This window comes from Dendrobates tinctorius, unplaced genomic scaffold (genome assembly GCF_039654945.1).
Source record: "Dendrobates tinctorius isolate UK_male_01 unplaced genomic scaffold, ASM3965494v1 ptg000062l, whole genome shotgun sequence".
Taxonomy (NCBI): domain Eukaryota; kingdom Metazoa; phylum Chordata; class Amphibia; order Anura; family Dendrobatidae; genus Dendrobates; species Dendrobates tinctorius.
This window is the reverse complement of record NW_027361730.1, coordinates 32,968,156-33,201,391: the sequence shown is the minus strand read 5'-3', so window position 1 is coordinate 33,201,391 and position 233,236 is coordinate 32,968,156. Positions and strand designations below refer to the sequence as shown.

Genomic DNA, 233,236 nt, shown 5'->3' with positions numbered 1-233,236 from the left:
GACACCAATCTGACCCTCCCACACGGTTAACGGGGTTGATCTGCCCCCAGCCGCTGAATGACAGTGGCGATCGGCTGCCGCTGTCATCTGCTCCCCCCGCCTTCCGATCACCTCCCCTCCCACCCCCTGGTACCTTTCCGAGTGCTGCTCCCGGTGTCCCGCGGTCCCGGATCATGGGCACCGCCATCTTAGAAAATGGCAGGCGCATGCGCAGTGCGCCCACCAGAATCTGCGGCTGCAGATTTTATTCATTCATTTTGATCACTGTGATAAACTTTAACAGCGATCAAAGTAAAATAAAAAGTAAATAACCCCCCCCCCCCTTTATCACCCCCATAGGTAGCCACATATAATGAAATAAAGAACAGATTTTTATTTTTCCATTAGGGTTGAAATTAGGGTTAGGGTGCAACTAGAGTTTCGGATGGAATTAGTGTTAGAATTAGGGTTAGGGGTGTTTTGGGGTTAGGCTTGTGGTTAGGGTTGGAATTAGGGGTGTGTTGGGGTTAGGGTTGGAGTTAGAATTGCGGGGTTTCCACTGTTTAGGCACATCACAGGGGGTCTCCAAACACGTCATGTGCCACCATTGATTCCAGCCAATTTTGCGTTCCAAAAGTCAAACGGTGCTCACCCCCTTCCAGGCCCCGACTTGTGTCGAAACAGTGGTTTACCCCAACATATGGGGTATCAGCGTACTCAGGACAAATTGCACAACAACTTTGGGGGGCTAATTTCTCCTATTACCCTTAGGAAAATAAAAAATAGCGTGCTAAAAATCATTTTTTGAGGAAAAAAAGATTATTTTCACTGCTGTTATAAACTTTTGTAAAGCACTTGGGATTTCAAAGTGATCACTAGACATCTAGATACGTTCTTTAAGGGGTCTAGTTTCCAAAATGGTGTTACTTGTAGGGGGTTTTCACTGTTTAGGCACACAGGGGCTCTCCAAACGTGACATGGCGTCCAATAACGATTGGAGCTAATTTTCCATTCAAAAAGTCAAATGGCGCTCCTTCCCTTCTATGCACCGAAACAGTGGTTTATGACCACATATGAGGTATCCGTGCACTCAGGAGAAATTGCCCAACAAATTTTAGGATCCATATTATCCTGTTGCCCATGTGAAAATGAAAAAACTGAGGCGGAAAATTTTTTGTGAAAAAAAGTAATTTTTTTAAGGATCAATTTGTGAAGCACCTGGGGGTTCAAAGTGGTCACTATGCATCTAGATAAGTTCCTTGGGGGGTCTAGTTTCCAAAATGGGGTCAGTTGTGGGGAGCTCCAATGTTTAGGCACACATGGGCTCTCCAAACACGACATGGCAACCGCTAAATATTCCAGCATATTTTCCATTCAAAAAGTCAAATGGCGCTCCTTCCCTTCTGAGCCCTGCTGTGCACCCAAAAAGGTATCCATGTACTCAGGAGATATTGCCCAACAAATTTTAGGATCCATTTTATCCTGTTGCCCATGTGAAAATAAAAAAAAAAAATTGATGCTAAAAGAAAATTTTTGTTGGAAAAATTAAAATGTCCATTTTTTCCTTCCACGTTGGTTTAGTTCCTGTGAAGCACCTGAAGGGTTACTAATCTTCCTGAATGTAATTTTGAGTAGCTTGAGGGGTGCAGTTTTTAGAATGGTGTCACTTTTGGGTGTTTTCTGCCATATAGACCCCTCAAAGTGACTTCAAATGTGAGGTGGTCCCTAAAAAAATTTTTTTTGTTGTAAAAATGAGAAATCACTGATCAACTTTTAACCCTTTTAACTTCCTAACAAAAAAAAATTTGTTTCCAAAATTGTTCTGATGTAAAGTAGACATGTGGGAAATGTTATTTTGTAACTATTTTGTGCCACATAAGTCTCTGGTTTAACAGAATAAAAATTCAAAATTGCAAAATTTGCCAAATTTCTGATTTTATCACAAATAAACGCAAAAATTATCGACCTAAATTTACCACTAACATGAAGCCCAATATGTCACGAAAAAATAATCTCAGAATCGCTAGGATCTGTTGGAAGTGTTCTTGAGTTATTACCTCATAAAGGGACACTGGTCATAATTGCAAAAAATGGCCTGGTCATTAAGGTCAAAATAGGCTTGGTCATGAAGGGGTTAAAATACAATGACCAACTTTCTACTCTGCTTTCTGTGCCACTTTGAGGCATGGCAGGTACACCGTAGGAATGTTCTCCCATGTGGTCTGATATCTGGCGAGTACAGTCTCGAAACGTCCTCACGTGTGGTCTGAGGCACGGTCTCGAAACGTCCTCACGTGTGGTCTGAGGCACGGTCTCGAAACGTCCTCACGTGTGGTCTGAGGCACGGTCTCGAAACGTCCTCACGTGTGGTCTGAGGCACGGTCTCGAAACGTCCTCACGTGTGGTCTGAGGCACGGTCTCGAAACGTCCTCACGTGTGGTCTGAGGCACGGTCTCGAAACGTCCTCACGTGTGGTCTGAGGCACGGTCTCGAAACGTCCTCACGTGTGGTCTGAGGCAAATGTGAACAACATCTTATACTCACCTACGGGGCGGTCTGGTATTATGCTTGTCACTGTTCTTCTTCCAGTACAGTCCTCCTTCCCGTGGATGATGCATCCTACATCATCCACACAACCTCCCCCATGACGCTTCTGTGCAGGAACACGTCTCTGCCCTGCCGATCACAAAGCAAAGTACTGCAAAGCACAGAGAGAAGCGAGTCTGCACCGGAGCGCGATGGAAGACACTGTGTGGATGGACTTAGGACGCGTCGTCGACTCAAAGAAGGATAGGAGGAGGCACCGGATTAAGACTAGCGAAGCCCATTGGATGGGGCTGCCCCAAGGGCAAATCTAATAATAAAAAAAAAAAGTTATACAGATTGGCACTCTAGAATGTTGTGTATATATAAGGGCATTCAGATAGTGCAAATAGCAAGAAGTGAGGAGGGCACCACCACTGATATATAATAGGGATACACCAATAGTCAGTATAAAGACATAATACACAAAGAAAGAGAAAGCTACTGACCAAAAAATGGGATCACCACTATAAATGACAACACGTATTATATTTATTGAATGTCAATCAAACCCAAAAACACATTAAAAACATTAAAAGGTCACAAAATGACACATTAAACCCAGATGGGTTACTAATATAACCCTGACAGGTTCCAATCATCTAAGGGATAGATGGTAAGCTCACTACTGGTCCTAATTTAAAGCAACACAGCCATAACATATAAAGCACATAAGTTGTACATGTTGTTAATAAAAAGCCTCAATAGACACATAAGAGTTATTAAACTGTTGAAACAGAGAATGCAATATTCATGTCAAGAATGTAATAATATAATCCAGCACAATAGAAATACAATAGAACCAGAATACATATAAATGCAGCATGCTGAACCACGCACCAGCAGTTCCTATGGGGGTGAAGAAAGTATATCTACGCCCTGAAGCAGTTAGTTCAGAACTGGGTAGACAACCCCAAGAAAGTGCATAAAATGTGCACTGAGTGCCGAGGCAGTATACTGAACCCAAGATGGGAGGAGCCAGTGGACATGCCCGACGCGTGTCGCTACCGCAAGGTAGCTTCGTCAGGGGCTGAAGATTAGGTCTGAGAGACGTCATATAAATATACATAATAAAGAGCACAATAAGCGGCAGCTGCGGTTAATACCTGTGCGGTCACGTATGCAAAAGAGGCGGGCAAAAACTGAGGGACGTTCTCAAACGTCACTTCCGGCGGAAGAAGGTCATACCAGGGGCAGTGACTAGAATCGGCCAGTGCGCCTGTGCAGATACACATAGAGAGGGGCGGGAGCGGAACGCTCCATCAAAGCCCTACATATGCAAAGGAGGTGGAAATAAATACTCCAGAAAAGACTGAAGGACGTTCTCAAACGTCACTTCCGGCGGAGGAAGGTCATGCCAGAGGCAGTGACCAGAATCGGCCAATGCGCTTGCGCAAATACACATAGAGAAGGGCGGGAGCAAATCGCTCCATCAAAGCCCTGCACATGCCCACGATCATCACTTCCTGCGAGAGAAGGTCCTTTCGGAACCAGCGACCAGAATCGACCAATGCGCCTGCGCAGATATGGTTCTCATGTTAAATGGTCATAATATGCTATTGCGCATGTGTATTAACAAAGCGTCGTATAAACTGTCAATACAGTTCATAGCTTATCATCACATACCATATTTGGGTTAGTTAGTGGTATCAATAAGTAGAGTCACAATACAATAGAAAGTAGGCACATCTGCACAAAGAGTGTCAATACAGTGCATATCTTATCGTCACATACCATATTTGAGTTAGGTAGTGGTATTAGTAAACGAAGTCACGGTGCCATAAGAGATAGGCACATTAGGTTTAATCAACTAGCCGCTCACAATCATAAACGGCCCATGTGAAAAAATTGTAAAACAGTCATAGACATATAGACACCAATCATAGAAAACTACCCTTCACACCAGTATAAGATGTAAAGCAATACATAAATATAACCAAAGACTGGTGTGCTAGAGGGAAGAAGTCCTAAGACGCATGTTACCATAAGAGCATATCAACTTTATTGGACTGAGAATAGTACAGTCATTATTGACATACCCAATCAACCCTGAGAGGTATATGGGGATGGTAAAGTCAATGATATAACAGACATAAGGACAACGTCCACAGGCCCCACCTCAAAGAGCGCATAAAGGTGCAACATGCTGCTTCCACCACCCAGTTTTTCCAACCCCAAAGGAATTAGACCCTTCGACTACCGGAGTCACATATATGTCATATGAGCACCAGAACTTTGACAATTATAAATGATAAGTTATGAAAACTAAGCCTAAGCCTGAAGATAGGAGTGGAAGGAAAAAATCCACACATATCCCACTTAGGCTATACATGACACTGTCGGTCCACAGGCTCCACCCAAAACTAGATCAGATGAGAATACAAAATGACTCACAAAAAAAACCTGTGAGGATGGACTTAATAGTTACAGTATATATCAGTGGTGGTGCCCTCCTCACTTCTTGCTATTTGAACTATTTTTAGTGGCCTCATAAGCCACGTTTCTTTAGAGGAGTGTTGGCACGCTTTGTATATATTTGTATATTATTATGGATTTGGCTGCCAGAGAGGCTGCCTGGAATAACCAGGCTCAAGGGATGTTTGAGGATGTTACAGTTTCTTCCCCCACTAATGGTGTGGAACAAACTGATTTTGCCAGTATTTCTAGAGATTTGGTGAATCTGCACAAATCACTTACTAAAACGTGGTGGAACATCAAAAGTCTCGAGGAGTACAAGAGATTTGGTCTTGTCCCTCGAGGGTTGAGGGTTCAGATCTTTCCAGCATGGGAAGTAGACAGTACATTTCAGAAAACATGGGAAACTGGATTGTTTCAATGCTCTACTATTCTTATGCCTACTTTCTATTGTATTGTGACTCTACTTATTGATACCACTACCTAACCCAAATATGGTATGTGATGATAAGCTATGAACTGTATTGACAGTTTATACGACGCTTTGTTAATACACATGCGCAATAGCATATTATGACCATTTAACATGAGAACCATATCTGCGCAGGCGCATTGGTCGATTCTGGTCGCTGGTTCCGAAAGGACCTTCTCTCGCAGGAAGTGATGATCGTGGGCATGTGCAGGGCTTTGATGGAGCGATTTGCTCCCGCCCTTCTCTATGTGTATTTGCGCAAGCGCATTGGCCGATTCTGGTCACTGCCTCTGGCATGACCTTCCTCCGCCGGAAGTGACGTTTGAGAACGTCCTTCAGTCTTTTCTGGAGTGTTTATTTCCACCTCCTTTGCATATGTAGGGCTTTGATGGAGCGTTCCGCTCCCGCCCCTCTCTATGTGTATCTGCACAGGCGCACTGGCCGATTCTAGTCACTGCCCCTGGTATGACCTTCTTCCGCCGGAAGTGACGTTTGAGAACGTCCCTCAGTTTTTGCCCGCCTCTTTTGCATACGTGACCGCACAGGTATTAACCGCAGCTGCCGCTTATTGTGCTCTTTATTATGTATATTTATATGACGTCTCTCAGACCTAATCTTCAGCCCCTGACGAAGCTACCTTGCGGTAGCGACACGCGTCGGGCATGTCCACTGGCTCCTCCCATCTTGGGTACAGTATACTGCCTCGGCACTCAGTGCACATTTTATGCACTTTCTTGGGGTTGTCTACCCAGTTCTGAACTAACTGCTTCAGGGCGTAGATATACTTTCTTCACCCCCATAGGAACTGCTGGTGCTTGGTTCAGCATGCTGCATTTATATGTATTCTGGTTCTATTGTGCTGGATTATATTATTACATTCTTGACATGAATATTGCATTCTCTATTTCAACAGTTTAATAACTCTTATGTGTCTATTGAGGCTTTTTATTAACAACATGTACAACTTATGTGCTTTATATGTTATGGCTGTGTTGCTTTAAATTAGGACCAGTAGTGAGCTTACCATCTATCCCTTAGATGATTGGAACCTGTCAGGGTTATATTAGTAACCCATCTGGGTTTAATGTGTCATTTTGTGACCTTTTAATGTTTTTAATGTGTTTTTTGGGTTTGATTGACATTCAATAAATATAATACGTGTTGTCATTTCTAGTGGTGATCCCATTTTTTGGTCAGTAGCTTTCTCTTTCTTTGTGTTTGGCATTCAGATAGTGGACGTGCTTTATAAAATGCTGTATATAGAGGGTATACAGGTAGTGGTCGTACTATGTACACAGCATTCTAGAATGCTGTATATGGCGACATACAGGTGGTGGTAGTACTTTATACGGGGGGGGGGGCGCATAAACAATGATTGAATACCCTGTAGTAAACAGCAATAATGCATGAAAATATAAGGTACTTAGTTAACACGCTCGATTTAAAAAAAATGCAGAAGCCATCCTACCACTTCACAGTGACCCTAATTGGGACAGTGATAACTAATATTAAAACCCTTTATATATTGATGTGGTTTCCCATTCCTGTGTGTCCACTATTTGGGCCTAATCCTTCTCAGTCCTTATCCACATGCAAGTCACAGGACAAAGCGGTAAGGTTTTTAATATTAGGACTGTCCCAATTACGTCACCGTGAAGTGGTGGGATGGCTTTGGCTTTTTTTTTTTAATAAAGAACGTGTTAACCAAAACCCCTATATTATTTTCATGCACTATGCCATTTACTGCAGGGTATTCAGTCATGTTTGTGTTTTTTTCTGTTCAGTGGCCAGTGTGAACGTGCGCTTACACGCTCCATGCACACCAGTTTGTATCGTTTTTTATGGGGAATCCTGGTGACATGTTCCCTTTAGGCAGGGTTACATCTATGCAGCTTGTACAAGTGAACTTTACTGTCTCAAAAGTGGTTTACCTGTCTAAGGCTAGTTTCACACTAGTGTATCTACACGCAGCGCACGGCTCCACTAAGCCCCGCCTCCTCCGGTCATCTCCTATCGCACATCACTGCATGCGATCTGCGCACCCTACCTTTAGCATAGGGTGCGCAGACTGTGCTAGTAGGATTTTGCGTGCGCTGCGCCCTTTTGACGGTGCGCCGAGCGCACCATGTTGCATTTTGGGGTGCTCGGCGCACCGTCAAAAGAGCACAGCGCTCGCAAAATCCTACTAGCGCAGTCTGCGCACCCTATGCTCAAGATAGGGGGTGCAGATGGCATGCAGCGATGTGCGATAGTAGATGACCGGAGGGGGCGCCGTGCACTGCGTGTAGATGTTGGTGTGAGACTAGCCTAACCCAGTTATTACAGCACCTTCCATGTGTTACACAGATGCATCATGGGCTTGTCCATGCATGAAATAAAAGGCTAAATTACAACATGGAGACTTAAATCAGAGCAATGTTTTATTTACATTCAGAACCAGTTTAAGAGGAACAAATTAAGATTTCCCACAGAAATCTCAGACTTTTACTTACAGAAATATTGGCTAAATAACATTCTTACATATATAGAAACCTTTAATTTTATAAAAGTGCATTTTTTTGCATTGAAAAATTTTGCTTGTTTCATGCAATGTATTTCTTATGTATTGTACAACTGTAATATGCTGTTGGTGCATGCGGGCAGAACTGATGGGAGGGTCTGTGGCTCGGCCCCCCCCATGGCCTGCTTCTGGTGTCTAGGACCAGATATCATAATACCAGCCTTGAATAGGAGACAGCAACCAACCCTGAGAGACATCCAAGGTGGGAACGCCCCGTCATGCCAGAGGGAGTCTGCTAGATCCAGGCGTAGTAGACCAGCGCTGATGGGTTTGTGGACGCCAGGAGGGGGTTGGGCCTGAAGGAAGGTTTCTTTTCCTGGCGGGTAGGAGAGTTGTCCTGTTGGTTGCTTTTTTGGACTGAACATTTCCGAAACCACAATTGGACTGTGCACCTCTTGGGAAGCAGGAGTTTAGTCTTCTGTTGCAGAAGAAAAGTACTCTTACCCTGATAGGTAGAGGGCAGGAAGCACTAGAAAGTTGGCGTGCATGATTGTTCAGGGCGCAGGTGGTGTGGCCCGGCCACCAGAGGCTAGACGAGAGCCTGGATTTTTAAGAGTAGGGTCGCAGGAGCCTCTGTCAAACGTGGAGGCCGCATGAATAGGAAGGTTTCCCCAGGAGATGTCCATATTGCTCAGGGGAAAACTAGGACATATTTGTCTTGTCCCTTCATTTTTTTAATGGAGCCCCCTCACTGCCTGGTAGGATATACCTGTCCTGAAGATTTCAAATCCTAACCTTTACACAGACTTTCAGGCGACTGGCAGGTAACGGATTTGTCTTCCCTCCCTACTCTATCTGGATCTGGGGGGGCGAGAGGGTAGGGGGATTAGTGGCAAGGACTGTCCGCCGGAAAACCGCAAACACTCTTGATGTGTTAGGGCCCTGCCTCGTAGACCACAGATGATATGGTAGTGACAATTCTAGGTGGGAGATCAGAGTGATAACTCCACTCTGTCGCCCTTAAACGCCATATCTGAAAGAAAAAGGGAAATCATTAATAAAAAAAATCAAGACCTAAGGCAGAAACCAGCCTGGGTGGTCCGGACCCATGTCTGCCTCCTACTGACACTAAGCTAAAATGGATTAGCTTCATGCCAGTTAGTAGTGTTCCCTCCAAGCATAAGCAGCATACAAACATAGCTTTTTGTGTGCCCCAATGAAGCATTAACCACCCCGCACACCAACCAGAGGGCCACACAGGGAAACCCCCCCCCCCCATCATAAACCTCCACCTCACACTAATCAGTGGACCCCACAGGATAAACCCATCAAAGCCCAAATGCCCCCTTCCCCCAAGCGTAAATCCCCATCAGATGCCCGCTCAAGCATAAATCCCCATCATGCACCCTCCACCCCCAAGCAAAACCCCTCATCGGACGTCCACACGCCCCCAAGCGCACAAGCCCCCACCGAACGTCCACACGCCCCCACCGGACGTCCACACGCCCCCACCGGACGTCCACACGCCCCCCAAGCGCACAAGCCCCCACCGGACGTCCACACGCCCTCCAAGCGCACAAGCCCCCACCGGACGTCCACACGCCCTCCAAGCGCACAAGCCCCCACCGGACGTCCACACGCCCTCCAAGCGCACAAGCCCCCACCGGACGTCCACACGCCCTCCAAGCGCACAAGCCCCCATCCGACGTCCACACGCCCCCAAGCATAAGCCTCCATCCGACGTCCACACGCCCCCAAGCATAAGCCCCCATCCGACGTCCACACGCCCCCAAGCATAAGCCCCCATCCGACGTCCACACGCCCCCAAGCATAAGCCCCCATCCGACGTCCACACGCCCCCATCCGACGTCCACACGCCCCCAAGCATAAGCCCCCATCCGACGTCCACCCCGGCATAAACCCCCATCGGACGTCCACCCCCCCAGCATAAACCCCCATCGGACGTCCACCCCCCCAGCATAAACCCTCATCCGACGTCCACCCCAGCATAAACCCCCATCGGACGTCCACCCCCCCAGCATAAACCCTCATCCGACGTCCACCCCGGCATAAACCCCCATCGGACGTCCACCCCCCCCAGCATAAACCCTCATCGGACGTCCACCCCCCTTAAGCCCCTATCGGACGTCCACCCCCCTTAAGCCCCTATTGGATGCCATTCCCAGCATAAAACCATCATTGGACATTCACCCCCCCCCCGCATAAAACCTCATCGGACGTCCACCCCTGACCCTTCCCCAGCATAAACCCATGTCTGCCTCCTACTGACACTAAGCTTAAACGGATTAGCTTCATGCCAGTTAGTAGTGTTCCCTCCAAGCATAAGCAGCATACAAACATAGCTTTTTGTGTGCCCCAATGAAGCATTAACCACCCCGCACACCAACCAGAGGGCCACACAGGGAAACCCCCCCCCCCGTCCAATCATAAATCTCCACCTCACACTAATCAGTGGACCCCACAGGATAAACCCATCAAAGCCCAAATGACCCCTTCCCCCAAGCGTAAATCCCCATCAGATGCCCGCTCAAGCATAAATCCCCATCATGCACCCTCCACCCCCAAGCAAAACCCCTTATCGGACGTCCACACGCCCCCACCGGACGTCCACACGCCCCCACCGGACGTCCACACGCCCCCACCGGACGTCCACACGCCCCCACCGGACGTCCACACGCCCCCACCGGACGTCCACACGCCCGCACCGGACGTCCACACGCCCGCACCGGACGTCCACACGCCCGCACCGGACGTCCACACGCCCGCACCGGACGTCCACACGCCCCCACCGGACGTCCACACGCCCCCACCGGACGTCCACACGCCCCCACCGGACGTCCACACGCCCCCACCGGACATCCACACGCCCTCCAAGCGCACAAGCCCCCACCGGACGTCCACACGCCCTCCAAGCGCACAAGCCCCCACCGGACGTCCACACGCCCTCCAAGCGCACAAGCCCCCACCGGACGTCCACACGCCCTCCAAGCGCACAAGCCCCCACCGGACGTCCACACGCCCTCCAAGCGCACAAGCCCCCACCGGACGTCCACACGCCCTCCAAGCGCACAAGCCCCCACCGGACGTCCACACGCCCTCCAAGCGCACAAGCCCCCACCGGACGTCCACACGCCCTCCAAGCGCACAAGCCCCCACCGGACGTCCACACGCCCTCCAAGCGCACAAGCCCCCACCGGACGTCCACACGCCCTCCAAGCGCACAAGCCCCCACCGGACGTCCACACGCCCTCCAAGCGCACAAGCCCCCACCGGACGTCCACACGCCCTCCAAGCGCACAAGCCCCCACCGGACGTCCACACGCCCTCCAAGCGCACAAGCCCCCATCCGACGTCCACACTCCCTCCAAGCGCACAAGCCCCCATCCGACGTCCACACTCCCTCCAAGCGCACAAGCCCCCATCCGACGTCCACACGCCCCCAAGCATAAGCCCCCATCCGACGTCCACACGCCCCCAAGCATAAGCCCCCATCCGACGTCCACACGCCCCCAAGCATAAGCCCCCATCCGAGGTCCACACGCCCCCAAGCATAAGCCCCCATCCGACGTCCACCCCGGCATAAACCCCCATCGGACGTCCACCCCCCCAGCATAAACCCTCATCCGACGTCCACCCCGGCATAAACCCCAATCGGACGTCCACCCCCCCAGCATAAACCCTCATCGGACGTCCACCCCCCTTAAGCCCCTATCGGACGTCCACCCCCCTTAAGCTCCTATTGGATGCCATTCCCAGCATAAAACCATCATTGGACATTCACCCCCCCCCGCATAAAACCTCATCGGACGTCCACCCCTGACCCTTCCCCAGCATAAACCTCATCGGACGTCCACCCCCTCCCAGCATAAGTCCCATCGGATGTCCAGCTTCCCCATCATAAACCCCCGTCGGATGTCCATCCCCCGAAAGTATAAACCCCCACCAGATGGCACCTCTTCCCCAAACAAAAAGCCCTACCAGTCGAGCGCCTACCCCAAAATCAATCCACCCCTTTCAAGTCACAACAGATGCAGACAGGCCCCTTCGCCCTAGCATCAAGTCCCCAAGACACCACAATTGCGCATTAAATCCCCCCCGTCCCAAGATCCCAACCAGACCAGGAGGCGTTAATGCACGATTGTGGGGTCTGTTTGTCCCCGGGGGGCGCTACTGGGGATAATGCACGCTCGTGGGGTCTGGTTGGGCTTCTGGGGGTCGATTAACGCATGCTTGTGGGGTCTGGTAGGGCCCCGGGGATGGGTTAATGCACGCTTGAGAGGTCTGGTTGGGCCCTGCATTAGACCCCCAAGGAGCCCACCAGACCACAAACGCATGCATTATCCCCCTCCCCGTGAGCCCAACCAGACACACAAGTGTGAATTAAACCCTCAGCGCTTGTGGGATCTGGTAGGCTTCTGGGGTGGGTTAATGCAGGGTCCACTCAGACCCCGCAAACGTGCATTAACCCCCCCAGGGCCCAACTAGACCCCAAAAGCATGCATTAACCACCCCTGGAGCCCAACCAAACCACAAAAACGTGCACTAATCCCCCCCACAGTAAGGAGCCCACCCAGCCCCCACAAGCATGCATTAATCCCGCCGGAAACCCAAACAGAACCCACAAGTGTACACTAACCACCCCTGAGATCCAACCAGAACCCATAAGCGTGCATTAATCCCCCAGGAGCCCAATCAGACCTCACAAGCGTGCATTAATCCCCCGGGAGCCCAACCAGACCTCACAAACGTGCATTAACCCCCCCCGGGACCCAACCAAACACGGCAAGCGTGCATTAACCCCTTCCCCGGGACCCAACCAAACACGGCAAGCGTGCATTAACCCCTTCCCCGGGACCCAACCAAACACGGCAAGCGTGCATTAACCCCTTCCCCGGGACCCAACCAAACACGGCAAGCGTGCATTAACCCCTTCCCCGGGACCCAACCAAACACGGCAAGCGTGCATTAACCCCTTCCCCGGGACCCAACCAAACACGGCAAGCGTGCATTAACCCCCCCGGGACCCAACCAAACGGCAAGCGTGCATCAACCCCCCGGGACCCAACCAGACACGGCAAGCGTGCATTAACCCTCCTGGGAGCCCAAGCAGACCCCACAACCATGCATTAGTACCCCCCCGAAGTACAACCAGAGCCCACAAGTGTGCATTAACCCCCAACCAGACCCCAAAAGCATGCATCATCAACCCCCCTCTCCCGGGACTACCAGACACCACAAGCGTGCATCATCAACCCCCCTCTCCCGGGACTACCAGACACCACAAGCGTGCATCATCAACCCCCCCTCTCCCGGGACTACCAGACACCACAAGCGTGCATCGTCAACCCCCCTCTCCCGGGACTACCAGACACCACAAGCGTGCATCATCAACCCCCCTCTCCCGGGACTACCAGACACCACAAGCGTGCATCATCAACCCCCCTCTCCCGGGACTACCAGACACCACAAGCGTGCATCATCAACCCCCCTCTCCCGGGACTACCAGACACCACAAGCGTGCATCATCAACCCCCCTCTCCCGGGACTACCAGACACCACAAGCGTGCATCATCAACCCCCCTCTCCCGGGACTACCAGACACCACAAGCGTGCATTAACCCCTCTCTCCCGGGACTACCAGACACCACAAGCGTGCATTAACCCCTCTCTCCCGGGACTACCAGACACCACAAGCGTGCATTAACCCCTCTCTCCCGGGACTACCACACACCACAAACGTGCACTAACACACCCTGTACCCAGCCAGACCCCGGGAGCATGCATTAACACCCCCTCCCCGGAGACCCAACCAGACCCCTCAGATGTGCATTAACCCCCCAGGACCCAACCAGACCCCACAAGCGTGCATTAACCCCCCCGACCCAAACAGACCCCACAAGCCAGCCTTAACCCCCCTGGGAGCCCAAGCAGACCCCACAAGTGTGCATTAACCCCCACCCCCCCTGACAAAACAGACCCTGCAAGCGTGCATTAACCCCCCTGGGAGCCAAAAGCAGACCTCACATGCATGCATTAGTACCCCCCGAAGTACAACCAGACCCCACAAGCGTGCATTAACCCCCACCCCCAACCAGACCCCACAAACATGCATTAGTAACCCCCCCCCCAAGTACAACCAGACCCCCACAAGCGTGCATTAACCCCCACCCCCTGCCCCAAACAGACCCTACAAGCGTGCATTAACCCCCACCCCCTGCCCCAAACAGACCCCAGAAGCATGCATTAGTACCCCCCGAAGTACAACAAGACCCCACAAGCGTGCATTAACCCCACCACCCCCAACCAGACCCCAGAAGCATGCATTAACCCCCCCCGGACCCCACCAGACCCGTAAGCGTGGATTAACCCCCCGCCCCAAACATACTCCACAAGCATGCATTAGAACTCCCCCCCCCTCCAAAAGTACAGCCAGACCCCACAAGCATGCATTAACCCTCCCCGGACCCCACCAGACCCGTAAGCATGCATTAACCCCCACCCCCTGCCCCAAACAGACCCCAGAAGCATGCATTAGTACCCCCCGAAGTACAACCAGACCCCACAAGCATGCATTAACCCCCCAGACCCGTAAGCGTGCATTAACCCCCACCCCACTTGCCCCAAACAGACCCCACAAGCATATATTAGAACCCCCCCAAACTACAACCAGACCCCACAAGCATGCATTAACCCCCCACCCCGACCCCACAAGCATGCATTAGAACCCCCCTGAAGTACAACCAGACCCCACAAGTGTGCATTATATACCCCAAGCCCCCTGCCCCAAACAGACCCCACAAGCATGCATTAACCCCCCCGGACCCCAAATAGAACTTGCAAGCATGCATTAACCCCTCTGGGAGCCCAAGCAGACCCCACAAGCATTAACCCCTCCAGACCCTAAACAGACCCCGTAAGCGTGCATTAACCCCTACCCAAAAGCGTGCATTAACACCCCCCCCCCCAGAGCCCATAAGCATGCATTAACCCCCCCAGACCCCACCAGCGTGCATTAATCCCCCCCTCCCCTCCGGGAGCCCAACAGCTCCCAGGTAAGCCCCCAAATCCCACTAGTTAGCCCCAAGTATCAGCCCCATCAACCAAACATCTAAGAAGACACCAACCTGTTACTAAACCCTCCTGCCTGTCACCAGTGGCGGATTATAATGAGGTCAATTTGGGCAGTTGCCCCGGGCCCAGTGGGGTTAAGGGGCCCACAGCCCAGGCCAGTAAATTGCCCCATTATAATCCGCCACCGCGCAGGGCCGGATTATAGGCAGGGCAGGCGGGGCTTCAGCCCCGGGGCCCCCACCACATTCCTGCTGGCTGCTGCAATGGCACTCCATCTTCTCCCCACCTAAAAGTGAGTGACCGTGGGGGCGGCATTATGTGCTCTGCTACCAGCAGCATCTACAAGTAGCGTGAACGCTGATGCTGCTGGTAGCGTGCAAAGGCTTGTGATGAGATCACAGGAGGGAAGGTGTCAGGGCCCCCGATCATGTGACCCCTGTCTCCTCCCCTCCTGTGACCTCATCACAGGTCCTGTGCGCACAGCACAGAGCACTGAGAGCAGCCATGTATGTGGAGTGCGGCTCTGCGGGTGGAGGTAGGTGCTGGAGCTGGAGGCCCCATTATTCTCTATGTGGAGTGCGGCTCTGCGGGTGGAGGTCAGTGCTGGAGGCTCCATTATTCTCTATGTGGAGTGCGGGTGGAGGTCGGTGCTGGAGGCCCCATTATTCTCTATGTGGAGTGCGGCTCTGCGGGTGGAGGTCAGTGCTGGAGGCTCCATTATTCTCTATGTGGAGTGCGGGTAGAGGTCGGTGCTGGAGGCCCCATTATTCTCTATATGGAGTGTGGCTCTGCGGGTGGAGGTCGGTGCTGGAGGCCCCATTATTCTCTATGTGGAGTGCGGGTGGAGGTCAGTGCTGGAGGCTCCATTATTCTCTATGTGGAGTGCGGGTGGAGGTCGGTGCTGGAGGCCCCATTATTCTCTATGTGGAGTGCGGCTCTGCGGGTGGAGGTAGGTGCTGGAGGCCCCATTATTCTCTATGTGGAGTGCGGGTGGAGGTCGGTGCTGGAGGCTCCATTATTCTCTATGTGGAGTGTGGCTCTGCGGGTGGAGGTCGGTGCTGGAGGCTCCATTATTCTCTATGTGGAGTGCGGCTCTGCGGGTGGAGGTCGGTGCTGGAGGCCCCATTATTCTCTATGTGGAGTGCGGCTCTGCGGGTGGAGGTCGGTGCTGGAGGCTCCATTATTCTCTATGTGGAGTGCGGCTCTGCGGGTGGAGGTCGGTGCTGGAGGCTCCATTATTCTCTATGTGGAGTGCGGCTCTGCGGGTGGAGGTCGGTGCTGGAGGCTCCATTATTCTCTATGTAGAGTGTGGCTCTGCAGGTGGAGGTCAGTGCTGGAGGCCCCATTATTCTCTATGTGGAGTGTGGCTCTGCGGGTGGAGGTCAGTGCTGGAGGCTCCATTATTCTCTATGTGGAGTGCGGGTGGAGGTCGGTGCTGGAGGCCCCATTATTCTCTATGTGGAGTGCGGCTCTGCAGGTGGAGGTCGGTGCTGGAGGCCCCATTATTCTCTATGTGGAGTGTGGCTCTGCGGGTGGAGGTCAGTGCTGGAGGCTCCATTATTCTCTATGTGGAGTGTGGCTCTGCGGGTGGAGGTCGGTGCTGGAGGCTCCATTATTCTCTATGTGGAGTGCGGCTCTGCGGGTGGAGGTCAGTGCTGGAGGCTCCATTATTCTCTATGTGGAGTGCGGGTGGAGGTCGGTGCTGGAGGCCCCATTATTCTCTATGTGGAGTGTGGCTCTGCGGGTGGAGGTCAGTGCTGGAGGCTCCATTATTCTCTATGTGGAGTGCGGGTGGAGGTCGGTGCTGGAGGCCCCATTATTCTCTATGTGGAGTGCGGGTGGAGGTCGGTGCTGGAGGCTCCATTATTCTCTATGTGGAGTGCGGGTGGAGGTCAGTGCTGGAGGCTCCATTATTCTCTATGTGGAGTGCGGGTGGAGGTCAGTGCTGGAGGCCCCATTATTCTCTATGTGGAGTGTGGCTCTGCGGGTGGAGGTCAGTGCTGGAGACTCCATTATTCTCTATGTGGAGTGCGGGTGGAGGTCGGTGCTGGAGGCCCCATTATTCTCTATGTGGAGTGCGGCTCTGCGGGTGGAGGTCGGTGCTGGAGGCCCCATTATTCTCTATGTGGAGTGTGGCTCTGCGGGTGGAGGTCGGTGCTGGAGGCTCCATTATTCTCTATGTGGAGTGCGGCTCTGCGGGTGGAGGTCGGTGCTGGAGGCTCCATTATTCTCTATGTGGAGTGTGGCTCTGCGGGTGGAGGTCGGTGCTGGAGGCTCCATTATTCTCTATGTGGAGTGCGGCTCTGCGGGTGGAGGTCGGTGCTGGAGGCTCCATTATTCTCTATGTGGAGTGCGGCTCTGCGGGTGGAGGTCGGTGCTGGAGGCTCCATTATTCTCTATGTGGAGTGCGGCTCTGCGGGTGGAGGTCGGTGCTGGAGGCTCCATTATTCTCTATGTGGAGTGCGGCTCTGCGGGTGGAGGTCGGTGCTGGAGGCTCCATTATTCTCTATGTGGAGTGCGGCTCTGCGGGTGGAGGTCGGTGCTGGAGGCTCCATTATTCTCTATGTGGAGTGCGGCTCTGCGGGTGGAGGTCGGTGCTGGAGGCTCCATTATTCTCTATGTGGAGTGCGGCTCTGCGGGTGGAGGTCGGTGCTGGAGGCTCCATTATTCTCTATGTGGAGTGCGGCTCTGCGGGTGGAGGTCGGTGCTGGAGGCCCCATTATTCTCTATGTAGAGTGTGGCTCTGCAGGTGGAGGTCGGTGCTGGAGGCCCCATTATTCTCTATGTAGAGTGTGGCTCTACGATTCGTGACCCCCGTCACGTGACGAGGGGGGCCCACAGAGTCTGAACTGCCCCGGGCCCTGGCTACCCTTAATCCACCCCTGCCTGTCACTAACCTCACTCCACACTGCTCACAGACGCCGGCACCAGAGAGACAGCTGAGACAGTGTGCAACGGAGGCTTCTCTCCCTGCACCAAACGGCAGAGACACGTGTAATGGCGTCTTCTCTTCCTGCCTTTGCTGTCAGAACACGCCCCCCTGGTATGACACGCCCCCAGAGCTGACTTCACACCTGGAAGGAGCCCATACAGTCTAGCATTTACAAAACAAATACTCGCGGACCGGGCATGGGGCGCACAGTACGGGGCCTCACCGGGCAACTGCTCCCCCTGGGGGGCCTCACACTCTCCGGGCTCTGGTCGCTGCCTCCTCAGAGACTCCGGGCGCGGTAGGATCGCGCACTCAGCCCTGAACTACAGTGTACCAAGCACATTGTACACGGCACATCCGGGGTACGCGGCTCCCTGCTGCCGGCGTCTCCAACTTGTGCCCAGTGAGCGCCCCCTACTGACGCGCCATAGCTGGGCTGTCACAGCTACAGCAGCCCTCGGGGCAGCTGGATCTCATTCCATCCTGTTCGCTCTCACTCGACCGGTCTGTCCTGTTTGTGTGTCCCAGGCAGCCCGTGCTGGCCCCGAAGCCTGACCTCCAGCCCCTCACACTGTCCCCGTGGCCAGCCACCAGCCTGGCCGCCCCATAATGCCCACAGCTGCCTAGAGAGCGCTCAGCTTTGGGTTCTGCTCTTTCCCCAACTTTTGGTGCTGTTATGGCCATGGTGTCTGGGGGCTGGGGAGACCCCAATGGAGACACTAATGGGATGGGGAAAGGTTACCCCAGAAACTCCGAGGAGGATGAGGCCTCCCCGCCTGGAGGGATGAGTGACCCCGAGCAGGGCGATGACGAGCGACCTGGCATCCAGGTGGATTGTGTTGTATGTGGTGACAAGTCCAGCGGCAAGCATTATGGGGTCTTCACCTGCGAGGGCTGAAAAGAAGTATCCGTAGAAACCTTAGCTATACGTGCAGGTGAGTGCGACGATGTCGTTCTATCACCATAGTTTCCGTGTTTAGGCAATCCTTTCCTATTGAATATGTTTCTCCTTTCCAGAAGGGACGGTGAGGTATGACGGTGTAGACATAGAGTGAACATCGATATCCCACATTAACCATTGCTAGAGCCAGCAGTGGACGATGCAGTGTCGCAGGGGAATGGACTGTGTCAGGGTTAGATGGCGGGTCAGAGTAGGATCTGATAGGTGACAGTAGGGCTTCTATAAGAAGGGGCGGTTATGAGAGCCAATATGTAGAATTAGATGGAAGTTTCTAAAATACTATTTGCTTAAAGGTATTTTACCCACTTATAGAGCGCCATTAATTCCACAGCACTTTACAGACATTATCATTGCTGTCCCCGATGGGGCTCACAATCTAGATTCCCTATATCAGTATGTCTGTGGGAGGAAACCGGAGAACCCGGAGGAAACCCACGCAAACACAGGGAGAACATACAAACTCCCTGCAGATGTTGTCCTTGGTGGGATTCGAACCCAGGACCCCAGCGCTGCATTGCTAACCACTGAGCCACCGAGCTGCCTCGTTGTCTACTGCAGCCACCTCATCTAACACTGTAAGTCAGTACGCCTTTACTGAATATGCCCATTCTGGTATGGAACTACCTGCAAAGAACGTGTGTGATGGAAAGTCAGCACCTTCTTTTAGCGCCAAGGTTCAAAGTGGCAGCAGCAGAGACCGTTTTTATACATGATCTTTTGGAAAGAATATTGGATTATTGTTTTCATTGATAATTATGTCATTTGAGTTGCTGGCTGCTATAAAGTAATGATGCGTAGACTGGTGTCTATGGGGTGGTGTGTTATCACTTGGGCTGGCTTCTCATTTCCAGCATTCCCAGTCTGAGACTTCAGGACTTGGTCGCCTGACCCGAACTTGACAGCCTCATAGACTTATGTGGCTGTCGAGTTCCAGTTAAGAGACCCATGATACACAGTCATCTGAATTTGGTCTAATTCCACACACCGTTTTTCTTTAGTGCTCAATACATACTGTCAGAAAAACATGAATAACGTTCTGGCTTGTTTCTGTAGAGTACCATGTAATACCCTTTCTTAAAATTCAGTCTTTGTAGCTAGGACCTGGAACACTGGCCGTGTGTTTACTTTGTTCACACCATAGTCTTTCACCAAGTATCCTGAACACGTTTATAGCCTTTATTGGGCTTCACTTATGCTAGGAGAGTTCCCAGTGAGTGTTGGAATGTGGCTTCTCAATACAAAGAGATTCTGCAAAAAAAGTTCCATGCATTGGTGCTGGGTCCATCGATTCCATTTTTCCAGTTTTTTCATGCGACTCCTGATTTGACATCTTCATAAATGTTGAGGTAATATCTCATTTTTTATCGCCACTAGAACACTGTAATTATCACTGTTTTTTTATAAAAAGCACTTTAGACACGTTTAAATTTAAGTTTCTCAGCTTATTATACGATATTTATTTTTTTTATTTTATAACCTGAGCAATACATTTCTACCAACTTCATCCAGAATTGTCTGTGACTACACAGCCCTGATTCAGAGAGGGGGGGCTATGCACTTGATGTACACCTGGGAAAATGTACGGTACCTTTTATTTATGTTCATTGTGAGTTGTATGAACAGAGCCTTACTTATTTGCATCTACATAGAAACCTATATATCACTGACTGATGGCCTGAATAATTATTATCTCACAGGATGGCATAGATCTAATGGCTAGGGACATAAATCACCTGTACTGGTGACTAGTGCGAGTTCCTGCTATGGGGTCTATATCAATCTAACAGTTATAGAATTAACAGATGTTGAACAAATTGTAAGACATCACAAAAATATAGGACCGTAGGTCATGCACATGTTAATATGCAGATCATATAGATGATTTGGTGCAAATTACAATCATAAGGCTATGTGCATACGGCAATTCCTGCCGCGGGAAATCCGCATGCGCATTCCCGCAAAAAAATAGCATTTTGCAAGCGTAATTAGCTTGCAGAATGCTAGCGTTTTCCAAGCGATCTGTAGCATTGCTTGGAAAACTGATTGACAGGTTGGTCACACTCGTCAAACATAGTGTTTGACCTGTGTGACCAACTTTTTACTTTTTTGCCTATACAGCATCAGTAGTAAAAGATAGGATGTAACAAAATAATAATAAAATATTGTTATTCTCACCATCCGACGGCCCCCGATCTGCTCTGCGACGCTCCCGGCATCTTCCAGTCCCAGTAATGCTTTGCTTTGGGCTGGAAATACGCGCACCGCTGATCCCCGTCACGTGATCGGGGGGTCATTTGTTCGTCGGCATAACAACCAGAGGTCTCCTTGAGACCTCTATGGTTGTTGATGCCGGATTGCTATGAGTGTGACGCTGTGGTCGGAGCTCATAGCAATGCAGTAATTCTGCTAAATAGAGGAGATCTGAGCATCACCTCTATGTAGCAGAGCCGATTAAGCTATGGCAGCTTCTAGCTTCCCATGGAGGCTAATGAAGCATGCCAAAAGTGAAAGAAAAATAGTTTTAAAAATATAAAATAAATAAAGTTTAAATCACCCCCCTTTCGCCCCATTCAAAATAAAACACAAAAAAAAAAATCAAACAAACATATTTGGTATTGCAGCGATCACAATGGCCTGATCTATCAATAAAAAAAAAGATTAACCCGATCGCTAAACGGCGTAGCGAGAAAAAAATCGAAACGCCAGAATTACGTTTTTTGGTCGCTGCGACATTGCATTAAAATGCAATAACGGCAATCAAAAGATCGTATCTGCACAAATGTGGTGTCATTAAAAACGCCATGCTCAGCGTGCAAAAAATAAGCCCTCACCCAAACCGAGATCCCAAAAAATGGAGACGCTACGGGTCTTTTTTTTAACAACTTAGATAAGAAAGAACCTAGACATGTTTGGTGTCTATGAACTTGTAATGACCTGGAGAATCATAATGGCAGGTCAGTTTTAGCATTTAGTGAACCAAGCCAAACAAAAAGCAAGTGTGGGATTGCACTTATTTTGCAATTTCACTGCACTTGGAATTTTTTTCCCATTTTCTAGTACACAACATGGTAAAACCAATGGTGTCGTTCAAAACTGCATCTTGTCCCGCAAAAATAAGCCCTCACATGGCCATATTGATGGAAAAATAAAAAGTTATGTCTCTGGGAAGAAGGGGAGTGAAAAACGAAAACGCAAAACCGGAAAAAGCTCCAGTCATGAAGGGGTTAAAGAATATATAAATTTTGTTTGAACAATCAGTGCACAAAGATTAAAAAAGTATAGACTGATCCTAAAGGGCAGGACTCAGAACACGGGTGAGTATTCATAAACACATGATAGTATTAAAGGCACATAAATATACAATTAGGTCCATATGTATTTGGACAGAGACAACATTTTTCTAATTTTGGTTCTAGACATTACCACAATGAATTTTAAACAAAACAATTCAGATGCAGTAGAAGTTCAGACTTTCAGCTTTCATTTGAGGGTATCCACATTAAAATTGGATGAAGGGTTTAGGAGTGTCAGCTCCTTAACATGTGCCACCCTGTTTTTAAAGGGACCAAAAGCAATTGGACAGATTAAATCATTGTAAATAAAATGTTCATTTCTAGTACTTGGTTGAAAACCCTTTGTTGGCAACGACTGCCTGAAGTCTTGAACTCATGGACATCACCAGACACTGTGTTTCCTCCTTTTTGATGCTCTGCCAGGCCTTCACTGCGGTGGTTTTCAGTTGCTGTTTGTTTGTGGGCCTTTCTGTCTGAAGTTTAGTCTTTAACAAGTGAAATGCATGCTCAATTGGGTTGAGATCAGGTGACTGACTTGGCCATTCAAGAATATTCCACTTCTTTGCTTTAATAAACTCCTGGGTTGCTTTGGCTTTATGTTTTGGGTCATTGTCCCTCTGTAGTATGAAACGACGACCAATCAGTTTGGCTGCATTTGGCTGGACCTGAGAACACAGTATGGCTCTGAATACCTCAGAATTCATTTGGCTGCTTCTGTCCTGTGTCAAATCATCAATAAACACTAGTGACACAGTGCCACTGGCAGCCATGCATGCCCAAGCCATCACACTGCCTCCGCCGTGTTTTACAGATGATGTGGTATGCTTTGGATCATGAGCTGTACCACGCCTTCACCATACTTTTCTCTTTCCATCATTCTGGTAGAGGTTGATCTTGGTTTCATCTGTCCAAAGAATGTTCTTACAGAACTGTGCTGGCTTTTTTTGATGTTTTTTAGCAAAGTCCAGTCTAGCCTTTTTATTCTTGATGCTTATGAGTGGCTTTCAGTTCTCCATTACTTTTCGACCGGGGTCCAAAAATGTTAAAGCGGATGCCCTGTCCAGAAGTTTTGATCCAGTGTCTCCTCCTGAGCCGCCGTCCTCCATTCTTCCCCCAGGGATGGTAGTGGCGGGGGTCTCAACTGAGTTGGAACAAGAAATTCTAAGGGCTCAGGCCCTAGCTCCGGAAACCAGGCCGGGGGATAAACTGTTTGTTCCGGATTCTTTGCAGCCTAGACTTCTGCAGGAGTTTCGTGAGTCTAGGTTGAGTGCTCATCCAGGTATCACAGCTACTAGAGAGGCAGTAGCCAGGGGTTTTTGGTGGCCTTCATTAAGGTCTGATGTCAAGGAATTTGTTTCTGCTTGTGGCATGTGTGCCCGTTCCAAAAGTTCGCATAACCGACCGGCTGGGGAACTCATACCTTTACCGGTTCCTGATAGGCCATGGACTCACCTTTCCAATGGATTTTATTACCGACCTTCCAGGGGCAATACCGTGATCTGGGTGGTGGTGGATAGGTTTTCTAAACAGGCCCATTTCATTCCCTTGGCAGCAATACCCTCAGCAGAAACATTGTCAAGGTTGTTTGTGCAGCATGTGGTCCGATTGCATGGGGTACCCCTGAATGTTGTGTCTGACAAAGGTGTGCAGTTTGTGGCCAAATTTTGGAGGGCGTTCTGTATGAAATTGGGCATCTCCCTCTCCTTCTCGTCGGCATATCACCCGAAAAGTAATGGTCAGACAGAACGCACCAATCAATCCCTGGAACAAATTCTCAGGTGTCTGACCTCTGCCAGACAGGAGGATTGGTGCGATGCGTTACCGTTGGCGGAATTCGCTTTTAACAACCGGGTGAGTCAGTCCACCAACATGTCCCCATTCCTGATTAACTATGGGTTTAATCCGCATTTTGGGGAGTTTTCACGGGTGGATTCCGATTGTCCAGGGGCAGAGGGGTCCGTTCAACGGTTAAAAGACCTCTGGGCTGAAGTCCGACGTAATATCTCTCGGGCCCAGGGGAGATACAAATATTTTGCTGACAAAAAGAGAGCCTCGGGAGACATGTTTCAGGTGGGAGAGAAGGTTTGGCTCTCCACACGTAACATCAACTTAAAGGTACCATCAGCTAAGTTGGGACCAAAGTTCATTGGTCTGTACGAGGTTATGGAGATAGTCAACCCAGTGGCATATAGGTTGCATCTCCCCATCTCCTTAAAAATATCCAATGTGTTCCATAAGTCTCTGTTGAAACCCGTAGGGTCTGTCAAAGAGGACTCCGAGCCTGTTGTTCCTCCAGTGCTGGTGGAGGGTCAATTGGAGTATGAGGTCGGACATATTGTGGACTCTCGGCGGGTGCGCCGCTCTTTGCAGTACCTGGTCCACTGGAAGGGATATGGACCAGAGGAGCACTCATGGGTCCCTGCTCACTCTGTACATGCAGATCGCTTGGTTCGGGCTTTTCATGCCAAGTACCCGGTGAAGCCTGGGGGTCCAGAGGCCCCCCGTTGAGAGGGGGGTACTGTCATGATCCCAGTGCAGGTTTTTGAGCTGCACGTCAGGGGTTAATGTCTGGAGCTCGGTGCAGGTTTTGACCTGCACACCTGGGGTTAATGATTGAGGCCTCTTTCTGGTTCTGGGAGAGCTTCTTAAACCCCTGGGAAGCTTCAATCCCTGCCAGTTATACTTTTGCCTTTGGCCTAGTGTGCTGACCCCTGTGTGCCTGTTTGTTGTTGTAGCTTGTTTATATGGTTCTGACCCGGTTCTGTTTCCCGTTGTGAGTTTGCCTGCTGATTCTGTACTGCGTATTGTCTCTGTGTATGACTCATTGCCTGTGACCTGACTACTCTCTGCTCGCCCCTCTTGTACCTTACCGCTATCTCTGTGTGTTGACTCATTGGCTACGTCTGACTATTCTCCCTGTCTATGCCCCTTGGTAACTTTGTCTCGCAGTTACCCTGCTAGGAGTTCTCTTGCAGCTCCTTGCTCTCTGGAGTTTCGGCCACGCCCCAGCAGTCACGTGCTTCAGGTCCTGCAGCTCTGAAGTACGCATCTACTCGACTGCTGCCCGCTTCACAGGTATCTTTGAGCACAGTTTGCTTTACTCAGGACACACGCACTGGCTCAGTGAGCAAGTTCAGTGCGGTGTTCCTGACATTCCCAGCTGAGATTTATATATATATTCCCCACACTGCGTACCTGTGATTTCTACATATGTTCCCTCACACTGCCTGCACTCCTACTAATTTTTCTCTTGCAAAGCGTTGTCTTCTGAAGCCAGTTCCTGGCTTCAGTGTCCAAGTCAAGGAGACGCATGAAATCGCTGCCATGCTCCCAGTCACGTGCAAACCAACATCAGCTGCTGACCTCTGATTGTCCGGCAACTTATATTGCGGAGCACGGACCGGCACGTTCCTGAGCTGCCATACACTTCAGCTGGATGTGCATCCGATTACCCACGTTCAGCTGAATTAGGGACTGGCGTCAGCGGCGTCCGCACTACGGCATCATTTCATCAAAGGCACTCTTCAATAAAATGGTGCTGCAGTGCAGTATGCGCATGCGCTGCTCCCGACTCCACACTGCGCAGCGGTCAAGTCTTCAGTCACAAAGACACATCTCCGTTTACATTATAAATATAATGCATGACACAATACATGCAATGCAGTCCACACTCTTACAGCATGACATTAATTGAAACCAAACAGCCCCCATTATAGTTAAGCTATGATAGTTCCCATGACCATTATTGGGTTTGACATCTAAAATATGAGATGTCAGGGATGAATATTATTATTTGACCTTTGTATTGCGTAAATGATCTACAATGATTGGTTCTACATAAAACTTTGAAAATGTGCTCCGTGAAGCCTGACAACTAAAAGTACGCCACTTTTTTTCACTTTTGCTGGTATTTTTGGTGAAAAAGGAAACAATTTTAGTGGAAGTGGTCATCAAAGCGTATTTCCTGACTGTTTGGAGGGTGGAGGTGCTGCGTTAGGGGTCCTGTTAGCATAGTTTCTGACCCATTACTTTGCTTGGAAGGATGCCATTGGCTTCATCTGCCTAAGGCTTCAAAATACCTAGTCCTGACCCTGATCATATTGCTAAAGATACCAAAAAGCAGGTCTGTATATGAGAAGAATCTAACCAAAAGCAACATAGATGTTTTATATATATATATTTGTGCATAAAAGTATTATGCAAATATGAAAAAGAAAGTGTGTAGATACAGTGACTTTCTGTATAAAGGAGCAGATGATGACGATTCCACTTCTTGGGCCCTGGTTTGCACTTATGCTGATTTTGGACATCCAGGTCTGGATCACACATGACAGAGAGGAGATCTGTGTAGTTGAAGTTTTTCTGGATTCCTACAGCATTGCGATCAACCATATGGCCTTCTGTCTGACCATGGGCAGTAAGGTGAAGGAGCAGCCGCTTCCTTCCATCTGTCCATGGCCTTTTAGGTGAAGGAGCAGCCACTTCCTTCTGTCTGTACATGGCCAAGTAGAAGAAGGAGCAGCCGCTTCCTTCTGTCTGTACATGACCAAGTAGGTGAAGGAGCAGCCGCTTCCTTCTTTCTGTAATATCCGGTAGGTGAAGGAGCAGCCGCTGCCTTCTTTCTGTAAATATCCGGTAGGTGAAGGAGCAGCCGCTGCCTTCTGTCTGTCCATATTCGGTAGTCTTCTCCTTACCACCACATTGTAGATGAGTCGTCCAGATGGTGACATAGCAAGTATTGCTGAAAGAAGTCCTTCAATTTCAGCCTTTCATTACTTGCTATGTTGCTCCAGAGGAAGGCGAAAAATAACCCTGAGGACTCGTTGATGGATTGTCGTCATATCAAGGGAAAAAAATTCCTTCCTGATCCCAAATATGGCGATCGGAATAAATCCCTGGATGTTTGGTGCTCAAATCTACGTGGGTGTTATGTGGTGCAAGCTCGGTAGGTTTGTCACAGTCCGGTTAATGCGAAAGTCCAGTTTTGTCATCTCATCCGATTAATCGAAATCTTCAATCCTGGATGTTACTGGAATGGGGCTGATTGTTATCAGCTTAATAGTCTGAGAATCAGCTCCTCACATTCAGTCTATACAGTTTACTGGGGGATATAACAATAAGGGGTATAGTGGGTAAGTGCGTTACTGGGTAACATTATGGATGTCCGTATGTGTTATACTTACATAGTAATATGGGAATGGTGGGTCGGATCTGCCGCACTCCACATCACTCCAGTCTATGGAGTGGAAGAACGGGTGGGACCTGATGGATGTTATGGCAAATCGGGTAGATGGAGTTTTGCAGAGAAGCTAGAAAATGAATGAGACCATTAGTCATTAGATTATGTATTATTACTGATAAGTTATTACACAATGTCTATGGACTGTCCACATCTTATCTTCTATCTATTCTTGTAGTCCACCGTCTTCTTTATCCACCTGGGCAGCACGGTGGCTCAGTGATTAGTCCTGGAGTCCTGGATTCAAATCCCACCAAGGACAACATCTGCAAGGAATTTGTATGTTCTCCCTGTGTTTGCGTGGGTTTCCTCCGGGTACTCCGGTTTCCTCCCACATTCCAAAAACATACTGATAGGGAATTTAGATTGTGAGCCCCATCAGGGACAGTGATGATAATATATGCAAAACTGGTAAAGCGCTGCAGAATATGTTAGCGCTATATAAAAATAAACATTTATTATTATCTGATACTACTCACCCCTTTTATGATGTCAATGGTATTAGTGCATATCCCTGGTGGAAAATAAGGGATGTCCTCACGCAGAGACTGGTGGTATTCGTCCAGTGAGCCTCTGCTGTAAAATGGCCAGTCACCTACACTCATCATATATAGGATGACTCCGAAGGAAAAGGAGTCTGCCAGATGGTTGTATCCTTCCTCATTCATTATCTGTGGGAACATGAGATTGGAGAGAAGCTGAATATAACGGGAAGAATGACACACAGAGAATATGAGTACCGGTCTGTGATTAGATGTGAGCAGGATACATTAGGATCAGATTATCACTCCTGCTATCGGCACCAATCACACACTGATGTTCCTTACCTCAGGCGCTACGTAACCCTTAGTGCCAGCATTCCACCTCACTATGGCACCCTCAGACACATTCATGACTGATAAGACAAAGTCGGAGATTTTGATGTGTCCGCTGTCTTGGATGAGGATGTTCTCTGGCTTCAGGTCACTGCAGGGAGAAGGAGCAGACACTGATTGTGAGGATTATTCATGAAAATAACTTTCTACAATAGATATGTAAGGAGACAACAGAGAGTCACAGGTGACAGATTTATGGAGGTGAAATGATTACCTATGTATGATGCCGTGTTCATGCAGGAATTGTAGTCCGCACACCATCTCTGCCGCAAAGAGTCTGTGGAGATGAAAGTAAAAGATGGATCAGTGGTTACATACACATTCATACGGAGAACATGAGGAGATCACATATGTGTCCTTTTCACCTCATTATTTGCTCTTGTTGTCATTCTCCATTGCTCTAGAACTACATTGTGCGGGCAGCGGATTATTAAGATTCGCTATAAGACATTTACCTTGTTGTCTTTGTGTTAAACATCATTGAATCTTTCATGTGGTGAAACAGGTCTCCTCCGGCCATATAGTCCATGGCTATTGCATATTCCGTAGGTGTCTCCATAAACGCCCTCATAGACATTAGGTAGGGGCACCCGGCAGCCAGTCTCAGGACTTCTACCTCTGTAGAGATTATGTGCTCACAAGATCTCTTGTCCATGATCTTAATGGCCAGCAGTCCTTCACTGACCGGATCTGATGCCAAGCTGACCTGGAGAAAAATCACAACAGATCAGACCAAACTCCCATCTATTACGCTGTAACATGTCACTGGTTTATTCCAAGTATCATTACATATGAACATCCTGTAATGAATAAGTCCATCCCTCCTGTGTATCTGTGCAGGATACATTGAGGGTCACGGACAAATATAAATTGACACTTACTTTTCCATAGCCTCCTTTTCCAAGATCTTTCAGGAACTCAAGACTGTAAAGGTCCATAGGTTGGTCTGTGTGGACCAGTCCTCTGTGTGGAGAAATCTGTACATTGGCATCACCAAGGCGTCGTGCCGGCATGTATGGTGTGTCGATGGACATCATTTCCACTCCATCGATGGACATCTTATCCATTCCAACTGCAAGAGATGATACAAGATTAGCCCCTTAGCAAACACATGGTGGAAATGTTTGTCAGGTTGTGTAGTAAATGTATGGAATGGGCTCAGGAGCTGAGCATGCATCGTACCAATGCCTGCTGTATTACATAGCTGCCACCTGCCTATAATGTCAGCGACCAGAGCGTTCTCCGATTACTGTAGTTTATCCATTTCAATGCTGACAATTGTATTTAAACTAAGTGACTTCCAATTTGTGTCTACGCAATTGCAGGACATAATTGCTGGGGGTTGGTTGTTTAAAATGACTACCTGGGCCTCCTGAAAGCCCCTGACTCTCACTTCCCTTCTCCTGTGAAGACCAGCCTGGCTTAATTTCATATGAGAACATTAATTTAGCTATATACAGTTCTATCACAGTACAAGCGATCAGAAAATCACAGGTTCAAGTCCCCTAAGGAGACTAAAGAAAAGAAGTAACTGAAAAAATTGTTACAGAAGAAATCAGAAAATGTAAAAACTTTAATAATAGCAATAATAATGATAATAATAATTTGCATCTGTATTATCACCACATCTATATTGGTCCGATACACAAAAATGCAATATTTATTATTATTAATGCAAACCGTAAACACTGAAATGAGAAAAAAATAAAAATTGATTTTTTGAGAGTGCCGTATCCACTTAAACAATTGTAATGAAGAGATATCACAATGTCCGCTCTACCCAAGAAAGGTATCAATAAAAGCTACAACTCGACACGGGAAAAAAAAAGTCCTCACACAGCTCCATCAAGCTATCAAAATAAAAAGATACAATGTCTCAAAATATGGGGTCACAAACCAATTTTTTTTTTAAATTCACAATTTTCTTTCAACATTAAATAAAATGAAAACCCCTATGTATATTCAGCATTATCATAGTTGTCACTGACATGGAGAAATATTTTGTGAGGTCATTTTTACCACTTTTTTTACCCACACTTTAAATCTTTTTCCCTATTTTCCAGAACATTGAATGGTAAAATAAATAATGTTCAAAACTACAGCTCGGTCCACTAAAAAAACACGTCCACATATGGCTACTTTGGCAGAAAAATTAAAAATAGTTATTGGTTTTATAAGGAGTAAGAAAAAAAAACGGACAGTTACCAGCTCAAGAAGGGGTTAACAAATATAGCTCCAGAATAAATATTACAATTTTATACAGCATTATGTAAATGAGCAGGAAATGTCTAATATTTGGGCTCCCATTCATCAAAACTGTCCATTAGCAAAAAGTTCCTGTTGCCCATAGCAATGAATCACAGCACAGATTCTATTTCTTAACATTCTATAGAACAATGAAAGCGCATTGTGATTGGTTGCTATGGACAACAAGGACAGTTTTTCTGCACTTTCGATATTTGTGGCCAGTACATAATATTAGGAGTATAATCCCACTCACCCCAGTCTTATTATACTGAGCAGTGTCCATCTTACCTGGTCCCTCTTTATCCAGTGAGGTGTTTGGTGGAGAATCACTCAGCTGTTTGTTATCTGGGATGGAGATGTTCACAGCTGATGTCCTGGACCTCCGTGATGCACCATTCCCATTTATAATGGGTTTAGCATAGATGAGACGTCTTCTACATTGGACAACCCAGTCTCTGCTGTTCCTGATCCACTTCTGGGCTGCCGCTCTTTGTAGGTTTGGTGTCACCAGACTTTCAGATCTGGAGAATGTGACATGTCTCGGTGTTTCTTGGAGAACCTCTTCCAGCTCTAACTCTGCGCTGATGTTTCTACGTTTATTGAGGATGTCTTTTTTGTTCCTCCTCCGTATTTCAGGGACCAGATCTCCGATTTTTTTCAATGAGATAAGAAAGGCCCTCTGAAGCTCAGCGGAGGCTGCAGAGTGAGAATCCATGAGGGTCTCCATTTTCCTTTTCTCTGTAAGGATCTCATGTCTTTTGGTCTTTCTCATTTTCTCCAGATTTTGTCGTTTGAAAGCCATTTCTGAGGCTTCAGTGTCCATGTCCAGTAATATAGAGTCTTTTCGCCCTAAAGCGAACAATGGTACCTGCTTTTCATTTATTCATCTCTTCTCTCTCAGAACCCAATCTCTTTGGGCTCTTCTCTCTTTATCTATTTTAAAATGCATTTTTGCTTCGTTTGTCACGAAAAACAAAAAGGGGTTGCCTCACTCTTGGGAGTCTGTAAGGCAGTGATTTCCCTTAGGCTGCAACAATGGAATATAGAATGTGATGATGTCATCACATCACTTGTGACATTGGTTTTATTGTGATGTCACCATAAGAGTGATGATAGATAGATAGATAGATAATAGATCGAAATGAAATGTAAAGGATGATGAATCAAATTTTTGCAGATGTATGCATGTACACTACATATATAAACTGTATGCACAATTTGTATTTTTGATTTATTTTATTATTGAACAACTACTGTGCTGCTGATTGATTCAAAATGTTAATAAATCTGAAACCTGAATATTTAGGAAATTAAAAATAGTTTTTTCTTTCTTAGGAGAATATCTCTGTGCGCAGAAGTATTGAGTAACTATTATTGTGCAGAATTATTATGAAACTAAATGAAAAACATTTTCTCATCTCATTTGTTTATTTTGCTCTTACAGTGAGAATAATAATCAAGGAACTCAAAAGTTAAAAAATAAATTTCTGACTTTTAAAAAATATATATCAGTGCCCAATATAGCCGCCCTTCTTTTCATTAATAGACATAAACCGCTCATCCATGGAGTCTATTGCAATCAGCTTTTTGAGCAACACCAACCACAGCCTCCCAGACCCCGGTATTAGATGCATTGATACATAATGTTTTAGAGGTTCCCAATTGGATTCAGGTCTGGGCCTGTTTTGGAGGTGATAGTGGCCCCCAACCTCTTGGACCCCTGTGTGGCTGTACAAGTTGCACCAGGTCTGCTCCTGGGTATGGGGATCATGGACTCACAGGGCCGGTGTTAGGGGCAGGCAGCTGCCTAGGGCTCCCATTCCTCCAGGGTCCCCAAGCCAGCTATGGGACCCCTGTGAGCCAGGGGGGTCCGCCTGCCCCCAGCGCCGACTCCCGCCGCCGCATTGAAGGAGGCAGTGATGGAGGAGAGAGCGTCAGCTGACTCTCCCTCTCCCATCATTCCCCGCTCTGCCTCTGACACAGCGGGGTCGCGATGACATCATCGCGCTCTCACTGTGTGCCAGACAGAGCAGGAGGAGACAGGAGCAGCCAGCAGCGCAGGCATGAGGAGAAGGTGAGGAGTGTTTTTTTTTTAATCAATGTGAGTACTGGACTGTGGGACCACTTTGGGGGACTTTATACCATGCTGGGCTGTATTATAACATTCTGAGGGGAATATATACCATGCTGGGCTGCATTATACCATGCTGGGGGGGCTATATACCATGCTGGGTTGTATTATACCATTCTGGGGGGCTATCTACCATGCTAGGCTGTATTATACCATGCTGGGGGGGATATACAATGCTGGGCTATATTACACCTTTCAGGGGGGCTATATACCATGCTGGGCTGTATTATACCGTGCTGGGCTGTATTTTACAATTCTCGGGGGGGGCTATATACCATGCTGGGCTGTATTATACCATGCTGGGCTGTATTATACCATGCTGGGCTGTATTATACCATGCTGGGCTGTATTATACCATGCTGGGCTGTATTATACCGTGCTTGGCTATATTACACCATGCTGGGCTGTATTATACCATTCTGGGGGGGCTATATACCATGCTGGGCTGTATTATACCATTCTGGGGAGGCTATATACCATGCTGGGCTGTATTATACAATGCTGGGCTGCATTATAACATTCTGGGGGGCTATATACCATGCTGGGCTGTATTATACCACTCTTGGCTGTATTATACCTTTCTGGGGGTCTATATACCTTGCTGGGCTGTATTATACCTTTCTGAGGGGGCTATATACCATGCTGGGCTGTATTATACCATGCTGGGCTGTATTATACCGTGCTTGGCTGTATTATACCGTGCTTGGCTGTATTACACCATGCTGGGCTGTATTATACCATTCTGGGGGGGCTATATACCATGCTGGGCAGTATTATACCATTCTGGGGAGGCTATATACCATGCTGGGCTGTATTATACCATGCTGGGCTGTATTATATCATTCTGGGGGGGCTATACACCATGCTGGGCAGTATTATACAATGCTGGGCTGCATTATACCATTCTGGGGGGCTATATACCATGCTGGGCTGCATTATACCATTCTGGGGGGCTATATACCATGCTGGGCTGTATTATACCATTCTGGGGGGCTATATACCATGCTGGGCTGTATTATACCATTCTGAGGGGGCTATATACCATGCTGGGCTGTATTATACCGTGCTGGGCTGTATTATACCATTCTGGGGGGCTATATACCATGCTGTGCTGTATTAAACCATGCTGGGCTGTATTATACCATTCTGAGGGGGCTATATACCATGCTGGGCTGTATTATACCGTGCTGGGCTGTACTATACCATCTGGGGGGCTATATACCATGCTGGGATTTATTATACCATGCTGGGCTGTATTATACCATTCTGGGGGGCTATATACCATGCTGGGCTGTATTATACCATGCTGGGCTGTATTATACCATTCTGTGGGGGCTATATACCATGCTGGGCTGTATTATACCATGCTGGGCTGTATTATACCATGCTGGGCTGTATTATACCATGCTGGGCTGTATTATACCGTGCTTGGCTATATTACACCATGCTGGGCTGTATTATACCATTCTGGGGGGGCTATATACCATGCTGGGCTGTATTATACCATTCTGGGGAGGCTATATACCATGCTGGGCTGTATTATACAATGCTGGGCTGCATTATAACATTCTGGGGGGCTATATACCATGCTGGGCTGTATTATACCACTCTTGGCTGTATTATACCTTTCTGGGGGTCTATATACCTTGCTGGGCTGTATTATACCTTTCTGAGGGGGCTATATACCATGCTGGGCTGTATTATACCATGCTGGGCTGTATTATACCGTGCTTGGCTGTATTACACCATGCTGGGCTGTATTATACCATTCTGGGGGGGCTATATACCATGCTGGGCAGTATTATACCATTCTGGGGAGGCTATATACCATGCTGGGCTGTATTATACCATGCTGGGCTGTATTATATCATTCTGGGGGGGCTATACACCATGCTGGGCAGTATTATACAATGCTGGGCTGCATTATACCATTCTGGGGGGCTATATACCATGCTGGGCTGCATTATACCATTCTGGGGGGCTATATACCATGCTGGGCTGTATTATACCATTCTGGGGGGCTATATACCATGCTGGGCTGTATTATACCATTCTGAGGGGGCTATATACCATGCTGGGCTGTATTATACCGTGCTGGGCTGTATTATACCATTCTGGGGGGCTATATACCATGCTGTGCTGTATTAAACCATGCTGGGCTGTATTATACCATTCTGAGGGGGCTATATACCATGCTGGGCTGTATTATACCGTGCTGGGCTGTACTATACCATCTGGGGGGCTATATACCATGCTGGGATTTATTATACCATGCTGGGCTGTATTATACCATTCTGGGGGGCTATATACCATGCTGGGCTGTATTATACCATGCTGGGCTGTATTATACCGTGCTGGGCTGTACTATACCATCTGGGGGGCTATATACCATGCTGGGATTTATTATACCATGCTGGGCTGTATTATACCATTCTGGGGGGCTATATACCATGCTGGGCTGTATCATACTATGCTGGGCTGTATTATACCATTCTGTGGGGGCTATATACCATGCTGAGCTGTATTATACCATGCTGGGCTGTATTATACCATTCTGGGGGGGGGCTATATACCATGCTGGGCTGTATTATACCATTCTGGGGGGGGCTATATACCATGCTGGGCTGTATTATACCATGCTGGGCTGTATTATACCATTTTTGGGGGGCTATATACCATGCTGAGCTGTATTATACCATGCTGGGCTGTATTATACCATTCTGGGGGGCTATATACAATGCTGGGCTGTATTATACCATTATGGGGGCTATATACCATGCTGGGCTGTATTATACCATGCTGGGCTGTATTATTCCATTCTGGGGGCTATATACCATGCTGGGCTGTATTAGACCATGCTGGGCTGTATTATACAATTCTGGGGGGCTATATGCGATGCTGGGCTGTATTATACCATGCTGGGCTGTATTATACCATGGTGGGCTGTATTATACCATGCTGTGCTGTATTATACAGCCCATCATGATATACAGCCCAGCATGTTATACAGCCTGTATACCATGCTGGGCTGTTTTATACCATGGTGGGCCGTATTATACCATGGTGGGCTATATACAGTCATATGTTAAAGTTTGGGCACCCCTATTAATGTTAACCTTTTTTCTTTATAACAATTTTGGTTTTTGCAACAGCTATTTCAGTTTCATATATCTAATAACTGATGGACTCAGTTATATTTCTGGATTCAAATGAGGTTTATTGTACTAACAGAAAAGGTGCAATCTGCATTTAAACAAAATTTGACCGGTGCAAAAGTATGGGCACCTCAACATAAAAGTGACATTAGTATTTCGTAGATCCTCCTTTTGCAAAAATAACAGCCTCTAGTCGCTTCCTGTAGCTATTAATGAGTTCCTTGATCCTGGATGAAGGTATTTGTGACCATTCCTGTTTACAAAACAGTTCCTGTTCAGTTAAGTTTGATGGTCGCCGAGCATGGACAGCCCGCTTCAAATCATCCCACAGATGTTCAATGATATTTAGGTCTGGGGACTGGGATGGCCATTCCAGAACATTGTAATTGTTCCTCTGCATGAATGCCTGAGAAGATTTAGAGCGGCGTTTTGGATCATTGTCTTGCTGAAATATCCATCCCCTGCGTAACTTCAACTTCGTCACTGATTCTTGCACATTATTGTCAAGAATCTGCTGATACTGAGTTGAATCCATGCGACCCTCAACTTTAGCAAGATTCCCGGTGCCGGCATTGGCCACACAGCCCCAAAGCATGATGGAACCTCCACCAAATTTTACTGTGGGTAGCAAGTGTTTTTCTTGGAATGCTGTGTTTTTTAGCCTCCATGCATAGCGCCTTTTTGTATGACCAAACAACTCAATCTTTGTTTCATCAGTCCACAGGACCTTCTTCCAAAATGTAACTGGCTTGTCCAAATGTGCTTTTGCATACATTAGGCGACTCGGTTAGTGGCGTGCTTGCAGAAACGGCTTCTTTCGCATCACTCTCCCATACAGCTTCTCCTTGTGCAAAGTGCGCTGTATTGTTGACCGATGCACAGTGACCCATCTGCAGCAAGATGATGCTGCAGGTCTTTGTAGGTGGTCTGTGGATTGTCCTTGACTGTTCTCACCATTCTTCTTCTCTGCCTTTCTGATATTTTTCTTGGCCTGCCACTTCTGGGCTTAACAAGAACTGTACCTGTTTTCTTCCATTTCCTTACTATGTTCCTCACAGTGGAAACTGACAGGTTAAATCTCGAGACAACTTTTTGTATCCTTCCCCTGAAAAGCTATGTTGAATAATCTTTGTTTTCAGATCATTTGAGAGTTGTTTCGAGGAGCCCATGATGCCACTCTTCATAGGAGAATCAAATAGGAGAACTACTTGCAAGTGGCCACCTTAAATACCTTTTTTCATGATTTGATACACTTGGCTATGAAGTTCAAAGCTCAATGAGGTTACAAAACCAATTTAGTGCTTCAGAAAGTCAGTAAAAAATAGTTAAGAGTGTTCAAATCAAGAAAATGATAAGGGTGCCCATACTTTTGCACCGGTCAAATTTTGTTTTAATGCAGATTGCACATTTTCTGTTAGTACAATAAACCTCATTTGAATCCAGAAATATAACTGAGTCCATCAGTTATTAGATATATGAAACTGAAATAGCTGTTGCAAAAAACTAAATTGTTATAAAGAAAAAAGGTTAACATTAATAGGGGTGCCCAAACTTTTACATATGACTGTACCATGCTGTGCTGTATACCATCGTGGGCTGGGGTGTATACCATGTGGTGCTAGGGTATATACCATGTGGTGCTGGGCTATATACCATGTGGTGCTGGGCTATATACTATGCGGCTGTGTTATATACCATGGGGGTACATTTTACAATATATTCTATAGGGGGAGGCTGTGTTATATAATATGGGGAGGTGGGCTGTATAATATTCTATTTGGGGCTACATTATATTCTATGGGGGGGCTGTATTATATTTATTATATTCGATGGGGGCTGCTTTATACCATATGAGGAGGGCTACATTGTATTCTATGGAGGGGCTACATCTATTATATAAAGCTCAAGTGTGTGTGTGTGTATGTGTGTATGTCCGGGATAGGCATCCGCACCGTCGCAGCTACAGCCACAAAATTTGGCACAGTCGCACGTCTGGACCCCGAGAGTGTCCTAAGCTATGTTGTGAGGTGAAATTTTAACCCCACGCATTCCAATTCACCAAACAATTTTGTCCCTATCTACATAATGGGGAAAAAGTGTGTGTGTATCAAGCTCCGCCCCTCATTATGATGTCTTAATGGTTGCCATGGCGACGCTGATGTCATCATAGGTTGCAAGCCCCGCCGCTCATTATGATGTCATAATGGTTGACTATGGGATGGATGAAGTGTGATGGGTATATGGGCTCTGGACTATGGGATGGAGGATGTGTGATAGGTATATGGGCACTGGACTATGGGATGGAGGATATGTATGACAGGTATATGGGCACTGGACTATGGGATGGAGGATATATATGATGGGTATATGGCCATCGGACTATGGGATGGTGGATATGTATGATGGGTATATGGGCATGGGACTATGGGATGGAGGACATGTGTGATGGGTTTATGGGCATTCGACTATGGGATGGCAAATATGTATGATGGGTATATGGGCATGGGACTATGGGATGGAGGATGTGTGATGGGTAAATGGGCACTCGAATATGGGATGGAGGTTATGCATGATGGGTATATGGGCACGGGCCTCTGATGGTGGATATGTATGATGGGTATATGGGCACGGGACTATGGGATGGAGGATATGTATGATGGGTATATGGGCACGGGACTATGGGAAGGAGGATGTGTGATGGGTTTATGGGCATAGGACTATGGGATGGAGGATGTGTGATGGGTATATGGGCACTCGACTATGGGATGGAGGATATGTATGATGGGTATATGGGCACGGGCCTCTGTGGTGGATATGTATGATGGGTATATGGGCACGGGACTATGGGATGGAGGATATGTATGATGTGCATATGGGCTTGGGACTATGAGATGATGGATGTGTGATGGGTATATGGGCACGGGACTATGGCATGGAGGATAATTATAATGTGTTATAAATATCCACAGTTAGTTACTATGCCCGGGCAGCGCTGGGCTCTTCAGCTAGTTATACTGTATAAGGGGCTGCATTTTATCCTATGAGGGGGTTAGATTATATTCTGTGGAGTGGCTGCATTATACTCTGGGGTAGCTGCATTATTCTCTAAGGGGTGGCTGCATTATACTATAAGAGGGGGGCTGCATTATATTCTATGGGGGTTACATTATATTGTATGGCGGGGCTGCATTATACTCTGTGGGGTGGCTGCATTATGCTCTATGGGGTGGCTGCATTAAACTATGTGGGCTGCATTATACTGTATCGAGGACTATGGGGAATACATTATATGAAGAACTATGGGGTGCATGATGCTATGGGAAGTGAATTGTATTACATGGGTGACTATGGTGGTGCATTATACTATATGGATGACTGAGGAGTGTATTATACTATATGGAGGACTATAGGGCAGATTATATTATATGGAGGACTATGGGGTGTAAACTGTAGATGTGCTGCTGATAACATGATACTGTATGGTGATCTGTTAGGGTGTGTGCACGCGTTGCGGATTAATCTGCAGCTTTTTCTGCAGATAATCCATATCTCTTGGCAGAAACTGCAGGGTAAAACACATGCATTTTTCCTTTTTGGATTCCTAATATGTGTGCAGCGAATTTGATGCAGGTTCTAGTGCTGTTTGGCAGTGCGGATGAGAGAGAGATTGATTGATTTGTATGTCCCGGAACGTACACAGCAGCTGCGGTTCCGCAAAAAAGTAACATGCTGCGGAAAATAAACCGCAGCAAATCTGCGCGGAATTTTCTGCAGCATACACGGCGGATTTGGTTTTCCATAGGTTTACATGATATTGTAAACCGCAACGTGTGCATGCATCCTTAGTGATCCATTAGTGATTGTTCTGTCCCCATCATTCTTTCTCAGATGGTGGAAAGAGGCCGGGAAACAAGTGTTGAACGACTTCTTCAATTTTGTCCATCTCACTCATTTAGCGGCCTGAACTCAGCGCATGTAAATACAATCGAAATGCTTCTGTGATGTGCAATATGTTAGCATTTGGGGCCCCATTTTAAACTTTGCCTAGGGCCCCACTTTGCCTAAAACCGGCCCTGTGGACTCATAAATACCTTCATCATTTTGTATCTGCGTACCCAGTCTGGTCACATGAGGTCAAGTAATGTCCTGCACTCGGAGGAGCCCAGGGTCCACTGCACCGCGGTATGGTCTGACAATGGCTCTGAGAATTTCATCCTGGTACCTAATAGCAGTCAGGAGCCGTTGGCTATCACATAGTACCCGTCCTACCAGGTGATGGTGCAGACTACATAACATTCACCACGGCGTCTACAGTCTACAGGGATGGGTGAGGATACAGTAAGAGAGGGTAGAGCAGGTCATGCGGTGGTTCAGTAGACCGAGGCTCATTGCAGGCTGTAGGCTTGTCGGAACAGGTGGGTCTTCAGGTTCTTCTTGAAGGTTTCCGTTGATGGTGAGAGTCTGATGTGTTGCGGCATAGCGTTCCAGAGTATGGGGGAAGCACGGGAGAAGTCTTGTATGCAGTTGTGGGAAGAAGAGATAAGGGGGGAGTAGAGAAGGAGATCTTGAGATGATCGAAAGTTGCGTGCGGGTAGGTACCTAGAGACCATGTCACAGATGTATGGAGGTTGTGGATGGCTTTGTATGTCATGGTTAGGGTTTTGAATTGAAGCCTCTGGGCAATAGGAAGCCAGTGAAGGGCCTGGCATAGGGCGGAGGCTGGGGAATAACGGGGAGACAGGTGGATTAGTCGGGCAGCAGAGTGTAAGATGGACTGGAGCGAAGCCAGAGTGCTAGAGGGAAGGCCAGAGAGTAGGAGGTTGCAGTAGTCGAGGCGGGAGATAAGAGCATGCACTAGTGTTTTTGTGGTTTTGTGGTTGAGGAATGAGCAGATTCAGGAAATATTTTTGAGTTTGAAGCGGCAGGACGAGGCGAGGGCTTGGATATGTGGTTTGAAAGAGAGCGCAGAGTCGAGGATCACCCCAAGGCACCGAGCGTGCGGGACTGGGGAAAGAAAGCAGCCATTGACATTGATGGATAGGTCTGGTGGAGGGGTAGAGTGAGAGGGGGAAAGATGATGAATTCTGTTTTGTCCATTTTCAGTTTGAGAAAGCGAGCAGAGAAGGAGGCTGAGATAGCAGACAGACATTGTGGGATTTCAGTCATTAAGGAGGCGAGATTGGGTCCAGATAAGTAGATCTGCGTGTCATCGGCAAAGAGGTGATACTGCAAACCATAGGATTCTATGAGCTGTCCCAAGCCAAAGGTGTAGATGGAGAATAGTAGGGGTCCTAGGACAGAGCCTTGAGGAACACCAACAGACAGGGGGCGAGGTGAGGAGGTGGTGTGTGAGAGGGAGACACTAAATGTTCGGTCTGTTAGGTATTGTCATGGTCACGCGCGACTGGACACACCGCCTCCAGCAGGGCGAATTTATATGACACACGTGACCCTGGATACACCGCCTCCAGCAGGGCGAATTTCAGGATAAAGGGGAATACCAGGGAAACAATTACAATGGTGGTCCTGCACTAGGGAACGGGGATCTGGAGACCTCCTGCATTCCCGTGAGTCAGTGTCTCTACACTCCTAACGTTTCCTAGGCCAGTTCCGCACCGGGCGCCGATCAGGATACCTAATAACCCTAGCTCGCCCTGCACCTAGCCCTTTCTAGTGCAGTGGACGGTGCAGAAACTAATCCCACCACTGTACTAAAACACACACAAGGAAAAGTGACAAAACATGGAAACACCACTTAGCTTTGCTCTGTTGCTATTTCTCCTAGCAACAGAGACCATCACCTGTGCATCTTTTCCTCCGGCCGGGTCCAACACCGGGGTGCAGCTTTACAGCAACAACGTCCAGCACTCAAGTCCCACCTTGGAGCAACAGATTCCTGCACCTAAGTGCAGCTGTCCAGCGACAGAGACCAGAAACTGAGTGCAGCTCTCCAGCGACAGAGTCCAGCTTTACACCATAGCTGCCACTCCACCAAGCTTTGCCAGCACTCTTCACTGACACCATAGCTGCCACTCCTCACTGACACCATAGCTGCCACTCCAGGAATCCGACTGTGCTGCCTTGGACTCTCATCCAGCTCCTTTCTTCCCCAAGGCTTGGTTGCGACTGAGCAAAATCACCAACAGTGAGTGAGCACAACTGACACACCTTTATTGAGCAATCACACCTGTTTCATAATATCGTGCACTAAACCAAAGTAACCAGTGTGCATTGACCCTCACGGCCACCGGGGGAAAGCTTGAACTGAAACCACCACAGTGCAATGACCCTAATGGCCACCGGGGGCAAAACAAACTCCGAGCACACAGCTCATGGAAAAAAAAGGTTACTTGTGCATTTATCTGTCAGATCCAACCTGGATCATGACAGGTATGATGAGATCCAGGATAAGGCACAGTCTGTGATGCCAAGAGATGAGAGAGTCTGTAGCAGGAGGGAATGGTCTACGGTGTCGAAGGCAGAGGACAGGTCCAGTAGAAGGAGTACAGAGTAGTGTCGCTTGCTCTTGGCGATAAGTAAGTCGATAGTGACTTTATTTAGGGCAGTTTCAGTTGAGTGATGCGGTCGGAAGCCAGATTGTAACCGATCAAAGAGGGAACAGGAGGAGATGAGGGAGGACAGTTCAAGATATTCATGCTGTTCCAGTAGTTTTGAGTCATAAGGGAGAAGAGATATCGGGCGATAGTTAGACACAGAGGATGGATCAAGGGAGGGCTTTTTGAGGATGGGTGTGATTGAGGCATGATTGAAGGATGAGGGAAAGACTCCATTTGTAAGTGAAAGGTTGAAGAGGTGTGTTAGAGATGGGATGAAGACTGGCCAAGTTAGGGATAAGGTGAGACGGGAGTGGGTCGAGGGCACAAGTGGTGAGGTGTGATCTTGCAGAAGGGTGGAGAGCTGATCTGTCATGGTAGAGAAGCTGGCTTTGGCAGAACAGGGCTGAGCGGCTAAGAGGGGAGTTGGGGGCTGCGGGCCAAAGTTTTGTCTGATCTTGTCGATCTTCTGCTTAAAGAAGGAGGCAAAGTCTTCAGCAGAAATGAGAGGAGGGGGAGGAGGTGCGGTGGGATGGACTAGAGAATTGAAAGTGTTGAAGAGTTGTTTAGGGTTGTGAGACAGGGAGGATATGAGAGACGCGAAGTAAGTTTGTTTAGCGGCAGAGAGCATGGACTTAAAGCTGGCAAAGGACTGCTTGTATGCACTGAAGTGCTCAGTAGAATTTGTTCTCTTCCATCTCCGCTCAGTGGCTCTGGAAACCCGTCTCAGTTCTTTGGTCAGGCTGGTCAGCCAGGGCTGCCTGTTGATTGCACGAGTTTTGCTCTGCATGGGGGGGTGCAGCCAAATCAAGTGTTGTTGTTATTGTGGTGTTATAAAAAGTGGCAGCAGCATCTGTGTCATGAAGGGAAGCTATGTCTGTAAGAGGGAGAAGGGACTCAGAGAGTCAATGTAAATTGAGGTGTTTGAGATTCCTGCGACGGTGAGCGAGTTTATGGAGCAGGGGTTGCGCAGTAGGAGAGGTGAGGGAAGAGAATGTCAGTAGGTTGTGGTCAGACAGGGGGAGGGGTGAGTTATTGAGATTAGTGAGGGAACAGAAACGGGTGAAGATAAGGTCCAGCGTGTGACCATCTTTGTGAGTGGCCGCAGAAGACCATTGAGTGAGGCCAAGGGAAGCTGTGAGTGATAGAAGTTTAGAGGCAGCTGGGGTGGAAGTGTCAATGGGGATGTTGAAGTCATGGTGGGGATGTCAGCAAAACGGAAATGGAGTAGTCAGGTGGTGAAGTGGTCGAGAAAGGTGGAGATGGCTAGTTCTGGGGGGGCGGTAGATGGCAGCCAGTTGGAGGGGGAATAGATGCGGACGGAGTGCAACTCGAACGAGGGAAGAGTAGCGGAGGGTGGCAAAGGAATTGGGGTAAAGGAGCAGGTATCGGAGAGAAGCAAGCCAACTCCTCCACCACGTTTGTTGCTGGGGCGAGGGGTGTGAGAGAGATGGAATCCACCATAGGAAAGCGCAGCTGGAGAGGCTGTGTCAGAGGGAGTGAGTCAGGTTTCAATGATGGCAAGGAAGGAGAGTTTGTTGGTGATAAAGAGGTCATGGATAAACGATAGCTTGTTGCAGACAGAGCGTGCGTTCCATAGTGCTGCAGGTAGGGGGATTCCGGTCAAATGACCGTGTTATGAACTAATTGTGCGCATGCCACGAATCCCGTCACCCTTGCGTCCCACGCCTCGAGATAAACATCACGATCCTAGTCACGCGAGCGGGCCGACGCCAAGCCCTACATGACGTAGACACAGACCGGACGTCAGCCGAGGGATGTGATGAAGGATCAGGGACTCCACATATGCATAATAATATAAATAAGAATGTAAAGTGACTGTGCAATTGCGAAATAAGATAATTGCTCAATAAATAATAACTCACAAGGTGCAAAGTAGTGATTCTAACTAATTACATACACAGTATTTTCCGCTTTGTAAGACGTATTTTTTCCCCCAAATTTCGGGCGAAAATAGGGGTGGGTCTTACAATGCCGATATAATTTTCTGTGCTGCCGCTGCAGGTGTCCCGCACTGTCCCCCGATGCTGCCGGGTGCCACCGCCCGCTCTGTCCTCCGGTGCTGACAGGTGCTGCCGCCACCGCGCTCTGTCCCCCGGTGCTTGCCGCCGCCACGCTCTGTCCGCCGGGTGCTGCCGCTGCTGCGCTCTGTCCCCCGGTGCTTGCCGCCGTGCTGTGTCCTGTGCTGTGTGGGGGGTTCTGCCATTCCATCCACGCTTTGTTGTCTGTGCGGAGATCTCCATCTGCGCTTGCGCGGCAGCCATTTTCCAGGAAGCAATCCACCACACAGACAACAAAGCATGGATGGAACGGCAGAGCCCCCCCACGCAGCACGGGACAGAGCGCGGCGGCAAGCACCGGGGGACAGAGCGCGGTGGCGGCAGCACCTGTCAGCACCGGAGGACAGAGCGGGCGGTGGCACCCGGCAGCATCGGGGGACAGTGCGGGCGGCAGCACCGGAGGAAAGAGCGGGCGGCAGCACCTGGCAGCACCGGAAGATAGAGCGGGAGGCAGCACTCGGCAGGCACAGCGGGCGGTAGCACCAGGTACAAAGAGCTTGGACATAACACAGTGGCAGCATCGGACACCAGCAGCGGCTAGCCGCACATCAAAACACCCCTTCATCCTAGAAGCAACGTTCCACTCCTGCCTCTTCCAGCCGCAACCCTGGGACTCCACTTCCCACCACCCCTGGCAAGCAATAAGATGCCTGGATTATAAGAAGCACAACCATTTTATAAAAAAAAAGTTTTTTCCTATTTTGCTCCCCAAAATTTGTGGTGTGTCTTATAATCCGGAGAATCTTATAAAGCGAAAAATACGTATTTGTATTTAAGGCATAATTACCGACATAATCAATAAAACAAGAACCAAACAGCTTACATAGATAAACAAACATCAATGATACCACCATTATTACAAGACAATAAAAATGGAGAGAGAATAAATATAGTCAAATGAAGAAAAAATAATATCATGATTACAATGTTGACATATATAAAATTAGAACCATATATGGAACAACCATTTATATTAGGCCATAAGGAGTTATTCACAATGCATCATATGAGGAACAAAAAAGTATCGCAATAATGAATATATATATGATTAAAATCATATATAACGAGTTCACAGTTTAAAGATCTGTATTTACATTCAAACTTGAACTGTTCTAGAAGATATATATCACTAATAATACAGCATCAAATCTTCATATTTCCTCATAAGTTTTGTTGCGATTAGCAACAACCAAAGGTTTCTCAGGTATTAAATTAGATATACCTGGATCCTGTAAAATAATAGGCCAAAACTTAGAGATGATACCAGTCATCTCATGCCGTCTAGAGTGAAAATTTGTGATGAACCGCACATGACCATCTGTTTCTTTATTTTTTGCCTTAGAAATTAACAACGATTGCCAACAGCTTCTTTGGCTCTAACAAAAGCTTTATGCACAATATCTCTCCGATAACCCCTTTTTGAAAAATCTATTCGTAAGTTCATTGGCCTGTTCTTCGAAAACATCTTGTCGATCACAGATACGTCTAGTTCTTAAAGGAAATCTGTCACCCCTTTTTTGAGATATCATATAATGATATAATTCAATTGTGTGTCACATAAGGATTCTATTAGTACTTTTGCTTCCCTCTGACCCTGCACCTTTCATGCATAAATACCTTTTTTATATCGGTTCAGATGTATGTAAACTGCCACGGTCCGGTCCGCTGGGCGGGGCTTATTCACTTGCTCCCCCCTCCCTGCCTTGTTCTACGCATTGCTTCAGGGGGAAGCAAAAGTACAAAGAGAATCCTTATGTGACACAGAATTGAATGATATCATTATATGATATCTCAAAAAAGGGGTGACAGATTCCCTTTAAGAATTGCCCTGTTGGTATCGCACGGATGATATGCGCTGGATGTGATGAACTGGCATGGAGCAATGCATTAACACTCGTTTCCTTCCGGTAGATGGAAGTGAGAAGAAATCCTGTGTCATCAACCAATATCTTCAGATCCAGAAAATTTATGGAATCCTGTTTAATTGTGCAGGTAAGTTAATATTAATACTGTTTTCATTCAAATATTGAAGGAATCCTTCCAATTGCGCTTTGGAACCCTGCCAGACAAATAAAATGTCAGCGATGAATCTCATCCATAATACAACTGAACCTGATGAAATATAATCCCCATTTTCAACATATTCATGCTCCCATGTCCCCATAAATACATTTGCATAGGAGGGTGTGAAAGCCGCACCCATGGCTACGCCTCTCTTCTGAACATAAAATCGATCCTTACAAACAAAATAGTTATGTAAAAGAGCATACTCCAACAATTGCATTAAAAAACCTACTAATGAAACATCAAGCCCACGACTGGATAAATACCGCTTCACTGCTAAAAGACCTTGCTCATGTGGAATTGATGTGTATAACGATTCCACATCGCATGTTACAATACACATATTGGCATTTATGTATATCCCATCCAGTCTCTGCAGTGCCTCCGTGGTATCCTTTATATAAGAAGGAAGTTCTTTTACTATAGGTTTTAAATAAAAATCTAAAAATTTTGAAATGGGTTCCAATAAACTACCATTTCCAGAAATTATAGGCCGTCCTGGTTCTTTCATATCCTTATGGACTTTTGGCAGTAAATATAATGTTGGAACAGATGGTGAATCGACTCTTAGTCCTTCCCAGATAGATTTCAAAATTATCCCTTCCTCCAAAGCTTCTTCTAGAATACGAAATAATTCTTTTTGATATGAAAATGTTGGATCCTGTGGCAACCGCTCATAACATTGTGGATCTGCCTAAGTGCCTCCTTTTCATGTTGAATACATGGCCACACACCAATGTTACCGCCTTTATCAGATGGTTTATAAACAACATTTTTCATCTCATTAAGATGTTCCAATGCTAATCTCTGTTCAGAATTGAGATTATCAAAAGGCCTAGTAGATGGTAGTTGGCTTATCTCATCACAAACCATCTTCACAAACACCTCAATAGATGAGTTTTGTGAAATAGGAGGGAAGGACTTTGATTTCTTTTTAATATAATCAGGGAATTTACCTGGTGTCTCTTCTTCCTCTGCAATAAGAGCTTCTGGCGCCTGTAGCGCTGCCCATTCCTCTTCTGTGGAAAAAGAATTTGGAGATGACTTATCAGCGTGATACTTTTTTCACAATAACTTTCATGCAAATAAAAAGGTATCCTTAATAGCCACAAAATGGTCAGTTTTTGCTGTAGGGCAAAAGCGCAAACCCAAAGATAATACAGAGATGTGATCATGAGTTAATTGCACATCTGACAAATTAATTACCTTTAAGTTCCCGTCATTATTGGATTCCTGATCACAATAGTTGGATTTTCTTTTTCCAGTTGTAAATCTCGTAGTGTATCTATTCAAAACCTTAGAAGAGTCACCATTAGGGATACTTGTAGAACTCCAGGAACTAGTGCTTGCTAAGGAGCTTACAGATCCAGATCTTTTCATGATAGATCGACCACGCCATTTGTAAACCTTATTGGTTTGATAATCTTGAAGGTCACGTTGAAATTTTGTTACCTTGAGTTTCTGAATTTCAGATTCCCATTTAGAAAATGATGTGTTCAGATCACCATCAAATTTAGTTAGTTGTTCAGCAGTGAGATTTTTTGAAGCTTTTCTTGTAACATTTTAATATTATTTTCCATAGACTCTATAATAATAATAATCTTTATATAGCGCTAACATATTCCGCAGCGCTTTACAACTTGCACACACATTATCATCACTGTCCCCGATGGGGCTCACAATCTAAATTCCCTATTAGTATGTCTTTAGAATGTGGGAGGAAACCGGAGTACCCGGAGGAAACCCACGCAAACACGGGGAGAACATACAAACTCCTTGCAGATGTTGTCCTTGGTGGGATCCGAACCCAGGACCCCAGCGCAGCGCTAACTACTGAGCCACCGTGCCGCTATATTCTTATCAACTTCAATCAATATTTCCATAAAAGTGCGGGAACATGTATTACAGGCATCTTCCCATTTTTTCAATAAAGTGTCATCCTCTAATGGGAAGGACGGAAATACCTGTATCCGTAAACCACGTGGAATTAAATTACGTTGCATATACTGTTCAAGTGAATTCTTATACCACCATGACTTTGTTCTTTTATATAGTATCTCCTTCAGAGTTGCTTTATCCTCATGGATACCATCAGGATTCCCATTAGTTCCATTATTTCCCGCATCTTTGAAAATTGAGGATATTTGTGACATCGAATTAGTTTCACTATTTCTATAATCCATATTAATGGTCTCTTCCAAAATAAAACAGAAAATAATCCTACACAGAAGAAATACCAGTAGTAAAAAAAAAAATAAAGGTCAAATCTAAAAGGACAGATAAAGCATTGATAGCAGACAAATACAGGGTTGATTGATTGAGGTTCAGGAAAGATGGGTGATGATGGTATTGCAGCCGAGGCACATACCATTGATAGCAGACAGATACAGGGGTGATTGATTGGGGTTCAGGAAAGATGGGTGATGATGGTATTGCAGCCGGGACACATACCATTGATAGCAGACAGATACAGGGGTGATTGATTGGGGTTCAGGAAAGATGGGTGATGATGATATTGCAGTCGGGACACATACCATTGATAGCAGACAGATACAGGGGTGATTGATTGGGGTTCAGGAAAGTTGGGTGATTATGGTATTGCAGTCGGGACACATACCATTGATAGCAGACATATACAGGGGTGATTGATTGGGATTCAGGAAAGATGGGTGATGATGGTATTGCAGCCGGGACACATACCATTGATAGCAGACAGATACAGGGGTGATTGATTGGGGTTCAGGAAAGATGGGTGATGACGGTATTGCAGTCGGGACACATACCATTGATAGCAGACAGATACAGGGGTGATTGATTGGGATTCAGGAAAGATGGGTGATGATGGTATTGCAGCCGGGACACATACCATTGATAGCAGACAGATACAGGGGTGATTGATTGGGGTTCAGGAAAGATGGGTGATGATGGTATTGCAGTCAGGATACAGATACAGGGGTGATTGTTTGGGAGTCAGGAAAGATGGGTTAAAATGGTATTGCAGCTGGGACACATACCATTGATAGCAGACAGATACAGGGGTGATTGATTGGGGTTCAGGAAAGATAGGTGATTATGGTTTTGCAGCCAGGACACATACCTGAGGAGAAGCAGATCGATTGTCAGATTGATAGTAATAGTGAAGCATAGTAATAATTAGAGATGAGCAACTTTGTCTTTTTTCGGATCGAGTCGGGTTTCATGAAACCCAACTTTCTCAAAAGTCGGGTCGAACGAAATCGGCCTATTATCGTGAAAAGTCGAAGGCCGAATGCAAGTCAATGGGGAAGCAAAGTCGGCAGGGAGTGGAGGACAGTAAACACACCTACAGTGCCTATTTGAATGCCAAAAACATCAATTCTTATTACTGAAGCTTGTCAACCTTAATTTACTTCATAATAATAGTTACGCACTGAAAACTGGGGGTTATTTGGCTACAGTTGTGGGGGGGTAGGGCTGGCTCCAGGTTTTCATGTGCCCTGGGCCAAAGAGTGCCCCTTTAACACATACCACAACTCATGATGCTCCGATACGGCAGAGAAATAGCGGTATAGTACAATGAAAAATACTTCACTTTTTACATCTCATGACTGCTATCCATTTTAAATTCTCCAATAGCTCCAAAAACGTACAGTATCTTACTCCATACAGTATTATGGCCACCGCATAGTGCGCTATACAGAGTAATGAGGCCCATATATTTCTCCATACAGAATCATTGGTCCCATATAATGTTTGAAACAGTATATGATGAGCTCCACATAATGCTACAGTATATGTTGCTCCTCATGGATGAAGCTCCACTGTCTTATGGGCCCAAATAATGCTACATGTATAATGGGCCCCATTTCTAATGCTCTAGTGTATAATGGGCCCTGTAAATGCTGCTCCAGTGTCTGATGTCCACCTTTGGAATGTTCCAGTGTATGGTGGGCCACATATATCATTCTCCAGAGTATAGTGCTCCCCACAAATTGCTGTCCCAACATTGAAAACAATTAAATAAGTTTCCTCGCTAGGGAATCCCTGTACTAGTCTGGACTCCTTGTCGTCCCCATCTTCCATCTCAATGCACTTGGTTGTATAGGTAGAGGGCATACAGACGTGATGTCATTGCGCTCTCTGATCAGAATATCACTGTCAGGAAACGCGGAAGACGTCATGGCGGTGGAGCAGGGAGAGGTAAGTATTTCAACTTTGCAAGTGCTGTGATCCTGAGCAAGCAGGGGGGGCCCACTCGTTGGCGATGGCACTGGCACAGGGCCCCTCATAGTAAGGTGGTGTGTGGCGGTGTGTCTGACGGCGGGTGGGCCCTCCCGGCCCTCCCACCGGCAGAGACACTTTTGCGTACTATGAGGGGCCCTGTGCCAGTGCCGTCGCCCATGAGTGTGCCCCCCCACCTGCTCAAGGAACCTGCACTTTCATCTGCACCTTCCTCGTTGTCTCCTTGTAAGGTGGTATAGTATGCGGGAAGGAGAACCTGAGTTTCCTAAGGGTCAGATTCTGGCTGTGTAGAGTGTGAGGGGAATGTAGTGGTCTGGGTCAATGTACCAGCAGAATCATCTAGCAGTGGTTGGGCATCAGTGCACTTGTGGCGCCCCCAGGAGTACGGTCGCCACAGTGGCATTATCTTCCTCCTAGGGAGTGTGATGTCATGCTTGGGAGCAATGAAGGATCTCTCTAGCAGTTAAACCAACACACAACACATTTCCCACTCCAGGCCAGCAGGGAGACCTCTGAACCTGACTGCTGAGGAGCTGCTCTCTGTGGTCGGGAGGAGGTAAGTTAGGGCAGTCTGTGAAGGGAAGGGGAAGTGTGTGGAGGTGAGAAGGGGAGCTGGAGAATGAGCATAATTAAGGCTCCCTCCTAGCTGGAGCGCATGGTCTGGATTCCGGTCTCCGAGTTTGTAGGGACACTGACGTTCCTGCAGCAGAAACCGGAGGAAGTAGCAGCTGTAAATGCTCTGTACCCAACTAAGGCTCGGAGGCCCCAGCAGCGACATGTGGGAGCCAGAAGGAAAAGGCTACGGCTGCCTCCCATACGGGAAAGTTCCAAAAGAGAGTCAACAGGGGGAACTTCATTGAACTCAGCACTGCGAGTACCTCTGATAATCGCTAGAACGGAGGCCACACTACCTATCTGCAGAGAGAGAAGTCCAAATTGGCTTCCAGGCTGACCAACTTTTTCTCCATCTGTACTCTGGGTCCTGGACGGCACTTAAACCAGAAAAAATCACTAATTCATGGAGATTGGAAAAAACTTAGTGTACATAAAAATCCCCTTAAAACACAATTTTATTAATGATCATAAAACACACCTTCCCAGTGACGTTGAAAAAATGTCAAAAATTAGACCTAGTATAAGGTGCTGCATAGCCCTACATTAAGGCCTAACTGATACCTTCCTATCCGTGGAGGTTGGCACCCTAATAGTACGATATTGGCGCCCCCACTCAACGAGGACTATCCCTCACTTCCCTAGTGATCCCTAGTATCACAGAGGGGAAAACAATTTCCAAGATAGAACAGTAATGAAAAGATCAGAATTCCCTAGGACTTATGCAGACCAAACAGATAATACAGCAATAAAAACATTTACCACATCATGATATCATGTGACCCACAAAGATAGCAGCTATTCTCGCTTGGAGAGATAAACATCCTCAGATACAATCAGCAATTAATAAAAGGTCACTTATCATGTCTCATGGGGGACCCTCGACGCGTTTCCCCGCCGTAGCGGTTCATCAGGAGGAATAGTCCTATCACAGATATTGTTGCTGCTTCATGCCTGATACCTTCAATAATAATGGCACCAGAAGTCTAGGAAACCGGATTTAAATAACCGGTGCGATTGTATTGCATACCACCCACTATCCGGCAGTCCAATCGGTGTGAAGATGTAAATAACTGAGAGCCAGGTGTGCAGCAAGAAATGTCATATACCTGAGAGCCCGCCGCTACATTCAAAATTCAAAGCGGAAGGGGGGTCATTAGCGTGCGTTCCACCGTGGGGCGTATCCAATATGGCGCCCATACTTCCGGTCGCGCAACCCCCTCAGCGGGCTGTAGCCTCCGGAACCATCCTGTGCGGGCAGGACAAAGGGGAATCAAAAATGGCGCCGGAACTTCCGGTCACATGTTTCCCCTTTGCTCCCGGACACGCCCATAGTAACCAGCAATGGACGCATCACCAATGGGGCCGGACCTTCCGATCACATGTTTTCTCCCTGCTCAATGATGTAACCATAGAAACAGACAGAGCGCATCACATGAGATCGCCAGAAAATAAAGAGTCTGCCCGCAATACAATGTCCCAGGAGTCAGATTTATCACAGTAAGGATAACCCCAATAAATCTAGTAGTACCAATGTCCTCATATTCGGCATAATGCTGCACATCAGAAATTCAAAGAATATAGAAAAATAAAAATATGTGCATATTGCTATGCGATAAATCAAATCAACCATACAATGTGGTCCATGCCATACAGGCATCATCCAATATGCCAGACATATAGAGCCCCTTATCATAACCCCCTATAACAGAGAAAGGGCAAGTTCAGCCAACCAGAGAATCAAAAGATCATAAAAAACATGCATATGAGATGCATTCATTCATCCCATTAGGGAAGACCGATTGCTGTCTGAACATCCATTCACACTCCCGTCTCAGAATTAAATTGTCCAGATTACCTCCCCTAGCCCTTGGTTTGATTAGTTCAATCATATTAAAGGTGATGTCACCCATTCGACCCTGATGTATACCATTGATGTGTCTGGCGACAGGGGTATCACGTTTATTTCTGATATCCCCCAGGTGTTCACCCACCCTCACCCTTAATTCTCTAGTGGTTTTTCCCACATAGTCCAATGGGCAGGTACACGTAGCCTTATAGACCAGACCTGTTGATTTACAGTTTCCAAAATCCCTCAGATAAAAGGTCTTACCATTGTGTGAACTCATAAAGGCCTTACATTGAAGCATATATTTACATTTGGTACAGTCCCCACACTTGAAGAAGCCCAAAGGTTTTCTATCTAACCATGTACCCGTTCCCTTGGGTCTTTGATAGAGGCTGTGCACAAGCCGATCCCCTATAGATCTCCCTTTTCTATATGTAATAGAGGGTTTAGATTGTACCAGCCCCTTCAAATTCGGGTCAGCTAAGAGTATCCCCCAGTGCTTTTTAAGAACATGGTACACCCTGTCTGACTGACCATCATAAGTGCCAATAAGTCTGACAACAGTGTCCCTGACAGTATCTTCTTTTTTTGACTGGAGGAGAGAGGGCCTATCCGCTATGAATGCTTCATGCCATGGCCCATTCAAGAAACGTGGGGGATAACCCCTGTTTCTAAATCTATTATATAGGTCATTGGCTTGTTTTCTATAGACACTCAACTCCGTGCAGTTCCTTCGAACCCTAAGGAACTGCCCTTTGGGTATCCCCCTCCTCAGAGGTTCCGGGTGATGGCTTGTCCATCTCAACAGACTATTTGTTGCAGTAGGCTTCCGATAGGTACACGTACTAATCTTTCCATCATCATTCTTTGAAATCGTCAAATCTAGGAAGTTAATACTTGTGGTGTGACACTCTGAGGTAAACCTAAGTCCCACTATATTCCTATTGATACATTCAATGAAACGAAGAAAATCTGACTCAGGGCCAGACCAGAATATCAGAATGTCATCGATATATCTGGCCCATAGATTGATAAACGGAGTCCACCACTCCTCTTCCCCCCAAAAAATGTGGGTTTCCTCCCACCAGCCCAGGAAGATATTAGCATACGTGGGGGCACAGGGGCTCCCCATCGCAGTCCCCCTGAGCTGGTGGAAGTACTTACAATCAAAGAGGAAGTAATTCCTGGTGAGGACAAATCCCAACAATTTTTTAATGAAACAGTTATGCGTTTGACACTCAACTGCTCTCATTTGTAGAAAATGGGTAACCGCCTTCAAGCCCCACTCATGTGGAATGCAACTATACAGTGCCTCCACATCGATAGACGCCAGCAGGGTGTTTTCCTCCAGAACAACACCTTCCAGCAGGTTCAACAAATGTGATGTGTCACGTATATAGGACGGTAATGTGGTCTCAAATGGTCTTAGGACTTTATCCAGATATACACCACTATTCTGAGTGAGTGAGTCTATTCCAGAAACTATAGGGCGACCTTTAAGTGGTTCAAACCCCTTATGAACCTTTGGTAATGCATAAAAAGTTGCTATTGTGGGAGAATTCGGAAATAAAAACCGAAATTCATTATCCGAAATCACCCTATTCTCTTTTGCTTCACTTAGAATGGATAATAACTCATTTTTGTATCCAGATGTTGGATTATCCCGTAAGACCTCATATGTGTCCTCATGATTCAGGAGCGCATAGCACATTGCCCTATATTTATTATGATCCAGGAGCACCAGGTTACCGCCCTTATCCGAGGCTTTTATAATTATTCTGGCATTTTTTTCAAGTCCCTCAAGAGCCAACTCTTCAGAACGGGAAAGATTAGATGGATGGCTCTGATTTATACTTGAAATTTTACGGAGATCCTCCTCCACCATCTTAGTAAAAATATCAATGCTCAAGACCTCATTATTAGGTGGCATCCTGGTGCTCCTATTTTTCAGGGTAGTAAAGGGGCCCAAGCCCCGTGGTTGCTCGTTCTCCCTTAGGAGACTAGTCAGAGCTTCCAGGCCCTCTATGTCTTCTTCAGCTAAACCCAATTGGAGACACTGTTCACGGTCATGTTGCTTAAAGAAAAGTTTCCATTTCAGATTGCGACAAAATAAGTTCAGATCTTTGACCCAATTAAAGCAGTTGAATGTATTAGTTGGTACAAAATTAAGACCCTTCTGCAGCACACAATATTCATCTTTAGACAATTCATATGATGACAAATTGATAATTTGCCCCTGATCAATTACATTTTTCTCCTCAGGTCGTATCCTACTGTTGGACCTCTGTCCAAAAAAGATTGTGATACAGAGGATGATGATCCCGAGGAGGAATGTTGTACCCCCCTTCCTCCCCCCATGTCCCTTTGTCTGTGCTGATTTCTTGGTGGACGCCATCTCGACCTATTGTGTCCACTTCTTCCCCGAAGATTGTTTGAGTTATCTACTCGTTCAGTGTCAGATGTATCAATATCCGAGGAAGATACCTCAGTTTGATTCACCACTTGATACCCGTAGGCCCTGTTCTCTTTAAAGTCTGTCAGATCTCGTGTAAATTGTAAGTGTTTACGATCCTTGAGATTGGTCTGAAATTTCTCGACTGATGTTTGAAGAATATCCTCCCTTCGTACAAAATCAGGATCAGTTTTAAATTTTTTTGCCTTTTCAGTTAGATCACTTAACTTTTTGGTAGATTCCTCACACAACCTTTTCTCCTCAGTTAGGAGAAGTAACATAAAACGAGTAGAGGACTCAATAGACTCTTTAGTCCAATTAGCAAGAAACTCAGGATTGGCCGTTCGGGGAGAGGGCTGTATATTAATACGTAAGCCCTTGGGTACAATTTTATTTTTAATGTAACTTTCCAACCCTCTTATCTCCCACCAGGATTTTATATTTTCCTTGTAGGCATGATAGAGGTCTTTAAATAAAGTTTTAAGAGAGGGGCTGTCAGAATTATCAAGTAATGGATTCGTAGAAAACACCTGGTTGGCATCCTGTGCCCAAAGCTCAGTATTAATTGGGGTTGATAAGAAACTGGCCATATCAGAACAAACAAACCAGAAAAAATCACTAATTCATGGAGATTGGAAAAAACTTAGTGTACATAAAAATCCCCTTAAAACACAATTTTATTAATGATCATAAAACACACCTTCCCAGTGACGTTGAAAAAATGTCAAAAATTAGACCTAGTATAAGGTGCTGCATAGCCCTACATTAAGGCCTAACTGATACCTTCCTATCCGTGGAGGTTGGCACCCTAATAGTACGATATTGGCGCCCCCACTCAACGAGGACTATCCCTCACTTCCCTAGTGATCCCTAGTATCACAGAGGGGAAAACAATTTCCAAGATAGAACAGTAATGAAAAGATCAGAATGCCCTAGGACTTATGCAGACCAAACAGATAATACAGCAATAAAAACATTTACCACATCATGATATCATGTGACCCACAAAGATAGCAGCTATTCTCGCTTGGAGAGATAAACATCCTCAGATACAATCAGCAATTAATAAAAGGTCACTTATCATGTCTCATGGGGGACCCTCGACGCGTTTCCCCGCCGTAGCGGTTCATCAGGAGGAATAGTCCTATCACAGATATTGTTGCTGCTTCATGCCTGATACCTTCAATAATAATGGCACCAGAAGTCTAGGAAACCGGATTTAAATAACCGGTGTGATTGTATTGCATACCACCCACTATCCGGCAGTCCAATCGGTGTGAAGATGTAAATAACTGAGAGCCAGGTGTGCAGCAAGAAATGTCATATACCTGAGAGCCCGCCGCTACATTCAAGATTCAAAGCGGAAGGGGGGTCATTAGCGTGCGTTCCACCGTGGGGCGTATCCAATATGGCGCCCATACTTCCGGTCGCGCAACCCCCTCAGCGGGCTGTAGCCTCCGGAACCATCCTGTGCGGGCAGGACAAAGGGGAATCAAAAATGGCGCCGGAACTTCCGGTCACATGTTTCCCCTATGCTCCCGGACACGCCCATAGTAACCAGCAATGGACGCATCACCAATGGGGCCGGACCTTCCGATCACATGTTTTCTCCCTGCTCAATGATGTAACCATAGAAACAGACAGAGCGCATCACATGAGATCTTCCAGGCTGACCAACTTTTTCTCCATCCGTACTCTGGGTCCTGGACGGCACTTACCAAGTACAGGTAAAGGAACTGCACGGCTGTGTCTGTCATCTTTCTCCTGTGCCTGGCGCACGGCTCTGCTACATCCTGCACTGCACACCATCTACCAACTCTTTCATCTGCCCTGCGACTACGGCCCTACCTGTGCAGGGCTTCTACATCTTAGCTGCACCACAACATCTGTCCCAGAGAAGCAACACTGCAGCGCTGGTCAATCTAATCAGAAACCACAGGTGGCGTCTCGTATCATTCACCTATAAACGTAATTCACCCCTTCGCATGGACGCCCAGGGCCACGGAACGGGTCACCACCACAGTGATACATCCCTGTGAGACACTGGCCCGGTACCGATTAACCCCACTGCCCTGGCTGGCCCCCCACACTCCATGTCAGATTTATCTTGGACTGGGGAATTCACGATTTGACTTGATAACCCAGGCATGGTATGATAGAAAGAGCTACATGGACTAATGTGAAGTGTGGCCTGCTGCATCATTCATTTTTGGTGGGGGTGAAGGACACAAGGAAAGGGGTTCTTCCTGACCAGGAGCCAGCACTTGACGACTCTCAGTGTTTGCATTTTTTGAAACTTCAGAAGAGGAGGGCATATTTGCTGGAGTCTGTTTCGGCAATGTAAGCCAAAACCAGTTCCTAATGCTCCGGCTTTAAAAGCGGTTAACCTACTCCCAGAAAAGGTAGACTTCCAGGCGTTCCGGAGCCAGGCCATGATGCAGGCTCAACACCTCCTGCCTTAGCTGCTATTGTGCTTTTGCCACTACCAGCAGATGCACCACCACCATCAGCACCAGCTGGCCCCCCACGTCCGCGGCGTCTTCTACCAAACTTCAAAATTTTGCAGAAAATAGACCCAAAATAACATTGGATATATGGTACTGTATCAGAAGCGTACAGCTCTATTCAGTCAAAGGATAATTGTCAATCTCCCTATATATTCCATCAGTCACACAGAGACGCTCACAGGCTCAGTATGGATTAAACAAGAATATAAAAAGTAGACAAAGTGTACAGTATCATCAGATAGCAGGTATATATAGTATAATTTAAACATTCTAAATCTCCATAGATATTTCAGGAGGCACACACAGACGCTCTGAGGCTCAGTATTGGATTACAACACAATCTAAAAAGCCGTAAAATGGTAATGGATCTGAAGAGTACAGCTGTACACAATGTAGGTGTCATTGTTGTCAATCTCAGTATTTATTTCCACAGTCAGAAAATAACTCTCACTTGGTCAGTTTGGATTAGACCATAATATAACAAGCGGTAAATGGGTAATGTATCACAAGCGGAGAGCTGTATACAGTGTTGGGGTAATTTTTAAATGTACATCTAAATTGCAGGAGTAACCCATAGACTCTCACACGCTCAGGATGGATCACACCACAATATAACAAGAAGATCCGCAAGAAATAATCACACATGTGGGACAATGTTCCAGGTGTCAATGATACACTTAGGCTAAGTGCACACACTGCAGATTCGTCTGCGGATTCATATCTGCGGAACCGCAGGTAAAACCGCAGGTAAAATGACCTGCGGATTGGCCTGCGGTTTTGCCCTGCGGTTTGCCACCTGGACAATGGAATAGGTGGCAAACCGCAGCAGAATCCGCAGAAACAATTGACACGCTGCGGAAAAAAACCCGCAGCTTTTCCGCAGGTAAAAATTTGCAGCATGTGCACAGCAGAATGTTAATCCCATAGGATAACATGCTACTGTACACTGTCTGCTGAACTGCTGCAGTTCTGCTGTGGTCAAAACTGCAGCGGAACCGCAGCAAAAACTGCAGCGTGTGCACATGGCCTTAGAGTGGTGGTTGTAGGAGGACTTCCTGGCAGAAAGGGTACAGTATCACCAGATACCAGGTATATATAGCATAGTTTAAACATTAAAAATGTACGTCTATATATCAGGAGTAGTGTTGAGCCACCCTGCTAGTGTTTTGGTTCGTCGCACAGGAGGCAAGTTCGTCGAATGTTCGACGAACACCGTCGAACCCCATTGAAAACATTGGCAGGCAAACACAAACAAATACAAACACATAGAAAACAATTACAAAACGCCTTAAAAAGTGTCCCAAAGCAGACAAAATGCTCAGAAGACAAAAATAACATATGGAAAAGGGCAACTACATTTAGAAAAGAGGTGGAGGAGTAAAAGGAGGAGGTGGAGGAGACACAGATATAGGCTTGTCATGCCCTTATGAAGTCAAGAAAGGCTGGAATAAAAATGTAAAATACAAACAAAATAAAAAATCTGAAATCGAACACGATCATATACCGTCAGACTTCCCACCAATAAATTATGCAACTGCCGATCGGGCGGCGTTATTCCCACAAACCTCCAAACAGCGTCCAAGAAGGCAAAGTGTTTGGTTTCCGGGGGCAGTATGGTTGCAAAGCTGAATGTCCAAAAGGGCACCACCAGAAGTGGAGCCTGCGGCTTAATTGGACTCCACCCGGGAAACCACAACCATGCCACCTAAAGAAAAGATGCACACATTGAAAGCTTTGTCAATTGTGTGTGTGGTGTGGTATGTCCGTTTTCAGTTGTGCTAGCGATTTGTCAGCTTTATTCCGTTAACGAACGAGACTTCGGCCTGTCCCCGCGGTAAGCGTCAAGCTTACTAGAGGGATACGCGAGGCTCTGGCATGCGAGATCGAGCAATAACAGGTCTATCATGCCCTTACATGTCCGGGGCTGCATGCGCGCTACACTGAAAGGACCAGCTTTTGTCGCTTACAGGTGCAGATAACCCGCTGAAGACTGTTAGTGATGGGGATCTGGGATTCCAGTTCTTCCCCGCAAACGATGATTTCCCAGTAAGCGCAGGTCAACCGCAATTCGGGAATTAGGCCTAACCAGCATTCCTGAAAAAATGAAAAAATTAAGTGACTAAACCACAGGTGCTGTAGCTTGCTTAACAGCTCGGCAGCCGTTCTCAGGCCCAGTATGGATTCGACAAGATTGTAGAAAGTTGATAAAGGGTACAGTTTCACCAAATAACACGTATATATGTAGCATAGTTTACACATTAAAAACCCATGTCTATATATCAGGAGGCAGGCTCAGACGGTCTCAGGCCCAGTATGGATTCGAGGTGATTGTACAAAGTTGAGAAGGGTACAGTATCACTGGATAGCAGGTGTTAGGGTCGGCGGAACGCACCAGATATAAATAATAGGAGGTGCGTTCGCCGCCTGGGGTCCACCGTGCGGTAGGTGGTAAGATCGTTGCTGGACAATGGCAGATGCACCAGAAGGTGAAGTACTGTGCTCGGGTTAACGTCACCCGAACGCTAAGAGCGGCTTTGTTCAGACACAGAGTCGCTTGGCAGAAATAAATATAAAGCCCTGTTAGCTTCACAGGAAGCTCAGCAGATGGCGTTGCAGCCGCAACCGCCAATAGACGCTGCTACCACAGCGCGGCAATAACTAAAGCCGCAGGCGTCGGTAGCGGAGAACCGGACGCTAGTGTAGGTGCGGAAAGCACAGTGGCGTGTAGCTTGCCACAATCTGGAGCTGACTAACCCAACACTCAGTCAGCAATCGTATTATCCAAGGGAAGGGGTTTCATAATAAGTCAGTCACCAGTCCATGCATCCATCACCATACACACACAGCATAATATGCTACACTAGCGCATCGCCGAACCGCCATGTGGGCTTTTTATAGCGATGCGCTTCCGGGACCTTCCATTACCCTGGGAAGGACCAATCAGATCTGACGCAGGACCTGAGCATGTGACCACTGCTCTCCAGTGAGAGGTCAAGTTGCGGGCATGCCCAGTAGCACGGCACGAGGACTTAGCCTCTGGAGCGGTTCCCTGCGGAGCAGGTTGCGCTACCATTGCTGCACCAGAGGTGGCAGCAACATCCAGGCTCACAGAACAAGTCTGAGGAGCATGCCTGGCTCACCGAGATTGCTGAGCAGCACCCGGAGCGGTTGGAGGAGAATAGGAGACCGCTGAATGTCTGGCTCTAGACTCCTGCCGAGCAGTGTCAGGAATCCGACGCCTAACAGCAGGTATATATAGCATAGTTTAAACATTAAAAATCTCTCTGTATATTTCCAGAGTCTGACAAAGACACTCTCAGCCTCAGTATGGATTACACAAGAATCTAAAAAGTTGGAAAAGGGTTATGTATTCGAAGCGTACACCAGTATACACTGTTGGGGTATTTTTGAATCTTCTTTTATAGTTCAGTCTCAGTAAGACAGTCCAGACTCTCTGGAAGAGGAAACGAGATGGATACAAGTACAGACGGAAAGTCGAGTGATTGCAGACATTTTGGAATTACTAATCATGGGAAAAACTCCCGGGAGAATTCTCAGAGAAGATGCTGACCCTCAATTACTTTGTCTGTGGAGACAATGAATACAGTTCTTGTGAAGAAAGGTTTGCTGTATCGCAGTACCGTGGAACCCACTCATCTCCATCAAATTGTGATCACAGGGAGAGATGTAGAGACATTGTCCTCACTGCCTATCATGACATGTCAGGTAACTTTGGAGTGCAAAAGACAGAAGCAACAGGCCGTAGGCGATTCTATTGGATTGGCATGAGAGGACACATTTAAAAAATGTGGGCAGTAATGGCACACGTCTGCGAGTAGGAAAACCGTGAAAGCTGATGATAAACCACCACTGCATCTCATTGGGAGTCGACGTCCTTAACAAATGGAAGCCATTGATCATCTGAAGATAGAGCCCAGCAGGACAGGACATAGCTACGTCTTATACATCATCTATAATTTCACCAAATTTGTATTTGCAGTCCCAGTGAAGGATTTAACAGCCCAGACTACACAGTGGTGGAGCAGGGAGAGGTAAGTATTGCAAGTGCTGGTGCCCTGAGCAAGCAGGGGGGCCCACTCATGGGCGGCGGTAATGGCACAGGGCCCCTCATAGTACGCTGGTGTGTCTGACGGCGGGTGTGCACCCCCACTGTCAGAGACACTTGATTGAACTATGAGGGACCCTGTGCCAGTGCCTTTGCCTAAGAGTGGGCCCACCCACCTGTCCAGGGCAATGGCACTCGCACAGGTGCGTGCACCAGGTGGTGACCCCGGCCCTGTGGGGGGAGGCAGCCCAGTTAGGGAGGTTGAAAAAATGGCATATGTTGATGTTGGACATTCAGCAGCTGCAAATGGAGGAATTGGAGAAGTCCGCGGAAGAGGAGGACAAAAGCGAGCCATTTTTCTGGCAACCTACGTGTCGGCAGGGGAGGGTGGGACAAAAGCATTTGAAACCCATGCATGGTTCATTTTAATGAAGGTTAGATCATCAACATTTTGGGTAGACAGATGGGTCCTTTTTTCTGTCAGGATTGATCCAGCAGCACTGAATACTCTTTCAGATAACACACTAGCAGCTGGGCAAGCAAGCTCCTGTAAGGCATATTGTGCCAATTCAGGCCAGGTGTCAAGTTTACTGGTCCAATAGTCAAAGGGGAATGACCGGTGAGGGAGAACATCGATATGGGAGAAGAAGTAGTTTGTTACCATAGTTGACAACTGCTGCCTCCTGTCACTTTCAATCGATGCAGTATTACCAGTCGTGTGAGCAGTACTTGAAAAATCAGTCCACAACATGGTCATGAAACCCCTGTGTCCCACGCCACTTCGGCTGTGTGCACCACGAACACCTCTAACATGTTGCCCCCTAAGGCTCGTGGGAGAACCATCACCGCCGCTGTTAGCTGGGAATGCCTCAAACAAACGGTTTACCAGAGTTGCTTGTTTGTTAGCCAATATTAGCTCTAGGTTCTCCTGTGGCATGATGTTTTGGAATTTGCCTTTATAGCGTGGATCCAGGATGCTGGCCAACCAGTAGTCGTCATCGTTCATCATTTTGGCAATGCGGGGGTCCCTTTTTAGGATCTGCAAGGCATAATCAGACATGTGGGCCAATGTTCCAGGTGTCAATGATGCACTGCGAGTTCTGAGTGGAGGAGCACTTTCTGGCAAATCAACATCCCTCCTGTCACGCACAAACCCTGTACCTGACCTTGCCACACCAACATTTTCTCTTGCCCCCTGAGAAGCATCCTCCTCCCCAAAATAATCATCCCCATCATCATCATCCTCCTCCTCCTCCTCTTCCTCTTCTTCTTCCACCTTGTCCACGAGACTTCCCTGACCAGACAATGGCTGACTGTCAACAAGGCTTCCCTCCTCCTCTTCCTCCTCGGCTGCAGACGCCTGCTCTTAAATTTGCGTCAAAGTTTGCATGAGCAGATGCATAAGTGGGATGCTCATGCTTATGATGGCGTCGTCTGCGCTTACCAGCCATGTGCATTCCTCAAAGCACTGAAAGACTTTACAGAGGTCTTTCAGCTTCAACCACTGCACACCAGATAACTCGATGTCTGCCCGCAAACTGCCTGCCCGTGTATCCTCCCACAAATGAATTACAGCCTGCCTCTGTTCGCGCAGCCTCTGAACCATGTGCAGGGTGGAGTTCCACCTTGTTGCAACGTCGATTATTAGGCGGTGGTTGGGAAGGTGGAGCAATCGCTGCAGCTTCTGCATACGACTGGAGTGTACGGGCGACCGGCGGATGTGCGAGCACAGTCTTCGCACCTTATGGAGCAGGGCTGTTAACTCCGGATAATTATTGAGGAAGCACTGCACCACCAGGTTCAAGATGTGAGCCAGGCAAGGTATGTGTCTGAGTTTTGAAAGGGCTATGGCGGCCACAAAATTCTGTCCGTTATCACTAACTACCTTGCCTGCCTCAAGATGTAGACTGCCCAGCCATGACTCAGTATGTCGCTGCAAGTAGTCGGCCAGTACCTCAGCGGTGTGTCTGTTGTCGCCCAAACACATCATCTTCAACACAGCCTGCTGACGCTTACCACTAGCTGTTCGATAGTGGGACACCTCATGTGCGATACCGGCAGCTGCAGATGGAGTGCTCGTGCGACTGCGCTCTGTGGACGAGCTTTCGCTTGTGGAGGAGGAGGAGGGTTGAACGCCTACAGCCAACTGTTTCCTATACCGTGGGCTAGGCAGCACTGTCCCACTGCCGCTGTCCCCTGTGGACCCTGCATCCACCACATTAACCCAGTGCGCAGTGATGGACACGTAACGGCCCTGGCCATGCCTAATGGACCATGCATCTGTTATCAGGTGCACCTTTCCACTCACTGATTGCTTGAGTGCATGGACAATTCGGTCTTTCACATGCATGTGGAGGGCTGGGATGGCTTTTCGCGAAAAGAAGTGCCGACTGGGTAGGTCATAGCGTGGTACTGCGTAGGCCATGAGCTCGCGGAAAGCTTTGCTTTCAACCAACCGGTAGGGCATCATCTCTAACGAGATTAGTTTGGCAATGTGGGCGTTCAAAGCCAGTGTACGCGGATGAGAGGATGAGTACTTTCTTGTCCTACTCAGAGTCTCAGGTAGGGTGAGTGTAATGGTCACGTGTGTCAGGACGCAGATGATACCGCAAGGCGAACCCATGTGACACACGTGACCCTGGATACACCGCCTCCAGTGGGGCGCATTTAAATAATAAAACGTGCAGGTGGATACGCCGCCTCCACCTGGCGAATTTGGGTATTACACGTTATACATACAATCTGGAAACCCCGCCTCCAGAAAGGCGAATTTAAATAATAAAGGGGGAACCTGGGAAACTTTAACAATGGTGGGCCCTGCGATAGGGAATGGGGGACGTGGAGACCTCCTAAGCTCCCCTGAGCCAGTGTCCCTGCACTCCTTAAATTCCCTAAACAGGCTCCGCACCTGTCGCCGCACGCGTACCTTAACGCCCTTGCTCACCCTGACCCTAAACCCTCTCTAGGGAATGGGTCGGTGCGGAGACTAATCTCACCACTGCACTAATAACACACATGAGGAAAGAGACAATACAGGGGAAACACCACTTAGCTTTGCTCTGTTGCGTGCGCTCCTAGCAACAGAGCCCTCCACCTGGATCCATCACCATAACAGGATCCTTCACCTTAGTGCAGCCTTGGAGCAGAGTCCAACACCAGTTGCAGCTGCTTAGTACCAGAGTCCCAAGGAAGTGTTCAGCTTCTGCCACGAAGTCAAGCATGCTTGAGTCCAGCTCAGCGGCCAAGTCCCACATGGTGAGTGCCACTCTCCATAGTAGCCACTCCACCAGACCATGCAGACACTTCCCGCTGACTATCACTGCGACTCCACCACGCCATGCCAGCCCTTAGTCCAGACACCATAGCTGCAACACGTCCCCCCTGGCTAAGCTGCGCAGGACTCCTCACCAGCTCCAACCTTCCTCCAGGCTCTCCAACTCAAAGTGAAAGCAATCTCACAATATCACAGGCAGTGATTGCACACCCCTAGCACACCTTTATAGGGTGTAACACCTGATACATGATTAAGTGCACAAAAACCTAAAGTGCAATATCAAAACCACCACCGGGGACAGTCAAGACACCTTGGAACTTTCCAAAGTAAAAAAAGTTCACCCAGTGCGATTTAAAACTGTCAGATCATGACAGTACCCCCTCCTTAATGATGGGCCTCTGGACCCTCAAGACCACCCCTCATTAGGGAAACACCCACAGCGGGGACGCCCAGACCCTGAGTTCACCCCACCATTACCTGACACTTCAGGTTTATGACAAACCACCACCGGGGACAGTCAAGACACCTTGGAACTTTCCAAAGTAAAAAAAGTTCACCCAGTGCGATTTAAAACTGTCAGATCATGACAGTGAGCTGTACTTGAGAGCTGCATATGGTGGATCTAGCGGTGGACATGGCGGACTGAGAGAGGGTTGGTGATGGTGATGGTTTTGGTGATGTTGCTGATGGCCTAGATTCAGTCTTTCGTAGCAATAACACTGTGATTCCATGACTGTTTTGCCCTTGCGACGACACCTCGACATTTGCTGCCTCATTTCAGTTCTGCCTCAGTACACTGCGAGGACAATGTAGTGCTCTGAGTGAATGTACCAGCAGAAAAATCTAGCAGTGGCTGTGCATCAGTGCACTCCATGTCAGATTCATCTTGGACTGGGGAATTCACGATTTGACTTGATAACCCAGGCATGGTATGAGAAAAGAGCTCCATGGAGTAATCTGTAGTGTGGCCTGCCGCATCCTTCACTTTTGGTAGGGGTGAAGGACACAAGGAAAGAGAATTTGAAGCTCACTGTAGATTGGAGGACGCTGAACTATTGTCTCAGGCCCAGGAGAGATAACACCGCAATGTAACAGGCTGAAATTGGATGCTGTATGACAAGGTGGACGGTGTATAGAGTATTGGTGAGAATTTGAAGCTCACTATAGATTGGAGGACGCTGAACTATTGTCTCAGGCTCAGGAGAGATTACACCGCAATGTAACAGGCTGAAATTGGATGCTGTATGACAAGGTGGACGGTGTATAGAGTATTGGTGAGAATTTGAAGCTCACTTTAGGTTGGAGGATGCTGAACTATTGTCTCAGGCCCAGGAGAGATTACACCGCAATGTAACAGGCTGAAATTGGATGCTGTATGACAAGGTGGACGGTGTATAGAGTATTGGTGAGAATTTGAAGCTAACTGTAGATTGGAGGACGCTGAACTATTGTCTCAGGCCCAGGAGAGATTACACCGCAATGTAACAGGCTGAAATTGGATGCTGTATGACAAGGTGGACGGTGTATAGAGTATTGGTGAGAATTTGAAGCTCACTTTAGATTGGAGGACGCTGAACTATTGTCTCAGGCCCAGGAGAGATTACACCGCAATGTAACAGGCTGAATTTGGATGCTGTATGACAAGGTGGACGGTGTATAGAGTATTGGTGAGAATTTGAAGCTCACTGTAGATTGGAGGACGCTGAACTATTGTCTCAGGCCCAGGAGAGATTACACCGCAATGTAACAGGCTGAATTTGGATGCTGTATGACAAGGTGGACGGTGTATAGAGTATTGGTGAGAATTTGAAGCTCACTGTAGATTGGAGGACGCTGAACTATTGTCTCAGGCCCAGGAGAGATTACACCGCAATGTAACAGGCTGAAATTGCCTAGTGTATGACAAACTACAAGGTGTATATAGAATTGGGCAGAATTGGAATCTCACTGGAGTGTAAGTCTGTAAGAACGGACAAACTCCTCGGCTTTTTCTTACAGAGTCACACCCAGATAGCTTCAATTTGGCCGTGATAACAGCCGGTACACGGTACTGTGTGAGGAACGTACACCCGCTGTACGGTGTACGGTGTGTGAAAAAATGAATGCTCAGTAGCTCACCAGGACAAAACAATAAAATTTGGATTGCTTTGAAAAAAGCAGTTTGAACACCAGTGTGAACACAGCAATGCAGCTAGCAGGTAGCCTTAAAAGGCAGCCTAATCACCACCAGCGCTGCTGCACAAAAGCAAAAATCATCACCTTTCACTGCACACTAACTACAGTGAAAAGCGCTATCAGCAGAAGCAGTTTTTTTTCTTTTAGCCTTCCTAATGCTCTCCCTTATCCTGAATCAGCTGCAGCACCTCTCCCTGTGCTAAGATCGCCAGAAGTAAGATGGCAGTCGGCGTGCACGCCCTTTTATAGCCCCTGTGACGCCACATACAGCAAGCCAATCACTTGCATGCCCTTCTCAAAGATGGTGGTAACCTACGCCTATGTCATCGCGTTGCCCACAGTGTGCGTCCTCCATCATTGGCTGAAAAAGGGCGCGGGAAGCATCATTTGAAACGCGACTTTGGCGCTCTGGTCGCCGAGCTCGTTGCCGACCTCACGCTATGGTCGGGTTTCATTTCATGAATTTGTTCGACTCGTTTTGCTCAACTTTAGTAATAATAATAATGAAACATCTATAGCCGGGAGTTATTTTTCAGGCATATTTCAGATGATATCCTTAGAAGACATCCTTGGAATGACAGACCGAGGTCCAGACAGACCTCATAGTCTGAATTTATAAGAAGTCTATTGCACATCAAAAAGGCCAGGTGTGATCAGAAGGAGGGAGGAGCAGTAGGGAGACTGGACAGACACAGGAGATGATTAATTAGAAGTCACAAGAAAAAAATGGTCAGATCTAAAAGGACAGATAAAGCATTGATAGCAGATACAGGGGTGATTGATTGGGGTTCAGTAAAGATGGGTGATGATGGTACTGCAGCCGGGACACATACCATTGATAGCAGTCAGCTACAGGGGTGATTGATTGGGGCTCAGGAAAGATGGGTGATGATGGTATTGCAGCCGGGACACATACCATTGATAGCAGACAGATAAAGGGGTGATTGATTGGGGTTCAGGAAAGATGGGTGATGATGGTATTGCAGCTTGGACACATACCATTGATAGCAGACAGATACTACAGGGAGGATTGATTGGGGTTCAGGAAAGATGGGTGATGATGGTATTGCAGCCGGGACACATACCTGAGGATGAAGCAGATCATCTGTCAGATTGATAGTAATAGTGAAGCATAGTAATAATAATAATGAAGCATCTATAGCAGGGAGTTATTTTTCAGGCATATTTCAGATATTATCATTAGAAGATATTCTCGGAATGACTGACCGACTGAATGACAAAGACGGTAACACTCTTGATCTGGTCTTTGTCCGGCTCTGTTCAATCTCCCAACTAAATAACTCACCGCTTCCACTCTCTGACCACAACATTTTCTCATTCACGCTCACAAATCCTCACCCACCCAAGCTCACTCCTACCTACCACACATTCAGAAATCTACAAGCCATTAACCCTCAGACACTTTCAGACTGCCTACACTCATCACAGTCCCCAATCTCCTCTTTTTCCTGTCCTGATCTGGCTGTTCATCACTACAATGACACTCTTAGAAGCAACCTTGACTAAGTAGCTCCTTCACCCTCAGAAACTCCAAGCACAGAGTAAAACAGCCCTGGCACACATCGCAAACTCAACTTCTCCAGCGATGCTCTTGGAGTGCTGAACCCCTTTAGAAAAAAACCCGCATACCAGAAGACTTCATCCACTTCAAATTTATGTTAAGAACCTGTAACGCTGCTCTTCACCTTGCCAAACAGGCTTACTTCACCACCCTGATCTCCTCACTAGCCAACAACCCCAAGAAACTTTTTGACACTTTTCACTCCCTCCTCAGGCCAAAAGCACAAGCCCCTATCACAGACATTTGTGCTGATGACCTGGTCTCTCACTTTACAGAAAAAATAGATAATATCCATCAGGAAATCTGCTCCCAACCACCAAGTGCTGTGACTCCCATCCCTTCCTGCATCTCCCCTGGCTCACTTTCCACATTTGATCCCATCACAGACGAAGAAGTCTCCAGACTTCTCTCTTCCTCTCATCCGACTACATGCACTACCGAACCCCATTCCCTCACGTCTCCTCCAGTCTCTCTCTCCAGTCATCACAACTCATCTAACTGCAATCTTTAATCTCTCCCTCTCCTCGGGCATTTTTCCATCCTCCTTCAAACACGCCATCGTTACTCCATTACTAAAGAAACCCGCTCTCGACCCATCCTGCACAAACAACTACAGACCAGTCTCCAATCTCCCCTTCATCTCTAAACTTTTGGAGCACCTAGTTTACTCCCGCCTTACCCGTTACCTCTTCACTCCCTCCCTTCTAGGCCCTTCACAGTCCAGCTTTCACCCCCTACATTCGACTGAAACTGCACTCATCAAAGTGACCAATGACCTTCTGACAGCAAAACGTAATGGTGACCACTCTCTGCTCATTCTTCTTGACATATCTGCAGCTTTTGACACTGTTGACCACCATCTCCTACTCTCTAGGCTCCAGTCACTAGGCAGTAAGGACACTGCTCTCTCCTGGTTCTTTTCCTATCTTTCTGACCGCTCCTTCAGTGTTTTGTTCTCTGGCTCCACATCATCTCCTCTTCATCTCGCTGTAGGGGTACCTCAGGGCTTAGTCCTTGGCCCCCTTCTCTTCTCTCTCTACACGGCCCCAATTGGACAGACCATGAGCAGATATGGCTTTCAGTACCATCTTTATGCTGATGACGCACAACTATATACGTCATCCCCCGACCTTACCCCTGCTGTACTACAGAAAGCCAGTGACTGTCCGCAGTCTCCAACATCATGTCCGCTCTCTATCTGAAACTCAACCTCTCCAAAACTAAACTACTTCTGCTCCCGCCGTCTACTAACCTCCCTAAATCTGACATTTCCCTCTCTGTGGGTAGCATCACAATAACACCCCTACAGCAGGCGCGCTGTCTGGGTGTTATGTTTGACACCAATCTCTCCTTCACATCCCATATACAATCTCTTGCCCGCTCTTGCCGCTTACATCTAAAGAACATTTCTAGAATCCGCCCTTTTCTCACCATGGAAACAACAAAAACCCTCACTGTAGCATTGATCCACTCCCGCCTGGACTACTGCAACGCTCTATTAATTGGCCTCCCCACTACTCGACTTTCCCCTCTCCAGTCCATACTTAATGCAACAGCCAGGGTCATCTATCTAGCTAATCGGTACTCGGACTCGTCTGCTCTTCGCCAGTCCTTACATTGGCTGCCCATTGATTATAGGATCCAATTCAAAGTACTTGTTCTCACCCACAAAGCTCTCCACAGTGCAGAACCCCCCTACATCTCCTCCCTCATTTCTGTCTATCGGCCTAACCGACCGCTGCGCTCTGCAAACGACTTTTGACTAACCTCTGCACTAATTCATACCTCCCACTCCCGACTCCAAGACTTCTCCCATGCTGTGCCAATCCTCTGGAATGCTCTACCCCAAGAAATTAGGACTATCCACAATTTGCAAAGTTTCAGGCGCTCCCTCAAAACACATTTGTTCAGAGTGGCCTATCACATTCACTAATCAAAGTCCTTCTATGTGTAAGAGTGCATGTGTTGTGAATGGGCTATCTGCATCCATCCCTCAAGATGGCTGGACCATCATTCTAAATACACCATTGTAAATACACACTTGTACCTTGTATCTCCCCCACCTCATTGTAGATTGTAAGCTCTTACGAGCAGGGTCGTCTTATTTTGCTTTAATTATTTGTGGTGTAGTTACCACTATGTCAGCTAGGGGGCGCTGTGTGGGTGTCCCAGGACGGGTGTACAGGCACATTCAGTGTGGTAACAGGAGCAGGGTACTAAATGACCATTATGGGTCTCAAGGTGGGTGGCCTTGGGATGCAGGCTCCAGGGTGTATTGATCAGCAGAGGTACTGCTGATCTTTCTGTTACACTGTGTCAGGGAAGCCTGTGTGTGTCTATACAACCTTTAGTGATGTCATAGCCATGTGATCACCTGTGGGTGTGGTTACAGGGCTATGTAATTGAGGTGTTTGGCACATGTGAGAGAGTGGAGGGAGTCTGTCCAAGTGTGGACAGACTTCCATGTGTCCAGGTGGGACACTACAGAGAGTGTATATGGGGAGGACTACAGCTCCCAGCATGTGCTGAGACTCTCAGTCCGAGTCTGAAGCCACGGACATTTCTGTTCCTTTGCCTGAAGTGAAGGTTACATTTCAGTGTTATGCTGCCTTGTGGGTTTATGAAGTTAATAAACCCCATGAACTTTGGGAAAACCTGTCTCATGATTGTCTCCCGCTGCACCTGAGCGAGTCACATCTCTACAATTGGTGACAGACTGCGGGCAGCGACTCCCAGAAGCACGTGTGGCAGTGCTGGCGATTCTGAGCCAGGAGAGCAGACGGTCTGACAACCGTGAGTAATACTGACCGAGGTCAGAGAAAGTGACTGTGTTAATATTTGTGGGATACCTCTGAGGAGAAGAGGCATCCAGGAACCTGTGTGGCCGACACAGGTAACAGACAGGAGTCTGTGTTGCACTGACCAGGGTCAGTGAGAGACTGTGTCCCTGGAGGGGTCAGTGAGCAAGGTCCTGGAGGGTCAGTGTTGGGAGGAGCCCTGAAGCACATGCTATGAGCTTGGACCTGGTGAGGCGTGTGTTGGGCAGTCTCAGGTGGAGACGGATGTCCTGAAGAGCACTCGCTGAGCCCCTGGACCTGGTGAGACCGGTGTGTTGGGAAACCCTGGGAGGAGGGCTGCTCCCTGAATAGCACCCGGTGTGCGCCTGTGTGTTGGACGGTCTCAGGCGGAGACGGTACGTCCTGAACAGCACACGGACAGGACATGAGAGACTGTGCATGTGTTTTTTTTTTTTTTTTTTCTTTTCCTCTGCAAAACCTGAAGGTGCTTGCTGTGGCTCAGTGGGGTCACGAAGGTCTCGCAGCACAGGGTCCTGGTGTTTTTCCTTTTTTGGGATCTGCCCTGGGAGCATTGGTAGCAGACGCTGTCTGTCTACACCATCCTGCTGCAGCTTTATTGCATGTGACTAAGCGGATACAGTAGTTGTGGCTTTACACAACTATTGAGGGTGAGTACCCTGTATCATTGCTTCATAACCCATTATACCTGCACTGGTAAGGCCCTATGGGCGCGCTTTTGTGGTTTTTATCTTTGAGGGTGACAAGCGGTTTCCGGTAACCCGGCGGGGTTAAGAAGGGGACAAGCGGCTTCTGGTGGATCGGTGGGTCCACGAAGATGGCGCAGCAGGAGCTGCAGTGACACCAGCCGCTGTGTGTGTGTGAACAGCAGCCGGAGGTGCCAGTGATCAGTGACAGCAGGAGCTGTGGTGGTGCCAACAAAGACTTGTGTGGTATCGTTAAAAGACAAACTGTACTGTGTGAACTGTGGCATAAGAAGTTCTGCAGAACGGACATGGGGAAATCCCAAAAGGGGCGGTGACCCAAAAGGGAGTGGTAACCAAAAAAGGGGTGGAGTCCCAAAAGGGGGCGGTGACACAAATTGGAGTGGTAACCCAAAAAGGGGTGGAGTCACAAAAGGGGGCGGTGACCCAAATTGGAGTGGTAACCCAAAAAGGGGTGGGGTCCCAAAAGGGGGCGGTGACCCAAATTGGAGTGGCAACCCAAAGTGGGGTGGTGGTCCAGAAAGTGGCCAAGTGTGAAGAAGTGACAGCACTGGGTGACTCAGTAGGTATGTCTGGAGTACTGCAGTGTATGTGCAGGTCTTTTTCAGAATGTGGAATATCCTTTCCAGGTAGTAATGATGGGCCACAGATGTGTACAGTGATGCTGCACCGGGAAGGAGCCTTTGGTCGGCTGGACTCAGAGAGTCAGGTGACTCTGACAGGAATGCTTCTCGTTTTCTCTCTGACCGAGAAAAACGTCAGGGTTCGCTGTAAACACGGGGTCACGGTGAACTACGCAGTAGACACAGTAGTGTTTGAGGGGACCAAAGGTGGTGAGTGCCAAGGTAAAGGGATACCACGGGACTTAGTCTATGCCTGGGAGAGGGGCCGGGACTTTCTTTTGTTTGATGACGTTTGGTCGGACGGTGGAGATGCTTTGACTGTGGGGCAAGCAGACACTGAAACAGTGACGGCTCCTGACATGGACAGGTCAGAGGTAGAACTGACCAGAGGAAGAAGTACATCTGCCCAACTGACGGACCTGACGCCTCGTGATAAGACAGATGGTGGGCTGGGAGATGAGTCTACTGGACTAGACACATTGGTGATGGACGGTAACTGGAGGGTTCACTCGACTGGTGTGACTGACCCAGTGGTACCCTTTGATGATATAATTAAAGAGCTAGTGGTGAGACACGTGCTGGCCAAAAGAGAACAAGATCGTGAGATACAGCTTATAAAGGAGACTGTAACAGAACATGTCGAACGGGAAAGAGTCCTAAGGCAAGCAACTGAGCACAGAGTGGATGAGCTGGAGAAGGAAGTCTCTGAGCTCAGAGGTCACCTGTCAGCGTGTAAAACCATGAACAAGACCCTGTTGGAAGATATGGAGGTGCTCAGAGAGGCCCAAGAGAAGCATCAACAGGAGATTCTCAGGAGAGAGGATCAGCGTCGCTACCTGGCAGAGGAGCGAGATAAAGTTCTGCAAGAACTCAGTGGAGTAGTAAAAGGTCTTCTACAGGAGAAGAAGTGGATGGGCGAAGACGTACAGCGGCCTTGCCCGACTGATAGCAAGGCAGAACTGCCAAAGCCCATCTTGGAAAAGGGTCCTGAAGACTGTAAATCTCAGGAAGATGGTGAGCCAAGAGCTGCACAAGACAGTCACCCGGTCTTGGCAGATACCTTGAGGGAAGTGTCCGTGGGGAACCCAGAGCCATCTGTCCAGGATGAGAGCAAGTCCATGACCTTCAAGTGTGTGATGGAGGTACCCGAAGACGTGCGAGAAGCGTGTGCCAGCGAAGGTGTGCATGAGACCTTTAAAAAGGCAGTAAAGGCCTATAGTGTGAGCTGGGCACCAGAAACAGACCAGTTGGTGATACTGGCAGAAACGGAAGACACAGAGAGAAGGGTGGCTGTCCTGAAGGAGATGCACCTACAATGTCTCCGCACGAAACAGATGCTCGTGAAGCGTAATTGGAAAGCCGCTCGACGTCTGGAGCTTGCAAGGGAAGCACAAAGTCGGCTGGGCTTTGTGGAAGACATAATTCCGGTGCCCAGAAATCTGGTGGGGAAAGTCGTTGGCAGACTTGGAAAGGTGATGCAGGAGATGGTGAATCGATCCTGTGTGAAGAGAGTGAGGATCCCACCTGCTGGTGAAATCCAAGTCGTTATTGAAGATGACATGGTTCCTGTCATTGTGGTTGGTTCGGTGGAAAGCATTGGGAAGCTTCGCATGCTCCTGGAATATCGGGTAGCGTACCTGAAGGAGATTGAGCAGCTAAGACAGGATCGACTGCAGATGAATGAGCAGATAGAGAACGTCAGGTGGCGTCCCCCTCCAACCCAAGGTGTAAGGACCCGAAGGGATCCTCCAAGGAATGAAAGGACAGGTAGTCGAAGGCAAGAACGTCGAGAGTCCGCAAGTGGCCGTTCTAATCTTAGTAACATAGGCACGAGACTCGGTGGTGGACATAGCGACAGAGGGTCAGACTCAGACCAGCCAGTTGGCCCAGCTGGACGTGGGACTCATGACCGTGCGAACTGGGAGAGCCAGCCAGTGAGAGAAAGGTCGCGTGATGAAGCACACTGCAGACAGGTGGAGACTAAAGAGTGTCTGGTCACACTGACGGACGTTGACGGGAAGGCCAAAGCCCAAGGCCGAGATACTGACCGCTAGGGGCAGGGGAGGCCTAACGTAAATATGCAGTATGACTACCGAAACAGATGGAGATGGTCCTCCCAACTGGTAGGGCAAGGTGACATGGGTGCCAGGTCTCAAGATCCCTGGGTGATGTCATGTGTTCAACCCCACAAGTTTGAACAGAGGGGGGAGGTATGTGGTGTAGTTACCACTATGTCAGCTAGGGGGCGCTGTGTGGGTGTCCCAGGACGGGTGTACAGGCACATTCAGTGTGGTAACAGGAGCAGGGTCCTAAATGACCATTATGGGTCTCAAGGTGGGTGGCCTTGGGATGCAGGCTCCAGGGTGTATTGATCAGCAGAGGTACTGCTGATCTTTCTGTTACACTGTGTCAGGGAAGCCTGTGTGTGTCTATACAACCTTTAGTGATGTCATAGCCATGTGATCACCTGTGGGTGTGGTTACAGGGCTATGTAATTGATGTGTTTGGCACATGTGAGAGTGGAGGGAGTCTGTCCAAGTGTGGACAGACTTCCATGTGTCCAGGTGGGACACTACAGAGAGTGTATATGGGGAGGACTACAGCTCCCAGCATGTGCTGAGACTCTCAGTCCGAGTCTGAAGCCACGGACATTTCTGTTCCTTTGCCTGAAGTGAAGGTTACATTTCAGTGTTATGCTGCCTTGTGGGTTTATAAAGTTAATAAACCCCATGAACTTTGGGAAAACCTGTCTCATGATTGTCTCCCGCTGCACCTGAGCGAGTCACATCCCTACATATTGTATTGTTAACATTGTTACTTATGACTCGTGTTTTGAAACTGTTAAATTGTAAAGCACTGCGGAATATGTTGGCGCTATATAAATAAAGATTATCATTATTATTATTATAAAGTCTCGAACTCACAATATATTAAATTCTCTGGCACACAGTACAATGAAGTCTCTGACACAAAGTACCCAGCTTTGCCGGGCTGCTAGTGCCCAGCTTTGCCGAGCTCCGAACTAGTACCCAGCTTTGCCGGGCTCCAAAATCCTGTTCGTGACGCCAGTTGGAGCACCACACAGGGCCTTAGGTTACTCAGTACCATGCCGGTCAGTTCTTAAAGTGTAGGTCGCTGCAGCAGTGACCCGGTCCGTGGCCTTTGGTGTCCAGTAAAATTATTAAATGGTGATGATGATGGGGTAGATGAAAAATGATGATGGTGAAAGGGGTAGTTTGTAAGGGATGTTTGTCGTGATGCCACCTGTGGTTTCTGGTCAGGGGTGACCAGCGCTGCAGACCAGATCCTCTGGAACTGGTGGTAATCCAGCCAAGATGTTATATCTCTCCACAGGTAGAGCTTTGTCCCAGTGCAGTTAAGGTGTTATCAGTTAAGATGGTGGCTGTGGTGGTGCGTGAGGAGCAGGTCAGGTGAGACGCGAATGACATAAGGGACACAGCGGGGTGCAGTTTCAAAGGTTTACTCACTGTTCTTGTATACACGGTTACCCGCTTGGCACTGTGTCCTCCAGGTGAGGGGCCTAGCAAACTCCCAGGTAGATTGGGAAGCACTTTTCCAGGACTCCCTCTGATGTCCACCTTTCCTGGCCATCTCACTACTCTGATCTTTACCTCTTTTGCCCTGCGCCTTCACAGTGTCCCCAAGCCAGCAGCCGTGGACCTTGTCGGGAGACGTTCTCGGAGTCCCCTAGCTCCTATCTGGCTGCCTTTTTAGGGAATGAATGTAGTTGCGGCTGAAGCACTAACAGCTACCTCAGCCTCCGGCATACTAGCTGAGCCTGGTTATTCTCCACTAGACTTAGGGGCCGGCTCCCCCACTGTGACCTGGTCCTTCCACTTCTGGATACGGGCCCCACAGGTGGCTTCCACACTACCCATGCCTCAAGGACCCCTTCTGTTTTCCCAGGAGCTTCCTTCAGAACTTCCTCACGACTCTCTGTAGCTCTTCCTACTCTTATCCTTCTCTGCTGTCCCGTCACCAACTCTCCTCAGACTCTGTCAGCCCCCACTCCTCTCACTCCCCTCGGACTGACTGACTGAATCTTTCCTGAACAATCTTTTTACCTCAACACTAACTCTACCCACTAACTGTCACTGTTCACTCACTCTCACCTCATAAGCTCCTCCCCTTTTTCCTACCTTTCCCACTCACTCCCCAACACTCTTTCCTATCCAGCCTGGGATGAGGCCTTCCTCCCCAATGGTACACCCAGATGCCCTGACTGAACTGGTGTGTGTTGGGTGCGAATGTTAGAGTCCTGGGTAGTGCTCCCACCTTACCTGAGAGTAGGATACCACACCTCTGAATGAGGTGCAGGACTTCTGTGGCGACTGGACCCTCAGAGGTGCCACAACAGCACTGAGATGGCACCGTGTAGAACAGGCAGTTAGTTAGCATCTAGCTGCTGTTTACTTTTTAGGTCTATAGTAAAAAAAAAAAAATCCTGAGTAACTTCTTTAAGTGGTACAGTGTCCAAATACAAGCCCCATATATTCAATGATCTAATAATACAAAATATTACTGCTATCTGATCAAAATCTAGACTTGTGGTGGTCACAAGTCTTGGGCGCCAAACCTTATGCAGCTTTAATCTTTGCATTCCCTTAAAAAGGTATTCTAGTTGTAAAAACATTGTCACAATTTTTCACCTACTGGTAGATCAGTAGGTGGCAGACCACTGGGATCCCCATTGATTGCCAGAATTGGAGATCCTGAATCTCAAGTGTGAATGGAGAGGTGGTCGAGCACAGACAACCACAGTCAGCGGAGTACAGGGCTTACCTCTTTTCTGCAGTCACATAGGCAATGAATGGAGAGAGAGTGCACACGCTTGACTACTGCTCCATTCACACTTGGACTTCAGGACCATCCTCTTCTGACAATTGGTGGGAATCCTAGCGGTCAGGCCCTCCCAACTAAAAATTAGTGATAACTTTTTACAACCACTAAACACCTTTAGTTTCCAGCCTGAATACCAGTTCGGCCCAGCGTGTTCATTTATTCATTATATTATAAAACTTATGTAACATTTTAATGTACTTTGTATTTCACAACACTTCTGTTTGCTGCACATGAGCCCATGCAAGTGGAGCACCCTAGGGCCATGGGATATGCGGTACTGGGTCGGTACTTAAAGGGGAAGTGTCACAGTAACGGGGCCCGGTCTGTGGCCCTAGTGTCCAGTGAAATAAGGTTTTATGAGGAATAAAGTTTATGTGGGCATAAGTTCGTGATGCCACCTGTGGTGTTTGGCAACTTAGGTGTAGGCCGACGCTGCAGTTCAGACCGCTGGGTATAATGGCAATGCAGCAGAGATGGTTCAGCTCCCCACAGGTGGAGCTAGTCCCCAGGGCAGTTGTTAGATCAAAGATGGGGATAATGGAGGTGCAGGACTGTGTATAGGCTTCTCTCACTCTTAGACTCAAACTCTCTCACCCTCCTCCAGCCCAGAAACTTCATGGAAGCTCCCCCATAACAGGGTTTAGAGCTCCCTCTTCTGGTCTGGAGTTGGGAAAGTGTGTGTTGTAGTTACCTGACCAGGGAACTCTTCTCTGCTTCCAGGCAAGTCATCACCCCCTGGGAGGGAGGCAAGGTCACTGTGGCAACCGGATTTCTGGAGTGCCATATTCCCCTTTGTTTCCATAGTCCCGTGTGCTAATTTTAACTAAGTGTTATCATTACAACATGTGAACCATAATAACCATTTACAGCATCTCAAACACAAAAACTACAAAAACTAAGCTCAAAAATAGTCTTGCTGATGATTAGTCCATGTGTCGTTGTCCCTTGGTTATTCGTTAGGCATATTGCTAACTATTTATAAGTAGTGTTTTGGTCACAACGAGTCCAGTGACCCATCGTCCATTAAAGCAAGTCAAATAGAATAGCTCAAAAGTTCTTACAGAGTCTCTGTAGGCACATATGCTTAACGGTTACTTATTTAGATTACATATTTACATTACACATTCACGTATCTTATTTGCATGATCTACTTACATACAAAACCTGATAGGAGTTTGACCTTGGGTACTGCATGTAGACCTGAGTAGCACTTGTATTGCTGGTGACCTACTCTGATTCACTGTGCTTGCTACCACTGGTATAGTGCGTTCTTTTTCAGCTACGCTACTGGTGACTCTATGTAGGACAGGTTTACCCGACTTTCTACTATTACTCATGCTCACCATGGGCATGACAGATTCGCCGCTAGCGAGAGTCAAATTCTGTTGCTCCTCTGCTGGGGTTGTGTCCGCTGCCAGAGCTTGCTAGTCTTCAGGTTGGTCCTGAGTGGTTTCTCCTTCTGGCACTACTGGCTGTGGAAAGAGCAAGACAGGCACAACTATTGCCTGATTCACTCATGTCCAATTTGAAGGGAACTCTCCGAGTACTGTGCTGATCTTCTTCTCCTCTTCTTCCATGGGCTGAAGAATGTCTTGATCTTCCATTCCTTCCTTTAGTTGGTCAGGGCATGGCTTTAGATGATCCCTTGACACTACCACTGAGGTTTCTCCCCCATCTTTACATATGAGGCAGACTTTGGTATTATCGAAACTTGAAGGCAGGACGGTGTAGGGTTCAGCCTCCCATTGGTCATTTAATTTGTGCATCTTACTTTGTCTTGAGGACCTGTTCTCCCGGTGACAAGGGAACTGCAGGGGCGTGCTGATTATAGTTTCTTTTTTGCTTATGTCTTGCTTGAGACAAGCTTCGTTCTGCAGAGTCTTGCACTTTGCGGTATTGCTGCTGCCACTCTGTATCCCAGTCTGCGTGTGGAGATGTTGTCTCAGGTGTCAGAACTCCCATATCCAAATCAATGGGTAACTTGCCAGGTCTTGGTCTCATCAGAGAGGCTGGGCTGCAATTGGTGGAGTTTACTGGGACATGGTTGTATATATCCACCAGATCCAGCACCTTTTCCGGCCATAGATTCCGCTCTTCCAGGGGCAAAGTCTTTAATAGGTCAATTACCACCTGGTTCATCTTCTCACACATGCCATTTGTCTGTGGATTGTAGGGCGTCATCCTGATCTTCTTGCAGCCGTACAGGTTACAAAACTCCTGGAACACTTCTGCTTCAAAAGCGGGGCCCTGATCAGTGAGCACTCGTTTGCGGTAGCCGTACGGTCAACAAAAGTACTTCTGAAATGCTTTGGCTGCTGTTCTCGCTGTTTGATCCTTAACAGGCACAATGACCAGAAACCTGGAGTAGTGATCGACAATGGTTAGAGCGTATGTGTAGCCCAACCTGCTGGGTGTCAATTTCACATGGTCTAATGCCACTAGCTCCAATGTCTGCTTTTTAATGACTGGTTGCAATAGGGCTCACAGGTTTTTACGGTCCTTTCTTCGCAAATTGCGCGGACCACACTCTCGACACCACCTCTCGATGGCTCCTCGCATGCCGATCCAGTAAAATCTTTCCTGGAGCAGGACCTCCAACTTTTCCAACTGTAATGACCGGCTCCATTATGATATGCTTCCAGAACCATAGGTGCATCCCTCCTCGGAACCACAACTTGCCAAAATAGCTCATGGATTCGTGAGTCGCTGCTCCTCTAACACAGCTTACCCTCATAGATGAACAGCTTGCCTTTTTCTTTCCATAACTGCCGTGCGTCCTGTGGAGCGTCTGGGCCAGGGTGTGAATCAGCCTGCGTCAGGAACTCCTTTACCAGGCAGACTGCCGGATCGCCATCCTGCTTCTCTGCCCAGTCATGATGGGGCAATGGACTAAATGTGGCCTGTTGCATGACGTAGCGCTTAGTTCTGACTCCTTGGGAGCGTTGGGCCGCAGCTGGACGGTGGAAGATTGGTAACTCAACTTCTTCGAGCTCTTCTAGGTCTTCTTCCCCCTCGGGTGGATTGGGCATCCTGGACAACGCATGCGCATTGGCATTCTTCTGCCCCGCTCGATACTTGATGGTGAACTCATAGTTGGACAGCTGGGCCATCCATCGCTGCTCCAGTGCACCCAATTTTGCCGTTTCCAGGTGGGTTAGCGGATTATTGTCCGTGTAGATAGTAAACTTTGCGGAAGCTAGGTCGTGCTTGAAGAGATCTGTCACTGCCCAGACAATGGCGAGGAATTCTATCTTAAAGCAACTATAGTTGTCAGGGTTCCTTTCAGTGTGGGATGAAGCTTCCTGCTGGTTTAGGCAATCACTCTTTCTCTGCCGTTCTGCACCTGTGAGAGCACTGCTCCCAATCCCACTTTGCTGGCGTCTGTGTAGAGTACAAATGATTGGTCATAGCCAGGATAGGCCAGTACTTCATCTCCCGTGAGAGCCACCTACAACCGCGTGAAGGAGTCTTCCAGTTTGTTATTCCATTCAAACTGAAGATTCTTGTTCTTGGCTTTTTTGGATTGTCCCACTAGCAAGTCTTGCAGAGGGGCTGCTATTTTGGTGAAGCCCTTGATGAATCTCCAGTAGTCGCCTATCAGCCCAAGGAACTGTCGTACTTTATGAATATTGCTGGGTTTCTTCCAATCCCGGATAAAGGTGACTTTGTCAGGGTCTGGTGCCACGCCTTCCGCACTCACCACATGGCATAGGTACTGCACCTTGGATTTCAAATGGTGGCATTTGGACGGCTTTACTTTCAAGCCAAAGTTAGACAGGGCCTCGAACACCTCACCCATGTGCTCCAAGTGGTCTTCATAGGTTTTAGAGAAGACAATGATGTCATCCAGGTGCAGCAGGACAGTTTCGAAATGTTTTTGTCCTATGCAGCATTCCGTTAGCCATTGAAATGTCCCTGGGGCAGTACTGAGCCCGAACGGCATGTAGTTAAACTCGCAGAGGCCCATTGGTGTTGTTAACACTCTCTTCTCTTTGTCCGTCTCTGTCACGGGAACCTGCCAATACCCACTGGTGAGATCCAGGGTAGAAAAATAGTTAGCAGTTCTCAGTGCAGGTAATGATTCTTCAATTCTAGGTAATGGGTAGGCGTCCTTGTGTGTAATACTGTTAATCTGCCAGTAATCAACACACATCCTCATGGTACCATGTTGTGAATTCTCTCTCTGGCTTCCCTCTGGTGATTACTGAAGATTGTGGAGCTGGTCAGATTGAGAGTTCTCTTTCTGGGCTCCCTCTGGTGGTTACTGGGGGTAGTGGAGCTGATCTGATTGACAGAGGCTTGCCACCTGATAATGAGGAAGACGATTGGAGATCTGGGGTTTCTGATTGGGCTTTAAGACAGCTGACTCCCTCTATCCCTGCTGGTGATTTATTTTCTTCCTGTGCCTCCTGAGGTCTGATGTCGCCTGCTCTTTCCCTGCATGTTCAGCTAAGTGGTTCATTTGCTATTCTGCTTGCATTTAATCTGGTTTTGTCTATCTCTGCTTTGTGCGGGTCAGCCAGCTCCAGCTGGGGCTGTGCTGAATCACCACCCATATGTTACTGCATGTGCCAGTTTGTTTGGTCCCCTGTCATATTGGTCTCTTTTTGATTTGCTTTCAGAATATACCAGAGTGCTGATATAGAGGGGGCGAAGTCTTGCGACTTCGGTGTTTTTGTGCATCAGATGTGTTGGACTTTTTGCAGGGTTTTTTGCGTGATTGCAGACAGTGTCTTTCCTTTCCTGTCCTGTCTAGTCAGTGTGGGCCCATCATTTGCTCAGTCTATTTTTCTGCCTGCTTTTGTGTTTGTATGTTTGCATGTATGTTTGGGGGCTATTTATTACTTTGGTGTCTGCTCTGGGTCAGTTTAGATTTCCCCTTTCTTGCTTTAGGCTTAGTTAGCTCTCTGGCTGTGCCGAGGCATCTAGGATCATTGTAGGTACGCTCCACGGCTACTGCTAGTTGTGTGGACAGGATTAGGGGTCTGCAATCCGCTTAGTTACCAACCTCTCTGGTTTTCTGTGGCTTAGCCTGGGCCTGCTATCCTCCTCGGTGACCCATTCATAACAGTACCATCTTTCTTTTTAACAAAAACTTTTGGAGCTGCCCAGGGGCTACAACTATCTCTGATCACCCCAGCCTCCTTCATCTCCCGCAACATAGTATTGGCACATTGATAGTGTGCTGGGGGTATAGGCCCGTATCTCTCTTTAATGGGTGGATGATCTCCCGTGGGGATATAGTGTGCACCCCTTTTGCCTGCCCAAAGTCTAGAGGATGTTTGCTGAATACCCGCTTGTACACTCGAGCCACTCAGTAAGCCCCATGCTTTTGGTGTGAAGGAGTGGAATCAGTGCCTACGTGTAGCTGCTGACACAAATCCTCCAGCTGCCCCTCAGAGCCATTGCCCTCCACTTGATCAAAAGGATGCAAGTGCTCTGCTGCCTCTATTGTGTTGTTACCAACAGTGAACAGCTTAGCAAGGGTGGCATACCGAGGTAAATAGACCTCTCTTTCCCCACAATTCAAGATGCGTATTGGTACTCTCCCCTTACGAACATCAACTTCGTGATGCCAAACTGGAGCACTCCTAGGGCTGTGGGATACTCGGTACCGGGTTGGTACTTAAAGGGGAAGTGTCACAGTAGCAGGGACCTAGTCCGTGGCCCTAGTGTCCAGTGAAATAAGGTTTTATGAGGAATAAAGTTTACTGTATGTGGGCATAAGTTCGTGACGCCACCTGTGGTGTTTTGCAATTTAGGTGTAGGCCGGCGCTGCAGTTCAGACCGCTGGTGATAAAGGCAATGCAGCAGAGTTGGTTCAACTCCCCACAGGTTGAGCTAGTCCCCAGGGCAATTGTTAGATCAAGGGGATAATGGAGGTGCAGGACTGTGTATAGGGTCAAAAACTGCAGAGATACCGATTGCTGTTTCCTTTACCTTTACTCAAGGCTTGTGGTGCAGACCGGAGCACTTTTACAGATGGAATTGGAGGTCCGGCAACCTGAAAGCAGATCAGAGTCCCCTGAGTCAAGTGGTGTTGGAGGCCTCCTTTCTGCGCTAGTTTCTGAGGTCTCTGCAGCTTGAAGCTATGCTCAGTTCTCTGTTCTCTAAAGCCTTTAGTAGTAGCTTGAGCCTTTTACAGGTGTTACTTCTCTGCGGTGGCTCCAGGCTCTCATATGCTACTGTGCCTTCGGGGTTTTAGTGGGACCAGGAGGCCGTGCAGTCACCTGCCCTCTGGATTCGGCTATTGGGCCTGTTGTTCCCAGACAGCCACAGACTCCAGTGTCCAGTATCAAGCACTCAGAACTGGGGTGAGCTTCCTTACAGCTCCACTGCCCCAGGCTTTCCTCAACTTCTCTCCCTCTCTCTTGTTCTCTGCTCTAGTCTGGGGAGCAGCTACTCCTGCTTCCTGCTTCTCTCACTCCCAGACTCAGACTCTCTCCCCCCTCCTCCAGCCCAGAACCTTCAGGGAAGCTCCCACAAATAGGGTTTAGAGCTCCCCCTTCTGGTCTGGAGTAGAGAAAGTGTTGTGTGTTGTAGTTACCTGACCAGGGAACTCTTCTCTGCTTCCAAGCATGTCATCACTCCCTGGGAGGGAGGCAATGTCACTGTGGCAACCGGACTCCTGGGGTGCCACACAAGACAAATACTTTTAGCATCTTGCTACTATTGTATTCAGCTATCAGGGTAAACCGATGATAATTTCTATGGTCTTTACCAAGAGGGTGTAGCTAACAGTGTAGTGATGCAGAGCAGCCTAAATACACACCCTAGAGGATTCAGTGAGCCACGTCCCCTTTGGTGAAGACCATATAATTAGGACTATATAAAAAGAAAACAAAAAAACAAACAAAACAGCATACACGGGAACAGCTGGAATAAAACAAGTGCAAAAACTGGCCTTTTTTGATCTGATGACTGTCCTCTTTAAGGACTTAGTGTGGCCAATCATCAATCTTTTGTAGTTTAGGTTTTTTCATTTCTAAAAAAAATCTAATTTATGTTACCCAATTATGAGCAATGAAATATTGTCAGACACTGATGAATTGGAGATTTTCCTTGTCTTTTCTTTTCTCACTGTGAATCCCCATACAGTAAGTTAGGGTATATTCCACATTGCCTTAAAAAAATAAACAACATGTTGATCAAAATGAATGAATAATTTATAGTAATTTTGCATACCAATTTGCTGCAAAAGCGGAAAATATTCCTGTTAAACGCAAATTGTGCATGTTACATCTTGACATCTCATGCCCCTACCTATGAAATGAAGCCTTGTTCTGAAAACCAGACGAACTAATAAACATCTTGGAATAAAATATATTTACCAGTAATTTAATCTGCTTAATTGCTCATTTTTGTAAACTATTACATGAATTCTCACACAAAAAAAGAAACAAACATTTATAAAAGATTCTCCTAGCATCATTGAAACTGTTGAAAAACCCGGACAAATGCAGAATCTCTTTTTCAGATGTGACCCTTGAAAGCAAAAAATTTTTTACTTTTACTTTTTGAAGCATATAGTGAACTTGCGAGAATCCATTCCTTGTTTCTGTGTCCAATCTAAAAATGTACTGACAGCATAGAATATTTACCTGTGAATCTCAAATTATACAGAATATTGTTAATTCATATTATTTATAGCAACAAGCATAGATGGAATGAAGGACTTATTACAGAGTGTCAAGATGGAAAGCTTGAGCATGGGTCTCCTACTCAATACAAGGAAGACAAAGATATAGACCACTGCCAGTTACGACAGGTACACATTTGAGATGGACAACAGCAAACTAGAAGTTGTAAAGGATTTCAACCTACTCGGATCAATGACAACTCAACATGCGAACAGTGGAAGTCAATAGGAGAATAGCTATAGGCAAATCAACAATGAAGTCATTGGACAAGGTCTTCAAATCGAGGAACATTTCACTGGCGACGAGGACATAGCTCGTACATAGTCTGGTCTTATCTGTAGTAACATATGGATGCAAAACCTGGACGATAAAGACACAAGACAGAAGAATCAACACCTTTGAAATGTGGTGTTAGAGAAGGATGTTATCAATACCATGGATGGCAAGAAAGAAAACAAATCAGTTTTGGAACTAATCAAGCCAGACATGTCACTTGAAATAAGGATCACCAAGCTACAACTTGCCTACATTGGACACATACAAAGAGAGCAATCACTGGAGAAAGACTTCATGGTCAGAAGAAAAGAAGGAACAAGGTGTAGAGAAAGACCAGCAACCCGATGGATTGATACTATCAAGATAACGGTGGAGAAGACATTGGTGGACCTATCTAGGTTTGCACAGGATTGATCTTCCTACCAAGCGTTCATCCATAAATTTGCCAAGGCTCAAGCTGGAGCTGAAGGACGTTAATAATAATAATTGGAGGAAAATTGGTATAGATGCCACATTGCAAGCTCAAACCTACAGGTCGTCATCTTTGTTACGGTCATTCCATAGAATAAAGGCGTAGAAAAGATAATCTGTGGGGAAAAACAAAAATGTGCCTCAAAAGATTGAGAAGAGTTGGAGAGAATTTGAACTCCACATTCTGAATATGTGAGTAAAAGTGCATTAGTAAAACAGCTCACATATGGTAAGGATAAAATGTGAAGGATATATTACATCATTAGAAAGGAAAAAAAACTTAACTCATATTTCTGGGCCCAAAGCATTCTCCAGCTTAAAACAGCACAGTCTAGATAATGCCTGCTTTACCCAATCACCTACAGTTCTTTTTTCATAGATGAGCTACTTAGGTAGAAGGCCTTCCATAATAGTAAGCCGTGTTCAACAGTAAGCTTTATGGTGGGCGAGACACATTTCTCAATCAATCTTATCAGTTGTCATGTACCAGCTTCTCAGTACGTGACTTGGGGTTGCGCCTGCAAGTGTTAATGTATCTCCTCTTACTCAGTCCAGCATTCAACCTCTGACCTATGCTGCAATGGGAGCATTAATCACACCCAACACAAACCACGCACCCCGCTTCATACACGCTGCCATCACTCACCGAACACATAGGCGATGAGTCCCGGAAGTACTGCTACTACTGTATGCCAATCACCAGGAGCACACACTCTAAGGCAGGGGTCCCCAACCTGTGGATCGGGAGCCAGGTGTGGCTCGTGGGCACTAGATGTGTGGTTCACATCTGTCAGCTTGGTGCATTGGCCTCTGGTTTAGCAACCAGCTATGAGAGGAAGGTCTGTAGATAGTGGCTTTTATGAGTAGCCCTGCATAGAAGATAAGATATGGATATGCATATACATGTGTGTGTATACAAAAGAATGTAGTATGCTGGGGATAAAATGATACTATTAGAGGGGAGCATGAAGCTGGACACAATAGTGTGGAGGGTATGCTTGATATGAGAACACCAAATGAGGTTAAAGTGGGAACCCTTAGATGTAATTATACTGCCTACATAGGAGGGGGACATATGGTCTTTGTGGGTGAGCTGTGGCAGTCATAATATTGGCAGGGCGGCATGGTAGCTCAGTGGTTAGCACTGCAGCCTTGCATTGCTGGGGTCCTGGGTTCAAATCCCACCAAAGATTCTCCCTGTGTTTGCGTGGATTTCATCCAAGTTCTCTGGTTTCCTCTCACATTCCAAAGACATACTGATAGGCAACTTAGATTGTGAGCCCCATTGGGGACATTGCCAATAATGTCTGTAAAGCGCTGTGGAATTAATGGTGCTATATAAATAAAATAAATAATGGCGGCCTCTGGGTGTCAATACTGTGGGGAGCAGACTCGGATGTGGCTCGTAAATATGCCTCAGAGTTGAATGTGGCTCTCAAGGTGAGAAAGGTTGTGGAACACTGCTCTAAGGCTATGGATTCTTTTAGAGCATGCAAGTTTCAGACTTATTAAAATTTTAAGCTTTAATAGACTAGGTACTGTGCTCGCAATAAAAGGATATAAAAATGTGGTAATAAAAAGTGACATACAAATATGCAAAACAGTTATAAAAATAAAAGTGAGAAATTTACAGAAATATCTAAACTTTGCAGTCTGGTATTCTGCTTTCTGTGGGACGGGGGTATGAATATGATATGAATCACATCAGCTTAGCTGCCTCTCAATCTGTGAACAACTTTGTTTGTGTAAGGCCTAATTTATAGGTTTAGCCTGGAGATCAGATTTCTAATTTCTAGACCAGCCTCTCATGTTAATATTCTAATTCCTGGTTTGTGACTGAACCATGGCTACTTTACCAATGAATACATTATTTTTCTAAATGTTCTTGTCTTAGATTTTCTTATCCATAGTAAATAGAAATTGTCAGTCTGCAAATAGGTCCCATTTGGTGTCTGCCTTCAAGGCATCAGGGGTGTGAAATGCTTCCAATTCTGTGTGTTCCTAGGAAAGCACCCTGGGGTCGGAGACAAGGAAAACTGCCTTTTCTCAAGCTAACATATGTTATCACCTTTGTGAGACCTGCAGCCTAAGGACAGATGCTAGATAACTGCTGGCCATACATCGCCTACAAATACATATTTCCACTACATCAGTGTTGGCTTGGTCATGTAGCAGCTAACTGCCCAATGACTACAGAGCCAATGGACTGTAACGCTATGAGGCGTCTTTCGTTATATGTACTGTCAGTCTGTGTGGCGGAGACCCTCACGGGAAAGGAACAAAACGTGTGTGGCGTGGAGGTCAACAGCTATAGTGTGAATGCCGTCTTGGATTCAGGAAGTCAAGTAACTTTGGTACATGCCAGTTTGGTGGACCCTAGGGCCCTAATGAACTTAACCGAGGGCATTAGTTGCATCCATGGCAATACTAAGAACTACCCCACTGCTTGGGTTACCCTTGCCATGCCAGTAGGGACCAAAAGACATCAGGCGGCAGTCGTGAAGTCTATGGGACATAATGTAATCCTGGGGAGAGACTTTCCCTTATTTTGGGACTTGTGGAGCTTTAAAAATGGCATGAACACTCTAGTGGAGGACAGTGCTCTGGGGCTAGCCCCTGGGCCATTGCGGCAAGATGATGGGGAACCCATCTTAGAGGAAGCACCAGAATCTGTAGACTCTCCTCTGGCTGTGTATGCAGGCGAGGCAGACGACCTAGAGGATGTTTTAGAAATGCCAGGTCTTGAGGGGGCCTGTGGTAAGTTCGGGACCGCTCAGCACCAAGATCCTACTCTAGCAAGGGCATGGGAAAATGTAAAGGTCTCTGAGGGAAGACCATTGTACCCGGGGGTTCAAAACGAGTTCCCACACGTGGCAGTGCAACAGGGTATGCTGTATCACATAGACAAGGTGCGAGGAGTGGTGGTAGAACAGCTAGTGGTACCTAAGTCCTTTCGCCAAGTAGTTTTGGACTTGGCACATAAACATCCCTTGGGAGGACACCTGGCTGGTGAAAAAACAAAACACCGTATTCTGCAACATTTCTTTTGGCCAGGTCTAGTGGGAGACGTGACCCAGTACTGTCAGTCCTGTCCTACATGTCAGTTGACCGCACCTACATCACATTTTAGAAACCCCTTAGTGCCCTTTCCAATAATAGAGGTGCCCTTCGAGAGGATAGCAATGGATATAGTCGGTCCATTAGTTAAATCTGCCAGGGGTCATCAGTACATTTTAGTAGTACTAGATTATGCCACTCGCTATCCCGAAGCAGTACCCTTGCAGAATGCCAATGCGAAATCGATTTCAAAGGAGCTGGTTAATATGTTTTCTCGCACCGGCATTCCGAAAGAGATACTTACGGATCAAGGGACCCCCTTTATGTCTCGTATGCTTAAGGACTTATGTAAATTACTAAAAATCTCCCACTTGCGTACCTCAGTATATCACCCTCAGACTGACGGATTGGTGGAGCGCTTTAATAGAACCCTAAAAGGAATGTTGAAAAGGGTGGTGGTTAAGGACGGGAGAGATTGGGATGCACTCCTGTCACGGTCCTGTCAGCGCCGGCGTGCAGTCACCGCGGAGCATGGACTCACCCACACTGCAGAGGGGCCCGGGGTCAGACACGGCCGGATAGTTCAAGCAAACAGGACCTGGAGAAGCTAAAGTCAGTGAGCAGTGAAGGACCTACGGTCATGTGACCACAAGGGGGCGGGGCTTAGCATCCTGCTGTCAGAGATAGGCAAAATACTATACAGGAATACTCAAAGTCAGAAAAACGGGGTCATACCCAGAGATAACAATAAAGTACCAGGAATGAGACAGAACGGATAGTCAGGGACAGGCAGTGGTCAAAGCCAAACAGACATAGAAGGTACCAAGCAGAATCCAACAAGCAGTATCCAGAGAACAGACAGAGTCGTACGCAGAGTATCAGATAAACAATAACACAGCACCAACACACTCAGGGGTCACCAATCAATGCCAAGGGCGAAAGTATAACTGACAGGGATGGGAGCGTCCTGAGGCTATAAGAAGCTTTCCCAGAACCAGGGAGAGGCCACAATCATAAGCCCCAGGTATGCAGGTAAGCCTGCACAGGGGATCACAACCTTTAACCCCAGAAATGCCAGTCATCAGCACTGGTTCCAGACATTAACCCCACATGTGCGAGTCAAACCCGCACTGAGATCATGACAGTACCCCCCTCTCAACGGGGGGCCTCTGGACCTCCAGACTTGCCCGGGTACTTAGCATGGAAAGCCTGCACCAGGCGATCAGCATGCATCAACCGGGCCGGTACCTAGGATCTGTCTTCCGGTCCATACCCCTTCCAATGAACCAGGTATTGTACCGACCGCGGTACCAACCTGGAATCTACGATATGACCAACCTCGTACTCCACCTGCCCCTCAACCAAAAAAGGAGGAGCAGCGGACTCGGAGTCTCCCCGGACTGCTTCAAAAGGTTTCAGTAGAGATTTGTGGAAGACGTTAGGGATCTTGAAAGAGGGTGGAAGGCACGGCCTATACACCACTGGATTGATTTTTTCCACAATCTTGTATGGGCCAATGAATTTGGGTCCCAACTTGGCTGAAGGAACATTCAACTTAATGTTTCACGTGGAGAGCCAAACCTTGTCTCCAACCTGAAACGTGGGCCCTGGTGTTCGTTTCCTGTCCGCGAAAAACTTATACCTGCCCTGAGACCTAGATATACTCTGCTGGACTTCTGCCCACATATTCTGTAATCACTGAACAGAGCCCTCAGCCCCGGGACACCCCGAGTCCAGACGAGAAAGCTCACCAAAATGAGGACTGAAACCATAATTGATCAAAAAAGGAGTCATACCCGAGGATTGACTCACCTGACTATTGAAGGCAATTTCAGCCATCGGCAGTGCATCGCACCAGTCATTCTGTCTAGCAGAGGTTAAACACCTGAGGATCTGTTCCAGGGACTGGTTTGTGCGTTCCGTATGACCATTGCTCCCAGGATGGTATGCAGACGAAAAGGACAGCGACATCCCTAATTTTTTGCAGAAAGCACGCCAAAACTTAGCCACAAACTGCACACCACGATCAGACACCACATTCAGGGGTACCCCATGCAACCGGATCACATGCTGCACAAACAACCTGGACAACGTCTCAGCTGACGGTAGTGCGAACAGGGGTACAAAATGAGCCTGCTTAGAAAACCTGTCCACCACTACCCATACCGCCGTATTACCCTTAGATGGAGGGAGATTGGTAACAAAATCCATGGATAAGTGAGTCCATGGTCTTTCGGGCACTGCCAAGGGCATCAGCTCCACTGCCGGCCGGCTATGAGAGCTTTTGGAACGAGCGCAGACCCCACAACCAGCAATGAATTTTTTTATGTCCGAACCAAGGGTAGGCCACCAAAAGATCCTAGCCACCGCCAGACGCGTGGCTGAAATACCAGGGTGAGCACTCAGCTTGGATTTGTGGAACTCCTGCAAGAGTTTCAGGCGAAGTGGCTCTGGGACAAACAACTTACCCTCCGGCTTGGCCGCCGGAGCCCGCGACTGGGCCCCCTGAATCTCCCGTTCCAATTCAGACGAGACCTCTGCTAACACAACTCCAGGGTGAAGAATGGAGGACGGTAGCTCGTGGGGAGACACCGGCTGAAAACTGCGCGACAAGGCTTCAGCCTTTACATTCTTAGACCCTGGACGAAATGTAATCGTAAACTGAAAATGGGGAAAAAAAAGTGACCAACGGGCCTGTCTGGGCGTTAGTCTTTTAACAGACTCAATGTATTACAAATTTTTGTGATCCGTGATCACCGTAACCGGGTGACTGGCCCCCTCCAAAAAGTGCCTGCGTATTATCTCTGTGTATGACTCATTGCCTGTGACCTGACTACTCTCTGCTCTCCCCTCTTGAACCTTACAGCTATCTCTGTGTGTTGACTCATTGGCTACGTCTGACTATTCTCCCTGTCTATGCCCCTTGGTAACTTTGTCTCGCAGTTACCCTGATAGGAGTTCTCTTGCAGCTCCTTGCTCTCTGGAGTTTCGGCCACGCCCCCAGCAGTCACGTGCTTCAGGTCCTGCGGCTCTGAAGTACGCATCTACTCAACTGCTGCCCGCTCCACAGGTATCTTTGAGCACACTTTGCTTTACTCAGGACACGTTCAGTGCGGTGTTCCTGACATTATAACTGGCCTGCAAGTTTTTTTTTTCTCTCCTCACTTCTGCAGCATGGACCCAATGTGTGCTTTATCTGAGCAGGTGAAATGCCTGACTCAGTCACTGCAGAAGCTTAGTTTGGAACACCATGCTCTGGCCCAGTCCCAACGGCGGGTTGAGGACTCAGTTCAGGGGATACTTTCCGCAGGATTCCAGCAGGTGGGGAATAGAGATGTCATTTTAGTCCCACCCGAATCCCCGGTGAAATTGCCAGACACGTTTTCTGGTAATAAAGATGAGTTCAGGGCATTTAAGGAGGGCTGTAAGCTCTTTTTCTCTTTGAGACCCTGCTCCTCTGGGGATGAGAAACAGAGGACATCTTTGGTGGTTATGTCCCTGTTTAGGGGGTCCCCACAGGCCTGGGCAATTTCACTTTCCTCTTCTGCCCCTGAGAGAATGTCTGTGGATGCGTTTTTTTGAAACCTTAGGGCTTATTTATGATGAGCCTGATAGAGTGCGGTTGGCTGAGGACAAGGTGATGAGTGTCTGTCAGGGGGAGCACTCGGCCGAATGGTTCTTTACTGAATTCAGACGTTGGGCAGCCGAGATTTCCTGGAGTGATTCCGACCTTCGGGGGCTGTTCCACAGAGGCCTGTGTGAACGTCTGAAGGATGCTTTGGCACTCCATCCTCCGCCTGATTCCCTGGAGGATACCATGACCCAAGCGGTTCGCATGGATCGCAGACTGCAGGCTAGAGGCGTTATGCAACGGGAAACACCATTGGTCTTCAGTGGAGATGAGACCCGGACTCTTCCTGCTGCTATGGAGGTGAACGCTGTCACCTGTGAGGAAAAAGAAAGAAGACGCAGCCGGGAGAAGCAGTTGTGCTTCTATTGTGGGGAATCTGGACACTGGAAGAAGGACTGCCCCTCCTGTCCGTCATCCTCCAAGATGGCAGGAAATGACTAGGTCTTGGTAGTAGTCGAGGAGGCTACCCAGACCTTCACTTACAATTTTCCTAACATGCAAAAATGGTGCTGCAGGGGGAACTGGAACTTGGTTATGGTCCTGTTAAGACTACTGCTTTAGTTGACTGCGGTTCTGCTGTGAACCTGATTGATACCAAATTTGTGACTCTTAATAAGATAGGGACAGTCAGGCTTCAGGATCCTGTTAAACTTGTGGCAACTGACTCGTCTCCTCTTACCCAGGGCGGTATCTGTTGCAGGTCTGAACTCTTTTCTCTAAAAGTGGGTTCCACTCATGTAGAAAAACGAAGTTGTCTTGTGCTAGATAACTTGCCTGCAGGACTGATACTGGGGATGCCTTGGCTTCAACGCCATAATCCTACCATTTATTGGGTTACAGGGGAAATCACTCAATGGGGATGCAATTGTAAATGTGATAACCTGGGACATCTGGTTAACGCTGTTAAAACCGTGTCTGTGTCGTCTGTCGGCCTGGAAGTAATTCCGGAGTACCTGAAGGGTTTCGAAGACTTTTTTTCCGAAAGTGAGGCTGAGGCGCTGACACCACATAGACCCTACGATTGTGCCATTGATTTAGTACCCGGAGCCAAGTTACCTAAGGCTCGATTGTTCAATTTGTCTGGGCCTGAGCGCCAAGCCATGAAGGAGTACATTGCTGAGAGTCTCCTCAAAGGGCATATCAGGCCATCTGTGTCACCTGTGGCAGCAGGATTCTTCTTTGTGAAAAAGAAAGATGGTGGTTTGCGGCCGTGCCTCGACTTTCGGGAACTGAACAAGATAACGGTTAGGAACACGTACCCGCGTCCCCTCATCCCAGACTTATGTAACCAATTAACTGGGGCCCAATGGTTCTCCAAGTTAGATCTGCGGGGGATCTACAATGTGATAAGGGTTTGGGAAGGGGATGAGTGGAAAACTGCATTCCTCACATCAGAAGGACTCTTTGAGAACCTGGTAATGCCGTTTGGGTTAACTAATGCACCCACTATTTTCCAGAATTTCATCAATGTTGTGTTTTCTGACCTGATAGGCCGTTTTGTTATGATTTATTTGGATGACATGTTGGTGTATTCCCCGGACAACCAATCCCACTTGCAACATCTAAAGACAGTTCTCCAGAGACTCAGGGAGAACCAATTGTTTGCTAAATTGGAAAAATGTTCGTTTTTTGTACAGGAACTATCTTTTTTGGGGTTGATTGTTTCCTGTGAGGGGTTTCGTATGGATCCTAAGAAGGTGCTGGCGATCGCTGACTGGGTTCAGCCTCGGGATCTCAAGGGGCTCCAGCGCTTCTTAGGATTTGCGAACTATTATCGAAGGTTCATTAAAGGTTTCTCACAAGTGGTTAAACCACTCACGGATCTTACCCAGAAGGGCGCGGATGTAAAAAATTGGTCTGTACTCGCTAATGAGTCTGTTGTGAGTTCATTTTCCCCTCCGTCACTGAGGCCTGGTGAACTCCCTATTCTAGTGAAGTTAGGTAGTGAGCCTGATTATCAGGCATCTGGGACTGATGAAGACGATTGGCTGAGTGGAGTCACTGACTGGATTTAAGGCAGCCTACGCCCTTTCTGCCCTGCGGGTGATTTCTCTGTGGACTCTTGGACACCAGTCTGATTCCTGCTCTCCTAAAGCTAAGTTTTCTGTTTTGCCTTTTTGCATTTAAGATTTGTTTTTGTTTTTCTTGCTTTTGGATTCTGCCACTCCCTGCTGGAGTGTGCAGTGTTCCGTTAGCTCTGTCTTCAGAAAGTACCTGAGTGCTGATTTAGTTTTTGAAGCTTAGTTGCTTCAGGGCCATTTTTATATCAGCTTGTTGGCTTTTGTCTCTATAGGGTTTTGGCAGATTGCAGACAGCAGCCTTCCTATCCGTTCCTATCTAGGTAGTTTTTGGGCCCCGTCTTTGCTCAGTCTGTCTTTCTGTCTGTGTAAGTGTTTTCATCTTGCTTCACCGTCATTATATGTGGGGGGCTGCCTATTGCTTTGGGGTCTGCTCTGGGGCAGTTAGATTTCCCCTTTCCTTCTTTAGGCCTATGTATCTCTCCGGCTGTGATCGAGGGGTCTAGGTCATCGTAGGAACCCCCCACGGCTACTGCTAGTTGTTGTTGATAGGTTCAGGGGTCTGCAATCTGATAGTTGCCAACTTCTCTGGTTTTCTGGACTTAGCTAGCATTTCTGTTTTTGCCTCCTACGGTGACTCAATCATAACAGGAGTCCTTCTCAGCGATTAAAAAATGCTTCATGTCTGCCCCGGTGTTGGCACAACCAGACCCGTCCAAACCATTCATTGTGGAGGTGGATGCTTCCGAAGTGGGGGTGGGGGCTGTGCTGTCCCAGGTTCCGGCCACCCTTACCAATCTCAAACCCTGTGCCTTCTTCTCCAAGAAGTTCTCCTCAGCTGAGAAAAAATATGATGTAGGCAATAGAGAACTTCTTGCGGTCAAGCTGACGTTTGAGGAATGGAGACACTTTTTGGAAGGGGCGGCTCACCTTATCACGGTTGTCATGGATCACAAAAACTTGGCATACCTTGAATCTGCTAAGAGGCTTACTCCTAGACAAGCCCGTTGGTCACTTTTTTTTTCATGATTTCAGTTCTCAATTACTTTTCGAGCGGGGTCCAAAATGTTAAAGCGGATGCCCTGTCCAGAAGTTTTGATCCAGTGTCTCCTCCTGAGCCGCCGTCCTCCATTCTTCCCCCAGGGGTGGTAGTGGCGGGGGTCTCAACTGAGTTGGAACAAGAAATTCTAAGGGCTCAGGCCCTAGCTCTGGAAACCAGGCCAGGGGATAAACTGTTTGTTCCGGATTCTTTGCGGCCTAGACTTCTGCAGGAGTTTCATGAGTCTAGGTTGAGTGATCATCCAGGTATCACGGCTACTAGAGAGGCAGTAGCCAGGGGTTTTTGGTGGCCTTCATTAAGGTCCGATGTCAAGGAATTTGTTTCTGCTTGTGGCATGTGTGCCCGTTCCAAAAGTTCGCATAACCGACCGGCTGGGGAACTCATACCTTTACCGGTTCCTGATAGGACATGGACTCACCTTTCCATGGATTTTATTACCGGCCTTCCAGGGGCAATACCGTGATCTGGTGGTGGATAGGTTTTCTAAACAGGCCCGTTTCATTCCCTTGGCAGCATTACCCTCAGCAGAAACATTGACAAGGTTGTTTGTGCAGCATGTGGTCCGATTGCATGGGGTACCCCTGAATGTTGTGTCTGACAGAGGTGTGTAGTTTGTGGCCAAATTTTGGAGGGCGTACTGTATGAAATTGGGCATCTCACTCTCCTTCTCGTCGGCATATCACCCGGAGAGTAATGGTCAGACAGAACGCACCAATCAATCCCTGGAACAATTTCTCAGGTGTCTGACCTCCGCCAGACAGGAGGATTGGTGTGATGCGTTACCGTTGGCGGAATTCGCTTTTAACAACTGGGTGAGTCAGTCCACCAACATGTCCCCATTCCTGATTAACTATGAGTTTAATCCGCATTTTGGGGAGTTTTCACGGGTGGATTCCGATTGTCCAGGGGCAGAGGGGTCCGTTCAACGGTTGAAAGACCTCTGGGCTGAAGTCCGGCGTAATATCTCTCGGGCCCCGGGGAGATACAAATATTTTGCTGACAAAAAGAGAGCCTCGGGAGACATGTTTCAGGTGGAAGAGAAAGTTTGGCTCTCCACACGTAACATCAACTTAAAGGTACCATCAGCTAAGTTGGGACCAAAGTTCATTGGTCCGTGCGACGTTATGGAGATAGTCAACCCAGTGGCATATAGGTTGCGTTTCCCCGTCTCCTTAAAAATATCCAATGTGTTCCATAAGTCTCTGTTGAAACCCGTAGGGTCTGTCAAAGAGGACTCCAAGCCTGTTGTTCCTCCAGTGCTGGTGGAGGGTCAATTGGAGTATGAGGTCGGACATATTGTGAACTCTCGGCGGGTGCGTCGCTCTTTGCAGTACCTGGTCCACTGGAAGGGATATGGACCAGAGGAGCGCTCATGGGTCCCTGCTCACTCTGTACATGCAGATCGCTTGGTTCGGGCTTTCCATGCCAAGTACCCGGGGAAGCCTTGGGGGTCCAGAGGCCCCCCGTTGAAAGGGGGGTACTGTCATGATCCCAGTGCAGGTTTTTGAGCTGCACGTCAGGGGTTAATGTCTGGAGCTCGGTGCAGGTTTTCACCTGCACACCTGGGGTTAATGATTGTGGCCTCTTTCTGGTTCTGGGAGAGCTTCTTAAACCCCTGGGAAGCTTCAATCCCTGCCAGTTATACTTTTGCCTTTGGCCTTGTGTGCTGACCCCTGTGTGCCTGTTTGTTGTTATAGCTTGTTTATATGGTTCTGACCCGGTTCTGTTTCCCGTTGTGAGTTTGCCTGCTGACTCTGTTCTGCGTATTATCTCTGTGTATGACTCATTGCCTGTGACCTGACTACTCTGCTCGCCCCTCTTGTACCTAACAGCTATCTCTGTGTGTTGACTCATTGGCTACGTCTGACTATTCTCCCTGTCTATGCCCCTTGGTAACTTTGTCTCGCAGTTACCCTGCTAGGAGTTCTCTTGCAGCTCCTTGCTCTCTGGAGTTTCGGCCACGCCCCCAGCAGTCACGTGCTTCAGGTCCTGCGGCTCTGAAGTACGCATCTACTCGACTGCTGCCCGCTTCTTTGAGCACAGTTCGCTTTACTCAGGACACGCGCACTGGCTCAGTGAGCAAGTTCAGTGCGGTGTTCCTGACATTCCCAGCTGAGATTTATATATATATATATTCCCCACACCGCGTACCTGTGATTTCTACATATGTTCCCTCACACTGCCTGCACTCCTACTAATTTTTCTCTTGCAAAGCGTTGTCTTCTGAAGCCAGTTCCTGGCTTCAGCATCCAAGTCAAGGAGACGCATGACATCGCTGCCATGCTCCCAGTCACGTGCACACCGACATCAGCTGCTGACCTCTGATTGCCCGGCAACTTATATTGCGGAGCACGGACCGGCACGTTCCTGAGCTGCCATACACTTCAGCTGGATGTGCATCTGATTACCCACGTTCAGCTGAATTAGGGACTGGCGTCAGCGGCGTCCGCACTACGGCGTCATTTCATCGAAGGCACTCTTCAATAAAATGGTGCTGCAGTGCAGTATGCGCATGCGCTGCTCCCGACTCCACACTGCGCAGCCGTCAAGTCTTCAGTCACAAGGACACATCTCCGTTTACATTATAAATATAATGCATGACACAATACATGCAATACAGTCCACACTCTTACAGCATGACATTAATTGAAACCAAACAGCCCCCATTATAGTTAAGCTATGATAGTTCCCATGACCATTATTGGGTTTGACATCTAAAATATGAGATGTCAGGGATGAATATTATTATTTGACCTTTGTATTGCGTAAATGATCTACAATGATTGGTTCTACATAAAACTTTGAAAATGTGCTCCATTAAGCCTCACAACTAAAAGTACGCCACTTTTTTTCACTTTTGCTGGTATTTTTGGTGAAAAAGAAAACTATTTTAGTGGAAGTGGTCATCAAAGCGTATTTCCTGACTGTTTGGAGGGTGGAGGTGCTGCGTTAGGGGTCCTGTTAGCATAGTTTCTGACCCATTACTTTGCTTGGAAGGATGCCATTGGCTTCATCTACCTAAGGCTTCAAAATACCTTGTCCTGACCCTGATCATATTGCTAAAGATACCAAAAAGCAGGTCCGTATATGAGAAGAATCTAACCAAAAGCAACATAGATGTTTTATATATATATATTTGTGCATAAAAGTATTATGCAAATATGAAAAAGAAAGTGTGTAGATACAGTGACTTTCTGTATAAAGGAGCAGATGATGACGATTCCACTTCTTGGGCCTTGGTTTGCACTTATGCTGATTTTGGACATCCAGATCTGGATCATACATGACAGAGACGAGATCTGTGTAGTTGAAGTTTTCCTGGATTCCTACAGTATTGCGATCAACCATATGGCCTTCTGTCTGACCATGGGCAGTAAGGTGAAGGAGCAGCCGCTTCCTTCCATCTGTCCATGGCCTTTTAAGGTGAAGGAGCAGCCACTTCCTTCTGTATGTACATGGCCAAGTAGGAGAAGGAGCAGCCACTTCCTTCTGTCTGTACATGACCAAGTAGGTGAAGGAGCAGCCGCTTCCTTCTTTCTGTAATATCCGGTAGGTGAAGGAGCAGCTGCTGCCTTCTTTCTGTAAATATCCGGTAGGTGAAGGAGCAGCCGCTGCCTTCTGTCTGTCCATATTCGGTAGTCTTCTCCTTACCACCACATTGTAGATGAGTCGTCCAGATGGTGACATAGCAAGTATTGCTGAAAGAAGTCCTTCAATTTCATCTTTTAATTACTTGCTATGTTGCTCCAGAGGAAGGCGAAAAATAACCCTGAGGACTCGTTGATGGATTGTCCTCATATCATGGGAAAAAAATTCCTTCCTGATCCCAAATATGGCGATCGGAATAAATCCCTGGATGTTTGGTGCTCAAATCTACGTGGGTGTTATGTGGTGGAAGCTCGGTAGGTTTGTCACAGTCCGGTTAATGCGAAAGTCCAGTTTTGTCATCTCCGATTATTGTAAATCTTCAATCCTGGATGTTACTGGAATGGGGCTGATTGTTATCAGCTTAATAGTCTTGCTGTAAGAAGAGAAATATACACGTCTGAGAATCAGCTCCTCACGTTCAGTCTATACAGTTTACTGGGGGATACAACAATAAGGGGTATAGTGGGTAAGTGCGTTACTGGGTAACATTATGGATGTCCGTATGTGTTATACTTACATAGTAATATGGAAATGGTGGGTCGGATCTGCCGCACTCCACATCGCTCCAGTCTATGGAGTGGAAGAACGGGTGGGACCTGATGGATGTTATGGCAAATCGGGTAGATGGAGTTTTGCAGAGAAGCTAGAAAATGAATGAGACCATTAGTCATTAGATTATGTATTATTACTGATAAGTTATTACACAATGTCTATGGACTGTCCACATCTTATCTTCTATCCTTGTAGTCCACCGTCCTCTTTATCCAGCTGGGCAGCACGGTGGCTCAGTGATTAGCGCCGCAGCCTTGCAGCGCTGGAGTCCTGGGTTCAAATCCCACCAAGGACAACATCTGCAAGGAATTTGTATGTTCTCCCTGTGTTTGCGTGGGTTTCCTCCGGGTACTCCGGTTTCCTCCCACATTCCAAAAACATACTGATAGGGAATTTAGATTGTGAGCCCCATCAGGGACAGTGATGATAATATATGCAAAACTGGTAAAGCGCTGCAGAATATGTTAGCGCTATATAAAAATTAACATTTATTATTATCTGATACTACTCACCCCTTTTATGATGTCAATGGTATTAGTGCATATCCCTGGTGGAAAATAAGGGATGTCCTCACGCAGAGACTGGTGGTATTCGTCCAGTGAGCCTCTGCTGTAAAATGGCCAGTCACCTACACTCATCATATATAGGATGACTCCGAAGGAAAAGGAGTCTGCCAGATGGTTGTATCCTTCCTCATTCATTATCTGTGGGAACATGAGATTGGAGAGAAGCTGAATATAACGGGAAGAATGACACACAGAGAATATGAGTACCGGTCTGTGATTAGATGTGAGCAGGATACATTGGGATCAGATTATCCCTCCTGCTATCGGCACCAATCACACACTGATGTTCCTTACCTCAGGCGCTACGTAACCCTTAGTGCCAGCATTCCACCTCACTATGGCACCCTCAGATACATTCATGACTGATAAGCCAAAGTCGGAGATTTTGATGTGTCCGCTGTCTTGGATGAGGATGTTCTCTGGCTTCAGGTCACTGCAGGGAGAAGGAGCAGACACTGATTGTGAGGATTATTCATGAAAATAACTTTCTACAATAGATATGTAAGGAGACAACAGAGAGTCACAGGTGACAGATTTATGGAGGTGAAATGATTACCTATGTATGATGCCGTGTTCATGCAGGAATTGTAGTCCGCACACCATCTCTGCCGCAAAGAGTCTGTGGAGATGAAAGTAAAAGATGGATCAGTGGTTACATACACATTCATACGGAGAACATGAGGAGATCACACACGTATCCTTTTCACCTCATTATTTGCTCTTGTTGTCATTCTCCATTGCTCCAGGACTACATTGTGCGGGCAGCGGATTATTAAGATTCGCTATAAGACATTTACCTTGTTGTCTTTGTGTTAAACATCATTGAATCTTTCATGTGGTGAAACAGGTCTCCTCCGGCCATATAGTCCATGGCTATTGCATATTCCGTAGGTGTCTCCATAAACGCCCTCATAGACATTAGGTAGGGGCACCCGGCAGCCAGTCTCAGGACTTCTACCTCTGTAGAGATTATGTGCTCACAAGATCTCTTGTCCATGATCTTAATGGCCAGCAGTCCTTCACTGACCGGATCTGATGCCAAGCTGACCTGGAGAAAAATCACAACAGATCAGACCAAACTCCCATCTACCATCTATTACGCTGTAACATGTCACTGGTTTATTCCAAGTATCATTACATATGAACATCCTGTAATGAATAAGTCCATCCCTCCTGTGTATCTGTGCAGGATACATTGAGGGTCACGGACAAATATAAATTGACACTTACTTTTCCATAGCCTCCTTTTCCAAGATCTTTCAGGAACTCAAGACTGTAAAGGTCCATAGGTTGGTCTGTGTGGACCAGTCCTCTGTGTGGAGAAATCTGTACACTGGCATCACCAAGGCGTCGTGCCGGCATGTATGGTGTGTCGATGGACATCATTTCCACTCCATCGATGGACATCTTATCCATTCCATCTGCAAGAGATGATACAAGATTAGCCCCTTAGCGAACACATGGTGGAAATGTTTGTCAGGTTGTGTAGTAAATGTATGGAATGGGCTCAGGAGCTGAGCATGCATCGTACCAATGCCTGCTGTATTACATAGCTGCCACCTGCCTATAACGTCAGCGACCAGAGCGTTCTCCGATTACTGTAGTTTATCCATTTCAATGCTGACAATTGTATTTAAACTAAGTGACTTCCAATTTGTGTCTACGCAATTGCAGGACATAATTGCTGGGGGTTGGTTGTTTAAAATGACTACCTGGGCCTGCTGAAAGCCCCTGACTCTCACTTCCCTTCTCCTGTGAAGACCAGCCTGGCTTAATTTCATATGAGAACATTAATTTAGCTATATACAGTTCTATCACAGTACAAGCGATCAGAAAATCACAGGTTCAAGTCCCCTAAGGAGACTAAAGAAAAGTAACTGAAAAAATTGTTACAGAAGAAAACAGAAAATGTAAAAACTTTAATTAATAATAGCAATAATAATAATAATAATTTGCATCTGTATTATCACCACATCTTTATTGGTCCGATACACAAAAATGCAATATTTATCATTATTAATGCAAACCGTAAACACTGAAATGAGAAAAAAATGAAAATTGATTTTTTGAGAGTGCCGTATCCACTTAAACAATTGTAATGAAGAGATATCACAATGTCCGCTCTACCCAAGAAAGGTATCAATAAAAGCTACAACTCGACACGGGAAAAAAAAGTCCTCACACAGCTCCATCAAGCTATCAAAATTAAAAAGATACAATGTCTCAAAATATGGGGTCACAAACCAATTTTTTTTTTTAAATTCACAATTTTCTTTCAATATCAAATAAAATGAAAACCCCTATGTATATTCAGCATTATCATAGTTGTCACTGACATGGAGAAATATTTTGTGAGGTCATTTTTGCCACTTTTTTTACCCACACTTTAAATCTTTTTCCCTATTTTCCAGAACATTGAATGGTAAAATAAATAATGTTCAAAACTGCAGCTCGGTCCACTAAAAAAACAAGTCCACGTATGGCTACTTTGGCAGAAAAATTAAAAATAGTTATTGGTTTTATAAGGAGTAAGAAAAAAAACCGGACAGTTACCAGCTCAAGAAGGGGTTAACAAACATAGCTCCAGAAGAAATATTACAATTTTATACAGCATTATGTAAATGAGCAGGAAATGTCTAATATTTGGGCTCCCATTCATAAAAACTGTCCATTAGCAAAAAGTTCCTGTTGCCCATAGCAATGAATCACAGCACAGATTCTATTTCTTAACATTCTATAGAACAATGAAAGCGCATTGTGATTGGTTCCTATGGACAACAAAGACAGTTTTTCTACACTTTCGATAATTGTGGCCAGTACATAATATTAGGAGTATAATCCCACTCACCCCAGTCTTATTATACTGAGCAGTGTCCATCTTACCTGGTCCCTCTTTATCCAGTGAGGTGTTTGGTGGAGAATCACTCAGCTGTTTGTTATCTGGGATGGAGATGTTCACAGCTGATGTCCTGGACCTCCGTGATGCCCCATTCCCATTTATAATGGGTTTAGCATAGATGAGACGTCTTCTACATTGGACAACCCAGTCTCTGCTGTTCCTGATCCTCTTCTGGGCTGCCGCTCTTTGTAGGTTTGGTGTCACCAGACTTTCAGATCTGGAGAATGTGACATGTCTTGGTGTTTCTTGGAGAACCTCTTCCAGCTCTAACTCTGCGCTGATGTTTCTACGCTTATTGAGGATGTCTTCTTTGTTCCTCCTCCGTATTTCAGGGACCAGATCTCCGATTTTTTTCAATGAGATAAGAAAGGCCCTCTGAAGCTCAGCGGAGGCTGCAGAGTGAGAATCCATGAGGGTCTCCATTTTCCTTTTCTCTGTAAGGATCTCATGTCTTTTGGTCTTTCTCATTTTCTCCAGATTTTGTCGTTTGAAAGCCATTTCTGAGGCTTCAGTGTCCATGTCCAGTAATATAGAGTCTTTTCGCCCTAAAGCGAACAATGGTACCTGCTCTTCATTTATTCCTCTCTTCTCTCTCAGAACCCAATCTCTTTGGGCTCTTCTCTCTTTATCCATTTTAAAATGCATTTTTGCTTCGTTTGTCACGAAAAACAAAAGGGGTTGCCTCCCCCTTGGGAGTCTGTAAGGCAGTGATTTCCCTTAGGCTGCAACAATGGAATATAGAATGTGATGATGTCATCACATCACTTGTGACATTGGTTTTATTGTGATGTCACCATAAGAGTGATGATAGAGATAGATAGACAGATAGCTAGATAGATAATAGATAGAAATGAAATGTAAAGGATGATTAACCAAATTCTTGCAGATGTATGCATGTATACTACATATATAAACTGTGTGCACAATTTGTATTTTTGATTTATTTTATTATTGAACAACTACTGTGCTGCTGATTGATTCAAAATCTTAATAAATCTGAAACCTGAATATTTAGGAAATTAAAAATAAAGTTTTTTCTTTCTTAGGAGAATATCTCTGTGCGCAGAAGTATTGAGTAACTATTATTGTGCAGAATTATTATGCAACTAAATGAAAAACATTTTCTCATCTCATTTGTTTATTTTCCTCTTACAGTGAGAATAATAATCAAGGAACTCAAAAGTTAAAAAATAAATTTCTGACTTTTAAAAAATATATATCAGTGCCCAATATAGCCGCCCTTCTTTTCATTAATAGACATAAACCGCTCATCCATTAAGTCTATTGCAATCAGCTTTTTGAGCAACACCAACCACAGCCTCCCAGACCCCGGTATTAGATGCATTGATACATAATGTTTTAGAGGTTCCCAATTGGATTCAGGTCTGGGCCTGTTTTGGAGGTGATAGTGGCCCCCAACCTCTTGGACCCCTGTGTGGCTGTACAAGTTGCACCAGGTCTGCTCCTGGGTATGGGGATCATGGACTCCCGCCGCCGCATTGAAGGAGGCAGTGATGGAGGAGAGAGCGTCAGCTGACGCTCCCTCTCCCATCATTCCCCGCTCTGCCTCTGACACAGCGGGGTCGCGATGACATCATCGCGCTCTCACTGTGTGCCAGACAGAGCAGGAGGAGACAGGAGCAGCCAGCAGTGCAGGCAAGAGGAGAAGGTGAGGAGTGTTTTTTTTTAATCAGTGTGAGTACTGGACTGTGGGGCCACTTTGGGGGACTATATACCATGCTGGACTGTATTACACCGTTCTGGGGGGCTATATACCATGCTGGGCTGTATTATATCATTCTGGGGGGACTATATACCATGCTGGGCTGCATTATACCATGCTGGGGGGGCTATATACCATGCTGGGCTGTATTATACCATTCTGGGGGGCTATCTACCATGCTGGGCTGTATTATACCATGCTGGGGGGGCTATATACAATGCTGGGCTATATTACACCTTTCGGGGGGGCTATATACCATGCTGGGCTGTATTATACCGTGCTAGGCTGTATTATACCATTCTCAGGGGGGCTATATACCATGCTGGGCTGTATTATACCATGCTAGGCTGTATTACACCATGCTGGGCTGTATTATACCATTCTGGGGGGGCTATATACCATGCTGGGTTGTATTATACCATTCTGGGGGGCTATATACCATGGTGGGCTGTATTATACCATGCTGGGCTGTATTATACCATTCTGGGGGGGCTATATATCATTCTTGGCTGTATTATACCGTGATTGGCTGTATTACATCATTCTGGGGGGCTATACACCATGCTGGGCTGTATTATACAATGCTGGGCTGCATTATACCATTCTGGGGGGCTATATACCATGCTGGGCTGTATTACACCATGCTGGGCTGTATTATACCATTCTTGGCTGTATTATACCATTCTGGGGGGGCTATATACCATACTGGGCTGTATTATACAATGCTGGGCTGCATATTACCATTCTGGGGGGCTATATACCATGCTGGGCTGTATTACACCATGCTGGGTTGTATTATACCATTCTGAGGGGGCTATATACCATGCTGGGCTGTATTATACCGTGCTGGGCTGTATTATACCATTCTGGGGGGCTATATACCATGCTGGGCTGTATTAAACCATTCTGGGCTGTATTATACCATTCTGAGTGGGCTATATACCATGCTGGGCTGTATTATACCGTGCTGGGCTGTACTATACCATCTGGGGGGCTATATACCATGCTGGGATTTATTATACCATGCTGGGCTGTATTATACCATTCTGGGGGGCTATATACCATGCTTGGCTGTATTATACCTTGCTGGGCTGTATTATACCATGCTGGGCTGTATTATACCATTCTGGGGGGCTATATACCATGCTGGGCTTAATTATATCATTCGGGGGGCTATATACCATGCTGGGCTGTATCATACTATGCTGGGCTGTATTATACCATTCTGGGGGGGCTATATACCATGCTGAGCTGTATTATACCATGCTGGGCTGTATTATACCATTCTGGGGGGGCTATATACCATACTGGGCTGTATTATACCATTATGGGGGCTATATACCATGCTGGGCTGTATTATACCATGCTGAGGGGGCATTATACCATGCTGGGCTGTATTATTCCATTCTGGGGGGCTATATACCATGCTGGGCTGTATTATACCATACTGGACTGTATTATTCCATTCTGGGGGCTATATACCATGCTGAGCTGTATTAGACCATGCTGGGCTGTATTATACAATTCTGGGGGGGGCTATATGCGATGCTGGGCTGTATTATACCATGCTGGGCTGTATTATACCATGATGGGCTGTATTATACCATGATGGGCTGTATTATACAGCCCATCATGATATACAGCCCAGCATGGTATACAGCCTGCATACCATGGTGGGCTGTTTTATACCATGGTGGGCCATATTATACCATGGTGAGCTATATTCCATGCTGTGCTGTATACCATGGTGGGCTGGGGTGTATACCATGTGGTGCTGGGGTATATACTATGCGGCTGTGTTATATACCATGGGGGGTACATTTTACATTATATTCTATAGGGGGAAGCTGTGTTATATAATATGGGGAGGTGGGCTGTATAATATTCTATTTGGGGCTACATTATATTCTATGGGGGGGCTGTATTATATTTATTATATTCGATGGGGGCTGCATTATACCATATGAGGAGGGCTACATTGTATTCTATGGAGGGGCTACATCTATTATATAAAGCTCAAGTGTGTGTACTGTATGTGTGTGTGTATGTGTGTATGTCCGGGATAGGCATCCGCACCGTCGCAGCTACAGCCACAAAATTTGGCACAGTCACACGTCTGGACCCCTACAGTGTCCTAAGCTATGTTGTGAGGTGAAATTTTAACCCCGTGCGTTCCAATTCACCAAACAATTTTGTCCCTATCTACATAATGGGGAAAAAGTGTGTGTATCAAGCCCCGCCCCTCATTATGATGTCTTAATGATTGCCATGGTGACGCTGATGTCATCATAGGTTGCAAGCCCCGCCGCTCATTATGATGTCATAATGGATGACTATGGGATGGATGAAGTGTGATGGGTATATGGGCTCTGGACTATGGGATGGAGGATATGTATGACGGGTATATGGGCATGGGACTATGGGATGGAGGATGTGTGATGGGTATATGGGCACTGGACTATGGGATGGAGGATATGTATGACGGGTATATGGGCACTGGACTATGGGATAGAGGATATATATGATGGGCATATGGGCATGGGACTATGGGATGGTGGATATGTATGATGGGTATATGGGCACGGGACTATGAGATGGAGGACATGTGTGATGGGTATATGGGCATTCGACTATGGGATGGCAAATATGTATGATAGGTATATGGGCATGGGACTATGGGATGGAGGATGTGTGATGGGTATATGGGCACTCGACTATGGGATGGAGGTTATGTATGATGGGTATATGGGCACGGGCCTCTGTGATGGTGGATATGTATGATGGATATATGGGCACAGGACTATGGGATGGATGATATATATGATGGGTATATGGGCACGGGACTATGGGAAGGAGGATGTGTGATGGGTTTATGGGCATAGGACTATGGGATGGAGGATGTGTGATGGGTATATGGGCACTCGACTATGGGATGGAGGATATGTATGATGGGTATATGGGCACGGGCCTCTGTGATGGTGGATATGTATGATGGGTATATGGGCACGGGACTATGGGATGGAGGATATGTATGATGTGTATATGGGCATGGGACTATGAGATGATGGATGTGTGATGGGTATATGGGCACTCAACTATGGGATGGAGGATAGGTATGTTGGCTATATGGGCATGGGACTGTGGGATGGAGGATAATTATAATGTGTTATAAATATCCACAGTTAGGTACTATGCCCGGACAGCGCCGGGCTCTTCAGCTAGTTATACTGTATAAGGGGCTGCATTATATCCTATGAGGGGGTTAGATTATATTCTGTGGAGTGGCTGCATTATACTCTGGGGTAGCTGCATTATTCTCTAAGGGGTAGCTGCATTATACTATAAGAGGGGGGCTGCATTATATTCTATGGGGGTTACATTATATTGTATGGCGGGGCTGCATTATACTCTATGGGGTGGCTGCATTATGCTCTATGGGGTGGCTGCATTAAACTATGTGGGCTGCATTATACTGTAACGAGGACTATGGGGAATACATTATATGAAGAACTATGGGGTGCATCATGCTATGGGAAGTGAATTGTATTATATGGGTGACTATGGTGGTGCATTATACTATATGGAGGACTGAGGAGTGTATTATACTATATGGAGGACTATAGGGCAGATTATACTATATGGAGCACTATGGGGTGTAAACTGTAGATGTGCTGCTGATAACATGATACTGTATGGTGATCTGTTAGGGTGTGTGCACGCGTGCGGATTAATATGCAGCTTTTTCTGCAGAGAATCCATATCTCTTGGCAGATACTGCAGGGTAAAACACATGCATTTTTCCTGCGCATTCCTAGCATGTGTGCAGCGGATTTGATGCAGGTTCTAGTGCTGTTTGGCAGTGCAGATGAGAGAGAGATTGATTGATTTGTATGTCCCGGAACGTACACTGCAGCTGCGGTTCCGCAAAAAAAAAGTAACATGCTGCGGAAAATAAACTGCAGCACATCTGCGCGGAATTTTCTGCAGCTTACACGGCGGATTTGGTTTTTCAGAGTTTACATGGTATCGTAAACCGCATGGAAACTGCTGCGGATCCGCAGCAAAAACCGCAACGTGTGCATGCACCCTTAGTGATCCATTAGTGATTGTTCTGTCCCCATCATTCTTTCTCAGATGGTGGAAAGAGGCCGGGAAACAAGTGTTGAACGACTTCTTCAATTTTGTCCATCTCACTCATTTAGCGGCCTGAACTCAGCGCATGTAAATACAATCGAAATGCTTCTGTTATGTGCAATATGTTAGCATTTGGGGCCCCATTTTAAACTTTGCCTAGGGCCCCACTTTGCCTAAAACCGGCCCTGTGGACTCATCAATACCTTCATCATCTAGTACCTGCGTACCCAGTCTGGTCACATGAGGTCAAGTAATGTCCTGCATTCGTAGGAGCCCAGGGTCCACTGCACCGCAGTAAGGTCTGACAGTGGCTCTGAGAATTTCATCCTGGTACCTAATAGCAGTCAGGAGCTGTTGGCTATCACATAGTAACCGTCCTACCAGGTGATGGTGCAGACTGCATAACATTCACCACGGCGTCTCCAGACTATCACATCTGTCACTTGCTCAGTGTGAACATGCTCTCATCTGTGCAGAGAACGTAGGACCGGCCAATTCTGGTGTTCTCATGTTTGTGCCACTTGAATTACAAGGTGCTGGGCTGTTAGTAAGGAGGATGCGAATAGGTAATTCAGGTGGGAGAAAGGGAGTTAGCGAGCCAGCGGAGGTCCGGGCAGAGACAGGAGATTGGTGATATAAGTGTATGGTTTTTTATTTTTTAACCAGTCTGTTTATTGTGCTTTTCATTCTGCAGAGACTACAAGAAAAAAAACAAAGTAAAGGACAAATATAGATCGTGTTATTGAATATCAAAACCTTATTAACCAAACAATAGATGTGCAAGAGTAATATTATTGTTATTATTATGCATTTATATAGCGCCATGTATTCCATGGCGCTTTACATGTGAAAAGGGGAAATATAGACAAGTATAATAAACATGTGGAAGACAAGGGACACACAAGTACATAAGGAGAGGGGACCCTGCTCGTAAGGGCTCACAGTCTACAGGGATGGGTGAGGATACAGTAGGAGATGGTAGAGCAGGTCATGCGGTGGTTCAGTAGACCGAGGATCATTGCAGGCTGTAGGCTTGTCGGAACAGGTGGGTCTTCAGGTTCTTCTTGAAGGTTTCCATTGATGGTGAGAGTCTGATGTGTTGCGGCAGAAAGTTCCAGAGTATGGGGGAAGCACGGGAGAAGTCTTGTATGCAGTTGTGGGAAGAAGAGATAACGGGGGAGTAGAGGAGATCTTGAGATGATCGAAGGTTGCGTGCGGGTAGGTTCCTAGAGACCATGTCACAGAGGTATGGAGGTTGTGGATGGCTTTGTATGTCATGGTTAGGGTTTTGAATTGGAGCCTCTGGGCAATAGGAAGCCAGTGAAGGGCCTGGCATAGGGGGGAGGCTGGGGAATAACGGGGAGACAGGTGGATTAGTCGGGCAGCAGAGTGTAAGATGGACTGGAGCGGAGCCAGAGTGCTAGATTGGAGGCCAGAGAGTAGGAGGTTGCAGTAGTCGAGGCGGGAGATGATAAGAGCATGCACTAGTGTTTTTGTGGTTTCGTGGTTGAGGAATGAGCAGATTCAGGAAATATTTTTGAGTTTGAGGCGGCAGAAGGAGGCTAGGGCTTGGATATGTGGTTTGAAAGAGAGCGCAGAGTCGAGGATCACCCCAAGGCACCAAGCGTACGGGACTGGGGAAAGAAAGCAGCCATTGACATTGATGGATAGGTCTGATGGAGGGGTAGAGTGAGAGGGGGAAAGATGATGAATTCTGTTTTGTCCATTTTCAGTTTGAGAAAGCGAGCAGAGAAGAAGGCTGAGATAGCAGACAGACATTGTGGGAATTCAGTCAGTAAGGAGATGAGATTGTGTCCAGATAGGTAGATCTGCGTGTCATCGGCATAGAGGTGATACTGCAAACCGTAGGATTCTATGAGCTGTCCCAAGCCAAAGGTGTAGATGGAGAATAGTAGGGGTCCTAGGACAGAGCCTTGAGGAACACCAACAGACAGGGGGCGAGGTGAGGAGGTGGCGTGTGAGAGGGAGACACTAAATGTTCGGTCTGTTAGGTATTGTCATGGTCACACGCGACTGGACACACCGCCTCCAGCAGGGCGAATTTAAATAATAGAACGTGCAGCTGGATAAACCGCCTCCAGCAGGCGAAGTTCAGGATAAAGGGGAATACCAGGGAAACAATTACAATGGTGGCCCTGCAGTAGGGAACGGGGATCTGGAGACCTCCTGCACTCCCGTGAGTCAGTATCTCTACACTCCTAACGTTTCCTAGGCCAGTTCCGCACCGGGCGCCGATCAGGATACCTAATAACCCTAGCTCACCCTGCACCTAGCCCTTTCTAGTGCAGTGGACGGTGCGGAAACTAATCCCACCACTGTACTAAAACACACACAAGGAAAAGTGACAAAACAGGGAAACACCACTTAACTTTGCTCTGTTGCTATTTCTCCTAGCAACAGAGACCATCACCTGTGCATCTTTTCTTCCGTCCGGGTCCAACACCGGGGTGCAGCTTTACAGCAACAACGTCCAGCACTCAAGTGCCACCTTGGAGTAACAGAGTCCTGCACCTAAGTGCAGCTGTCCAGCGACAGAGTCCAGCAACTGAGTGCAGCCCTCCAGCGACAGAGTCCAGCAACTGAGTGCAGCTTTACACCATAGCTGCCACTCCACCAAGTTTTGCCAGCACTCTTCACTGACACCATAGCTGCCACTCCTCACTGACACCATAGCTGCCACTCCAGGAATCCGACTGAACTGCCCAGGACTCTCATCCAGCTCCTTTCTTCCCCAAGGCTTGGTTGCGACTGAGCAAAATCACCAACAGTGAGTGAGCACAACTGCCACACCTTTATTGAGCAATCACACCTGTTTCATAATAACGTGCACTAAACCAAAGTAACCAGTGTGCAATTGTCCCTAACGGTCACCGGGGAAAACTTGAACTGAAACCACCACAGTGCAATGACCTTAATGGCCACCGGGGGCAAAACAAACTCTGAGCACACAGCTCATGGAAAAAAAGGTTACTTGTGCATTTATCTGTCAGATCCAACCTGGAACATAACCGGTATGATGAGATCCAGGATAAGGCACAGTCTGTGATGCCAAGACATGAGAGAGTCTGTAGCAGGAGGGAATGGTCTACGGTGTCGAAGGCAGAGGACAGGTCCAGGAGAAGGAGGACAGAGTAGTGTTGCTTGCTCTTCGCGGTTAGTAAGTCGTTAGTGACTTTATTTAGGGCAGTTTCAGTTGAGTGATGCGGTCGGAAGCCAGATTGTAACCGATCAAAGAGGGAACAGGAGGAGATGAGGGAGGACAGTTCAAGATAAACATGCTGTTCCAGTAGTTTTGAGTCATAAGGGAGAAGAGATATCGGGCGATAGTTAGAAACAGAGGATGGATCAAGGGAGGGCTTTTTGAGGATGGGTGTGATTGAGGCATGATTGAAGGATGAGGGAAAGACACCATTTGTAAGTGAAAGGTTGAAGAGGTGTGTTAGAGATGGGATGAAGACTGTGGCCAAGTTAGGGATAAGGTGAGACGGGAGTGGGTCGAGGGCACAAGTGGTGAGGTGTGATCTTGCAGAAGGGTGGAGAGCTGATCTGTCATGGTGGAGAAGCTGGCTTTTGCAGAACAGGGCTGAGCGGCTAAGAGGGGCATTGGGGGCTGCGGGCCAAAGTTTTGTCTGATCTTGTCGATCTTCTGCTTAAAGAAGTAGGCAAAGTCTTCAGCAGAAATGAGAGGAGGAGGAGGAGGTGCGGTGAGATGGACTAGAGAATTGAAAGTGTTGAAGGAAAGCGCAGCTGGAGAGGCTGTGTCATAGGGAGTGAGCCAGGTTTCAGTGATGGCAAGGAAGGAGAGTTTGTTGGTGATAAAGAGGTCATGGATAAACGATAGCTTGTTGCAGACAGAGCGTGCATTCCATAGTGCTGCAGGTAGGGGGACCGGGGGAATGAGGGCTGGATGAATGGGTATGAGGTTATCATGGTTGTGAAGACGTATAGAGGATCGTGGCAGGATGTTAGAAATGAGTTTGGGGATGTGTTGAGTAGGGCCAGGATTTGGGGATACATCGCCAGCAATGAGGAGTAGTAGACAGAGCATTAGAAGATGGGAGCAGGATAGGACATGATGTGGCCGTGTGTGTCTGGAGAAAAAGGATTGTATGTGGAGGAACAGTTGTGACGAAGAGGTGAGATGGCTGGGAAGGATGGAGGGAGAAATGACTAGTTCCTTACTGGGTGGAGGGATTGCAGGAGTTAGGGAGAAATAGAGTAGTATGGGGGTGATAGTAAAAAGAAGGCGAAACATTGTTGTGGTGTTATAGTCCATTAACTTACAGTCAATTCCAGTCCAATTCTAGTCTAATTCAGAGTACTTAGAAATAAGTACTTGGATTTTGAAGTAGATGGAGCCGACTACGTCTGGAGCAGACCCATGGTGCTGAATATATGTGCAGCTAAACACGATCAGCTGTGAGTGAAAGTGGGGTGTGACTGACCAGGCCAAATGCACAGAGTTATGCAAATGTCATAAAAGGGGGAAGGGATTATACAGACGACTTAGATGTGTTGCAGAGATAACAAAAATGGAGTACAATTATGGATGCAAGAAGATGGGTAAGCAATGCATACCATATAAAAATACAATGCAGTTCACATGGGGCATTCAGGAGCATGGGAGAGAGGGGTGGAATTCAGCAATGCATACCATATAAAAATACAATGCAGTTCACAACAAGATGACAGGGGGTGCATATCCAAATAATAATGTGAATAATGTAAAAGCTATAAAAATTGTGTGTCCAAAGAAGCAGCTGAATACATAAATCCACTGATACACTTGGCATAGTGGAAATATGATAGCAACAATACGTGTGCACATGTGAGAGTATACTGGTAATGAACTAAATGGTTTAAATAGAAAGTGATTCCGGTCAAATTACCGTTTTATGAACAAATTGTGCGCATGCCGCGAATCCCGTCACCCTTGCGTCCCACGCCTCGAGATAAACATCACAATCCTAGTCACGCGAGCGGGCCGACGCCAAGCCCTACATGACGTAGACCCAGACCGGACGTCAGCCGAGGGATGTGATGAAGGATCAGGGACTCCACATATGCATAATAATATAAATAAGAATGTAAAGTGACTATGTGCAATTGCAAAAATAAGATAATTGCTCAATAAATAATAACTCACAGGTCAAAAATACCACATGATCATTAAACAATGTGCAAGGTGCAAAGTAGTGATTCTAACTAATTACATACACTGTATTTTCCGCTTTGCAAGACGTATTTTTCCCCCAAATTTGGGGGGAAAATAGGGGTGGGTCTTACAATGCCTATATAATTTTCTGTGCTGCCGCTGCAGGTGTCCGGTGCTTGCCGCCACGCTCTTTCCGCCGGGTGCTGCCGCCGCTGCGCTCTGTCCCCCGTTGCTTGCCGCCGTGCTCTGTCCTGTGCTGTGTGGGGGCTTCTGCCATTCCATCCATGCTTTGTTGTCTGTGCGGAGATCTCCATCTGCGCTTGGGCGGCAGCCATTTTCCAGGAAGCAATCCACCAAACAGACAACAAAGCATGGCTGGAACGGCAGAGCCCCCCCACGCAGCACGGGACAGAGCGCGGCGGCAAGCACCGGGGAACAGAGCGCGGCGGCGGCAGCACCTGTCAGCACCGGAGGACAGAGCGGGCGGCGGCACCCGGCAGCATCGGAGGACAGAGCGGGCGGCAGCACCGGAGGACAGAGCGGGCGGCAGCACCAGGGGACAGAGCGGGCGGCAGCACCTGGCAGCACTGGAGGATAGAGCGGGCAGCAGCACCCGGCAGGCACAGCGGGCGGTAGCACCAGGTACAAAGAGCGGGGACGTAGCACAGTGGCAGCATCGGACACCAGCAGCGGCTAGCCGCACATGAAAACACCCCTTCATCCTAGAAGCAACGTTCCACTCCTGCCTCTTCCAGCCGCAACCCTGGGACTCCACTTCCCACCACCCCTGGTAAGCAATAAGATGCCTGGATTATAAGAAGCACCACCATTTTATTAAAAAAAAGTTTTTTCCTATTTTTCTCCCCAACATTTGTGGTGTGTCTTATAATCCGGAGCATCTTATAAAGCGAAAAATACGTATTTGTATTCAAGGGATAATTACCGACATAATCAATAAAACAAGAACCAAACAGCTTACATAAATAAACAAACATCAATGATACCACCATTATTAGAAGACAATAAAAATGGAGAGAGAATAAATATAGTCAAATGAACAAAAAATAATATCATGATTACAATGTTGACATATATAAAATTAGAACCATATATGGAACAACCATTAATATTAGGCCATAAGGAGTTATTCACAATGCATCATATGAGGAACAAAAAAGTATCACAATAATTAATATATATATGATTAAAATCATATATAACGAATTCACAGTTTAAAGATCTGTATTTACATTCAAACTTGAACTGTTCTAGAAGATATATATCACTAATAATACAGCATCAAATCTTCATATTTCCTCATAAGTTTTGTTGCGATTAGCAACAACCAAAGGTTTCTCAGGCATTAAATTAGATATACCTGGATCCTGTAAAATAATAGGCCAAAACTTAGAGATGATACCAGTCATCTCATGCCGTCTAGAGTGAAAATTTGTGATGATCCGCACATGACCATCTGTTTCTTTATTTTTTGCCTTAGAAATTAACAACGATTGCCGATCAGCTTCTTTGGCTCTAACAAAAGCTTTATGCACAATATCTCTCCGATAACCCCTTTTTGAAAAATCTATTTGTAAGTTCATTGGCCTGTTCTTCGAAAACATCTTGTCGATCACAGATACGTCTAGTTCTTAAAGGGAATCTGTCACCCCTTTTTTGAGATATCATATAATGATATAATTCAATTGTGTGTCACATAAGGATTCTATTAGTACTTTTGCTTCCCTCTGACCCCGCACCTTTCCTGCATAAATACCTTTTTTATATCGGTTCAGATGTATGTAAACTGCCACGGTCCGGTCCACTGGGCAGGGCTTATTCACCTGCTCCCCCCTCCCTGTCTTGCTCTATGCATTTCTTCTTGTGTAGAGCAAGACAGTGAGGGGGGGAGCAGTTGAATAAGCCCCGCCCATCGGAACGGACCGTGGCAGTTTACATACTTCTGAACCGATTTAAAAAAGGTATTTATGCATAAAAGGTGCGGGGTCAGGGGGAAGCAAAAGTACAAAGAGAATCCTTATGTGACACAGAATTGAATGATATCATTATATGATATCTCAAAAAAGGGGTGACAGATTCCCTTTAAGAATTGCCCTGTTGGTATCGCACGGATGATATGAGCTGGATGTGATGAACTGGCATGGAGCAATGCATTAACACTCGTTTCTTTCCGGTAGATAGAAGTGAGAAGAAATCCTGTGTCATCAACCAATATCTTCAGATCCAGAAAATTTATGGAATCCTGTTTAATCGTGCAGGTAAGTTAATATTAATACTGTTTTCATTCAAATATTGAAGGAATCCTCCAATTGCGCTTTGGAGCCCTGCCAGACAAATAAAATGTCATCGATGAATCTCATCCATAATACAACTGAACCTGATGAAATATAATCCCCATTTTCAACATATTCATGCTCCCATGCCCCCATGAATACATTTGCATAGGAGGGTGTGAAAGCCGCACCCATGGCTACGCCTCTCTTCTGAACATAAAATCGATCCTTACAAACAAAATAGTTATGTAAAAGAGCATACTCCAACAATTGCATTAAAAAACCTACTAATGAAACATCAAGCCCACGACTGGATAAATACCGCTTCACTGCTAAAAGACCTTGCTCATGTGGAATTGATGTGTATAACGACTCAACATCGCATGTTACAATACACATATTGGCATTTATGTATATCCCATCCAGTCTCTGCAGTGCCTCCGTGGTATCCTTTATATAAGAAGGAAGTTCTTTTACTATAGGTTTTAAATAAAAATCTAAAAATTTTGAAATGGGTTCCAATAAACTACCATTTCCAGAAATTATAGGCCGTCCTGGTTCTTTCATATCCTTATGGACTTTTGGCAGTAAATATAATGTTGGAACAGATGGTGAATCGACTCTTAGTCCTTCCCAGATAGATTTCAAAATTATCCCTTCCTCCAAAGCTTCTTCTAGAATACGAAATAATTCTTTTTGATATGAAAATGTTGGATCCTGTGGCAACCGCTCATAACATTGTGGATCTGCCTAAGTGCCTCCTTTTCATGTTGAATACATGGCCACACACCAATGTTACCGCCTTTATCAGATGGTTTATAAACAACATTTTTCATCTCATTAAGTTGTTCCAATGCTAATCTCTGTTCAGAATTGAGATTATCAAAAGGCCTAGTAGATGGTAGTTGGCGTATCTCCTCACAAACCATCTTCACAAACACCTCAATAGATGAGTTTTGTGAAATAGGAGGGAAGGACTTTGATTTCTTTTTAATATAATCAGGGAATTTACCTGGTGTCTCTTCTTCCTCTGCAATAAGAGCTTCTGGCGCCTGTAGCGCTGCCCATTCCTCTTCTGTGGAAAAAGAATTTGGAGATGACTTATCAGCGTGATACTTTTTTCACAATAACTTTCATGCAAATAAAAAGGTATCCTTAATAGCCACAAAATGGTCAGTTTTTGCTGTAGGGCAAAAGCGCAAACCCAAAGATAATACAGAAATGTGATCATGAGTTAATTGCACATCTGACAAATTAATTACCTTTAAATTCCCGTCATTATTGGATTCCTGATCACAATAGTTGGATTTTCTTTTTCCAGTTGTAAATCTCGTAGTGTATCTATTCAAAACCTTAGAAGAGTCACCATTAGGGATACTTGTAGAACTCCAGGAACTAGTGCTTGCTAAGGAGCTTACAGATCCAGATCTTTTCATGATAGATCGACCACACCATTTGTAAACCTTATTGGTTTGATAATCTTGAAGGTCACGTTGAAATTTTGTTACCTTGAGTTTCTGAATTTCAGATTCCCATTTAGAAAATGATGTGTTCAGATCACCATCAAATTTAGTTAGTTGTTCAGCAGTGAGATTTTTTGAAGCTTTTCTTGTAACATTTTAATATTATTTTCCATAGACTCTATATTCTTATCAACTTCAATCAATATTTCCATAAAAGTGCGGGAACATGTATTACAGGCATCTTCCCATTTTTTCAATAAAGTGTCATCCTCTACTGGGAAGGACGGAAATACCTGTATCTGTAAACCACGTGGAATTAAATTACGTTGCATATAGTGTTCAAGGGAATTCTTATTCCACCATGACTTTGTTCTTTTATATAGTATCTCCTTCAGAGTTGCTTTATCCTCATGGATACCATCAGGATTCCCATTAGTTCCATTATTTCCCGCATCTTTGAAAATTGAGGATATTTGTGACATCCAATTAGTTTCACTATTTCTATAATCCACATTAATGGTCTCTTCCAAAATAAAACAGAAAAAAATCCTACACAGAAGAAATACCAGTAGTAAAAAAAAAAAAAAGGTCAGATCTAAAAGGATAGATAAAGCATTGATAGCAGACAAATACAGGGTTGATTGATTGAGGTTCAGGAAAGATGGGTGATGATGGTATTGCAGCCGAGGCACATACCATTGATAGCAGACAGATACAGGGGTGATTGGGGTTCAGGAAAGATGGGTGATGATGGTATTGCAGCCGGGACACATACCATTGATAGCAGACAGATACAGGGGTGATTGTTTGGGGTTCAGGAAAGATGGGTGATGATGGTATTGCAGCCGGGACACATACCATTGATAGCAGACAGATACAGGGGTGATTGTTTGGGGTTCAGGAAAGATGGGTGATGATGGTATTGCAGTCGGGACACATACCATTGATAGCAGACAGATACAGGGGTGATTGATTGGGGTTCATGAAAGATGGGTGATGATGGTATTGCAGTCGGGACACATACCATTGATAGCAGACAGATACAGGGGTGATTGATTGGGGTTCAGGAAAGATGGGTGATGATGGTATTGCAGTCGGGACACATACCATTGACAGCAGACAGATACAGGGGTGATTGATTGGGATTCAGGAAAGATGGGTGATGATGGTATTGCAGCCGGGACACAAACCATTGATAGCAGACAGATACAGGGGTGATTGATTGGGGTTCAGGAAAGATGGGTGATGATGGTATTGCAGTCGGGACACATACCATTGATAGCAGACAGATACAGGGGTGATTGATTGGGATTCAGAAAAGATGGGTGATGATGGTATTGCAGCCGGGACACATACCATTGATAGCAGACAGATACAGGGGTGATTGATTGGGGTTCAGGAAAGATGGGTGATGATGGTATTGCAGCCAGGACACATACCTGAGGAGAAGCAGATCGATTGTCAGATTGATAGTAATAGTGAAGCATAGTAATATTTAGAGATGAGCAACTTTGCCTTTTTTCGGATCGAGTCGGGTTTCATGAAACCCGACTTTCTCAAAAGTCGGGTCGAACGAAATCGGCCGATTATCGTGAAAAGTCGAAGGCCGAATGCAAGTCAATGGGGAAGCAAAGTCGGCAGGGAGTGGAGGACAGTAAACACACCTACAGTGCCCATTTGAATGCCAAAAACATCAATTCTTATTACTGAAGCTTGTCAACCTTAATTTACTTCATAATAATAGTTACGCACTGAAAACTGGGGGTTATTTGGCTACAGTTGTGGGGGGGTAGGGCTGGCTCCAGGTTTTCATGTGCCCTGGGCCAAAGAGTGCCCCTTTAACACATACCACAACTCATGATGCTCCGATACGGCAGAGAAATAGCGGTATAGTACAATGAAAAATACTTCACTTTTTACATCTCATGACTGCTATCCATTTTAAATTCTCCAATAGCTCCAAAAACGTACAGTATATTACTCCATACAGTATTATGGCCACCGCATAGTGCGCTATACAGAGAAATGAGGCCCATATATTTCTCCATACAGAATCATTGGTCCCATATAATGTTTGAAACAGTATATGATGAGCTCCACATAATGCTACAGTATATGTTGGTCCCCATGGATGAAGCTCCACTGTCTTATGGGCCCAAATAATGCTACATATATAATGGGCCCCATTTCTAATGCTCTAGTGTATAATGGGCCCTGTAAATGCTGCTCCAGTGTCTGATGTCCACCTTTGGAATGTTCCAATGTATTGTGGGCCACATATATCATTCTCCAGAATATAGTGCTCCCCAAAAATTGCTGTCCCAACATTGAAAACAATTAAATAAGTTTCCTCGCAGGGAATCCCTGTACTAGTCTGGACTCCTTGTCGTCCCCATCTTCCATCTCAATGCCCTTGGCTGTATAGGTAGAGGGCGTACAGACGTGATGTCATTGCGCTCTCTGATCAGAATATCACTGTCAGGAAACGCGGAGGACGTCATGGCGGTGGAGCAGGGAGAGGTAAGTATTTCAACTTTGCAAGTGCTGTGATCCTGAGCAAGCAGGGGGGGCCCACTCGTTGGCGATGGCACTGGCACAGGGCTCCTCATAGTAAGGCGGTGAGTGGCGGTGTGTCTGACGGCGGGTGGGCCCTCCCGCTCCCGGCCCTCCCACCGGCAGAGACACTTTTGCGTACTATGAGGGGCCCTGTGCCAGTGCCGTCGCCTATGAGTGTGCCCCCCCACCTGCTCAAGGAACCTGCACTTTCATCTGCACCTTCCTCGTTGTCTCCGTGTAAGGTGGTATAGTATGCGGGAAGGAGAACCTGAGTTTCCTCAGGGTCAGATTCTGGCTGTGTAGAGTGTGAGGGGAATGTAGTGGTCTGGGTCAATGTACCAGCAGAATCATCTAGCAGTGGTTGGGCATCAGTGCACTTGTGGCGCCCCCAGGAGTACGGTCGCCACAGTGGCATTATCTTCCTCCTAGGGAGTGTGATGTCATGCTTGGGAGCAATGAAGGATCTCTCTAGCAGTTAAACCAACACACAACACATTTCCCACTCCAGGCCAGCAGGGAGACCTCTGAACCTGACTGCTGAGGAGCTGCTCTCTGTGGTCGGGAGGAGGTAAGTTAGGGCAGTCTGTGAAGGGAAGGGGAAGTGTGTGGAGGTGAGAAGGGGAGCTGGAGGATGAGCAGAATTAAGGCTCACTCCTAGCTGGAGCGCATGGTGCGGATTCCGGTCTCCGAGTTTGTAGGGACACTGACGTTCCTGCAGCAGAAACCGGAGGAAGTAGCAGCTGTAAATGCTCTGTACCCAACTAAGGCTCGGAGGCCCCAGCAGCGACATGTGGGAGCCAGAAGGAAAAGGCTACGGCTGCCTCCCATACGAGAAAGTTCCAAAAGAGAGTCAACAGGGGGAACTTCATTGAACTCAGCACTGCAAGTACCTCTGATAATCGCTAGAACGGAGGCCACACTACCTATCTGCAGAGAGAGAATTCCAAATTGGCTTCCAGGCTGACCAACTTTTTCTCCATCTGTACTCTGGGTCCTGGACGGCACTTACCAAGTACAGGTAAAGGAACTGCACGGCTGTGTCTGTCATCTTTCTCCTGTGCCTGGCGCACGGCTCTGCTACATCCTGCACTGCACACCATCTACCAACTCTTTCATCTGCCCTGCGACTACGGCCCTACCTGTGCAGGGCTTCTACATCTTAGCTGCATCACAACATCTGTCCCAGAGAAGCAACACTGCAGCGCTGGTCAATCTAATCAGAAGCCACATGTGGCGTCACGTATCATTCACCTATAAACGTAATTCACCCCTTCGCATGGACGCCCAGGGCCACGGAACGGGTCACCACCACAGTGATACATCCCTGTGAGACACCGGCCCGGTACCGATTAACCCCACTGCCCTGGCTGGCCACCCACACTCCATGTCAGATTTATCTTGGACTGGGGAATTCACGATTTGACTTGATAACCCAGGCATGGTATGATAGAAAGAGCTACATGGACTAATGTGAAGTGTGGCCTGCTGCATCATTCATTTTTGGTGGGGGTGAAGGACACAAGGAAAGGGGTTCTTCCTGACCAGGAGCCAGCACTTGACGACTCTCAGTGTTTGCATTTTTTGAAACTTCAGAAGAGGAGGGCATATTTGCTGGAGTCTGTTTCGGCAATGTAAGTCAAAACCAGTTCCTAATGCTCCGGCTTTAAAAGCGGTTAACCTACTCCCAGAAAAGGTAGACTTCCAGGCGTTCCGGAGCCAGACCATGATGCAGGCTCAACACCTCCTGCCTTAGCTGCTATTTTGCTTTTGCCACTACCAGCAGATGCACCACCACCATCAGCACCAGCTGGCCCCCCACGTCCGCGGCGTCTTCTACCAAACTTCAAAATTTTGCAGAAAATAGACCCAAAATAACATCGGATATATTGTAATGTATCAGAAGCGTACAGCTCTATTCAGTCAAAGGATAATTGTCAATCTCCCTATATATTCCATCAATATAATAAAACTAGGAAACAGAAAAGCGCAATAGGGTCTTATCTGGCGGACAATTGAATAGATATAGCAAAAGTATACTCACCCTTTCCAGGAAAAGTATAAGCATATAAACTCGCCGTCAGCCTGCTGCACGCCCGAAGGTCCACTGTGTGACCGCCATTACGAATCCTTATGGATATAATGTTATTCTCGGGCTTACTGTGCGCTGCTTGACCAGGATAAAGTCACCACAACATGAGAAATTTTAACCGTTTAATTTCCAACGAGTTTCAAAGTGTGAACCACTTCTTCCTCAAGGAAGAACCCCATTGAAAGCAATGGCAGGCAAACACAAACAAATACAAACACATAGAAAACAATTACAAAACGCCTTAAAAGGTGTCCCAAAGCAGACAAAATGCTCAGAAGACAAAAATAACATATGGAAAAGGGCAACTACATTTAGAAAAGAGGTGGAGGAGTAAAAGGAGGAGGTGGAGGAGACACAGATATAGGCTTGTCATGCCCTTATGAAGTCAAGAAAGGCTAGAATAAAAATGTAAAATACAAACAAAATAAAAAATCTGAAATCGAACACGATCATATACCGTCGGACTTCCCACCAATAAATTATGCCAACTGCCGATCGGGCGGCGTTATTCCCACAAACCTCCAAACAGCGTCCATGAAGGCAAAGTGTTTGGTTTCCGGGGCCAGTATGGTTGCAAAGCTGAATGTCCAAAAGGGCACCACCAGGAGTGGAGCCTGCGGCTTAATTGGACTCCACCCGGGAAACCACAACCATGCCACCTAACGAAAAGATGCACACATTGAAAGGTTTGTCAATTCTGTGTGTGGTGTGATATGTCCGTTTTCAGTTGTGCTAGCGATTTGTCAGCTTTATTCCGTTAACGAACGAGACTCCGGCCTGTCCCCGCGGTAAGCGTCAAGCTTACTAGAGGGATACGCGAGGCTCTGGCATGCGAGATCGAGCAATAACAGGTCTATGATGCCCTTACATGTCCGGGGCTGCATGTGCGTTACACTGAAAGGACCAGCTTTTGTCGCTTACAGGTGCAGATAACCCGCTGAACACTGTTAGTGATGGGGATCTGAGATTCCAGTTCTTCCCCGCAAACGATGATTTCCCAGTAAGTGCAGGTCAACCGCAATTCGGGAATTAGGCCTAACCAGCATTCCTGAAAAAATGAAAAAATTAAGTGACTAAACCACAGGTGCTGTAGCTTGCTTAACAGCTCGGCAGCCGTTTTCAGGCCCAGTATGGATTCGACAAGATTGTAGAAAGTTGATATAAAGGGTACAGTTTCACCAAATAACACGTATATATGTAGCATAGTTTACACATTAAAAACCTATGTCTATATATCAGGAGGCAGGCTCAGACGGTCTCAGGCCCAGTATGGATTCGACGTGATTGTACAAAGTTGAGAAAGGGTACAGTATCACTGGATAGCAGGTGTTAGGGTCGGCGGAACGCACCAGATATAAATAATAGGAGGTGCGTTCGCCGCCTGGGGTCCACCGTGCGGTAGGTGGTAAGATCGTTGCTGGACAATGGCAGATGCACCAGAAGGTGAAGTACTGTGCTCGGGTTAACGTCACCCGAACGCTAAGAGCGGCTTTGTTCAGACACAGAGTCGCTTGGCAGAAATAAATATAAAGCCGCTGGCCCTGTTAGCTTCACAGGAAGCTCAGCGGATGGCGTTGCAGCCGCAACCGCCAATAGACGCTGCTACCGCAGTGCGGCAATAACTAAAGCCGCAGGCGTCGGTAGCGGAGAACCGGACACTAGTGTAGGTGCGGAAAGCACAGTGGCGTGTAGCTTGCCACAATCTGGAGCTGACTAACCCAACACTCCGTCAGCAATCGTATAATCCAAGGGAAGGGGTTTCATAATAAGTCAGTCACCAGTCCATGCATCCATCACCATACACACACAGCATAATATGCTACACTAGCGCATCGCCGAACCGCCATGTGGGCTTTTTATAGCGATGCGCTTCCGAGACCTTCCATTACCCTGGGAAGGACCAATCAGATCTGACGCAGGACCTGAGCATGTGACCCCTGCTCTCCAGTGAGAGGTCAAGTTGCAGGCATGTCCAGTAGCACGGCACGAGGACTTAGCCTCTGGAGCGGTTCCCTGCGGAGCAGGTTGCGCTACCATTGCTGCACCAGAGGTGGCAGCAACATCCAGGCTCACAGAACAAGTCTGAGGAACATGCCTGGCTCACCGAGATTGCTGAGCAGCACCCGGAGCGGTCGGAGGAGAATAGGAGACTGCTGAATGTCTGGCTCTGGATTCCTGCCGAGCAGTGTCAGGAATCTGACGCCTAACAGCAGGTATATATAGCATAGTTTAAACATTAAAAATCTCTGTGTATATTTCCAGAGTCCGACAAAGACACTCTCAGCCTCAGTATGGATTACAGAAGAATCTAAAAAGTTGGAAAAGGGTTATGTATTCGAAGCGTACACCAGTATACACTGTTGGGGTATTTTTGAATCTTCATATATAGTTCAGTCTCAGTAAGACAGTCCAGACTCTCTGGAAGAGGAAACGAGATGGATACAAGTACAGACGGAAAGTCGAGTGATTGCAGACATTTTGGAATTACTAATCACGGGAAAAACTCCCGGGAGAATTCTCAGAGAAGATGCTGACCCTCAATTACTTTGTCTGTGGAGACAGTGAATACAGTTCTTGTGAAGAAAGGTTTGCTGTATCGCAGTACCGTGGAACCCACTCATCTCCATCAAATTGTGATCACAGGGAGAGATGTAGAGACATTGTCCTCACTGCCTATCATGACATGTCAGGTAACTTTGGAGTGCAAAAGACAGAAGCAACAGGCCGTAGGCGATTCTATTGGATTGGCATGAGAGGACACATTTAAAAAATGTGGGCAGTAATGGCACACGTCTGCGAGTAGGAAAACCGTGAAAGCTGATGATAAACCACCACTGCATCTCATTGGGAGTCGACGTCCTTAACAAATGGAAGCCATTGATCATCTGAAGATAGAGCCCAGCAGGACAGGACATAGCTACGTCTTAAACATCATCTATAATTTCACCAAATTTGTATTTGCAGTCCCAGTGAAGGATTTAACAGCCCAGACTACACAGTGGTGGAGCAGGGAGAGGTAAGTATTGCAAGTGCTGGTGCCCTGAGCAAGCAGGGGGGCCCACTCATGGGCGGCGGTAATGGCACAGGGCCCCTCATAGTACGCCGATGTGTCTGACGGCGAGTGTGCACCCCCACTGTCAGAGACACTTGATTGAACTATGAGGGACCCTGTGCCAGTGCCGTCGCCTAAGAGTGGGCCCACCCACCTGTCCAGGGCAATGGCACTCGCACAGGTGCGTGCACCAGGTGGTGACCCCGGCCCTGTGGGGGGAGGCAGCCCAGTTAGGGAGGTTGAAAAAATGGCATATGTTGATGTTGGACATTCAGCAGCTGCAAATGGAGGAATTGGAGAAGTCCGCGGAAGAGGAGGACATAAGCGAGCCATTTTTCTGGCAACCTACGTGTCGGCAGGGGAGGGTGGGACAAAAGCATTTGAAACCCATGCATGGTTCATTTTAATGAAGGTTAGATCATCAACATTTTGGGTAGACAGATGGGTCCTTTTTTCTGTCAGGATTGATCCAGCAGCACTGAATACTCTTTCAGATAACACACTAGCAGCTGGGCAAGCAAGCTCCTGTTAGGCATATTGTGCCAATTCAGGCCAGGTGTCAATTTTACTGGTCCAATAGTCAAAGGGGAATGACCGGTGAGGGAGAACATCGATATGGGAGATGAAGTAGTTTGTTACCATAGTTGACAACTGCTGTCTCCTGTCACTTTCAATCGATGCAGTATTACCAGTCGTGTGAGCGGTACTTGAAAAATCAGTCCACAACATGGTCATGAAACCCCTGTGTCCCACGCCACTTCGGCTGTGTACACCACGAACACCTCTAACATGTTGCCCCCTAAGGCTCGTGGGAGAACCATCACCGCCGCTGTTAGCTGGGAATGCCTCAAACAAGCGGTTTACCAGAGTTGCTTGTTTGTTAGCCAATATTAGCTCTAGGTTCTCCTGTGGCATGATGTTTTGGAATTTGCCTTTATAGCGTGGATCCAGGATGCTGGCCAACCAGTAGTCGTCATCGTTCATCATTTTGGCAATGCGGGGGTCCCTTTTTAGGATCTGCAAGGCATAATCAGACATGTGGGCCAATGTTCCAGGTGTCAATGATGCACTGCGAGTTCTGAGTGGAGGAGCACTTTCTGGCAAATCAACATCCCTCCTGTCACGCACAAACCCTGTACCTGACCTTGCCACACCAACATTTTCTCTTGCCCCCTGAGAAGCATCCTCCTCCCCAAAATAATCATCCCCATCATCATCCTCCTCCTCCTCTTCCTCTTCTTCTTCCACCTTGTCCACGAGACTTCCCTGACCAGACAATGGCTGACTGTCAACAAGGCTTCCCTCCTCCTCTTCCTCCTCGGCTGCAGACGCCTGCTCTTAAAGTTGCGTCAAAGTTTGCATGAGCAGATGCATAAGTGGGATGCTCATGCTTATGATGGCATTCCTCAAAACACTGAAGGACTTTACAGAGGTCTTTCAGCTTCAACCACTGCACACCAGACAACTCGATGTCTGCCCGCAAACTGCCTGCCCGTGTATCCTCCCACAAATGAATTACAGCCTGCCTCTGTTCGCGCAGCCTCTGAACCATGTGCAAGGTGGAGTTCCACCTTGTTGCAATGTCGATTATTAGGCGGTGGTTGGGAAGATGGAGCAATCGCTGCAGCTTCTGCATACGACTGGAGTGTATGGGCGACCGGCGGATGTGCGAGCACAGTCTTCGCACCTTATGGAGCAGGGCTGTTAACTCCGGATAATTATTGAGGAAGCACTGCACCACCAGGTTCAAGGTGTGAGCCAGGCAAAGTATGTGTCTGAGTTTTGAAAGGGCTATGGCTGCCACAAAATTCCGTCCGTTATCACGAACTACCTTGCCTGCCTCAAGATGTAGACTGCCCAGCCATGACTCAGTATGTCACTGCAAGTAGTCGGCCAATACCTCAGCGGTGTGTCTGTTGTCGCCCAAACACATCATCTTCAACACAGCCTGCTGACGCTTACCACTAACTGTTCGATAGTGGGACACCTCATGTGCGATACTGGCAGCTGCGGATGGAGTGCTCGTGCGACTGCGCTCTGTGGACAAGCTTTCGCTTGTGGAGGAGGAGGAGGGTTGAACGCCTACAGCCAACTGTTTCCTATACCGTGGGCTAGGCAGCACTGTCCCACCGCCGCTGTCCCCTGTGGACCCTGCATCCACCACATTAACCCAGTGCGCAGTGATGGACACGTAACGGCCCTGGCCATGCCTACTGGACCATGCATCTGTTGTCAGGTGCACCTTTCCACTCACTGATTGCTTGAGTGCATGGACAATGCGGTCTTTCACATGCATGTGGAGGGCTGGGATGGCTTTTCGCGAAAAGAAGTGCCGACTGGGTAGGTCATAGCGTGGTACTGCGTAGGCCATGAGCTCGCGGAAAGCTTTGCTTTCAACCAACCGGTAGGGCATCATCTCTAACGAGATTAGTTTGGCAATGTGGGCGTTCAAAGCCAGTGTACGCGGATGAGAGGATGAGTACTTTCTTGTCCTACTCAGAGTCTCAGGTAGGGTGAGCTGTACTTGAGAGCTGCATATGGTGGATCTAGCGGTGGACATGGCGGACTGAGAGAGGGTTGGTGATGGTGATGGTTTTGGTAATGTTGCTGATGGCCTAGATTCAGTCTTTCGTAGCAATAACATTGTGATTCCATGACTGTTTTGCCCTTGCGACGACACCTCGACATTTGCTGCCTCATTTCATTTCTGCCTCAGTACACTGCGAGGACAATGTAGTGCTCTGAGTGAATGTACCAGCAGAAAAATCTAGCAGTGGCTGTGCATCAGTGCACTCCATGTCAGATTCATCTTGGACTGGGGAATTCACGATTTGACTTGATAACCCAGGCATGGTATAAGAAAAGAACTCCATGGAGTAATCTGTAGTGTGGCCTGCCGCATCCTTCACTTTTGGTAGGGGTGAAGGACACAAGGAAAGAGAATTTGAAGCTCACTGTAGATTGGAGGACGCTGAACTATTGTCTCAGGCCCAGGAGAGATTACACCGCAATGTAACAGGCTGAAATTGGATGCTGTATGACAAGGTGGACGGTGTATAGAGTATTGGTGAGAATTTGAAGCTCACTGTAGATTGGAGGACGCTGAACTATTGTCTCAGGCCCAGGAGAGGTTACACCGCAATGTAACAGGCTGAAATTGGATGCTGTATGACAAGGTGGACGGTGTATAGAGTATTGGTGAGAATTTGAAGCTCACTTTAGATTGGAGGATGCTGAACTATTGTCTCAGGCCCAGGAGAGATTACACTGCAATGTAACAGGCTGAAATTGGATGCTGTATGACAAGGTGGACGGTGTATAGAGTATTAGTGAGAATTTGAAGCTCACTTTAGATTGGAGGATGCTGAACTATTGTCTCAGGCCCAGGAGAGATTACACTGCAATGTAACAGGCTGAAATTGGATGCTGTATGACAAGGTGGACGGTGTATAGAGTATTGGTGAGAATTTGAAGCTCACTTTAGATTGGAGTACGCTGAACTATTGTCTCAGGCCCAGGAGAGATTACACCGCAATGTAACAGGCTGAAATTGGATGCTGTATGACAAGGTGGACAGTGTATAGAGTATTTGTGAGAATTTGAAGCTCACTGTAGATTGGAGGATGCTGAACTATTGTCTCAGGCCCAGGAGAGATTACACCGCAATGTAACAGGCTGAAATTGGATGATGTATGACAAGGTGGACGGTGTATAGAGTATTGGTGAGAATTTGAAGCTCACTTTAGATTGGAGTACGCTGAACTATTGTCTCAGGCCCAGGAGAGATTTCACCGCAATGTAACAGGCTAAAATTGGATGCTGTATGACAAGGTGGACGTTGTATAGAGTATTGGTGAGAATTTGAAGCTCACTTTAGATTGGAGGACGCTGAACTATTGTCTCAGGCCCAGGAGAGATTTCACCGCAATGTAACAGGCTAAAATTGGATGCTGTATGACAAGGTGGACGTTGTATAGAGTATTGGTGAGAATTTGAAGCTCACTGTAGATTGGAGGACGCTGAACTATTGTCTCAGGCCCAGGAGAGATTACACCGCAATGTAACAGGCTAAAATTGCCTAGTGTATGACAAACTACAAGGTGTATATAGAATTGGGCAGAATTGGAATCTCACTGGAGTGTAAGTCTGTAAGAAAGGACAAACTCCTCGGCTTTTTCTTACAGAGTCACACCCAGATAGCTTCAATTTGGCCGTGATAACAGGCGGTACACGGTACTGTGTGAGGAACGTACACCGCTGTACGGTGTGTGAAAAAATGAATGCTCAGTAACTCAGCAGGACAAAACAATAAAATTTGGATTGCTTTGAAAAAAGCAGTTTGAACACCAGTGTGAACACAGCAATGCAGCTAGCAGGTAGCCTTAAAAGGCAGCCTAATCACCACCAGCGCTGCTGCAGAAAAGCAAAAATCATCACCTTTCACTGCACACTAACTACAGTGAAAAGCGCTATCAGCAGAAGCAGTTTTTTTGTCTTTTAGCCTTCCTAATGCTCTCCCTTATCCTGAATCAGCTGCTGTACCTCTCCCTATGCTAAGATCGCCAGAAGTAAGATGGCGTTTGGCGTGCACGCCCTTTTATAGCCCCTGTGACGCCACACACAGCAAGCCAATCACTTGCATGCCCTTCTCAAAGATGGTGGTGACCTATGCCTATGTCATCGCGTTGCCCACAGTGTGCGTCCTCCATAATTGGCTTAAAAAGGGCGTGGGAAGCATCATTTGAAACGCGACTTTGGCGCTCTGGTTGCCGAGCTCGTGGCCGACCTCACGCTATGGTCTGGTTTCATTTCATGAAACCCGACTTCAGCGAAAGTCGCCGACTTATGAATTTGTTCGACTCGTTTTGCTCAACTTTAGTAATAATAATAATGAAACATCTATAGCCGGGAGTTATTTTTCAGGCATATTTCAGATATTATCCTTGGAATGACAGACTGAGGTCCAGACAGACCTCGTAGTCTGAATTTATAAGAAGTCTATTGCACATCAAACAGGCCAGGTGTGATCAGAAGGAGGGAGGAGCAGTAGGGAGACTGGACAGACACAGGAGATGATTAATTAGAAGTCACAAGAAAAAAATGGTCAGATCTAAAAGGACAGATAAAGCATTGATAGCAGATACAGGGGTGATTGATTGGGGTTCAGGAAAGATGGGTGATGATGGTACTGCAGTCGGAACACATACCTGTTATGAATGAGTCACCGCAGGAGGCAAAAACAGAAATGCAAGCTAAGTCCAGAAAACCAGAGAAGTTGGCAGCTATCGGATTGCAGAACCCTGAACCTATCAACACAACTAGCAGTAGCCGTGGGGGGTTCCTACGATGTCCTAGACCCCTCGATCACAGCCGGAGGACTAGATAGCCTAAAGACAGAAAAGGAAATCTAAACTGCCCCAGAGCAGACCCCAAAGCAAAAGGCAGCCCCCCACATATAATGACGGTGAAGCAAGAAGAAAGAACACAACAGAGACAGAAAGACTGAGCAAAGATGGGGCCCAAGCTAACTAGATAGGAAAGGACAGGAAGGCTGCTGTCTGCAATCCGTGAAAAACCGTATGAAAATAAGAGCCAACAGACTGACAGTGAAAAAGGCCCTGAAGACGCTAGGCTTCAAAAAGACTATGTCAGTACTCAGGAATATTCTGAAGACAGAGCAACAGGCAAAAGGAGATTCAGCTCACCCCAGCAGGGAATGGCAGAATCCAGAAAAGCAAGGCAAAAAACAAAACACAAATGCAAAAAGGCAAAGCAGCAAACTTAGCTTTTAGAGGAGCAGGAATCAGACTGGTGTCCTAGAAGTCCACAGAGAAATCACCCGCAGGGCAGAAGGGCGTCGGCAGCCTTATATCCAGTCAGTGACTCCACTCAGCCAGTCATCATCATTAGGCTCAGGTGCCTGATAATCAGGCTCACTACCTTCCCTCACCAGAATAGGGAGTTCACCAGACCTCAGTGACGAAGGGGAAAATGAACTCACAACAGTACCTCCCCCTTGAGGAGGGGTCACCGAACCTTCAACCACGCCACCAGGGCGATCAGGGTGAGCCCAATGAAAGGCACGCACCAATCTTTTGGCATGAATATCAGAGGCAGAGACCCAGGAATTGTCCTCCTGACCATAACCCTTCCACTTAACCAAATACTGGAGTCTCCGTCTAGCCAGACGGGAATCCAGTATTTTCTCTACCTCATATTCCATGTTACCTTCAACCCATACAGGTTCCGGAGGTGCCACCCCAGGAACAACTGGTTCAACAAACCTCTTCAACAAGGACTTATGGAACACATTATGGATTTTAAATGTGACAGGAAGAGCCAAACGAAAAGAGACCGGATTAATAATCTCCAAAATCTTGTAAGGTCCAATAAATCTAGGCTTAAACTTAGGAGAAGCCACCTTCATAGCAATATTTTTTGATGATAACCACACCATATCACTAATCTTAAACTGGGGACCAATGGTCCTATGTCGATTGGAAAACCGCTGGGCCTTTTCCTGGGAGAGAGATAACTTATCCACCACTTGGTCCCAGATCTGGTGCATTCTCTCCACCACAGTGTCAACACCTGGGCAGGCAGAAGGCTCCACCTGCCCTGAAGAAAATCAAGGATGAAACCCAAAGTTACAAAAAAAAGGTGACATCAAAGTGGCAGAACTAGCTCTATTATTTAAAGCAAATTCGGCCAAGGGCAAAAATGAAACCCAATCATCCTGATCAGCGGAAATAAAACATCTCAAATACGACTCCAAGGTCTGGTTAGTTCTCTCTGTCTGCCCATTGGTCTGAGGGTGAAAAGCAGAGAAGGACAACTGAATTCCCAGCTTGGAACAGAAAGTCCTCCAAAATCTAGACACAAACTGAACTCCACAGTCAGATACAATGTTCTCAGGAATCCCATGCAAGCGAACCACCTGTTGCAAAAACAGGGGCACCAACTCAGAGGAAGACGGCAACTTAGGGAGTGGTACAAGATGAACCATCTTAGAGAACCTATCACAAATCACAAATAACAGTCATTCTTTGAGAGATCGGCATTTCAGAGATGAAATCCATTGAAATATGGGTCCATGGCCTCCTGGGGACCTGCAAAGGCATCAACAACCCACTAGAGCGAGAACAAGATTTAGACCGGGAGCAAGTCCCACAGGACTGCACAAAATTCCTGACATCATGAGACAAAGTGGGCCACCAAAAAGAGCGACTCACCAGATCTCTAGTACCAAAAATACCTGGATGACCAGCCAATGCAGAGCAATGAACTTCAGACATCACTCTCTTCTTCCACTGGTCAGGAACATACAACTTTCCACTGGGACAACGCTCAGGTTTGTCCTCCTGGAACTCTTGCAGAGCAAGTCTCAAATCGGGCGAGATGGCAGAAAGAACTACCCCTTCGCCTAAGATGGTAGCAGGCTTGGTCACCACAGGAGAATCAGCAAAGAAGCTCCTAGAGAGGGCATCTGCCTTGACATTCTTAGTTCCAGGAAGAAAAGAGACCACAAAATCAAAACGTGTAAAAAACAAGGCCCACCTAGCCTGTCTAGTGTTCAAGCGTTTAGCCGACTCTAGGTAAATCAAATTCTTGTGGTCAGTGAGGAACACAACTTGATGTTTAGCTCCCTCCAACCAATGTCTCCACTCCTCAAATTCCCATTTCATGGCCAACAGTTCCCGATTCCCCACATCATAGTTACGTTCAGATGGAGAGAACTTTCGGGAAAAGAAAGCACAGGGATTCATTTTAGATGTTACAGGATCTTTTTGGGACAAAACAGCTCCTGCACCAATCTCAGAAGCATCCACCTCTACCTGGAACGGGAGTGAGACATCAGGTTGCCGCAAAACCGAGGCGGAGGTAAATCTCCGCTTCAGCTCCTGAAAGGAAGCAACAGCCTCCGGAGACCAATTCAACACATCAGCACCCTTCTTAGATCAGTCAATAGCTTGGCAATACTAGAAAATTTTGCTATAAATTTCCAATAAAAATTAGCAAAACCCAAAAACTTCTGGAGGGCCTTCAAAGAAGTGGGCTGAACCCAATCATAAATGGCCTGTACCTTGGCCGGGTCCATTTCAGTAGTTGACGGAGACAAAATAAATCCCAAAAATGAAATCCTCTGTACTCCAAAAAGGCATTTCGATCCTTTGACATACAGGGAATTCTCCCTCAAGATCCGGAACACAGTCCGAATATGTTCCACATGAGAATCCCAATCCTTGGAGAAGATCAAAATATCATCCAGATAGATAATCAAAAATTTATCGACAAAGTCTCGGAAAATATCGTTCATGAAGCACTGGAAGACAGAAGGGGCATTAGTGAGCCCAAAAGGCATCACCAGGTACCCAAAATGTCCCTCCGGAGTATTAAACGCCGTCTTCCATTCATCCCCCTGCTTAATGCGGATAAGATTATACGCCCCCCTGAGGTCAAGCTTGGTAAACCAGCAAGCACCTCTAACGCTAGAGAATAGATCCGAAATCAGGGGTAACGGATACTGATATTTAATAGTAATTTTGTTGAGGGCACGATAATCAATACAAGGCCTTAAAGAACCATCCTTTTTGGCCACAAAAAAAAACCGGCACCTAAGGGTGAAGAGGATGGTCTAATATGACCCTTCTCCAACGCCTCCTTAATATAGGACCGCATAGCCTCGTGCTCGGGTACAGATAAATTGAAGAGCCGACCCTTGGGAAATTTACACCCCGGGCTCAGTTCAATTGCACAGTCATAACTCCTATGAGGAGGCAAGGACGCAGACTCATTCTCACTAAATACATCATAAAAGTCCGCCAAATAGTCAGGAACATCATGCGACTGAGGAGAGTTGGAAAAAACCGGAGCCTCACTAAAGGCACACCGACAACCCCAACTCACCACAGACACGGATTTCCAATCCAAAACTGGATTATGAATTTGCAACCAGGGAAACCCCAGAACAACGGAATCATGCAGACCATGCAACACCAAAAATCTGCAATTTTCTTGATGGTCTGGGGCGACCCGCATGACCACCTGGGTCCAAAACTGAGGTTTATTTTTCACCAAAGGAGTAGCATCAATCCCCCTCAAAGGGATAGGCGTCTGCAGAGGTGTCATCGGAAATCCACAACGTTTAGCAAAATCCAAGTCCATTAGGTTTAGCGCTGCTCCCGAATCCACAAAAGCCTTGGCGGAAAATGTGGACAGGGAGCAGATCAGAGTAATTGCCAGAAGAAACTTAGGTTGAACACCACCAACAGAAAACGTGTGTGCAAAGCGTTTCTCTCGTTTAGGACAAACAGAAATAATATGCGAGGCATCTCCACAGAAAAAACACAGCTTATTACGCCTTCTGAACTCCTGACGTTGCGCCTTAGACAAAACTCTATCACATTGCATAGGTTCAGACGTCTGTTCAACCGGTGGCAACACCTCTCGTGCAATCCTGTGTTCACGTAAACGCCGATCAACCTGAATGGCTAATGACATAGAATCGTCCAGACCAGAGGGAACAGGAAATCCCACCATAGTATCTTTTACAGCTTCTGACAAACCCTTCCGAAAGAGAGCAGCCAAGGCATTATCATTCCAGGTAGTAAGGACCGCCCACTTTCGGAACTTTTGACAGTGCAACTCTGCAGAATCTCGACCCTGGTTCAATGCCAACAGGGTCTTTTCAGCCTGATCAATAGCATTAGGTTCGTCATACAACAACCCCAAGGCTTGAAAGAATGCGTTCACATTAGTCAGAATAGGATCATCTGGTTTCAAAGAAAACGCCCAATCCTGGGGATCGCCACGCAGCAAAGAGATGACAATTTTAACCTGCTGCGCGGAGCTCCCTGACGATTTAGGCTTCAAGGCAAAAAATAATTTACAATTATTTTTGAAACTCAAAAATTTAGATCGATCCCCAAAAAATACATCAGGTATAGGGATCTTTGGTTCAACAGCATGCGAACGAGCAAGATAGGCGGAAATTCCCCGCACTTCCGCAGCGAGCTGCTCCACACGATCAGATAATTGCTTTATCTCCATTGAGAGAAAAAAAATTCCCCCTGCGGCCTCAGAGATATAGAGGAAAGAATATACAGACTCTTTTTTTTTTTTTTTTAAACACAATTCTTTCCTGCTATTGAGTACCCTAGGATCTGCGGTATGGCGGGTGATTCTGTTATGAATGAGTCACAGCAGGAGGCAAAAACAGAAATGCAAGCTAAGTCCAGAAAACCAGAGAGGTTGGCAGCTATCGGATTGCAGACCCCTGAACCTATCAACACAACTAGCAGTAGCCGTGGGGGGTTCCTACGATGCCCTAGACCCCTCGATCACAGCCGGAGGACTAGATAGCCTAAAGACAGAAAGGGAAATCTAAACTGCCCCAGAGCAGACCCCAAAGCAAAAGGCAGCCCCCCACATATAATGACGGTGAAGCAAGAAGAAAGAACACAACACAGACAGAAAGACTGAGCAAAGATGGGGCCCAAGCTAACTAGATAGGAAAGGACAGGAAGGCTGCTGTCTGCAATCCGTGAAAAACCCTATGAAAATAAGAGCCAACAGACTGACAGTGAAAAAGGCCCAGAAGATGCTAGGCTTCAAAAAGACTATGTCAGTACTCAGGAATATTCTGAAGACAGAGCAACAGGCAAAAGGAGATTCAGCTCACCCCAGCAGGGAATGGCAGAATCCAGAAAAGCAAGGCAAAAAACAAAACACAAATGCAAAAAGGCAAAGCAGCAAACTTAGCTTTAGAGGAGCAGGAATCAGACTGGTGTCCTAGAAGTCCACAGAGAAATCACCCGCAGGGCAGAAGGGCGTCGGCAGCCTTATATCCAGTCAGTGACTCCACTCAGCCAGTCATCATCATCAGGCTCAGGTGCCTGATAATCAGGCTCACTACCTTCCCTCACCAGAATAGGGAGTTCACCAGACCTCAGTGACGAAGGGGAAAATGAACTCACAACACATACCATTGATAGCAGTCAGCTACAGGGGTGATTGATTGGGGCTCAGGAAAGATGGGTGATGATGGTATTGCAGCCGGGATACATACCATTGATAGCAGACAGATACAGGGGTGATTGATTGGGGTTCAGGAAAGATGAGTGATGATGGTATTGCAGCCGGGACACATACCATTGATAGCAGACAGATAAAGGGGTGATTGATTGGGGTTCAGGAAAGATGGGTGATGATGGTATTGCAGCCGGGACACATACCTGAGGATGAAGCAGATCATCTGTCAGATTTATAGTAATAGTGAAGCATAGTAATAATAATAATGAAGCATCTATAGCAGGGAGTTATTTTTCAGGCATATTTCAGATATTATCCTTAGAAGACATTCTCGGAATGACTGACCGACTGAATGACAAAGACGGTAACACTCTTGATCTGGTCTTTGTCCGGCTCTGTTCAATCTCCCAACTAAATAACTCACCGCTTCCACTCTCTGACCACAACATTTCCTCATTCACGCTCACAAATCCTCACCCACCCCAGCTCACTCCTACCTACCACACATTCAGAAATCTACAAGCCATTAACCCTCAGACACTTTCAGACTCCCTACACACATCACAGTCCCCAATCTCTTTTTCCTGTCCTGATCTGGCTGTTCATCACTACAATGACACTCTTAGAAGCAACCTTGACTAAGTAGCTCCTTCACCCTCAGAAACTCCAAGCACAGAGTAAAACAGCCCTGGCACACATCGCAAACTCAACTTCTCCAGCGATGCTCTAGGAGTGCTGAACCCCTTTAGAGAAAAACCCGCATACCAGAAGACTTCATCCACTTAAAATTTATGTTAAGAACCTGTAACGCTGCTCTTCACCTTGCCAAACAGGCTTACTTCACCACCCTGATCTCCTCACTAGCCAACAACCCCAAGAAACTTTTTGACACTTTTCACTCCCTCTTCAGGCCAAAAGCACAAGCCCCTATCACAGACATTTGTGCTGATGACCTGGTCTCTCACTTTACAGAAAAAATAGATAATATCCATCAGGAAATCTGCTCCCAACCACCAAGTGCTGTGACTCCCATCCCTTGTGCTGTGATTCCTGCATCTCCCCTGGCTCACTTTCCACATTTGATCCCATCACAGACGAAGAAGTCTCCAGACTTCTCTCTTCCTTTCATCCGACTACATTCACTACCGAACCCCATTCCCTCACGTCTCCTCCAGTCTCTCTCTCCAGTCATCACAACTCATCTAACTGCAATCTTTAATCTCTCCCTCTCCTCGGGCATTTTTCCATCCTCCTTCAAACACGCCATCGTTACTCCATTACTAAAGAAACCCGCTCTCGACCCATCCTGCACAAACCACTACAGACCAGTCTCCAATCTCCCCTTCATCTCTAAACTTTTGGAGCACCTAGTTTACTCCCGCCTTACCCGTTACCTCTTCACTCCCTCACTTCTAGGCCCTTCACAGTCCAGCTTCCACCCCCCTACATTCGACTGAAACTGCACTCATCAAAGTGACCAATGACCTTCTGACAGCAAAACATAATGGTGACCACTCTCTGCTCATTCTTCTTGACCTATCTGCAGCTTTTGACACTGTTGACCACCATCTCCTACTCTCTAGGCTCCAGTCACTAGGCAGTAAGGACACTGCTCTCTCCTGGTTCTCTTCCTATCTTTCTGACCGCTCCTTCAGTGTTTTGTTCTCTGGCTCCACTTCATCTCCTCTTCATCTCGCTGTAGGGGTACCTCAGGGCTTAGTCCTTGGCCCTCTTCTCTTCTCTCTCTACACGGCCCCAATTGGACAGACCATGAGCAGATATGGCTTTCAGTACCATCTTTATGCTGATGACGCACAACTATATACGTCATCCCCCGACCTTACCCCTGCTGTACTACAGAAAGCCAGTGACTGTCCACAGTCTCCAACAGCTCTCTATCTGAAACTCAACCTCTCCAAAACTGAACTCCTTCTGCTCCCGCCATCTACTAACCTCCCTAAATCTGACATTTCCCTCTCTGTGGGTGGCACCACAATAACACCCCGACAGCAGGCGCGCTGTCTGGGTGTTATGTTTGACACCAATCTCTCCTTCACATCCCATATACAATCTCTTGCCCGCTCTTGCCGCTTACATCTAAAGAACATTTCTAGAATCCGCCCTTTTCTCACCATGGAAACAACAAAAACCCTCACTGTAGCATTGATCCACTCCCGCCTGGACTACTGCAACGCTCTATTAATTGGCCTCCCTGCTACTCGACTTTCCCCTCTCCAGTCCATACTTAATGCAACAGCCAGGGTCATCTATCTGGCTAATCGGTACTCGGACACGTCTGCTCTTCGCCAGTCCTTACATTGGCTGCCCATTGATTATAGGATCCAATTCAAAGTACTTGTTCTCACCCACAAAGCTCTCCACAGTGCAGAACCCCCCTACATCTCCTCCCTCATTTCTGTCTATCGGCCTAACCGACCGCTGCGCTCTGCAAACGACTTTTGACTAACCTCTGCACTAATTCATACCTCCCACTCCCGACTCCAAGACTTCTCCCATGCTGTGCCAATCCTCTGGAATGCTCTACCCCAAGAAATTAGGACTATCCACAATTTGCAAAGTTTCAGGCGCTCCCTCAAAACACATTTGTTCAGAGCGGCCTATCACATTCACTAATCAAAGTCATTCTATGTGTAAGAGTGCATGTGTTGTGAATGGGCTATCTGCATCCATCCCTCAAGATGGCTGGACCATCATTCTAAATACACCATTGTAAATACACACTTGTACCTTGTATCTCTCCCACCTCATTGTAGACCGCCCCGACACGTTAACCCCTTGCATACCACGATCAAACATGATCGCGGTGTACCGGGGGTTAAAGGGAAGCATCGGCAGGGAGGGGGCTCCCTCCGTGCTTCCCTGAGCCGCCCATGGCAGCGCAATGTGCAGCGCTGCTGCGGGGGTCTCTTTCCCTACAGGCCCCCGAATCCAAGATGGCAGCGGGGGCCTGTAGGGAGCTGACTTCCTCAGTGCCTGCAAAGCGCAGGCATGAGGAAGTCTTCTTCAATGCCTGTGACAGATTGCTGATCTGTCACAGTGATCTGTGATGTGACAGATCAGCGATCTGACACAGGACAGTGATGTCCCACCTGGGACTAAGTAATAAAGTTAAAAAAGAAAAAAAAGGGTTAAAATAATTTTAAAAAAATCGCCAAATAAATTAGAAAAAAAAAAAATATTCCCCCAATAAATACATTTTTTGGAAATAAAAAAAAAAACAATAAAAGTACACATATTGTGTATCGCCGCGTCCGTAACGACCTTCCCTATAAAACTATCCCATTAGTTAACCCCTTTAGTTAACCCCTTAAAAAATAAAAAACGAAGCAAAAAATAATTATTTATTATCATACCGCCAAACAAAAAGTGCAATAACGCGCGATCAAAATGACGAATATAAATATCCATGGTACCGCTGAAAACGTCATCTTGTCCCGCAAAAAACAAGCCGCCATACAGCATCGTCAGCGAAAAAATAAAAAAGTTATAGCTCACAGAATAAAGCGATACAAAAATAATTGTTTTTTATATAAAATAGTTTTCATTGCATAAAACCGACAAAACATAAAAAAACGACGTAAATGAGGTATCGCTGTAACCGTACTGACCCGAAGAATAAAACCGCTTTATCAATTTTACCGCACGCGTAACGGTGTAAACGCACCCCCCCAAAAGATATTCATGAAACGCTGGTTTTTGTTCATTCTGCGTCCCAAAAATCGGAATAAAAAGCAATCAAAAAATTGTCACGTGCCCGAAAATGGTACCAATAAAAATGTCAACTTGTCCCGCAAAAAATAAGACCTCACATGACTCGGTGGGTCAAAATACGGAAAAATTATAGCTCTCAATATGTGGTGATGCAAAAACTATTTTTACAATAAAAAGCGTCTTTTAGCGTGCGACAGTCGCCAAAAATAAATACCGCCATAAATAGTAAATCAAACCCCCCGTTATCACCCCCTTAGTTAGGGAAAAATAATAAAATTAAAAGAAAATGTATTTATTTTTATTTTCCCATTAGGGCTATGGCTAGGGTTAGGGCCAGGGCTAGGGTTAGGGCTAGGGTTAGGGCTAGGGGTGTGTTGGCGTTAGGGTTGGAGTTAGAATTGGGGGTTTCCACTGTTTGGGCACATCAGGGGCTCTCCAAATGCAACATGGCATCTGATCTCAATTCCAGCCAATTCTAAGTTGAAAACGTCAAATGGTGCGCCTTCCCTTCCAAGCCTTCCTTTACCCCCACATGTAGGGTATCAGCCTACTCAGGACAAATTGCAAAACAACTTTTGGGGTCCAATTTCTCCTGTTACCGTTAGGAAAATAAAAAATTGGGGGCAAAAATATCATTTTTGTGGAAAAAAATGATTTTTTTTATTTTCACGCCCTGGCTTTATAAACTACTGTGAAGCACTTGGGGGTTCAAAGTGCTCACCACACATCTAGATAAGTTCCGTGGGGGGTCTAGTGTCCAAAATGGGGTCATTTATGGGGAGTTTCAATAGTTTAGGTAGATCAGAGGCTCTCCAAACGCACATGACACCCGCAGACCATTCCATCAAAGTCTGCATTCTAAAACGTCACTACTTCCCTTCCGAGCCCCGACGTGTGCCCATACAGTAGTGTTCTCCCACATGTAAGGTATCAGTGTACTCAGGACAAATTGGAAAAAAATTTTGGGGTTCAATTTCTCCTGTTACCCTTGTGAAAATAAAAAAATTGGGGACTAATTGATCATGTTTGTGGAAAAAATATGATTTTTTTATTTTCATGCCCGGGCATTATAAACGTCTGTGAAGCCCTTGGTGGTTCAAAGTGCTCACCACACATCTAGATAAGTTCCTTAGGGGGTCTAGTTTCCAAAATGGGGTCATTTATGGGGGGTTTCCACTGTTTAGGTACATTAGGGGCTCTCCAAAGGCAACATGACACCCACAGACCATTCCATCAAAGTCTGCATTCCAAAACGTCACTACTTCCCTTTCCGAGCTCCGACGTGTGCCCATACAGTAGTTTTCTCCCACATATGGGGTGTCAGCGTACTCAGGACAAATTGGACAACAACTTTTGGGGTTCAATTTCTCCTGTTACCCTTGGGAAAATAAAAAAATTGGGGACTAATTGATCATGTTTGTGGAAAAAATATGATTTTTTTATTTTCATGCCCGGGCATTATAAACTTCTGTGAAGCCCTTGGGAGTTCAAAGTGCTCACCACACATCTAGATAAGTTCCTTAGGGGGTCTAGTTTCCAAAATGGGGTCATTTGTGGGGGGTTTCCACTGTTTAGGTACATTAGGGGCTCTCCAAAGACAACATGACACTCGCAGACCATTCCTTCAAAGAACGTCACTACTTCCCTTTCCGAGCTCCGACGTGTGCCCATACAGTAGTTTTCTCCCACATATGGGGTGTCAGCGTACTCAGGACAAATTGGACAACAACTTTTGGGGTTCAATTTCTCCTGTTACCCTTGTGAAAATAAAAAAATTGGGGACTAATTGATCATGTTTGTGGAAAAAATACAAATTTTTTATTTTCACGCCCGGGCGTTATAAACTTCTGTGAAGCACTGGAGGGGTCAAAGTGCTCACCACACATCTAGATAAGTTCCTTGGGGGGTCTAGTTTCCAAAATGGTGTCATTTGTGGGGGGTTTCCACTGTTTTGGTACATCAGGGGTTTTCCAAACGCGACATGGTGTCCAATCTCAATTCCAGCCAAAACCTCAAGTGGCGCTGCTTCCCTTCCGAGCTCTGCCATGCGCCCAAATAGTGGTTTACCCCCACATGTGGGGTATCAGCGTGCTCAGGACAAATTGCACAATAAATTTTAGGGTCCTGTTACCCTTGGGAAATTAAAAATTGGGGGTGAAAAGATCATTTTTGTGGAAAAAATATGATTTTTTAATTGTACCGCTGTACGTTATAAACTTCTGTGAAGCCCTTGTGGGTTCCAAGTTCTCACCACATATCTAGATAAGTTCCTTGGTGGGTCTAGTTTCCAAAATGGGGTCACTTTTGGGGGGTTTCCACTGTTTAGCTACATCAGGGGCTCTCCAAACGTGACATGGCGTCCGATCTGAATTCCAGCCAATTTTGCATTGAAAAAGTCAAACGGCGCTCCTTCCCTTCTGAGCTCTGCCATGCGCCGAAACAGTGGTTCCCCCCAACATATCAGGTATCAGGGTACTCAGGACAAATTGCACAATAACTTTTGCAGTCCAATTTGTCCTGTTACCCTTGGTAAAATAAAAAAAATTGAACCTGAAATATTTTTTTTGTGAAAAAAGTTAGATGTTCATTTTTTTTTTTAAATATTCAAAAAATTCCTGTGACGCACCTAAAGGGTTAATAAACTTCTTGAATGTGGTTTTGAGCACTTTAAGGGGGTGCAGTTTTTAGAATGGTGTCACTTTTCGGTATTTTCTATCATATAGACCCCTCAAAGTGGCTTCAAATGTGATGTGGTCCGTAAAAATAAAATGGTGTTGCAAAAATGAGAAATCGCTGGTCAATTTTTAACCCTTATAACTTCCTAACAAAAAAAATTTTTGGTTCCAAAATTGTGCTGATGTAAAGTAAACATGTGGGAAATGTTACTTATCAAGTTTTTTGTGTGCCGTATCTCTGTGATTTAAGGGCATAAAAATTCAAAGTTGGAAAATTGCGAAATTTTCAAAATTTTTGCCAAATTTCCGTTTTTTTCACAAATAAACGCAAGTTATTTGAAAGAAATTTTACCACTATCATGAAGTACAATATGTCACGAGAAAACAATGTCAGAATCACCAGGATCCATAGAAGCGTTCCAGAGTTATGACCTCATAAAGGGACAGTGGTCAGAATTGTAAAAATTGGCCCGGTCATGAACGTGCAAACCACCCTTGGGGGTGAAGGGGTTAAAGGGGATGTCGCTGCAGCAGTGACCCGGTCCGTGGCCTTTGGTGTCCAGTAAAATTATTAAATGGTGATGATGATGGGGTAGATGAAAAATGATGATGGTGAGAGGGGTAGTTTGTAAGGGATGTTTGTCGTGATGCCACCTGTGGTTTCTGGTCAGGGGTGACCAGCGCTGCAGACCAGATCCTCTGGAACTGGTGGTAATCCAGCCAAGATGTTATATCTCTCCACAGGTAGAGCTTTGTCCCAGGGCAGTTAAGGTGTTATCAGTTAAGATGGTGGCTGTGGTGGTGCGTGAGGAGCAGGTCAGGTGAGACGCGAATGACATAAGGGACACAGCGGGGTGCAGTTTCAAAGGTTTACTCACTGTTCTTGTATACATGGTTACCCGCTTGGCACTGTGTCCTCCAGGTGAGGGGCCCAGCAAACTCCCAGGTAGATTGGGAAGCACTTTTCCAGGACTCCCTTTGATGTCCACCTTTCCTGGCCATCTCACTACTCTGATCTTTACCTCTTTTGCCCTGCGCCTTCACAGTGTCCCCAAGCCAGCAGCCGTGGACCTTGTCGGGAGACGTTCTCGGAGTCCCCTAGCTCCTATCTGGCTGCCTTTTTAGGGAATGAATGTGGTTGCGGCTGAAGCACTAACAGCTACCTCAGCCTCCGGCATACTAGCTGAGCCTGGTTATTCTCCACTAGACTTAGGGGCCGGCTCCCCCACTGTGACCTGGTCCTTCCACTTCTGGATACGGGCCCCACGGGTGGCTTCCACACTACCCGTGCCTCAAGGACCCCTTCTGTTTTCCCAGGAGCTTCCTTCAGATCTTCCTCACGACTCTCTCTGTAGCTCTTCCTACTCTTATCCTTCTCCTCTGCTGTCCCGTCACCAACTCTCCTCAGACTCTGTCAGCCCCCACTCCTCTCACTCCCCTCGGACTGACTGACTGAATCTTTCCTGAACAATCTTTTTTACCTCAACACTAACTCTACCCACTAATTGTCACTGTTCACTCACTCTCATCTCATAAGCTCCTCCCCTTTTTCCTACCTTTCCCACTCACTCCCCAACACCCTTTCCTATCCAGCCTGGGATGAGGCCTTCCTCCCCAATGGTACACCCAGATGCCCTGACTGAACTGGTGTGTGTTGGGTGCGAATGTTAGATTCCTGAGTAGTGCTCCCACCTTACCTGAGAGTAGGATACCACACCTCTGAATGAGGTGCAGGACTTCTGTGGCGACTGGACCCTCAGAGGTGCCACAACAGCACTGAGCTGGCACCGTGTAGAACAGGCAGTTAGTTAGCATCTAGCTGCCGTTTACTTTTTAGGTCTATAGTAAAAAAAAAAAATCCTGAGTAACTTCTTTAAGTGGTACAGTGTCCAAATACAAGCCCCATATATTCAATGATCTAATAATACAAAATATTACTGCTATCTGATCAAAATCTAGACTTGTGGTGGTCACAAGTCTTGGGCGCCAAACCTTATGCAGCTTTAATCTTTGCATTCCCTTAAAAAGGTATTTTAGTTGTAAAAACATTGTCACAATTTTTCACCTACTGGTAGATCAGTAGGTGGCAGACCACTGGGATCCCCATTGATTGCCAGAATTGGAGATCCTGAATCTCAAGTGTGAATGGAGAGGTGGTCGAGCACAGACAACCACAGTCAGCGGAGTACAGGGCTTACCTCTTTTCTGCAGTCACATAGGCAATGAATGGAGAGAGAGTGCACACGCTTGACTACTGCTCCATTCACACTTGGACTTCAGGACCATCCTCTTTTGACAATTGGTGGGAGTCCTAGCAGTCAGGCCCTCCCAACTAAAAATTAGTGATAACTTTTTACAACCACTAAACACCTTTAGTTTCCAGCCTGAGTACCAGTTCGGCCCAGCGTGTTCATTTATTCATTATATTATAAAACTTATGTAACATTTTAATGTGCTTTGTATTTCACAACAATTCTGTTTGCTGCACATGAGCCCATGCAAGTGGAGCACCCCTAGGGCCGTGGGATATGCGGTACCGGGTCAGTACTTAAAAGGGAAGTGTCACAGTAACGGGGACCCGGTCTGTGGCCCTAGTGTCCAGTGAAATAAGGTTTTATGATAAATAAAGTTTATGTGGGCATAAGTTCGTGATGCCACCTGTGGTGTTTGGCAACTTAGGTGTAGGCCGACGCTGCAGTTCAGACCGCTGGGTATAATGGCAATGCAGCAGAGATGGTTCTGCTCCCCACAGGTGGAGCTAGTCCCCAGGGCAATTGTTAGATCAAAGATGGGGATAATGGAGGTGCAGGACTGTGTATAGGCTTCTCTCACTCTCAGACTCTGACTCTCTCACCCTCCTCCAGCCCAGAAACTTCATGGAAGCGCCCTCCATAACAGGGTTTAGAGCTCCCTCTTCTGGTCTGGAGTAGGGAAAGTGTGTGTTGTAGTTACCTGACCAGGGAACTCTTCTCTGCTTCCAGGCAAGTCATCACCCCCTGGGAGGGAGGCAAGGCCACTGTAGCAGCCGGATTTCTGGAGTGCCATATTCCCCTTTGTTTCCATAGTCCCGTGTGCTAATTTTAACTAAGTGTTATCATTACAACATGTGAACCATAATAACCATTTACAGCGTCTCAAACACAAAAACTAAGCTCAAAAATAGTCTTGTTGATGATTAGTCCATGCGTCGTTGTCCCTTGGTTATTCGTGAAGCATATTGTTAACTATTTACAAGTAGTGTTTTGGTCACAACGAGTCCAGTGACCCATCGTCCATTAAAGCAAGTCAAATAGAATAGCTCAAAAGTTCTTACAGAGTGTCTGTAGGCACATATACTTAACGGTTACTTATTTAGATTACATATTTACATTACACATTCACGTATCTTATTTGCATGATCTACTTACATACAAAACCTGATAGGAGTTTGACCTTGGGTACTACATGTAGACCTGAGTAGCACTGGTATTGCTGGTGACCTACTCTGATTCACTGTGCTTGCTACCACTGGTATAGTGCGTTCTTTTTCAGCTACGCTACTGGCGACTCTATGTAGGACAGGTACACCCGACTTTCAACTATTACTGATGCTCACCATGGGCATGACAGATTCGCCGCTAGCGAGGGTCAAATTCTGTTGCTCCTCTGCTGGGGTGGTGTCCGCTGCCAGAGCTTGCTAGTCTTCAGGTTGGTCCTGAGTGGTTTCTCCTTCTGGCACTACTGGCTGTGGAAAGAGCAAGACAGGCACAACTATTGCCTGATTCACTCGTGTCCAATTTGAAGGGAACTCTCCGAGTACTGTGCTGATCTTCTTCTCCTCTTCTTCCATGGGCTGAAGAATGTCTTGATCTTCCATTCCTTCCTTTAGTTGGTCAGGGCATGGCTTTAGATGATCCCTTGACACTACCACTGAGGTTTCTCCCCCATCTTTACATATGAGGCAGACTTTGGTATTATCGAAACTTGAAGGCAGGACGGTGTAGGGTTCAGCCTCCCAGTGGTCATTTAATTTGTGCATCTTACTTTATCTTGAGGACCTGTTCTCCCGGTGACAAGGGAACTGCAGGGGCGTGCTGATTATAGTTTCTTTTTTGCTTCTGTCTTGCTTGAGACAAGCTTCGTTCTACAGAATCTTGCACTTTGCGGTATTGCTGCTGCCACTCTGTATCCCAGTCTGTGTGTGGAGATGTTGTCTCAGGTGTCAGAACTCCCATATCCAAATCAATGGGTAACTTGCCAGGTCTTGGTCTCATCAAAGAGGCTGGGCTGCAATTGGTGGAGTTTCCTGGGACATGGTTGTATAGATCCACCAGATACGGCACCTTTTCCGGCCATAGATTCCGCTCTTCCAGGGGCAAAGTCTTCAATAGGTCAATTACCACCTGGTTCATCTTCTCACACATGCCATTTGTCTGTGGATTGTAGGGCGTCATCCTGATCTTCTTGCAGCCGTACAGGTTGCAAAACTCCTTGAACACTTCTGCTTCAAAAGCGGGGCCCTGATCAGTGAACACTCGTTTGGGGTAGCCGTACGGTCGACAAAAGTACTTCTGAAATGCTTTGGCTGCTGTTCTCGCTGTTTGATCCTTAACAGGCACAATGACCAGAAACCGGGAGTAGTGATCGACAATGGTTAGAGCGTATGTGTAGCCCAACCTGCTGGGTGTCAATTTCACGTGGTCTAATGCCACTAGCTCCAATGGCTGCTATTTAATGACTGGTTGCAATAAGGCCTCGCAAGTTTTTGCGGTCCTTTCTTCGCAAATTGCGCGGACCACACTCTCGACACCACCTCTCAATGGCTCCTCGCATGCCGATCCAGTAAAATATTTCCTGGAGCAGGACCTCCAACTTTTTCCAACTGAAATGACCAGCTCCATTATTATATGCTTCCAGAACCATAGGTGCATCCCTCCTCGGAACCACAACTTGCCAAAATAGCTCATGGGTTCGTGAGTTGATGCTCCTCCAACACAGCTTACCCTCATAGATGAACAGCTTGCCTTTTTCTTTCCATAACTGCCGTGTGTCCTGTGGAGCGTCTGGGCCAGGGTGTGAATCAGCCTGCGTCAGGAACTCCTTTACCAGGCAGACTGCCGGATCGCCATCCTGCTTCTCTGCCCAGTCATGATGGGGCAATGGACTAAACATGGCCTGTTGCATGATGTAGCGCTTAGTTCTGACTCCTTGGGAGCGTTGGGCCGCAGCTGGACGGTGGAAGGTTGGTAACTCAACTTCTTCGAGCTCTTCTAGGTCTTCTTCCCCCTCGGGTATTTTTCTGCCCCGCTCAATACTTGATGGTGAACTCATAGTTGGACAGCTGGACCATCCATCGCTTCTCCAGTGCACCCAATTTTGCCGTTTCCAGGTAGGTTAGCGGATTATTGTTCGTGTAGATAGTAAACTGTGCGGAAGCTAGGTAGTGCTTGAAGTGATCTGTCACTGCCCAGACAATGGCGAGGAATTCCAGCTTAAAGGAACTATAGTTGTCAGGGTTCCTTTCAGTGTGGGATGAAGCTTCCTGCAGGTTTAGGCAATCACTCTTTGTCTGCCGTTCTGCACCTGTGAGAGCACTGCTCCCAATCCCACTTTGCTGGCGTCTGTGTAGAGTACAAATGGTTGGTCATAGCCAGGATAGGCCAGTACTTCATCTCCCGTGAGAGCCACCTTCAACCGCGTGAAGGAGTCTTCCAGTTTGTTATTCCATTCAAACTGAAGATTCTTGTTCTTGGCTTTTTTGGATTGTCCCACTAGCAAGTCTTGCAGAGGGGCTGCTATTTTGGTGAAGCTCTTGATGAATCTCCGGTAGTAGCCTATCAGCCCAAGGAACTGTCGTACTTTATGAATATTGCTGGGTTTCTTCCAATCCCGGATAAAGGTGACTTTGTCAGGGTCTGGTGCCATGCCTTCCGCACTCACCACATGGCTTAGGTACTGCACCTTGGATTTCAAATGGTGGCATTTGGACGGCTTCACTTTCAAGCCAAAGTTAGACAGGGCCTCGAACACCTCACCCAGGTGCGCCAAGTGGTCTTCATAGGTTTTAGAGAAGACAATGATGTCATCCAGGTGCAGCAGGACAGTTTCGTAATTTTTATGTCCTAGGCAGCATTCCGTTAGCCATTGAAATGTCCCTGGGGCAGTACTGAGCCCGAACGGCATGTAGTTAAACTCGCAGGCCCATTGGTGTTGTAAACACTCCCTTCTCTTTGTCCGCCTCTGTCACAGGAACCTGCCAATACCCACTGGTGAGATCCAGGGTAGAAAAATAGTTAGCAATTCTCAGTGCAGCTAATGATTCTTCAATTCTAGGTAATGGGTAGGCATCCTTATGTGTAATACTGTTAATTCGCCTGTAATCAACACACATCCTCATGGTATCATGTTGTGAATTCTCTCTCTGGCTTCCCTCTGGTGATTACTGAAGATAGTGGAGCTGGTTAGATTGAGAGTTCTCTTTCTGGGCTCCCTCTGGTGGTTACTGGGGGTAGTGGAGCTGATCTAATTGACAGAGGCTTGCCACCTGATAATGAGGAAGACGATTGGAGATCTGGGGTTTCTGATTGGGATTTAAGACAGCTGACTCCCTCTATCCCTGCTGGTGATTTATTTTCTTCCTGTGCCTCCTGAGGTCTGATGTCTCCTGCTCTTTCCCTGCATGCTCAGCTAAATGGTTCATTTGCTATTCTATTTGCATTTGATCTGGTTTTGTCTATCTCTGCTTTGTGCGGGTCAGCCAGCTCCAGCTCCAGCTGGGGCTGTGCTGAATCACCGCCCATATGTTACTGCATGTGCCAGTTTGTTTTGTCCCCTGTCATATTGGTCTCTTTTTGATTTGCTTTCAGAATATACCAGAGTGCTGATATAGTGGGGGCGAAGTCGTGCGACTTCGGTGTTTTTGTGCATCAGACGTGTTGGACTTTTTGCAGGGTTTTTTGCGTGATTGCAGACAGTGTCTTTCCTTTCCTGTCCTGTCTAGTCAGTGTGGGCTCATCATTTGCTCAGTCTATTTTTCTGCCTGCGTTTGTGTTTTCATCCTGTCTCACCGACAATATATGTTTGGGGGCTATTTATTACTTTGGTGTCTGCTCCGGGGCAGTTTAGATTTCCCCTTTCTTGCTTTAGGCTTAGTTAGCTCTCCTCAATGGATTTTATTTCTGATCTTCCTGTCTCTCAGAGAATGACTGTTATCTGGGTGATTTGTGATAGATTTTTGAAGATGGTTCATCTTGTACCACTCCCAAAGTTGCCATCTTCCGCTGAGTTGGTGCCCTTGTTTTTACAACAGGTGGTTCGGTTATATGGGATTCCTGAGAACATTGTGTCCGACAGAGGAGTCCAGTTCGTTTCCAGATTCTGGAAAGCCTTTTGTTCCAATCTGGGAATTCAGTTATCCTTCTCCTCCACGTTTCATCCCCAGACCAATGGACAGACTGAGAGAAAAAAAACAGACCTTGGAGTCTTATTTGAGATGTTTTATATCTGCTGATCAGGATGATTGGGTCTCATTTTTGCCCTTGGCCGAATTCGCACTGAACAATAGAGCTAGTTCTGCCACTTTGATGTCACCCTTTTTCTGTAATTTTGGGTTTCATCCTTGATTCTCTTCAGGGCAAGTGGAATCTTCGTCCTGCCCAGGTGTGGACACTGTGGTTAAGAGAATGCAGCAGATATGGGACCAAGTGGTGGATAAGTTGTCACTCTCTGAGGAAAAGGCCCAGCGATTTTCCAACCGGCATAGGACCATTGGTCCCCGGTTTAAACTGGGTGATATGGTTTGGTTGTCGTCTAAGAATATTCCTATGAAGGTTGCATCTCCTAAATTTAAGCCAAGATTTATTGGTCCTTATGAGATTTTGTTAATTCTTAATCCTGTTTCATTTCGATTGGCTCTTCCAGTTACATTCAAGATCCATAACGTATTTCACAAATCTCTGTTGAAGAGGTTTGTTGAGCCAGTGGTTCCTATGGCAGCACCTCCTGACCTTGTGTTGGCTGAAGGCAATGTGGAATATGAGGTAGAGAAAATATTGGATTCTCGTTTGGTTAGACAGAGACTCCAGGATTTGGTCAAATGGAAGGGTTATGGTCAGGAGGATAATTCTTGGGTCTCTGCCTCCGATATTCATGCCAATAGATTGGTTCGTGCTTTTCACCGGGCCAATCCTGATCGGCCTGGTGGCGTGGATGAGGGATCGGTGACCCCTCCTCAAGGGGGGTACTGTTGGGAGTTCATTCTCTGGTTCACCAGTTGTGAGTTCTCCTTCCAGACTCCCTCTGGTGGTAGCAAGAGGTAGTGAGGCTGATTTGATCAGTGGAGATCTGCCACCTGAGAATGAGGATGACGATTGGACCTCAGGAGTCTCAGATTGGATTTAAGACAGCCAACGCCCTATTCAGTTGCTGGTAATTCCTTCTGGCTTGTCAGCTCTTGGTTTTCAGCTCTGTTCCAGTCATCTAAAGCTAAGTTTTTCTACTAATGTTCACACTTGATTATGTTGGTCTATTCAGTTTTTTGTGTGGTCAGCCAGCCCCGGCTGGGGGCTGTGCTGAATTTCCACTCTTATTTATCAGTATTTTGCCAATTTGCTTTTTGTCCCTTACTAGTTTGCTCTCTTTTTGCTCTGTCTCAGAATATTTCAGAGTGCTGATATAGTGGGAGAAGTCTAGTGACTTCAGGGTTAATTTTGCTATCAGAAGTGTTGGACATTATTTTTGTAGGGTTTCTTGCAGGTTGCAGTGTCTTTCCTTTCCTTTCTAGTTAGTTTGGGCCCCATCGTTTGCTCAGCCTATTTTCCTGCCTGTGTTTGTGCCTTCATCTTGTTTCACTGTCAATACATGTGTGGGGGCTATCTATTCCTTTGGGGTCTGCTCTGGGGCAGTTAGTTTTCCCCTTTTCATGCTTCAGGCTTATTTAGTCCTCCGGCTGTGACGAAGCATCTAGGAACATCGTAGGTACGCTCCACGGCTGCTGCTAGTTGTGTGGTAGGATCAGGGATCTGCATAGTTACCAACCTCTCTGGTTTTCTGTGACTTAGCTTGTTTTGCTTTTTTCTCCTCGGTGACCCATTCATAACAGAGGGGGCAGAATGTGACAGTGAGACACAGGAGGGGGCAGAATGTGAGGCACGGGGCAGAATGTGACAGTAAGACTCAGGAGGGTATGAATGTGACAGTGAGACACAAGAGTGGGCAGAATGTGAGACACAGGAGGGGGTAGGATGCGAGACACAGGGGGCAGGATCATGCAGCAGGATGGATATGATGAAGACAGATGGGGCAGGATCAGGAGATCATATGGGGGCAGAATGGATACTCATGAGGGCAGGATGAGAGAAAATATGGCTGGAGCCAGGAATGAGACACACGGGGGCCAGGATGGGGGATATTATTACCATAGGGGCTAAATAAAGGATATTATTACTGCAGTGATGTATTTATTTTATTTTTTTGAGGATACTGTTTTAAATGGGGGAAGGTCCTTTTACTGTGCAGAGCGACACTATGTCGCCTTTGTTTCTTCATCTGGTGTATTGTAGAAGTTGGGAAAAATTAAGCAATGTGTTCTGCAAGTGGAGCTCTAGATAACGGTGTTATTTCCTGCAGAGACGAGCCCTGGCTGGAAGACATGATGGTGGTCTGTGCTGGATGAAGGATGAAAAGCAAAGCTGAAGGACTTCACCTAGAGACGTCACTGGTGAGTCAGTGTGTTACCTGTACACTGACACAATACACAGAGTGGCTTTGTATAATGTCACCAGTGATCACTATATTACCTGTGCACTGACACTATACACTATATACAGAGTTCCTGTGTACAATGTCACCAGTGATCACTGTGTTACCTGTACACTGGCACTATATACAGAGGTCCTGTGCATGTCACCGGTGATCACTGTATTACCTGTACACTGGCACTATATACAGAGGTCCTGTGCATAATGTCACTGGTGATCACTGTATTACCTGTACACAGACATTGCATACTAAGTACAGATCTCCTGTGTATAATGGCACTTATGGTGATAGTATTATGGTTTTTTTTTTTATTAATGATCAGTATTGTAGTATTCAGTTACCATGTGGTGGTAATATGTGGTCTGGGCATGGTGCAGTGGTATTTGTCCTTTGTATGCGGTATTATTATGTCACTGTAGTGGTAATATGTGGTCTGGTCATGGTGTGGTTGTATTTGTTCCTTGTATGTGGTATTATAGGTCACTATGTGGTGGTAATATGTGGTCTGGACATGGTGCGGTGGAATTTGTCCCTTTGGATGTGATATTATTGGCCATTTTAAAAATTGAAAAATAAATTACAAATATACTGTACCTAAATTGCATTGGATATTATAACAAATGTTTAATAGGTTAAAGTAGAGTAGGGCCTGACCAAAACAGTCTACCTTGTCGTGGTGGCAGATTTAAAAAATCTTTTGCCAAAACAAAAGCTGCTGGCTATGTGTGTGATCTTGAGATTTGAACTGTTAATGTGTAATTGGTGAGAAGTGGAATTTTTCCAAGAGAGAGCGGTGGGATTGCGGACAGTTTGAGGGGTGGAGGGAGGGGCTGGGATGGAGCCTGGGCGGAGTCTCAAGGGGGCCCCAAAAATTTCGCCAGCATGGGGCCTGAAATTCGTAGTGGCAGCCCTGCGTGTACATAAAGTGCAGCACAGATTCATCTAAGCTAAAAGCCCAGATCATTAGAATCAAGAACAGAACAGACATTTATAGGTCATTTCCCTGACTTCTGATCCCACAGCACTGCCTCACTACTGAGCATGTATATAAACTGCAGCATAGATTCATCTCACCTAAAATCCAAGATCATTAGATCAGGAACAGACATTTATAGGACATTTCCCTGACTCCTGATTCCACAGCACTGCCTCGCTACTGAGCATGTACATAAAGTGCAGCACACATTCATCTCAGCTAAAAGCCCAGATCATTAGATCAGGAACAGGACAAACATTTATAGGACATTCCCCTGACTTCTGACCCCACAGCACTGCCTGACTCCTGAGCCTGTACATAAAGTGCAGCACAGATTCATCTCAGCTAAAAGCCCAGATCATTAGATCAGGAACAGGACAGTCATTTATAGGACATTTCCCTGACTCCTGATCCCACAGCACTGCCTCACTCCTGAGCCTGTACATAAAGTGCAGCACAGATTCATCTCAGCTAAAGGCCAGATCATTAGATCAGGAACAGGACAGTCATTTATAGGACATTTCCCTGACTCCTGATCCCACAGCACTGCCTCACTACAGAGCCTGTACATAACGTGCAGCACAGATTCATCTCAGCTAAAAGCCCAGATCCTTAGATCAGGAATAGAACAGACATTTATAGGACATTTCCCTGACTCCTGATCCCACAGCACTGCCTCACTCCTTAGCATGTACATAAAGTGCAGCACAGATTCATCTCACCTAAAAGCCCAGATCATTAGATCAGGAACAGAACAGTCATTTATAGGATATTTCCTGACTCCTGACCCCACAGCACTGCCTCACTACTGAGCCTGTACATAAAGTGCAGCACAGATTCATCTCACCTAAAAGCCCAGATCCTTAGATCAGGAACAGGACAGACATTTATAGGACATTTCTGTTGTGAGTTCATTTTCCCCTTCGTCACTGAGGTCTGGTGAACTCCCTATTCTGGTGAGGGAAGGTAGTGAGCCTGATTATCAGGCACCTGAGCCTAATGATGACTGGCTGAGTGGAGTCACTGACTGGATATAAGGCTGCCGACGCCCTTCTGCCCTGCGGGTGATTTCTCTGTGGACTTCTAGGACACCAGTCTTATTCCTGCTCCTCTAAAGCTAAGTTTTCTGCTTTGCCTTTTTGCATTTGTGTTTTGTTTTTTGCCTTGCTTTTCTGGATTCTGCCATTCCCTGCTGGGGTGAGCTGAATCTCCTTTTGCCGGTTGCTCTGTCTTCAGAATGTTCCTGAGTACTGACATAGTCTTTTTGAAGCCTAGCGTCTTCAGGGCCTTTTTCACTGTCAGTCTGTTGGCTCTTATTTTCATAGGGTTTTTCATGGATTGCAGACAGCAGCCTTCCTGTCCTTTCCTATCTAGTTAGCTTGGGCCCCGTCTTTGCTCAGTCTATCTTTCTGTCTGTGTTGTGTTCTTTCTTGCTTCACCGTCATTATATGTGGGGGGCTGCCTTTTTCTTTGGGGTCTGCTCTGGGGCAGTTTAGATTTCCCTTTCTGTCTTTAGGCTATCTAGTCCTCCGGCTGTGATCGAGGGGTCTAGGGCATCGTAGGAACCCCCCACGGCTACTGCTAGTTGTGTTGATAGGTTCAGGGGTCTGCAATCTGATAGCTGCCAACCTCTCTGGTTTTCTGGACTTAGCTTGCATTTCTGTTTTTGCCTCCTGCGGTGACTCAATCATAACAGAATCACCCGCCATACCGCAGATCCTAGGGTACTCAATAGCAGGAAAGAATTGTGTTTAAAAAAAAAAAAAGTGTGTATATTCTTTCCTCTATATCTCTGAGGCCGTAGGGGGAATTTTTTTTCTCTCAATGGAGATAAAGCAATTATCTGATCGTGTGGAGCAGCTCGCTGCAGAAGTGCGGGGAATTTCCGCCAATCTTGCTCGTTCGCATGCTGTTGAACCAAAGATCCCTATACCTGATGTATTTTTTGGGGATCGATCTAAATTTTTGAGTTTCAAAAATAATTGTAAATTATTTTTTGCCTTGAAGCCTAACTCGTCAGGGAGCTCCGCGCAGCAGGTTAAAATTGTCATCTCTTTGCTGCGTGGCGATCCCCAGGATTGGGTGTTTTCTTTGAAACCAGATGATCCTATTCTGACTAATGTGAATGCATTCTTTCAAGCCCTGGGGTTGTTGTATGACGAACCTAATGCTATTGATCAGGCTGAAAAGACCCTGTTGGCATTGAACCAGGGTCGAGATTCTGCAGAGTTGTACTGTCAAAAGTTCCGAAAGTGGGCGGTCCTTACTACCTGGAATGATAATGCCTTGGCTGCTCTCTTTCGGAAGGGTTTGTCGGAAGCTGTAAAAGATACTATGGTGGGATTTCCTGTTCTCTCTGGTCTGGACGATTCTATGTCATTAGCCATTCAGGTTGATCGGCGTTTACTTGAACGCAGGATTGCACGAGAGGTGTTGCCACCGGTTGAACAGACATCTGAACCTATGCAATGTGATAGAGTTTTGTCTAAGGCGCAACGTCAGGAGTTCAGAAGGCGTAATAAGCTGTGTTTTTTCTGTGGAGATGCCTCGCATATTATTTCTGTTTGTCCTAAACGAGAGAAACGCTTTGCACACACGTTTTCTGTTGGTGGTGTTCAACCTAAGTTTCTTCTGGCAATTACTCTGATCTGCTCCCTGTCCACATTTTCCGCCAAGGCTTTTGTGGATTCGGGAGCAGCTCTAAACCTAATGGACTTGGATTTTGCTAAACGTTGTGGATATCTGATGACACCTCTGCAGACGCCTATCCCTTTGAGGGGGATTGATGCTACTCCTTTGGTGAAAAATAAACCTCAGTTTTGGACCCAGGTGGTCATGCGGGTCGCCCCAGACCATCAAGAAAATTGCAGATTTTTGGTGTTGCATGGTCTGCATGATGCCGTTGTTCTGGGGTTTCCCTGGTTGCAAATTCATAATTCAGTTTTGGATTGGAAATCTGTGTCTGTGGTGAGTTGGGGTTGTGCCTTTAGTGAGGCTCCGGTTTTTTCCACCTCTCCTCACATGATGTCGCATGATGTTCCTGACTATTTGGCGGACTTTTATGATGTATTTAGTGAGACTGAGTCTGCGTCCTTGCCTCCTCATAGGAGTTATGACTGTGCAATTGAACTGAGCCCAGGGTGTAAATTTCCCAAGGGTCGGCTCTTCAATTTATCTGTACCCGAGCACGAGGCTATGCGGTCCTATATTAAGGAGGCGTTGGAGAAGGGTCATATTAGACCATCCTCTTCACCCTTAGGTGCCGGTTTTTTTTTGTGGCCAAAAAGGATGGTTCTTTAAGGCCTTGTATTGATTATCGTGCCCTCAACAAAATTACTATTAAATATCAGTATCCGTTACCCCTGATTTCGGATCTATTCTCTAGAGTTAGAGGTGCTTGCTGGTTTACCAAGCTTGACCTCAGGGGGGCGAATAATCTTATCCGCATTAAGCAGGGGGATGAATGGAAGACGGCGTTTAATACTCCGGAGGGACATTTTGAGCACCTGGTGATGCCTTTTGGGCTCACTAATGCCCCTTCTGTCTTCCAGTGCTTCATGAACGATATTTTCCGAGACTTTGTGGATAAATTTTTGATTATCTATCTGGATGATATTTTGATCTTCTCCAAGGATTGGGATTCTCATGTGGAACATATTCGGACTGTGTTCTGGATCTTGAGGGAGAATTCTCTGTATGTCAAAGGATCGAAATGCCTTTTTGGAGTACAGAGGATTTCATTTTTGGGATTTATTTTGTCTCCGTCAACTATTGAAATGGATCCGGCCAAGGTACAGGCCATTTATGATTGGGTTCAGCCCACTTCTTTGAAGGCCCTCCAGAAGTTTTTGGGTTTTGCTAATTTTTATCGGAAATTTATAGCAAAATTTTCTAGTATTGCCAAGCCATTGACTGATCTGACTAAGAAGGGTGCTGATGTGTTGAATTGGTCTCCGGAGGCTGTTGCTTCCTTTCAGGAGCTGAAGCAGAGATTTACCTCCGCCCCGGTTTTGCGGCAACCTGATGTCTCACTCCCGTTCCAGGTAGAGGTGGATGCTTCTGAGATTGGTGCAGGAGCTGTTTTGTCCCAAAAGGATCCTGTAACATCTAAAATGAATCCCTGTGCTTTCTTTTCCCGAAAGTTCTCTCCATCTGAACGTAACTATGATGTGGGGAATCGGGAACAGTTGGCCATGAAATGGGCATTTGAGGAGTGAAGACATTGGTTGGAGGGAGCTAAACATCAAGTTGTGGTCCTCACTGACCACAAGAATTGATTTACCTAGAGTCGGCTAAATGCTAGAACCCTAGACAGGCTAGGTGGGCCTTGTTTTTTACACGTTTTGATTTTGTGGTCTCTTTTCTTCCTGGAACTAAGAATGTCAAGGCAGATGCCCTCTCTAGGAGCTTCTTTGCTGATTCTCCTGTGGTGACCAAGCCTGCTACCATCTTAGGCGAAGGGGTAGTTCTTTCTGCCATCTCGCCCGATTTGAGACTTGCTCTGCAAGAGTTCCAGGAGGACAAACCTGAGCGTTGTCCCAGTGGAAAGTTGTATGTTCCTGACCAGTGGAAGAAGAGAGTGATGTCTGAAGTTCATTGCTCTGCATTGGCTGGTCATCCAGGTATTTTTGGTACTAGAGATCTGGTGAGTCGCTCTTTTTGGTGGCCCACCTTGTCTCATGATGTCAGGAATTTTGTGCAGTCCTGTGGGACTTGCTCCCGGTCTAAATCTTGTTCTCGCTCTAGTGGGTTGTTGATGCCTTTGCCGGTCTCCAGGAGGCCATGGATCCATATTTCAATGGATTTCATCTCTGATATGCCGGTCTCTCAAAGAATGACTGTTATTTGGGTGATTTGTAATAGGTTCTCTAAGATGGTTCATCTTGTACCACTCCCTAAGTTGCCGTCTTCCTCTGAGTTGGTGCCCCTGTTTTTGCAACAGGTGGTTCGCTTGCATGGGATTCCTGAGAACATTGTATCTGACAGAGGAGTTCAGTTTGTGTCTAGATTTTGGAGGACTTTCTGTTCCAAGCTGGGAATTCAGTTGTCCTTCTCTGCTTTTCACCCTCAGACCAATGGGCAGACAGAGAGAACAAACCAGACCTTGGAGTCGTATTTGAGATGTTTTATTTCCGCTGATCAGGATGATTGGGTTTCATTTTTGCCCTTGGCCGAATTTGCTTTAAATAATAGAGCTAGTTCTGCCACTTTGATGTCACCTTTTTTTTGTAACTTTGGGTTTCATCCTCGATTTTCTTCAGGGCAGGTGGAGCCTTCTGCCTGCCCAGGTGTTGACACTGTGGTGGAGAGAATGCACCAGATCTGGGACCAAGTGGTGGATAAGTTATCTCTCTCCCAGGAAAAGGCCCAGCGGTTTTCCAATCGACATAGGACAATTGGTCCCCAGTTTAAGATTGGTGTTATGGTGTGGTTATCATCAAAAAATATTGCTATGAAGGTGGCTTCTCCTAAGTTTAAGCCTAGATTTATTGGACCTTACAAGATTTTGGAGATTATTAATCCGGTCTCTTTTCGTTTGGCTCTTCCTGTCACATTTAAAATCCATAATGTGTTCCATAAGTCCTTGCTGAAGAGGTTTGTTGAACCAGTTGTTCCTGGGGTGGCACCTCCGGATCCTGTATTGGTTGAAGGTAACATGGAATATGAGGTAGAGAAAATACTGGATTCCCGTCTGGCTAGACGGAGACTCCAGTATTTGGTTAAGTGGAAGGGTTATGGTCAGGAGGATAATTCCTGGGTCTCTGCCTCTGATATTCATGCCAAAAGATTGGTGCGTGCCTTTCATCAGGCTCACCCTGATCGCCCTGGTGGCGTAGTTGAGGGTTCGGTGACCCCTCCTCAAGGGGGAGGTACTGTTGTGAGTTCATTTTCCCCTTCGCCACTGAGGTCTGGTGAACTCCCTATTCTGGTGAGGGAAGGTAGTGAGCCTGATTATCAGGCACCTGAGCCTAATGATGATGACTGGCTGAGTGGAGTCACTGACTGGATATAAGGCTGCCGACGCCCTTCTGCCCTGCGGGTGATTTCTCTGTTTACTTCTAGGACACCAGTCTGAATCCTGCTTCTCTAAAGCTAAGTTTTCTGCTTTGCCTTTTTGCATTTGTGTTTTGTTTTTTGCCTTACTTTTCTGGATTCTGCCATTCCCTGCTGGGGTGAGCTGAATCTCCTTTTGCCGGTTGCTCTGTCTTCAGAATATTCCTGAATACTGACAGTCTTTTTGAAGCCTAGCGTCTTCAGGGCCTTTTTCACTGTCAGTCTGTTGGCTCTTATTTTCATAGGGTTTTTCACGGATTGCAGACAGAAGCCTTCCTGTCCTTTCCTATCTAGTTAGCTTGGGCCCCGTCTTTGCTCAGTCTATCTTTCTGTCTGTTGTGTTCTTTCTTCTTTATATGTGGGGGGCTGGCTTTTGCTTTGGGGTCTGCTCTGGGACAGTTTAGATTTCCCTTTCTGTCTTTAGGCTATCTAGTCCTCCGGCTGTGATCGAGGGGTCTAGGGCATCGTAGGAACTCCCCACGGCTACTGCTAGTTGTGTTGATAGGTTCAGGGATCTGCAATCCGATACCTGCCAACCTCTCTGTTTTTCTGGACTAAGTTTGCATTTCTGTTTTTGCCTCCTGCGGTGACTCTATCATAACACATTTCCCTGACTCCTGATCCCACAGCACTGTCTCACTACTGAGAATGTACATAAAGAACAGCACAGATTCATCTCACCTAAAAGCCCAGATCATTAGATCAGGAATAGGACAGACATTTATAGAACATGTGCCTCACTTCTGAACCCACAGCTCTACCTCACTACTGAGCATGTACATAAAGTGCAGCACAGATTCATCTCACCTAAAAGCCCAGATCATTAGATCAGGAATAGAACAGACATTTATAGGACATTTCCCTGACTCCTGACCCCACAGCACTGCCTCAATACTGAGCATGTACATAAAGTGCAGCACAGATTCATCTCACCTAAAAGCCCAGATCATTAGATCAGGCACAGGACAGACATTTATAGGACATTTCCCTGACTCCTGATCTCACAGCACTGCCTCACTACTGAGCATGTACATAACGTGCACCACAGATTCATCTCACCTAAAAGCCCAGATCCTTAGATCAGGAACAGGGCAGTCATTTATAGGACATTAGAGTAAGCTGTTACTCTGTGGGAGGTGTTTGGTCTGTGTCCTATATCCTTCATGCCATGCTCCAGTGATGCTCGTGAGCGACTGAGGGCCACCCTGTTGTGTTCACTACATGATGGTGAAGTGGTTTTGCTCCACAGAGCGACTCACCCGTGCGTGCTGCAGTTGAAACTCCATTATTGCTTCTTCTGCTCGCAGTGTCTACAGCGTATTCAACTCTTGACTTCCACCTTGGTGATACGTTGCATATGAGGCGCTGAGCAAGAAGGCAGAAGTGACGCTGCAGGGCAGACAGGCGAGAAGCTGCAGGGTGTGAGCGCCATAAGTGTGCACGCCCTAAGTGTGCACAGACGTCCTACAATTTCTGCAGCAGCTCTAACATATGGGTAATTTTTAATAAAGATTTGCACAACTAAATTTAACACATGTGGCAGGCAAGGGATGTACATCAAACAGGCTAGGCCTAGAGCTGCTATCAGATTTCACACATTATCACACACCACCAGGCCAAGACTTATGTTCAGCGGTCCCAACCATTCATCGGTCTTTTGTTTAATCACTATCCACAGCTCCTGCGCCGTAACGTCCCTGCCCATTGTTCCACGTATTGGTAGTTATCTGTACCTTGCCACTGATGGCGTTGCGCAGTGCACACCTGATTTTGGCTGCAAAATGTGAGTGCTGGACAGGGATGGCCCCGCATAAAAAATTAGTGGTGGATGGGAACCATGTACTGCACAACAGCCACCACCATCACTTTTTTAACAGTTTTTCTCCAATAGATGCAGCGTTTCAAAAGCCATTTATTTGTAAATGCTGTTATTCAGGACCAGGGCCAGTGGGCGGGTAGTATATTTACTCTCTCTATAGGGTTTGGGTGATGGAGAGCTGAACACTTCCATGGGACGGGGTGGAGATGCTCGGTGACACTGCTGGTGGTGGTGCTGTTGTAAGGACGAAGACCGAGCTGTGGGTACCTGTACCGAGCCTGGTCCGGAACTGTTGAGGCTGACTCCCATGTTGCATGGGGCAGTAATGAGGAGCCGGACCAACCTCATGATCCGGGGTGGCGGGGTAAGATAAAAGGAAAAGCGTGGGCTGCAGCAGTCAGTTTGGCGATAACCAGCAGCAGCGCACAGCTGAGAGAGCAATGCGCTCCATCCACCGAGCATCGGCGCTGCGGCAGGCTGCGTTCGCTGTTTACAGCGGGACCGCGGGAGATAAAGGTGCCTTGCGCCCCATGGCAGAAACCGAGAAAGGTGCTGTGAAGAAACCAGAGTATATCTTAATTGCCCAGATGGTTATGTTTTTGCAGGCCTGGAGGAATTGACTGTCTGTATATTTGGCTTGTGGATTTAAGTGTGGATTCTTGTGGGTCAAGAAGACCGACTTGCACAATGATAGATCATGTAACATAGTGTGTGCTTATCTGATGTTTGTTTATATTCTGGAATCAGTTTGTTGACTTTGAATGTAGATAGTGAAAGGTTGTGAGGGTGTAATGAAGGAAACTGGGTAATTCTAAGAATAGCTTACCTGCCTGAGGTATAAATAGACCCTGAGACAGAGAGACGGGGTCTCATCTCATCACAAACAGCCACCAGCCATACATTCTGCTAAACACTGAACGGACAAGAAACCCTTCAGGATCCCAGCTGAGGGTATGTCAGACCCGGCTGAAAGAACACAGGACTGCTTTCGGTTATCTCCCTACGCCTGTTGTGACCTCTCTTCTGTGTTATCACAGGTGGAATAGCAGCCCTGAGAGCTCTGACATAACATCCACTAGCATCCCGGTGAGTCAGTGGAAGGGTGAGACCTTGTAATGTGCACCATCTTGGGGAAAGTGCTGGAATTGTTCTGTTTACTAGTGGGTGTTGTGGTTCAGTAAAGCTTGGCCACACTATTTTACCCTTACCCTGCGTTGTCTGTGTAGTGTTCTTCCCACAAACAGAGCGGGGGTTCAGTGGTATGAGCCCTGGTCCATGCAGTCTTGCTAATGACAGCTGGGCCAGTGGACAAGAGCACCCACTAACCCTGTTTCTCCACAGGTGCTGTGCACTCCGTGACTGTGAATACCGCACACGTGCAGAGCAGAGAAAGCTGAGCACCGGACATACGCTTGCGGTCTTCCCTGCCAATCGCTGCACTGCTATTTACGCGTCACTCTGGGAGTGCTGCATGTGTTTATGGACTAGACAAGAGGCTCAGCAGAAGGTACCGGACACAGACCGCTGCCGCCAGAAGATGGACCATCATTTAATGGACCCCATGGACTATGGAGTTTTGGAGATGTCAGATGGGGAAATTGTGGACTGAGGACATTACATGTTGGCCATCTACATGGATTTGTTGTACAACCCTGGATTTATGGAATAAAAATAGTTGCATCGGTAACCTGCCTAGGTGATTATTACAACCCACAACATCAGATCTTCACAGGGAAGATTTGTTCTCACTTCTCATTATTGTGCTAAACCAGTTTTTGTTAATCATGATCTATTAATCTTTTACAGAACCATTTTCGTTTTCCATATTACAGAATTGTATCTTTATAAATGTCGCACTGATGGGCCGGATGGCATCCAATGTTTTCTGCTCAGACCCATCTGAGTTCAGTCACATTGCAAGCGAGTCCAGATGAGAAAACCTCACTGATCTGCCAGGCCTGACAGAAGAACATTGCTCCGAGTGCAAGCCAATATGCAAAGGATTGCACTCATTTGATTATTATGCCAGCATGAGTGAGACACAACATGTGAAGAGTCACATATTATACAGAACAGTACTGGCAGTAATAAGACAAGGGAAGCAGAACTATCAATATGGGAGAGTGATAAACAGTGGTAGCCATAAATATTGGGAAAGTTCATAGATAAGGAGGGTGAGGTTTTAGGGTCTGTGCACACGCTGCAGATTTCCTGCGGATCCGCAAGGGATTTACAGTACAATGTTATTCTATGGAGAAAAAAAACCCGCTGTGCACATGCTGCGGAAAAATCTGCGCGGAAACGCAGCAGGTTTTTTTCCGCAGCATGTCAATTCTTTGTGCAGATTCCGCAGCATTTTTACACCCATTCCATTATAAGAATCCGTAAGTAAAAAAACGCAAGCCAAATCCACACTAAATCCGCATAAAAAACGCGAGGATTTTGACCTGCGGATTCTGCCAAAAGATGCAGATTCCGCGTGGAAAATTCCGCCCAGCAATCCGCAACGTGTGCACATCCCCTTATTGTCCTGTGATTTTAGGTCTGATCCAGGGTTGTGGTCTCCAGGAGGTCTGAGGAGCACATTCCTTCTTTGATGTAACAAGACATAAATCCACGCGACACATTCATTCCAGCTCTGTCACAGGTCATCAGAATTTTGTAAACCATTAGTATCCAAAAAATAAAATGTGAATATTGCCTAACATTACAAAGATATTTTTTCCTCTGGAAAATCTGCCATAGCCTGTCCCATCAGTGGTGACAGCAGCAGTCAGACCCTCAGCGAGAAGCAGCTGATGTATTTTTAAGAAAAAACAATTATGGACTTTAAAAAAAACAAAAAACAAAAAAAAAACAAAACATACAGCTGGTCCGGCTGTATGGGCTCCATGGAAGTGCGGGTCTGGTCTACTGGTGAGGACTTCCCTGCAGATAGTTCCCCCAATAAACCACAATGTGTGGACACAGCCCGATACAGATCCAAATGCAGTTACCGTATTTTTCGGAGTAAAATAAGAAAACCATTTTTTAATAAAATGGTGGTGCTTCTTATAATCCATGCATCTTATTGCTTACCCAGGGGTCGTGGCTGCGGTGAAGCGGTGTCCCAGGGTCGCTGCTGGAGGAGGCAAGAGTGGGGCGATTCTGCAGGTCGCAGGCAGGGATGAGGGGGTGCTCTGATGTGCAGCGCGCTGGTGCGGGGGTCTCTGGCGGTTGCTGGCTGCTGCTCTCTCCGGTGCCCATGCCAGAGCCCCGATACTTCCACGTTTCCCTGTGCGTGTGCAGTGGACTCCGCTAATTTGTCCACTCACGCAGCACCGCTAGGCACTGGAGACACCTGCAGCAGCGGCCAGCAACCACCGGGCACCCCCCCCCTCATCCCAGCCTTCGGCCTACACCCACAATATCAGTAAGGCATGTTTGCTTTATAAGACGCACCCGAATTTTCCCAACTTGAGGAAAAAAGTGCGTCTTACAAAGCGAAAAATACGGAAATCCACTAATGTCACACCAAGCTTTATCATTCTAGAAATGAAAATTCAACTCATATCTGTCAAACTATTTTATTACAAGTCAAATAGAACTAAAATATATAAATATATGTATACATACACATGAATGATAATTAGTTTTAGAAATCAAAACAATGAATTAAGGCACATTAAAGATTAATGACAAAAAAAAAAAACATTTTGCACCAAAGTCTCCGGGCACTTCAGCTGCAAAAATAGGGATTTTTGTGTACTCACCAAAAATCCTTTTCTCCGAGCCAATCATTTGGGGGACACAGACAGTGGGTGTTATGCTGCTTGCCAATAGGAGGACACTAAGTAAACCAGAAAAAAAGTTAGCTCCTCCCATGCAGTATACACGCTCTCGCTGGATGAGATTTCTCCAGTTCAGTGAAAAAAGCAGGAGCATAAACAGTGAACAATAACCATAACTATGTCAAAACCTAAGAATGCTACAGTGAGCCAATAGGCTAAACAGGGTGGGTGCTGTGTCCCAAATAACTGGCACAGAGAAATGGATTTTACGGTGAGAACATAAAAATCCCTATTTCTCCTACGCCTCATTGGGGACACAGACAGTGGGAAGTCCTAAAGCAGCCCCTGGGTGGGGAGCATACATCTGCTAATACCCCATGTACCAGCGTCAACACTGTGGTACTGCCGATTGCAAGATGCGTCTGCCGAGAGCTGCATCTGCAGAGGCCTGAGAATGAATTTGGTAATGTTTTGTAAAAGTATGCAGACTGGACCAAGTCGCAGCCTTGCAGACCTGTTCTGCCAAGGCCTGGTGCCGAATGGCCCAAGAGGCGCCCACTGAGCGGGTAGAGTGTACCTTAAGCCCTGCTGGGCCAGGCACTTTCCTGACATGGTAGGATCCCTGAATCGCCAAACGAATCCACCTGGCTAGCATTGCTTTTGAAGTGGCTAGACCCTTCCTATGCCCCTCTGGAAGTATGAACAGGGCATCTGACTTGCGGACTGGAGCTGTCCGCGAGATGTACCGTCTCAGAGCCCTAACCACATCCAGGGTGTGGAGGGCGTTCTCAATGCGATGGACTGGTGCCGGACAAAAGGCAAAACAATTTCCTCATTGTGATGGAAAGAGGAGACTACTTTGGGCAGAAAGAACGGGGACGTCATGAGAACTGCCTTGTCCTGATGAAAATTCAGGAACGGAGGACGGCAGGACAGGGCCGCCAATTCCGAAACTCGTCTAATTGACGTAATTGCCACTAGAAAGACCACCTTCCAAGAGAGAATGGTCGGTGGCACGTCCTGCAGCGGTTCAAATGGAGCCTCTTGTAAGAACCAGGTTAAGGTCCCATGATTCTAATGGCCTTCTATAAGGAGGCCCCACATGGGAAACTCCCTTAACAAACGTCTTGACCTGAAGTTTGGTGACAATTTTGCGTTGGAATAGCACTGACAAGGCCGAAATTTGGCCCTTGAGCGAGCTAAGCGGGAGGCCTGACTGACTTTAATACGGATTGAAGGAATGCCAATATGGCCGGAATGGAAAACACTAGAGGGGATCGACCATAATCCTTGCACCACGAAAAGAAGGTTTTCCAGGTGCGGTGATAGATACGCATGGACACAGGCTTCCTAGCACTAATCATGGTGGAAATTATGTCGTGAGAGAACCCAGCCTGTGCTAAAATCCAGGAATCAATGGCCACGCCATCAAAGACAGGGCCCCATAGTCCTGGTGGTAAATCAAGCCCTGTGAGTAGATCCATGTGATCTGGAAGTCGCCAGGGGACGTCGGCGACTAGTTGCATTAGTTCAGCGTACAATGATCGGCGCAGCCAATCTGGCGCGACTACTGGTACTCCCTCCATTCTGATCTTCTTGATGACCCTCGGAAGCAAGGGAAGAGGGGGAAAGATGTACGGGAGCTGGAACCGGTGCCACGGCAGAACTAGGGCATCCGCTCCGATGGCGCATGGATCGCACGATCGGACAATGAATCGAGGAACCTTGTTGTTTAGTCTTGAGGCCATGAGAGCCACATCTGGAGTCCCCCACCGATGATATCTGCTGAAAGACTTCCGGATGAAGAGACCACTCTCCCGAGGCAAGGCCTTGGTGACTGAGAAATCTGCCGCCCAATTCTTTACGCCCGGGATGTGGATTGCTAAGATGGGCGAATGGTTGGTCTCGGCCCAATGGAGGATGTGACTCTCTTCGTGCATGGCCATCCTGCTCAGAGTACCTCCCTGGCGGTTGATATACGCTACAGTCGTGGCGTTGTTGGATTGGATTCCTGATGGGGTGACCTGCGAGGAGATGGTGAAAACTCCGTAGAGCTAATCTGATCGCTTGTATCTCTAAAATGTTGATGGGAAGACGTGACTCTCGAGTTGACCAACGACCCTGTGCCATGTGGTGACGAAAGACCGCACTCCAGCCTAGAAGACTTAAGTCGGTGGTTACTACCAACCATCTTACTGGGAGAAGAGACCTCCCTTGATTCAGGGAGGACTTCAGTGTCCACCACTTGAGGGCTTATGTGACCCGCAGGGACAGAAAGAAGGAACCAACGGTCCAGGGAGAACGGGTTCTTGTCCCAAGCTAACAGCAATGCATGTTGTAAGGGAGGGAGATGAAACTGTGCGAATGGGACTGCTTCAATCGCTGCCACCATCTTTCTGAGAACTCTTATGCTGAAACGAATGGTGAGACGTCGGTCGGGAAAAAGTCCGGAATGTGAAGGTAAGCGTCCTTGATGTCGATGGATGCTAGGAACTCTCCTTTTTCCATGGAAGCGACAACTGATCAGAGAGATTCCATTCGGAATCTTCGTACCTTGACAAACTGATTTAACAGTTTGAGATCCAGAATGGGCCACATCGTCCCGTCCTTCTTTGGAACCACAAAAAGGTTTGAATAAAAACCCCTGAAAGGGACCGGAGTGATGATTCCGTTCCTTTGCAGAGCCTGAACAGCCCGAAGGAAGGCTCTTGTCTTTTTCTTGGGGGGGGGGGGGGGGGGGAGGAGGATGAGGATGATGGGAAAAACCATGTTGGAGGGGGAAGAAGAAAATTTTATCTTGTATCCGGAGGCCACCAGCTCCCTAACCCGCTTGCTGTTGACGACCGCGAGCCAGGTGTGACAGAAGGAAAGTAGACGACCGCCTACTTTGTCGGTGTCTGCCGAATACCGCAACAAGTCATTGCGTAGAAGATCTATGAGATCTGGCTCCCATAGATCCAGATGCCCTAGGCCTGGGCTTCCAAGAGCGGTTATGCAAAACACAAGCTGCGGAGACACCATCACATGTTTCTCAACGCAAGCAATGACTAGCCAGGTCTTTCCCCGGGAAGGAACAACCACGGGAAGGGCAGTCTCTTTGCATATTTCCCATAAGGGATGGGGGCATTGCTCTAGAATCACTGCGTTGAGAAACATATGATGGTGTCTCCGCAGTGTTGGATGTTGATCTCCATGAGTTCATTCATCCTCATTTTTCACAGTCTTTTACTAGGCATTGCTCCTACTAGCCAGTTTCCTACTCCACACTGATGAGGGGCAATACCCCGAAACAGCTGTCTGTGGATGGATACTATGTTTTGGCATAGGTGGTTTCCTTTATTGGAGACTGCCCTTCCCGTGGTTGTTCCTTCCCGGGAAAAGACCTGGCTAGTCATTGCTTGCGTTGAGAAACATGTGATGGTGTCTCCGCGGCTTGTGTTTTGCATGTTTTTGCATATTTCCCATAAGGGATGGGGGCATTGCTCTGGAATCACTGCGTTGAGAAACATGTGATGGTGTCTCCGCAGTGTTGGATGTTGATCTCCATGAGTTCATTCATCCTCATTTTTCACAGTCCAAGAGCGGTTAGACTTGGGATCCTCTGTCTCTGCGTGGGGACCGACCTGAACCGGAAGAGAAGGTAGAAGAGGACCAACTGGAGTTGTTGCGAAGAGATCGAAAACACGTCGGCTGTTGGTTCCGAAACGGCCGAACAGCCTTTTGTTGAGGAAGGAATTTACTTTTTCCCCCGGTAGTATCAGAAATGAGCTGGTCCAGTTTCTCTCCAAAAAGACGACCATTTTGATAGGGCAGAGAAGTCAACGATCTTTTAGATGTGGCATCTGCCCGGCAGTTTGAGCAGCGCAATTGGCAGCATCTAAAGAAGAGTCCACTACAAAGTCCGCTGCGTGAATTATCTGCTTGGCGACACTGGTTGCCTCCGGGTGGAAGATTGGTGCCCTGGAAGGCTGGAATTAAGACTTATGCCCAAGCGGCCATTGCCTTCGTGACCCAAGTCGCCGTGAAAGATGGAAAAAGCGCCACTCCTGAAGGTTCAAAAACTGAGCGGGCAAGGTAGTCAATTTCAGGATCGGAGGGGTTTCTGACTGAGGAGCCCTCAGAAACGGATAGGAGCGTCCACCGAAGGGGACTGTAACCAATCCTTCATTAGGTCTGGAACAAAAGGGTATTAGCCTCAGTAGACTTTTGCCCTGTGAACCGCTTATGTGGCCGATCCCTATGTTTCTGGACAATGTCCTTAAACTCCGGATGGCTGGTAAATAACCTGCATACACGTTTGGTTCTCTTAAATGAGATAGCGTGTGCTGGAGCGGGAATATTTTCCTCATCCAACTTCAGAATCCTGTTGACTGATTCTATAAGAGAATCAAGCAACTCTTGGTCATTTGGGGGATTCTGAGGGGCTTACGTGTCAGATTCGAATTCAGAGTCGTGCTCACTGCGAACATTAGGAGAGGGAGAGCGAGAGACAGAACTCACCGATGCGGAAGCGTGACTAGGGGACGCGTCATGGGTCCGCTTTCTAGAGACCTGACCATCCCTTGAACAAGTACGGCCCCTGCTGGTGGACGGTTCCCGGCCGTCGCCAGAGCCCTTCTTGGGAGGTAAAGACGCTTTCTGACTTAAAGAGGTCTCCCAGAGTGAGTCTATAGCCTGGGTCAGTGACTCCACCGACCGTGACAGGGACGCAGCCCTCTCAGGGGGATTAAACGCAGGAAGTCCGTCAGCAGCGACAGCGGCGAGGAACGTTTGAGCGCAGGCCGGGTCACAGCCCGTGCATAATGGATTAGTCTGGGCACTGGGCAAGGCATTCTTGCAAGTGGTACACAAGGTAAAAAACGCGGTGTGCTTCTTAGCAGCCCGTTTAGCGTCCTTAGATTGAGACATAGCGCTCCTGAAAGGGTTAAAAGCAGAGTCTGGTCTGCAGCTGCAGGGAATGTGCTGGGAACGGGTTAAGCTTTGTTCTGAGGGCAGATGCAGCTTACCCCGGTCCTATGCTGTGTCCACGGGAGGAATAGCGGTGGCCCTGTCGTGTCACCCGATATCAGGCAGAGTGCGCGCCTCACAGTCCGAGTCAAGAGAAGGCTGAAGTAAATGACATGGCCCCCGAGACTAGGATTGCGCGTCTCGTAAGGGACGAGAGGCGCCAAGGAGGGGGGACGGCAGCGCTAGCGTGGGCGGCGATATTCAAATTGCGGCCTAGTAGGCCAGAAAAGCCAGGGACTAAACTTTTTGCCTACCCACGGTAAGCGCCGAGAGCGGGGGGGAGGGGGTCTTCGCCTGTGCACCTCCAGTGAGACAAAGTCAGCACCTCTCCCGGGAAACAGGAACCGACCCCATACCTCTACTCCAGTGCTCAGGCCGGCCGCGCTGTCCGGGACCAGAAGTGGTGAGTTCTCCTTCAATGGAAGTCTTCAAACAGAGGCTGGACAGACATCTGACTGGGATAATTTAGCGAATCCTGCTTTGAGCAGGGGGTTGGACCAGATGGCCCAGGAGGTCCCTTCCAACTCTACGATTCTATGATTCTATGACCACCCATGCAGGTCTTCTCATCCTCCTGGGCTGATGTAGCAGAGCTGGAGGCGTTCTTAAAGGGGTATGCTCAATCGATCCTCCCTATGGGCAGGGGGATGGAGAGCTATGGGGTTGATTCAGGGCATTCGGAAGCGCTGTTCCAGTCTTTTCCATTGCACTCCATGCTTCATCTGTTGTGCTCCAGAGCCCTCCTCATGCCCTCATATCTGTGGATTACCGGGACAGTAAAGGAACTATCGCCAGAGGAATCAGCCCCGTTCGTCGCAGGAAAGTGTACGGGGAGGTATACTCCGCGTGCTTGCCTGTTGTTGGTTCGGTGGAGAGCGGGCCGTAGAAAGGAACAGTCGCCCCCTTCACTCCGTTAATTAACAAATAAAAATTTACAGAAAAATCAAAAAGGAAAATAAAAACAGTGGGGTCTGAAGACAGATCCAAGTGCCTCCTACAGACACTAAGCAAGAACTGGAGAAATCTCATCCAGCGAGAGGGTGTATACTGCAGGGGAGGAGTTAAATTTTTTTCTGGTTTACTTAGTGTCCTCCTAGTGGCAAGCAGCATAACACCCACTGTCTGTGTCCCCCAATGAGGCGTAGGAGAAATTATATGGCGGTACTTAACACAAAATTCATTTCTCATTGAATACACTATAGGACACGAGCGTGGGTAAAGGGAAGGGGATCTAGTTGGGCCCTGTGCCATAGATAATACGTCCTAGGATGACCCAAAAAACATAAAACAAAGCCCCGAAAAAAAGACAGAGAAGCATCAAAGTACAGACAGTATGTAAGGCAAATATGGTAAAGGTGAGAACTAAATATTGGATAAAGGAAATCAAAAGGTGGTAGACCCCCACAGAACCAACCCTAGCAAGCCGTCGGAAGAGGGGAGGGTAATTTCAGAGATCTTAGACTCATCTATTGGACATCGGAGGGGCGCTGGGTCACACCTATCCTGGCAGAACACGGATGGTGGAGACACCAGCACTGCACTTGGTGGAGAGATGACAAATAATGAATTGGCATCCAAAGAGGTCACTACTGTGGAGGGCACGGTGAGAGAAGATGGAGGAAACCCACAGCACCTAGAAGAAAACAGACATTTATGTAAGAAAAATCCTGCCTAAGTTGTACAAAAAGACATGGCCACCCCTCCCAATATTCACACCGTGATCTAATGCCCATCAGCTAAAATGTACAACCTGAACATGAGGTTATTACTGTACATTCTGATCAGACTGTATGAAGCCCACTACCACATCACAGCAACCAAAACAGGGGGGCCCTAGCCTTAAAGGTGCAGCGCCGGGGGAAAACCTTGGTTACAGTGGCAGCGTACCCGGCAGGGCGAGCGGCGGCGCACTTCCTTCCCTAGGCAGACCCCGAGCACAAAGTCCCATGCAACCTACACCCACTTCCCCAGGCAGACTCCCAGCATGCAGTCCCTTGCAAGCAACATCACCCCCTTCTCCCCAGGCAGACCCCTCCTTCAGCATGCACAAGCAGCCCCAAGCAAGCATCACCCCCATTTCCACAGGCAGTCCCCCCTCCAGCATGCACACGCAGCCCCATGCAAGCAACATCACCCTCTTCCCAGGCAGACCCCCCTCCAGTATGAACATGCAGCCCCATGCAAGCAACATCACCCTCTTCTCCCCAGGCAGACTCCCCTCCAGCATGCACATGCAGCCCATGCAAGCAACATCACTCTCTTCTCCCCAGGCAGACTCCCCTCCAGCATGCACATGCAGCCCATGCAAGCAACATCACCCCCTTCTCCCCAGGCAGACACCCCCTCAAGCATGCACATGCAGTCCCATGCAAGCAACATCACCCCCTTCTCCCCAGGCAGACACCCCTCCAGCATGCAGCCCCATGCAAGCAACATCACCTGCTTCTCCCCAGGCAGACCCCCCCTCCAGCATGAACATGCAGCCCCATGCAAGCAACATCACCCCCTTCTTCCCAGGCAGACCCCCCTCCAGCATGCACATGCAGCCCCATGCAAGCAACATCACCCCCTTCTTCCCAGGCAGACCCCCTCCAGCATGCACATGCAGCCCCATGCAAGCAACATCACCCCCTTCTGCCCAGGCAGACCCCCAGCTCGTGCATGAACATTCACTTACCTGATCTGTGACCCCAAAACACTCCAAATCCCACTATGACATGTACTCTATGGAGAATGACCCCCCCAAACCACTCCAAATCCGCACAAAATGCTCCAATTCCCGCCATGACACGGTAGATGCTAGAGAATACAGGCTGCTTGCAGGTTATGACTTCACTTCCGGGGCGTATTCATCTACAGGCTGGGGGGAGGAGTGATTTGTTGAAATCATGACGTCACCGGAAGGGGCGGGGCCTCCTCAGTCCGGCGCGCGCAGTGCTCACATTCTGGCGGGACAGGAGGACGGTGTGCAGGATCCTGGTGTTGTTCCTGAGTTGTGCTGTCTAGAGGACTCCGAGATTCCTGCACTGAGCTGTGTGCAGCAGCGTGTGCTCTGGGAAGACTCTGCTGAGGAGCTGTGTTCAGCGTTTTACTGTGAGGACTGATGCTGATCCTGGGCTCCTCTGCACTGATGTGGGTGAATAAATGTTGCTGAGGCATCCAGGGGGCTGTGTGAGGAGGTATGGGGTACGCAGAGGTGGGGAGACCATGTGAATAAATGTAGAGGCATCCAGGGGGCTGTGAGGAGGTATGGGGCACGCAGAGGTGGGGAGACCATGTGAATAAATGTAGAGGCATCCAGGGGGCTGTGAGGAGGTATGGGGCACGCAGAGGTGGGGAGACCATGTGAATAAATGTTATTGCGGCATCCAGGGGGCTGCGTGAGGAGGTATGGGGCACGCAGAGGTGGGGAGACCATGTGAATAAATGTTATTGAGGCATTCAGGGGGCTGTGAGGAGGTATGGGGTACGCAGAGGTGGGGAGACCATGTGAATAAATGTTATTGCATCCAGGGGGCTGTGTGAGGAGGTATGGGGTACGCAGAGGTGGGGAGACCATGTGAATAAATGTTATTGCGGCATCCAGGGGGCTGTGTGAGGAGGTATGGGGCACGCAGAGGTGGGGAGACCATGTGAATAAATGTTATTGAGGCATTCAGGGGGCTGTGAGGAGGTATGGGGTACGCAGAGGTGGGGAGACCATGTGAATAAATGTAGAGGCATCCAGGGGGCTGTGAGGAGGTATGGGGCACGCAGAGGTGGGGAGACCATGTGAATAAATGTTATTGCGGCATCCAGGGGGCTGTGTGAGGAGGTATGGGGTACGCAGAGGTGGGGAGACCATGTGAATAAATGTTATTGCATCCAGGGGGCTGTGTGAGGAGGTATGGGGTACGCAGAGGTGGGGAGACCATGTGAATAAATGTAGAGGCATCCAGGGGGCTGTGTGAGGAGGTATGGGGTACGCGGAGGTGGGGAGACCATGTGAATACATGTAGAGGCATCCAGGGGGCTGTGTGAGGAGGCATGGGGTACGCAGAGGTGGGGAGACCATGTGAATAAATATTGAGGCATCCAAGGGGCTGTGTGAGGAGGTATGGGGTACGCAGAGGTGGGGAGACCATGTGAAGACATGTAGAGGCATCCAGGGGGCTGTGTGAGGAGGCATGGGGTACGTAGAGGTGGGGAGACCATGTGAATAAATGTTGTAGAGGCATCCAGGGGGCTGTGTGAGGAGGTTTGAGGCATCCAGGGGGCTGTGTGAGGAGGTATGAGGCATCCAGGAGGCAGTGTGAGGAGGTATGGGGTACGCAGAGGTGGGGAGACCATGTGAATAAATTTGGAGGCATCCAGGGGGCTGTGTGAGGAGGTATGGGGTACGCAGAGGTGAGGAGACCATGTGAATGAATTTGGAGGCATCCAGGGGGCTGTGTGAGGAGGCATGGGGTACGCAGAGGTGGGGAGACCATGTGAATAAATGTTATTAAGGCATCCAAGGGGCTATGTGAGGAGGTATGGGGTACGCAGAGGTGGGAGACCATGTGAATAAATGTTGAGGCATCCAGGGGGCTGTGTGAGGAGGTATGGGGTACGCAGAGATGGGAAGACCATGTGAATAAATGTAGAGGCATCCAGGGGGCTGTGTGAGGCGGCATGGGGTACGCAGAGGTGGGGAGACCATGTGAATGAATTTGGAGGCATGGGGGTACGCAGAGGTGGGGAAACCATGTGAATAAATGTTGAGGCATCAAGGGGGCTATGTGAGGAGGTATGGGGTACGCAGAGGTGGGGAGACCGTGTGAATAAATGTTGAGGCATCAAGGGGGCTATGTGAGGAGGTATGGGATATGCAGAGGTGGGGAGACCATGTGAATAAATGTTGAGGCATCAAGGGGGCTATGTGAGAAGGTATGGGGTACGCAGAGGTGGGGAGACCACGTGAATAAATTGTAGAGGCATCCAGGGGGATGTGTGAGGAGGTATGGGGTACACAGAGGTGGGGAGACCATGTGAATAAATGTTGTAGAGGCATCCAGGGGGCTGTGTGAGGAGGTATGAGGCATCCAGGGGGCTGTGTGAGGAGGTATGAGGCATCCAGGGGGCTGTGTGAGGAGGTATGAGGCATCCAGGAGGCTGTGTGAGGAGGCATGGGGTACGCAGAGGTGGGGAGACCATATGAATAAATGTTGTAGAGGCATCCAGGGGGCTGTGTGAGGAGGTATGGGGTACGCAGAGGTGGGGAGACCATGTGAATAAATTTGGAGGCATCCAGGGGGCTGTGTGAGGAGGTATGGGGTACGCAGAGGTGAGGAGACCATGTGAATGAATTTGGAGGCATCCAGGGGGCTGTGTGAGGAGGTATGTGGTACGCAGAGATGGGGAGACCATGTGAATAAATGTTGTAGAGGCATCCAGGGGGCTGTGAGGAGGTATAAGGCATCCAGGGGGCTGTGTGAGGAGGTATGAGGCATCCAGGAGGCTGTGTGAGGAGGCATGGGGTACGCAGAGGTGGGGAGACCATGTGAATAAATGTAGAGGCATCCAGGGGGCTGTGTGAGGAGGTATGGGGTACGCAGAGGTGGGGAGACCATGTGAATAAATTTGGAGGCATCCAGGGGGCTGTGTGAGGAGGTATGGGGTACGCAGAGGTGAGGAGACCATGTGAATGAATTTGGAGGCATCCAGGGGGCTGTGTGAGGAGGTATGTGGTACGCAGAGATGGGGAGACCATGTGAATAAATGTTGTAGAGGCATCCAGGGGGCTGTGAGGAGGTATGAGGCATCCAGGGGGCTGTGAGGCGGCATGGGGTACGCAGAGGTGGGGAGACCATGTGAATGAATTTGGAGGCATGGGGGTACGCAGAGGTGGGGAAACCATGTGAATAAATGTTGAGGCATCAAGGGGGCTATGTGAGGAGGTATGGGGTACGCAGAGGTGGGGAAACCATGTGAATAAATGTTGAGGCATCAAGGGGGCTATGTGAGGAGGTATGGGGTACGCAGAGGTGGGGAAACCATGTGAATAAATGTTGCTGAGGCATCCAGGGAGCTGTGTGAGGAGGTATGGAGTGCGCAGAGATGGGGAGACCATGTGAATAAATGTTGTACAGGCATCCAGGGGGCTGTATGAGGAGGTATGGGGTGCGCAGAGGTGGGGAGACCATGTGAATGAATTTGGAGGCAACCAGGGGGCTGTGTGAGGAGGTATGGGGTATGCAGAGGTGGGGAGATCATGTGAATAAATGTTGAGGCATCAAGGGGACTGGTGTGGGATATGTACAGGGGCATCCAGGAGGCTGTGTGGCTGGTGTGAGGAGGCATGGGGTATGTAGATGACCATCAAGGGGGCTGGTGTGAGGGGGGCATGGGGTATGTAGATGGTAAATGCTAGACTATGGGCTCCTTCCAGGTATGACGTCATTTCCATCACTTGTTGTGGGCTTGTATTTTAGCAAGGTGTGAAGCATCACGCCGTTACCTTGCAAGTCACCATGGCACATAGAGGTTAGTGTTTCAGGGTGAAAAACGTGACCCTCTTTTGGTTTTAGGGTGAAAAACCTGCTACCCTGTGGTGGAGTTTTGGGGGTGACCCGCAAAAACGTGCGGCCCTGTCGTGGAATTTGGGGGTGAGGGTTTTGGGGGGTGACCAGCGTGTTCTGTTTTAGCAAGTTGCAGCACGCTATTACTATAGGTGATGGGGTTTTGGGAGACCCATGTGGTGGCACTTGGGGATGATCTGTTATTGGGGGGATCCCTGTTGGGGGGTGACCTGCTGCTGGCTATTGGGGAGGACCACTGTGGTGGGGCGACCTGCTGCTGGCTATTGGGGGACCCTTATGGTGGGGTTTGGGGGAGGTGACCTGCTGCTTACTGGGTGTACCCCTTTTAGTGGGGGGTGACCTGCTGCTGGCTATTAGGGGGACCCCCTGTGGTGGGATTTGAAGGCGATCTGCTGCTAGCTATTGAGGGGACGGGGACCCCTGTGGTGGGATTTGTGCTTGGGGAGGGTGGAAGTCCGATGGGGCTTTGTGCTTGGGGGGTGGGGTGGAAGTCCGATGGGGCTTTGTGCTTGGGGGGTGGGGTGGAAGTCCGATGGGGCTTTGTGCTTGGGGGGTGGGGTGGAAGTCCGATGGGGCTTTGTGCTTGGGGGGTGGGGTGGAAGTCCGATGGGGCTTTGTGCTTGGGGGGTGGGGTGCAAGTCCGATGGGGCTTGGGGGGTGGGGTGGAAGTCAGATGGGGCTTTGTGCTTGGGGGGTGGGGTGGAAGTCCGATGGGGCTTTGTGCTTGGGGGGGGGGGGTGGACGTCCGATGGGGCTTTGTGCTTGGGGGGTGGGGTGGACGTCCGATGGGGCTTTGTGGGTTTATGCTTGGCGTCGGTCGACGTTCGATGGGGTTGATGAAGCGTTGAGGCGTCCAATTGGGGTTTTTGTTTGGAGGCAGTTTGATGGGATGTACATTTGGGGGCAGGGGGCGTCATGGGGATTTACGCTTGGGGAGGGAATGTCTGGTGGGCTTTGTTGGGTTTATAATGTGGGGCCCACTGATTAGTGTCAGGTTGAGGTTTATAATTGGGGGAGCGATGTTATGCTGTGTGGCCCTCTGTTGTGAACTCATTTTCTGGTGTACCTCTGGTGAGGGTGGTGGAGCTGGCTGTGTTGACACAGGAGTCGTGAGTTCTCCATCCGGGCTCCCTCTGGTGGTGACAGTAGGTAATGAAGCTGATCTAAATGGCAGAGACCAGCCACCTGAGGAGGAGGACTGTGAGTGGACATCAGGAGTCTCTGACTGGATTTAAGACAGCCGACTCCCTAATTTTGTGCTGGTGATTTTTCCTGCCCTGAGGTTCTGGTTTCCAGTTCTGTTCCTGCCTTCTCAAGCTAAATGTGCTCTGCTATTTTTTCACAAAAGATTTGGTCTGGTTTACTGAGTTTTTGTGGTCTGCCAGCCCCTGCTGGGGCTGTGCTGAATTTCCATTCTTATGTCTCTGTTTATTCCAGTTTGCTTTTAGTCCCTGATCAGATTGGTATATTCTGAAGACAGAGCAAAAAGAGACCAGAGTGCTGATATAGGGAATTGAAGTCTAGCGATTTCAGGGTTTTTGTTATCAGAAAGTGTTGGACATTTTTTGGCAGGGTTTTTTGTGCGTGATTGCAGACAGCGTCTTTCCTTTCCTATCCTTTCTAGTTAGTGTGGGCCCCATCGTTTGCTCAGCCTATTTTTCTATCTGTGTTTGTGTTTTCATCTTGTCTCACCGACAATACATGTTTGGGGGCTGTCTATTGCTTTGGGGTCTGCTGTGGGGCAGTTTAGATTTCCCTTTTCTTGCTTTAGGCTTATTTAGTTCTCCGGCTGTGACGAGGCATCTAGGATCATCGTAGGTACGCTCCACGGCTACTGCTAGTTCTGTGGATAGGATCAGGGGTCTGCAATCCGCTTAGTTACCAACCTCTCTGGTTTTCTGTGGCTTAGCTTGTTTTTGTTTTTCCTCCTCGGTGACTCATTCATAACAGCCCTCTGGTTGGTGTGGGGGGTTATGCTGTGTGGCCCTCTGGTTGGTGTGGGGGGGGGGGCTAATGCTTCATTGGGGTACACAAAAAACATGGGTGTATGCTGCTTATGCTATGCAAAGTAAAAAATGTAGGTCCCCCCAGAGGGGGGTACACCACCAACTGGCACAAAGCTAATCCGTTTTACCTTAGTGTCAGTAGGAGGCAGACATGGGTCCGGACCGTCCAGGCCAGTTTCTGCCTTAGGTTTTATTTTTATTAATGATTTCCTTTTTTCTTTCAGATACATCTTTTGAGGGCGACAGAGTGAAATTGTCACTCTGCTCTCCCACCTAGAATTGTCACTACCGTATCATCTGTGGTCTACAAGGCAAGGCCCTAACAGATCAAGTGTTTGGTGTTTGTTCCACAGAGGACTGTCCTTGCCACTAATCCCCGACCCTCTTGCCCCCCAGAGCCAGATAGAGTTGGAAAGAAAGACAAATCGGTTACCTGCCAGCCACCCGAAAGTCTGCATCCTGGATTTTCCATGGCCATCTTCATCACCGGTCTGCAAAGACGGCTTTGGGATCTTCAGGACAGATATATCCTACCAACCAGTGAGGGGGCTCCGTTTAAAAAAAGGAAGGGACAGGACAAATATGTTGCAGGTTTCCCCTGAGCAATATGGATGTCTCCTGGGGAAGCATTGCTATTCATGTGGCCTCTACGTTTTTCAGAGGCTCCTGCGACCCTGCTCTTAGAAAAAAAAAAAAAAAAAAATCTAGGCTCTGGTCTAGGCCTTCTCTGTTGGCCGGGCCACACTGCCAGTGCCCTGTACAATCACGCCCGCCGACTTTCTAGTGCTCCCTTCTCTGCACCTATCTGGGTAACAGTACTTTGCTTCTGCAACATAGGACTAAACTCCGCCTCCCAAGAGATGTACAGTTCAATTTTGGTTTTGGAAATATTCAGTCCAAAAAAGCAACCGACGGGCCAACTCTCTGACCTGCCAGGAAAAGACAAGACGTTTCCTTCAGGCCAACCCCCTCCTGGCATCCACAAACCCACCAGCGCTGGTCTGCTAGGCCAGGATCTAGCAGACTCTCTTCGGCATGATGGGGCGTTCCCACCTTGGATGTTTCTCGGGCTGCCGTCTCCTTTACTATTCAAGTCAGGTATTATGAACAAGCAAAGGCATAAAGTTTTCAATGCAAAAAAATGCACTTCTATACATAATGTCAAAATGTTATTTATCCAATATTTCTATAAGTCTGCGATTTCAGTGAATGTAAATAAAACATTGCTGTGGTTATGTCTCCATGTTGCATTTTTAGCCTTTCATTTCATGCATAGGGCAGGACAAGCTGCTTAGCCCCTTTAGTGATGGGCCCAATTTTTTAACCCCTTCCCGACCCATGATGCCTACGTAGGCGTCATGAAAAGTCGTGCCCAAACGCCGCCGTAGGCGTCATGCTATAAATAGCGCTCCTGCGGGTCGGGTGACTGGGATCAATGAAAGGTCACCTGACCCGCACACAAAGGACCCTTTATGCTTCACCACGGGGGGGTGGCTTAGCCCCCACGTGGCTACGATCGCTCTGATTGGCTGTTTCACTTTCAACAGCCAATCAAAGCAATAGTAATATTTCATCAATGAAATTTGATGAAATATTACAATCCAGCCATGGCTGATGCAGTAGCATTGGACATGGATGGAGACACTAACTTAACCTCCCCACACACCGGCTGGCGGGGGCGATCGGCCCCCGCCACGGACTGACAGCAGCGATGGGCCGCTGCTGTCACGATCTGCCCCCCTTCCCTCTGATCACCCTCCCCGGTACTGTCACGTCCGGCTCCCGGTGTCCCGTCGTCCCTCCTGCATGGGCGCCACCATCTTTGCAAATGGTGGGAACATGCGCAGTACGATTGTAATATTTCACCAATTAAATTTGGTGAAATATTACAATCAGTCCATGGCCGATGCTGCAATATCATCGGCCATGGCTGGAGACAGCAATCAGACTCCTCACCCACCAACTGATGGCGCAGATCGGCTGCCGCCACCGACTGACGGCAGCGATCAGACGCCGCAGTCATCATCAAGTCCGCTTCCCCAGCCTTCCGATTCCCCCACCGGCCCGGTACCTCCTGGCTGTCCCGGTGTCGTGCGTCATGGGCGCCGCCATCTTGGAAAATGGCGGGCGCATGCGCAGTGCGCCGGCTGCAGATTCATTTATTTTGATCACTGTGAGAAACAATCACAGTGATCAAAATAAAAAAAAAGTAAATAAACCCTCCCTTTATCAACCCCATAGATAGGGACATATAATAAAATTAAAGAAAATATTTTTATTTTTCCATTAGGGTTGGAATGAGGGTTAGTGGTGGGTTGGGGTTAGGGTTAGAGTTGGGGTTAGGTGTGTGTTGGGGTTAGGGTTATGATTAGGGTTGGAGTTAGAATTGAGGGGTTTACATTGTTTAGGCACATCAGGGGGTCTCCAAACGCGACATGGCGCCACCATTCCAGCCAATTTTACGTTTAAAAAGTCAAACAGTGCTCCCTCCATTCCGAGCCCCGACGTGCGCCTAAACAGTGGTTTACCCCCACATATGGGGTATCAGCGTACTCAGGAAAAATTGCACAACATCTTTTGGGGTCTAATTTCTCCTGTTAGTCTCACTGGTGTGCATGGTGTTTGCTATAAGAAACTTTTAAGAACCAACATATTTTTAAGTTGTCCAATAAAGCTTTGTAAATTGCAGCCGTCTCCAGCTGGATCACTTTTTTTTTTTTTTTTTCTCTTGCTCCAAACTGGTTTATGACCACATATGTGGTATCTGTGTACTCAGAAGAAATTGCCCAACAAATTTTAGGATACATTTTATCCCATTACCCATATGAAAATGATGCTAAAAGAAAATTTTTGTTGGAAAAATTAAAATGTCCATTTTTTCCTTCCATGTTGCTTTAGTCCCTGTGAAGTACCTGAAGGGTTAATAATCTTGAATGTAGCTTGAGGGGTGCAGTTTTTAGAATGGTGTCACTTTTGGGTATTTTCAGCCATATAGACCCCTCAAAGTGACTTCAAATGTGAGGTGGTCCCTAAAAAAAAAATGGCTTTGTAAATTTTGTTGTAAAAATGAGAAATCGCTGGTCAACTTTTAACCCTTATAACTTCCTAACAAAAAAAAATGTTGTTTCCAAAATTGTGCTGATGTAAAGTAGACATGTGGGAAATGTTATTTATTAACTATTTTGTGTCACATAACTCTGGTTTAACAGAATAAAAATTCAAAGTTTGAAAATTGTGAAATTTTCAAAATTTTCGCCAAATTTCCATTTTTTTCACAAATAAACGCAAAAATTATCGACCTCAATTTACCACTAACATGAAGCCCAATATGTCACGAAAAAACAATCTCAGAATCGCTAGGATGCGCTGAAGCATTCCTGAGTTACCTCATAAAGGGACACTGGTCAGAAATGCAAAAAATGGCCAGGTCATTAAGGTCAAAATAGGCTGGGTCATGAAGGGGTTAAAATATGACCGCTCTCACTTTATGTAGTAATAACTCTGGAACGCTTCAACATAATATCCCAATGATTTTGAGATTTTTTTCCAGGACGTCCCCTGACCGCACCAGGGACGTCCTCCTCCTTGCAGGGATAGGAAAGCACATGAGAGATTAAAAGGTCCCACTCCACCCCCTTTTCCCTTAGTGTTTTTCCTGTCCCTGCATGGAGGGATACATGAGAGCAGTGTTGCGCAGCTTGCTGGAGTGCTCAGGGGGATCATGTGGCGGGTCCAATATCCTTCCCCCTGTCAAGTGGCAGAGGGCCGAAACTCCCAGGTGAGGAGTTCCTCTGCCTCGGAGACCAGTGAGCAGATGGGCTCCTGGGTAGAGCTGCTCCAACCGATGGGAGGCGCTCGGCTCAGGCGCTATCTTCTCGGGCCAGCAGGTCCAAAGATTGGAGGTCAGGGTCGTCTGGGAGCATGCGTTCCACATCGTGGAACGCGGAAGCAGCTGGCAACACTGCAGAGCAGGGCGAGCGTCACACTTCCGATGACATTGGCGCACGGAGCCAGCATGGAATGCGGAAGCAACCCCGGGGGACTAGAGGACGTCTGCCTCTGGCGACACCTCACACGGGGATAAGGGCAGCGTGTGTTCGAGGTCGACGAACGCAGGTGCTGCACTGGGAGCCAAGCAGCTGACAGGCTCCTTGATGCCCGAGGAGGAGTGTGGTAATATGGAGGACAGGAGTGAGGACGCAGGGGTAAGTGCGCATAGCGCAGAACTCGCACCCCTGACACTCATTTCCTAGTCCTGACTATCCCCATTCTTGTGCCATCTAGGTTAAAGGCACCCCTACCCACGGCTGAAAAGTCAGGCAAGGCCTCGGCGAAATCCAACCGATGGCCCATATGCCATGTCAAGTTGCTGGATTCTTAACGCAAAACCCTCTGTGGCCCCCCCTGTACATCCAGAGTTGTAAAGGAGGAACAGCTGTCCCTCCTGTCTGAAATGAGGACCCTGATCTGTGAAGAGGTGCAGGCTTCCTTATCCACTATCGCACAACAGCAACTCCCCAGTCCAGGCCCAAGTCATAAGAGGCCTAGGTGGGAATCAGAGCAAAGAGAATTTGAACTAGGCTCACATGAAGGATCAGACATGCAGGGCTCAGAGCAGGAGGGGGGGCGAGCTCTTGCTAGAAAACCAGGAACATGGCAGGAAGTACCTATTCTCAGTCGAGGATACTGAAGAACTGGTACAGACTGTAATACCATGCAAATAGAAGAGGTCCCTCAGTCGTAGTCCAGACAGGACTTAATGTTTGGGGGCCTTACATCCCAGAAGCAGACGGTGTTCCCAATAAGTGACCATATTCGGACAAAGATATTACAGGAATGGAAGGAGGCGGAATGTAGACTAGTGATGTCCTAAGACTAGATGACATCAAAACGTGGGAAGAAATTCCTAGGATTGACGTACCAGTGGCTAAGGTCACAAAAAAGACGTTTATTCCATTTGAGGACTCGTCAAGCCTGAGACCCCATAGACCAGAAGGCGGACATTCTTCTGAGACAGGCTTCAGCGGCCCTGATAAGAACAAACATAGCGGCCACCTCTTTATCCAGGTCCATCTTCCTGTGGATGGGACAATTGGAGGTACATTTAGCCAACAAGACCCCTAGGGCAGAGATAATAGCCTTTCTACCCCTTATGAAATCCACCAGGGTCCAGAGTATTCGGGCAGGCTCTAGACATCTTAGAATTCGCGTCCAAGCAAAAAAGGGTTGCCCGAAGACCAACCCAAAAGATTTCAGCCCTTTTGGAGAAGGGCGCCCCCTCGCAAACAACCCGACTATAGAAATCAGGGAAGATCCAGCAGAGGAACCTATGGAAGTTCCTATAACCAGAGCAGGAGGATCAAGAGCTCCCTTTTTGGATCTAGAAGGCAATGACGCCATCTGTATCGGGGTCAGGCTCAGTCTCTGCAGAAAATTGGAGACAGGTCACCAAAAACAAATGGGTCCTAAGGACCATAGCAGAGGGCTACGGAATAGAGTTTACCTCTTCCCCGCCCCAGAGATACATCACACTACCATAGCAGCAGACTCTACGATGCTTGCGAACCTTCAGGAGCTAATCAGCTCGGAAGTCATAGCTCTGGTCTCCCCATCAGAGATAGGCAAGGGCCACTACTCCTCCCTATTTTCAATCATGAAGCCTTCAGGGGAAGCACGCACAATCATAAACTTAAAACCGTTAAATCTATGGGTCAGATACAAGAGGTTCAGGATGGAGTCTATAAGGTCGACAGTCCGTCTCATAGACACGGATTCGGTGATGTGCACTCTCGACCTGAAGAGTGCTTATTACCAGGTCCCGATCCATCCGGCCTCACAGGAACTTCTGAGATTCGCAGCATGGACCCTGAGCGGGACATCTTGAAGGCCCCGGGCTTATCGGATCAAGTCATATCCACTATCCAGGCCAGCAGGAAACCGGTAACCTTGGCTATCTACTACAAGATCTGGAAGAGGTTGTCTGGAAGGTGGCAGGTCCAACGTCGTAGCAGGGGTCCCTGATGTCCCTCGGGTCATGGATTTTCTCCAGGCAGGGTTTAATATGGGTCTTAGATGTAGCACCCTTAAGGTCCAGATTTCGGCACTGAGTACCTACATGGACTACGCCCTTGCTTCTCACCCATGGGTAGTTAGGTTTGTAAGAGCTATTCAGAGACTGCGCCCTACTATCAGGCATTTAACCCCTCCCTGGGACCTAAACCTGGTCCTCAGAGATCTTTGTAAAGAACTATGCTCTGGAGGGAGACATGCCTATTTCAGACAGCACTTGGAAGACTGCATTCCTGGTGGCCATTACCACAGCTAAGAGAGTGGGGGAGATTCAGGCCCTGTCCACTAGAGACCCATATCTACAGATTCGGGAGGACCACATAGTATTAAAGCTTTTATACCCAAGGTAGCATCCGGCCAGAATCGGAATCAGGAAATCGTGTTACCCCTTTTTGCGAGAACCCCTCAAACGAAAAAGAGCAGGCTTTGCACTCTCTGGACATTAGCTGGGCGGTAATTGACTACCTACCTGTAGGCCACTCGTAGCTGGGGAAAGAACCCTAACTTGTTTATTCTGTTTGGGGATAAAAACAGGGACAAAAGAGCTTCCAAAGCATCCATTGCAAGGTGGATTACCATTGTAATTTCTAAAGCCTATACATCAGAAGGGGTAGACTGCCCAGTTGGGATATAGGCCCATTCTAACAGGGCCGTTTCAGCGTCTTGGGCGAAACAAGCAGGAGCATCTCTAGAGCAGATCTACAGGGCCGCGACTTGGGCCAGGGTAAACACGTTCTGCAGGCACTACAAACTAGACGTGTTATCCAGCCAGCAGATGGCTTTTGGGAGAAAAGTTGTCCAGGCAGTAATCCCACCCTGAGGAGGTTTCTTTGGTATTCTCCATGGTGCTGTCAGGGGGACATCGTGGAAAATGGTATTAGACCTACCGGTAATTGGGTTTCCAGGAGTCCATCCTGACAGCACGGTTAGTTCCCCCCTATGTATACTATATCATATGCTGTAATATGACTTGGTTAATAAAAATTGTCACTTGCATCTATCCATGTTGTGGTACTTGTCAAAACACTGAGGAAAAGGGGGTGGAGTGGGACCTTTTAACCTCTCGTGTGCTTTCCTCTCCCTGCAAGGAGGATGATGACGTCTATGGTGCTGTCAGGATGGACTCCTGGAAACCGAATTACCGGTAGGTCTAATACACATTTTTCGTGACATATTATACTTTATGATAATGGTAAACTTAGGATGATATGTTTTGCTTTATTTTGTAAAAAAAAAAAATCAGAAAATTTACAAATTTAAAGAAAATTGAAATTTTCAAATTTTGAATGATTATCCCTTTAATCCAGATGGTCATACCACACAAAAGCATTAATAAGTAACATTTCCCTCGGTTTTACATTACCATTTGTAAAAAGTTGTTTTATTTTGTTAATGTTTTAGAAGGTTTAAAAATGTAGCATCAAGTTTTCATTTTTTCAAGGAAATTTCCAAAATTTATTTTTATAGTGAACTATTCAGTTTCGGAGTGACTTTTAGGGTCATACATATTGGAACCCCCCCAAAGGGATACCATTTTAAAAAGCGCACCCCTCAACGTATTGAAAATAACTTTCAGGAATTAATGCAATGTGGCATAACAGGAATGAAGAAGTTTATTGTTACCTCCAAATGTCGCTGTTAAGGAAATGTCAGGAGGAGGTGGGTGGGTGGGTGTGGAGGGGTTGGAGGGTGGATGGAGAGTGGTTGGGTGTAGTGTGGGTGCATGTGGAGGGTGGGTGGAGAGTGAGTGTGTGGGGGTGGGTGCATGGAGTGTGTGGCTGGCGTTCTGTGTATCCATGCGACGAATAGCCCATAGTGATTGTACTTAGGCTTCGTCTGATTGGACTACTACTCCCCTCCGGTTATGTCTGCTGTCGCATATAACAGACCGCATGAGCCGGTGATGGGAGAGTAGTCCCATCTACTGGCGCCTGTGTTCAATTGTAAAAAAATATAAACATTTACATAATTACATACATATTCACATACAAAATGCATACTCACCAAACTTCTAATCCCAATGCCCATGTCTCCTGCAAGCAATCAAAAATAATAAACCAACATATACTCCCTGTCTGCCGTAGTCCATTTAATACAGAGTTTCCTATGGCGATCTCACGTGTAGAACAGTCACATCGGGAGATGTGACTGCTCTACCCGGCCTCTGACGATACACTGCAGGAGCGATTACCTCCTGTCAGTGTATCACTGCGCTGCCATGAGAGTTCACTGGAGTTCATCAGCTCTGGTGCTCTCACTTGCGGCACCGCTGTGTGAGAAAGATCTCAAGCAGCTGTGTGTAAGTGAGAGCATCGGAGATTATGAACTCTTGTTCTACACGTGAAATTGCCCTGGGACACTCTGTAATGGACTACGGCGGACAGGGAGTATATGTTGGCTTAATTTATTTTTGTTGCAGGAGACGAGGGCGTCAGGATTAGACGTTCAGCAAGTATGGTAAATTTAGATTCAATGAAAGAGTCTGTAATTTCAAATAAAGGACTTTGTTCTGGCTGTGTCTTTATTTACCATGTAACTATGGGGTTAGTAATGGATAGGTGTCTGATAGATGCCTCTGCATTACTATCCTGTGGGCTTGATGTTACTTGACAATAAAAAGGTGACATCAACTCCACAAATTTGAACCCTACTTGCCACCGCTACAGGGCAAGTGGGAAGAGAGAGGCCAAGTGCCAGAATTGGCGCATCTAGAAGATGCGCCATTTCTAGGACGGCTGATAGCTGATGTTTTTAGACCTTGCGCGCTTAGTTACCCGCTGTTTACCCTGGATACCAGCTCCCAGCGTCTGCTTACAGCGCTGGAAGCTCGCTGATCGTTGGTCTCCCACCGCCACACGCAATGCATGCTGGCTAGCGGGAGACCAACGGTCAAAAAATGGCCCAGGACATTCCTGCACAATCAGCGATACCCGTTGGGGGGGGGGGGGGAGTGGTTGCTGATGCATGCCACACAGCGAGATCGTTGGCGAGGTCGCTGTTGCGTCACAAAATCGGTGACGCATCAGCGATCTGTTAGTGTGAAGTACCCCTAAGGACGTTACTAGATTGTGCTCGCCGTGCATCAGACCACACGTGATGACATTACTAGATTGTACCTGCTGTGTCTCAGACCACACATAAGGACGTTACTTCACCGTGTGCAGAATTATTAGGCAAGTTGTATTTGAGAGGATTCTTATTATTGAGTAGCAACTATGCTCTCAATCAACTCAAAAGACTCATAGATATCAAAGCTTAATATTTTTGGAAGTTGGAGTGGGTTTTTTTAGATTTGGCTATCTTAGGAGGATATCTGTTGGTGCAGATAACTATTACAGTGCAGAATTATTAGGCAACTTAATAAAAACCAAATATATACCCATCTCACTTGTTTATTTTCACCAGGTAAACCAATAGAGCAACACAAAATTTAGAAATAAACATTTCTTACATTCAAAAACAAAACAAAAAAAATCAGTGACCAATATAGCCACCTTTCTTTACGATGACACTCAAAAGCCTTCCATCCATAAATTCTGTCATTTGCTTGATCTGTTTACGATCAACATTGCGTGCCACAGCCTCCCAGACACTGTTCCGAGAGGTGTACTGTTTTCCCTCCCTGTAGATCTCACATTTTATGAGGGACCACAGGTTCTCTATGGGGTTCAGATCAGGTGAAAAAGGGGGCCATGTCATTATTTTTTCTTCTTTTAGACCTTTACTGGCCAGCCACAGTGTGGAGTATTTGGATGCATGTGATGGAGCATTGTCCTGCATGAAAATCATGTTTTTCTTGAACGATACCGACTTCTTCCTGTACCACTGCTTGAAGGTGTCTTCCAGAAACTGCCAGTAGGTCTGGGAGTTGAGCTTCTCTCCATCCTCAACCCGAAAAGGTCCCACAAGTTCATCTTTGATTATACCAGCCCATACCAGTACCCCACCTCCACCTTGCTGGCGTCTGAGTTGGAGTGGAGCTCTCTGCGCTTTACTGATCCAGCCTTGGGCCCATCCATCTGGCCAATCAAGAGTCACTCTCATTTCATCAGTCCATAAAACCTTAGAAAAATCAGTCTTAGGCTGTGTGCACACGTAGCGATTTTTAAGCGTTTTTGCCGCGATTTTCGGCGCGAAAACGCTTAAAAATCGTGTACAGAACGCACCCCATGCATTCCTATGGGATTCCGCACATGCTGTGCTAATGCTGCGCTTTTTTCCGCGGAGGAATCGCATCGCGGAAAAAATCGCAGCATGCTCATTCTTTGTGCGGAATCGCAAAGAATTGCCGCGATTCCGCACCCATAGGAATGCATGAGAATCGCTGACTTCCCGCATGTGGCTATGCCCACCATGCGGGAAGTTAAGCGTCTCATGTGCGGTTGGTACCCACGGTGTGGAGGAGAGGAGACTGTCCTCCAGGCCCTGGGTACCATACCCCTGTAAAAAAAAAAGAATAAAAAATCGGGGTATATTTACCTTCCGATGTCCCGCGCTGCATTCCCAGCCTAAGCGTTCCCAGTAATGCCTTGCGGCAAGGTCCTGTAATGACGTAGTCTCGCGTGACTCTAGCGGTCTCGCGAGATCGCTATAGCAACGCGAGACTACCTCATCACAGGTCTCGCAAGGCATTACTGGGAACACTGAGGCCCGGGAATGCAGCGCGGGACGCCGGAAGGTAAATATACACCGATTTTTTTATTTTTTTTAGCATTTTAACATTCTATCTTTTACTATTGATGCCGCATAGGCGGCCTCAATAGTAAAAACCTGGTCACACTTGTCAAACACTATGTTTGACGAGTGTGACCAATCTGTCAATCACTTTCCAAGCGATGCTTCAAATCGCTTGGAAAGTGCTTGAATATCGCACGCGAAAATCGCGGCAAAATCGCGATCATAATCGCGGTGAAATCGCGTGGAAAAAAACGCGCGATTTCTGGGAAGGAGTCCGGTTTTTAGTGAGCGTTTTAAAACGCTACGTGTGCACATAGCCTTAGGCTATGTGTACACGATGCGATTTTCAAGCGTTTTTTTCCTGAGCAGAAACGCATGCTCTTGCCAGAAAAAACGCATGCGGTTTTTAACGCGATTTTTGATGCTTTTTTTAAGCGTTTTGTTAAGCGTTTTTAGACCCCAAATAAAGTTGGCTGTGAAAAAAAAAAGACAATATGAGGTCATTTCCTTTTCCAGCCCCTTTTCTCCATTTTTTTTTTTGGACTGTTTTCAAAATGCCTCACGTGCAGGACCAGTGGAGTCTGAGTGAAGAAAACTTGCGGATTTTGCTGCTGACTTTGTTACTGAATCTGCTACACCTAAACCACAATGAGCAGGTAACAGCGATTTTTTTTTTTTTTTTGGATCTGTTTGTATTTTATTTATATTTTATGTATTTTTGACTAAAGTCTATATTCTCTCATAGGAGCGCTCAAGGAAGAAGAGGAGGATGAGGAGAACAAGAATGTGGGTGCACCCGATAGTGCAAGAGCGGGCGGCAAAGGGCCACTTCCATCTCCTTTACCAGGATATACGGAGGTAAGATATATAATGAAAAATAGGTCTATTGGTAGCCATGTCATGTGAACCTAATGGGTCTGTTTATTTTTTGTGGTCATGTCACTTTTTCATCAGTGTGGTTAATCGTAAATTTTTTTTTTTCCACAGTCATCCTGAAAAGTTCATACAATTCTGCAGGATCCCAATTGAAGCATTCGATCGCTTACTCGGCCTTCTTTCTCCAGCTTTACATTATGTGGACACGGTTATGCGACGACCCATCTCTGCTGAGGAAAGGCTGCTCATCACCTTGCGGTATTTTTTTTTTTTTGAGGGGGGGGGGTTAGGTAACACATTTGGCCCCCAAAAGACTGTACACACTGCCCCCATACTGCTGCCAGCCACTGCCCCCATACTGCTGCCAGCCACAGGCCTTTCCACTGCCCCCATACTGCTGCCAGCCACAGGCCTTTCCACTGCCCCCATACTGCTGCCAGCCACAGGCCTTTCCACTGCCCCCATACTGCTGCCAGCCACAGGCCTTTCCACTGCCCCCATACTGCTGCCAGCCACAGGCCTTTCCACTGCCCCCATACTGCTGCCAGCCACAGGCCTTTCCACTGCCCCCATACTGCTGCCAGCCACAGGCCTTTCCACAGCCCCCATACTGCTGCCAGCCACAGGCCTTTCCACAGCCCCCATACTGCTGCCAGCCACAGGCCTTTCCACTGCCCCCATACTGCTGCCAGCCACAGGCCTTTCCACTGCTCCCATACTGCTGCCAGCAAAGGCCTTTCCACTGCCCCCATTCTGCTGCCAGCAAAGGCCTTTCCACTGCCCCCATACTGCTGCCAGCCACAGGCCTTTCCACTGCCCCCATACTGCTGCCAGCCACAGGCCTTTCCACTGCCCCCATACTGCTGCCAGCCACAGGCCTTTCCACTGCCCCCATACTGCTGCCAGCCACAGGCCTTTCCACTGCCCCCATACTGCTGCCAGCCACAGGCCTTTCCACTGCCCCCATACTGCTGCCAGCCACAGGCCTTTCCACTGCCCCCATACTGCTGCCAGCCACAGGCCTTTCCACTGCCCCCATACTGCTGCCAGCCACAGGCCTTTCCACAGCCCCCATACTGCTGCCAGCCACAGGCCTTTCCACTGCCCCCATACTGCTGCCAGCAAAGGCCTTTCCACTGCCCCCATACTGCTGCCATCTATATTTTCAAATGTGCTTTTTACACCTTGTCTTTTTTTGGCATATCAATGTTTTTTTTGTTTTTTTTTAAGGTTTTTGGCCACAGGAGAGAGCTACACATCACTGCACCTCCAATCTAGAGTTGGTAAATCCACCATCTCTCAAATTGTGAGGTGCACATGTGCCATCATCTGGCAGAAGTTGCAGCCCATGGTGATGCCTTCCCCAACCGAGGAGACTTGGCTGCAGGTTGCAGCAGGCTTTCAGTCTGTGGCCAATTTCCCAAACTGCATAGGTGCTGTCGATGGCAAACATGTGAGAGTGCTGAAGCCACCACGATCAGGATCACGTTTCTTTAATTATAAGAAGTATTTTTCAGTGGTACTGATGGCGGTGGCTGATGCACATTGCAAATTTGTTGCCATTGATGTTGGTGCTTATGGCAGTACTGGGGATTCTTGGGTGTTGCGAGCATCACAGACTGGACTGCAAATTCTTCAAGATGGCGGAACGCTCCCAGCCCCAAGACCTTTGCCGGGTTCCACACATTCAGTACCCTTTGTGATGGTATCGGATGAGGCGTTTCCCTTAAAGACCAACCTGCTGCGCCCATACCCACGAAGGGCACTGGATGACCGGCGGAGGATTTTTAATTATCGGCTGAGTCGTGCACGTAGATATGTGGAATGCACCTTCGGGATCATGTGTAGTCAGTGGCGGATCTTTCACACACCCATCCAGTTGGATACGCAGACCGCTGACAGTCATAAAGGCATGCTGTGTACTCCACAACTACGCTCGAGAATATGCCACCGACGTAGATGAGGAGTCACAGCTGTCTGAATTGACTGCTGTTTCAAATTTTGGTCAAGGAAGGGTATCCTACTCGGGTGTGCGTGTGCGAGAAACCTTCACTGACTACTTCATGAGTCCTGAAGGTGCCGTGCACTGGCAATACTCCTATGCCGGTGTTGAGCAGCCAGGACAGCAGAGAAGATCTGAAGACTAACTACAAGCAAGCAAGGTCCGTTGTTCTGTAATAAATGTGAACATACAAACAAAAGTTAATAAAAATTAACTTTGTTTGCATAATAAAATCTGTTCTCCATTATTAATAAATAATAGCGGTTGTTGGTATGGGCAGTTATTGGGGGATGTTGGAAGACATTATGCATAGTGTGGTTAATTTTTGAAAAGCCAGCATCTCCGGTTTGCACTGAGGCACTTGAAGTTTATGCTGTAAGGAAGATATATTTATTATACTGATTGCCTACCCACCTTAAGGCCCAGATTACATACATGCTTGCTTGTCCATTGCCCAAATTGAGTCATGTTTTGTCCTTTGTGTATTTTATGCAATTTTGTTCATTAAATAAAAATTTATTTTCTAACCAATTTTGTTGGGTTTTTTTTTTTTTTTAATATATACCAAAACTTTGCAAAAATTGCAAAAAAAAAATCGAAGGCACACCATTAACTAGAAATTCACATGTTTATTTGCCCAGGTGTAACTTTTCAGTCACAAGTGTGGACCGTGAGCCTGCTGAAAACACACGCTTCACACTTGAGTCTTCCATGTATAGTACGGTAGATACTGTGAGGGGTTTTAAGCCTTAAGCTGGAGTCACACATAGCGACTTACCAGCGATCCCGACAACGATATCAACGTGTCAGGATTGCTGGTAAGTTGCTATGTGATCGCTGGTGAACTGTCAAACAGACAGCTTCACAAGCGATCAGCACAGCGACGCTGAGCGTGCGGCGTCTCTGTGCACGTAAGTAACCAGCGCGCTGATGCAGGAAGCTGGTAACTACCGTACACATCGGGTATCTAAGGGACGTGCGTCCCTTGGATACCCGATGTGTACGTTAGTTACCAGCAGATCGCTGGTCTCCCGCCTGTCACATGCAGTGATGTGTGACGGGGCCTTTACAATAGGCTAGTCCGTCATTTTCTTTACAGATCACTTATCTGTTGTTATACCATTGTGTCAGGTAGGATTACAAAAATGCCGGGGTCACACTTGCGTGTGCAATGCGAGAAACTCACGCATCAATGCTGTTGCCACACTCGGGAATGGAGTGTGCAGCCACATGTTTTTCTATGCTGCCGCACACTCCGATCCGAGTGTTGACGGCAGTGCCACGCATTGATAAGAGAGCATTGCGCAAGTTCCTCGCATTGCACACGCAAGTGTGACCACGGCCTAAGGGTATGTTCACATGCATTTTTTGTTGTGTTTTTGGTAATAAAAAATATTTTTAATCAAATTAAAATACAAACACATTTTCTTTTGAAAATTTTTTTAATAAACACTAATTATTAATGTTTTGAAAAAACTATGAAATTTTTTTTAAAATAACAAACAGTACCCTGTCAACAGGACAGAGAAGGGGGGGTGGGACATACAGAGTGGTTTGTGGTAATACTATTAAATTTATCACAAATTTTGGTAGTCCGGATCATATCCATAGATTGGATATATGTTTGGGGGTGAGATAGTGGAGGTGGGTGACGTATTATGGCCTGCATTATGAGTTGATGGCGGTCGGCCAAAACCAGACGGTTCGCCACCGTCATGCCTATATACTGCCGCCTGTCCAAAACGCTGCCATGCAGCTGGTGCTGTTGGTGGTGGAGGCCCACTTTGGGAGTTAAAAATATTAAGAATCCCCGTCATTATAGCTGATGACGGGGGAATTGGGGATGGGACATTAACACTCATTAAGAGTAAATTGACTGCTGACATCAACGTGTACTGCCGGTCATGTGTCATGGATCTGAGGCGGCCGCTAAAAATGAGCCAAATTTGTCGAGTTCGTCTAGCCTCGACGAAGTGTCGAGCATACTGAGGGTTCGACTAGTGAGGTTTTGTAACACACTAGTCGAAGTCTCAGTATTGTTCACCTTTTTAGGTGCCGCCTTTCTCGATGGCACGGGACGGGCATCCTAGTAGGCCTTGACACGCCAGCAGCAGAGCTACAGGCAGCGCCCGAGGCAGGAGCATCAAAACCGGACTCTGCCGCGACCTCAAACGATGCGGAAGTTTCCGCAGCATAATATGGTGGTGTTGCAGATAACAACATATTTGTTGGCGCTAAGGATGAAGGACACTCCTCAGGAACATCTGGTGTGGAGAATGTATGATCCTCCTCTCCCAGACCCTGCTCCGGGCTAGTTGGATGGGCCGGAGGAGTTTCGGCCCTGATGTTTCCGTCTGTTCTGTCGAAGAAATAAAAAACCATGTTAATTACACACGACTTTAAAATGTAGCATACATTTTTAAAAAAAATTATATGTAAAATTTACCTCCGCAAGTTCCTGCTAGTTACAATAAACTGTAGCTGGTCTGAGTATTGTACCCTACCCCTCGGAGGTGAGCTTCCACTTGGAGGTTTTAGCGACTTCATAAATCTGTCTGTTACAGACCTCCATCGGTTCTTTACATCTTCCACTGTAATGAAACCATACAAAAAAGGTTTTTGAAAATTCAATCATTAAAACAAATTGATAAATGCAATGTATGCAATACATACTAATCTTTTTTTGGCCAGCTGAAGACAGATGAGGCCACTGAGGGTAAAGTTCTGTGACAATTGCCGGCCATCCATCCCTCTTGGAACCCTTATATTCCTCACATGAGCGGTCCCATACGGCCGGATGTTTTTCAATCTACAATAAAGTTAAGGTATTTTTTTTTAATTAGTGTGCAATCAACAATATTAATATTTTAACAATATCTACTTTTTCAGACATCAATATATATCCACATGGTAACTCACTTGTATGAATCCATGTACACATGTGCACACACACACAATCACCCCAACACAGCTCTTTCAGTTTACTCTCCATTACGATGATTATTACCCTAACCACAATCCCAACCCTAACCCTAATCCCAACCCTAACCCTAATCCTAACCCTAATCCTAACCCTAATCCCAACCCTAACCCTAATCCCAACCCTAACCACAATCCTAACCCTAATCCCAACCCTAACCACAATCCCAACCCTAACCACAATCCCAACCCTAATCCCAAGCCTAATATAATATATATATATATATATATATATATATATATATATACATACACACACACACACACACACACACACACACACACACACATTTATATACCCCATTTTCTACCCCCACCCAAAATTTTTTTTTTTTTTTTTTTTTTGTTCTGCGGGGGGGGGGGAGTTAAAAATGTGGGGTGTATGTGTGTATGTATATATATATATATATATATATATATATATATATATAATTTTGTTTAAAAATATTTTTTGTGGCAGGGGGGGTTGAAAATGGGAAATATATATATTTTTTAAAATTTTTATTGGGCGGGGGGGTTATTTTCATGCAGGGTGGGGGTTAAAAATGGGTAATATTATATATATATATATATATATTTTTTAATATTTTTATTGGGCAGGGAGGGGTTAAAAATGGGAAATATATATATTTTTTAAAATTTTTATTGGGCGGGGGGGTTATTTTCATGCAGGGTGGGGGTTAAAAATGGGATATATATATATATGTGTGTGTGTGTGTGTGTGTATATATATATATTTTAATATTTTTTGGGGGGCAGGGGGGGTTAAAAATAGGAAATGAATATATTTTATTTCAATTTTTATTTTGGGGGGGGAATTTATTGAAATAAATACAACATTTTTTGTGGCTGCTCTAAACTTTAGATCTTCGTGGGACACTCGTTTTTATGGGATTCTGCGGAGGGTAGGTATTTTTGTGGGGGTTTTTTTAATATTTTTATTTAGGTTGAGCATGGTCTTCGGGGAATTAGCAGAAGAGGTGAGTACGGGTTTTTTATTTTATTATTTTTTTTTTAGGTGGCGACGTCGGGGACAGGTAATTATAATTTTTTTTCCATAGGTAACCACTTGCCACTAGTGTTGAGCATTCCGATACCGCAAGTATCGGGTATCGGCCGATATTAGCGGTATCGGAATTCCGATACTGACTTCCGATACTTTTGTCATATCGGATTTCGGAATCGGAAGTTCCCATCATGCTATGAGCCTGCTTGCTTTGATTAAGCCAATGGGAATCCTCCGAAGTGTGGGCACATCCTGTTAGGCATGTAGGCATGTTAACTATTGGCATGGCTGTGATTGGCTGCCGAAATGATGTCATGATGCACTATAAAAGCCACCGCAGCCACCATTTCTGGTTCACTCTGCTGTGAATTCAGTTAGGGACAGGCTGCTGTAGAAGACTGTGAGGGACAGTTAGAAATAGCGATTCCACCAAACATCTAGTGCTTTACCCAGGCTACATAAACCACCACTGTAGCCTTCTTTGCCCTAGCAGCAGTGTTCACAGCTGTCTGCAAGGGCTGTGTGAGTGCAGCTCACGCTGTGGAGAGGGTCCTGCAGCCACGTCAGGCTGTAGGCCACCCAGTGTGATCACTGCTGCCTCATACATCTTTTAATTTTTGAGCTGCATTTTTTACATAATTTCAATCTAGTGTGCTTCCATCCGTATCCATATACGTTGGTTGCAAACACTAGTAGTAGACAGCGGAGCCTTTCTGCAGCCTTTCAGTGCTAGTGTCCACTTTGCTGCACTGTTCACGGCTGTCTGAGAGGTCTCTGACTGTGTGTGAGTGCAGCTCACGCTGAGTAGTGTGTCCTGCAGCTACGTCTGGTTGTAGGACGCTCAACGTGCGTCACTGCCTCACACATATTTGTCTTTGAGTGCAGCTCATTTTTTCTTCTATTAGTGTGCATCCATCCGTATCCATCAACATTGGTTGGTTGCAAACACTATATAGGAGTAGATAGAGGAGCCTTTTTTTCTGGCTTGTGCCCTGCCGGCGCAGCCAGATTAGTATTACCCAATTTTTTTGGAGCCTCATCTTTTGCATTGTAGGTTACCTGCCTGCATTGTAATAGCTCCAAAAAGTTGGTGATACTATCAGTTTCAATTCTTTGTTCACATACTTTGAGTTTGTTTCCAACAAAGAAACCACAAAAAAAGTTCACCAAACACTACATTTGGAACTTGTGTAGGCCACATCAGCTCCTATTAAAGTGTAGTCCACACACACACACTTCATAAAATTAGTGTTTCTTGTACCTGTAACCAGCTGTTCAGGAATAAGCACACTAAGGCCCCCCTTTGTACTTTTCTGCCTATCTTAAGCAGTCTGGCAAGATGAAGAAGGCAGGGAGTAAGGCGCGTGGGCGTGGAGTTTCAGCAGGGAGAGGACGTGGGGATTCTGCAGGTAGAGGACGTGGGGATTCTGGGCCTGCTGCGGGCACCAGTGGATCAGCATCCCCCAGTTTTAACAGGCAACAGTCCTTTATGCGCAGCTTTGTAGGACCTCAACGTACCCCACTGCTGCGGGAGGAACAAATTGAAGCCGTTGTCGGATGGATGGCAGCTAACGCATCGACTTCAATTACTTCCACAGCCTCTCAGGACCAGAGCACCGAAGAGCAACCATCTGTCTCTTCACCACCTGCCAAAGTGCCCAGGCAGTCAGAGAGACATGGACAGGAGCCATCACAGTCTCTACTTCTGTTCTCGGAATCTGTTGGCTTGGAAAGAGGGGGCCAGCCAAGCAGCATTCCTGAATGTGAAGAAGAGGGAGTATGCAGTGATGCGCAACTTCTTTGTCCCTCTGAATCTGAAGAGGCGAGTGGGCCAGTGCCTATGGTCAGCACACCTCAGTACGCATCAGATGATGACGAGACTCAGTTGCCACTTTCTGGTGCGACAACCCCGGAGAAGCAGCTGTTTGAAGAGGGGAGGGAAGATGATGAGGTCCTTGACCCATCATGGCGTGAGGAACAGGAAGGTGGTGGGAGCAGCTCGGAGGAAGAGATTCCCCTACCGGCCAAAACAGGAGGCAGAGGGAGGGGGAAGACTTGGTTGCCTGTACCCTCCACTTCGGCACCCGTTAGGAGCATTCCTCATTCCAAAGGCAAAACGGGCGCTCCCAAGAGTTGCAGTGCGTGGTCCTTTTTTGACACAGTTGCAGATGACATTTGCTTTGTCAAATGCAAGCTGTGTCATCAGATAGTCAAAAGAGGGAGAAATGTCAGCAACCTCAATACCACAAATATGTGGAAACGTGCGCACCAAGCACGAGTTGGAGTTGCAGAGACACCCTGAAGACGTAGGCCAACATACAGCACCACCTACCACCTCTTCAGTTCGTGTTGGGGCCTCTTCCTCCAGCTCACACACTGCTGGTTCGGCTTCCTCACAGGATCGCCAAGGAAGAACCTCTGCCACTGTTGTCCGGAGACCCTGTCAGATTCCACCCATAGCAGCACGTTCCCATCCATCACAGCCATCGGTAGCACAGGCATGGGATAAAAGGCGCCCTTACTCAGCAAACCATCCCCGAGCACAGTCTGAATGCTGGCATTGCCAAACTTCTGGCAGTTGAAATGCTGTCATTCAGGCTGGTGGACACTGACACCTTCCGGGACTTAATGGCATTGGCAGTCCCCCAATACAACGTGCCCAGCCGCTTTTATTTCAGCAGGCGAGCCGTCCCTGCCCTGCAGAAACATGTTGAGGGCAAAATAAAACATGCGCTACTAAACGCCGTTAGTAGCAAGGTCCACCTGACCACCGATGCGTGGACCAGTAACCATGGACAGGGACGATACCTTTCCCTCACTGCCCACTGGGTCAATGTTGTGGAGCCGGGTACAGATCTGGAGAGTGGCGCTGTACGTGTTCTTCCAATGCCACGGATTGCAGGACTCCAGTCTGTACACATAGACTCCTCCTCCTACTCAAGTTCCTCAGAAACAGCAGAGCAGGAGCCTGTTACGACCGATATGAGCACAGCCGTGGCCAAACGTCAACAGGCTGTACTCAAATTAATTTCTTTGGGGAATCGAAGCCACACAGCGCAGGAGCTCTGGAATGCTATCAAGCTGGAGAGCGATGTGTGGTTTGGGCCAGCGAATCTCCAGCCGGGCTTGGTAGTGTGTGACAATGGCCGAAATCTGGTGGCAGCTCTTGGCCTAGGCAACCTCACACACATCCCATGTCTGGCACATGTGCTTAACTTGGTCGTGCAGAGCTTTCTGAGGGACTATCCGGATCTTGATGCACTGTTGCACAAGGTCCGCATAGAGTGCGCTCACTTGCGGCGTTCCAGCACGGCAAGATCGCGCCTCGCTGCTCTGCAGCGACGATTTGGCCTTCCGGAACATCGCATCATATGTGACCTACCCACCCGGTGGAATTCAACGTTACATATGTTGGAGCGGTTGTGTGAGCAGCAGGCAGCAGTCATGGAGTACCAGCTGCATCAGGCGCAACCAAGTCGCACTGTGCGCCGTTCACACTTCAGCACCATTGAGTGGGCCTCTATGAAGGACATCTGCCTCGTTTTGCGTGCCTTCGATGAATCCACGCGGATGGCGAGTGCAGATGATGCACTAGTCAGCATGACTGTCCCCCTTATCTGCCTGCTTCAACAAACACTGCAAGCACTAAGGGATGAGGTTTCGGAAGAGGTGGAGGATGAGGAGTCCCAAATGCCATCTGCTTCTGGACAGTCTGCGCTACGTGTTTCCTCACAAAGGCCTAGGCAGGGGACACTTTGTGAGGAGGATGAGGAGGAGTCGATGGAGGAGGAAGACATCTCTCCAGAGGAGGGAGGTACACAAACCTCTACTCAGTATGTACAGTGAGGGTGGGGTGATGCAGAGCAGGCCGAGGTCACGCCTCAAACAGGGGACAGCGGTTCTTTGGCAGTTGGGAGTCTGCAGCACATGGTTGATTTCATGCTGCAGTGCCTGAGAAACGACCGCCGCATCGCCCACATTCTCGTCTCGGCTGATTATTGGGTGTACACCCTCCTAGATCCTCGCTACCGGGACAGCGTACAAAGGCTCATACCAACGTTGAACCGGGAGCGTAAACTGCGGGAGTACGAAGAGTCACTGGTGCAGTCCATAATGTTTTCCATTCCACCCGACAGCATTGTTGCTAGTGCTTTACAAAGCAGCTCTGTGCGTCGAGGCAGTGGAGGAAACTCTGCACAAAGAGGGAGCAGAGGCAGCGCCGCAGCACAAGGCAAGACCACTATGGCCCAAATGTGGCAAAGTTTTGTGTGTCCACCACAATTGTCTACACCATCAGCGACGCCTCGAGTCAGCAGGAGGCAACGCTTCCGTCAGATGGTGTCAGACTACATGTCTTGCCCTGTCACTGTACTCCCAGATGGCTCTTCCCCCTTCAAGTTTTGGGTCTCTAACCTGGATACATGGCCAGAGCTTAGCCAGTATGCATTGGAGGTGCTGGCTTGCCCTGCTGCCAGTGTATTATCGGAACGTGTCTTTAGTGCCGCAGGTGGTGTACTAACAGACCGTCGCACGCGACTATCTTCCGATAATGTTGACCGGCTGACTTTTCTGAAAATGAACAAGGCCTGGATCTCCAAAGACTTTGCCATTCCTCTTACACACTAAATTAGTGGTTGGCAACTGTATCCAGGTCTGCTGGTGTGTTCATTTTTCTACCACCTGAACTATAATCCCTGTGCTTCAACACAGCCAGTTGTCACTCAGATGTGTCATCTGCACAGAGAAACACACTAGCTCCTGTGTTAGTGGGGTTCAGTAACGCCAGCTGATCCCCTGCTGTGTGGACGGCAAAGTCACCAGCTCCATCAACATTCAAACCACTACTGATTTTTAACCGTGCCCAACTTAGGTCTCTGGCTCCACTGTCTCTACTATTTCCCCTGACCTCCAACCCCGCCATCTACATCTCTGAAGTGGCGTCAGCACAATCTACACTTGTTCCTGTGTTCCTGTGGCTCAGTCCCATCAGTTTATCCCCTGATGTGTGTCCGGCAAGGTCTCCTGCTCTGTCCACATTCCCATAACCAGTAGTGGGAATGAGGACAGAGCTGGCGAACTTGCCGGACAAACATCAGGGGATCAACTGACGGGACTGAGCACCAGTAACACAGGAACAAGTGTAGATTGTGCTGACGCCACTTCAGAGATGTAGCTGGCGGGGTTGGAGGCCAGGGCAAATAGTAGAGACAGTGGAGCCAGAGTCCTAAGTGGAGCATGGTTAGAATCAGTAGTAGTCAACAACCTCCATAAAAACCGCTGCCCATTGGCCTCTGCATGCGGCATGCGTAATCCTGGGCTCCAACAGTGTCAGTTGGTGTTCAGAAGTGTTGTCTCCACAGAGCCAAACACATTCGTTCAAGTGTTAGTGGGGTTCATCACTGCCAGCTGTTCCCCTGCTGTGGAGATGGCAAGTCTCCTGCTGCCTTCACCTGCCAAAAGCAACAGGTCCCAGCCTGCTCCTCGCCTAATCCTGGGCTCCAACAGCGTCAGTTGGTGTTCAGAAGTGTCGTCTCCACAGAGCCAAACACATTCGTTCGAGTGTTAGTGGGGTTCAGCACTGCCAGCTGTTCCCCTGCTGTGGAGATGGCAAGTCTCCTGCTGCCTACACCTGCCAAAATCCAGTAGGCCCCAGCCTGCTCCACGCCTGATCCTGGGCCCCAACAGCGTCAGTTGGTGTTCAGAAGTGTCATCTCCACAGAGCCAAACACATTCGTTCGAGTGTTAGTGGGGTTCAGCACTGCCAGCTGTTCCCCTGCTGTGGAGATGGCAAGTCTCCTGCTGCCTTCACCTGCCAAAAGCAACAGGCCCCAGCCTGCTCCTCGCCTAATCCTGGGCTCCAACAGCGTCAGTTGGTGTTCAGAAGTGTCGTCTCCACAGAGCCAAACACATTCGTTCGAGTGTTAGTGGGGTTCAGCACTGCCAGCTGTTCCCCTGCTGTGGAGATGGCAAGTCTCCTGCTGCCTACACCTGCCAAAATCCAGTAGGCCCCAGCCTGCTCCACGCCTGATCCTGGGCTCCAACAGCGTCAGTTGGTGTTCAGAAGTGTCGTCTCCACAGAGCCAAACACATTCGTTCGAGTGTTAGTGGGGTTCAGCACTGCCAGCTGTTCCCCTGCTGTGGAGATGGCAGTCTCTCCTGCTGTCTCCGCATTCCAAAGACAGTAGGCCTCTGCCTACACCCTCCTATTTCCTGGGCTTCAACACAGCCAGTTGTAGCTCGGAAGTGCCGTCCACACGGAAAGAGACACTTGCTCCCGTGTCTCAGTGGGGTTCAGTAACGTCAGCTGATCCCCTGCTGTGTGGATGGCAAAGTCTCCTGCTGCCTACACAGTCGTACCACTACTGATTTTTAACCGTGCTCCAATTAGGCCTGTGGCTCCACTGTCTCTCGTATTTCCCCTGTCCTCCAACCCCGCCAGTTACAGCTCCGAAGTGGCATCTGCACAATCCACACTTGTTCCTGTGTTACAGGTGTTCAGTCCGGTCAGTTAATCCCCTGATGTGTGTCCGGCAATGTCGCCTGCTCTGTCCACATTCCCTACACCTGCCAAAATCCAGTAGGCCCCAGCCTGCTCCACGCCTGATCCTGGGCTCCAACAGCGTCAGTTGGTGTTCAGAAGTGTCGTCTCCACAGAGCCAAACACATTCGTTCAAGTGTTAGTGGGGTTCAGCACTGCCAGCTGTTCCCCTGCTGTGGAGATGGCAAGTCTCATGCTGCCTTCACCTGCCAAAAGCAACAGGCCCCAGCCTGCTCCTCGCCTAATCCTGGGCTCCAACAGCGTCAGTTGGTGTTCAGAAGTGTCATCTCCACAGAGCCAAACACATTTGTTCGAGTGTTAGTGGGGTTCAGCACTGCCAGCTGTTCCCCTGCTGTGGAGATGGCAGTCTCTCCTGCTGTCTCCGCATTCCAAAGACAGTAGGCCTCTGCCTACACCCTCCTATTTCCTGGGCTTCAACACAGCCAGTTGTAGCTCGGAAGTGCCGTCCACACGGAAAGAGACACTTGCTCCCGTGTCTCAGTGGGGTTCAGTAACGTCAGCTGATCCCCTGCTGTGTGGATGGCGGTCTCTCCTGCTGTCACCACATTCCAAATACAGTAGGCCTCTGCCTACACCCTCCTATTTCCTGGGCTTCAACACAACCAGTTGTAGCTCGGAAGTGCCGTCCACACGGAAAGAGACACTTGCTCCCGTGTCTCAGTTGGGTTCAGTAACGTCAGCAGATCCCCTGCTGTGTGGATGGCAGTCTCTCCTGCTGTCACCACATTCCAAATACAGTAGGCCTCTGCCTACACCCTCCTATTTCCTGGGCTTCAACACAGCCAGTTGTAGCTCGGAAGTGCCGTCCACACGGAAAGAGACACTTGCTCCCGTGTCTCAGTGAGGTTCAGTAACGTCAGCTGATCCCCTGCTGTGTGGATGGCAGTCTCTCCTGCTGTCTCCACATTCCAAATACAGTAGGCCTCTGCCTACACCCTCCTATTTCCTGGGCTTCAACACAGCCAGTTGTAGCTCGGAAGTGCCGTCCACACGGAAAGAGACACTTGCTCCCGTGTCTCAGTGGGGTTCAGTAACGTCAGCTGATCCCCTGCTGTGTGGATGGCAAAGTCTCCTGCTGCCTACACAGTCGTACCACTACTGATTTTTAACCGTGCTCCAATTAGGCCTGTGGCTCCACTGTGTCTCGTATTTCCCCTGTCCTCCAACCCCGCCAGTTACAGCTCCGAAGTGGCGTCTGCACAATCCACACTTGTTCCTGTGTTACAGGTGTTCAGTCCGGTCAGTTAATCCCCTGATGTGTGTCCGGCAATGTCGCCTGCTCTGTCCACATTCCTATAACTAGTTATGGGAATGTGGACAGAGCAGGCGACATTGCCAGACACACATCAGGGGATTAACTGACCGGACTGAACACCTGTTACACAGGAACAAGTGTGGATTGTGCAGACGCCACTTCGGAGCTGTAACTGGCGGGGTTGGAGGACAGGGGAAATACGAAAATCAGTGAAGCCACAGGCCTAAGTGGAGCTTGGTTAAAATTAGTAGAAGTCTACAACCGATCTTAAAATGTCTTCAATGCAGCCTCAGCCTGCTCTGTGCTTGTCCCTGGGCTTCAACACAGCCAGTTGTTGCTCGGAAGTGCCATCTTCACAGAGTAAAACACTAGCTCCTGTGTTTGTGGGGTTCAGTAACGTCAGCTGTTCCCCTGCTGTTTTGATGGCAATCTGTCCTGCTGCCTCCCAATTGACAGCACATCAGGCCTCAGCCTGCTAAGTGCTTGTCCCTGGGCTCCAACATCGCCAGTTGCTGCTCATAACTGACTTTGGCACGGGTACTCCCTCCTGCCCAGCTTGGTTCCAGCCCTGCCTGCTGTTTCCGGGAAGTGTCAATGTCAGTTTGCCACCCCAAGTTGCCATGTCGTGTTGCGGTTGGGTTAGCCGAGGCTAGGGTGCCAGCAGTTTAGGTGCTTCCTATGTGGACTGCGGGTTCTGGTAAGAAAGGCTTGTTCCGTAGTGCCAGTAGGACAAGCACCCCCTGTAGGACTGTGTGATTCGGTAACTGCGGCCAGCTTGCGGCATGCCAACTTTGCTTTTCAGGGGTAACTTCTGCTACCCCTCCCGGTTCCAGCACCGTCCGCTGGTTCTCGTCAGAGCCTTTGGCCTAGGTGCCCCCATCTCGGTATCCGAGTTCCGGCAACGTCTGCTGGTCCTTGGTAGTGCTTTGTAGCACAGGTACCTCCTGCTTAGTAACCAGGTTCCAGCACCATCAGCTGGTCCTCGGTTGTGCCATTGGCTCTTATTCCTTCTGCTGCCCCTCCGGGTGCCAGCACTGTCAGCTGGTCCTCGCTATTTCCATTTGCTCTTGCAGCTTATGCTACCCCTCCGGGTTCCAGCACCGTCAGCTGGTTCTCGTCAGAGCCTTTGGCCTAGGTGCCTCCATCTCGGTATCCGAGTTCCGGCAACGTCTGCTGGTCCTTGGTAGTGCTTTGTAGCACAGGTACCTCCTGCTTAGTAACCGGGTTCCAGAACCGTCAGCTGGTCCTCGGTAGTGCCATTGGCTCTTGTTCCTTCTGCTGCCCCTCCGGGTGCCAGTACCGTCAGCTGGTTCAAGAGGACAAAGAACAGGAAGACAACCACCAAGATGCAGAACAACGAGAGAGAAGACAAAGAAGCATAAAAAAACAAAGCAGAAGAACATTAAGCATAAGACTAATACTCTGAGCAAATGATATCTTATTTATAAGCAGAAGAAGACTAAGCAGTGTATGGGGGTGAGTCCGTTCCTCCTCGTGGTGCCCCTGGAAAAGGCCTGCTGCTGCAGGCCAAACTGAACGCGGACAAATCCTGTTGTAAATCTTTTGTGACAGGCAGAACGGAAGGTGTAAACTTCTAACTTTTCTAGATAACAACTACAGGAATGCCTGACACAAACAAGAATATGATGAAGAAGAATAGGAAGAAGATGAAGAAGTTGAATATGTAGAATAATAATTGTTGAATATGAAGAATGTAAGAAAAGGAAGAAGAAGAAGAAGAATGTAAAAAAAGGAAGTAGAAGAATTTAAAAAAAGGAAGAAGAAGAAGAATGTAAAAAAAGGAATAAGAAGAAGAATGTAAAAAAAGGAAGTAGAAGAATGTAAAAAAAGGAAGAAGAAGAAGAAGAAGAAGATGATAAAGGAAGAAGAAGAAGATGATAAAGGAAGAAGAAGAAGATAAAGGAAGAAGAAGAAGATAAAGGAAGAAGAAGAAGATGATAAAGGAAGAAGAAGAAGATAAAGGAAGAAGAAGATAACGGAGGAAGAAGAAGAAGAAGATGATAAAGGAAGAAGATGATGAAAAAGATAAAGGAAGAAGAGGAAGAAGATGATAAAAGAAGAAGAAGAAGATGATAAAAGAAGAAGAAGAAGATAAAGGAAGAAGAAGAAGATAAAGGAAGAAGAAGAAGACAAAGGAAGAAGAAGAAGATGATAAAGGAAGAAGAAGATGAAGAAGAAGATAGAGGAGGAAGAAGAAGAAGATGATAAAGGAAGAAGAAGATGATAAAGGAAGAAGAAGATGATGATAAAGGAAGAAGAAGATGATGATGATAAAGGAAGAAGAAGATGATGATGATAAAGGAAGAAGAAGAAGATGATGATAAAGGAAGAAGAAGAAGATGATGATAAAGGAAGAAGAAGATGATGATAAAGGAAGAAGAAGAAGATGATGATAAAGGAAGAAGAAGAAGATGATGATAAAGGAAGAAGAAGAAGAGGAAGAAGAAGAAGAAGATAAAGGAGGAAGAAGAAGAAGAAGATAAAGGAAGAAGAAGAAGAAGAAGATAAAGGAAGAAGAAGAAGAAGAAGATAAAGGAAGAAGAAGAAGAAGAAGAAGAAGAAGATGATAAAGGAAGAAGAAGAAGAAGAAGATGATAAAGGAAGAAGAAGAAGAAGAAGATGATAAAGGAAGAAGAAGAAGAAGAAGATGATAAAGGAAGAAGAAGAAGAAGAAGATGATAAAGGAAGAAGAAGAAGAAGAAGATGATAAAGGAAGAAGAAGAAGATGATAAAGGAAGAAGAAGAAGAAGATGATAAAGGAAGAAGAAGAAGAAGATGATAAAGGAAGAAGAAGAAGAAGATGATAAAGGAAGAAGAAGAAGAAGAAGAAGATGATAAAGGAGGAGGAAGAAGAAGAAGAAGAAGAAGATGATAAAGGAGGAAGAAGAAGAAGATGATAAAGGAGGAAGAAGAAGAAGAAGAAGATGATAAAGGAAGAAGAAGAAGAAGATGATAAAGGAGGAAGAAGAAGAAGAAGAAGATGATAAAGGAGGAAGAAGAAGAAGATGATAAAGGAGGAAGAAGAAGAAGAAGAAGATGAAGTAGAAGAAGAAGAAGAAGATGAAGAAGAAGATAAAGGAAGAAGAAGATGAAGAAGAAGAAGAAGAAGAAGAAGATGAAGATGAAGAAGAAGAAGAAGATGAAGTAGAAGAAGATGAAGTAGAAGAAGATGAAGTAGAAGAAGATGAAGTAGAAGAAGAAGAAGAAGAAGAAGATGAAGTAGAAGAAGAAGAAGAAGAAGAAGAAGAAGATGAAGAAGAAGAAGAAGAAGAAGAAGAAGAAGAAGAAGAAGAAGAAGAAGAAGAAGAAGATGAAGAAGAAGATGAAGAAGAAGAAGATGAAGTAGAAGAAGAAGATGAAGAAGAAGATGAAGAAGAAGAAGATGAAGTAGAAGAAGAAGATGAAGTAGAAGAAGAAGAAGAAGAAGAAGATGAAGTAGAAGAAGAAGATGAAGTAGAAGAAGAAGATGAAGTAGAAGAAGAAGAAGAAGAAGATGAAGTAGAAGAAGAAGATGAAGTAGAAGAAGATGAAGTAAGAAGAAGATGAAGTAAGAAGAAGAAGATGAAGTAAGAAGAAGATGATGAAGTAAGAAGAAGATGATGAAGTAAGAAGAAGATGATGAAGTAAGAAGAAGATGATGAAGTAAGAAGAAGATGATGAAGTAAGAAGAAGATGAAGAAGATGAAGAAGATGAAGAAGATGAAGAAGATGAAGAAGATGAAAGAAGACATACATGTCTGGCAAAATATAAATGAGGCTAACATAGTCAATATCTTTGTAACTCCTAACGTCTTTAAAAAAAAAGTTTAATTCCTGCTATTCCATTTGATTGGGCTAAACCTCTATGGCTTTAATGTCTCCTCCACCTCCCACAATACATTCTACATTATTCTTAGTTGTTTTTCTTCATGTAGAATTAACCTACAAGGAAAGAAAGGGTTTTTTTTAATTCCAATATTTTGGCCCCATTGACTTGCATTGGTTCCTGGTATCGGAATCGAAAAGGATGTGATCAAAATACTCATTTGCCTAATAATTCTGCACCCAGTGGAGATTGTGCTCGCCATGCATCAGACTACACGTGATCACATTTCTAGAGTGTACCTGCCGTGTCTCAGACCGCAGGTGAGGACATTCCTACATTATGCCTGCCATGCCTCAAAGTGCCACAGAAAGCAGAGCAGAAAGTTGGTCATTGTATTGTAAGTCACTACCTGTGGGGTATACTTACTGTATATACAGGGGATGTGGTGAGTACATCTAATATATAAATTGCCAATCGGCTCTGTCACAGCTTCCGGCGATTGTGTCGCTATCCCACAATCCACCGCGGCCAGAAGCTGTGACAAAAATGGCACCGCCATATTGGAACACCCAAGTTATGGGTATTCCGATATGGCGGCCGGGATTCAATGAGCGGAGTGGGATTTAAATCCCCCGTTGACTGAGCCAATGAGCGTTGCCGTGCAGGATTTGAGTCCACGCCAAGCAGCGTGGCTCCGCTCATTGTCTGAGCCGGCTGAGGCTTGGGGGATTCAAATCCTGCGTGGCACTGCTCAATGGCTCAGCCGGCGGGGTGCGGGATTACATACCTGACTGGGAGGAGTGTTGCTGCTGCACTTCTCACCAGAGACTGGGGCAGGAGTGCGGTGTTGGAATAGTGCATGCGCATAGTGCTATCCGACGCCATTTTACTGAAGACACATTTGCAGTGTGCCTTCAGCAATATGGCGCCGGACAGCGCGGTAATGGGCATGCATGTACTTCGGCGCCACACTCCTCCCCCGGCCTCCGGCAGAACGTGACAGCGCTGGAGCACAGAGAAGAAAGGTAAGTATAAATGTTTTTTTTGTATGTGTGCAGTTTAATAAGGGTTAGAGGACCATACATACCAGGATAGGGGGGTGAAGGGACCATGCCTATCAGGATAGGGGGGTGAGAGGACCATGCCTACCAGGATAGAGGGGTGAGAGGGCCATGCATGCATTCAAATCCTGCGTGGCACCGCTCATTGGCTCAGCCGGCAGGGCGGGGGATTCAATTCCCCCGCCAAAGCCGTGTGGCACTGCTCATTGAGCCACCCGCCAGATGTTCATTTTACTGCACTCCCGATACAATAGTATTGGGCCTATTTCTAGTACTTCATAAAGCTCTGTGTGACCCTGTACTGTACAGTGATGTGAAAAAGATTTTGCCCCCTACTGATTTTTTACTCTTTTGCATGTTTGTCATACTTAAATATTTCAGAGCAACAAGTAAATTACTTGTGATAACCTTGTCAATTATTTTAAACACAAAATTCAATTTGTAAATGAAGGTCTTTATTATTAATGGGGAAAAATAGGGATTGCCCCCTACTTTATGTTTTAATTATGGTTTATCACATCTTTGAAAAGCGGAGTTCAATTTCACCTAGCCACACCCAGGTCTGATAACTGCCACACCTGTTCTTCATCAAAAAATCACTTAAATGGGACCTGTCTGACAAAGTGAATTAGACAAAAAGATCCTCTAAAGCTAGAAATCATGCTGCGATCCGAAGAAATTTATGAACAAATGAGAAGCAAAGTAATTCAGATCTATCAGTCGGGAAAAGGTTATAAAGCCATTAATAAAGCTTTCGGACTCTAGCGAACCACAGTGAGAGCCATTATTCACAAATGGAGAAAACAAGGAACAGTGGTGAACTTTCACAGCAGTGGTCTGGTCATTAAAGCGAAAAAATGCTGGTGGGATGAAAAGGTTATAGAAATTTACATTTTATCAGTTATAAGTTTTTTCATATAAAATAAAAAATACATGTTCTTCAACTGTACAATATAGAAACATAGAGATACATTGTACATAGCAATGTATCTCTGTGTACCTATGTCATCTGCTTCTGAACTCACAACCTGCAATACAGCTCACTGTTAACACAGGCTGCAATCTTTTTTTTCAGTGTGGGCTGTGGATCACTGATAAAGCTGTTACCTGTGGGCGTTATTTTTATTGATTTTAATATGGCTTGAATAAAGTTTTTAGATTATTTCCATTTTTTAATGGTGATGCAGAGTTTTTTCTATCTCTCTATATACTCCATTCCGATGTTATCACTACAATCTACCTCCCAGGAGCCCATACATTCTGATATCACTAATATATACCTGACAGGAGCCCATACAGTCTGTATATACACCTGACAGGAGCGCATAAAGTCTGTATCTACAATAATATATACCTGACAGGAGCCCATACAGTCTGTATCTACAATAATATATACCTGACAGGAGCCCGTACAGTCTATATCTACAATAATATATACTTGACAGGAGCCCGTACAGTCAAAGATTCAAAGAAGCTTTATTGGCAGGACTAAATACACATTAGTTTTGCCAAAGCAGGTGTACAGAAGGGAATAGGGATAGGGACTGTAGGGATGTTGGGAAGGGGCTGTAGGAAAGGTGGATGGGGCAGATCCAGGATGGGGCTATAGAAGTCCATGGCATAGGGAAGGTGGATGGGGGCAGATCCAGGATGAGGCTATAGAAGTCCATGGCATAGGGAAGGTGGATGGGGGATTGGGGCATATCCAGGGTGGGGGCCATAGAAGTCCATGGCATATCATAGTTCTCTTTCTCGCAGTCTATGGCATTCGCTCACATATTGCGCTGCTATCTCCACTGCTCTCTCTTCTTCACCCAGCAGGATGTATGTTTTCTCTTCCTCCTTCATGGTGGTGAAATCCGGGAAGAGATGCGAGAGTCTCCTGAAGTGAGTGTCCCTCACTGTTGAGTACTTGGAGCAGTGTAGCAGGAAGTGGGTCTCATCCTCCAGGGCCTCCTGGTCACAGTGTTGGCACAGTCTTTCCTCCCTGGGCTTGTAGCTCTGCCTGTGTCGGCCGGATTCGATGGCCAGACTGTGGGCACTGAGTCTATACCGGCTCAGGATCTTGCGGTCTTTGGGGTCCGGGAGTTTCTCCAGGTATGGAGCCAGTCTGTAGTCTCTCTGTAGACTCTGGTACATGGTCAGTTTCTGTGAGCTGATGATGTCGTTCTTCCAGTCACGTACCTCTCCTGGCCTTCGTCTACCATCTTCCTGATTCCGGCTTTTGTCAGGTTGTTGTGATTGGTTTTCTGGTCAGGTTGGGTTTGGGTGAGCTCTTCCGAGGGTCCTGGTTTTTCTGTTTCCCCTACATGTGTCAGGGCTTTATGGTGATGGGAGCTTGGATTGCTCCTACGTAGGTGAGCCCGGTTTGACAGTGCCCTCTTTAGAACCGTTAGGTGTAGAGGGAATCTGCCCAGCTCGACCCGGCAAGCACTGTTGGAGGTGCTCCGATGGACTTGGAGAAGGTGCTTGCAGAATTCCAGGTGGAATATTTCTGTTGGGCTTGAATCCCACCTTGACCAGTCTGGGTAGGTGTGAGGACCCCAGACTTCGCTGCCATACAGGAGGATTGGGGTGATGATAGAGTCGAAGATTTTTAACCAGACCCTCACTGGTGGCTTTAGATGGTAGAGTTTCCTTCGGATGGCATAGAAGGTTTTGCATGCCTTGTCTTTCAGGGTCTCTATGGCTTGTTTGAAGCTCCCTGATCGGTGAATCTCTAGGCCCAGATAGGTATATTTGTCCATTCCTGTAAGGGCGCAGTTGTCGAGGATAAATGAAGGGTGCTGGTCTGATTTTCTCTTTCTCTTCTGGAACACCATGATGTTGGTTTTCTTTAGGTTGACCGGTAGAGCCCAGGTGGAGCTGAATTTCTCTAAGATTTTCAGGTTGTCTTGGAGGCCTTTCTCAGTTGGTGACAGAAGCAGCAAGTCATCTGCATACAGCAGGAATTTCACCTGCACGTCGTGGAGGGTGAGACCTGGTGCTGTGAAAGATTCCAGAGCGGTAGCAAGCTCGTTGATGTAAATGTTGAAGAGCGTTGGGCTTAGGCTGCAGCCTTGTCTGACTCCCCGGCTCTGCTGGAAATAAGCCGTTCTTCTGCCGTTCACACTCACACTGCAGAGGTTCTCGGTGTAGGAGCTTTTGATAACATCATAGGTCTTTCCTCCTATTCCGCTCTCCAGCAGTTTCAGGAATAAGCCTGGGTGCCACACCGAATCAAAGGCCTTTTTAAAGTCCACGAAACAGGCGTATATCTTCCCGTTCTTTGTATTGTGGACGTGGCTCTGAATGAGGCTGTGCAGGGTGTAGATGTGGTCAGTAGTGCGGTGGTTTGGCATGAAGCCTGCTTGGCTCTTGCTGAGGACGTTGTGCTCGGTGAGGAAACTGAGGATCCTCTTGTTCAGGATGCTGTTGAACAGTTTTCCCAGGTTGCTGCTGACACATATTCCTCTGTAGTTGGCTGGGTCATACCTGTCCCCATTCTTGTGGATGGGTGTGATGAGGCCTTGATGAGGAGCCCACACAGTCTGTATATACACCTGACAGGAGCGCATACAGTCTATATATATTAATAATATATACCTGACAGGAGCCATACAGTCTGTATCTATAATATATACCTGACAGGAGCCCGTACAGTCTATATCTACAATAATATATACCTGACAGGAGCCCATACAGTCTGTATCTACAATAATATATACCTGACAGGAGCCATACAGTCTGTATCTATAATATATACCTGACAGGAGCCCATACAGTCTATATCTACAATAATATACACCTGACAGGAGCCGGTACAGTCTATATCTACAATAATATATACCTGACAGGAGCCTATACAGTCTGTGTCTACAATAATATACACCTGACAGGAGCCCGTACAGTCTATATCTACAATAATATATACCTGACAGGAGCCCATACAGTCTATATCTACAATAATATATACCTGACAGGAGCCCGTACAGTCTGTATCTACAATAATATATAACTTTACAGATTGGAGGCTACAAGGAGATCCTCAAAAAACCCACTCCGATCTAGACGGCTCAATTGTGAATCAGCTAGAATGGAGTTGCTAAAATGAGGTCCTCAGAAAATCCACTCCGATCCAATGTTGTAAATTATGAGGACTGTCGGTCGCACTCTGTTATGTTTTTCTCCGTGAGGCTACAACTACTCTTTGTAAACCTCAATTCCTGTCACCTCAGCAACAAACTGTACAGAATGGAGACTATATGGAGATCCTCAAAAAACCCATTCCGATCTAGACGGCTCACTAATGAATCAGCTAAAATGGAGTTGCTGAAATGAGGTCCTCAAAAAATCCACTCTGATCCAACGTTATAAATTATGAGGACTCTGTTGCTGTTCTATTTCTCCCTGCAAAGACCCACAAAGACCCACTCACTCTTTGAAAAACTTGATTCCAGTCACCTCAGCAGCAAACTGTACAGATTGGAGGCTACAAGGAGATCAGCTAGAATGGAGTTGCTAAAATGAGGTCCTCAAAAAACCCACTCCGATCTAGACGGCTTACTAATGGAGTTGCTAAAATGAGGTCCTCAAAAAAATCCACTCCGATCTAGACGGCTCACTAATGAATCAGCTAGAATGGAGTTGCTAAAATGAGGTCCTCAGAAAATCCACTCCGATCCAATGTTGTAAATTATGAGGACTGTTGGCTGCACTCTGTTTTGTTTTTCCCCGTGAGGTTACAACTACTCTTTAAAAACCTCAATTCCTGTCACATCAGCAACAAACTGTACAGAATGGAGACTACAGGGAGATCCTAAAAAAACCCCTTCTGATGTAGACGGCTCACTAATGAATCCGCTAGAATGGAGTTGGTAAAATGAGGTCCTTAAAAAATCCACTCCGATCTAGACGGCTCAATGGTGAATCAGCTAGAATGGAGTTGGTAGAATGAGGTCCTTAAAAAATCCACACCGATCTAGACGGCTCAATGGTGAATCAGCTAGAATGGAGTTGCTAAAATGAGGTCTTCAAAAAATCCACTCCAATCCAATGTTGTAAATTATGAGGACTCTGTTGACGCGCTCTATGTTTTTCCCCTAGAGGCTCCGCTCACTATTCCAATGTCGGAGCTGCGGCCAGTACAGTACTGGTGGAAATACAGTGAAAGTAAACTTCAGGCAAAACTGAACTATCAGCACTATGTGTAATTATTTATATTACAAAAAGCGATAATAAAATGCAAGTTTGATTTAATCATGATAAAAAAAAATTTTGCCAGTGGAAATAGATAAATATAACAGTTTGAGCAAGTACCTAAAAACTAAAAGCATTAAATCATTGCAATTATAAAGCTGATTATATATAAATATATATATATATATACATATATATATAATGTACGTGTACATTCCAATTCCACTACATTGCAGTCTATGAGGATCCTGGAATTAGCTCCATTCTGGACACTGGAGTGGATTTTTTGAGGAACATCACTGTAGAATCTGAACGGTCTAGAATGGAGAATCTGCAGAGAGATCATCAAAAAATCCACTCCGATCTAGTCACCTCACCAGTGAATCAGCTACAGTGGAGTTGATAAAATGAGGTCCTCAAAAACATGTGACTACAGAGAGGCCTCAAAAATTCAACTCCAATCTAGTCGTCTCACTAGTGAACCGTCTAGAGTGAAGTGGCTGGAGTGAGGACCACAAAATATCCACTCCGATCTAGTCACTTCAGTAGTGAGCCGTCTAGAGTGGAGTTGATAAAATGAGGCCTCAAAAAATCAACTCCGATCTAGACGGCTCACTAGTGAATCAGCTAGAATGGAGTTGATTTTTTGAGAACCACAAAAAGTCAACTCCAAACTAGACGCAACCCTCACAGCTGCACCAACTGTTCAGGATCAGGACCTTTCCTCAGAAGGACCTTCATGACGTCATAGTCACATGACTGCGCCATCTGACAAGTCAGAAACGGAGGTTTTGTCTTTGGGCGGGAGATATACGTGATGTGTTTTACACAAGGCACCACTGGGGGCGCTGTGTAATACCGAGTACTGGCCGGCCGTGGCGCTAGGTGCAGCCAGAGGTGACGCTCACAGTGGGGACTGGGGATGTCTCCGGGGCGCGAGTTTTTACATAGCAGGCCAAGATTGTAGTGGGCGTTTCATGTGGGGGGGCAGTCTTTGTGAGCTGCAGCGCTGATTGGTTCATCACGGCAGTGAAGGTGGTGCAGCGCATTTAGGTGCGCGCTCAGATCCCGGGGCAAGCTGGGAAGGTGCGCATTCAAGAGCGCACATTTTTACCTCTCGGCGCGCATTTCACAGGTGCAGGGCGCATTTCACAGGTGCAGGGCGCATTTCACAGGTGCTGGGCGCATATTTCACAGGTGCTGGGCGCATATTTCACAGGTGCAGGGCGCATTTCACAGGTGCTGGGCGCATATTTCACAGGTGCTGGGCGCATATTTCACAGGTGCAGGGTGCATTTCACAGGTGCTGGGCGCATTTCACAAGTGGAGGGCGCATATTTCACAGGTGCAGGGTGCATTTCACAGGTGCAGGGCACATTTCACAGTTGCTGGGTGCATTTCACAGTTGCTGGGCACATTTCACAAGTGCTGGGCGCATTTCACAGGTGCTGGGCGCATTTCACAAGTGCTGGGCGCATTTCACAGGTGCTGAGGTGCTGGGCGCATTTCACAGGTGCTGGGCGCATATTTCACAGGTGCTGGGTGCATTTCACAGGTGCAGGGTGCATTTCACAGTTGCAGGGTGCATTTCACAGTTGCTGGGCGCATTTCACAGTTGCTGGGCGCATTTCACAGTTGCTGGGCGCATTTCACAGGTGATTGGTGCATTTCACAGGTGCTGGGCGCATTTCACAGGGGATTGGTGCATTTCACAGGTTATTGGCGCATTTCACAGGTGCTGGGCGCATTTCACAGGTGCTGGGCGCATTTCACAGGTGCAGGGCGCATTTCACTTGTGCTGGGCGCATTTCACTTGTGCTGGGCGCATTTCACAGTTGCTGGGCGCGTTTCACAGTTGCTGGGCGCATTTCACAAGTGCTGGGTGCATTTCACAGGTGCTGGGCGCATTTCACAAGTGCTGGGTGCATGTCGCAGGTGCTGGGCGCGCATTTCTGACTCTTGGTGCGCATTTCGCAGGTGCTGGGCACATTTCGCAGGTGCTGGGCGCATTTCACAGGTGCTAGGCGCGATTCACAGATGCTTGGTGCGTATTTCACTATGTTTGGTGCGTATTTCACAGGTGCTGGGCGCGTATTTCACAGGTGCTGGGCGCGTATTTCACAGGTGCTGGGCGCGTATTTCACAGGTGCTGGGCGCACATTTCTGACTCGGCACGCATTTCACAGGTGCAGGGCGCATGTCACAGGTGCTGTGCGCATTTCACAAGTGCAGGGTGCTGGGCCGTGTCCTCAGTGTTAGATAAGTCACATCAAGTTTATGGCTTATATTAATTAAACCGCTAGCAGACTCCCCCCCCTCCCACTTTTTAGAACTGTGTCATAAAGGTGGGTCCAGCTGGCGTAGAGTAAGCAATGGTTCCTTGTAGCTGTTTGCAAGCAGTGAATTGAAGCATATTCTTGCATGAACACAACTGCCACGATATAAACACGAGCGGCTCCTGGTCCTCGTCCTCACGCATCTCTTGTGTCCAGATGTCATCGGTACGGCCGATGATGTGGTGCTGAGCTGCTGCTGCAGCAATTGTGTTGGAGGGGCTGCCATGGTGGGTATGAGCTTTCATCCCTTGAGCTGTTCTCTTTTTAAAGGGGTTGTCCAGGACTGTGACATTGACGGTCTTTCCTTAGAATAGGTAATCCGTGTGTGTGATCAGTGGGGGGTGCGACACCAGCACCTCAGCCTGATCCGCGGCAGAATCCGCAACATGTGCACCGAGAGGCAGAAATGCACGCTCTTGAATGCGTAGCGACGCAGCACCTGGGAATAATGGCAACAGCTTACTATAGGCAGAATACGGATCATACGGCAGAGTGGCAAACGGTGGAGAAGCAGAAATGCACGGAGACGCTGCACCTGTGAAATGCGCAGAGACGCTGCACCTGTGAAATGCGCACCAAGTCAGAAATGCACGCTCCTGAATGCGTGGAGACGCAGCACCTGGGAATAATGGCAACAGCTTACTATAGGCATAATGACAAACGGTAGAGAGGCAGAAATGCGCGGAGACACAGCACCTGTGAAATGCGCGGAGACGCAACACCTGTGAAATGCGTGCCCAGCACCTGTGAAATATGCGCCCAGCACCTGTGAAATATGCGCCCTGCACTTGTGAAATCCGCCCTGCACTTGTGAAATGCATGCCGAGTCAGAAATGCGCACCAAGCACTTGTGAAATGCACGCCCAGCACTTGTGAAATGTGCCCAGCACTTGTGAAATGCACCCAGCACTTGTGAAATGCACGCCCAGCACCTGTGAAATGTGCCCTGCACTTGTGAAATGCGCCTTGCACTTGTGAAATGCACGCCGAGTCAGAAATGCGCACCCAGCACCTATGAAATGCACCCTGCACTTGTGAAATGCGCCCAGCACCTGTGAAATGCGTCCAGCACTTGTGAAATGTACGCTGAGTCAGAAATGCACGCCCAGCACCTGTGAAATGCGCCCAGCACCTGTGAAATGTGCACCCAGCACCTGTGAAATATATGTGCCCAGCACCTGTGAAATGCGCCCTGCACTTGTGAAATATGCGCCCAGCACCTGTGAAATGCACGCCCAGCACCTATGAAATGCACGCCTAGCTACTGTGAAATATGCGCACAGCACTTGTGAAATGCACGCTGAGAGTCAGAAATGCACACCCAGCACCTGTGAAATATGCGCCCAGCACCTGTGAAATGTGCCCAGCACCTGTGAAATGCACCCTGCGCTTGTTAAATGCGCGCCGAGTCAGAAATGCGCTCCCAGCACCTGGGAAATGCATGCCCAGCACCTGTGAAATATGCGCCCAGCACCTGTGAAATGCGCCCTGCATTTGTGAAATGCGCGCCCTGCACTTGTGAAACGCGCCCAGCACCTGTGAAATATGCGCCCAGCACCTGTGAAATGTGTTCCGAGAGTCAGAAATGCGCACCCAGCACCTGTGAAATGCGCGCCGCAAGGTAAAAATGCACGCTCTTGAATGCGCACCTTCCATGCCAAGAGGTAGCCTGCCCCAGGATCTGAGCGCACTCCTAAATGCGCCGCCTTCACTGCTGTGATGAACCAGTCAGCGCTGCAGCTCACAAAGACTGCCACCCCCTGACACGCCCACTACAATCTTGGCCTGCAAAGTAAAAACTCACCTCCGGGGCGCCTGCTGAGGGGGCGGAGGGTGTGCTCCTCAGATTGACGCTTTTTAGAGTTTTTTGTTATTTTAGTGGTTTAAAAAACCCTGAACTTTGTAAAAAGCATAGAAGAAATGTAGATTATGCCTCCGTCTTCCAAGGCTGATAACTTTTTGTTATTTTTCAGCCGATGAGCCTCGTGAAGTTCTATTTATTTTTTTATGCTGTGATCTGTGGGTTTTATTTGGGGAATATGACATGTTTGGATCATTGTTTATCCAATGTTTTAGGTCAGGGGCGGCGAAAAAATAGAAAAGCCTTTCTGGTGTTTTGATTTGATTTTTTTTAGTGTTTGGAATTTATAAGTGGAATCATTTTACCTTTTCATAAATCAGACTTTTATGAACACAGCCCTTCTGAACATGCTTATGTTTTGCATTTTATTTTTGGATAGGAAAAGAGCTCATTTAAGTTTTTATACTTTAAATTCTTTATATAACATTTCAGCTTATTTTCAGTCTTTCCGAGTGACTGCTGCCGTCGCCACGTAATGTGGGATGTTCTGAGATGTTGGGCATGTTCCAAATTATATTGTATAATCCAAGTGCACGGAGGAGCCACGCTGATACGCTGAGCATCAATGCAGATCTCTCTTTATTACATCATCTTATATAGGCATTTCTTGGTCATGCATTGTAACAATATAATTGGCTCAACTTATCACTAAATATGTGATAGCATAAGCATACATACATCTCATTGGCTAAAGGTAATACTGTCTACACCCAGCGGAATAGTTTGGTGTGTTCTACACTGGTTTCGTTTCCTATGTTTTCTCGAAGTCCGTTAGGCAAAGAAATTCCTAAGGGACCCCTTATGTCTCAAAACACACATACTGGCTCAAACTCCATTTTAGAAAGCAGGATACATAGATAAATATAAATCCTGCTCTCACTCTGCGATCATTTGATCAGTCGTATAGTATACACCTGTACTTCAGGATGGCAATAGACAGGAAATATCATGGTATCTTGTAGATGGGCCTCACAGGAGCATCAATGTTGCAGCAATGGCAGCCTTCTACAGGCCCCAACTACCATAGCAACACATCTGCACCCTAAAATAACAGCTGGGGAACTAATGGTTACTGGCTACAATTGTGATATTTAAATGCTGCTGTCAGAGATTAACAGCATTGTTTAAAGGGAATCTGTCACCAGGTTTATACCCCAATTTGAGAGCAGCATAATGTAGGGGCAGAGACCCCCTTTCCAGAGATGTTTCACTTACTAGGCTGCTTGCTGCAGTTTTGAAAAAAAATCACTGATTTATCTGCTGCAGATCTGCCAAATTTCTGAATGCTGAGCTCTGTATAACCCCGCCCACACCACTGATAGGCAGCTTTTTGCTTGTGCACAGTGTACACAGACAGCTGCCAATCAGTGGTTGGGGCGGGGTTATAAAAAGCCAGCCTTGGACTGGCCTGCCAGGACACCGGACAATCCTCCGATGGACCCCAGGCCCTCGGTGGGCCCCAGTGCCAGATATAGTGGGGGCCAGCTGGTAATTGTGGTCGTTAGAATTACCACAACCATCAGAGACCACGCGCGGCACATTCTACTAATGTTAAGTTGGCTGGACGGAGTGTCACTGCTATGCACCGTGTGCTGACGTCATCCATTTAAAGGCTGCCGGTGTCACTGTCATTGAACGTCACTGCTATGTGCTGGGCGCTCACGTCATTGCGCGGCTCATAGCAGTGATATCAAATGGCCACTGGCTGGCAGTCTTTAAATGTCACTACTATGTGGTCGGCGGCCATGTTAATGACCACGCTGGATATGAAGCCGCAAGAGGACGCCGTTGGAGCACAGGAAGGTAAGAAGATTTTTTTTCCACTGAGAATGGGCAGTGTAGTGGACATAGGGACCTAGGATGGGGCAGCACATGGGTCCAATATGGGGGGATACATAGAAGCCCAGGATGGGGAGAATAAATAGAGACCCAGAATGGGGAGTATATATAGAGGTCCAGGATCGGAGGGATAAATAGAGGCCCAGGATGGGGGATAAAGAGAGGCATACATAGAGAGCCTGGACGGGGGGAATACATAGAGGCCCATGATGGGGGGAATATATATTGGTTCAGGATGGGGGGGACAAAGGGACCCAGGATCAGATTGGGGGATACGTAGGGGCCCAGGGGACATAATTGCTGTATGGGCCTATTAGGGTAAATTCTTCTGTAATATAATTTACTCTTGCGGATACTGTCTTCCTTGGGGGAACAAAAGGAAGGTTCTGTTACTGTGGAGGGCGCATAATGTCCCTTTTTTCTTCACCTGAAGTAGTGTAGAAGTCGGGGAAAAAGTGGGTAATGTGCTGTAGAAGTGATCAAGTATAGATAACTGTGTGTTATTTTCTGCAGACAAATACTGGCTGGGAGACTTGATTGCGGTCTACACCTGATGAAACAGAAAAGCTAAGCTGAAGAACTTCAACTAGATATGTCACTGTTGAGTCAGTGTATTATTATTATTTATTTTTAGAGCCCATTGACTCCATGGTGCTGTGCATGAGGAGAGGTTACATACAAAGTACAGATATGACTTACAGCAAACTAACAAGGATAGACTGGTACAGAGGGAAGAGGACCCTGCGTTTGCGGGCTTTCATTCTACAGGATGATGGGGAAGAAGACAGTCGATCGGGGATAGCAGCAGCTCCGGTGGTGTTGAGGTGGCAGTGTGGTCATTGCAGGTTGTAAGCTTTGCTGAATAGATGGGTTTTCAGGTTCCATCTGAAGGATCCAACTGTGGTAGATAATCAGACATGTTGGGGCACAGAATTTCAGAGAATGAGCGATATTCGGGAGAAGTCTTGTAGGAGATTGGGTGATGAATGAATAAGTGTGGAGGAGAGAAGTAGGCATTGGGAAGACAGGAGATTACATGAGAGAAGAAAAGGAGAGAGTAGTTTGGAGATGTACGGAGGAGAAAGGTTATAGATGGTTTTGTAGGTCAGTGTTAGCAGTTTGAACTGGATACGCTGGGGAATTAGGAGCCAGTGAAGAGAGTTGCAAAGGGGGGGAAACAAGAGTAGCGGGGAGAGAGATGAACTAGTCGGGCAGCAAAGTTAAGGACGGACTGGAGAGGTGCGAGAGAGTTGTCAGGAAGGCCACAGAGGATGATGTTACAGTAATCAAGGTGGGAGATGATAAGGGCATGCACAAGCATTTTGGTAGAGTGAGGGTTGAGGAAAGGATGGATTCTGGAAATATTTTTGAGCTGGAGGCGACAGAAAGTGGCGAGAGCTTGGATATGCAGTTCAAAGAACAGGGTAGAATCAAGGGTTACTCTGAGGCAGCGGATTTCCGGTACAGCGGAAATCGTGATATAATTTATTGTGATAGATAGATCAGGTAGGGAAGATACGTAAAATAGAGTAAAGATAATGAGTTCAGATTTGTCAACATTGAGCTTGAGGAAGCAAGAAGAAAAGGAAGATATGGCTGATAGACAATCTGGGATTTTGGACAGCAGAGAGGTGACATCTGGGCCAGAGAAGTAGATCTGAGTGTTCTCAGTGTACAGATGGTCTGGAAGCCATAGGACTTAATGAGTTGTTCCAGGCCAAGGGTATAGATAGAGAAGAGTAGAGGTCCTAGGACAGAGTTTTGGGGAACTCCAACTGTTAAGGACTGACCTGATTTGGAGTAGTGATATTGCAACCACTAGGGGCAGCACTGGCAGGTAGCGTAGTCAGCGAAGCCAGTGGTCGTTATCAGGAGAAGCAATGTCGTTTGAAGGAATAAGCAGGAATCAAGCCAGATTGCAGGTTGTCGAAGAGCGAATTAAATGACAACTGAAAGGAAAGTTCAATGTGAACATGCTGCTCAAGGAGTTTGGAAGCAAATGAGAGCAGCGATATGGGGTGATAGCTGGACATAGTGGTTGGGTTAAGAGATGGCTTTTTAAGGATAGGTGTGATTGTGGCATGTTTGAAAACAGAAGGGAAGGTACCAGAAGTTAGTGATAGGTTAAAGAGATTGGTTAGGGATGGGATAAGTGCAGTGGTGAGGTTGGGGAAAAGATGGGATAGGGTCAAATGCACAAGTGGTGAGGTATGATTTGGAGAGGACACGATTAAGATCTCCTTTAGTGATGTTGGAGAGGGAGGTTATGAGTTTTGGGCATTGGTCTGTATACAAAGAGGTCAAACAATAAAGACTTGCCTTGTTTGGTCAATTTTATTTTTGAAGTGTGTGGCAAAGTCCTCAGCAGAGATGAGGGAGGTTGGAGGACGCAGTGGAGGGTGCAGGAAGGAGTTAAAAGTTTTGAATAAATGTTTGATGTTCTAGGATAAGGAAGATACAAGGGTTGCAAAGTAAGCCTGCAGAGGTGAGGGCTGATATGAATGCGAGTGTTGCTTGTTTGAATGAGGTGAAGTCTTCTTGCGAATGTGTTTTCTTCCAATGCATCTCCGCAACCCTGGACACTTGCCAAAGCGTTTTAGTGAGGCTATTGTGTCAGAGTTGTCTACTGGTCTATTGATTCGTCACACTCTGCCATGCCTGAGAGGGGTGACCGCATCAATAACTGTTGCGAGAGTGGCATTGTAGAAAGCAGTGTCAGTTTCTGAGTCATGGAGTGAAGATATCTATGTTAGTGGTAGAATAGAGTCGGAGAGTGCATGAGTGTCTAGATGTGCAAGGTTTCTGCAGGGGTGTGCTAGTTGCTGGACATAGGTGACAGGTGAGGATGACAGTAATGAGAATGTGATAGATGATGGTCAGAGAGGGGGAGAGGGGAAGTTGTGAAGTTAGGGAGTAGAGTTGGGTGAAGATAAGGTCTAATGTATGTCCATCTTTGTGAGTGGCTGAGGAGGACCACTGAGTAACTCCAAAAGATGAAGTAAGCGACAGGCTGCTGACTGGCGAGTGTCAGTGGTGATGTTAAAATCACCCATGAAGATGGTGGGAATGTCAGCAGAGAGAGTGAAGAAGCCAGATGAAGAATTGTTTTTTAAAGGCAGTGGCTGGGCCTGGAGGTCAGTATATGACGGCCACTTGCAGGTTTGAGGCAGAGTAGATGCGGATAGAATGGACTTAAAGACGGCAGGATAAGGAAAGGTAGAGGTGAAATTGGGTTGAAGGTGCAGTTGGTAGAAAGGAAAAGACCAACTCCTCTACCATGTCTGTTGCCAGATCAAGGAGTGTGAGTGAAGTGGAGGCCACCGTAACACAGCGCAGCAAGTGAGGCAGTGTCGGAGGATGTCAGCCATGTTTCCGTGAGGCCCAGGAAGAAAAAATTGCGAGAGGTAAAGAAGTTGTGAATCACATGGCGCTTATTGCCGATGGATCAGGCATTCCAGAGTTCTCCAGAGAGAGGGAGCAGGGGGTGTCAGGGGCACGGGTATTGCGTAGGAGAGATTGCAGGAGTTCATATTAGGTAGAGAATGATAGGAGGTTGAATTAATGGGAAGTATCAGTAGTGAGGAGAAGCAGAGAGAGGGAGAGCAGGTGGGAGTAGAGTGGCCAGCTTATTTTATGTTTTAAAAGGATAGATCTGAGGTTGAGTAGCAGGTCTGCAGATGAGGTCAGGTGGGGAGGTAAGAGGGAAGGAGAGATGATTATTTCATTAGAGCAGTGTTCCCCAACTCCAGTCCTCAAGAGCCACCAACAGGTCATGTTTTCAGGATTTCCCTTAAAACTGCACAGGTGAGATCTGCTCACCTGCACAGGCTATAATTCCACCACCTGGGCGACACTAAGGAAATCCTTAAAGGGAATCTGTCACCCCATTTTTGGCCTATAAGCTGCGGCCACCGCCATCAGGGGCTTATCTACAGCACTCTGTAATGCTGTAGATAAGCCCCCAATGTAATCTGAAAGATAAGAAAAATAAGTTAGAACATACTCACCCCGGCGTCCGGTCCGATGGGTGTCGCGGTCCGGTCCAGGGCCTCCCATCTTCTAGAGATGACGTCTTCCTTCTTACTTCTGCCGCGGCTCCTGCGCAGGCGTACTTTCTCTGCCTGAGGGCAGAGTAACGTACTGCAGTGTGCAGGCGGCGGGAGAGGTCCTGGACCGGACCGCGACACCCACCGCACGGACCCCGCCCCCCGGTGAGTATAATCTAACTAGTTTTTCTTATCTTTCAGGTTACATCGGGGGCTTATCTACAGCAATACAGAATGCTGTAGATAAGCCCCTGATGGCGGTGGCCGCAGCTTATAGGTTGAAAATGGGGTGACAGATTCCCTTTAAAACCTGACCTGTTGGTGGTTCTTGAGGACTGGAGTTGGGGAACACTGCATTAGCGGATGCTGGGGTTTGGGAATAGCGAAGGAGATTGAGAGTTAGTGGAGCAAAAACTGTAAGGACATATGTAATCATGGTTAAAGAGTAAGTGTGGGGTAAAAAGAGAAGCTAAGTACATTTTATAAGCAGTGGTTAATCGCACCTTCTGTTCACGTCAGGCCCATATCTGGTATATTTCTGCTGTGCACTTAAAAAAACAGCACTTTAAGAAGCTGCACCAGACACCAAGGTCAGAGACTTCTTGCACTGTATTTATACAATTTTAATTGTACATGCAAGCTATCAGCTGAGAACAGAAGGGAGGAGTCACAAGGAGACCGGAAAGGCAATTAGAGAAAGAATAAATTAACAGACAGGAGTGAAAACAAAACTTTGCTAATTTCCATATATACTCGAGCCGAGTTTTTCAGCACATTTTTTGTGCTGAAAACGTCCCCCTCAGCTTATACTGGAGTCGTCTGAGAAGATGGTGAGGGAACGCCAGCAGTGGAGCAGCGGGTCACAGGAGGCAGTAGCCGGCAGCGGCGGCTAAGTATTGTGCTCTGGCAGTGAATATTCATTTCTGTAATAGCGCGCTCAGTGTCAGCTGCAGCTGAAACTTCCAGCAGTGACCAAGCGATCACGGGTGCCCCCTACTAAGAGTAATGTATATTCACCTCTCCCCACTCCCATAGGCATGGAGCGCAGTGAATATTCATTCCCTTAAGTAGCGGGGACTGTGATCACCCCGCCGCTGCAGCTGCTGCTGATGTAGGCACGTGTGCCGACCGGAGAGTGGTCCTTTTTCCTTCTGCGAACAGACTTAAGACAGACACTGATGTGCGTTCAACAGGTCCTCTTTATTGGCCGTCCTCTCAACGACCACAGCACCACACAGCAGCTGCACGACAGCTTCCGCACACAGGCCCGGGTACCTTTTCTTTCTTCCTTTTCCTAATTGACGTCCCTTGCGGCTCTTTCACTGTGGCTGCCCTAGGCCTACCACCACAGCGCTTCACCCATTCGAGTCCGTCCATCTGCTACCCCCGGCCTTCTCTGTCCTGCGGCTCTCCTGTCAGGGCGACCCCCTGACTGTCTTCCTCCTCAGTCCCTGCTGGAGCTTCTCTGTCCATCTCCTCCTTTCAGTCTCTTCCTCTCCTAAGCTCCTCTCCCTGGACTGGATCCTTCTGGAACTCTCTACCCCTTCTTATATCCCTCTCTGGGAATTCCCCTCCAGAGCTCCTGTAACTCTGCCCCCCCATCACTTTGCGGTTTCGTAGCCTTAAGCTGATGTTAAGCCCTTTCCTCACTGCTCTCTGCTGCCATCTTGTGGCCAAACTACAGTATTACACCGTCTTCTGTTTCTGCTGTCCTTAGTCTCCCCCTAGTGGCCAAACCCAGTGCTTCACCATCCTTTACTATCTCCAGCTGTCTCCCACCTTCATATACAGCAGTTCACATCAAGCACCTTGTACACTTACCCTCCCGCTACAGACAGGTCCATAGGTCAGTCCACTTCCCCTATACACTCCCTTCCTTTGACCATTGTCGTCCCTGACAATCTCGTTCCCTTAGTTTTCCTTCTGAAGCTTCCCCACCTTTTTGTTGGACCGGTTGTTGAGCAAGGCCCGTGATACGTGGGGAGCTGAACCAAACCGGGAGCAATCATGCTCCGAGTAGCTTACGGCTACCCGTCGGTGCGTACGCCACTATCACAATTCCTTCCTGTTGGGATAGGACCACCCGGATTCCTCGACGGGTGCATACTTCCCACTTTCAGCAACTTAGCGCAATGACCGAGGACTTTTAACCTTCTAAGTTACAGTTCGCCTCCCTCTTTTCCTTCTGGAGCGCAATGACCGAGGCTCTAACCTACCAGGTCATCGTCAACTTCCCTCTTTCGTTTTGGGGTGCTCATGGTACTCGGGACCTGATCTATAGACCACTGTCTGTTTCAATTCCACCTGTTTCCTTGTCCCTTCAAGTTAAATCAGTCATGTTCGGCGTCTTTCTCTTCTACTTAGTACCCGGGACCTGTTGAACTTCTCCATTTTTTATGCAAACAACATTTCAAAGTAACTATACATACTATACATAGTTTTAACCATACTACGTTTAATACTATCACTTTTGAACTTTTTCTTTCAATATTTTTAAGCAAATCATAACATTGGTGCTCCCCCTTCCTTTGAGGAAAGCACCCCCCCACTGGCATCCCCGCCATGTCAGGAGGGGGGTATTTTACCCAACGAGGACGTAGAACTGTCCCCTGGCTGTGCAACGGCGCACAGCAGTCCCGGTAGTCCACTTTTCCGGTGATGCTCTGGGCCATCTGACGGCCGATGTTCCGCCAATCAGCAGGGAACTCCACAGCCGTGAAGTCCCCGGGATGCTTTAACTGCCCTGGGCCCCGAGTGTCCTTGATGCCCGGGACCCAGGAGTTCTCTTCTCCTTTATGGGGGTTCATATCCCTCGGGGTAGGTGATGACTGCCACAGCATAGTAGCCGCAGGGGCAGTACTCCTTGTAGTAGGAGACTAGGTCTCCCTCCCGCAAAGCCCGCCTGTGCTTGATGGAGGCCACGTTGAGGTATACTTTGTGGCCGGTTGCGGCGTCCCAGATAAATCCATAGCCCTTCGCAGTGTTGGTGTGCACGAGCCGCCTGGTCGACCGGGGGACAGACATGGCTGCTTCCCCCTTTTCATGCAGCAGCACCCAAACCTCCAGCTCTTTGGCCTTCTTCTTTTCGATGACTTCAGCAACCCAGGAGGAAGGCCCGGTGTAGGCCGCGGAGCCCAACGAGCGGGCCGGGGTCGAGAGCGGGGCGGCCGCGGATGCCACCGCATAGGCCACAGTAGGGACCTTGCGTGGAGCAGAGACGGCCGTGGCCATCAGTGGGTAGGCCGCAGCCGGCGCTGTGAGTGGAGTGGGAGCGGCTGCGGAGTGGGCTGCAACCGGGACCAAGGTGGCCGCGGGCACCGGCAAGTAGGCCGCAGCTGAAGCCGAGGATGGAGCAGCTGCGGCCGCGGATGCCAGTAAGTAGGCCGCGGAGGCTGGCGGCTCGACCGCTGCAGCGATCTGGAGCGGGGCCGAAGTGGTGGCAGGTCTTGATGGATAGGCCGCCACCGGGAGGTGGAGCGCGACAGGGGCGGCCACGGATCGGGGTCATTGGCAGGGGCGTCGGTCGGCCCTGCGGGGGCCGCAGCATCATCCGGAGCTGGGGTCGCTGGAGAGTGGGAGGCCGAGCGAGGAGGCCAAGGGCCGGTGTCTGTGCCCTGGGGCCTGTCTCATGCACAGGGAGGGAACTGCCTGCGGTGCCGCCGGCTGGGCCGGGGGAATGCTCACCTTCCCCAGTGCCGCGGCTCCCGACAGGCCATCCCGCAGCTCCTCCAGCAGCCGATGGTCTTCACCCTGCCATCCAGCAGGGCCAGCCTCCAGGCCCTATGGTTACGCGGGGAGACTCCGTGGTGGTTCTTCCAGCGGTCATTCCAGCAGGGTCTGGGGTCGCTCCACTTCTCTGGTAGGTGTCCGGGGCCCGACAGTGGCTCCCAGGGGCAGGTTTCCTGACGGGACTCAATCTCCTGACGCCACCTCCATTCCTGGCGTCCAAGGCCATGGCAGCTGCAACGTCGCATCTCGTCCGATGTCCAGAAGCTCAATGGCGCCAAGCAGCTGCACCCAGCCTCTCCACCTGGGCCACTCCCGCCCTTGGGTGGGGCGTTGGTTGGCCCCTCCACTCATCTTTCAGGGTCCAGAAAGAGGGGGCGGCTGTCACTGGATGTACACTGCACCCCCCGGGGGCGGGTTCGGCACAGCCCCTGATGGTCCAATTTAGCAGCATTCTCCTGCAATTCTCTCAGGCGCTTGTGTGCCACAGCCATCCTGTAAAGTCCTTTTCCGCTCCGGATCCGCCTGATGTACACAGTCCAATTTTGTAATCTGCAGGGGAAATGTTCAACCCGTTCAGCTTGGGTCCCTTGGATCTTCGGTGCAGGCTTACTGCTGAAGATGGTGTATTGGCGGTGATGATCCTGCCGACTACGCCAAATGTAGGTATGTGTGCCGACCGGGGGGTGGTCCTTTTTCCCGCCGCGAACAGCTTAAGACAGACACCGATGTGCGTTCAACAGGTCCTCTTTATTGGCCGTCCTCTTGACGACCGCAGCACCACGCAGCAGCTGCACGACAACTTCCGCACACAGGCCCGGGACCTTCACTTTCTTCCTTTTCCTAATTGATGTCCCTCGCGGCTCTTTCACTGTGGCTGCGCTAGGCCTACCACCACAGCGCTTCACCCGTCTGAATCCGTCCGTCTGGTACTCCCGGGCCTTCTCTGTCCTGTGACTCTCCTGTCAGGGCCACCCTCCTGACTGTCTTCCTCCTCAGTCCCTGCTGGAGCTTCTTCTCTGTGCGTCTCCTCCTTTCAGTCTCTTCTTCTCCTAAGCTCATCTCCCTGGACTCCGCCCCCCATGTCTCTGTGGTTTTGTAGCCTTAAGCTGATGTTAAGCCCTTTCCTCACTGCTCTCTGCTGCCATCTTGTGGCCAAACTACAGTATCACACCGTCTTCTGTTTCTGCTGTCCTTAGTCTCCCCCTAGTGGCCAAACCCAGTACTTCACCATCCTTTACTATCTCCAGCTGTCTCCCACCTTCATATACAGCAGTCCACGTCAAGCACCTTGTACACTTAGCCTCCCGCTGCAGACAGGTTCATAGGTCAGTCCACTTCCCCTACACAGACACCAGAAAAAATGCTGCGAGGGAGCACAGGGACAGTAAGATTTTTTTTAATGCTTTTGTTATGGGGGCCATACATTCAAGGATAGGCATGAGGGTGCCATGCAATCCAGGATAGGGATGAGGAACCATGCAGACCAAGATAGGGATGAAGAACCATGTATACCAGGATAGGGGTGAGGAACCATGCATACCAGGATAGGGATGAGGGGACTATGCATATCAAGATAGGGATGAGGAACCATGCATACCACGATGGGTATGATTAAAGATTGCATAACAGGATAGGGATGAGGAGGCCATGCATACAAGGATGGGGATGAAAGAGCCATTCATACAAGGATGGGGATGAGGAGCCATGCATACAAGCATAGGGATGAGGAACCATGCATAACAGGATATGGATGAGGGTGCATGTATACCATGATAGAGATGAGGAGGCCATGCATACATGGATGGGGATGAGAAGGCCATGCATACCAGGATAGGGATGGGGAGTCATGCATACCAATATAGGGATGAGGTGACAATGCATACCTGGCTAATACTCGAGTCAATAAGTTTTCCCAGTTTTTCGTGGCAAAATTAGGTGCCTCAGCTTATACTCAGGTCAGGTTATACTCGAGTATATACAGTACAGTCGATCAATCGTTAAGGGGAGTATTCATCATTATAGGAAACAGCATACCAGAGCTATTACCTGTACACGCACACTACACACTGACTCTATATACAGAACTCCTGTGTATAATGATGTTACCAGTGGTAATATTTATGGCAATATTTGTGTTCTTATTATTGTGGTTTTTATTCATGTGTCACGAATGTGGTTTGTGGAACCACTGTGCCACAGACAGCGGAGAGCTTGGAGGGGCAGGTCTAAGTGAGTACCTGACTGTTCATTAGAGCCTCTGATGGTGAGGTTAGACTTGGCTCCCGATGAACGCCTGGTGCCACTCCATGACAGACCAACGGACATGCAGCAGCTGGACCCAGAGGACAGACTGGATGGAGCAGCAGGCAGAGTTAGTAACTGAGTGCAGTAGGCAGAGTTTGTATCAGAGTGCCGCAAACAGAGTTCTCACCAGAGTGCAGTAGAGTTCACAACAGGGTGCAGCAGACAAAGTTCACACCAGAGTACAGCAGACAGAGTTTGCACCAGAGTGCAGCAGGCAGTGTTTGTATCAGAGTGCAGCAGACAGGGTCTGCATCAGAGTTCAGCAGGCAGGATTTGCATCAGAGTGCGGCAGGCAGGCTTTGCACCAGAGTGTTCTCTCTGGTATCAACAAGGCCCCCTTCACACATCCTGGTGATTTCTGTATTGGAAAAAACAGTACTAGTGAGATCCATGGTCCGTGTGTACGTATGTGACATTCGTGTGTCCATGTGGTGTCAGTGTGACACATGGAATGGAATGCATCATAGAACTTAGAGTTTTATGTATTAAAGATGTTCAAAGCTAGAGATACTGTAGATAACAATGAGGAAAATGATAGAAAAAAATATTGATACAAATAGATAGATAGATAGATAGATAGATAGATAGAAATGTGTCAGTGTGATTTTTATTTTTCTGTACTTATATTTATTTTTTAAATAAATTTAAAAAATGGTATGAGATACCAGCTGGGAAGGGGCCAATAGTTATAAAGGTTCCTAGGAGGCTATTAATATCAGCTCACAAGCGCACAGCTGTTTGCTTAGCATTTGCTGGTAATTATATTGGAGGCCCTAAAAATGACATGGGGCCCCCCTATATTTACTGACCAGCAAAGGCTCAACAGACAGCTGTGGGGTGATATTAATAGCCTAGGAAGGAGCCATGAATATCGGCCCCATCCCAGACTAAGAACATCAGCCTACAGCCACCCCACAAATGGCGCATCCATTATATGTACCAATTTTGGCGCTTAGCCTCCCCTCTTTCTCCACTCTTCCTGCTTACCTTGGTGCGGTGGCAAGTTGGGTAATAGTTGTGGGGTTGATGTCAGCTGTTTATGGCCACTGACATGAAGCCCAGGGGTTAGTAATGGAAACACATCTAAAAGACAACCTTTTTACTATCCCCATAGTCAAATTTAATAAAGACACAGAAAGAGTAAAGTCATTTAATTGAAATTTAATTGGAATAAACACACAAAGTCCTTTATTTGAAATAAAAACTCCTCGATACTCTTTTACCCATTTATTCACCAAAAAGAAAAAGGAAAAGTTATATTCACCTTTCCGCCGATAATCCATTAATGGCCATGTCCCACAACGATCCGAATGGTTTGGTGAACAGTCACATCTGTTAGAATCTGTTTAGTTTGTGACTATCCGCCATTTTCTTGTGTTCTGGCTGCTGGTATTTTTCCCCTGGTGCTGGGTTTGTCTTGGGTCAGGTGATAGCATCACTCTTTATTACCCAGAACCTGCATCCCAGTCCTTGCTGGACAACAGTGTTAATCCACTTGCATTCTGGCTTGGTGCTTTTCTTTGCTGTCTGTGTGTGTAATTTGTGCAGGGCTGGTACATCTTGTTCCGCTAGTCTTTGTTTCTGTATTCCGTTGGTTTCTGCAGCCTTCTCTGTGTCTATTAGGAGGTCACCTATTTTTGTGCCCA

The 233,236-nt window shown here is 47.3% G+C and overlaps 3 long non-coding RNA genes across 5 annotated transcripts; 2 read left to right on the top strand and 1 right to left on the bottom strand.

Moving 5' to 3' along the window:
- The first annotated feature begins 46,418 nt into the window (after nt 1-46,418).
- On the top strand, nt 46,419-164,331 carry LOC141093150 (uncharacterized). 2 transcript variants are annotated; one of them, XR_012232999.1, is made up of 5 exons: nt 46,419-46,501; nt 117,364-117,444; nt 153,664-153,754; nt 163,682-163,730; nt 163,986-164,331. It is a non-coding gene; the product is annotated as an uncharacterized lncRNA (long non-coding RNA). The 2 variants fall into 2 exon arrangements; XR_012232998.1 differs by having other exon boundaries at nt 163,682-164,331.
- An 8,064-nt stretch (nt 164,332-172,395) lies between these two features.
- Nucleotides 172,396-174,256, bottom strand: LOC141093054 (uncharacterized). The gene is made up of 2 exons (XR_012232977.1): nt 174,099-174,256; nt 172,396-173,054 (listed from the first exon to the last, which is right to left on the bottom strand). It is a non-coding gene; the product is annotated as an uncharacterized lncRNA (long non-coding RNA).
- LOC141093053 (uncharacterized) lies at nt 174,255-181,226 on the top strand. Of its 2 annotated transcripts, none has more exons than XR_012232976.1 (2): nt 174,255-174,514; nt 180,212-181,226. It is a non-coding gene; the product is annotated as an uncharacterized lncRNA (long non-coding RNA). The 2 variants fall into 2 exon arrangements; XR_012232975.1 differs by having other exon boundaries at nt 174,255-174,553.
- Nucleotides 181,227-233,236: the final 52,010 nt, after the last annotated feature.